At 37.7% G+C, this 288,358-nt stretch overlaps 1 protein-coding gene and 2 long non-coding RNA genes across 4 annotated transcripts; all 3 read right to left on the bottom strand.

Annotated features, from left to right (window-relative positions):
• Positions 1-23,092: 23,092 nt before the first annotated feature.
• Positions 23,093-33,520, bottom strand: LOC111927037 (uncharacterized). Its single transcript, XR_002863358.2, has 4 exons — positions 33,480-33,520; positions 33,259-33,379; positions 30,611-30,686; positions 23,093-24,875 (listed from the first exon to the last, which is right to left on the bottom strand). It is a non-coding gene; the product is annotated as an uncharacterized LOC111927037 (long non-coding RNA).
• A 42,079-nt stretch (positions 33,521-75,599) lies between these two features.
• LOC111927083 (uncharacterized) lies at positions 75,600-83,786 on the bottom strand. Its single transcript, XR_015283452.1, has 3 exons — positions 83,308-83,786; positions 78,702-78,763; positions 75,600-78,423 (listed from the first exon to the last, which is right to left on the bottom strand). It is a non-coding gene; the product is annotated as an uncharacterized LOC111927083 (long non-coding RNA).
• A 24,459-nt stretch (positions 83,787-108,245) lies between these two features.
• PDE10A (phosphodiesterase 10A) lies at positions 108,246-280,580 on the bottom strand. Of its 2 annotated transcripts, none has more exons than XM_086877961.1 (22): positions 279,278-280,580; positions 205,214-205,342; positions 177,532-177,560; positions 166,284-166,404; positions 164,317-164,366; positions 150,572-150,712; positions 148,011-148,166; positions 145,255-145,311; positions 143,400-143,458; positions 140,751-140,802; positions 137,101-137,243; positions 134,776-134,868; positions 134,003-134,189; positions 132,448-132,590; positions 130,378-130,461; positions 127,792-127,942; positions 125,216-125,371; positions 121,968-122,140; positions 120,741-120,852; positions 118,880-118,960; positions 116,690-116,778; positions 108,246-112,306 (listed from the first exon to the last, which is right to left on the bottom strand). In XM_086877961.1, exons 1-22 carry the CDS (start codon positions 280,140-280,142, stop codon positions 112,189-112,191), a joined length of 3,189 nt encoding a protein of 1,062 aa, XP_086734087.1. In that variant the 5' UTR covers positions 280,143-280,580; the 3' UTR covers positions 108,246-112,188. The 2 variants fall into 2 exon arrangements, with proteins under 2 accessions (XP_086734087.1, XP_086734088.1); XM_086877962.1 differs by having other exon boundaries at positions 145,261-145,311.
• Positions 280,581-288,358: the final 7,778 nt, after the last annotated feature.

The raw sequence follows: 288,358 nt of genomic DNA, 5'->3' as shown, positions 1-288,358 counted from the left end.
CCTGGTGACATTTACAGAACCAAACAGAAATACCTGAGCAGCTCAAGGAAAGACACATCCTTTCTGTTAGTAAAAGCCAATTAGACACTCTGGGAACTGCTGTCTGCAAAAAAACAACAGAGTACCAAAACACGCAATAAGAGAAATAGTCTTGCCCATGACAGCACATCATCTGGATGTTCCTGGAGACAGGAGCAACAGGGGAATAACGTACAAAACATCAATGAAGATTCAAGACATCAGAATAATGTGTGGATAACCAAAAGGAACACAGAATAGGGTGCACAATGGCTGGAAGCTCTCCCTTTGACCTCTCTGGTTCTCTTCATTTTCTCTGGACACTTGTGGAGAATCAAAAGGAAAAGGCTAGATCACTATGAATTGATGACTGTGAGCTGCCTTATTAGAAGAAATAAGGACATTTTTCTATTTTTGTCAAGCTTGTTTTGACCTTCACAAACATTATCTTCCTGGAATCTCTAATGTAATAAACCAATAAGCACCCGTCAGAAGAGCCAGCTGACAGGACAAAGTTACTGTCTGACCAAAGACTTAAGAAAGTGACTTTCACTTCACAGACAGGAGATTGTTAGGGTTTTAATCAGTACTTCACAAATGAGCCCTGCCATTCGCTGGGGCTTGTTTAACTATCAGAAAACGTAGCCATACACATGTGCATACAAAATCATATAACTTCCATATTTAGCCTACTTGGAAATTTTCTATTACAGAAAATAATATGGAGCACAGCAAGACCACAGCTACTTCTCCTGTTATGTGCACACTTGAAAGCTTGTCCATTTTTTCTACTGTCATTTGGAAAAGAACTGCAGACCCTTGCTCCCACCTGGGTTTTTAGACTTGGCAGGTATGTCAGTGCTGTCTCTGGGCTCCAGCTCAGTGCCTCTTTGCTGGCAGTGTGCAGTCACTCTGTGCAGCTGTTTTTTCCCCACTGTTTGTCAGTACACACGCTCTGGGCTTCCTGCTGCCATCTGGCAATCAATGTGAGATCACAGCTCCTGCTCCCATGAGGGAGGAACCACAAGACAAGGTCACAGATAAAACAATATCAGAGTACACAAACCTTTGTGTAGCTGCACCACATGTTGTTTGGAATTCCTGTGACCCAGTTCTTACCTGTTTGTAGCAATTCAATCAATGGTTTTTCTACAGTAGATAAGCATAAAATGAATTTTTCACAGTTTTTTGCCAATACCATAAAACCATACAGCTTCGGAAATCTTGTAGGTCCTAATGCAAGTCAGTTCATTTGTATTTAATCTTTGTCAGGTGATTTCATCTAATATCTAGCATTAAAACAGAATTGTATAGAATATCTTCATTTATTCAGAAATTATATTGCTGGTGTCTTCCTATTGCATCTTCAGAGTTTAACAAGTATATGTCTGCTCATGTTTCTTCAAGTACTTGGAGGACCTTACATCTCTTTTAACATTTCCACTACAACCCCTTTCTTATATACCTCACAGGTCTTGTACAGAATTACAGGATCGCTGAGTTTGGATGGGATGCCTGTTTTGCATAGACAGATAGGGACAATATAGGAATAAAAACAAAAACTGGGAAACTGGTGTGACAAAGGAGAGATTTTGAGATTTTGTGGTACCCTTAACTTGCAGCAGTCTGACATAATCACTAGGGTGAAGGGACAGCTCAGTGTCATTTAGGCTGTCTGGACCTGATGAGGTCGAGAGGCAATAAAACCACCAAAAGGCTGGGCTGAGCGTTTTATGTTGTCAAAGACAAATGTGTACAAAAATATGTTTTAGAAACAAACTTCTCATACAGCCTTTCATGTACTGTATCTTCAATTATCTTTAATCAAAGATAGAAAAACAAAAACTCAATAACAAAGTAAGTTTTTTCTCATTGGTTCTGCATAACTATTTTCTTGCTTTAAATGTGACAGCAGTAACCCAATATACTCATGCAATTGCTACAGAATGACAAAAAACAATGAAGTCTTTCTTTGTCATGTGTGGTACATTCAGAATTTTTCACAATATACAGTACTCTTGCCTAAGAAAAAATTTTATCATAGTAATTTTCAATGAAACTCTGTACAACTTATTCCTTAAAAAAATTGGTCTGTCAACTTTTTATCTAGTGTAATGGAAAATTCAGATGAGAAAGCCAAACCTTTTTAAACATGTCAAGCACCTTCTCCCCTAAATGAGGGTAGTCATGGAAGCTATTACAATACTGCATGGCTGAAATACTTTCTTGGTTGAATGGAATTTTCTTAATAGCTTGTGGTCACGTTCAATTTCTAGTTCACTGTTCTTCCAAGGGTATCAGATCCTTCATCTATATAAACATGCACAATTCAGACACTCTTTAGAATATATACCTTTCCCTGTAGTTTTTATTAGTGCTTACTTATAGAACCTTTATAAATATGTCAAGTCTCTGTAATTTTGTGAAGGCATATATTTTCTCTCAGAGCTGAAAACTAGATTTTAGCCAATGTAAAAAAAATCTATTTTTATTTTTTTGAAAGGACTGACTCAAAAGTAACTCAGTCAAGATTGTATAACCAAAGCCACACATAAGATACAAACCTGAGTAGCCCCTTTGAACGGCAAAGTCATTCAAAGTCCTGAATATGGTACTGATTTCTTTATTAGAAATTGTATATGTCAAAACTGGAAATAAACCAACGAGCATCTGGACTTGTTTCCCTGAATTACCCACAGTACTGAGCCTGCTCTTTCTGTGTACATTTAATTCTGGTACTGCAACATTATTATCCACACAGACACAACACTGGTGTGATAAGAGCCAGGATTAAAAACAGAAATCTGAGAAAAGGAGACAGAGAATTTTTTTGCCAGCTAATGTTATTATATGTTTTCATTACTACCAAGAATTTGTCCTATATATCATACAAGATGATGAAGCCAGAACTCCCTGCAGCCAAGACCTGGCAACAAGAATTTACACAAGCCCTCAAGAGTAATGAGGGTCAATTTACTTTATATTTCCCTCAGAAAATAACCAAGATTCATCACATATATATTTTATCATGTTTAACATATTTGACTGCAAGACAGAATCTTTGTAAATGTATTTCCCTCTTCGCAGTATTCTGCTAAATTTAACTTTGACCTTAATCAAACCTGAGGCTGGAGTTGAAGAAAAGGCACAGCATTTTATCACACATGATCAAGTGTGTGCGCAATTGAGTTTGGTGTTTAGCCACTAGGGACAGATGTCAGGAGTACCTTAACATGACTTTCATCACTGTGCTGAAGCAGGTAGAAGGATTGGTGGGAAGGGCAGCTATGAAAACTAGGTCAAAGGAGGAAAAAAGAAATTAGAAAGAAAAAATCAGAAAATAAATATGTTTAAAGACTGACAATGTTGAGCCCTATAGCAACATTAAGCAACAAATACAAAGCAAAACCCTGTTTAGTTAGCAGTGTTATTTTCTCTTGGGCCAAAATGTAACAGTCCTCACATATACAAAGGTATTTATCTGTCTGAAATTATTTTCACCTCAAAGGATGCTGACAGCTCAAATAAAGTACGTTTTGAGGTCCCCTATAGGGTTTACAATCTTTCATTGAAAACCAGAATTTGCCACAACAGCACTGTACCTAAGTTGCTAAGTACTCAGACAACCTATATAGATAATAAGTAATATTCAACAGCCACTTTTATGGAAAACAAACTTAAGATTTAGCTTACCCAAAGTAGATGCACTTCTTACTTTTTGTATACCACCACAGGCTGTTTTCTACTTGTCATTACTCCAGAGATATTTTATGTTTCTCTTGAGGAACCACTTGTTGGAACCACGAGATTATGCAAAAGTTTGTTTACTTGCTCTAGAAGAATCTAGATGGAGTCTTCCCACTGTAATCACTGAGGAAACCTTGAGAGCTTTCAGCAAGATTCTCCTCAGATGACTTAAAAATTTTCCCTCTCCTCTGCATTTTTTTTTTATTTTCTTTTTTTTAATAGTCATGCAGCTCAGTAATCCTGGTTCAATGAGTCTTTTCAGAGACAGATTATTTTTTTTTTTCAGATTTGGCAGTTCTTCTAGATAACTTTTATCAGGACACATAGCACAAATGTAGAAGAGCAAAGTGACTGCCTGACCATCCCTTCCCCTGGACTTACAGAGATGCATTTGCTATAGATGCAGAAACGTGGGCTCTTCCTTCCCTACATGTGCAATATAAACATAGGGCAAGCTAAAATGATGCTTTGATATATGCAATATAACAAGTGCCCAAATACAGCATATATGGACTGTCTTCAAACAGCTTTGTGTTATTTTAGTGTTGTTACCTTTTGCTTAAGTGAATAGGTAGCTACTCAACAAATAGAAAATAGAGCCTTTTGTTAGGAAATTTAATTCCCCAAAAAAACACAGAACATGTGAGTCCCCATTTAATTTCAGAACAAAAACAATTTAACAATCAAAAAACAAATCTAGGGAAAAGGGGAATATAAATATTCACTTTCATTATTTTTTTTTTTTAAATAAGAGAAATTAATATGAAATACACAATAGCAGCTGCACTATGCCAAATTCTGCTGAAGAAAAATGTAAGATGGAGTTAGTCATATTCACTGACTACACTGTCTTAAAAAAAATTACAAGAGCTATCATCCTCAAAAGTACTTTTTCTGTACAGTAAAAAATTATCCATCGATCTCCATCTATATATGCATTTTTGAATAAATTTATCTTTAAAACAGAGATATTTCTGAATTAGTTACCTTCTGTGAACAAGAAACACATCTGTTAACTTCTTGCATTCAAGTGTATATGAAGGACCAAGAGCCATTCACTGTGGATCCCAACACCAATTAAAATTACAGTGCTGATAGCTACAAAACTACAGATGTAAGCATTAGTTTGATCTGCTTACTGATATGAAACCCATTTTTACTTAACTGTGAGCATAGAAATATTGATTTGTTGTTCATGAGTTATGCTTTCACTGTGAAATCTGAAGTCATAGTTGTCAGGCTGGAACAAATTAAGATGTTAAATAGCATCAGCAGTTCTTCTGTGTCTAGACAAACAAAAGAAAAGGCTATTACAAGGTGGGAATGATATCCAAATTTTAATCCTTATGTTAGAGTAATTTTATAATATATGTTGTCACACCTAAGTCTCCCAAACTGCCAAATCTTCCTTATAATAAAAAAATCTTACTGAGACAATTTCTAAAAAGAGTTAAATATAAAATATTCAGTGGTAATAAATGTCTCTGTTTTAGTTGTATGTCTGGGAGATGAACATTAACATTAGGCCTTTACCCAAGAAATTAATGACCAAATATGAAGGAAAAAGTATAATAGTCAAAAATCAAAATATTCTATTTGGTATAACATCACAAAATGTGAACTATCTACCATGTCTCTTTAAAAATTAGATTTAGAATATATGAAAAAATTAATTGTTCATTATTCACAGATTTTATTCTAATCAGAAGTGTGGGGTGTATAAGAGGAGAAATTAAAAATAGAGCAAGTTCCTGTGAACACAATGGAAACAGAACTAGGATACAGAGACTCTACACTGCTAGTGGATCCAGACAACCTAAAAAAATGAGAGGGTCATTGTGGGAATGTTACCAACATATAAATTGTCAAATAAGAAGTCAGACAGAAGCAATATGCATTTCCTTCATCACAACACATAAATGGCTATTTCTGGACAGCAATTCCTGTCAGCCTGTTTAGGTGGACAGCAGACTAAAGGCTGTGTAGACACAGAAGCTAGAACTGTACTTTTGCTCTAGGTAAAATCCCTCAGCATGTCAGGATTCAAATAAGATGCCAAGACAAAACTCGAGGGTGGTGGTTTTTTTGTTTTGGTTTGGGGTTTTTTAAATGATTTTTATGTGGGGATTTTGTTGCTCTGTGGTATTTTTATTCAGAGGAAACAATCACATACCTGTTTTAAAAATGAAAGATGCAGTCTTTGTAATAATTAACAACCTCATTCTTCAGATGCAGAAAGCAAAATAAATAAGTAAAAAGAATTAAAAAAAAACCCATGTCTGTAGATACTCTATCGTTATTGTCAGAAAAGCTGAATTACCTTCAGGCCAGCACTGAATAGGCTTCAGCAGATACAAAAAATTGTGTGTCCTCATCACAAACAGGGGACCAGGAAAAAAATTTCATTAGCTTTTCCATGTCTTTTTGTGCAAGAACAAAACTAATAGCTGAGTGCTAACACACTACTATACTGATGGCCCATAAAGGAACAAGCTCTGGACAACAAAAGCAAGTAGATTACAATTCTCCTAGGACTCTGAAGAAAATTCCTTTTGTGGCCCCTGAAAGCCATGGGAAATATTTCTTCTCCTGGGTAATTTCTAAGCATTTCAGCCCTTTCTTCATCAGCTTCTGGATTGTGCTGTGATGTAGTATCATGACCAAAAGATTCCAATCCAATGTTATCTCAGGACACACCCCCTCACTGGTGATTTTACAACATCAGGTTTCTGTCTTCACTTTAGAACAAAACAGAATCTCAGAGTAGCACGTACAAAGTTTTTAATTCACAATTAGGCAATCTTCTCCCCCTTTTCAAGAGAGGAGGAAGTGATGAAATATTAACATATTCTGTTGCAGCTGTGCCCTTAGAAGTCAGTGTCTATCCCCAGTTACCACATTCTGCCCAAGCAAACAAAATAACAGAAAACATTTTAAAAATCTGATAGTCACAGAAATTATGGGAGATAAAATGTTTGCAACTAAGCAGGAGTGTCAAGATATTTGCCTTCCTGATTGCTAGCAGAAAAGTAACCTTTGATTCATGTCTTCAACTAATTTTCTTGTAAACATAATTTTCTTCTTGAATGATCCAAAAACTTGACACTGTAGTTCCTCATCCAAACAAAAACAAGTACAATAAAAAATATAAATATACTGTTTCTTAAGTAGTATTACCATTTGATTTATGCAAACATTCCTTTAGGTAACAATTAATCATTTAAATCCTTCTCAAACCCAGTTCTTTTAAAATTAATCTTCACAGATTATTGCTTTTTTCCTCTCTCTTTTTATGGTTTATAAAATCATGCTGCCAGTCCAACAAGTTAACATCCCTGGCTGCATCCACAAGCAAGAACTTGATTTTCATTTAGCTCTCATCAGAAAAAGAGACACACCACTCAAGGTTAGAATAGAAGCAGGAAAGACCCAAGTAAGGCTACACAATAAAAGCTAGATGCAATTTATACTTTACCAGCTTACAAAAGGAAGTTCTATGATCTGGAAGTCACAGGCAGGAGAGCACAGTGCACTGCAACAAAAGAAATTGCTATTTGCTACCTCAGTCCTGTTTTATGCACATGCCCCCATTAAATGTCTTCTATGACTTCCCTCTTTGCTTACCTGAAGTCCTCATAATTTTGCTAATCTTCAGAAATTGAATACATTTAGCAGTCAACAAGGTCTCTATTTCCATGCCCTGAAAATTATGTTATTTTTAACAAGTCATATGTAAAAAGCAGCCCCGGGTGGTGAAGAGAACAATGTTGCTCTGTTTATTTGAGGTTGTTGTTTGGCACTTTTTTTTCCTTCATCTTTTCCATTAATTAGAAAGGCCCTGAAATTTTAAGATAACTGGGGAAAGAAATAAATCTATAATATTTATTTTGGGATTTGAGAGCCAGAGGCCAGCTGAGTATCACTTATGTTTCTACAGTAAACCCATACTTGCAGAATTCAAATTCCATATGCTTGGCTAATCTTTATCCAAACTTGCAGTTAGGAAGGAAAAATAAGAAGAAGACAAAGGAGAAAAATGAAAAGAGAAAAATAAAGGCGTTCATTCCCCAGACAGAAACCATCACATTTAATCTTCTTATCTGAATGTCATTTTAAAATCTGCATAACAAAGGCTGTCCTGCTGAGAATCTTTTATTCCTCAAGGAATTGCAAGGTTTCTTTTCATACTCCCTATGCTACAGCAGCTACTCTAGAGAGACAGTTCATATTTTGATGGAGAAGAACATCTACAGAGTCAGAAAAAGCCCAGAAAGGTGTGTGAAGGGCTCAATAACATAGCAACGTGGCAGCCCCTAGCCAGCATAGGGTTTCTTAGAGATCATATATAGATGAAAAAAGTTGTACCCATTTTATCTGCTCTGAACTGAAGCTGGTCTAGAATCCAAGGCTCTGTTGCTGGGGTTTTTTGAAGCCAGCTTTATTATTCCTGGCAAAAATCATGCATCAGTAAACATACCCCACCAGATGCAAAATAAAGAAAGAAATTATTTTACAACAGCAGCACTGAAGTAAAGCACCAGAAAGCTTTTGAAGTTTATTTATGTTCATGCATCATACAGGAAAAAAAAAACAAAAACAAACAACCCAGCACCTGCTCTCTGCAGATTAAAACATCGATGAAATAACCAGTAATATCCAGTAATAAAACTTAACTATTCAGACTTTTGCTGCACTAGTATGTTAGTGGGAACTGCAATATTGATATTTATGATGCTATTGTAACTCCAAAATTTAGACTTTTCCATCTAACAGTTAGAGTCCAAGGCAAGGACTCAAGTCTAGATGCAGTGTTCAACACTTCTGTCAATTTCTTGTGTGACATTGTGCAGATTGAGTTATTCCTCTACGTTTTCTATATACATCAGAGTCATTATTCTTTCCTCTTGCCATTTATTGTTTATAGCAATTATTTTCATCATTTCATAAAAACTGATCCTCTCTGCAACAGGAAGTTTAACAATGTTTCTAAAAATACTATCTTTCTTAAAGTCTAGGGAATGCCACTTAGTATAAGCATCTAAAACAGCCACACAAGGTCACTTAATGTATTTGCAAGTGTGTTGTGATCCAGGCAACCAAGGCAATGCAACTTTAACATCTACAAGAGGAACCTAAACTAAAGATCCCTTGATTCAAGGAAAAGGGATATTAGTTCAGGCTTAGCACCATGCAAACTTAGTTATCCTGAAGATAAAATCAGAGTTAGCCTGAAGTACATACTGTGGAGCATTACTCTTGACATACCCCAGGCTCTCATCTGTCCCTGACCCTCACTTGTCACATTCAGTCATACCTTGCTCTGAATAGTGTATTGCCTACACCTAGCAGGGTAGGATGTCTGCTGAGCTCTCCCAGTTTTCTATTAGATCATTGCCTCCTTGGAGAGACTGGAATGTTAATTGTTAATGACTCAAAACAGTTTGCTGGGCCAGGTTTGTACCACCCCCCACAGCTAAAAGGTAGGAGGAAAGTTTTTTAAATAAGTGGTGGTGAAATCTCTGATCCTCACAAGATAGAGGGGGCTCCCATGTAAACCTAAACTATCTTGACCCACTGAACTTTGTGTTTTTTGGGCTTTCCCCCACCCCAAACATATCAAGTGACCATCACTTTGACCAATAGACAACTAAATTAAATCTTCCTACTCTTAACATTTTTTATATTTCTTTTCCCTTGAACATTTTCTTAATTTTATGCTTTTAAATTGCTGTATTTCTGTGGATAATCTTAACCAAAAAATTTACACACCAGCTTTTCATTTTTACCAAATTGTTCTAAAATAAATCCTACATATTTATATCTTTATAAACACTGATCATTCAGTGTTGTTTCATCTAATCTGCCATGAGGGATATATTAACAAGAACCTGAATTACCCTCACCATCAGGAGCAGCTCATTGACATTTCTGGCCAGAAGTGAATACAATAGTCCTCATCATGAAGGAACAACTGGCATAAAGCCCCATTCTAGATTGACCCATATTTAAAGTTGTGTGTGACTGAGAACAAAGTCATTAAGTAAATACTATGTTAAATCCCAAATAACTCTAAAAGACAGTCTCAAAAAATAATTTAGACTGAGAGGGACCTTCAGGGGCTATGTAGTCTAATACCTAATTCAAAGCTAGACTGCTGTTCAAAGATCAGACTGCTCAGGGCCTCGCCCAGGGTCATGAACACCTCCAGCAAAGGAGATTTCCTCACATCTTCTGGCAGCTGGTGTTTGATCAATTGCATCATGAAAAAATTTTTCTTAGCACCCAGTCTGAAATTCCCATGCTCCAGCTGATGCACACCGACTCTTGTCCTTCCACTGGGTATCTCCAAGAGGAGGTTCATTTCCTTTTATCAGTGTCCTGCAAGCAGGAAGTTGTAGACAGCAACAAGACCTCCTCTAGCTCATTCTTCTCCAGGCTACAATTCCTTCAGACTCATTCATATGTCATGTGTCTGCACCCCAAATATCTTCAAAGAATCACAGAAAGGCTTGGCTTGGAAGGGATGTCTGGTTCCAATTGCCCTGTCAGGGGCAGGGCCACCTTCCACATGGCCAGGTTGCTCAAAATCCCACCCAGCCTTGGCCACTCCTTCCTGTCCTATCACTACATGCTCTTATAAATTGTTCCTCTTCAGCTTTCTTGTAGGTTCCCTTCAGTACTGGGAGGCTGTAATTCAAAGCTTAACTTTGAAGCCTTCTATTCTCCAGCCTGGATGTTTTCTTAGTCTTCCTCATAGGAGAGGTGTTTCATCCCTCTAATCACCTTAACAGCCCTTCAGCCATTATTTATCTGTGGTATGGTTCACTTTTCTGTGTATTCAGTCTTTCAGTGTTTTGTAAAATTCTGTTCCTTCTATTCCAAACACGGAGGGAGAAGTGTCCAGGAGGTGACTGCTCATAATGTCATAAGGTGTTAAAATCTGCTGTTAATAACTTTAATATTTTCTCTTCTATTAAAAAAAAACCCAAAGAAACCCAGCTTTTCCTTTCAGTGTAGACATTTAATACTTTTTCTAAATGAAAACTAGCATGTTAGAAATTTGCCTTTCTGGAATGTGACAGACATGGAATATTCCCAAATATAGCTGAATATTTCCCCTTGATCAATCCACCTTGAAAGATGTTCTACATTACTTACCATTGGCAATGAATGCATGATGGCATAGAATATTGGCACGTTTGTCATAGACACTTCTCTGCACCCATGGATCCATGCCCAGTTTTAAATTGTCTAGCATCCTGATTACAAGGCTACCAAGTACCCTGATCAAGGAGATTCTACTATGCAATTTAATCATTTAAAGCTGGGCTTGCTTCCATGGCCTCCACAGTTAGTTTCCGTAAGTTCTGTGACAGAGCCAGAAATATATGTCAGGGGATAAGGTCTGGATACAAAACCAGTTTCTCAGGGACATTTCTTAAACCACTATTTCATGTTTTATTGCTAATGCCACATTCTGAGTTAGCTACAAATAACCCTGAAACCCTCTCTCCAAGCATGTACAGAAAGTTATTGGTTCTCATTAATTCATTAAGCAGTAATGAATTAATTTATCTATGTTTCCCTCTGATTTCACCAAGGTGATAAATGTACAACTTCCCAGATGCCTCATTATCTTCTGATCCACTCTTTGCCCAAACAAATAATGTTAAGATCTCCACCTCTTTCTTGCAAATATGGAGTCTTCCATATCCCACTCTGTTCTCCAGCACTGTTTCAAGACCAATTCCACAGCTCAAATCTGAACGAAGTTTCTAGGCAGTAGAGTAAAGGGCAAAACCCAGCAGCATTTTTTTACCAAGTGGTGTCTCAAAAGAGTTTGAAGAAAACTATCCTTTGACTAAGAGACACCTGCAGGGAGAAAAGAGAAAGCAAAAGCTGTAGCAGCACACCATGGAAAAGGACATTTTCTCCTTTTCAGCACAGGACAATTTGTCAGCCTTCTCTTACTCTAGGATATGGGCTGTAAAATGCCATTAGAATCAGCATAGGTTTTGTGTAACAAGATAATAAAATAAAATTCCTACCTTGACCCTCATCCAGCACTAATGTGCATGGTTTAACAGTACAGATGCTCTAGAATTGCATCAACAGCCTTACAAAGACCTTTAGGATCACCAGATGTCATCTTCTTACTGGAGGATTTGCAGTATCTCTGTAGGAAATCTTACTCAAAACTGCATATCTGTGTGGGTTAGGTGAACCAAAGAGTTATTCTGCAGGCATTTGCCCATCCACATCAAATCACACCATGCTTGAACATAAGTGGCTGGGACCCACAGCAATACAGGGTAAAGATGGATGTGTGTTCCAGCCCGGTCTGAACGAGGAGATAAAAACAGTTTCTGACCTACTTGTGCACATTAATTTATTACTGTAGCTGTGATAGGATAGCCCCGAATAGAACACTCAGGGGCAAGCAACGCACTATCAATAAGCAACACATGTACTGAGGCCAATCTATACCTGAAAGGAGGATGACAATTTTTCTGCAGTTGGTGCAGCTGTGTCTTTGCAACAGTGATGGATTCAAAAGACAAAAACTTCTGTAGTAATTCCAGACCTACTGCTGCTGTGCATGGAGCTCAGGCACTTCCAGAAGCATCACTTAAGACTGCCCAGCAGCAGTTTCCTTAGCTCCTCACATCCTCTTGCTTTCTGTTCATTTTATCCCCCTGAGCAGACAAGAAGCAGAAGCAGGTGCACCACTGTCAGTTCTGGTGCTAGCACCCGAAGCAGAGGATTCCAGCAGAGTGTATTTGCTGCTCTCTCTTTCCTCAGGCACGGCGATGGGGTCATGGCCTCCCGCACCAATGCCATGGCACTGCTATAACTGCTGGGGGAAAACAGAGGGTTGGAAGAGGGATCTTGCTTTTCAGTTCCATTTCTCCTTCTTCACCATGTGACAAAATGAAGTGTGACACTGCAATGTCGGTTTCCTGCATATAATCTGGATGCTGATTTTTAAAGTAACATTTTTAAAGAAGAAACCATGGAAATTGCCCACAGCTCTGAGACAACATTCAGAAAAGTTGTCTTTTGTTTTCTCTGGGCAGCTGATTCACAGGCTCTTGCACTACTTCTCTGCATTTTAGAGTAAGCTGCTGAGTTCAGAATTCTTCATCTCTGCCTTTCTGTTGCCATTTCTTTCCTATGCAATGACGATTTTTAATCCATCAACTATAGTCCTAGAAAAAGACAAACTGTTTCCTTGGCATTTCCTGCAGTTTAAAGCAGCCAGAATGAAGCTGTAAATGTGAGGTTTGGGTGAACAGCCCTTGCACTAACTATAGCACAAAGAAACATTATGCAGGAGAGAAGAAAGAATAAGACCAAGACCAATTGTGCTCCCAGTACCATTCCCTGAAGTTCTCAATGGTACTAAGGTCACAAGTGGCAACAGAAGGGACATCAAAACACATCTCCTGAAGTCATACACCGGGCAGCAGTATTGGTACTAACAAAGTCAAGGTTCTATGTATGTGTGCTTTATCCCTGAATTTCCTTATTTGTAAAAAGCAAGAGCCCCAGTCAGTGGTTTCTCCATGGCTGAAGATTTTTAAATCCTAACTAAGCATGGGAAGCCATTTGCTCCTCAAATGCCTTATTAGGGTCAAGACCACAACTTCTCTATTGGGTCTATTGGGTCTCTTCTCAATCCACATACTTATTTGTTTCGTTTCTACCTCAACCCCAAACAAATACAGCTGCCTTCAAATCTTTTCAACAGAATCAAGGCATTGTAACAAGCAAAATATATCTGCATTAGATTTGTTTAGTCAGGAAACCAGTGTCAAGACATTAAAAGGAAAAAGTTATCTGTGGAGACTGCCTACACTCCTACCCTTAATTAATGCTCACCTAGTTCCACAAAATCCCTTTCAGACAGTCCTATATATGAATTTTGCAGGTGGGAAACTGTGGCAGTAAAAGTCTTCCTAAAGCAAGAGAATACCATTTACTGTCATGAATAAAAAAACTGTTGTAAAACACTCCTAAAGACTACAAAATTCCAACCTTTACAAAGTAACATTAAAGTCACCATTAATCGGAGTCACTTGGTATTATTGTACACCTGGAAGGTTTTATCCTGATTTTCACAGTCTTCCATTAGATCTCATGAGCAACAGAAGCCAGACAATAACTGAATTTACAGAAAACATTAGTCTGAAACTGTTTTCAGAGCTGATATTCCACTCCTAAAACAGGGTCAGGTCTAAAAAAGTGCTTCCAATGCCAGTACACTCTCTAAAGCTTTGATTTCTCTCTAGATTTGAATTACTCCCATAAAAGAAAACTTAATATTTAAAGCTCTCTCCTCCCCCAATCTTCCTCTTAAGTATTTCTTTCATTGTAAAACTCAGAGGGTTTTCTGGCAACACACACTGTATCGTATATTCAATACTACTGCCTCCTACAGGTTACACAATTTCATATTACTAAATTGTGTAGACCTTCCACCAAACAGAAACACTCTTCAGAGTAATGCAGCAGCATGCACCTGGTCCCAGAGAGATTTCCTTATGTTTGTCATCAGCCATGTAAGCAAATACTATCAGTGGACAATATAGAACATACAAGGAATACAGCCTGCATTTACAGACACATATGCCTGTTCAAAATACGTGTTCAAGAAGTCATTCAGCAGGCCAGCCATATTTAAGATAATAGAGGAAATAAAAAATAGAATTTGATTAAAGACATGAAATAATTTTACAGTATTGTAAAACACTGCCTTTTGTTCCACACTATTGTGCTGGGCTGAATTTTTTACTGAAGAAAATACCTTTTAAAAGAGACAGCTTAAAGTTTTGCTTCTGAGCTCTCCACAGTGTAATACATTTATTCACTCAGGTGCTGCAGGCCAAATGCCTTGTCTAGTTCCAAAAAAATTCAATGGGAGCTTTGGTTCACATGATGCAGACCATCAGCTGATCACAAAATTTGCAGCAGCAGTGTGGCCTGCAGGCCTTTGCTGTACCAGTCAACAAGGCAGACATCAAACCTGCTGAACAGGCAGGGCTCCAACAGGCTTCAAACTGTGCAGAACCCCAAGAGCAGCAGCAGCATCTTCTGCACCGTCAGATTTCTTCCCTATATTGCACAGTGATTGGAATGGAACAACAAAACCCTTCCACACCAAACCTGTGAATCCCCTGAGACACCTTCAGAAGAAGCAAGCAAGCAGATATGCCTACTCTAGCATTTCCACTGAAGTTATAGGCATGTAGAAAGGAGAGAACAGAAGCTAGCCAGCTGCGTTTCTGATGTGTGATGGGAAGAGGTCTCGTGGGGGAGAAGAGAGCTATCTGACAGCACCATGTGCATGATTCAATTCTCTCTGTTTCTGCCTCCAGCACCACTAATATCAGACAGGAAGGAAGAAACAGCTGTCCTAACCTGTCATCCCAGCCACCTCCAGAATCTGTCAAACCGTGCTCTGGGCTTCCTCACAGCCTCTTGTTTCCTTGTGACCATTTTTCTCCCAACTCACAGTCCTAGAAGCTACCTCACCTTTCTTATCCTGTAGCTTTGTATCTGCACTGTGACACAGTGTAGGCTGTCCTCACTAAAAAAAAAAAAAAATAAAAAAAGACAATCTCTGCCAAGGGCAAGGGAGACTGATAGTTTCCTTCAGGAAAGTCTGAATAGCATATGTTAATATTAGTTCAGGTGAGGTCAGAGGGAGATGTTTTACATGTGGAAGCTGTGTTTTACATGTGGGGTGCTCTGTGGTGCTCTCATCCTTGGGCAAGTGCATTGCACAGCTGCAGACCAGCAGGTACAGAACACCTACTACCCCAACAGCATCAAACAATGCAAGAGGAGAGAGTTTACCTGTGTCCTGTCCACTGAGGTGTATAAAACAGAGACAGATTGGGAGGAGGAAGGAGGAAAAGAAAACAGGGATCTCTTATCTCTGGTGTCTCGTGTGCTTTCTACTTACTGTCCATGTCGACAGCTGTATTTGCTTTTCCAAAAGAAGCTCTGCTAGAGCTGCTCTGACAGTTTGCTTGTTTCACCAGAGCTGCCAATGCACATCCCAGAGCCATGATGTGGAGGAGCAGTTAGACTAGAGGGAACAGATACAACAAAAGGCAGAAGAGGATGCCATTGGAAAGTGATAGGAAAAAACAAACAAATCATTCTAAGCAAAATGAAGTGAAATAAAGAAAGGGTGCTAAACAGTAGGAGGAGGAGACTGAAAAATACTGTATTCTAGCTAACACAGTGGCATGTTCACATCAGGAAGGATGCTCTGAGACCTAAGGCATGGAACAAAGAAGCAAGATATGTGGGTTCAGCTTCCATCTCTGACAGGATTCCCCATCTGTTCTGACTGGAGACATCCACCTCCCTGTTTTTTTGTTCTGTGGCTGAAGAACACCCTTCACCTCTTGGCGCTGCTCTCTTAATGGAGACCCTTCAGCAGAAGAACTGTCTCTGAAACTGTGAGGGGTGACAGCCTTGAGGAGGGAAGAGGAAGGCAGGAAGCTGCAGGCCATATTCACTGCTTGCCACAAGCACTCACAGGCAGGCACGTTCTCTAGGCCAGCTGTGGGACAGCACAGTTGTGCCTCTAAAGTGAAAAAATTCAGGCCTACCACAAGTTCTGGGGTTAACTCCAGGGTTCATTTTCTTGCTGTTTGAAAGGACTTTGAAATTCCAGTACATCCAGCCACTCCATTAGATGGAGGCTGAGGTCTCATATCCACTGTATGTCACACAAAACAACCTAAAAGATGACGTAGTCCCTGGAAAGGCCCAATCCCTTTTCCCTAAAGGTTTCATGTCACCTGAGCTCAAGTTGTCTATGCACACAGTGTACACACAAGAGCTTTTTTGCCACCTTTCTGAGCTTCTCAGCTAGCAGCCACTGCACATGCAAAGGGTCTGTTGTTTACAACTGATGGAGAGCCAGAAATAAAGGTTGAAATGGAAATAGGGCAAAAGTTATGTACTTTCTAACAAAAAACAAAAACAAAAAAAACCAAACACACACAAAAAACAGTGCACCTACCTCAAAAGCTGACTTCTTACATTGAAGAATTTACCACATAGAGTTTTCTCTCAGGTCATAGTTGTTAGCAAAAACTATGTAGCTATCACCACAAAAAGCCACCATGCCTTGTTCTATCTTTGTCAAGAAAAGGTACTTGCCAACAAGCCAAAGTGTGGTGCTTCTTCACAGCACAGATCTGTTCAGCCAGCACAACCTGACCAGGCCAAGCCCAGCTTGCCCCCTCAACCTGGCATTTTCCATTTCCTAAACATCTCTGCAGCTGTCTGTCAAACTCCTTCCAATAAAAGAGCCTAGCACTGATCATAGTAGTCCAGACACAGCTTGATAAGTGCAAAATAGAGGAGAACAATAATTTCCTTTGACTTTTTGGCTGTAAAAAAATGTTATCTGTCTTTACTTTTAGCTCATAAAAAGTCTTAAATGGTGCTTCAAACCTTGCCAGTTTCTAGCTACTTCCTACTTATTCCATTATATATTTTTCACTTTTCTTTCTACAGTAGTTTGGTTGGTTTTTGTTGGTTTGAGTTCAGGTTTGTTTGGGTTGGTTTTTTTTTTTTTTGGTGGTGGTGGTTGTTTTCAGTTTTTGGGTTTTTTTCTGGTTTGTTTCTTTTGTTTGTTTAGTTTTTTGGTGGAGTTTTGTTGTTGTTTTTGTTTGGGGGTAAGGTTTTGTTTGGTTTTGGTTTTCCTTGGGGTTTTTTGGTGTATTTTCAGTTGTTTCCTCTTTGGTAATACTTACACCAGTTTCTCCTACTAATACCATTCTGAGGCTAAACTTTTGTGGAAAAATTCAGTCGAAATAATATAGCGATTTTTGAACTGACAACTAGAAATACATTGCTCCAACCAATCTGAAAAATTTTGACAGGTTCTGCTTTGGGTCAAAAAAATACTTTTTCCTATCCTCTTGAAAGACTGCCAAAGTCTGGTGCCTTAAAATACATCAAAATGTCACAGTTCATATAAACTCAGATAAAATCCAGCAAGAAAAATCTCTGAGGGTTCTGTCTGAAGTGGACACACTTCATTTTCTTGCAAAGTTTAGCACTCCCTGGGCTGCACAGCTCTAGACCTGATGGATACAGCTGCCATGGGGATCCATGTAGTAGTGGCTTCAGGTGAGGGTGGGTTTGCATTGCTCTGGCAGGGATTATTTAGAGAAAATCACTTGGGAAAACCTCTCTTTGCAGGAAAAAAAGAAAAAAAAAAAAAAGAAAAAGCCATGAGCTCAACAGGAGGAGTTGTATGAGACAAAGTTTGCAATTTACAGATGATAGGATGAAAAATAGTGCAGGAAAGTTAAATATAGTTAAGAAAAGTTTATTTTTATTGACAGACCCATGAAATTCCTTAGTCACATTCTGACAGATGTAGCTGATTGTCAGGCTTGGCAAAGAATGCTTCTGCATCTTTTTTTTGTAAACAACTATCTGTTCAGACTGCTTACAGCAGCAAGAGAAAAGTCCTTCTACTGGAAACATAAAATGTTTATCCACCACCTGCTAGGAAGGCTTTTGTTATTTGAAATTTGTCTTTTGAGCTCTGTGGAAAGCAAGTATGTATTCCAAATGTATTTTCAAATAATGAAGCCGTTTTGATGCCTTAAAACATGTTTTCTTCAAAATAAATAACAGATTTTATCACTTGAATTGACTTTTAAATGCTTGCAAAAAGGTTTAGGATGAAGCACCCTAGAGAGAATAAGCTTCTCAATTCCCAGAAAGCCAAGCTGTAAATGCCTTACTGCCAATGGCAAGCTGCAACTCACATGCATAACCCTGTGAGCACCAGAAAGAGCAATTCTTCACTGGTGGGAATTAAGCTTTCATTTTTCTAGCTCAGTATAGCACAAAATGGTCACCATCAGTGGATGTTCCCTACGAAATTCTTCAAAGTGAGTATCAAATATACTTCTGGAAAGATGTCTCAAGGGAATCAAAAAGAAAAAAACAAAAAACAAATCACCAGAAGTCACCATTTACTGGAGCAAAAGTTAGGTGACCTTTTAATGAAAAAACATTTTTGATGAAAGGCTGCACTAGCAATTTTACTTCACAGAAACCTGGAACCAGACACCATACACTCTACAGGCAACATAAAACAGTCAGCAGCAATTAATGCTGGTCAGTGTTGACTTAGGCTGAAGGTGAGCCAGGCACTGTGGGAACAGGGCGCTCTCAGCTCTCTGCTACTAAACCCCAGCAGCTATTGTCATTTATAATGGGAGCCTAGCTGTGGAGAATTTGAAGATAAATAATGGCATACCAGCAAGCATTTATCAACAACAACATCATTAAAACACTGGGAAGGGACTTTTTTTAAGAAGTCTTCATCAGCTCTAGGAGAATTCCTCCCTGCATACTGGCAGTGTTATTAAAAATAATAGATCAGTGTATTTTAGAGTAAGAGAACATTGCTAGCAATTGTCTGACCTAAATATACAAAATCACATCCGCATAAAATACTTTAAAAATAATGCCACTAAGGTCAAATAAGCCAGCATTCAAAATTCTCAAAATGGCAGTACTAATGTTGCCTGCGTGCCCTTAACTCAGCAACCCTTAATTCAGGCTCCCTCAGCATGACTGCAGAGAATGCACAAGCCTTCTCAAATAGGTAGGTAATCAGCTGCTCCTTTTGCCCTTGTGTGTCAGAGCAGCAGCAAAGGCATACCACAAAAACCCAGCCCCAGGACTGCCTGTCATTTCACAGGTCATTACAGTCCCAGAGCAGCGCTTCCTGCGGCCCCAGGCTGTGGCACTCACAGGGCATTCAGAAGCAATGTACCAGGGCCGAGACTGAAGGAATGGGAAAGGCATAGGCCAGATATTTAGATTCCTTTTGAAACCTGTCTGGCATTTTACGAGTCTAAGTCCAAAACTCAGAAGTTGTGCATCACCACTCTTAGTTGTGCCTGCAGTCCTTTACAGGTAAGAAAATACCTGCTTCTAGTTGTACACAAGAGTTTGTGTCCAAGCAATGGTACATTTCTCAGGAGCAATCTCATAAATACATTCCAAAAGAAATCCCATACTTAACTCTTTTCTGACCTCAGTGGTCCACTGTTGGTAATACATTTATCAATAAGTACAAAGCCCAGAGGGAGAGGTGGTGTGCCAGCCCTCTCCTTTATCACTCTTTAGCACTGGTCATGGTGTTCAAATCAGGCTGAACAGCTCTGGGTTTCAAAGTATTCTTTTCTCAAATGGGTTTATGTACATCTTTGGGCAATATTCTCATTCCATGAAATAAGCATTTTGTGAGCAGTCAAACATACCAGCAGCAGGGCTGCCCACCACCACAGCCTTTGATACCACAGTGTCACCACAATTTACTTTTGTTTCCACAGCATCCGACTCAAAACAGGCTCATACGTTCTGTCCTCAAGTACATATATTTCAGATGGAATAAGGCAAATACTAAACCAGGCAAAGGGAGTCCACTTTGAACCATCCAGTATCCCTCAGGATAACCTAATCTGAACCCAGAAAGCAGAGTATCATAGCTCAGAGGAAGGACAAAAAAATACGCTTCTGTAGAAGTAAGATAAATAGCAAACCTTTGGTTCTTTAAGTCAGCTTTGATTATTGAAATATTTCATATATGAACTTGGTACCTCCCAAGAATCCATCCCTACTGCACAGCATAGGGCCGTGCAGAGTCACCCAAGGCAGCAAGGCTGCCATTTCCAGATGGCCAAACAAGCAGCAGGCACGCACGAGGAACGCCAATTGCTGTTCTGGATGCAGGTGCTGGCAAAGCCAGCAGATCAAAGGTTGCACCTTTCCTAAGGCTGGAAGCTGTCAGAAAGCTCCATTCTGTCACTCTTTCCCCAGCCTGTGGATCTAGACAAGGAAGAACAATTTTTTTCAACCACAGGGAGAGCTATACCAGCATTCTTGCAAAGACGTGAGAAGATTTCCTGCCTTGCCACCTGGTTTCTGATGGTATTCATGGAGTCTAATCCTCCAAGCTACTGTGCTGAGGAGGATGGGATTTGTGAAAGCTTTGAAGACCCCAGGCAGGTAATTCCTGAGGTAATTCTGAAAGCAAAACAAAGTGACAGTCTGCTTCCTGATCCGTTTTTCTAGGAAAATTACATTTTACGGCCAATTCTGTCCTTACACGCTGACTATAAAATTAACTTATTAGCTGACTCAACTCCATTTTATGTGAAGGATTGAGAAGGATTGCCTCCAGCCCTTGTCCCTTTAACTCTAATTATCAAGTGTATACCAGATTAAATTCAGAATGAAGTAGCCGGGTCAGGCAATCTACTTAAAGTTTAATGGAAGTTAATGATTCATTGATCAAACTCATTTATGTCTAATTAAACCCTTCCTGCATTATAAAAGACAAGGGGGAAGTTTTATAATGCACCTTACTCCCCTTCTGCACATGGTGGATTTGCTGCAGATCTCCATGGAAAATTCACAGCATCTGCCTTTCGTGAGTGCATGGTTTGGCAAGAGCCGTGTAGATTTAAAAGTATAATTATTTTGGATGACTTCAGCAGATGGATGGGGTTTACACAATGCTGGCAAATACAATACCAGTACCCAGCTGCACATAGCCAGGCTGAAAACCGAGCTTGTACGCAGCAGCACAATGGTGGAGTCCAGGGAGTGTAATAATAACCAGACCTGCGTGTGGATCGCAAGCATGAGCCTCACTGGAATAAGGCAGCAGTGATGTTAAGCCTGAGACAGGGAGAAAAGCTTCATGTGGATGCACCTCAGTCCCTGCTCATGCTTCAAAACTGGCAAAGCAGCCAAGCATCCAGAGCATGGCACAGGCAGTGTTCAGCATTCACACATAAACAAAAGTGACAGGCAACCCACTGCAACGCTCAGGATTTATTCCTTCCTCCACTGACTGTCCCCTCTTACTAAGCACTTTCTAGACATCGTCTTTTATATAAAGATGTGATCACAGTACAATGCCCTTACTGAGGGGCTATCCACCAGAACATTACTTTTGTCATGATTATTCAAGACAGTATAATTAAACAGGAATACCATGTCCTACTTACATATTCATCATTTTGTTACATAGATTTAAAATTTATACTGTTCATATGAAGTGTAAAAAAAGTTTTTACAATCTCAGGTTGCCAGGGTACAGAAGGAATGCTTTTTTTTTTCTCTGTAATTTGAAGTTATTGGTCCTTCACATGTTAGATAGGACTATACAGTCTTTAAAATGATGCTTTTCAAGCCATCTTAGATGTACAAATCCATAAGATGGTATAGTGATATAATATACTCTGGAGAAACAAAATTAAATGCACTGTAATAATTTTCTTTCTTCAGTAGTCTACATCCCTATCAATCCTCAAGTGTCTGACTAACACAAAAAAAAACAACTGGCCCTGCAATTTATTGAATAGTTTAAATGGTTTTGTGCAAGTGGTTTTCATGTGATGGCAGGATACTTCTTCTTTTATCTCCTATGTTATTCTAGTTTTATGGTATTTTGCAAATCTGTATGGATATCTAATGATAATTGTTGACCTATTCCTTCTGCTTCCTACTGAATAAGTCACAGTGGAGTGTAGGTTTCACTGTCTTCAAAATTACATTCCTAATGCATTCCTGATGGTCCAGTATAGCTGTCCTTTAAGTAAACATGTATTTTCACTTATAGTGATGTTAATATGAATGTTTGCTTATATATTAAATGGATATCAACTCCCAGTTAATATATGATTTGTCCCAAGGAACCATTTTGAGCCTGACCAGCTGTAGTTCATGAAAGTCTACTAGAAGCAGCAGCAAGCTTTTGTCTTTTGTACTTTTTTGCCTGTAACCCTTTCCAGCCCTGGCACACCAGAGGAACGTGGCATCCTGCACTCTGCTAAGCTGCAGATGAAACAGGCCTTCAGTAGCATTTCTTTTAATTTCCAAAATGATTTCCCATGCACATATGATGGTCTGATTTTTGACAACTTTTACAAATACTTAACAGTTTTAACTCAGTTTAACAGTGATGAGTGACTGTTTTATGGCAGTAAGGCATGGTTCAATTTCTGTTTTACAGTAAATTACACAGACCAGCTATGAATACACTGAGGTTCATTATCCCAAATGATACTGTTTGGCACTCCATTTCTGCCCAAATATTTTATTTCTTTATCCATAACTGTTCCAAGAAGTCAGTCAGTTCCCAGAAGTCTACAGAGAACCCTGTAATAATGAGGCTGTTTGTGTAATTTGCAGTGGAAAGGTTATTTCCTATTTTTTTTTATGAGGTCTGTTGGGAATGGCTTGTATTTTCATTGTTTCCTTTTGCTATTTGGACTGCATTTAATTTAACTGCAATTAACTCAAATGGCAACTGCAATTTAATTTAGCTGTAACTGCAGTTAATTCTATGATCTTCGAAAGACTTGGTGTAGTTTGACTGGTATACTGCCCCTCTGGGTTTCCAGAGACTGACTTTGATTCCAGATTGGTCAACCATATCCTGTGGAAAAAAGGAGTTCTTGGTGACCTAGGCATTATGACCTAACCACCTCTATGTGTGCCAACATATACACTCAAATAATCTTGATATTTCCAGCAACCCTGAAAGACAGATGGGGTTTATCTTAGTTGCCACACCATTCAGGGTGTGAAACATGAAAACTAGAGGGGAACCACACAAAACGTGGAAACAGGAACATATGACCAAGAATGAATGAGGGAGTAAACCAGCTCAAAAAAATTAAATTAAAAGAGAAACTCGCAAAATGAGTTACAGCTAGCGAGGAACATAAAAGGTTTTATATCTCAGTAGGGAAAAGTTCACTGATTGCATCAGAAATACTTCTATATTTTTACTGAATATAAGAGAAAAAAATAGAAAAAATATGTGCACCATATACTTTGAAAGAACAACAAATAACGTATGATACAGATAAGACTGAGATACTGATATTTCCATCCTTTTCTTATATAATGACACAATGTATAATTAAGGAGAGAGGAACACAGAGCACAATAAGGAAAGGACATCTTAAAAGTACGAAGGCAAGGATAGATATTTTCAATATAGCTGGACCTGAAAAAGCTCACCCTAAAGTGTTTCAGGAACTGGTGAAAGCCATCCCTAACAACTCAGAGGAAAAAAAGTGTCTCTCAGAAACAGAGAAAGCCAAGACAGCACCAGTGGTGCCTTTCTAAAATAACATTCTAATATGTATTAATCAAGTTTTTGCCAGTGCTTAGGAAAATACCAGCAAGAAATACTTAAATTATTGGTTACTGTGACCAAGAAGACATTAGGTTAATAAAAAGCAATAATAAAACAATGAGAAATCATATTAGGTGAGTTTAATTCAGTATATTTATTAGGATTACTGGCCTAGATGATAAGGAGAAAGACACAGATATGACATTTATGTTATCTACCTAAGCTTTTCCACATACCTGCATGATAGTCTCACATCTCATAAATACAATTCAATGGAAATGTCAGTGCATGAATACCTGATTTTAAAACAACACTCACGTCTTAAGTCAGAATTTTCAGTCTCAAGATGGGATTTGGAGTGATCTGCTGTGAATCTAGTGCTAGTCAGTATTTTAAATCATGGCTTAACATGAAATAGAATTATATTTAAAGTATTTAGTCCAGTCCCTTGCTGAAAATGATTGTTAGCATCTCAGATAACAAGTCAGCACCTTTGAGAATCACAGAAACAACTACAGGAAAATTTAAATTTAAAGGGACCTCAAGAGACCTTTAGTCTAACTTTCTGCACAGGGGATCAGACCAGGTTTCTCTAAAAGTTTTCCAAGACCTAATTGGCCAAAACCAAATGTGAAGACAGCAGAAACTGCAGTTACAACCTTCAAAGGCAATCTTTTCCACTCTCCTCACTTTGAAAAAGTTTTCTGTTATATTCAGGCTCAACTGTTTTTATTTCCACTCATATCCATAGTCTGTCATCCTCCCACCTCTGAGAAGAGTCTGACTTTTCTTCTTGTTGACTTCTTCATTGGTGTCAAGGGGGGCCTGCCAGGTTTCTACAGTAATTCTCCCATTTAAATGTGCTGCTCCTTCCCCTCAATGCTCCCACACAATCCTAATAGGAAAAAATGTAATAAAAAGACACATGTTTACATCTGGGAAGAAACAGTTGAATGCACAAATACAAAATGGGAAATAATTAGTGAAGCAGCAGTGGTTCAAATGCTAGCAGTCTCTGGCACTATCTTAATATACGTGGTACATGTAACACATTCATTTGCTGTGCTTGGCACTTGTGAAGCTTTGGTTGGATGCACCTCAGAGTCCAGTCCTGAGGAAACAAAAAATAAGGGAGATGCAGAAGACAATAGTGGAAATAACTTTGGATTTGGAAATTTAGTGATACACCTTGTTAGGAAAGACAAAGACATTTTTGTCTCTGGAGGGAGTGAGAGAGAGAGAAGGGGCTGAAAGAGAAGGAGAACAGTAAAAAAGGGTATGGAAAGTGTTTCAGTCACTCAGTAGGTAAAAGTCTTTCTTCTCATACTAAAGAGAGAAAAGAGAGCAAAGATCCCCTATGCTCACTGTGACCGTGTCAAATAGAAATACGTGCAGCCAAAAAATATTAGCTCAGGGAGTACGAAAAAACCTCTAACTACAATAATAATCAAGTGATAAATTAGGCTGCAAAGCAAAGCCATGGATTCTACAGCCTTTCAACCAAAGGTAGATAAATATTGTCTGCTCTGTGTCAGGTCAGAGAGGAGAAACAGATGATGTCTCAAAGTCCTTTTTATTCAAAGACAGAAAATTTCTTAGCAAGCTTGATTGATGCCTCAGATAAACCCCTTTTCTAAATAAAATCTGAGCAAAAACACTGCTTTATGAAACATTTGTGAGGTCTTAAAGTCACTGACGGGAGCCTAAGAAACATTGGCTGTGAACGCTGCAGTATGGTGCTCCTACAATGTGAATTTTCAGTTAATTTTTCCTTAGAAGTTCATTGCAGTTCACAGCATCCAATGGCACTGTTTTCTTGTTAACTGAACATTAATTTGGCTTTGACTGAGTCTTCTTTTGCCTTATCTTGTCTAGCCTAGATTATTCATTCATATTCAACAGTTTATCCAACATTTAACATTTTAGGGGTTGTAGACTGCTGCTGTATTATTCTTTTTTTTACATCTGGTGCTACACAAAGCTTTACAAAGCCTTATGCTCTCTTGTTTATTCAGATGGTTGTTTCCTGTTTTAAGTGTATTTGCATACCAGTCATATAAAAAAAATTCTTATTCTTTGCATCATAATCTTCTTAAATAAGAAAATCTTTTCTTTCCAAGTTTGCAAGCTTTGGTAGGTCTTTTATCACAGTTACTTTACATAAAAATTTTGTATTTGTGCTTCTGCAGACATCTACAGTGTGGCATAGATGATGCTTTTGCACTTAAGTGATCTTTTGTTGCACTTAAGTGATCTTTTATCCCAGTGGACTGGCAGCCCAAAATCTACAAGAACGGTAACAAGACATTCTCCAGTTCCAGTTTTATTGAACTTTGTTAAAGTGAACCCTTCCCCTACTATAAGCTAAAGACTAATTTCTACACACATAACACTCTTTCTCATTTATCTGCTATATTCTTCTGGGTAATGGTAGATAAAAAGTTAATCTTCATGTATTTTTTATTTTATTTTTATAAAAACCCCAGTTGCTGGTAACTGCATCTGCAGAAAGTTAGTTTACTTTTGGAAATATTGTCCAATGTCTGACTATAAAATACAGAACAGAATCACTAGGTTGGAAGAGACCTTTAAGATCATTGAGTCCAACTGATGATACAGTAAAAAAAAAAAAAGGAAATAAAAAGTGCATTTTTGGACTTTATTCTTTGTCCTAAGTGTGCTATTCTCTCTCATCAGGCTGAAAGAAATTATCCGAATTCTGACATTATCTGAGGACAGCAACAGTTTTCATCATCCTTGGATGCCATGAAGTACAACATTAAAAAATAACATAAAAGCAAGCATAAAAATATTAAAAAATAAGATTTAAGTACAGCTTAAGTAAATAAAAAGGCATAGATGCTCTTAGAAAGAACTGAACTATTAGGAAAAACAAAATCAAGCAAATAAAAGAAAAATCAGCCCTTATGCATTGTAATAAAGCTCATCTGAGAAGTTCAGATGGTAAGGAAGTAAAAGAGGTGAAGTACTGCTTTATCACCCCTTAACCCTGACAGCAGTTAATTTCAATCATTCAGAGCAATCAGGAGGACTTCAAAATAGTAAACTTCCCTTTATATTAGGTGATGTATAACAAAAAATATATCCCTTACTCTGTCAAGGTTTACTACCAACTAGAAAATGACAAACAGACACAAGCACTTTGACTGATTAAGAGAAACATAGAATGACAAGGGAGACAGTGGAAGAAAATTGCTATTTCATGAACTTCACCGCTAAGAAGTAAAGTATCTATGAGATGCATATTTTCTAGCAGAACAACAGAAAAAATAAAACAAAGAACCAAGATAAGTATCATAAATTTTAACAAGGCAGTATTGAAATGCAAAAATAATAAATATCCCTAAAAATATTTTTTTCATCTTTGAGGAAATTTAAGCAGCTACGAATATTCATAAACTGTCACATTTAATAGAAATCAGCATGTTATTTCATGAACACCAGACCCAGCAAAGTCTGTCTTCCTACAAGTTGCATATTTTCTACCCAGGCCATCACTTCCTACCCTCAATACCAAACTACACCTCCAGTCTTCCACAAAACTTACACTGTAGGTAGGAAGCTAGAGACTCCTATCTCTGTTTCAACACAGCTTTGCAAAACTGACTAAAAAGATCCACCTATTTCTAGGGTCAGAAAAGCAGCAAAATTCCATAATCTGATTTCCTAGAAGAAACAGTGTATAATCAAAAAGGTTCCTAAATTCTCACCCTTTATTGCTGTTTTCTCCCCTGAGTGACTGCAGTAAATCAAATATGCGCCCTGACCAGAAAGGAAAATCAGGAAATGCACAGCAGTTATCAGGCCAAGGCTCAGCCTACATCCTGTTGGACTTGGCTGGTCTGGGAGCCAAGAACTGCTTCCATAGGAATGTGCTTGTCTCTCCTTCAGCCCAGCAGCCCTTGCCAACCACTGTCTTTTTTTTTTTTTTTTAAGCCACTGCCTTGTTGGTATATATATTCCTTGTAGGAGCTCTTGGACTTACAGATTCTTACCACAGTCAGACAAAAAATATGGTTTAAACATATCACTAGTTTGTTTTAGTTTAAGTACTGTGGCTTTAGTGCCCAAATTTTAAAGCTGAACTCTTACACCTCTATTAAAACCATCTAGCTCCAAAAGATTTAGTGACATATAAGAATTTATTAAAGTTAGCCTACTTTTTTGGAAGACAAGTATTATCTGCCATTCCTAAATTTCTGGAGCATTTGAAAGATTCAATAGGTTTGAAACAAAGGTGCTGCTACAACGAATAATCATCCATATATATTATGATTTTGAGCCAGTTAATATTGGCTACATGGAATAAAAAAATGGCTACTGAGTAATTAATAACCAGCTGTACTTTCTTATAACATTGTAAGTCTCAAGACAATATTAAGATTGAGTGGCTAAAATCCACAGAAAAAACCACTAAGTCATTCATTAATTATGACTGAATTCATTGTGTTGTATCTACAGCCACACAAAGGCTGAAATCTGCCTTCCCACAAAGTTTCTAGGGCTGGAAGTTGTTTTCGTCAGATATGTGAGCAATGGGTACAGGAGAGTGGCCCTTCTACAACAACAAAACCTAGATAGTCACAGCCAGTGACAAGCTGGTGACTATCACCCTGCTACTCCTCAATATTGAGCACTCTTTGGAATTCTCTTTAAAGACATGGTATTTGTAGCTTTTACCATAGGAAAGGAAGAATAAAAGTTCTTGTGCAAATTTTCAGCAAAGCAAAACCACAGAATGGTCCAGATCAGATTTTATTGCAGCCAAGCATCCAACATGACCAGGAATATTGCAGCCAAATCAAAATCTCTTTCAAGGGATTGCAGCATGAGGTACTGTCGTCATGAAGCTGTGGGTGTGAGAAGTGTGTGGCATACTAAGATAGAAAGCATACAGATAGAAAACACATTTCATGGAAAAGCTTTGTCACTGGAGATTAAGATAACTGTTTTTGACATTAAAAAGTAGGTTTTAAGTTGCAAGGCCCCATATGAATTCACAATAAGTTTTTGCTTTCTATGATACAACAGTGAGAAAACTTCCTTTCCTTTACAGTCTTACAGTTGCACCATGTTGGGAATGACATTCAGTCTTTTTAGATAAACATTATTGAACAATATTCATGGGTTTTTTTATTTTGTTCAGTAAAGATTTCCTGCAAAATTCCAGCACATTTTAAAATCTTCAGCACTAAGTATGAGCAATCTTTAAATTACTTCTACAGTGCATTTATACCAGCTGTTTTCAGCTGGAGAACAGATTGCCATAAAGTCTTCTACAATGTTCTGAATCTTGAAAGTGAGCAGGAGGTAATCATTTTCCCCTGTCCTTTCTATTCCCAGAGAAAAGGATAGAGACAAGGGGAAATAGGAAAAAAAGGACTGCAGTAAGGAGGGGAAAAAATCTGCATGTGGCTATCAAAACGAGAAGGGAGAAATCAAGGCGAGGCATTTGTCCAGTAAAATTCCTATGTTACTGACACTGGGAAAAACTAATGTAGGGGTAAAAAGGTATTTTTATTAGCTTTATAAAAAAACCTGAGTTTCCAGCTTGAAGGAAATTCTTCAAGAAAATGCCTACATTGTACATGATAGTTTAGTGAGCAGGTGACCACCATCACCAGTGGGATCAAATTCATTCTAGAAACACTAGTTTTTAAGACTGTATAGGGCTCAAAGATCCTGAGCTACAGGCCACAGTATGCGAGTCAGCTCACAAAGGATGGCCACTGCAGACATATCAGGCTAACTCATCCTGTCCTCATGGATTTGCTACTCACAAAACCCAGCAAAGCTGAAAAGGCCAACTCATGTCTTGTCATGTCATGATTTAGGAATGATGCTCCCCAGTTTAGTGCCTCGTTCTTCCCCCACTTCCCCCGAGACTGCCCCAAACCAGCTACCACTCTCTTGGCTCCCCCACTCCCCTTCCCCTTTCCCTTCCTGCTCTGGGGATGGAGTTGAGAGGAGGCACAAAATGGTGTTACAGGTTGAAATAAGAACAATTAATTTACTGGAAATGGAAATGAGATAAGAAAACGAACAGTAAGAGCTACAAAATTAGTAACAGAATATAAGTCAACAATTTACAGATAAAACCCACAACAAATACCAAACAGTTCTTTCCCATCACCCCATGCTTTCTCCTGAGCAGAAAAGGAATGCCTTTCCTCTAGGAAGCCAGAGCCCCTTTTCCCCACCACTGGCAATGGCATAGGATGGTACACAATAACATTACAGTCTTGGCAGTGCCCACATCACAGAGTACTGCAGCCTAGGACAAACTGTAAAAGGAAATTGGGATTCTTGGTCCAATGGGCTCTGCCTCCCTGTCAGCTGGGACTAGAGGTGGGCACCACCACACCCAGCTATTTAAAAAAAATATTAACTCTGTCCTGGCCGGAGCTAAGACACCAACTCAACAAGCTCTCTCAGTGGCAGGAAACACTTAAGCTAGAATGTTGAGCAGAGCACACAGAAAGAAGAAGAGAAAGCACCTTGATGTACTGGGACAAAAAAGAGGCATAATAAAGATTTCTATATATTGTAAAATCAAAGTGTAAGAAAGCTTCGATATCACTGATTGTTTGGAGTTAAGATAAAACTTACAGCATGGAGTTTCCATGAGGTGTCCACATTTCTCTTCCACTAGGAAGGGTGAATCTTCACTATTAATCCTGAAATTCTAGCACAAACATTATTCTTGTCACTCTCTCAACACTATGCATGTCACTCTCTTCAGACCTGAAGCACTAATTTTCCACATCAAAAATTTAATAGGTGATGCATTACTGGAAAAGATGAAAGAGTAACTTGCATTAAAGGAAACAATATTTTAATAAGCTTTTAATGTTAATTAGTCAAGAGTAATTTTGAGCTGTCATATAAGATCTGTATCTGCTTACTCTCTGAGTGATTGGGGTTTGTTTTTTGCTGTTGTTCTTGTTAAAGAAACAGAAAAAATACCTATAATTCTCTTATTGCATGTACAAAACTTTAGCACACATACATGGGACACTCTGAACTTTCAACCCCCAAATTTCCTTCATATGTATATCTTAATCAAAGAAATCAATTATACTCAGAATAATAACATATCTTAGAATTACTGTGGGTCATAATCACAAAATGTTATTTGTGGCCTTTTGACTATTGTAATAATCTGAAAATCCTGATGTTTTTCCATGTTGACTGAGAAACCTTGATCAGGGTGGAAAAGAAAGGTCAAAAAGGTAAAACTTATGGGTTCTTTCCTTCCTTTTCAATCCATACATGTAATTTCATGACTTAACGGCCACATGCCACACATTTAAAATCAGGACAGCCTTAGTATTGTTCAGAAAGGATTTGACCCACAAGTGTAATAGATAGTTGTCATAGGCCTCATAGCATTAGCTAGAAACACTGAACTATAAAATGCGGAACTTTACTGTACATGTTCAAAGAAAAATCCAAAAATCGATGTAAAAAAAAAAATCTAATAAAACCACTTTTAAGTTATAACATTTTTTTCAGAGTAGAATGAAAATGAAACAAAAACAGTCAATTACTCTTGTGAGTTATCATCTGCAGAAAATAAATGGCAAGGATTCCCCATCATATGAAAAGTTGGCTGGATCTTTTTTAAAGGTATCAAAAGAGAATGACAAGGGCTTGATTTGGTTTTTTATAGTTCTATCTGTATCACCGAAGTTTTGCATCCTCCCTCCATGCCCCTGTGAATGAATGTTGTTTAAATTAGTCCATTTAAAAGGTAGGTTGAGCCATTTCCACATTGACTTATATAAAGCCATTTTCCTGTTTTATTAGTCACATTAGCATTCTATTGCCCTTTAAATGTCACAGGTTCAAGAGCATAGCTGTACATATTCTGGAAATATTCCTGTTTTATGTAATAAAACAGAAAACTACAATTTCTTGAGACAGATAAGGTGACAAAAAAAAAAAAAAAAAAAAGAAAGAAAAAAGAGAGAAGCAAACAGGGCACAGAATAAAACAACAGCCAGTAAGACAAGATTACTGGCAAGTGAAGGAAAAGCAGGAGAGCTACTGAGAGCACATGTTTAGAAACACTTGTTTGTATTGTCTCTATCAAAACATGTGAAACAGCTGATAAACCCGCCACTTGCTGTAACTTACAGAAAGGAAGAAAAATGGCACTGCACTCACCTCCTGACATATTCCTTAATCTTTTAGAGACCTTTGAAAAGCCACATCGTACGTTGGAAGTGCTCTCATTTATTAGTAGTGTTTTATTTGAAAGCAGAAACCTGCAAAATTCCCTAGCTGTATGCTATCTAACCTAAAACATTTCCAGGTTTATCAAGGGCAACATGAAAAGCCCAGACTGGTTGGAAGGAGTTATTGGAAATCAAATGAATTTTGAAGCCTGCTGGATCTGGCCTACCATCTTCTGTCAAAGGCAGGTTAGTGTTTCAAACAGGTTAATGCCTGAAAATATCACCTGAATCACTAAGTCCAGTTACCCACAGATGAAAGCAAAGCACAACAATTTTTTTCCAGAACTGGCATAAAAACATTTTCCCTACATGTTACCATAGCCCACGTTACACTACCCACCACCTCCTGACAAACACAAGGCTCATTATATTTTAAATGTCTGCTGCAATGTGCCACAAGAAGACGTAACTCTGTTTCTGTTGCCAAGAGTCACAGGTCCTCACAATTACAAATAATTTGCTAGATAAATTAGCTTAAGAGGAATGTGTGCCACATGGTACAAAGGAGGGCAAACTCTTCCTCTCCTCGGCCTTCCCTCCACTCCAAAAATCCTTGCCAAGCTCATTAGGGAGAAAACCACATACACCCACAAGGATGCACGTAACATGAGGACTTAGACGTCTATACAGCCACTCAGCAGGTATATTTTTAAGCTTTCTTCATATCATGTTTTAACCCCAGCTGTCAATTAAGCACCACGCAGCCACTCACTCACTGCTCCATCCTGCTGGTGGGGGAGAGAATCAGAAGAGTGAAGTGGGAAAATTTCTGGACTGAGATAAAGAGAGTTTAGTAGATAAAGCAAAATCTGCATGCATGCAAGGAAGGCAAAGCAAGGAATTCATTCAGCACTTACTATGGGCAGGCAGGTATTTATTTACCCCGATGAAAGCAGGGCTCCATCACGTGTAGAAGTGACTTGGGAAGAAAAATGCTGTTATTCCAAAATGTACCCTTTTCCTACTTCTTTCCCAGCTTTATCTGCAGAGCATAATGCTATATAGTACGGGATATACCTATGGTCAGTAGAGGTCAGCTGTCCCAGAGGTGTTCCCCTCAAAACTCCTTGGGTACCTCCAGGCCACTCACTGATTGGTTGGGATGAGGAGAAGAAAAGTCCTTGTCTTTGTGTAAGCCCTGCTCAGCAATAGCAGAAACATCTCTGTGTTATCAGCACTGTTTCCAACAAATTCAAACCTTACCATCATACAAGCACTGTGAGGAAAATTATCTCTACCCCAGCCAAACCCAGCACAGTACGTTACAACCATGTAATAGCACCAACAAACATTTGGAACCTTCAGTGTTCTCCATGGTCCATTGTGCAGGGTGTCACAGGGTGCAGTGGTTCCCTGGTGGCTGGAGGTCCCCATCAGGGTCTGTTGGGGCAGGGCCAAGTCCTGTGATGTAGCCCCTCACGGAGCACAGAGTGGTTTACTGGTTTCATCAAGAGCCCTGAGAGCCAAAACCTCAAAGGCAGCACTGGTGCAGTCTCTGTATTGCCCAAAGAGAGATGTACACAGGGACCTTCTGCTGTGAAAACTTCATCTGGCAGCTCTGCAAAAGGTGTCAGGCAAAGGGGAAAAAGGTGCTAGGAAATCCTACACCTGTGGATGTAGCTGCCTTCTCCAGCACAACCTATGCAGTACCTGCTGTCAAGCTCAGGGGCAAACAGGCAAGTCACTGACAGCCTGAAGATCTAGTTATGGCTCTGGCAGCACATGGAAGCCAGCAAAGTAAAGGGCAGTACCTTCTGCTCCCAGCACTATCTACTCAAATATAGGTAGCAGTTTGTAGTACTTGCTTAGTATTTCTATCTGGTTGGTCTTCCAGCTGGCAGGTTGTCACCACACTTCTGAGGGCCCCAGGAGAGCCCCAGAGTTCCAGGGACCCAGTTGTGTGGCACTGCCCAGATGCTACGAGATGTCACACTTCAAGGATTTTTATGCACAGCAAAATTCTACATATGGCAAAAGGCAAAGGAGGAACTCATCTGCCATCTCTGCTGAAGGCTGTCAACACCAGTAGAAGAGACCTTGTACAGCCCATGTAGAAGAGACCTTGGTGCTCAATACACAAGATGAGTAATGCTTACACTGAAAGCTGTTGATAAGAAAGTAAAGGCTGCAAACAGCTGCATAAGAATGCTGAGGCACAGAGATCTTTGCCTGACAAAGCCAACTCAGCAGTCCTCAGGAGGATGAGTAAGAAAGTCACTTTGGTAAAAGGGTTTTGTCTAACCCAGCAGGTGCTCAAACCACCATGCCTAAATTTGGTCCTGGCAACAACATTGTATTTAAGCAGTCAAGTGAGCAAACAATCTGCAAGCTATTGAATATCTTCTTGTCAGAATAAATGATGGAGTAGTTCAAGGCTGAGAAACACAACTGCCAGTCATGTCTTCTGTTTTAGATTATCTTAATCCATTCTTGATTTATATATAGCACAGAGGACCCTAATGAATCTAACACAACTCTGAACAAAGACCTGAGCTCAGCTCTTTTGCATATGCTTTCTCTCTGTGAATGTTTCAACTTCAACTCAGCAAAAAATATGATGCAAGTGTCTTCTAGGAAATACACAAATATTGTCATGCCCGGTGCCCATTGAAAAGTTCATTCTCTTTCCTTGAAGCTGAGATTGCTCTTCCCTTGGAGTATGTAAGGTCTGCAACTACAGTATTGAAAATATGCTCCATGGAACTGTCAAATCCTCTCATTAGATGCAGTACAGTAACTCTGGTTAAAGTCGACTGTGCTTCAGGATCAGGCAGCCCTCACAATCTCTGTGATAGACATAGATTGGTTTCTTTAAGAAAATCCTTGTTTTGAGCTAACACACAAATCCCACAATTTTCATAGGATCATAGAATTGTTTAGGTTGGAAAAGACCTCTAGAATTATCGTGTCCAACTGTAAACCCAGCCCTGCCAAGTCCACTACTAAGCCGTGTCCCTAAATGCCACACTTAGACACTTTTAAATCCCTCCAGAGATGGTGACTCCAACACTTCCCTGGGTGGCCTGTAATATTGCTGGACAATTTTTTGGGGATGAAACTGGGCCTGATCCCCTGGTTGCTTTGCACATTCTCCATGGTGGCACTCAAGAGATCTGCTCCATTACCTTTCTTGGCACCAAGGTCAGCCTGACTGGCCTATAGTTCCCCAGAGCCTCCTCCTGGCCCTCCTTGTAGATGGACATCACATTTGCTATCTTTTAGTAAACTGGGACCTCTCTGATCAGTAAGGTCTGCTCGTAAATGACTGAAAATAGCTCGTTACATCCTAGAGTGTCTTCCTGCAGGCTGTTTTGACATTTATTCTCTCCCTTTTATTTCAAAATCCAAGGAGATTAATTTAGGCAGAACTACGTTCAAGTATTTTTCCAAGCTAGAGAAACGAGGCATAATTTATGCTGCATAACATGCTATGCAATGTCCACCATCAAGTTCCAGAAAGAGATTGTTCAACTTACCCATTTATGTATTCTCATGAGAATAGGATTAAACGTTTCTGACAAAAACTTTTGTCTCCCTTGTTTACAGTAAACATGATTATTCATTTTTGAGATATAAAAGCTATTTTAAGCTCTTCAATGAAGTACTCTAGGAATGCCAACAATAAAGGATAACTTGATTCTTCTGTATTTTCAAAAAGTTGTGTCTGAATAACACTAAGATTACTCATGATGCTTTAGTTCTGTCATATTTTCCTGAATTTTTGCTTTCGTTGGTCTGTCCTTATGGAAAAAACTGTGGAAGTTTCTGATATTTGTGTTCTACTGAAGTAATGCAGAAACGGTCCTACCAGCTCAGGGTAGATATTTGTCTGGTCCACAAGGCTAGGAAAGAAGGTAAAATCAGAGAAAGCATGGTTAGGTGTTCCCTAAAGCGTGTTCCCAGATCCCAGGAAATAGGAAATAGGAAAGAGGGAAGAAAGAAGGAATACTCTTTATGAAGACAAACTTCTTCAGCTCTCAAGTTGTGTAAAAACATGATACCCAAGTATAAACAGTGTGGTTACTGTGTCTTCTTTAATAAATTTTGATCTATATTTTCTGTTCTACTTAATGTAGACTTTCATCACTCCCTGTCCTCTTCCTGCAAGGAAATTCAAGTCACTTTCAATCCTCTTTGTTCAATACCTGTTCTGAGCTGTTCCCAAGAAGCAGAGGACTTTTGCAGAGCCCTCTAGGTTTCTGTGCCAATATCAATCCTCCTTCAGAATCAGTCTCCTAACCTGCTTCTTCCTATGGACCAGATTAAACTTTGGAACAATTTCAGAATACAGGTCTGTCCCTAAGTGCATCACTTTCTCCCCCATTCTTATCCATCTCTCCACCCAGCAGTAGCTCCATATGCAAGGAGATGCTTGGAAAGCAGACTAAATAAGGAAAAAGCTTTCTCTGGTCCTTAACTCTCTGATTCAGCAAGTAAAGAAGGAAACAAAGGTTGGTGCTCTAAACATAGTCCCTGACTACCTATCAGAGGCAAAGTGTACCAAAGAGAAAAGTAAAAACATCGCAATATTTTACCAAAGTAAAAACATAGTAATTCAACATGAACCCAAGAAGTGGGTTAGTTATCCTGTCTAGACTTTTGTAACTGAAAGCCATCACCAAAATAAAAGCTCATCTTCAAAAGATTCATTATTTCTCACTCATAAAATTTAAAAAGCAAGTCAAGAAACCCATTTTCTTCTTTCTTCTCAATATTTTCTGTTTGGAAGCGTAACAAAAGAAAACACTCTGCTACTGGAAACGTTAGAAGATCTTAATGTCTCTGTTTCCACACCAGATTCTGTAGCAGTGGCATCACTCTTACCTTTTGAACAAAAGCATAATCCCTGAATTGCACATGTTCTTTGACCTTTGTGGCTCCCAGGGAATTTGAAGGGGTTTAGATGTTTACAGCAAGACTGGGATACAGCATTAGAAGCAGTAACCCATCACCCTTTCACAGCACAGCTGGAGTAGTTTGCTGTGAGGAGAAGGCAGCAATTTCATTACCTATTCTTTACCCTACAAGAACCACATTTAGTCTCACAAAAAGGAAGACAGAAGAGCCTACATGTGACCCTAATATTTTCCATCTGGCCATGGCGCTGAATAGAAATGTCAAAGTAAAATCTACTTTTCCTGTAGCTGAGCAACAAAGACACTTATGCATCCCATTCCATAGCTGAAGATACGGTTTTTCTGGAATGGGATATTTTGCTGATCTGAATCTCTCCTCTGGAATCAACAACATTTCTGCTAGTAAGAGACAGACCCAGAGAGAGTCCTGTGTCACCGTTGGGGTAGACCGGGAGATGAGAAAAAAGGCAACGGAAATAATTCTCAGCTATTGAAAACCAAGGTCTAATCTGATTCTTCTGTGTTTATGAAAAGAGAGAGTGAAAGCTGATGCACCCACTAAGAAGGCAAGCACTGACCTTAGGGGGTGATTTGTGCATGCCTGTTACAACACAGCCCTCTATACTGCTCCTTGGCAGGAGACTGTTCATCATCATCTGGCAGCTTTAGTGGAACTTTAGTGGCTATAGGGGAGAACTTTATGGGGAAGGAGGGAAAATTATCCTCCCTCCCTCCCCTGCCTTGCTCAGAAACTAGGAGGTGCAGCCTCAGAAGCTGGCTCTAATTGGTAATGGAATGTCTAGATAGAACTAGGTCTTGTGTACACCCCGGTCCTCAAATGGATGCAATGTCAGCTGTGATCATGGGCTTATTATACCAAAAATATTGAGACAGCCTGCGAAACAGAGCTTTTTTCCTTTACTCACACAACATGAGGAGACGGCTTTTTCTCCAATAACAGTGGCCTGCAGCTTGGAACTGCAAGTTCTGACTCAGGTGGAGGCAGAACCATATCTCCTCTAATGTGTAATATTTGCACATTGCAAAGCAACTAGGAAGATAGGTGATTAAGACCTCCCTGACTCCTGCTACCCCTTGAAGAGAAAGTTCTAAGCAAGAGTCCTACAACACTGAGTGAGCACCACACAGGCAAATCTGCAGTGAGTTTACAATCAGTGATTCTTCCCTGCCATGATGACTTTGGGGGAAGGGTCTGTCATCCAAATCGTGAGTTTCACAAATCCTTCCTGCAACAGCCAGAACCTTGATTGTTTGCCGTGGCTGAAGGCATAAGAAGAACAAAGCTTACATCCCCTGTGCTGTGAGCATAGAGTAATGAAGAAGTGCGTCAGTAGGATCACATGTGTTTGCTGTTGCTGCAGTTACAAGCTCTCCATAATATTGCCATATATTGTCTCTTTGCAGAGACCACTTGGCAGGTTTCTCAAAGCTCAGACAACATTTAATGTCAGAAGCCTTGGGCATATGTGAGAATGCCTTTAAAGCCTTGTATGAAAGAATATAAAAGATGGGAAAAAAGCAAGTTTACCTTTGAAAACTGTTTTCTGACTTTGTAGGAAAATATTTTTTTACAGGCTTTACCAAACACAATATTGAGTACAAGTCATGCTGTGTGTATCTGTGAAGCAGAGTATGACAGAGTGGGCACAAAATAATGTTGTATAGAAATATTTTTTTAATAGAAATTGTTATTTTTCGTTGCTGGCATACAAAAGGTAAAGGTAATAAAGACAGGCAGAGGAGAACTCGACAAAATAATTATTTTTATAGTATTTGGTATCTCTAATTAAAAAGATTTCAACATCAGAGAGAAATGTAAAACTAACTGCAAGAGAAAGTTGTATTCATTTTCCTGACAACACCAGACTGCTTGAAATATAGAAGTCAGTTATAACTGGCTTTTAATACAGTAAAATAAACCCCAAACATTTTTAAAATCTACATTTCATAAAGTCAGAACAAATCAAAATGAGCTCTTGCTGTCTTCCATCAGCTTTTCCCAACCCAATACTTCTTTATCCTCCCTTCTTTCATTTATATGCTTCTTATTTTTCCCATAATAAATCTAAATTGATAGATTAAAATAACCCATCTATTTGATTTCTTTAAAAGTAATTGAAATTTTGAAGAGTCAAGCTAAGGATATAAACACATCTCAAACTCATTACCACTCCTTTTTGAATATTAAACTCATATATTTAAAGTCCTTTACATGACTAAGTTGTGAATCCAAAATCTTGTTATGCACTGCCCCACACATCAAGTAGCAAAAGGAAATTGAGCGACACTTTCTATACAAGAGTTCCAGAAGTCTCACTGTACAACACAGTAGTTACACTTAAAATTCTTTAAAATGCATTGCAGTGATGAAGACAGAAGCTACTGGTCCTTGTTGTACCTTATTACTCATTCAACCCATATAAAAATACACTTTCACAAATACTGGTGTGAAGTTCATTCAGAGGAATATTTTCACTTGTAGTCACACAGGCTTCTCTCTCTTTTCACTCCTTCTATTTTAGGCCTTGATCTTATCAGGAACTTCAGGGCAAATAGAAATATGACCAGTCCCAGCTACAAATATACCCCAGAATTTAAATATCCATAGATCCCTCTCCAGAACCTAGTCAATGAGAAGCACATATAAATTCACTAAATTCAGTGGCAAATTACTTTCAGGTGAGACCAAACCCTCCAAGTACTACAGCAGAGTTGTAAAGACAAAGTTACCAAGATGTTTCTTCTCATGTGAGATATCAAATTGGATTATGCTACTAAATCTGCACTGAAGACTACGTTACACCTCATGTAAAAGCTGTAGTAATTTACTGTTTCATAGAAAAAATGTAAAATGCTCATAAAACAGCTCTGCAAGGTAGATTCAGGACAATAAGGTTTTGAATAAAGGATGATGTCTAGGACTAAATAACATCCAGCAACTAAAAGAGGTGCAGATTGTCCAGTCACATGGAAGACTAGAATACACAGCTACAGCACTTCTATAAATAAAACAATTAAAACAGAGCCTTTGAAGACATTCCTCTCCACAAACAATTGTCTCACTGGGAAAGGTGAGATTAAAAATGTAAACAAAAAATGCAACTCCTCTGATGCAAACTCATATAACCTGTATAATACAGTTATCTAAGAGCCTATCTAAACCAGAGCCAAATCTAGATGGGGAGACATCCAGAAGAAATAGAAGATTGTATTTGAACTACAAGCATGCCACCAGTGTGACACACCAGCTTTTAATTTGTATTCATTACAGCATTGTTCTTGATGCGTGCATGATGGAGAACTGTTTATTCTGTAAGCTACACACTTGAAATGAAATATTTTATCCTGATTTCTCCAAGATACAAGTCAGCATTTTCTACTAGGTCAGTCTTTCACACTAAAAATTCTGCTTCCATGAGCTCTGGGAAAAACAAAAAAGAAAAAAAAATCAGACACGCAATGACAACAACAAAATCCCTCAAATCTGACCGGTGCTACAGTTTCACAAAGTACAGTCACTAAAGAAGGTTTTGTAGGTTGAACCTTAATTTAAATGTGACCTCAAATTCTGATTACCTGAAGGTAAGCTTAATATCATATCACACTAAAACACACTCAAGTTCTATATTAAATCCTCTTATTTTGATTAGATTGCAATTCTGCAGAAAGTCCTTAAACAGAAAAAAATGAAAAATTAAAATCTGTGCATGAAGGTGTTAAAAAGTAAATATTCCAAGGGCAGATGAAAAGTCTGTTCTAAAAACAAGTAAATAGCAATACTTTAACATAAGTAGCACCACCCAAGCAGCCCTACACTTAGAGAACATTTCAACTTTTCAGGAAAGCTGCCTCATACTGTGAAATTTTTCCCATTGTTCAAAAAAAGATGACACCACACAAAGATGGTGCCTGAGAGAATAATTTGCAAAGATGTCAGGCACTGGTGGTTTGGATCACCAGCTGGTAAGCTGGCCCTCATTAGTGTCCCTCTCTTCACTGCTTCAAATTCTGATAAACTGCTCTGCATGTTTTAGAATTGCATGATGCCTCTGGGTCCTCAGGGATAATGCTTTATTCACCCGCAGCTGATTTAAGACCCATTTATAGACAGATATTTTAATACAGCTACCCCCACCAGAAAAGAAAGCACAATTTTTTGAGATAGTTAGTGAGATTAAGGAGTGGTAAAGCTGAAAAAGGTTACTTTTCCTGACCTTTCCCGTGAGTCTAAGTGTCAATTGGTTTAACAAATCATGGCAGGTTGGATATAAACACTTAATCCTAGATTCCTTTCCAATCACAAGGGGAAACATTTTCCCAGCCTTGTTGAAGAATTTACTAATGGTGCAAAGAACAGGGGAAAAAGAAGAAAAGGCAAAAAGAAAGAAAAAAAAAATCCTTTTCTTAGGAAAAGAAGATCGTGTAATAGATTGGTTACTCAAATAACTAAGTGATAAGAAGAGATCTGGTTGGTTAAACCATAGGTTTATAGCTATAAAAGGTGTGATGAAGGGAAAATGATGGAGGAAAAAAGAATTGTACAAAAAATGAAGAAGGACTGTACTTTAAAAAGAAAACCAAGTTGGAAATATAGAATAGTGAATTTCCATAAGGACATGCTAGGTGCAAATCTGGCTTCCCTGAGGCTGCATATAAGCTAAGGATAACTGAACTGGTGATTTTGTGCATAATGCTGAACTAAGGTTCAGCATTATGTACAAAATGACATTAATTTTAACAATCTTGCACCTGTGCTACACCTCTTGGTTCTTCTCTGTAATGGGTACCTGAAAAATACATAGTTCTTTCTGTCCAGAAATAGCTCTCACAGAGTTTACCTAGTGGTCCCACCCTTCTCATCCAGCTTTTTGACCTCCAGGAGCCACTCAGTCCAAAGATTGCACATCTACCAGTCTGAATGAGGACTGCTTGTACATTTCTATAGAAAAAGGTGCTGTGCAAGAAGAAAGGTTTGGGACATTCTTGGATAAGGGAAAAATATCTAAAATTATTATTTAGAAAATTAGAATTCTGGCATAGAATTCCGAGTTAATACTATGGCATTCAATAGTGTATATATCTGTAAAGAAAAGGAAACAAAAATGTAAGGGTGTATATTGTATTGGTGGTTTCACTATTTAATTTAAATATTTAATTTAAACTGATTACATTGCCTCATTCTTAGTATGTTTTGTGCATAGTTATAACCATCAATTGAAATTAATTTACATATTTCTTTCATCTCTAAGGCTTGCTCCACATCCTTGCTGACACATTTTCATAGTGTGCTGCTTTACTTACATGGATATTGTTATGCATGTCCCCTGCAAGCCACAGACAGCACTGTTCTCTAGATTTCATATATATTAAAAAAAACGATAAAAAAATCCTAAACTTCCTAGAATTGTTTACAAAATGCCCACATTCAGCTTAATGCTCATAAGGTTTCTTGTAGCAGTAAAATATTTTCAAGGCCTGGCAGGGGTGATTTTTAATACAGAGCCAGTTGTTAGCAAGAGTTCAATAAAACAGCCAAGATTTCCATTTCCAAGGTAGGATCATAAAATATGCCAACAACGAATAAGTAGAAATAGAGAGCAGATCAAGGGCTAGATTTCTCAGAGTGTACCTCACAGTTTGGAGGAGGTGTCTTCTCACCTTGGCTGAAAATATAGTCTAGATTTTAAAGATAAAAATTCTCTAAGTTGCCTAATTTTCAGGCCCTGATCAGCAATGTCAACTGAAAACTATCAGCTGGCAATATGAAAGACAACATTCAACATCATATTTGTCAAAAGCATCAAATCCTTGAGAAATTCTGCTACTAATAATAATTCCATAAATCTCTGTAGCTCTGTGTTACATAGCAGGGAGACCAATCTTCCTGAGTACTCCTAAGGAGTTAACAAGCATATGGTTGTAGAGCCTAATGCTGAACTAGGAGCTTTCTAACCTACACAGACCTCTACTTCCCTCTTGACCTTAAAAGAGCAATAGCAAAACTGAAAAACGTTCTATCAGTCAACAGATCTCCTGAACTTTCCCATCCCATTACCAATACCAAACAGTATAGCACTATATGGTTTATCTGCACCTGGTAAGACAACAACCACACCTGACCCTTTGACTGAAAAACAGATTGCACTTTATGGCAGCTGTGAGGAGAGAATTATTGTTCTAGGGTGACAGACCTGAATGTCCCACAGCAATGAGGGCTTGCTGTTTCCCAGCAGTGATTATCAGTGCACACAGGCTACTGTCTGCAAAAAGTTCAAAATCAAAGACCCCTCCAAATGGCAATGAGATTTCTAGGTTTTTTCACTCTTCTGACCAAAACAATTCATTTCATCTGCAGACGAGGATGAAGCTATTAACTCATGAAGATCACTTAAAACATCTCATCTATGAAGTTAAGCTTGGTTTGAAAATAAAATCCAATAATTTTAGTAGCAAATGTATCTCCCCTCGCTGAATCAAAGGTTACCCAACCAAACATAGATGCAGCAATATTTTGGTAAAATTATGGATCCAGAGCATTAGATGCACACTTTAAGAAAGAAAAAAAAAAAGGAAAATAACAAACAACCAAACAACCCCAGGGCTTGTCTCTTTTTATGTTTGTATCTTTTTTTTCCTGTAGTCAGTCAGCTAGGATGGAGTTAACTTTCCTCATAGCAGCCCATATAGAGTGGTGTTTTCACTAGTGACCAGAGCAGTGTGAATAACACACCACTGCTTTGGCTACTGCTGCACAGCTCTTGCACAGCATTCAAGGTCATCTTTCCAACCCCAAAAGTACCTGCAAAGGCTTCTCCCAACCCAACAGATTGGGAGAGGACACAGCTGGGATCCCTGACTCCAAGATTAACCCACCATGGTCTCTTCTAGCACCCAATGTATGTTCCCAGTTCCAAGGAGATAAACTTTAAAAAAAGACATGTTTTTTTGCAATCTAGAAACAAAACATATGTAGATTGAAATGCTGGTTTGGGCTAGGGTGGAGTTAATTTTCTTAAAAGTCTCTGGTAAGGGTCTGTGGTTTGGATTTGTGCTGGAAACAGTGCAACACCAACAGGGATGTTTTGGTTACTGCTGAGAAGATTCTTGACAGGGTCAAGGCCTTTTCTGCCTCTCACTCCACCCCACAAGTGAGTGGATTGAGTGTGAACTGGGAGGGGACACAACCAAGACATCTGACCCCAGCTGATACAAGGGATCTTCCACTCCATATGGCATCATGCCTAGCATTTAAACCTGCAGGAAGAGGAGGAAGGATGGGGTCTTTTGCCTTCTCAAGTGACCACTACATGTGATAAAGCTGATGAAGCCCTGCTTCCCTGGAGATGGCTGAACATCTGCCTGTGGTGAGTGACTAGGGTTTTTAAGCCAAGCATTTCTATGGAATTTAAAACAACGTTTCTAGTTCACATTCACTGTTTATGCTATTCAATCTGTAATGAAACATCAGCATGAATTCACCCAGTTGTAGAACAAAAAAAAGCCTTGTAAACAAGTCAAAGACCTCTCTAGAGAGGTGAACTACACATGAACTTAAAACCAATTTTTTTTAGCAGCAGAGCATGCAATAAGATACTCAAGGTTCAAATGTAAAGTCACAATGGAACATAAAAGCTCATTAATTACTATTTTTATTTCACATGTACACACCTGCTCCATAAAGGTGGATCCAGTTTGGTAACAGCTAACATCTGTGGTCACACCATGCTTTCTAAATCTTGCTCAGTAACACCAAGGAACTGCAGGTTCTCAGTATGGAGCAGAACATCTTCCAAACCTCTGTGTATGCACAGAAGCAGTTCTCCTAGTACTAGAGACAAGGAGATGATATAGACACCTAAAGGCAAGGTACTGAAATTCCTGGTCTTGGGACAACATAGGATTTTCAGAGCAAAAGCAGGAACTTGCAATCAATACTTGCTTTCTGTTTAAAATGTCATTTCATAAGACCAAGCCAAGTAAATGAATGAATAAGATTGTTTCCTGTGAGTAAACCAGTAGGAAATTGGGATGCTTGAAGTCATGATATCTTTCTAAAGTTTAGGCACTGAATTCAGATCTGGATGAATCTTTTTTTTTTTTAATTAGGCATCTACAAGTCTCCAGAACAAATCAAACCAGAAAAGCAGTACATTTTTAAGCCAGAGGTGCTGGAATAAAAAGAGAGGACACTGCCATGGACCACCATTTATATAATGAATTTCCCAGATGATTTCGATCAAAAGACCACAGCCAATCTTCAAACTTTATCTAAGATAAAGGCAAGTTAGGTGGCCAAATAAGTAAAGTGAGATGCTGTTAACACTCACCTAGCTACCACTTTTTCTTCAATTGTAGAACAATAGATCTCTATCTGTGAGATATTTTTCAACTGAAATTACAGAAACAATCCTGAACCATAAATACCTAGGCATTGACAGAGCCCCAGAGCCCCTGTTCCACAGCTTGGTCCCTCTGAATAATTGGGTCCAGTTTTTTGCAGGAGAGGGAAAAGCCCCCAGGATTTCTGGGCCTTGGTTTTTATGTGGATTGTGAAGAAGCAGTACTGAGCTCTCAGTATTGAGAAATTGCAGCAGACTGATGAGCACAGAGCATGGGCCAGGCCCACATGTCAGGAGCATGGAGGGAACCCTGACTGTGACTGAGCAGCACAGGGCTGCCCTTTCCACCTCAGCTGCAGCCACCACAGGCTTTCTCTCTAAGGCTACACCTGCTCATGCAGGGTCCTGCGCAGAAGGGAAAAGGTCAGAACCTTTCAGGTTGAGGCAGGAGGAACAGGGATTTTCTTCCTGGGGACACACTGCCAAAGTTCCAATTTGGAGGGCAATTTAATTTCTTTCCATTAGCTGAACCATCAATTGAGCAAGACAATCCTCAATCTTTTGTCTCATCGTTTGTAAAGCCTTTGGATTGCTCTTGAATGCAGTGAGAAGCATGGCCTTTAATAACAACTATTTTAAATTTATTTCTATCAAATTCCAAAGGAAAATATGCAGTGAATTTGTTACAAATGATCTGCCTTGGGAAAAAGTTCAAGACAGATGTTGATTACTATTTAGTTGCATACCACTGCAACTAACTACTGAGTCTGCTACTGACCAGAAAATGGAAAAGCCTTCACTGTAGAGGTGAAGCTACTAAACTCTCAAAAGTAGGGCTGTAAGACTTTAAGATTAATGAAATTATGGATAATACTATATGATAACTGGCAAGATACTATACAGAGTTAGCATTCTGGGCTTTTTCTATGTTTGAGTTTTGCTGGAGTTTGATATATTTGTATTCAAAAGTCTTATTTTGTCAAGAAGAGCTTTGTGAGACGGCTACTAGTTAAATAATGGGAATTATCAACTGTCTTAATCCGATTTCAAATGTTTGGAAAAAACGTAAAAAGCAAGCAAGAGTGTGAGAAGGTAATTAGAATAACCTGCTAGAATCAGTCTTTTCAGAGGTTGTTTGGCCACAAGAGAACTGATTTGATGGAATACATACAAACCTTTTTAAAAATGAAGACCAGAACAACCATTTTAGAGACAACCTCACAAGGTTCAGGTAAGCATCAAAAAACAAACAACAGAAAACAACAAAAATGTTCTTTATTAAAAAATTGTGAATATGCAGTAGCTACACTGTGATCAGCAGTTATTTTTCTATTACAAATGTGATAGAGCACATTCTGATGGCCTTTGAAATAGCCTCCCACACTTATGCTTCATTCTACACTAACCTTGAGATCAAGGCTTCCCACGAAGCACTACTAAAGTTATTCTGAATGATAGTTTGGGGAGGGAGAGCATTAAATCCCATGGAGATGGTAAAGTGTGTGCCCTGACAGCTTATACTCTGAAACTGACTAATGGAGGAACAGGGAAATAGAAATTAAGCCTAGAAACAGCAAGAATTTCCTGAGATGGGGACTTCTGGGGAAAAAGGGAAGGCTTTACAGGGTGCAAAAACTGGTTGGCTGAAGAAAGATTACAGGTCCTAAACAGGAGTAACAATGCAGAGAACAGTGTGGAAAAGTGACCTCCGTGAAGATGAGCTATCAAGACATCAAAATGAGTTGAATCTTCAGAGAAAAGTTCCTTTCTGCCCCCATTAAAAAAGCCAAGAGGCCAGGCCAAGGCCAAGTATCCACCTCAACACAAAGCAGTGGAAGACCCTCATGTATCTGGCACTGCTAGAATGAAAGAAGACATGAGGTGTCCTTGGACACTCAGATAAGTTCAAGAAGGAGCTAGGCTGTGAAGCAGAGTCAGCAGCAGAGTCTAACCCCACATTGGCACAGCAACAAGACAAAAACATGAGAAGGTAGACGCAAGAAGTGTCCAACAAATAGAAAATGGGCCTGGGGAAGTTTGGACAGGGCTGTTTTTATTCATAAAGGTATCATCATGGTCCCTTCCTGAAAGAAGGAGGTCTTGAAACAGGACATGTTCAAATAGTTCCTGTTGTGCCACTTTAGAATGTGTCCTGTGCTAACCAAAGCTTAGCCAGGCTAGTTTATATCTCATAGCTTCATAGCCATGAAGTTTATATCTCATCACACTCTATCATTTCCACGTCTACTTGTGGCCAGGATGAGGATGTGCAGAGAACCATGGTAAAAAGGAAAGGAAAAAAAAAACATGGCAAAAAGAGGAAAACAAAGCAGTAAGCACAATTACCCTTCAATTGCTCATAAGGTGAGCCACTTGATAGGATCAGAAAGTCTTGTCAGAACTGCTCCATCTGTACAACCTTCATTCCAGGAACTTATTACTCAGCATGAAGGTATAAATTCCTGAGCAGCTTCTAAAAAATTGTAAAAGAAAAAACAATAATTTTCTAGAGGATTAACCTAATAGCAAAAAAAAGTGTAACTAAAAGGAAGCAAACAGAAACAGGTGTATTGTGTTAATCACAAGCGGCTTGATAGCAATGAAGTACCAGAAAGGGGAAATAAGGGAACAAATAAAGAATCCATAACATGAAGTTGTACTATTCCTGCTTTGAAAAAAAATTCCCTCATAACATATAATGGACTCATAGGAAGCAGTGAGCACTACTGTATATTTTGGAAAAAGAAGGACTGACATGTTTTCATAGAGCCCAAGCATCCATTTATTGTGTGGGTCCACTGCAGCACTGAACATAATGCTGGGCCTACCTGCACCATTATTAAAACCATAAACATCTCCCAGACAAATTAACACAAAGCCATAAAATCGCTTCAGTGGAGCCAGTCTGAATGATCACATTAAAACCTTCAATCCATACAAATCTGCAACTTGTAACTTAACACCATACTTTGCCTTTTAGAATCACTTTAGTAGCATCTCCACACAATTGATTGTTATTACATATTGGGGCAAAATTCACTATGAGGTCTCAGGGGATCTATTTGCACATTGTTTTGCAGCTTCATGAGCCTGTGTGTGTCAAGAAATAATAAGCAGAATGAAAGCAGGAGGAGGGAAGCCCCACTGACAGAGATCTGTGAACCAGTAGTGAAATGGTGATTTACCTGTCATTTAGCAAAAACCTTGGCCCAGATTGCTAGCCCTGCTCTATCCAGTACTGTTAGGTTAAATTTCATAGGGATAAATGTCACCACATAATCCTTGAATAATTCCAACCCCAGAGCAACACCAGTGAAACTTTTAATTATGGTGAACTCTTTCAGTATGTATTTAGCTTCTACGTTGGATGTGAGTGTTACATCAGATAACAGTTCTGACAAATGCAGTAGAAAAAACGGCCTATCTGTTAAGAAAAACCAAAACATACCTGATACTTACATTTGTCTCTGAATACCAAGCAGCATTCTTTACTCCTAAAGTTTTATGTCCTAAGAACTGGTTATGTGCTCCCATTTCTGTTCCTTTTCTTTCCTTTCAGCAAACAGTGCTTTGAAGAAAAGCCTGAATGCAATTGCAATCCTCCATGTGTAAAGTCTTGGGTAATAATTTTCTGACAACAGCTTCACAATATGGCATGCCAGTCCACTTATAATCCTGTTGTTCAGATTAGTCTGCACCAGCTGGAACTTGCCATGTTAACATTTTTACCCAGGATCTTTTCCCACTCTGCTATGACAAACCATCAGTAGAAGCTCTGCCTGTGGTAGCTCTGCACCAAAAGTTTACAAAAAACACTATTGCCACACTGCAAAAAGGATCACAAAGATAAAACAAACAGACAAGCAAACAAAAAAACCTAAAAAACCAAAACATTAGCAGTCTGAGGTAACATGGAATAATGAATAATGAAAAACACCATCCCCTCAGTTCTCCTTCTTGAAGAGAATTCTCATGCAGAATAGACATTAGTCATTCCATTACATAGGGTGGAAGAATGAGACTGTATGTGAGAAGAAGCAGAAGAAAACAGATGAGAAATAATAGTGGGTATGAGAAATAAAACAGATAAAATACCAGTAAGTTTTAAACATTAATTCTAAGGCAGGAAGTGGAATTACTCTAGGATATAGCAATTTATCCCCCTATAATTAGCTCTAGAAACAACATTTATATATATATTATCTGGGAATAAATGCCAGAGACAGGCGTTCCTAGAAGAGAGAAGAAAATGCTTTTTCGTTTTGGACTTGTATAGGGTTGAAAATATTCCTGTGCGCATAAGAGTACACAATTTTTTCTCTATCTGGGTATGACATTACGACATTTCTGATGCCAACAGTGAAAGTTGATCTGAGCTGTTACACAGCTGTAGATGTCCATAGTCTTGCACCCACTTCAACAATGATTGTATCACTGGCATGTCTCCTTTGATGAATGATGGCAGGCTGGCCACTGCAGTGTGGAATGCAGGACAGAAGGATTTTGACAGTGTTTCTTTTTTACCTGTAAGCTTTGGCCTAATTTGTTACTTTCACAAATCATCCTAGTTTTCAGAACAAAATCAGTGGATGATGACAAGAGTACAAATGAACTTATTTTCACATGATTTCCCAATTGCCTTAAGTGAAAAGGAAACATAAGGGCAGAATGAAGAAACAAAGGAAAATAAAAACTACCACAAAACCAGAAGCAAGTAGGTTGTTTCTCAAGAAATAAACATTACCAGGCTTGAAAGATGATGCAGTTTCCATCAGATCATATTGCTGATCCATTTTAGAGGGGGAATAGTAGGCCCAAGCAGATGGGAGTGGATTGCAGGTCTTCAGCTTTGTCCAAATAGAGCCTTAATGTTAGGTAACGTTAGGAAATTATTGTCAAATCACTATTTCTCACCATTTCATTTTGTGTGAAATGAAACAACAGTACAAACCAAACCTGCAGCAAACCACAGAAGTATTAAAAGCTGCATTAACTGGCATTTTAGCAATACAGTTGGCCCTTACCCAAATGGACAAGTTACATACCCTTTTAAATCTTAGTAGGAGAACCCCCTGGATAAAATATCACGGAATTAATTATGTTGGAAAAGACGTCTGAGACCATCAGGTCCAACCTCTGACCTAATTCCATGTCAACTAGACAATGGAACTAAGTGCCACATCCAGTCTTCCCTTAAATGACACCAGGACAACAACTGCACCATCTCCCTTGGCACTCCATTCCGGTGTCTAATTACTGTGTTTGTGAAGAAATTTTTCTTAATGTCCAACCTAAACCTTCCCTGGGGCAGCTTAAGAGTACATCCTCTGGTTCTGTCCTGTCATGACTACTAGGAAGCAGAAGCTGACACTCAGCTGTTCACAGCATCCTTCCAGGTAGTTGTAGAGTTCTGTGTAAGGCAGCCTGAAGAACTTTCCAATATAGTACTGTCATGGAGTTACTTTACCTTTAAGGGAGTTGGAGCTGCTGGGAAGTGCTTGGAGTCTTTTCTCCTGACCAATTATCGGTCATTGCTGGGAACTGACAGCAGTTTAGGCCATTGAGAAGTGGGATCAACTTGTGAACCCTACCTTAAAATGTAAAAGCAGAGCTCTCTGGGCTCTCTTTGTTTCCTGGCTGTGAAGGGTGGCGGAGCTCCAGGCCTCCCGTCCCTGCCCAGGCCATGCGGCCGGGCGGGGATGGGGCCGGGCCTGCCCCATCTCCCAGCCGGGAGATGGGGGGGCCTGGGGAAGGTTTTCCCCGGGCCGGGCCGAGCCGATCTCTGGCTCGGCTGCAGGTTTTGCTGTAACTACATTCACTAGAAACTGCCCAGTGAAGAAGGAGAGAGGCCCTGGACTTGCAGCGGGTTGGAGCAGCAACTACACGCTCCAGAGCAGCCATGAGGAACTTTCCATCACAGACGGCTCCAGCTCCTGTTCAGCAGAGATCACCAAACCGTCTACAAAAACCTGGGCAAGATTTTAACTCTTTCATTACCCAGATGAGACTTGCGGATTAATCTTTTTATCCAGAGAGAGAGAGAAAGAAAGATCAACATGAAAAGAGACTTTATAAACTACCAGTGACAGGAAAGAAAAGAAGCTTCAGGAAAGGTAGAGAATTAAGAAGATGCTTTAATTAAGCTGAAATATCTCCCTGTTAAAACTATGGAGATGGACAATGAAGTCCTGAAAAGAACTCCTTTAATTCATGATATAGGATCTAGAGAGGAATAGTGTTCAAAGTGTAAATTTGAGTAAAGAGTAATTATAGTATAGTGAAGTGCTGGGAGATTAAAAGCCTTGAGAGGCAATGAGAAAACTGTTTTCTGGTGAAGCTCACAGAAACAGATGAAGAAGACTTTTTTTGCCTTTGAATAACTTATCCTTAAAAATGCTATCTCTAGACTCATGGCCCACACATACTTCAGAGTGATGTGAAAATGGGAGGAGTGAACTCTAATAATAGCAGCTCTGGGCAGCTAACATTAGGACAATAGAAAACTATAACAAAAATAGTTTTCTTGTGAGAAACTCCATAAATTAACAGGAAGAAACTTCTGTTTCTCTATAAAGACTGGAGAAAAACTAGCAAGAATTGGGACTGTTTTAACCATCAGAGTTCCAGAGTTTTTGTCTCTGTTGTCATGTGAACAAGGGAATAGTGGGTAGATAAGGGATGGAAAGGTTTTTCTGGAGGTTTATTCTGGTGTTCTTATTATTGTGGTTTGTCAATAAACTTTCTTTTTTTTTCCCTTTTAAGTTGTATGCCTGTTTTGCTCTTGTTCTAATCCATATCTCACAGCAAGAAGTAAGTAATTTTCTTAGTTATTAGTTTAAAACCACGACAAGTACATTGTGCTATGTCTACTAAGAGAATTCATAGCCAAATTTCTAAAATCTGGTCTCTTTATTAACAGAAAACCAGATTATTATCTCTACTACTGTCCTATACTGGAGGAACCAGAACTGCCTGAAAACCATCAATGGAAGGTTTTTTCAGAGCAATTCCCAGCGCAGTATACAATATGGGTTGGAGCTGGGAAGGCTTTCTTTGTAGACTGAGCATTCATAGAGAAACTGTTGTAAATTTAATTTAATCTATCCCCAAGTCTATTCAGGGACGTCATATAAGCCAACTTTCCCTACTGTTTTCTCCTTGCAGTTTGATCTCAAAGAGGAGAAGTATTCTTTCATTGTTGGTGGTCTTTACTTTAACTTTCAATTAAAGACTATGAAAGTAGCAGTCAAAGCACTATTCTCCCTGTGAAGGTGTTTGGATACATCAAATGTAGTAAACTAAAGTTTATTTCCTGGCTCTAGAAATCAGAGCAACAAAGGCGTTAAGAGTCAATAAAACCCAAGAACCAGCTCTAATTTCACTTGCTCCTCTCTAAAAAAACTGTAACTCTCACAATTTACTTCACTGTTAAAGTGAAAAATATTGACTACAGAAAAAAAGTTATAGAGACTATAATCAAAAGTAGCCATTGTAAGGGAAGTTAAATTGTTGAGAAAGTATTTTTGATGTCATTTAAAATGAAGGTCAGAGCTCTGTTGAAGTCAACTAGCCATCAGATAATCCATAGCACAGAAAACCCAAAGAAATGTGTTTAGCCAAGGATGGGGTAATAAGCCTGTGTGATGCTTGTGGCTAAACAAAATATAGACAAGCTTTACTGTTTCTTTGCCAGTCATAAAGTGGCAAGGACTCAATTTCAAAAGATGCAGAGAGCTTCATACTTTCCCACCGATACACTTTCAAAAGACCTCATGGAATATCTCCACTGTTCATTCCATTGCAAAAGGACAAGGAAAAGTTGTACAAAGCTTCCTTAAAGAGTTACCCAGCTAAAGTTTCATGGGCTTGGGGGGAACGGTTTAGGAGAAAGGCATTTCTATTGGTATGTGAAGACTACTGCATGGCTTTTTTTACCTGCTAGGCTTGTGGAGTGGAGGATAATACACAGGCTTTCAAAATTTCGTATTCCAAAGCAAAATCAGCATAATTTCAGCTCAGGTAGGATCTCTAGTTTTAAAAGGCTTATGCTTCACTGTTTCTGAGTCATGTTATTATAAGATGTCTTTCCATATATAGAATTTCCAAAGCATTCATCAAATGCACAATAACTGTCAGATTTAGAACCCTAGTGAATTAGTAATTCATCAGTGCAGAAGGCTTTTCCAATCAAAACCTTTTGTCCATCTCTTCCCATAATGAGTATAATGGGCTACTTTTCCTTCCAGTACATCCCACTCTCACTTCCTTCCTAACCCTTGGCAGAGCTGCTTGTAATGCTTGCATGGAGAGCTCTGAAGATTATGACATCTGGGAAAACCTGAAAAGCAGGGAGAGGTGGAAATATTTAACAACAGCAGCTGCATCCCATTCAGCTGGCTTGTCAAAGTACATCCTGATTGGAATAAATTATATCTCAGCCTCTGAACACTGGAGAGGAAACATAGTGTTTACAACCTAACACCTAGCTGGATCAATTCCAAACTGTGACATATGTCACACAAAGTTGGCATGATGGAGCTAACTACAGGTTTCCCTCCAAAACTGAAATCACTGCATTAACATTAAAATATTGATTTTCATTTGAATGACAGAATCATCACATTAGCATATAATCAACATAATCTTATAGAGAAATGAAAGATTGATTGTGTTGAGGGAAGACAGGGATACATTTTGAAGAAACATGTTAATACTTTAAAATGGAATAAAGGCAACAGAAAATTATCAAATTTTCCAGATAAGGTAACAGATACATTTTCCTCAGCTTCTATAAAATTATCACTCTTGAGGAGACTGCCATTTGGAAAACAAATAAAAAGTTAAAATGTAAATCCTGCCATGGGTAGTAAGAGCAGTTCAAAGCCAAATTCTGGAAATCCAGCTTCAAGCTTTCATTGCAAGTTTCTTTTTCTCTGTCCCCAAAGTGACAACGGAATTTTGTTAATTATCAACAAAGACTGAAAATAGGCTAGAAGTTAAAGTCAAAAGCTGCCATGTTAAATAAATTAACCATGTATAGCTCAGTGCAGACTTCTTGCATCTCAGTTAGCCGTGTGTTGGCCTCTGTTGATCAGAAAAAAAAAGTAGAGGCCTCCTGAATAAACAAAACACAGCTACACCTTGTGAACAGAAGTGGTTCCTTAGAACCTGAGAAAAACAGGTCTTAGACATCTCCAACTCTTGTTTTTATGACTATATCAGAGTATCAGTCATAACAAACTTAACAATGGACAAGAATAACAATCTCTGCACAAGCTGTCTCTGCTTGTACACGGAACTCAACCATGATAAACAAAAAAGGTAAATAAATAAGTCTTATGTTACAGCATTACAAGCATACATGTTTTTTTTGGTTTGCTGTAATAAGGGTTCGACACTATGTACTTTAGATATTTTACAGTCACACTGAATAGCTACATCTGCTCCAAATGAAAAATATAATTTCCACAAACAGAAAATTTAAAATTTGGAAAGAAAAGAGAAGAAAGCTATGGAGTCTTCATTTCACTTCATTCCTTCTTCCCTATGTCTTCATGAGACATTTATCTAGTAATTTTAGGGCCCAAATCAAATTTGCCAAAGCATGCTTACGAAGGTGACATTAAGCAAGTGCAAGCTATTTGCACAAAGAGCATATTTAGGAGTTTGGTAAAGTTGTTGATCACTTGGAGTTCTGTTTGTAGAATTGTAGTACTAGTTGATATTTATGTCAGAGTGCACATAAGTCTAATTTCCTTCATTTTGAAGGGCAGCTCGTGGCTGAGGATTGCTGTCTTTCAGCACAGACCAGCTGGCCAATTTCCTTAATACCCTTCCAAAATGTAGTTAAGGTTGTGCAGTCCTGAGTGGTTTTTTGCTTACTCAGTGTTCAGGAGGCAGCCTCTGCTAGGCGGGGATAGTTTTGTCATCAGACTTTTGAATCTCTAGCTCGATTATGGCAAAGAAAAATTCTTGTGTTTACCACCACATCAAATGGCAGTTTACGGCAATTCCCATCCTTTTTCCCCCTCTACCAGTCTCACTCAGACCAGCTTAATGGTCAACCTCCCATCCTCCTTCTGGATCCCAAGCATTATGAAAAGTGCTAATAGACCCCCTGACCTAACCCTTGGCTTCACCTTCATCATTGGGTTGCTTGCTTCATTTCCAGATAGGCAGCTGAATAAATGTGTTGAGCTGTCTGCATTTAAGGAGAAAATGACACTGATTGTCACTAAATATAGTGAGTGCCGTATGTATGTTTCATTGGAACCACAAGCTCAAATTAGCCTGTCAGAATTTGACTGTACTGTGATGCTAACCTGTCAAGTGACTCAATTAGCTCAAGAGAATAAAGAAAAGGCTTGTCAAAGCCATCAAGGTTTTCTACCTGCTCAAGTCCCATCCCCTTGCTCACTGCCTTTATTAAATCTAAATACATTTCATATTTGCAGATGGGTAGATGCTGTCTCTTCATTCTCTCTTCCTCAACTCCCTCTTCACTACCACTTTCTACCTGAAAATCTCATCAAATCTATGGGGAGGAATAGGAAGTAATTTCCTACAGGTCCCTAAAACCTGTTTTTCTTACGTGAAAAGAAATACTTACTTGTAGATAAAGCCTTATCAATAGCTCAACTTTTCTTGCAGAGCACTAAAAAGCATTAAAATAATATTGGATTTAGAGATGAAATGAAAGAGCAGAGATTTCAATCAGGAGTGCTGTCTCCTTATAATTCTTTCTTTCCCCACAAGTGTATAAAGAAGCACAGCATTCCTTGTCACAGATGTCTTAGAAACTAGCAGAAAAAGAAGTGAAATCAAGCTCAGAATTGCTATCTGTTGCCTCAAGGGCACAGCCATGCCTAATGCAAACTGCAAAGTCACTAATCCCGAGCATGTCCAAAACTTGCTCAGAGTCTGGCAACTCTGAGCTGCAGTTGGATCTACAAAGCAGCCAGCCTGTTCAGACACTCCTCAGCAATGGCACTTTGCATCTTTTCCCAAGCACACTCTCTCATCTCCTTCCCAGCTCTTGGCCCTGACTCCACACCACCTCTTTGTAATGTCAAAAACCCTGTAATGATATCAGTTCATCAGCAATGAAAGAAAACAAAAAAATTAATTAAATTACATATCCTCTTAGTCAGTATGGTACTGGTTTTCCTCCTCTGAAAATATTCTGATTTGTGTAGCTGTTTAGAAAAAAAATACTTAAAAACAACATCAGGTCTTATTTTGATAAGGACAAGAGTCATAGAAGAGACTATGAGAACGTGTCATCCAGATCAATCTACATTTTGTCTTTGCACCGCTTATCTTAAAACTAACATTTCTGCACTTTAACAGAAAATTATTGCTCAGCTTAAGGGCTTCTCCTTTGGCTTTAGTCCTGAAGAGTCTAATAAGCTGTCAAGTGCATCATGTCTTTTAGGAACTAAAATTCAAGGGGGCATTAGAATACTTGCTCCAGTGCACAGTTGTAAATGTCAGTCAAGCCAACACAATCTTCACTGCCTCCGCAGTTATGCATGAAAATGCAGACCTGATGGATGCAACCCATTTAAAATCAAATAATGCCTTCCAAACCCTCTCCTGTATAATTTGTTGGTGATAAACAATAGCCTATATTTCTAAAGAAAGCATTCCTAAAGACCATTCTTCATGAACCTTACTTCTGAGGTACCTTGGGGTCCTCAAGTCTGTAGCTTCAAGTAGCCAGGTTTATTCTGCTGTGTGGTTTGTTGAAGCTTCAACCAACAGCTGTCACATGAAAAAAAAATTCAGTTGCACTGAGCAAGAAAAAAAAGAGCATTATCAGTGCACTAACATTTAAATATTAATTAGACAGGACTGGAACATGGAAACATTTAAAATAAATGTTCTTGTGGTATTATTAAATGTTAAATTTTATGCGTACTAAATCATTCTGTAGCCTGTTAAAACAGTTTCTTTCTGTGGCCTAAAAGATGCATAATTAACTTTTTTTTCTAGCCATCAGTGTTTAATTATTAAAAAGTCTGACTAACATTTAGATGACAAAAACATAAAAATCTTTTGAAAACCCTAACGTTTTTGGGAAGAATAGGACTGAAATAAGTAATTTTTATTAGAGTTTTTTTACTAATAACTTATTTCAAAATAATATATATCACTCTTTTTAGGTCTTTCTGAAATCTAGGGTAAGGCAATGATTTTAATCTCTGTTCTCCAGTTTATTTTTGAAAATATATAGAACAAGTATTTTCTTGCAAGGTGCAAGGAAAAGCTAGTTAAGTATGAGAAATTAACTTACAAATTAATTGGAATTATTATTGTTAGGTTGTCTTTGTATTTACCAGCCAAAAGTGAGACTTTTAATAATAGTAAAACTTTTAACTACACATTTCAGCTTACAAATACATATCTTGTGTATTTGATAAATATATTCTGTATAAAATAAATCAAACATAAGTTATTTAGGAAAACAGAAAAAGTTCACACAAACTTGCATTGCCAGAAAGAGAACCCAAAATGGTGCTGGCAGTTTTGAGAGGAGCTGTGGAAGGAAATCCCTGTAGGGCTGGCACTGAGCACACATTTGGGTGACACTACAGCTTACATCATACAGCAAACAAAAGCCTTCCATGATAATTGAAGCTTGGCATGCACCTATTCCAAACACCGATGTGTAACGAATTTTATAATATCACCAGTGCATTATTGCCTTTTCTGGTTCCTATATACTGAAAAAATCAAGCAAAACTTAATTGCTAGATACATAATGAGAAGGGAGTGGATGGATGTTCCCCAATAACCATGGCAAAAATTTCTAATCTTGGCTTTGCAAGCTTTAGGGTTTGAATGCAGGCAAACAGGCACAAAGGCGATGGTCTCAAACCAAGGAGAAATGAGCACTCAGAAGCACAGCTGATGCCCACTCTTGGTGGCCCAACGCATGGCAGCCCAGCTCCTGTCAAGTCTCTGGTAGGTGATTTGAAAGTTTTAAGGAAAATTACTATCAGGCATTTGCAAGAGAGCAATGAGGTCACTTCAAGGTGCTGGAGGTGAGTACTGGAACTGCTCACAAGCATCTGTCCTAACAGGAGACAGCACAAAAGTACACACCCAAGAATTTAAAAAAAATTAGGATATGAGTGTCTGGCACTGCTGGTTTCCAGATGGCTACTGGAGATGGGATTTGAGTTTTGGGTGCATGGAGAAAGGTCAGCTAGGTCCTAAGAGTAAAGCTATGGCTTATGTTTGATGTCACAGAGAGAAGAGCAAAGTGGTGATAAATGGCATGCAGTACAAATGATGATTGCAGGAAGAGCATATAGTTGTATCCTAAATGGAAGGGGAAAACACTGGGTTCTTGGAAATAGTTTGATATGGAAAAAGGGGAGATATTCAGGGAAAAATATAAGATTTTTTTCCTGTGGGAAGAAGATCCATGTTAAATGACTTTAAACACAGGAGTACAGGTTTTAGAATGAAGAGACAGAGAAACAAAATGCAAACTTGCTGTAGCTTTCTTATCACAGGCTAAAAGCTGATCCCTCTTTTTCCTTGTTTTTCAAAGTATCACAGCACCACCATTTCACAGGAGTCCAGTAAGAACCAGTCCTAACTTGAATAAAAGCAGCAGGAGCACTGCTGCTTTCCAACAGGCTTTTCTGGAGCATTCCTCCCACACCCTCTGAGGGAATAAAACAAGCTGATAGCTGAATAATGTAATCAACAGCAATTCATTGCCTTGAAGTTTAGTAAAATGCAGAAAATATGGACTATGGGGTACCGTACTTTAGAAAAAAAACATTATTCTACAGAGGCAGACTGGGATTTCCTCTTTTAATAAAACTTTTAAATAGATATGCAATGAATATAAAATGAATATACACAGTTTAATGCTGTTCTTCAGGGGATATATCATAATAGGTATGGAGTTCAGAAATATTAATTGGTGCTGGTTGAAGCACATGGACCTTGTTGAACAGTTTTTTGAGTAAATGTGAAATTGCTAGCCCAGAAACTTTAAGTCCCATCCAAAAACAAAATTAAGCACCCCACTAACTAAATGCATGCAGCTTGTTCCACTAAAAACAATGTCTGTTCTTAGTGAGTAAAAATTCCCACTGCCTTTGCTTTCCTGAAAAACACCACTGATGACAACACATAATAGGAGTTATTTCTCCTTTTTCTGTGTCAAAAGTGTTTTATTGCCACCCTGCTATATCTTACCTGGCAGTGTGGTGTTAGCAGATGTCAGCTTTGATGTCCTCCTGCCCAGGTTTCTCACTGACAGAACCTGGGCCAACCATACCCACCCAAAATGTCTATAAAAGTGTCAAGAAGTCTTGAAGATTACCCCCTGGATTGTGTGACTCCAGGACAAAATTCACCTACCATGACAGAAAGAGAATTGAATATACCAATACAGTTAAACAAAACAAACCAACTAACCAAACACCCCCCCCCACCCCAAAATAACACAAAAAAATCCCCAAACCACCCGAAAACAAAAACAAGCAAACAAATAACAAAAACAAACCAAAAAAAGTGTTCAAGTTTCTACCCAGTAACATGAAAACAGAGGAGGACACTGCTATGTTACTACAGAGGAAAAAAATGAGATAAACAATCAAACTGGGGAGAGGGGGGAGACTAAAATACGGATTCAAAGGCATTTACAGTAAAATTTCCCAGCATAAAGCCAGAATCTGATATGCTTATTCACCAGAGAGCTTTTTAAATTCTTTAGTTAAGCCCACAAAAGAAAGAAAACAGAAGAAATCTGAAGTAGACCTGTAGGGGTTTGGCTGAGGTTTTTCGCATTTATTTTTCACAAGTATCCACCAGTGAGTAAAACTTAGACTCTTCTTCCAGAAGAATAAACTTAGCATTTAAAAATTAAACAGTTACCTTAAGAAATTAAGAGTTCAGCTCTGATGGTCTGAAGTACTCCTTTCTTTCTGAAAGATGTCACAAGCTAGGTGCTACCAAGTCAGAAGTATAAAAGAGAAGACAAATGAAATCATAGATGTCGGTGTTCCAGTGCAAGAGCAAGATTTCAGACTTGAGGGTGAAATAAAGGTTTCATACCTCAGATCAATGTGAGTGCACTCAGAGCATTGATACAATTCATTATAAATGGTATTCCGTAAAAAAGCTGCTCAAATACACAATTTCATCCTGAGCTTTGTCTTCGGAGAGCTGCTATTCATAACCTGTTGACAACACTGCAAAATGGTATGCAGACACCTTCTCCATGTGGTTAATTGAGATATCAAACTCAAAACTTTTGTTTTGTAGAAATTAAGATGTTTCATCAAAACTCAAAGTAAAATAAGTATTTTTTTTTTCCTTATTCTCATACACTTCATGACATGAGAGGACTAATACACTACAGACTTTAATATGTCTATTGAGTCAGTGACTCAAGGTGATTTATAACAAAAGCTAAAACATTCTCACTAGTTTATAAGGGTTGAAGCATTTTCTTCTTCTCAGTCAACACCTGCTTCCATTGTTGGGAAATATTTTGACAGAACAATTAGATTTTTTTCTTTACAAAGACATGAAAACATGAAAAGGAAAATATTCTACTATTTTCTAAGGGGTAGACTCCTTGATTAGTCAAGCTAGTATTTTAACATCTGAATAACACCTCCTGAAATTTATCTTTAAATAAAGTCTTAAAATATGATTATACTCCAAATATAAAATTACTGAAATAACACCAGCTAGCCAAACTTCTGGGAGTAGAAACATGAAGTTTGTGGGACTTCACAGAGTAGCCCAGACAAAACCCATATCCTAAAACAAGCTCAGTATTCTTTTCCACCGAGTTCAACATATTTTTCAAATACCCTGACTATTCTTAGCACCCGGCATGCAGATCCCTAGTGAGTATTATTAAGTAATTTCTCAGATTTTATTTGACCAATATCACAGTCCTTCCTTTTCAGTCATCTTCTCTGACCTTTACAAAACCATTTGTAGGTTGCTTTCATACTTTTTGTCAGGGTCTCCAGCCACTGTTGTTATTTTGGTTTTTTGATATTCAAAAAATGCTTTCAAAGATACCCATTTCTGGTGAAGTATGTACACACAGCAGTAAGAAGCAAATAAACTTCCTTCACTTCCCCATTTACAAGGGAGGTCAGTGCCAACCACTATACTTTTCCTCTGAGAACTTTGTGTTCTCCTCCTCAGGTGACCCCATTTATGTCTCTTCCTCCCTCTTCACCATACAAATGGGATTTCTTGCAACAAGTATGAAAACTGCTTTTTAGGACTCTAATAACAGACTATACCACCTGTGACACAAAGTGTTTGAAAACATTACTGCTACTTGGATTAGTCTTTCCATTCATTTTCAGCAGATCTAATCACCCACTCCAGGTTTCAGAACATTAATTTCTTTTACTTGCATTTTTAATATTAAAATAATTCCCATCAAGTTTAAAGATGAGTGCATGAAAGCACTGAAAAAATATCTTAAAAGTGCTCAGTCCCAGGTCAATAATAAGAACTGACAGGGCAGGGACAGCAGGAGAGAACAGGAAAAATGGCCATGGCTCTTTGAATGGTACCTTCCCCCAGCAGTCTGGAGTATAAAAGTCTAAATACTACTCAGCAATTTCTCTCACTCCCTGTGGAGCTTCATTTCTTTTATATGTTTTTTTGCCCCTGTAATACCTTTAAACGAGGAACCAAATAAGCATCACAAAGTATTGCAGCTCAGAAGCTGGGCCAATTCTACTACATGCTAATTTCAAGGACATGAAAAGGCAGAAGCTATTTGCCCTTAAGGTGCTGAAGCTTGCATGCATACACAAGTGATTGCCACTACAGTCCTTACATTCCTCATTGTGCTGGTGAGAATTGACATGGTGAGAATGCCACATGAAAATTTCCAAGTTTTTTTAATGGAATCCATGTTGTCTGTTTTCATTCACACAAGAGAATATGGTTTTACTGGGGCGAGGGGGTGGGGGTGATGAGGGGGAGAGAGAGTATAAAATTCATCAAGAATCTGAAATTTCTAGTCTGTTCCAAAACCAAAACTGGTTTTATGCAGATGTTGCCTGCTGGGAGTTTTAATTAAGTGTCTTAGGGGTATCCTTGGCAGATAGCTGTGCTCCGTGGCCAGACTCAGCTCCCAGTATACCCTGTCATTTCCACATTTAACAAGTATTCAACCTTCATCAGCTGTGGGGTCCCACTCCTGTTGGGAATGTACATACTGAAGAACAAGTGAATAGGAAACAGATATATCATTGCTTCTTTACCAAATAACCAGTTGACGGCACAAATCTCGAGAAGGTCTGAAGTTACTTCCTGAGAATAGACACTTTTCACAGACAAACATGTAAGTGAGTCAAAAACATTTTTTTAAGAAAAATAATTTACTTTGGTCAAACACACACAAAATAAAATTTGTCTCTCTTAGAAACCATCCCTGGATTTTATAACAACATTGGTGGGCTGGGGGCAGTAGTAGAAGGAAATAATTTAGCTGGTTTTCAGATCTGGGGGAAGAAAAGAAAAAAACAAGATTAGCCTGATGTAGTCTATAGGCATAATACTTGGACACCTCTGAATTCCTACATAAAACATCAGCATTGGTTTTGAGTGTACAGTGATCCTCTTCAGATGGGTGAAGATTAATCTCAATTGAGATAATAATATCAATCAAAATATCTGAACCTGTATTATCCCTCAGAATTATAGCATTACCACTTGTCTTTCCCCCATCACTCCATGGCCTCATTATACAATTTAGTATCAAGCAGTAGAGATGTTTGTTGCAATAAATACATCAGAGGCCTATTTTCAAAGGTGGCAGGAACAGAATTTTGCCTAGTTTCATATGCCACTGAAAATACTTTGTCTGACTCTAGATGTAACATCAGGCTTTGTTAAGCCATCCACACAATAAAAAAATGACAATTAATTGGAACACATAAATGTTACCAGAACAAAACAAAATTTCATCCTAGTTGCAGGCTTCAGTTCTAGGGGAAGTTAGAAGTTCAAGAGAGCAATTAATTTGCTCTAAACTTTTTTATAAAAATGCTAATTTCATTTGTCTGACAGTATTTTTCAGCTGCAGATTTATTGGGGTTTTTTTTCATCCCCTGTGGCCAATAGTTTCCGGCAGGCTGCTCTTTCAATTCCTTTGTTTCACAAAGTCTCTCTGTGAGACTGCAGGTAAAAATTCTGTTTGGGGAATGCATTTTTATTATTTCTCAGTAAATACTTTATGTGTTCTATTCCACATCCAGCAGTACTCTGGTCACAGGGGTTAATAACAAAAGTCCACAATTATGGATGGTGACTGGCTGCTTATGCTTTAGAGCCTTACAAGTTCTCCCTGTGGTTGCTCCATGATGATATAAATATGCTGTAAGTGGCCTTACATTCAAATGTACTTTGACTTTGCAGCAAAGAGCAACATTTGTTAAGATAACAGAGGGGATGTATTTCAAAATGGATAAGGGGCCTTTGAAGTTCACACAAAATTATGGTGAATCACAACACACACACACTGAGAAATTAATTATTATATATATTTAACGATGATAATATATTGCATAATAGCCATTCACCTCTGTGCATGTACATACTTCAGACAAATTCCCCCTTATTAACAGAAACTCATGGAAGTGCTAATCAACCTAATTTGCATGCACAATATCAAATATTCACAGCTAAAAAAGTCTAAATATAATTCTCAGAGAAAATTCTTTTTCTTAGAGCACAAAGAGAGTCATGCCATTGCTAGCTCAGTTAAAGCAGTCACAGTAGTAACACCAATGTTTGCCACTTACATGTTCTTCAGTTTGGGGGCTTTATTTTTTCCCCAAGATGAAAGACTATAAAATAGCAATGTTAAAGCCTCTAAATTAACAGATCAGAACAAAACTACCTCAACATGAGTAAAAGCTCATTACTGACAGAGGTGAGAAATTTAGAGGCCAGAGGTAAATTCCCTCCTCTGCCTGGACACAGCTGCATCATGCACAGGAGGACATCCTGGCCATGGCAGCAGTCTTTCCTGTGCACACTGATTCTCTTTGATGAGATACCGAAATGTTTGCCAAGTGCAGGAGAGACAAGTAAATAACTGATCACTGGGACATTCATCTGAGATTTGGGACACTTGGATTCTGGTCTTCACATGCAAAAATATTCCAATATTTTGTACCCAAAGTGGAACATTTAAAAATCAAAACAAAACAAAGGAACACACCTCAAAACCCCCAAACAAACAACAAAACCCCCCAAAAAATCTCCCAACCAAACAAACCAACAAGCCAACATAAAAAATCAAACCATGAAAGCAACTAAGCCAGAATACCCTATAATCCAGAGCATTAACTTGCAGGAGAAAAAAAAAGTTCAGTTAGATGTCTTTACTACCTTTATCTAGGATCTGGAATTAAAAAATAACACATCCTAATGGTTAGAATGCCTGTGTTTTCTCTCCTCAACTAAGCAATAGTAACAAAAGGCAACACTTAACAAGACTGACTGAGAAGACATGTAAAGTTGTGACAGGAATTAATGTGGTCTACTAAATAGCTTGGTTTTATACTGATATACTCGGTTTTATAATATGTAGGCATAGAGACAGATGGCAGAAATATCCTTGTGCACATTTGCATGCTGCAGAAATCCAGTCTTAGCTTAAAACTTATAAAAAGCGTGAATAAAACAACACCTGCAGTTGCAGTGTTAGCCGTAGTATTCACAGAAAAGTACTGTTCTATCACCTCAAATTAAGCTTTAATTTCAAAATGTTAGGTAAACATGACACAGTCAACTTTTTGACACAGTTGAAATAACAGTTCTCTTTTCATAGAAGCAGCCAGGAATTCCTTAATTTCACACTTACAGGCAGAAAAGAACTCATCAGCAGCCACCTTTCTCACAGAAGAAATCTTCTGAGCATTTCTGCAGATGAGACTCAAATATTTACAGGTCCTAGACAAGTACCCAAACCACACTAGAATGTTTTTAAAGAAATTATTCTTCCTAAAGGTCCAATTCTACTCAACATTATTCATAACTTTACCTTGAAACACTTCTTAAAAATGTATTACCTGCTCCAGAGTAAACAGCTCCATGTAGAACTGTGAGGCTGCCTTGGGAAGCCCTGGTCTGTTTGACACCTCACAGGACATCACTCAGCTGCCCAGAGGGAACTGAGACAGCTCAGCTGGTGCTGAAAGTCAAAAGATTCATAGAGCTCATGGCAGACAAGGAAGCACCAAGGAACTCAGAAAGATAGATCAGTCATGACAGGCACAGGCAGGAATTCTAAATAAGGCTACCCTCTAGGAACGCTACAAACAAGCCATGAGCAACACACTGTGGGCAGTAACGATTTCCCTTCACAGACACACCCCTGCCCCAGAGCTGAAGGAAGATAGCAGTTTCTGTCCTTTAAAACAAAATGAGAGGATCCACTGGAAAGATCTCTTCTTGAGACCCACACCCTTGCAGAGCTCCAGTACAGAGCTACATTTCAGCCCAAGCAGGTTTGAACCCCTGCCCCTCACACTGGGTACAACACAGTAACTATAAAATACACAGCCCCACCTCCCCCTGCCATCTTGAAAAGATCCACAGCAGCTATAAAATGCTCAAAGAGAAAAACCAGATTTTTGCAAGCAGCTTCTGACATCCCTGTAACAAAGTTTTCTAGTTTATTGTTCTGCTTACCTTATTTTCTACCTCCCTTCATCCCGTAATGCAGACTGAAGCATACCATACCTTATCTGCACATTTTCCTTTCCTAACATGTTTCTTTCCATGCCTGTTACCTTTATAGCATCTTTAATTAAAATCTTAGTGATTCTTTGACATCTGAATAATCACAAAATCACTCAGGCTGGAAAAGACCTTTAAGATCATTGAGTCCAACCCCTAGGTTAATAATGTCAAGGCCAACACTAAACTGTGTCCCTAAGCACCACATCGTTGTGTCTTTCAAGTACCTCTAGGGATGATGATTCAACCACTTTCTTGGGCAGCCCATCCCAATGTTTGATAACCCTTTTGGTGAAGAAGTTTCTCCTAATATCCAATCTAAATCTTGGTACAATTCGAGCTCATGTTCTCTTGTCCCATGACTTGTTACGTGGGACAAGTAAATAGATTTTATAACATCTTTAGATCTTTACTTAAATATTAATTTGTTTACCCACTTATATCTTCATTTAAGAAAAATAAGAAACACAGGTTTATGTATAAATACTCTTTTTAAAGCATGTAAGTGTACTTATTCTATATAAAAGCCTACGTCTTCCAAAAACCAGCTTTTGTAAACTTTGAGCTTACACTGCCTCAGCAAGCTCTGGATGTTCTCATTGTGCACCTTGCTCTTGGCAACTGCACATTTGGCTCATTTTCTTTTTGTGGGGTTAGCACACCTGCTGAGCAAAGATCTTCCCCACCTTGGTCCTGTAACCAGACCTGCCACATCATTACAACCTTAAATCAATGTTGTGCAGGCCTAATACTAGAAAAACACTGATGGTAAACATGCAACTCTTCCTCTGCATTACCAACTTGCCCATGTGCTGGTGCCCTTTTATCTTACACAGCTGCACGTTCCCTGAGGAGAACTTTTGTGACAACCCAAAGCAATGGGCCATCTAAGAGGCATGGGCAGCCCCAACAAGCACACAGCACACCTGTGTGGTCCCTGAAACAGGAGCGAGGAGCAGAGCAAGCAGGTCTGAATGGAGAAGGCAGTTGTCTGCATGGAGAGAAGCTTCTTTGCAGGTATCAGGAGGGGCTGTAGATGTTGAGACCTGAAAGACTGGGAGGACAAGCTAGGAAAAGGAGCCATCTTGCAGACTCCAAAGGGTCCATTGCACTGTGATTTTTGCCCATAGCTTCACAAAGCTGTGTTACTTATTTTAATATACTCAGCCTTTCACAAAACACCACTAGCTGCTCCCCCAACCCAGCCCTTGGGCACCACACCAATCCTGTATATACCCACCTATAGGCCCTGAAATGTCCACACTGCTCTCAGCTGTTATGTTGGTGTCAGGATGTCCTGATTTGCCTCTATTCTGCAAATTCCTAAAGAACACGCAGGAATAATTCACAGGGCTACCTAGCATTTCCTTCCGTAGACTTGGCCCAAAATACAGTGCTTTATGAAAACAAGCAAAGAGATAAGGATGATGGAGTTTTTTGGTACAAGAATCTGCTCCTAATTAGATGATCCAATGTGGGCATTAAAAATTTCATCACTTTTTTCACATCATCTAACAGTTTGTGGTAAGTTAGTAACTAGTTTTCTCACTGCATAAACAGGCATTTTTAAGTGTTCAGTTCTGAACTCACTTAGGTAACTGACTAATTTAATCATGTTTGGGTTTGTTTTTTTTTTTTTCATTAGCAGAACTAAATGTTAATTACAACATCTTACTGCTACTACTACTACCAACTTCTTGCACTTCATTTATTGGAAAAAAAGTAAAAGAGATTAAATATACCAATTGTTCTAGGTTAAATAATTTAATTGCTTTGGATAATGGCTTAATTAACTTGACAAACAACATAGAAGAAATGCATGCCACACTATGATTGTATGTTATGTCCAGGTTTTGTTGTGAATTGAGGTAAGTATCCCATTCCTGGCAGTTAATAAGGGAGAATTACTTGCTCATTTGAAAAAATATAGTGCTGGAGACTACAGTAAAGTAGGTCCCTAGCATGGGACAGATAGACACTGTGAAAATCAACGTAGTTGAGATTGTTTGCTTTAAGGTAGTAGAGAATAGTGAGCCTTTTTTTTTTTTTTTTTCCATCTGACAGGTCATTTGCAATCCTGAATGTTACCAGAGATAAGAAGCAAGCAAACCATGTGAACTGCAGAACTGAAAAACCATCCATGACACTGTACAGACATGTCTAAGGGCAAGCGGAATCTAAAATTAAAGCAAAAAGAAAATCCCATCCCAGATAGTTGCAAGTTGATAATTCTACAGAATGAGCCATTGAAGGAGACTTCTTCCAGTTTAAAATGAATTCTGCTGACAAAGGTCTTCCTCATGCCAAAACCCTCTCTATGGGGTTCATCCCTTTGGAAGCAGGTAGTTTTTCATTTTTCTACAAGTCTACCTCTTACGATGCACAATCTGGCAATAAGCAGACTTACCTCTGCATTATTTGGCCCATGATACTAAACTTGTGAATGAAATCCTGGTACTGCTTGAACAGTAGTGAGAGTTTGGCCACTGAAAAAGCTCTGCTTTTATTTAAGACAAAATGTTCACATGAGTATTCAGAAGCTTTGGTTCTTTTCTTTATTTAAAAGATTTTTCACTTAGTGAAGGACACAGTCTTCTTCCCTCCATCAAACTGCATGGCTGAAATCTCATTAAATGGTAATTCCCCTTTCAAAGGCTGCAAGAAGTCAGCCAGATGTTCTTCTACAAAGACTTTCTAAAAGAGAAAACCGTTTTAGCTAAGTCAGGAAACTGAAGCACAAAATGAGACAGGCTGCAGAGGGTGAGAATCTAATTCTGGTGTTGGGACTTGGTTCATTTTCAAGAGCACCCTTCCATCTGTGTTTCTGTGATGGAAGCACCCACCTCATCATTTATATTAAAAAATTTTGCAAGTTTCAACTTGCTGGATTAAGGATAGTTTGGCATATCAGAATAGAACAGGGTAAAGAAGAAAATAACCGTCTAAGCCTATGTCATCTTTATCACTATGAGAATAATTCTGGCTTTAAAGATCAATCTTTTTTAATAGAATTTCTCATTTTATTAATAGAGCTGGAATAAAATATTTACAAGGCATTTTTAGTTGATTTTCAGAGTACAGGAGAAAAATACATGTGAGAAGAAAATAACAATTCTACCACCAAAAAGAAATATCTCTCTTTGTAAAAGTTGCAATAGAATATCTTGAAACTCAGTTAGAAAGCTTGCTCTCCTGAGACTTAAAGAGAGAAATGTTCTATTTTAAGGGTCCTGTAGAAACTTCTGCCAAAATCTTGTGTGTTCATGGGTAAAAAATGTCTTCCGCTAATCTGCTTCCAGGTCTGGGAGGTTTCTGGTGTCTTGAATGCATCAGAGCAGTGTCTTTTATCTTTTAATACTTCACTTAATATACTTCAGATTGTTTACTCTTCCATTCTTACCTTAATCAAAAGGGCCTTCATTAGTTTATCCTATGCAGTTGATGTCATGAGTATTTTTTATGTTTTCAAAGTATAACAATAAAAGCCTTTTTGGGTTGTTTTGTTTGTTTGTTTTTTTTTTTGGGAGGGGTAGGGGGGCTTTTTTTGAGAAAAGTGAGTAAGTGTTGCCTACTCAATCTTGTAAAATTGTTTGTAAATTGAATGTTAGATCCCAACTACTTTTTTGAGCATCAGACTATTCTATTCTTAATTTATGTCGTTAGCCAAAAGGCTTCTTTCACATAGATTTCTATCAACATCTTGCAAACTAATCTATGCAGCTGGGAAGATGCTGAGATTCATTTTGGAAATGAAAACCAATAAATTTACTGGACAGTAAAAAAAAAATTTAAAAATTAAAAATTCCTACACTCAGATTTGAAATTCCCTCCCTAAAAGAAGTGAACTTGACATTTGCCAGCATCCTGATATTGAACTGAACTGAATAAAAATTAAGGTAAATGTAAAGGGATTAATTTGCTGACAGAAGCTAAATAGATGAAAGATAAATATTTTACTAAATAAATACATAAATAAATTAAATATGCAAAGAAAGCTTCTTTCTTCTCTCAGTTCCAAAGGTTCACATGGAACCCACTGTGAGACCCATTCATAGATCAGGTCCCAGCATCTGGTTGCTTGGCACAATCAGAGGATGTAAAACTTTTAAACAGAAGAGTATTTGATTTAGACAATTTTATCGTCTAAATATTATTTTATTTTATTTTAGACACAGGTAACCTCATTAATCATATTTTCTAAAGTCACCCTGTTGGGATTAATGCGTGAACCATACGATTGGATTTCACTTGGGAACAGACATAACAGTAACTACTCACTTCAGGATAATACCAGCCCTTCCCTGACTGCTCCCTGGATTCCACCTTCCTGAGGTGTAATCTTTAAAAATCTTTTAAAATCTTAAAATAATAATTATGTTTATTACAAAGAGAAGCATCATAATGTATCTACACTTCTGTTTAAATGATCACCCATCTCAGTGCCAAAATCAGAAAGAAGTTGACACTCCTAAATCTCACAGATTAGAAAGGATGGCTTCCTTCTGTGAGAATGTCCCTAAAATTTGGAAGTTATCACTACAGTAACATACAAAGTTTTCTTTGGCAACTCCTTCTCTCTAGAAAAAGTAAATCCAGCAATCTAACAGTAGTGACCCACTTTTCACATGGAAGTATATCCTACAATGTTGTAGAGCAAATCCTGTAGCAGTGGTCCTCATGCCTTTATAGATAATATCACGCATAAGGGAGAACTGAGATGACCTTTAAATCCCACTCCTATCCAAAAGTTTTAATTACCTAGAGCTGAAATGGGAAGAGAACAATTTTAATAACTAGGAGCTTTGCATTTCCGCCCACAATTAGATATATCATTATTAGATTTAAAGGGGTTACCAACAATGCAGGAAGAATACACTACAGAAAAAAAACAAAACCCTCTCCTCATCCCTTGGGCATGCCTTATCAACCAAACCTTAGAAACATTTCTAATAACATTAGAAAAATGAAATAATTCTTTGCAAGGAAAAAATAAGTTAACTGAGGAATTGAAGAGATCAATTTATTATATGAATATGAATAACTGACCCAAAAGCTATTGTTGTCAGTGGAAAGTCTTTTTATAGGAAATCACAAAAATTATTTGTGCTTTGTCTGCTATCATCCTGTGTTAGCAGCGTACACGAATCTTAGAACCAAAGATGAGGATAAAATTATTTAACTATAAATATTGGCCTGAGTATTATTTATTAAAATAAAATGTTGACAAGTTTTGGATGATTCAGAATTTAAAAAAGGGCAACTTAGTTCATCAAAAACAGTCCAAAATGTAACTAAACTGTGTGGCAGCATGCTTACTGGTTAGACCTGAGTGAGGGACTGGGAGACGGTGTGAAATCTCTATTCCCAACTGGCGCCATGATTCGGGCCAAGTTATTTAGTTCCTGTTTGTTTATCCATCTGTAACATGGGTGTAGGAAGAGTTATTTCCCAGATGGCAGCATGGTGAAAGTTAATTGATGTTTGTAAACTTCTGGCAAAGTCTCTGATGAGAGGTGAGCACAAAATAATAATACATTCACCTTCTGGGAGCTCTACATTTATTTCATAAATGCAATAAAGATAAATTGAGGGTTACAAGAAGAGAATTATTAAAAATATGCTGTAATAATTAGTGCATTCAAAACACGCATTTGTGTTCACAGAATACTAATCAGTAGTTGTACATAAGTGTAGATCAGACTCAGGTAGTGACTGCTTTATATTGTGAAGTGAATGCATACATTGTCCTTGAAAAGTTCAAATCACTTTCTTTCTTCTGCCCTGACTTTACTGAAATGACCCAAAATGCTTAAAAAATTTTAAAACTTCATATATATGTTTTGAATTACCTTCACAAAATACATTCCAGGGCAATCACAAATTGCAGTAGCTCTCCATTTTCCATCTCTAAACCAGACATGGGAACTGACACCATGGGCCCAAATTCAGAAAGTATTTTCCATGGAGTGCTATCTCCAGCAGCAAGCAGCACCATATTTTGCTCTAGGGTGTTCCCTTCCTACTTCACATGTTAGATATTACTGAGGGATTCTGGCTTACTTTTAAGTCTTTTCCTGTTTTCAGCCATAACTGTTATAACTCTGACTGCCTTTGTTACCCATAAAAAATCCTATCCTTCTCACTTCTTTCTAAAAATGTCATTATATAGCAGATTTCCACAGACAAATGCTATCTTGGACAGCAACTCATGAAGATGATACTACTGTCTTTCTCTCTTCCTTTTTCATAATGACTTGTCTAAATTCTCTCTAGTTGCACAGATGGCAGATCCAAAGAAAAAGTCATTCACTAGAATTTAGGAGATACTGTTAATTCTCCTAATAATCCCTGTTCTTTTACTCTTCCTTAGAAGTCAGATAAAGGGCCCACAGGTCTGAAATAAAATTTAAAAATATTTTAAGAGATAAAATAAAAATATTTAATGATCTGAGATGTTTGTGTGCAGGGTAGGGACAGCAGTGCCTCAGTGGTAGATCCCGTGGGAGTACAGTGTAAGTGACACATATCACTGCTGAGACACCACAGGTACCACTGCAGAATTCAGGCTGTGTGTCAGACAGTGGCTTGAGCCAAAAAGAAGGTAGAGGAAGACAACTAAGGATATTTTACTTTTAGAGGCTACAAATTTTTATGGACCTGAATCCAAAACAAGGCAATACCCTAAGAGCTCAGCTCCATGATGTAACTTCAACTAGATCTTACAGTGTCATCTGCTACAGTGACAACCTTTGCATGAAACTTGATCAAACAAAAAAATATACACTGAAAAAAACAAAAACAAAAAATTAAACAGAGAAACCCAACAAATGAAAACAAAACAAAAAAAAATATAAACCAATACCAAGCAAAAAAACCTACCCTAAACAACCAAAAAAAAACCCCCCAAAAAAACCAAACCACTAAGCAAATAAGAAATAACTTCAAACAATTTGAAGACTGACCCCTGGGTTGCTGTTTTGGGGTAGGCATTTTATCTGTTTGGAAATGGTGGGTTTGATATTTCTTGTTTGTCATATGGCTTTTTGTTTGTTGGGGTTGTTTTTGTTTGTTTTCAAAGTTTATAAGAGTTTTCAGCAGTTCCAGTTAACAGTTTCCAGCAATAGACTATACATTTTGCTTAAACTGGGATGCACAAGCTATGAGTCTCTTGGAACTAATTTCCTCCAGTTAATGCAAATATATCCATTTAATACATTGGCATCTCCAGGTTTGTCTTGTTTGCTACAAAGCGTGACTATTTCCATGTCCCCTTTCCATTTGATTACTTTTTAAATAAAAAAAAAAGTCCATTTTTCACAGGTTGATTGTGTATGGGAAAAAAGATGTTCCTTTAGCATGGATAGCGCTACGTAGTTGGTCTGATCTGTTTTCGTCCTATTTTTCCTTCCTATTCCTTCATAAACAATCATTCTTTATACCAGAAGTTTAATTACAGGCATTAAACAACACCCTTTCCAGTTAAAAGGGCTACTTCTTTCCATGTTTTTCAGACTTGCTGCAAAATCAAGCAGATGCTTCCACTTCACCTGAACCAGTCTTATGCTTTAAAAAAAAAAAACAACTTCAGCCACAGTAAGATTTCATAAAATGAAAGTCAAAATCTGGGGCAATGAAAAGACTCACATAAGCAGCATTCATATTCCAGTATGTACCACCATAGTCAGAGGCGTGGTCCAGGACTAGTATCCAGATCTTATTTAGAAGATGCAGCTTTGATATACTTAAATAACTTCCACAAGGGAGTTCTGTCCTGAGATCAGCTGGTGTTCCCATATGGAAAGGAACCATGATGGAAAGAGGGCAGTGCCTACTGAAAACTGTACATAAAACTGTACAGAATAACACAGCTGTTTAATATAATGATTATTAGCACTAGACATCTTCTAAAAATGCTATACGATAACATCTCTTTATGTAGACAGTATAGCTATCCTCAATAGCGTATGCAAAAATGAAAACACATTTCTGATTTTGACACTTGGTTATAATATGTTATTCTGGGGTTTAATAGCAGTTTTTCAAGCCTGTATTCCATTGGCACACCCTCAAGAAATTAGGAGTATGTTTGAAGTTGTGAGTATTTATCTTTCTTTACTTATTTTCTTCTAGACTCTCAGAAATTCATTTTTCCTTTTCAGAAAACTCCCCCTACTAGGTCCCACATCTTTCTAAAAGGAAATAAAGCATACAACCAACAAAAGCACAGACCAGAAACTGAGATCTAAGCCTGTGAAAATCAACATTCCAATGTAAACACAGGCAGCACCCAGGGGTCTTCCCACTATGAGCCATAGAAAAGGAACTAAGACCAACTCATCTAATTTCAGGCACTCAAAGTTGCTTGTAAAGAGAGAGATTAATCTTCAGGGGATGGTTCATATTCCCTCACATCTTGCTAGATAACTGAAATTTGTTGGAATTGATCTGGGCAAAAAGCTACCTGCCTCAATGCAGCAGCTCTAGAAAACGTCCCCCCTACACCTTTTTATATAAGAGAGACCTTCTCTAGATCTGATGCTATGTACTGAAAGTAAAAATGGTTTACATCTGTGGCACTGTCCTATAAAGTTTTATACTGCAGAGTGTGAACATCATCATTTCCACAGCATAACTTGCTTTCCTGCTGCCTTCCTTTCCTACAATGACTTAGGAGCATGGATCAAATAGAGCTTCCAAGACCTGACAACAAACATTTCTACAAAGTAGTGAGACAGCTGACCTATCCAAATTAGAATGGAAATCCAAGTCCAAAATAGATTTTACTATTTCCACTAGACCTGTGGATACAACCTTCTAACCAGGAAAACAAATAAAATCGTATCATGACTTCATCCATTTAAAGGTAAAAAATAATGTTTTCAAAATTTTGAATTTCAAACAGTTTTAATTTCTCAAATGAGAACTAAAAATAAAAAAAATAAAATTCAAAGATAGATGTTAAGCCTGAAGAAATCATAGTCTTACAGCAGAAACAGTAAGAAATTGGCTGAATGAATTGTTTGCTGAAAATTGTTTATCTGGCTAAAGACAGGCTAAATATTTACCCAATTCACCAAAGAATCTCTTAGCACCTGTGGAAAGCTCCTACTGAAGATATTAAAAAAGTAGTAATCCATGTTTTGCCTCTAATTAAATTTCATCTATGTTATCTTATGTGCATTAAAGGCAAAGGATGATACAGTTTTGACTTCAGATAATTAGATGCTTGCCATTAATTATGCCTCAAGACAGACCTTGATTCAGAAATCTCATGCTACCATTAATGTTTCAGTCTTCTTGATCTGTCCTGGAGAAAGAGAATAATGTCAGCTCTAGAAATGTGATTCCTATTATTGTGGAGGAGAGTAGAATTTTGGACATTCATTTTACAAAGCATTTTATTATGCAAAAATCCCAAGACAGTGTGGTACTTTAAAAGGTTTATACATAAGCTCTGCTTGAAGCAAAATGTAAAAATCCTTCTGTTACATTTTTTAAAACATTTAGTGAGAGCGCTTCTGTAAGTATCCCAGGGCTGATTACATTCAATTATTAACATCATACAAATGAGACTAATTAACCTTGTATTCTGCTATATCTACTAGTAATTATCTTTATGTTTTATTTCTAATAGCCTTTTGGCTGACCAATTATTTCACATTTATAATATTCTCAAATTTTAATTTTTAACAAAATATATCCTATTATCCTCTCAGAAAGAACCGAATTTTATTTTTGTCCAAGTTTTGTCTGCCAAATGACATTGACATTTACCCACCAAGTCCCATACTTGGCCTGCAGACCACTCAATCCTCAATTCAAAATCAAAGAAATATCAGAAAGTAGATTAATACACAGTTCTCCAATTTATAAGCAGATTCAAGTGTGACCATGCCTTATAACCTTGTTTGCACCTTTTCTGTCTCTCATGTTCTTAGAACATAATTCATCCATACTTTTTGAAGGGAAAGAGAAAAGAACTCTTCTATTCATACAGGTGCTTTATATCATCTCTAACACTTCAACTACACTGAAGTTCCTAAAGGGAATCAGTAACCAAAATGTTTATTTATTTTGCCCATAATTTTGTAATCATCTTCAACTTCCTAGATCTACTAGTATGCTGCTCTGGCAAAGAAATCCTTGCAAATTTAAGCAGGAAGTGAAATACAAATCATTTTCTGGTAACTCCTCTCCCTGCTGTTGGTGGGGAGACTGCTCATTTAGATTTCATGCTTTGCTTTACTGTTTTTCTTCCTCACTTCCTCCCCACGCCCTCATTAAGCCTAATGAATGCATCCATCCAAGAAATGACAACAACATGATATACAATAACTTCATACCATAAAGTGGTTACTTTGCATGTTCACAAAATTATTGTGTGTTAGTGGTCTTAGATTATTAGGTAGCAGCTCCTGAATTGAGAGCTATTTGTACTGCCACCCTTCAACAACACAAGTGCAGCACAGCTGTACATACTACCTTATGAAACCTATCACAATTCCCAATCAAGGGCCAGAGACAGAAAATTAACAGAAGCATAGCCTTAATTTTATGATTTCATCGACTAATAGACGACTAATAGAATTATTTATTTTCTATTTGAAGTTTGAAAAAATAATTTAATTGAAAATGTTTATATTTCATAATATCTGAATTCAGGACTCTTCTTGCTAATATTCATAGCTTCTTTGAAAAAGAACTCTTACTTCTCAAATAAAATTTAAAAGTAAAAATTTCTGTGAGTGTCAGAAAATATCCCCTTTGACACCAAATGTTGGTAGTAAGATGAAAATAGAGTTATTCTTTTCTATATTAATGGACCTTATTCTTTGGAGTCTGTAACTAATTTTGGATTCTTACCAACAATGCCATAATTGTGCATGGAAGTGTATAGGTCACAGACACAACAGGAACCTGCAGCAACAGTTTGGGGTCCCTATGGCACAAAACACCACCTGCAAATCTAAATCTGAGAAATCTTTCTCTGATTTTTGTGTTGTAACAAAAGGCAACAACTCCATACTGTAACGTTTGAAACCATGAAAGGCTGACCCAAAACACACTCAGGTCAGTGAGCCTTTCTGCATGTCCTCAGGACTTCAACTAACTTAGGATGTCCACCTCCAACTGATAGATTAAATCATTTGTTAACAAATGATATAACTAACTATGAGGCATGCACCAAACTAAGGAATTAAATTACTAAACTAACAAATGAGGCATGCAGCAAACTAAGAAATTAAATTTACTGCAGCCTGCCACTACCTGATTTGCCTGGATGCAGTGATTTCTTACACTGATAAATTATAGGTACAAAAATGCTCATGGACAACAAACTAGACTTTTCAAATTTTTTATAGATATATTTTTCATCTCATACAAAGCTTTGGTTCTGGCTGACATTGACTCAGTTTCTGTAAAATTGTACTTCAGGTAGAAAAACCAAACCTCTAAGCAGCACTACAAACTCGCAACCACCAATCTGAAGCTATGTTAAATATGCTGAAACACACACCTGTGTTTCATGTATGTGCTTTTCATGAACTTGATAGTGGATAAGTAAGTAGGGATAGCCTCTCTTCCACCATGCTTTAGGTTGGATGTCTCCTCATCCAATGCTTTGGAATATACAGAGCTTTGGAAGAGTAAAAACATGGCAGAAATGAAGAGTCTTGTTCTAAAACAAAATGCTGAAAGCACCACAGAAACAATTATATTCAATACTTACTTGTGACAGGCAGCATCAATAATCAAACATGCATGATTTTACTTCTTAAAATATGTCACTTCAAATGCTTGAGATGACCCAATAATGCACCCCTTTCAAATAAAGAAGTGTTTACATCAAAGAAGTTTAGGAATCTCAAGCTAGTTACCAATATAAAGGAAACTGCACTGCACAAAGAAGTTGCCACAACAGTCACTAGAGAGCAGTGTCAGAAGAGACTAGGGCTTGAACTTGTCCATTTCAGGTGTAAAAAAAACATCAGCAGGATGCTTTCAGAAAACTTCTAAGTCTTTAAGTACCATAGTGTGTCTGTTCTGTATCTGTATGGTCGTGCCACCAAGCCCGACAGAGTTGAAGAAGTGTCTGAACAAAGCTCTCAGGCACATGGCATCATTCTTGGGGCTTTTCTGTGCAGGGCCAAGAGATGGACTTTGATGATCCTTCTGGGTCCCTTCCAGCTTTGAGTATTCTGATTCTGTTAATAAAAACTGAAGCAATCAGAATTTTTAATTAAACTCTATGTATAAGTTGTATTATTTAATACTCTGAGCCACACTGAAGTCAAATCTATAATATCTTATTATGACTCCCAGCTGCTACTGTGTATGTTCTGCAATGAACACTTGAATGCATCTGCTATCAGTAACTAATTTGTCTTACTTTGGCCCAAATCTGTTATGACTGGCATTTCCAACACTCTAACACTTTCTGTGCAACCACACTGACATAGATATTTTAACATTTTGTACCGACCTTTGATTTTCCTGAGTGATTTTCAGTTTATTTAAAATTTCTGTGCTAGTTCCTTGAACTTCCTGTAAAAAAGACAAAAATGGAGAGAAACATTGAAATACCTTTCAATATATATAACAAAAAATCTGCAGCAGCTAATTGGCAACATGTCTGATCAGCATTTCAAATACTCCAATACTTTTTACTCCATTAACCTTGACATAAATTATAGTAAGTAGTCTCTGTGTGACAGGAGTTTTAATTTAGCACTACATCTCAAGTTACATACCTCTTTGAGTCTAAGAGCCTCTCCTCTTGCCAGATTTTTTACCTTGAGGGAAACTGAGCAGACAGTGAAACCAGGTCTTACCATGTAAACAAGGAAGGGTGTTCATAGCATCTTTTTTTGCCACAGCCAGTACTATGCTACAAATGACTTGATTTTGTCTTTCAGCATCCATGACCATTTCTGGCTTTTAGACTGAGCTGCTAGACAAAGCTCTGAATGCAATGAGCTTTGTGCTTCACATTTCACCTATATCTGAAATGATGCCTGCATTTTTGGCTACTAACAGAGAGCTTCAGACTTCGGAGCGTGCAGCAGAACCAAAAATTGTTTTATACAAGCTATTACTCACTTCTCTCAAGACATCTGTTTGTTCCTATGTTTTACAGAAGTCTTTCCAAGCTCCTCTTGCTGAGCTGTTCCATGAATTTTATATGTCAGAATTACCTACCACAGGTTTTACCTCCTTCCAGTGCCTTCAGTACAGTTGGAAGGAGGAAGCTTTTGCAGTTTTCATTTACATATTTAGATCAAAATACTCTAATAGCTCTCCATGGTAGTTTAGGAAAAGGAAAAAAAAAAAAGTAATTACATCCCATACCTTTCTACTTTCTAGAGGGCAAAGCACAGCAGGCCTAATCTGGAACTTGCTGGAGCCAAGGAGAAGATTTCCAGTTATTTGGGATTAGAGCTAGTGAAGGTAACTCATGTATAAATTAGCTTGCCATATGCTTGAACCACATTGGGTTCTATGGAGAGGACTTTTAATTGGCATTGGAGAAATATGTTTGATGAGTTGACTCCTAGTTTGAGCATGAAAAGGCAGTTAAATGGATCTGTTAACATTCCAGCAAAAGAAAATGCATCAGACACGCTTATCTTTTTAAAAGTAAAACCTCTGCAGCAAAGAACTTGTTGTACTTATACAGCATCATGAAACGTTTTTAAAATAATATGGCAATGAACTAGTTTAGTTAGAAAGCTCTTAGGTTATACTGGGCTTTCCCTTTCAAATGAGGGGGTTTAATGCTGAATTGTTACAAATTTTATTACAAACGCAGAAAGACTGCCCAAGGATTCAGGCGAAGTATGCTTGAAGGGCCAAGTCTCCAAAGGCCTGCAGGGGCCATTCCATTTTCCCTTATGGCTCCTTAAGAGGTTTCCCTCCCTTGCTGATGTGGCTGTCTCCTGTTGGCTAACTATACAACATTGCCATCTGCTGACTGTCCCTTTTCATTACAGTGCAGACAAGCTCAGCACTCGCCAAAAACCCCACTCTAAAAAACAGTAAATTATATTTAAAGGCCTCTGAATATACATATTTAAAAAAAAAAAAAAAAAAGCAAAAGAAAGAATTTCCTAAAGTGTTTTTTTTTTTAAGAGGACCATATTTCAAATTTCATTTGTTATCATGCCATAGGGGAGCATATCTTCGAGAGCTTACACAGGAACCTTACACAAGGCACATGGATCCTAAGTAATCCTGTTTGCTAGGAGAAAAAAAAAAAAAAAAGGGTAAAAAAAAGAAAGAAAGAGTTCATAAATCACTGCTGCTGTTCATTGTTTGAATGTCTTGGTTCGAAGTAAACCTTCTAAACAAACCAAGAGTTCTCTTCATTCCCCAGAGCTCTCTGATGATGAAGGCCTGCTAATTGCTTTAGAAACAAGTGACAGACTTCTTTCATGTACTCTTAGGTAGCAGTGCCCAGGGTTGGTTGAAAAATTAGGCAGTAAAAATAATTATTTTCAATATGTCATTGAATTTAAAGATGGTCAAACATATAGCAAGAAAACTGGCTGTACTTACACCTGCAATTTTCTTGTTATGTGTTTTTCACAGGTTTTTTCAGCTTTTCTGTGACTTTTTGGCACCTTTTTTATTCATAGTATACTTAATTAATTCATTTTATCTCCTGTCAACAGGTATAACAGCTTCAGGGGACAGTAAGTTTGAAGATATGTTTGACCTTTTAGATGCTTAGTCAAACATAAGCTTTACATGAACAACTGCTGTTTGCCCACTATTAGGAGTGACACTTTATCCCCTACTCATGCTGACTGTACTTTAGGCTGCATGAAATTACCTCCTTGCTTCACACAGCTGGAACATTTATCAGTGTAACCAGTGACAAGGACATGTTAAAGTGTCTTTGTTGAAATCTTGTGTTATTTCTAAATGCACAACAGCCAGTAGAAAAGGAATACTGTTTGTAAATGCTGAATGCACTGATCCTGCAGAAATTGGCAAGCGTCTGTCTTTTATAGTTTAAGTGGTACTCACACAGGCCACTTTCAGTATGCAAATTTTAGCACATGAACAAATTTCTGCAAGTTCTGTACCTTGGATTACACAGCATCCAATACAAGCCTATCTCTTTGTACAGCACCAGTGACTACGAGAGCTGAACCAATAATGATGGAGTCTAGTGAATTACAAGAAAAAGTAACAACTATATTCTGCAAATAAGTATTAATGTTAATATTTGTCATTTTATTAAAAGCCAATTACTTGATATCAAGAATCCATCAAAGACTGATTCAATCTAGACTTAAACTTGGCCTTCCTGTCTGCATCTGAAATGTGTTCACAGCTGTGGTCATTGATATACTAGTGAATAATCTTCAGAAATGTTTGGTTATTTCAGCATTCAGAAATGAGATTTCAAAGGGAAACAGGAGACAGACCTATCTCTCCCTCCTTGAAGTCACTAGGCCTTTCAGCATTCATTTCAAGGATAGATGATGCCAACTTGGAATATTTAAAAATCCCACCCAGAATTTTCTGTTTCTCCAGGCTAAGAAACAAACAAGATAAAAATAATGATGCTGCTGTTTAATGTATATTTACTTGCAAATCCCCAAACTTATAGCATGAATTAAGAAATAACCAAACCCCTATGTCTGTAGATCATCATCTGACAGTGAGGGTCAGCCTGCAAGCCTCCCATCGCAGGGGCAGAGGCTAAGATGCTGTGGTGAGCACAGAAGCTCACAAATTTGGCACATATTTTTTGTGGGGGGATAAAATAAAGACCACTAAGGGCCAATATCTCAGTGCTAAAAGTGGTAGTGGTAGTATCTACATAGATACCAGTACTTCTCCAGAAATCTTACTAGGACGTGTTTAGAATTCATTATTGTTTTGCATGTATATTTTTTAGGAGTGATTTTCATTATATGCACCATCACGGCATAAACCACTATTTCTTTCTTCACAGTCTCTAGTGTGTTCATTTCTTCCCATTAATCAAGAACTTTACACCTCATAGATTCAAGCTGTTCTGAAACAGAGACCAGTTTTGTTGGTTTTTTTGGGGTTTTTTGCTATTCTCTTTGTCTCATGTCTGCTTTAGATTTCCAGAAGTGAAAAAAAAAAGTACATGCACAATTTAAAAGACAGAGCTGGCAGTGCAAAGCTAATTGTCATCTAAGGCTGTGTCCATAGGGTTTTTAGTAGGTATTCCCACCTATAAGCTTGAGTTAACCACGCCAAGCACCCACAACGTTGTCCCCAGTTCAGCTGGGTACACACACCCACTGTCGCCACACTTTATTTCCATCAGGATATGAGTGCTGGCACATGGGCTGTGCCACTCACCTTGCACAGTCATCCCAACCAAGATCCTTTAGCACGTCATGCAAAAATAGTCAGGCTCTGGACACAATGGGGATAGAGGCAAGGAGGAAATTACTGAGTCCCAGCACAAAGAACAGATAATAGCACACAAGGAGCAGAATAAACATGTTGTACTCCCTTAGGAGAGTCCAGAAAAAAATGCACTTCAGAATTTTACAGGCCAGCTTCACTGTCACTTCACCCATTCACCTCACTGCAGGTCAGTAATGTTATGTTACAAGAACCTACATGGCCAGCTCATGCTTCTGTCCAGCCAGGGTCTTATTTGAGGCAAAGACCTTTTTGTCTTTTCACAGCTTGTCAGCAAGCTCCTCTGCAGCCTGTCAGTGTCCATGCTGCTGCAGCCAGAGCTGTGTTACAGGGCCCTGCCAGCTCCTCACCTAGGGATGAGAGGAACTGCATGCACAAATAGTGCCCTTCACTCCTGTGAAGTGTATTAGTCTGTACTAATACAAATAAACCACTTTCTTCCCTGGTGGCAGTGCAGCTGAGGATCATCCTGTTTTATGTGTCTCCCACACCTGTGTCCCTCTGCAGGGGAAGCTGTGGAGAGTGGAATAGCCAGGAAAGACGGGTGCAGGGTTATGCCTGCAAAGATTTGCAATTGCAGAAGGGAAGGAAGGAGGAAGGCAAGGCACAGGTGAAGGGAGTGAGAATGCAGAGAGGAAGAACTGGCCTTTTTCTGCTGTGTGAGAGTTTCTCACCTTGTTCTCTGGCTTGTCTCACTCCTGCAATGAGCAGGTCAGGAAAATCCTATTGTCTGGAGGGCTGTCCTGGAGCTGGGAGGGGATTTCAGAGTCTGCAGCAATTCATTAGCCATATTTAACATGTAACATCTTTGTGCCAGGGTGTCAGATTCAGGACCAGGCACTGAGTACTGAGCAATGATAATGTTTCATCACTAAAGATCACAGAACACCTAAATTTCCTGCTCTCCAAGCAGCTTGTCAGTGGCAGCCAACCCTCCTCTTCTTCGTCCCTCTGGTCTGTGTATCAGCACTCAGTCAACAGGTCCAGTGAGAGCCAACAGCTCTGATGAAAAGTGAGGCAGGCTGGAGGAAGAGAGAGTGAGCCAAATTTGAGGGATGCACTGCCTCATGTGCGGAAAAGGCCTGCCCATTCTTCCTGCTGCTGCCTGCCCTGGGGTCCAACAGCCACCAGCTTCCCAAAGATCCTGCTTTTCCTGAAGAAGGAATAGGAAGAAGAGCATAGTCTCACTCTGTGGATCAGAATAAGTGACTGGTCCTGGAAGGGCTTCAAAGAAATGTTATCTAGAGAGAAGAAAATAATGCCTTGTGTTTAGAAAATATTAAGAAAACTTTATTCAATTTTAAAATATACTCAGACCTCCCTTTTCTCCTCTGAGAAAATTGTGAAGTTCTCATTTCAGGTTAACACTGATTGAACATTTTTTAATTGCTTGCTATCCCACATGAAAACAAACAAACAAAAAACTGAACTAAACAAACCAAAAAACCCTAAACAAACAAAAAAGAATCCATCAAACAATATTCGAACAATATTTGTAAAGCTTAGTTCCCTATAGTGCCAGCACATGTTAGCACATGTGGTCCAAATTTCTTGGCTTGGGCTTCTAAATACAGCAGTAACACAAAAAGAAGAACAGCAACATTTTTCTGACTTGGCTACTTTTAATTCCTCAATGTGTAATTGAGGAAGACAAAGAGAGGAAGTTTGAGGTTAACTGAGCTAGTACTTCCGAAATTAGTACCTGGCAAGGAAGAGAAAGGGAGAAACCTTTACCCATGGTGTAAATGCCTTTTAGCTCATTTTATGCAAAAATATTCCTCAGATATGCCTTGGCCTGGAGAGTTCTGTTTGCTTTATTCATTAGTCCTGTGGGAGATCCAGAGCCGATGACTGATTTTACGGGTTTTTTAGTGATTGACTGCAAAGCAATGAAATTCAAAATCTGTACCATGCTGTAGAAACAAACATAATCAGAGCAGCTGCATTCAGGCATATGTTCATTGATTGGAAGACAGTTACACTAGAGAGAAATAATTTGGGGCAGTTTAGCTGCTGAAGGAAAAAAAAGCCACAACCACAGCTGGTTTGACTGTTCAAGCACTGTTCCTGACACTACACAGAAGAAAGATTAAGAAGATTTGGATCTTTCTTTTCTCCACAAAAGGAACTTTACATCACCCCATGAACTGCTATTTCCTTATTTACCACTTCATAGTTTACTAATCAGAATGTTCTCATGCTCTGGAAGAAATTGGCTTTCAGAGCAGGTTTTCACTAAAGTCATAAAAGGCAGGTGTGCTACAGTCAGTTATACTAGTTACACTATATAATAGTATATACTTTATCTATGTATCTATATCTATATCTATATATATATATATACTATAGTAGTTATACTTTATCCTGGTGACATTTACAGGGTTTCCTAGTTTCTCAGCAATCAGCTTTTTTTTTTTTTTCCACTCTTCCAAAACTTTCCAGATTTATGTTTTCTATCCTACTCGAAGATCCTAATACAGATTCCTTACAGATCAAAAGGCTTACTTATCAAAAGACACTGCTTTCTTGAGCAATACATAAAAAGACTGTAAACCTCAGTGCTGTTTCTGAATCAAAGCACTGAGCAAACCTCCAAGAGAGACTGGACTATTGTATGGATAACTACAGCATTCAGGACTGATACAGTGAAGGCTGAAAAGAAGCTTAGGAATGGCACTTGAAAGCACGTGATTCAGGGCTTAACCTCCTCATCATAAGCATGAAATCCAGTTATTATATTTCTGCTAGCTCAAGGGTTTCATCCCCTGAGACATCTCTAACCCTTTAGACAGTCTTTCACTGACACCTACTGGTTTCAGATAAGACCAGGAGTAAAAGAAGTATAGGAAATATTACATACCTGATTTCATTAGGTATCAGCACATTTTGATCATAGTAACGGGAAAAATCTCAGCAGCTGAGGCAATTTTTGATTGGTTTTCCTTCTGACCCTTTAGAACCTTATTACCTTAATTTGTACCATATTTCTTTTCTGCTCAACTCAGAACTGTCCTTTCTCTCATCTTTTTTATTATCTGGAGTCTGATTCATCTGTTCCAGTGTTTCTAATTATTTGTTCAGTTTAGACTGGAACAAAAGAGAAGAACAGTTGCATAAATGTTTTTCAAGATCATATACAAAAGTAGATGTAAGCAAATAGTTGTTACATATTATGGAGATTATTACACATGCCCAGAGGTCAAATGTTGCTCTAACAGGGCAGAGAGAAATTGAGGTTCAGTGAATTAAAGCAAAGTGACTCCAGATTTGAATGCTCAGTGCTGCAAAGGAGAGAAGAATTGACTGTCTGTGAGGAGCTAACAGGATTCAATCACTCTCCTCTTTATTAAAACTGTAGCTTCTTTTCCTAGGAGGGAACCTCTTGTTCACTGAAAGAGTGAATCAGATACACATTATTCAATATCATAATAACATAAGAGGACAACTTAGTTCTCTGCCTACATATCTATATTCTTATTTTCTCTCCATCATCAGATTTCAAATATCCTACCAGATATTTTAACATCTACTAACTAATGTTACTTGTTTTAAGAAAATCCATCTTGTATAAAAAAATTTTCCCTTTGCCCTCCCTCCCTGTGTTATGTGTAGGGTTCCCCTACACATAAAGGCTACACATGATCCATGGCAAGAGGGAAAATTCAGTCTTAGGCTGTCAGTAGTAAGTTATGCATGCAAATGACTCAAATTTCAATTGTTGCTTTTCATGCAAATCTAGCAAGTTGACATTAGGATAGCACATGTGCCCAGACTTCTCTGGAAACAAACTGCTCTTCAGAACTGAACAGTCTTATGGGGCATTGGATTTTTATACCAACAGCTGAAAAATCTCTCAAGAACTCCTTTAGATAATTCAGGGGTGTTTATCATGATTCCCTTTCACCACTTTGGCAGAAGACAAAACGTCGTATCTTCCCCTTTATCTCTAAAATATTTATAAAAGCTTGCACGAAAAATCAATCTCTGAATAGCCTAGATAAAATTTGCATGTGCATGAGCTATAAATATTCCCCACTATGCCCTGATCCATCTTAAATTCATGCCAGTTTGACTATCCCACAGTAACACATCACGAATTCTCTCTCTGCAGACAAGTATAGACACGTAGATTACTGGGTCACTGTTAGTCATCTTTCTGCTTGCCTTAATGAAAGCTAATGAGCCTGAGTCTCTTTCATACTCCACTTTCTTAACTGCAGAATCATCCAAATTACCTTTTAAAAACACAGTGTAAATATTGTGTAGTGTAAAATTAAATACACTGGAAACAACAATTGCAAAGATATAAAAGACTTCTAGAGTCATCCAATCTTGTTAGAGTTACATTTACAAGAAAAAGAGATGTGTTAAAAAAAGGAACCACCAGCTGAGTGGAAGTGTGATTGGTAATTCTTCAGGTTCAGACAGTGGAGTGGGCAAGAACAAGAGAGCTGGTAGGCTGCCAGGACACCTTCCAAGACTAAAGGTTAGAGTTCTAGTTAAACAAACATAAGGTCAAATATTGAGAGTAGCAAGTTGGATCAGAGCTCAGAGCAGTCTAAGGAGATTTGGAAGTTGTGATGTAAAATATCAGGGGCACACAGCAGTGGCATAGAAAGCACTGGGACTATCCAAAGAACACAGGCCACAGTAGAAGGCTAATTAGGCTTTGTTGCCTCCAATCAAAAACAAAACAACAAACAAAAGAAGATCAACACCACAGCAAGTGACACAGTCTGTAATTTAACAGTGCAGGCTGCAGTCTGTGTGAAGATTGTCACTGTGGTGACATTCAGCTCTTAGGTGCTGATCAGCTGAGAATGGCAAAAGAAAGCCCAGGTCCTGCTCAGAGTTTAACCATGTCTCCCACAATGATTGGTACAAAAGAAAGATTTTTTTGCCTAGAACTATCCATCCATAAGGTATAATCCTTTGGCCTGACATTTAAAAAACTTCAATAACTCTATTTAGTTGTTTCTGCTCTATCCCATCTACCTTGTTGTTGCTACAAAGCTTGATAGCATTTGAAATATTTGTTTCTTTCCAGAGCAGTAATGGCTTTCTACATAAAAACCTGTACACCATTCCTGACTCTCTGCATTTCATCCCTTTGCCCGGAGCCTTCAGAGCCTATGATAATGCACAAAAAAGAGCAAAATGCAAAATGCAGAGTAAAAGTTGTGCAATTGAAAGCAATGGTTTTGCTTGGGTTTCTTTTTTTTTTTTTTTTTTTAGTGGGGGGTGTGTTACTACAAGTTCTGGAACCATTTTTTAAATGAAATTTTCAGTAAAATTCAGTTTTAATGAACACTTCTGAATGAACTGTTGATGTGACTAATGGTTAACATTTAAAAAATACCTCTATTGTGGGTTTCAAACAAAAAAAATCTCTGTGGCAGGTTTCAGCCATTCAAAGATGCCTCCATTTTTAAATATATTAAATATTTTTTGCTGATAAAAAAATAAAAAAAGAACATGGATAGTCTTCTGCATGTGTCACAGCCAGTAAATATGAAGACTCAGACTTGTAAACCCCTTGCTTTTAGAGAATCCTTTCTGGTGTTATGCCACTGAGCAGTGTGTTAGTCAGCCTAGAGAAAGCTCTCACGCTGTCAGCTGTGCCATGTTCATCATTACCTCTCATTTTCATTTCAACAGATTGTCAATATCACACAGGTACTCCCAGGCTCATCACTAAAGAGAGTGGATAACTTGGGTGAAATCCACAGGATTGTCTCTGGATTGTTGGAGAACACGGGCTTAAGAAGGTGTCAGAAACAGACAGCTCTGGTTCTGGGGTAAGGAAAGTAAAACAAAAAAGAATAAAAAAGGATGAGATAGGAAAATGGGCAGGGACTGACAGGTCCAGGATGAAGTGAGATGGGGTCCTGTGCCATGAGCATGAAGGGAAGAGGTTCCGAGGGGGCTGGGCAGGGCCAGTCAAGTACAGCTCTGCCCTCAGATCTTACATCTCCTCTGTGCTTCCCTTCTACACCCATGGTGGAAGACATGTTTCCTAATGCATTTTCCTTTCACCAGAATTGAGATGTCACTGGAGGGAGAGTCAGGGGAAGGGGTGTGCAGTACTGCTCCTGGAAGCCTAGGGCAAATACCACCGTCTGTTCAGCAGCATTTCTCCAGTAAAAGTGGCAAAAGCCTGATGTGGCTCTAGCAAAGAGGAGACAGAAGGACAATAGGTTTGACACTTAAGAAATCCAGCACAGTCTATTCAGACAATGTTCTGCTTATTCTGTAAGCAGCTGCTGTCTCAGATTTCCCTACTGTGGGTTGTTCCTACAGAAACTGTTGTCAACAATAAATCAAAGGGTGAGCACTAGATCTCTTGTGTCAAACGTAAGGTCAGGGAATGCCCATATCTGACTTTAAATACTTAATTTCTCTGTAGCATCACCAAGGAAATGAGCTAATATTGACAAATAAAGGCTACTTTGTAATGTATTATAAGAAGAGAGTCCAGAAGAGCTCACGCTCTAAATAAATTGAGAATTGAGAGGAAAAAAGACTATCAAAAAATGCTTAACAGTCCATATTACAGACCCCTGTTTCAGTTTGGATCCAGGAAAATCATAGCTTTTGTGATGTGACAGGAGATTTGTTTATTCTGCTGCATTTGCGTTTTTAAAAACTTAGAGATGATCAATTGGATTTCAACTATTACAATGTCATTCTCAGCACAGTTCACTTACCCAAGTAGCTCCTCTTCTGCAAGGATTTTGTGATTTCACTGTCCTCCTCTTCCATTCTCTTGCCTTGATGTTGGATATTAATGTGCAATTATTTCAGCAAAAAGTATGGAGAGATGACTTTTTTGCCCCCTCAGTTATCACTGGAAGAACCAATGTAGAATTTTTATCATGACTACCATCAAATCATAGAGTACAGAATCAGAGTGTAATTTCCAGAATCAGAGTGTAATTTCCAGGTACAGTATTTCAGTCGTGTTAGTGACATGCAAATCACTGCCCTAAGTGCCCAAGAACAAAAGCAAACAGATTTTGTCCTAAATAAAGAATTTCAAGTATTACAATTCAGCATACTGAATAAATCAAAAGGGAAAAGATAGAAAACTGCATGGTAAGTCAGATAAGAAATATCATTCATATGTCACCATCAAAGTGAAAGGTAGAAAAATTATTCACCAGTAAGCTACAGACTTAATTTTTTTTTCCCCCAACATTTTAGGAATGTATGATTAGGGCTCAAAAATTAAAAGGCTGGGGTTTAGGAGGTGTTGTTTTTCTTCGGGGAAGGGGGGGTTGTGTGTGGGTTGTTGGGTTTGGTTTTTCTTAAATAATGTTTTTAGCAAAGTGCTTAAGGGATAACCAGATGTTTGGTGTCAGTTTGTGTTACTCCTAATTAGAGAATACCTGGGAAAGAACTTGTCCATCTTTCCTAAACGCTGCCTGCCCTTCTCTCCTGACCCTACAGAGATATTTCAGCAAGTGAAAATGTAAGTATGGCACTTGATGCTACTCTCTTGTAACCTGGGGCACACTGCAGGAAGAAAGAGTGATGGTTTGCTGCTATGCAGTTAATTGGAAGGCATAAAGTCAGAGTAGGAACACTGGGACACATACAAGGGCTTGTCTCACCAGTAGGGCCAGAAACAGAACTGGGAATGCACTAAAGACAATATCTTTTGTAGCCATGCAGTTTAATTTGCTGGTCCGTCAAGAAAAATTGATGGAAACAGCACACACTCTCTCACACACACACAGAGATACACACTCATGACCTTAATTTAAATAAATAAATGGAAGCACTGACTGAAAGCGTATCCTGCTCCTGAATCAATTAATGTACGTATTTGCTGTTCACCTTTTCCCCCAGTGCTATACTGTGGCTTGTACAGATGGTTTGCAGAGATGTGCTATGCCTTGTGATTTCTCCTTTCTCCATTAACATGTTGAAGCTTATAGAATGAAATTATGTCAGCTCAAATCACTGAGAAGACTGGAAATCAACTTTTGATACAAGCATCTCCCTTATATTCTTGTATTCTCTGTTCTTGTTTGATTAACTGTGTACAATGAGAGAAGGAGAGAAAATAAGAAACTCGCTGTTCCCTTTGAGACCAAAAATTATTAAATTTTAAAAAAAATATACTGTAAGTCCATGAAGTTTGTTAAATACATTTGGTTTTAAAGTGTGAGCAAGTGGCAAGACAAGACACTGGCCTTGGAACACATTGCATTTTTTAAATGTTACAGTTAGGTCAGAAAGACATAATTAACCTAGAGATAACCCAAGAACCCCTAGCTAAGGAATACAACAATAAATTAAATTAAATTAAAACAATACACTTAGAATCTCATAGTTATACACTGCCATGTCTGAGTAATAAATCCAGGCAAGAGAAAGAAGGGGGTCTCTTAGGCAACCTGTGCTGGGTTCCTCTGCCATGGGAACCTTTTCTCAAGAGTGCTGCTGGCCTCACTTCAAAGTTCTCTGTGCCTAAGATTAAATTTTTCACAACAAGCCCTTTTTTAGGTAGATAATGTACTATGACAGTTTTTTACTTTGTGAATATACTTTTTTAAAACTAAGGCTGGTAGAAAGCTCAACCATTTAATCAAAGGACAAAAATTGGCATCACTGCTAGTTAGTACAGCTTTCTGTTAAGCTTTGTACCAGAGTTGCTCTATCTCACAAAAGTTGTACTGACTAAAATTGCTCCTGGGGAAAAGGTTTCCTGAGAAAAAATGCTTCAAAAATTACAAGATCAAGTTGTTATCCTGATATAATAATGTACTTTGCCTCTTCTGTTCTCCCCTAGCCCTTCTTCCTTTTACTCTGGCCTCTCAGCTCAGAGGAGAAAGGTTGCTTGAGGTTATTGACTGAGATGGGAAGTAGCCAACTTTTGTGGCAAGTTCATTAACTGTGTTAATACTTCCTAAAGATACAGATACTTCCTAAAATCCAATGGAACTATGTTGGAGATATACAAGATTAACAATCTCTGCTTATTTGCTTGATCATTTGCAGTTTCTGGTGTACTTGGGTTTCCACTGGGATGGCTGCTCCAGTCAAGCTCAATCTACATCTTCTCTGCTAGCAAACACCACTGCTACATTCTCTGTAAAACGCCCTTCTTAAATAAGCTGGCATCTCACAAAAGATGAAATCCTGGCTATTAATACCATAGTGAGGAACAAAGTGCCAAATTCTTTCAAACATTTATCAATATGAAATGTCTATTTTTGTCCAGGCCACACTGGCCTAGTCATTTCTTAGTTGACCCAAATTTCTTAGAAACCCAACTGGTTTCATTAAGTTCCATCCCTAATTTCTACGAATCCAATATCTAACTCTGACTGCAAAATGTGTGTGCTTCAGTGATCAAATTCACTCCCCATCCCACCCATCACAAGGGGCCAGCCAGACATACATGCCTGTGTGTAAAGAGTCTGCAGCACACATAGAGAAGGCAGCTTCTTCTACAAATTATTTCAAATGTGCTGCTGGACAAGACACTGAATATACAGCTCCTATAGAGATGCTGACCAGCAGTGATTTTTTTCCTACAGAGCACTGGCTTGCAAGATCCCGCTTTCCTGTATGTTTAACACAACATTTCCATGTGACAGTGGGAGGGTAAACAGTGGCATAACAAATCTGGGCTCTGAGTTTTGTAACACACAGTAGATGTATTTTACAAATTCTCAACTGAGCAGATACAAAGGATTGGGTCTTTGAAAAGAAGAGAGGTGATTTTGCTCATACCTCTTTCATTTTCCTGGAACACACAACAAGTCCACCCAGAAAGATAACGCAAAATTTACCTTTCCATCCACTTGGAGACTCTTTTTCTTGCTTTAGCCAGCTTGCTTTCAAGCTGCTCTAATATTTTGCCATTAAATAATTTGGTAATAGTTCACGGTTTGCTATGAACTCCTCCTGGAAATGCAAGAACTTGTAAAACTGTTCAGTTTTAGCTACACCAGACAAGTGTGAAGGTATGAACTGGTACTCCTCTTTGACAAGTTCTATAACCATAACCTATGACACATCTAACTCATCTCTTTTGATGATTCTCATGGAATCTGTCAGTTCCCTCATCTTTCCTTTAAAGTACTTTCAATTTTAGCATCTCCAGTGGAATAGAAAAATCTAACAAAAGTCACAGTTGACTGTGGATGTCTGTTGTTAGGGCAAAAGAAATCAGGCTTTTCTGGAAGCAGAGGGATGCTGGATGAAAATTTACCTGAAAATCTTTTAATCTTCCTTGCTTTCTCATTTTCAGCTGGAAATTGATTTCTTTCTATTATGGAACAAGTTTGTTTCCTGGCACAGTACCATCATCCCTGCTTTATTTTCTCTGAAGGCATATAAAACTTCTTATGATTTAAGTGTCCAGAGGTGTAAAGTTTAAGATTTGTACTGTAAGCCATTTCCACACTGTCTAAGTGATGAGCCAGGATCCCTGCCTGACAGTTTCTTTCCATGGTGAAATGGATTGTTGCAGCACACACTTAAAAGAAAGAGGAAAGGGAAAAGTTTAGATGACGAAATCCTTCAACACACAACAAAACCATTCTACTTTTAGAACAGAGTATTTTACACAGATATGGCCTACAAAAATATGCTGCTTTCTCCTACCTTCTCTGCTTGACAGCAGGACATGAGCAGGTGACCAAGAAGGCAAATGGCATCTGTACCAAGAACAGTGTGTCCAGCAGCACCAGAGCAGTCCTGCTGTACTTGGCACTGGTGAGGCTACACCTCAAGTCCTGTGTTCAGTTCCAGTCCCATCTTCATACATTGAGAGTAACAAGCAACACATTGAGGTGCTGGAGCATGTCCAGAGAGGGCAATGGAACCTTGTGAAGGATCTGGAGCATTGGTCTGACGAGGAGGAGCTGAGAGAACTGGGATTGTTCTGCCTGGAGAAGGGGAGACTGAAAGGGCACCCTATTGATCTCTACAGCTGCCTGAAAGATTGTACCAAGGTGAAGGTCAAGCTCCTCTTCCAGGTAACAAGTGAAAGGATGAGATGAAATGGCCCTTATACCAGGGAATGTTTAGCTTGGATATTAGAAAAAGTTTCTTCACTGAAAGGGTGGCCAGTCATTGGAATAGAACACCTGGAGAAATGCTTGAATCACTATCCCTGAAATTATTCAAAAGATGTGTGGATATGGCACTTGGAGATATCATTTTAGTGGTGAGAAGAGTGGTGCAAGGTTATGGTTTGACTTGGTCCTAAAGTTCTTTTCCAGCCTTAATGATTCTATGATTCTTGTCCACAGCAGTACACAAATAGTCAGACAAACCTGGAGGCACCTGTGGGTTCCTGTGAAGCTCAGCCTCTGCCCACATTCCTTAACAACACAGTCTCTGGCTTTTTTCCCCCTACATCTCCCCATAAATTTTGCGGCTTATGAGTGAAACTTTTCCTGCCAGTTCATTTATATTGGGCCTAAGGCTAATCTCTTTCAATGGTACACCAAATAATTCCTTCTTCCTCACTCTGCACTGGAAAGGTGACAGGCAGCATCAGCGAGAGAAGACCAAATAAATGTTAGAAAACCTAATAGCCTGAATGACCAGATTAGGTAGCACTCCAAGTGTTGCTAATTTGGCTAAACCTGATGAACATCTGTCCACCATGTGTGAAAAACTGTCTGAAATAGTCTCAAACAGATTAGCAGTTACTTTTGAGGATAGCTGTAGACTGTTGAGTTACCAATTGTGAGAAAGCTGTAAGTTTGTGGTCTGTGTTTAAAAGAAGGAAGGGAGAAAGGAAATGAGTAGAAAGCTCATCAACTTTACCCTCAACTGCCAAGAAAAAAAAAAAAGAGCTGGGAAAAGGCCCTAGGCCTCCACATGCCAAACAAGGAGCTAACAAAGAACAGAATAACAACCAATATGATGGTTCAAGAGCATTAGTGCAGGAGAAGCAGTTGTTGTTGCATGGTTTGACTTTACTTAGGCTTTTCATATTGTCTTTTGAACTACTGTTTTGGGTAAGCAAAACAAAAAAGGAAAGAAAATTATCTGGATCAACAGGCTCTCATGGGTGCAAAATAAAAACATCAGGAACCCTGAACAGCTGTATTCAAAGAGTACTTATGAAGACTCCCTGTCCAAATGGAAGAAGTAACAAGCAATTCTATATGGAGATTTATCCTGAATCTGTATCTAATTTTCCCAGCATTTTTGTTTATACTGTGGATGATGAAATACACCGTATGCTTCTTAAATGTGCAGATGACATGAAATGGAGAGGGGATGCAGATAGTCTTAGAGACGGGACTGGAACTGAAAATGTTCTTGATAAACTGGAAAATTCGCAGAACATCTGGATGAACTTCAATATCTGCAGAAATAAGCAGCTTCCCAGTGGCCAGCAGCAGCTGGCTCAGTAGAAACTCGGGAACATGGTGGATGAGTTGGTCAGCACAAATCAACAGTGTCAGTGTGGTGAGAGAGACAAATGTCATTTTGGGGTATACGGAGCAATGAGTGTTCAACACACAGCAAGTGGGAATACTTTTGTCAGTGTTCCCAGCACAGAAGAGGCTTTGGCCAAATGTTATGTTCAGTTTCAGTCACCATGCTTCAGGGAATATTTAAAACAACTGGAGGGTTCCAGAAGAGATTAAGTTGAAACCACAGCTGAGAAGAAAATATATGTGGGTGCAAGGATTCAATTTAGCCTGAAGAAGAGACTACAGGAGGGAATAAAGCAGAAAATACTCTTGTAACATGGATGGAAGTATTTTAGGAGTTCAAGAATTTTAAAAAAAAACTATCTCCAAGGTTACAGACCATGTCTTGTTTTTCCCAGTTTGCAGGTGAGCAGCCAGAGGTGACCCAGAGCAGACCCTAACTGCTTTTGCTACCCGGGAAAAATGAGTGTGAAACTGAAAGACAAAGTAAATTTTATAAACTGTTATCTAATAGAGTAGAATTATATTATTCTTTCATCAACAATATGACACAAAGAGGAGGGGGAAAGTAATTTTCCTTCCTTGGCACCCAATTTTTACCTCTTTCTTTCTAAAATGTCACTTTTAATTCCAGAATTATTTAATTGTTGCTATGACTGACTTATGCTGGAGGGATGGAAATGAACATTCTAAGAAGGCTGTGATTTTTCTCATAAAAACATCCAAGAGAAAAAGCATATTGCCTCCTATTGAATAAAGGATAAGCAGCAACTGCTGCAACTGAGGAGAATCTGCCTAACTGATCATATTTTCTCCTCTTTTCTGTCTTCAAACTGACATAAAACCCTCTTGTGGAGATTACTGCTATTCTAGAAATGTAACATTAGGGTGGCTAGGTATTCAGCAGAGAAGAACACGTGTTTCATAGAACACTAATTGTATTTTTCCCATTCAGAATACACCTGGGTCCTGAAGGGAAATCTCAAGCTGGGTTGGGATAAATTCATACTCAGATGCTGTCCCTTCATTTCCTCTCTGGGCAGAACATGGTAGTCTGAAAACTTCTACACAAAATCAGCCTTTAATTCAGTCCTTTTTTTAACTGAAGCTTTAAGATCTAAGTGGATAAGAGATGAGTTAAAGTACAAGGTAAGGGGAAGGGGTGAAGCAAAAATGAAATGGCTTTCTTGAACAGTTCAAGAGCAGGATTTTTCTGTTTATTTCTCCTTAGTGAGTCTCTCAAAGAGCAGATAGCAAGGATGAGCACCTGAGGGCCTGTAGCTCCTGCTGGGGCGTATGTCTGCATCCTGTCAAGCAAAAGCTTCCAAAGGCATTGGGCAGCACAGGCCCTTCCCCTTCCAAGACCATCTCCCATGCAATTAAGACTAGCCTACTTCTACAAAGCAATCCCACCCTGCCTCTACAGTCTAAAATACAAATAAACACTGCTCTAAAGGGGAACTATGTCTTTGAACACATCTACATTGCATGGGGACAAGCACAAATAGAGAGGAAACTAAATGCTTAACAAAAAGTAGAGAGATAGACCTTGACAGGCTGGAGGAATTGGCCAGTAGGAATCTCTTGAGGACCAAAAAGAAGAATTGTAACATCTACACCTGGGATGCTGTAACCACACAGCTGTACATGCTAGGGAAGAGCTGAGTGTGTAACAGCTTTGCAGAAGGGTACTTAGGAGATTCTTTCTGACAAATTTCACAAGAGCCAGCCATGTGCCCTGCAATGAAGGCAGCTAATCACATACTAGGCCACACAAGCAGGTGCATAGCCAGCAGACAGAGGAAAACTCTTATTCCCCTATGCTTTACACGGCTAGGTCATGCCTGCAACAGGGTGACCAGTCTGTAGAGCAAGTAAGACAATGACAAACAGGAGAAAGTCCAGCAAAGGAACATGAAAACTGCTGAGAGGCTGAAGCACAGGCCACCCCAGGAGGAGCTTTTTAATTAATTAGCTTTTTTTAATTTCTGCATCACCCAGAAATTAGAGCACTGAGGTGGTCTGTGAGTGACCTAATGACCTAATGAGAGGCAGGAATAGTAGGTTGGATGTGAGGAAAAAATCTGCATAGAAAGATTTCTGAAGGATTACTGAAGTAACATGCACAGAGAGGTTTTGAAAGCTCCATGCTTGGAAGTGTTGGCAACTTCACTAGATATGGTGCTGAGCATCTAATCAAAACTATTAGTCTAACATGGAATTGGGTTGGACTGGGCGAGCTCCAGGGCTCCTTTCCAACTTGACTTTTACTGTGTTTCCAGGAAGGTCTGTAAGCTTGCAAATGAAATGCTGTAAAAGTCAGGAAATACCTTGATGTGCTTCCTCTCATCTTCTGTCATGTACATTCAAGCTGCTCACTGCAGGTGGCAGAGAAGCAACAGCAAAGATGAGCAAGCACCGCTGTTGTAGTCGCAGTGCCTGAAGAATGTAAGTGAGGCAAGGTCCGTAGGAAGAGGTAATCTCTTTTATTAGATTGACTGATATACTTACAAGAACTTGGATGGGATTTCAGGCACAAAAATTCTTCTTTGGCCTGAAAATAGAAACAGCCCACTTCAGTGCTAAACACAGGTTGAAAATGGTTACTCTGAATTTAGCTTGCTATATTCATCATTTAGACCATCTGAGAAAAACCCCCACATAATTGGCACTTGTGGAGTGAAAGATTTGTTAACTAAATTTTCATCTCTCCTCTTGAAATACCTCCTGAAGGAGGCAGAGGGATATTTTTATCTTAGGAGCATGAGGGTGGAAGAGAGTTTAAAAGCGTGACAAAGCAGCTCAGTACAGCTGAGCATAGCATCCCAAGAGTCAGGGAAGCTTGGGATGGACATAGCAAAAGACATACACACACATGCCAGGCTCAATGTCAGGTTTTGGATAAGGACACTGGGCAGGGGTAGCCCTGCAGCACGTGTCTCTGAGGATTTTCCTGCTAGAGCAAAACTTCATGCATCACCATCTGACCGGCACAAAGGCTCTCCTGCTTCATCCCATGTGGTTTCCCCTCCTAAACTTCTTACCTGTGGCCCTTCAGCCACATCTGGCTGACAGGAACCAGTGTATCAGCACCGAGGTGCTCACCTGATTCAGCCAGGCAGAGACTCAGGGGCACGCTCACCACAGGTCCTGTCCATCACCACAGACACTCTGGATGCCCCCATTGTCCCCAGGGCTCCCACCTGGCCCTGGGACAGGCTCCTGGGCTTGATGCTCCCTCGGCCATGCTTCTGCCTGGGACTTAAGGCCAGACCCAGGCTTGCTTTCACACTGGCCATGTCAGTTTTCAGACCGATCTGCACCCCACTGCCCTCTTCCAGGGCCCCTAAACTTACATAGCAGCTCCTTGCTCCTGCACAAGAGCTAGATTCCAATTACAAATCATCCTGGAGGGTGGGTGCTAAGATGTGCAATGACCTCAGTCAGGGTTTTGGGATAGCCTCTTCCCCTTCCCAGTGACTTGTCCTAACTACTGCTGCTTCTTTCATAGGTACAATTTCCCTTCCAAGTCTTGCACCAACCTTCCTGTCAACACAGGAATGCAGAGGACCTTGACCATCACCCTAACCTCCGTGCAGGTTGAGGCTGCATCTGGTTCTAAAGAGATCATGTGACTCAGATATTATAAACAATAAGACTCTGAGAGACCAAAACCTTACATCTAGTCCTCCAATAAGTCTTGGGTTTTTCCTCCACACTGGCTAAATTCCAAAAATACAGTTCTAAGAAAACTTCTTTCATCAACAGAGCACCAAGTCTTCTCTATCAAAAATATTTTAATCATTAAGGAAAGGGGTATTTGTATTGCTGATGGCAGTCAGTGGCTGAAGATTTTTATTCTTGTACTGTCAGTGGCTGAAGATTTTTATTCTTGTACCAAGACAATGGTACAATGCTTCAGCATTTGGTAGATGGAGCAAAAGGCCAAATCCAGAAAAACTGAATTCCCATATCCTCAGACAGTCACACCAGTATCCAGTGAGAGACTAAAAGGCAGAATCAAGTCAAGACATGAGACTCTCCAGAATGATTTAAGGTGACTTGAGCTGACTGTGTAGGAGAAGGATCTGTCATGTGAGAAACATGATATAAGCAAGTCTGTACACTTAAAATCAAAGAGGGGGGAAAAGACACATAGTAAATGGTCTATGGAAGAGGTGAAAGACAAAAAGTGATAGAAAGTCTTAAGAGCATGATATCTAAAATAGAAACAGAGAAATCAAGTTTCCATGAGAGTCAGACCAGAGTTCTGGACATGCATCAAGCTGCTGAATCAAAATATGGACAAGCTGATGACATAGTGAGAGTGCATGAGAAACAAAGTGGAAGGCACCCTTTTCCCTGGCAGATAGCAAGAGTCACCTGCTTGACTGGCTTTTTAAGGGCCACAATCAAGACCCTTATCTCCTTAGCACAGTTATCCTATCACATATGCATTAGCTATACAATCCCATAAGTTGTCTCCTGTGCAGACAGAAGAAATCTAAAACAAATGGAAAAAAAAAAAAAAAGAAAAAAAACCCCATCAAACATAATAAAAAAAAAGTCTGCAATCAAATAAATAAATAAATAAATAAACACAAACTACTCTACTGATGCTGTATATTAATCTTAAAAACATACCTAATTCAATCCATTTCTTAGAAGTTTGAGCAGTATTGCACTGCATGCCTGATTCCTGACAAACTAGATGACAACCACTTTTGCAGATTTTGAGCACAGCACTGGTCATCCTATCTGACTCAAAAGTCTGTCCTTAAGCTGGCATCCATTCTGCAGATTGCCACAGAGCAGCTTGAGCTCCTACTTTCAAAGAATCTCTGGTTTATGCTCAGGAGTCACAAAACAGCTGGACCCAGTTATAGTTTAGAACAAACATGAAACCTCCCCTCTGTGCCCAGCAGTGATAGTTCCCAGCCAGCTCTTCTGTGTATGTTGACCACAAGTACATCAATACAGCTTTGTTACTCTTGAAACATTCAGGCACCAAAAAACAAAGCCTCTCTTACCTCTGAGCTACTGCTCCTACTTCTCAAACTATGTTTGTGTAAAGGGAAAAGAAATGACAGCATTCCTTCCATTACTGTTATTTTTACAGTGGGGATTTTATTTGCAATGAACAGAGAAGCTTGCCAAGAAATTAGAACTATCGGTGTAAGTTTTATTAATATTACCTTTCCCCCAAATGCCCTGAAATGCAAATATCTTATGGATGTTATGTACTTTGTCACAGTCACAAGTTCAATTTGTTTTAATTTCATATTGTTAATACATAAGAAGACATCATCAAGCAGAGGGCAGGGGATCCATTCGAAGGGTTGGTTGTATTTGCTCAGTAAGCCTCGGTCAGGAGCCTGAACCTGACTAATGCAGCTGCAGTGGCCTTGTGCTCAGATCTACAGAGCAGTTCAGAGGCTGCACAGGCCCATGGCATTAGAGGCAGACTGTGCTTATGGAAGAGACAGAATGAGGGTAGACTCTTAGTTATCTCTGGCATAGAATCAGGCTAGATGCTGTATTGAGTCAGATATGTAATCTGTGCTCTGTAGTGGGCCTGCACTAACACTTGTGCCAAAGGCAAGATCCAAAGCTGGGGAATGGGAGCAATCAGCATTTGCATTATTAGAGTAGGTCTTCTGAGGTCACTGCCAACCAGCACTAATTACACTGCTCCCTTTGAAGCCAGAAAGAGCATTAACTTCAGGAGCTGACCATGATTAAAGCATTTACACCTGTCCCAATCCCTCTTTAAGGCTGATCTTTATGGAAGGAGTCAGCAAGTCCCTCCTGTGAAAACCCATAAGAGCACAGCCAGAATCCAGCCCAAAGTTTTTCACATGTCACCATGACAGATCAGAAAGCTCTAGGCTGAAGAGGGAAAACAGCAGGAACATGAGTGAGAGAGGTTCACCATCAAACTGGAATAAATCAAACCTGATTGCTGTGCAGGGCAGGCTTTATATAAAGGAAAAAATGGAGCCCTTAAATAAAGCCCATCCATCGAAAAGCATTTACAAAACCTGAAAACAGCACCACAGTCCAGATATTTAACAGTCACAGAATCCAGTCTCATCAGTATCACCAGGAAGGCTCATGCCATCACCAGCTCCAAACACCAGGATTAGATTTAAGAGAATTTCTAATCTTAAATCCTTAAACAAATTCAGAATTCCTTAACAAGTCAAAACCTAAGATAGTTTTTAAATACCTGCTATGTAGCTGTTTGTCTCCATCCCAATTTCCTATTCACACCCTTGTACCAGAAACATAATTTGTATGTAGTCCAAAGTCCTGCAAGCCAGGCCTGTCTGTTAGGAAACATTGTTCCCCACTGCAGACAGAGGTACACAATGCATCTTAAACAGAGAAAAACAAGGTGTCTAGACTTGTTCTGAGAAAGTGCTGGCAAGCTGCAGTGTATAGTTTGTGTATTAGGAATGGCAAAAGCAGAAGTTCTCCAGCATTCATTCAGTACGTAAGGCTTCAATAGATCCTTATATTTCACCATAGTTCTAAAGTCAAAGTTTGAACTGTAAGGCACAGTGTGATATCTTAGGTGGCTTTTTAGCAATGCCACACTAGACTACTCCCTGGCACCTTCATTCTCCCACCATAAGCCTTTTGAAAGCACTGGCTGATTACATTCAAACTTCAGAGAACAGCCTCCTAAATAACAAAGTTCCATATTTGATAAAAGATGTGGCTGTTTAGGGAAAGGACTGGGGTCCACCCATAACTTTTTCATTCTTTTAGCCAGCTTCTACATAATATGTGAGTCTGTATATCATAGCCAAAGCACAGCAAAGGGATGAATTTTAACAGAGAACAGAGGTAAATTCAAAAAGCACATGTAAAGATAGCAGAAAATCTAACTTAAATTTTTCAAATCTAAGGACAATAATGCAAATCAATAGGAAGCTGGGCTTCACCAGCCCTATGATCAGAGTACCTGTTTGGGAGCACAATGCAGTCTCAGGCCCTTTGGTCAGGACTTCACATCAGCTCTGCTCCTGTGGATTCTGTCAGCTAATAATGCTGGGAGCAGAGATGATGACCAGGGTCTCCTGTCTCAAAGACTTTTGTGAACAGGGGTATAGTTGGTTTGGTTGTGTCCACATGTTCGTGGCTTTGGTGAGAGACAGAGATGACCTTAACATTGGTACTTACCTTTGTCAAACAGAGGGGACTTAGAGAACACTCTCTGCACCTATTGCTGCAATGAGTGTGCAGCACAATTTCTGGGTGAGATCCCTCACAGTCACAGTTGTATGTGGCTACAGGAGAGGAAAGTGTCTGCAGCTTTTTTAAAATCTCCCTGCTCTGCAAACACACAATTTTAAGCAAGCTGGGGATTGTCAACATGCTAAAAATCCTTAAAAAAAATATTTCTCAGCATTTTAAAACATCACTGTTTTGCCTTTTTAAATTATTTTTCATAATTCATTTAGGAAACATGTTTCTGCTTATTCTCAGCCTGTTGCTGCCACAAATGTTGAGAATCTATTATTTCCAATGATAAAAATAGCTATTGTAGTCTATATAACCTACAGAAGAAGTATCCAGGCAGTTTATTTTCAAGAAAAATGCAACTACTCTCAGAGTACAAAAAAAGTTAGTTTTTTGGTTTTGGTTTTTTTTTTTTTTCAAAATATCACTCTCTAGAGGAATTTTCACAAGCATTCCCCTCTCATCATTTCATGTAGAAATTAGAGCAAGTTACATTTTTTTCCTAGGTTACTTCTGTTTTAAACAGATAGTGACTGTGATGGGGGTATAGTGCTGAAGAACCACACAGGCTGTGGGAAAACCATGCATTTTAAAAATAGTTGCTCTTATAGACATGAATAGGAAAAAGCATGTGAAAAATTTGGACTAACCCTGTAATGTACTGTGGAGAATCACACAGTTCACATTTGGTGTCTAATTATTTCTAACCTTATTGCAGAACATAACATACTCTATTTATTTTACTTTTGTTGTTTCCAAGGTAAAAGTAGCACTAGTGTAACTGATGCTCTCAACCAGTTTATGTCCAGGAAAACTTGAAGAGACAAGCTCTAGAAAGGAATTCAGTCTGTTCCAGCCCATCCTCTCTCTCTGCTGAAGTTTTCAGTATTATTCCCCTCAACTGAGGACAAAAATGGCAATAATGTCTCTTATGGAAGTAAACAAAATGAGTTACAGCCATCAGCCTACCCTGCAAAGTTCATAGAAAAGACAATTCCAGGCTGTGTCAACCACATTAGCCTTGGCTAAAGCAGCATCAACTTAAATTATGGCATTCCCAGCCAGAGAATAAACAGAACTCTCTTTTTTAAAATACAGAGTTGCTACTAAAACACAGAAAAAGAGTTAGTAATAAGTCCCTGACAAAAAGCTTTCCCACATCTGCAAAAGGAATAATGTTCCACTCCAGTTTTCCCATGGTACATTTTACATTGACTGACTTGACTGAAAATGATGACAAAGATCCTCTCTTGGTACACGTTCCAGTTGAAAGAATGTGAAAAAAACCTTTCCTGTTTACCATGTGAATGTCTGCTACAGCATTTCCCATAGCATCAGTATTCCTGGGGAGGGGAAATATCTGTGTCAGAAGCATTTTGTCAGATGGAGGTTAGATATCAAACAAAAGGGAAGCTCAAGCAAATCCTGAAAACTCTGTTTTACTGTGACTAAAAGCCATCAGCAAAAGGAATAAGATACACAAATAGCTTCACCTATGACACAGGCTACACAGGATAAATTAAATTCAGGAAATTGGTAAAAGGTCTTGCAAAATCATCTTGATCTCACTTTGCAGTCCTTTCTTGTCAGTTCCTAAACAGGTTCCTAATACAGCTTCAGCTTCAGAAGAAAGCACCATGATTCCCAAACACATTCATTTAATCTGTGCTGACATGGAGACACCATCTGAAGCATCTCAGAAAGCTCTTGCTAAGCATTGCATGGCACTACTATGAGGCAGACAGTGATTCTGCATGAGGGCCTTATGCAACTCACAGCAAAATCTAATGTGCAGGAAGACTGGGGAGCTGAGATTTCAGATCAGCCTCCTTAGTTTAGGCTGACCAGTGCCTCATCTTTCATCTTCCATCAGCCCTCCCCTTTTTCTCATATGGCACAGCACTCACTTCATTCTAAGCCTTTCAGGTATGTAATACTGGATGAAAATTATTTCTCTCAGGGCAGGAAGAAACTAAGACCTCCTTTGCAAATTCCAGCCCATTAGCTGAGTCTTTGGTAGACACTGTTCTCTGTACTTTAGATAAACCATGGAAACACAGCTCTGCAGAATAGCTTTACACTTTTAATTTCCAACCACTAGGAATAAATTCATCTCACAGAAATTGAAAGGATGTAGAAATGGCAATCTATTGTACTTATGCAGTCCTCAAAGGAGAAAGAAAAAAAAAATTGTTCTGCCATAAAATTCATAGCACAAAAAGAGCAGAGAGTAAAAAGGAGGAAAATGGGATGTTGTCTGATGGGATAATTTAAGTTGATTGGGATAGATTAAAGGATCCAAAGAATTATTTTTGCCAGCAGCTCTGGAACAGGACCTAAGAAATTACTGCAGAACAGAAACTACACAGGTGTGGTACCCAAATCAATTTGTCACTGGTACTTAAATAGGAGTCAGTAAAAATTTAAACCAAAATTTGCTACAGTGTTTAGTTATAGAACTTTTAATTTTTTAAAGATTATATGTCACTGCAGCATCTCAAACATTAAAGGTGTAACCATATATGCAAGCTTGAAAGCTTTCAGTGTGATTTCTTAATCTTCCCCTCACATCCAGAGAAAATGGGAAAGGAAGTACTCATCAGCAACATACCTGAGGGTATCACAGCCCTGTGATATCTGTCTTTACTTGGCAGGAAAGTAAATATCTTTCTCTACATATATTTTGAATTCTAAACTGCATGTAACCAGGAGTATTTCCCAATATGCACAACACACAAAAAAAAGAAAGTGTTTAGAGGCTTAAATAAATTGAAAAGAAAAAAACCTCAGACCATCCAGTGTCTGGCAACTTGCACAAAGTTATAATGGAAATATGTCACAGAACAATTTTGTTTCTTCAAGTCCATAAGTAGCATCCTAACAGATGACCATTGTCTTTCCAAATGACAGTATTCATTTTTTTTAAAAAATATATATATATATATATATATGTATATATATATAGAGAGAGAGAGAGAGAGAGAGAGAGAGAGGGAGAGAGAGATAAAATATATTATATATATTCTTCATTTCCAGCATCAGTATATTTTCATGTTCAGAAGAAAAGCACATCTGGCTGGCCTTTTTCCCACACTACTCACATGAGAAATTACATTTTTTTTCAGCAAGATGGCTTTCTTTTTGTCTCAAGATGTAAAATACACCTGATATTGAATAGGCTCTTCTTTCCACAAGACAGTAGCAGAAAACAACTTGGACTTCACTAGCTGGAAATCAACATTAGCTATTGTACCACTTCTTTTTGATGAACTTGTTCATCAAAACTCTCCATATTTATCACTGTACCACATTCACTACTGCTACTTACATTGACGGTAAAATTTTCAGAGGCTTCTGAGAGCTACTGACTCTCTTAGGTGTTTCCAAAATGTTTTTGGTCTTTTTTTTCCTTTTTACTTTTACTTTGCTTTTGGTTTTTTAATTATTTTTTTTTTTCATTTTACAAGCCCTAATTTTTCATTTCCAATGGGCTAATTAAGTAGTGCATATTAACAACTAATGTTATTTCTAAAAGCAGCAGAAATACAGCTAAAGAAACACTACAAACATATTCTTGCCTGTATTCACAGTGCTTACAATGCTGTAAAAAAGAAAAACTATTAATGCCAGATGCATGTTAACAGATGATATGGTGAAAACCATTTAATCCTGGCAGCAATGCTACAAAAAAAAACAAGGGAGGGAGGGAGGGAGGGAGGGAGGGAGGGAGACTTTACCTGCTGTAATTCATTCTTTTTGTATTTCTTGAGTCTTAGATTTCTCCTTTCTTTTAGACTTTTAAACGACAGCTATAATGCACACATGAGCTACTTCCTGATGCATTTCTCTGTAACTCATTCTTGAGCCAAAGATCTTCACCTTTGTCAGCAGCTTCTGTGGTACACATAGCTCCTCCAGGGTGCTACTGAAACACACTGCAAAAAACTTTTCTCCCTAACCTCAGAGAGATGGACTATGGATTGAGGAAGGGGAATTTCACCCTCAGCGATTGTCTTCAGCAAAATAAGTACAACAAAGTAATCTCCAATACTGGTTGAGCAGGTGAAAGCCATTGCTATTTCTGTCCCAGAGCACTTGGTTACTTTCAAGTATGGCAAATTCAAAGTTCCTCAAAACCAACAGCAATACTCATTTCCTCTACAAACATCAATGAGCTTAATTTAAGCTGCTTTTATACTTATATATTCCACTATCTGTTGGGGAATATACCCAGGCCTTATTTTTGCATGTTTCTGATGATGTTCTTCAATGTCAATGGGCTAAAAATGCTAAGGAAAAGAAAGCACACTAAATGGACAGTCACCATCAATGGCAAAGCACCACACTCTGTGGTACAACAGCCAAGTCTGCACAACCAGCAGAAAAACATGAAAAGGCATCTAATTGACTGCCACCAATTTTTAAATCTTGTCCAGAAAGTTGTTAATTGGCATCAGCCTATAGATCCTTGCCAACAAACAGAAACAGGTGGAAAGTACTAAATTAATCGTATTTAGAGAAATATTCCTCTTCTATGGCCTTTCCCTCAAAAAAACTCAGAAAGTTTTAAATTTAATGAACAAACCCTAAAAAAATGCATTAAATGTCAGTGCAGTTTCTCTCTCATCACAAAAACTAGCCCTTACAGCAAACAGAGCTTTCTAGAAGGGCTGGTCACAGGAGTATATATTAAATGGAGAAATACATAGATTTATTTTTCTCCTTTTGTTTATTTTTCCAGCTATTTTTGAATTTTATTTTTAATATGTTGCTCAGAATTTTGTTTTACAGTTTTCTGAACCTACCTTGTATTTTCAGAATACTGGTAGCAGTTAAAGCCCTATATTGCTTTGGACTAGACCTTACAAATTTGGGTGCAGGATTATTTCCTTACTGTTCAGCATCTGAGTATCTCAATAGTTCCCAAAGGCAGCAAAAATGATTCTGTATCAGCTGCACTGACATTATTCACATTCACATTCCATCTGTGTGGAAGTTATCCATCAACAGCAAAGTAAGCTCCTGGCAGCAGGAGGGCAGACAGAAAAGAACATTGCATTGCATTTTGTGACAACACGAACCCACAATAGGTGATAAAACCGTAATGAAAAAAGTCTTACGCTGGGAAAACATACCTTAAGCAGGAAACTGCAAATACAGGGAACAACAAGCACTGCCTATTCAAAAGACTCCATCGTGTTTTGCATCACTTTGTGCTGTGGTTTACTTGTGGTATAAACACACATATATGCACACACATTCCCATATCTCACTTGTACTCCCAATAATAGCAAAAATAAACGTGAAAAATAATATTAAAAAACTCTGTATTCAGTAATATTCACACCAAAGTATATGTATAGATATATCCATTAAAATTATGAACATTTCTAAATATATTTTATGTATCATACATATATTTATATGTATAATTACATATCCACAGAAGTCGTCTTGCTGTGCTAAAGCCAGCAGTAAAAGCAAAAACAGGTTTCACAATAGGACACCCATATATGCATATGTACTGGCTGTTTGGTTTGTGAATTTATTTACAACTTAGCTATATCATAATAAATGCTTACTGTTCTATTGTACAAACGTAATAGTAAAGGTTTAGGTTTGTTTTTTAAATACAAAGACTGCAAATGAATACATGAAAAAAATTACACACCATGTACAGTATTTATAATTTATAAATGCAAAGTTAAGACCTCTTTAAATTATTGCACTTGCATATTTTTTTACAAAGATAGTTTATATGTATCATATATATATATATATGTGTGTGTGTAAATATATATATATATAAAACAAATTTTTCAGCTCACTAAATGTAGTAAAGTTGAATGTTGTTACCTTGAAGTTCTTTCTTCTCCACATAACAGCCCAACCTGAATTTGGAATATTTATGAAACTACTCTACAAATCAGTTTGATCTACCCTAGAAAGCAGTCCGTTATTTTAGGTTTATTTGACAGAGTATACACCCGTATTACAATCGAGCACAGTTTTTGGTCAGAAAGCAAACAAAAGTTATGATGTGCCTTTGCTAGATTGGGATATATAACCTAAAGTTTGAACATGAACTTCCTTGTAGTAGTGTGCAGAAAGCCTTTTCTCTGTTTAGAATTAATAAATTAATTGTTACACTTCACAGAACTGGTCCAATATCACAGTGTTTGAGGCAAATGCATTATTTCAAGAGGTTCATGATTGATTTGAGCATCTAATAATCTCTATTTTTTAACATGAATAGTGCTTTTTGCTACTCCTACAATTTTAACACTAAATGCTCTAAGTGCAGTCACAGCAAACTGATCACACTGTTTTAAGGTTGCACACAGGAAAGAAATCTGTGCCACATAAAAAGATTAATTCCACTTTGCGTGTCCTCTCCAATTTAATATGCTTGATCAAGTACTCCAGCTAAAAAAACCCTGTTTCGTTTCTCTAATGGTCACCTATAGAAAAATAATTACTTCCATGAGTTGAACCATTACAGTAGAATTTTGCAAAATCATGTAAATTTCATATATTAATCATAACAATGAAATTTGTCATGCTGAAATAAAATATGCAACATCTCAGATAAGTATCATGTTATGTCAACTATTTTTCTCACTTAGTGCATACCTTTCAGGCTCATAAGACATTAGAAATGCTCAGTTCCAACTTCAAACAGTGCTTTTACCTTTACTGGACATAGGAGGGAAAAGCAGCTGGAATTATTATCAAGAAAAATGCAATTCTAGGAATATAAAATCTAACACTTCTAGGAAAGGAAAGATCTGTTAAGCTTTTTATACATTCTTTTGGGCAAGATAATCCTTTTAGTAGGATAAAAATGCAAGGAGAAACGACTTTTCAAAATTTAACTAAATGAGTCAGATGCCTTTTAGACCTAGATATCTTAATCGATTGTGAATTTGAATCCAGAACTTTGAACAATTAAATCTCAACATGTCTTTGAGCCATGAAATTCAAATGCAGCTCCAAAGTTCTAACTTTTGGTGGGTTTGACTTTGAAAGTGCATGTCTTTTTTCTACAAAATATTTACACTCATGAATCTGTATTCTGTAAATACTAAGACAGACTACATTTGCTTAAAAATACCAGCTCATCATGACTACTTTCGTTGGTCTAGGTCCTAACAAGGAGTAATATTTTATCATGACCTTTCTCCTTTTACATACCTGGAAATCAAACCAAACCACAGCCACTTTTTAAAAATTCTAATAGACATTATACTATAACAAACATATATTTTAAGTGGTTTGGATAGTTCTATATTAGAAACAGTAGCTGATTCACTTGAGACATTAATAGAACAAGTTATTGCCAATTTGACAAATTTTCCAGGGTAACATGCCCTCTTTCAGTACTTATTATAAACTTCCAAACATAACATAGTGTGTGATACTGACAAGCATTTTTACCAGTAGGAAACAGAACTAGTGAAGTTGTCTTTACTGTCAGTGAGCAACAGATGAATGAAAACCTTTCCATACACACAGATAAAATGTGATAAGGAATACTTTTGCAATGCTTTCAAGATCAGCATTTTTAAATGGAAAGGTTATAAAAAGGGAAAATAACGGCCAATACATTCAATGCAAATATGCTTAAGCAAATATACTTAACCCGTGAAGGAAATCATTCCATACAGTTGTTGGGGTATCTGAATTTCAAAGAATATTTTTGTAGTCACCATAGATTTAGATGATTTCCATGTATATTAGGAGCCGTGGATTCTGTCTCAAGTACTTAGTGGATGAAAGGTTGCATCTGCATTATTTAGCTGAAAGAGAAAGGCTAAGGAGGAAAGTAGAGGACACAGCATGAGATATTATTCATTCTACTTTGGTGTAATTGTTTTTTGTCATGTTTTTCTTCTCTTTTGTTTTTGCTCTTTTTCAATTCCAAACCAGTTTGCTGTGATTACCAAAGAATTTCTGCACTTAGAATTGGTAAGGCAAACCAAAAAAAAAAACCAAAAAAAAAAAACCAAAAAAAGTTATGGGGCTTTTACAAGGTAACATGCATCATACAAATAAAATAACATCATACTGAATTCTCAGCCTGTGGGATCTCAATATACAGCAAAGGCTTGGGTGCATTTATACATTATGCGACTACGGATCACGTACTGTACACATAAACAGATAGTGACATGTGCTCGACCATAACAGAAGGCAAAACTCAAGAGGCCAAGTTGTTCACATGAAACCCAAAAGCTGGCATGCCTATTAGAGCAACAGAGCCCAAAAGACAGGAGATGGCAAAAGAGAACCTGTGTTCTGTCTTGAGGTCAATACTATTACTCGTTGCAGTTACACAGTGGCCATGTTATCACGGAACCTCCACAAGAGTGCATTATCTGTGAAAAAGCACATAATGCAGTATAGGCTGTATGTGAAAGGTATGCAAAGACTGTGTTCTCACCTACTGTGTGGATTACTATGAAGAACTTTTTTTTCTCATTATTTTGAAGAGAAAGACAAAGGCAAATTAAGTGTTGTGAAACATATTCTGTACAATTGCACTAAATTTAAAAGAGTGGCATTATATGGAAGTCTGTGCATAAGTTTGTAAGGCTGAAGCCTAAGTCAGCACAGACCTGTAAACACACCATTAGTGTACTTTTCTTCAATCAGCTATTCTTTCACTAAGAAAGGCATTTCTAAACTTGGAAATTTTGCTAACTAGGGGAAAAAAACAGACAAATGGAGAAGTTTTCTAATTTCACTCATTTTGTGATGGGGGCAAAAAGCAGTAGAAGACATGCAGTGTTACTGTGCAACACAAAAGCTAGTCAATACAAACACGTTTTTGATTTATTGTGATGGTACCACAATCCCTCTTATCAGACCTGACTTTTCTGACAAGCCTTTTGTTCCCAGCAGATAGCATACCTCAGGTATATCTCCAATACCTTTTAAAATACAGCTCAGTAGATAGAAATAAAAATTATGATTTAATTGTGAGCTAGGCAAGGAAATCTTTGCTGTCACATTTAATTTTAATCCAATATTTCCGTCACTATGGATACAAAAACTCCAACCTGAAACTCCCTCTCATATTGGGGATAATTATCCAGTACTTCCAGTGTTTTAAGGGAGGAGTTGTCTAGGTTTAAAAAACATCCTAAAGAACAAAGCACCATCACTAGCTCTATCAACATTTCCCTTGTGAGTGACAGACAATTGGCATCATGATGCTTAATGAAGTACTTTAAAACTTTAACCTGAATGTTGGTCTTCCTTTAGTTTGCAGCAAGAGAATTCACTGTAACCTAAGCATAAATTATAGTCTCCAAGGATTCTGCTGGAGTTCAAACTGATTACAAGTAGATCACACATAAACATTCACAATAGCAATGGGTATATTCTATTTATAGCCAAGAACTCCCAAGTGACACTGGTGTTAAAGCCAGCCACAGTACGGTATAATAAAAGTACCATTGAAACCCTTACTAGAAAGATACAATTTAGAAGTACCCCATAAGATTTCCCACCCCCCACCCCCCATCAGTTTTAAATTAAGGCCTCAGCAATGTAGCCCATGAGATAAGGCCAGTCTTTTATATTCACAAGTTGTAAGTTCTCTTTTCATAGCTGACTCCAAAACATCTGGGTTGTCATTTCCCCTCTGTTTACGTTGTGTCACTGGTGTAGGTCAGGAGATTGGCTGCCAGAGTCATTTAGCTGAGGCAACTCCATGGGTGTTACCTTCCTAGGCAGGTCTACTTCTTAGCCTTTTGTAGCATTCCTTTTTCCATTTGTTTTTTTTTTTTTCTTTTTTTTTCTTTTTCAAATAAAAATGAAACAAAACAAAAAACAATCCCCAAAACAAGAAGGGGTGCTTTTCAGGTTAAAGCAATCTGTTGCTACTGTTCAGTCATCAATCTTCACAGGAAGAGAATCTGAGGTCCCAGGAGCAAGGGATTGAGAAGAAATCCATATAGAGGCTTCCTCACCTCTTGTTACTTTCTCCCATTGGTTGAGATTGTCCCTGGAGGTGCAAAAAAAGTCAAAGGTAAGACACTGTTCATAAATTTACTGGGATTTATTTCTTCCTCACAATAATGTCTGCTTTACTATACTTTGAGATTTTTATTTATGTAAGTATATATATATTAGTACCTGTATGTCATCAAGCTCTTATCAACTATACATTATTTCAACCTTCCACTTAATTTATCCCCTTTTGTAATTCTGTCTGACTCATATCCATGTTAACTTGATCCTAGCCTACAGTACATCTTCCTTCCCCAAGGCAAGCCCTGAAGCTAGAGGCTACCACCTCCTTCCATGACAAATTCATAGCCCTCATGGCTGCAGGACAGCCCAGCTGTGATCCAAGAGAGACATGACTGCAGAGACTCTGCAATGGCACTCTGAAGCACAGAAGCAGATTAAGCTTTCTGAAACCCCTGCAAAAGGGCTGCCTGACAGTATATAAAATGTAGCATGCCAAGATCATGGTATCAATTTTCAATTACTATTGTGGTAATCATATTATCAGTCTACGACATTTAAAGGGTATCCCTTTCTTGAGACATAAATATCTTTTAGTGCCTCTCAGCCTGGCCAGTCCTAAGTCCAAAATTTGGTTCATAAGCCATAAAATTATGAGAAATCAAGCTGGTAATGTTCTAATGATCTGAAGGGTGTACAAACCCATAGTCTTAGTGTACACATAGTGTCTACCAGTACCACTCTAGTGACTGGGAAGTTTATGTTGATGATAGGACTTGCAACCAATAGCCAAATCTCAGCATTCAGTCTTCAAACACAGAGAGAAAGAGAGCAAACCCAACTGTTTCATCTCTGTACTGTCAAATCCCAGTTACCAAAGCAACAGTTCCTATGTGCCTTTGGTAGACAAACAGGGTGCCAACAGTACTAAAAGGTCTCCCATGTTATGTGATGCCATGATAGCACATTGGAATTTATGTGGCAGAGCTTTTCTGATTTTTATGCCACAGCCTTGCCAAAACATTTGTTAAACCAGCAAATATTGATCTGAAAGCACAGCCTACAGGTAAGAAGAGAAAATGTTGCATTTTCTGGGGGTGGTGGAAGGCAGGATCTGATGAAGTCTGCCGAAGAAAGCTGGTGCCCTCTAGGTTAATACCTACAACATTTTCTGCAGGAAAATGCTCTGCCAGTGCTTCATGCCAACTTCTATGAAGCCAGCATTAATATGGCATTGAACCTCAGCTAATACAATCAGGCACTAAGGATCAGAAAATATGAAGCATCACTACTTCTGTCTCCTTCCTGGACCTGGGAAGGTAATGAGAATTGCAGCCAAATTATTTTTTAATTATATCAATTTCAGCAAGAATTGAGAGACCCAAAAGCACAAGGAAAATAGTTTGAAATAATTTGGTCTGAAAAAAAGGAAAAAAAAAATCATTTCATCCTCTAAATAAATACACTACCATATATTTATACTTTGGCAGGCCTACTGAGTACATAGGCCACAAAACTTAACTAGGATTTATTCTAAACACTGTAACACAGGTGGGCTATTAGTTTTGATCTACACAGGATGAAAAGAAAGTATTTAAAAATGTGGAATAAATTACCAGACAAGAAAACCTTCTAGACCTTTAGGTGCTATCTTACTTTAGGGAAATCAGTGTTGGATATTTTATGGTTTTTTTTTAAGTAAGGTATAGATAATATGATTCATTTGCCTTTGAGCTCCCAATGAAGCCCTGGCTCCTAGTGTCTGGAATAAATGCCCAGAGGTTCTAAAAATAAAAGCCTTGATGCTGACATGCTGCCTCGGCTGCTTTTGCTGCTATTATTTGCAGCTGGTGTCTGAGTTTCAAAGAACTCAAGGACACAGCAGCTTAAATATTGTGTTCCAAGAATGAGCATTGCTGGTAAAGAGGTGATATCAAAATTGGTTCAGTCAGCACCTAAGTAAACACCAAACAAGAATGAGGCTGCATGCCTCTGATCACACTGAATAACAATTACCCATCAAAAATAAAGGAAATACAAAATTGCAATGCAAAATCAGCCATTTGAAACACTCTGGAGTATTCTAGACCCTGCAATAATATCAATTTCTTCTAACTGGGCACCTGAAGTTATATCTGTGCTGAGATTTCCTATTCTCTATCTCCAAATCTTAACCCTCAAACTTCCTCTTCATTCTCTTCAGAGAAAAAGCAGAGGATAATTTCAAAGCTAAAACTACCAAACTGCTCCTCAGAAGGCTTTATGCCAGGGTGTGGATTTTCAAGGAGCTCTTTAGTCCTTCAGAGGCTTTTATCTACTCATCTATGTTTCACTTCTACATTAGCACAATCTAAATTAAAGAATACACAACAGCAAGACAGGGAGCTGTCTGTCCAGAGCTCTATGCAGTGTGGAGACTGTGCCAGTGTAGCTTTCAGAAGTATCATTATAACAATCTTTATTACAAATATAATTCCTGGAATAGAAAAAAAAAAAAATAATCATATAATCTATGCCAGGAGTCTGATTGCTTTTACTTCAGACATCACACCTTCTAAAGAGAAAGCAACTCTTGAAGAGATGTTCATGCATGATCTTCAGAATTAGGGAGAACTTTTATCCGGCGTACATGCTTACATGGGTGTTTGATACCCACAATTCAACTTTAAATATCGTCATCTGAGTTGTAAAAGATGAAGTACCAAGTAAAAGAGGCCACTTCTGCAAATAAGCCTCATTGGGATATCCATGTGGCCAGAAATCAAAAGACATGTGTCTTCCCAGATTGTTGCTCCTGCAAAATATGCTGTGCAGTCTTAAGCACTCCACCTAACCTCTCTAAGGGCCAGTTTCCATTAATTTCCATTTCGTTCACTCTTTTTTATCGAGTCTTTACTGTGAGGGTGGTGAGGCACTGGAAAAACTTGCCCAGAGAAGCTGTGGATGCTATGTCCCTGGAAGTGTTCAAGGCCAGGTTGGATGAAGCCCTGCTCTAGCAGGAGATGGCTATTCCTACAGAGGGGTCACTGAACTAGATGATCTCTTCCAAGGGATCTTCCAACCCAAACTATTTTGAGATTCTATGATTTTCTTGCATAAACCAGGTACATTATTTAGTCTCTACTAATATCTCAAAACATTCTTTCAGCTCTTTATGTTCTCTTGTTTGTTCATGTCTTTATCTACTCTTAAAGTACAGACAAAATTCCAGCTGCAGCTCCATTAATGTAATAGCTACAGAGGTACCTAATCCTCCTGAATATTCCTTCCATATCCATCTAAGGGTTGCACAGCCATGCCCAGCAGAGGTACCTTAGAGGCAGCTGACTATTCACAATGGCTCCTGTTTTTCATAAGGCAGTGTCCTCTGTAACACTGACACAGACCTACGAAATCTTCTCGCAGCTATATGAAAGAGTTTCTGTGTGTGAATGAAATTGTTTTGCCAGCTACTACATTCATTTCAAGGCATTTGTCTGTTACTTATCAGAAATAATGTAGTCCACAAGATCTGCAACAGGAGGTAGCTGTGCCATACATGACTAAAAATAAAGTTCAATGTAAGATAGAATTTAAGGAGCACAACAAAAGAAGTATGAGAGAGTACTAGTAAGAGCATAGAAAAACAGATCCTTAACCACTCCATATGACTGCTGGCATTTTATGAAACAGCTGGGGTTTTCTAGAAAATATGGATTAACCTGAAGCTGGAACATTTTCATGAAGCATACACTGGTTTCAGCAAAATTTTTGTCAGGAAAGATTGCTAAGGCCCTGGACAGATCTACCTACAAAGCAATTCACCATCATGGAATGGAGAAGCAGCCAAAAGGTAAAGGAGTCTTGCCTCTTTTCCAGCACAATCCAAGCTCCATACCCAATGTGTTACAGGAGAAAGTTACATTTGCTTCTCCCATACCCCAGTGTTACTACTCCTGTGCTCTCAACTACCGAATATTTTCTGGATATTTCTTTTTAATAAAAATAAATTTAATAGAAAGACTAATAATACTTTTAATACAAATTATCTGATATGAAATAGAACCACATGCTAAACACACATTTTTTAATTAAAGAGAATTCTAGCCAATTTTTGTTGTGGGAACCACATTGAAGTAAAAAGGACACAGAGGGAAATTACACTGAATTAGTGCAGACAGGGATGCACAAACACAGAACTGTTTCTCTCTAAGTGCTTTTAACATCCAACACATTTTATTCAGCTGTGTCTGATCTATAGTGGACAGTCCCAGACAGTAGTTATCACCTCTGGGTTTCTGAACAGATTAATGTGAGATGTGTATCTCTGCTAATGTTCACACAAATTCCAAAATTAAAAATCTGTATTTCTGGACAAACTTGCAAAGCACTCTTGCTTTTTCCTTGACCAAGCTATAAACTTTGAACATTTACTCACCTGCATGCTCGGAGTAGTGGCCCAGTTGGAGGAAAGATCTGTGCAAGGGTGGTGTAACATGGGATGGCTACAGCATTGTAGAACCCAATCTATGTTAGAGAAGAATGAAAAAAATAGTTAAATTGTTGCAAACTACAACACTGGAATCTAACAGCTCAAAGCTCTTTACCTGATTACTACTTATATTGGTTGCTCACACTTCTGCATCTGCTTTCAATATCCAAATACTTTAAAATAAGCAGCAATAGTAAAATCTTTGGTAATTACAAGCTGCTTACATGCCTTTCTTTTATGACTGATTTGGCTGCTTCAGATAAGCTTTCTACAGAACCTTTTATTATTCAATTGATTCATTTGTTCAGGATATGTCTACTTGCTTGGTGTCAGTAGCAGCGGGAAGTAGGTGGAGATGGTAGAGACATTTCTGCAACATTATTCTGCATTATTCCACAATATTATTCATGTGATGATTTTATTTTTTAAAAAAGGAAGATTGTGCAACTTTCACAAAATATGGTCAGACTATGCATTGTTCTGATGCCTTCCAGGGTATGCATTGCATAGCTCAGTGTACTTAAAATGCTGGGGGCTTTGCACATTTGTGAATGGTGTGCAGTGTGAATCAAAAACTGCAGTTTTGCATTTGCTTCTCATGTATGCAGTTCAATAATATATTTTTTACCATTATCATATTTAGGGAACAACAAATGAGCACATTTTTAATGATATCTGACTAATACAGGCTTAGGGGCCTGTGATGGCTACAATGTCACAGCTGAATTGTCATGACATGAAGAAATTTTAAGAAAATGCTACTTATATATTATCAAGGATGATAGAATTCATATTCATTATGACGTCACTCAGTTATCTCAGACTCTTACAACAATTACAATTGTGCCCTATGATCCCTGGGCAGAATTGGGAAGAATTTTTAAATGCCTTTTAGTGAAATCCTATGTGTTGTACCATGACCAAAGCATTTGATAATATCTCTTTTTTTAATAGTCCAAAGTTTGATACTTATTCAGAAATTGAAGAGTAATTCTTGTCTTCATCAACACAAAGATTCCTCCCATACTGCTATGTAACCAAATCCTCTGTGTAGTTTAAATAAAAATAAGATACATTTTCTGAGCTGTGAACCACACACTCTGAGATGAAATACTTAGAGTGCAACCAACAGAAAGGAACTGCAGCTGCTGAGAATGCAAGGCTACATACAGATGGGATGTCTGCTCATCCACAGTATTTCACATACTGCCTCATTTTCTTGCCATTTGTTTTGGATTTTTTCTTTTCTTCTTGTTTGGTAGATTTTTAAGGGGAACTTTTTTATTTCAGTGGAAAAAGATTATAATTGTCAAAAGCTATAATGGGACATTGGATACAGTCACCCTGTAGATCTTCTGGCTCAATGAAAATCACAGAATCAATGAATATGACAAGTTGGAAGGGACCCTCAAGGACCATCGAGTCCAACTCTGCATAGGCTCATCCCCAAGAGTCACCCCAGGTGCCTGAGAGTGTTGTCCAAACACTTCTTGAACTCTGCCAGGCTGGTGCTGTGACCACTGCCCTGGGGAGCTGCTCCAGTGCCCAACCACCCCCTGGATATAGAACCTGTTCCTGATATCCAACCTAAACCTCCCTGACACAACTTCAGGCCATTCCCTCATGTCCTGTCACTGATCATCACAGAGATAAGAGCAGTGCTGGACCCTCTCTCCTCTTCCTCTCAAGAGGAAGTTGTCACTGCAGTGAGGTCTCCCCTCAGTCTCCTCTTCTCCAGGATGAACAGACCAAGTGATCTAAGCTGCCTCTCGTGAGGCTTCCCCTCAAGGCCCTTCACCATCTTTCCTACTCTCCTTTGGACACTAGCTAAGGGCTGAAAGAACCACTTACTAAGATAAAAAAACATCATTGACACTTGGAAAAATTCAAGGTGATTGTGGTCTTTGCTAGAGCTACAGGTACAAAGAAAGGAAAAAGTGATTACAGCAAAGAGCATATTGCCATTTAAGCAAAAATTTGAAAACAAGTTTTTCACTGCTACTTTAAAAAATAACATCACTGCATGCACAACATAGAATTCAGTGTTTTGAATAACCCAATTTCAAAAGCAATATTCACTAACACAAGAAATGTTTTATGTATAAACAAGTACCATTTTACTCAGAGAGTTCATACCTGACCCTGAGGGACTTCATCTTTCTTATCTCTGTCCATCATAGGAATAGGTTGAATACCTGTTTTCTTCATTTCATCACCCTGGAGAAAAGTAGAGAGAGATTAAGAAAACAACAACAAGACTATTGAGACCTGAATTAATTTCCATCTTCTATTCTATATGTCAGTCTAAAAACCCAGAATTTAAAATAACGTGTGGTATCACTCTGAGGCAATCTCAGAAAAATGCCCAAGGAGAGGCTCATTTTGTACGCTCACCTAAGTGATAATGCAAACAGCAGATGCTGTAAATCAATGTATACACATTTTTCTTGTTTCCAAGTGTGTCTCCATAATAAAAAACAACTGGAAGACTAAACACAAAGAAATCATCCTATTCTCCTCTATCTGCTCAGTTAGTCTCATCTTTAAAAATACCTGTTTAAAGCACTATAATACCATGGCCAGTAGAACACAACTCACCCATCCAAGGAAAAGCAGAGTAAGTCAGGTGAATTTACAGTGTACCTTCTTTGTAAAAAAATTGTGTCTTTTCAATATATAACAATATGTCAACATCTACCTTTATTAACTCATCCATGGATTATAAAAATATAACATCTGGACAGGTGCAATTATGTCCATAATTCCATCTTTACTATTTTTGAGTATGGAAAATCAGTTTTATCCTTCCTTCTCCACTGAGCTCACAAAATTTGCATTGAGAAGTCTTTTTACTTATAAGCAAAAAAGTTGAGTATGCAATCAATGAGGCATGTCAACATTATACCTCCATTATGCCACTAATAAGAACACTCACTTTCCAGTGCAGGCATTTCAGAAAGTGAGTGCTGAACTAGATCTTTGAGCTTATACAGTAAGCATTTTTCAAATATTTTGTTGTAGTCTGAGCTGTTTATAATTAAGAGAACAAGAACATGTGAATATGAAATACACCCACAAAAACAGCACATCTGGAATTTCATAATGAACATGCAACAGGCAGGGTAACAATCTCCACAATATATGCATGCTACATCAACTCCACAGGCCTGATTTCTATTTTATGCCTGTGTAAAATAGAAATAAGCCCACCAAATACTGCAAGATTCCACAGGGCACATAATGGAAAAGAAAAACACTTTATCATACACACGTGCAATAGTAGTCCTGAAAACACATTGTGTCTCCCAAACTGCATAACTCCACTCTATGCAATTTATTTCTCATCCCCAGGGCAGTTACTTCCATGTTAAAAATTAAACAATTAGGACATTTCTACCTCAGCACATGGCATGAGAGAGACTGGATATTTATTTATGAACATGATTACATTACTACAGCTTAATTCCTTGTTTCAATTCTCAGTACATATTAACTGTCAAGTAACTTTTAATGTATTGAAGACGCTGCTCTCTCTGAGATGCTGTTGTTGAGCTGGCTCACTGAGAATATCCAAAAAAATTAAATGCTTTTCATATTTGCTTTAGCATTTTCTGTACTCACACTATAGCTTTATGTTTCAAGGCAGCTGGCCTGGAGGTGGGTTTCATAATTTGCATTTTTACAAAAACTACACTTAATGATTACAGTTAGTGTCTTCTTCTGTGTTCTGTTGCTTGGTCACTTTATATTAGGACATTTCTACATTATTAGGACTTTCTACATTATCTTGAACAGAGAGAAAAAAACACTGCCTGAAAATTAGAAAGGTAACTCAGCTCATTAAATAACTTCAGAGTAAGCAAAGAGCACACGCATGCACCAGGGAACTCTCTTTAAAACAAGCACATCAAGATGTTGATTGAAAAATACTTAGAGTTGGGTTTTTCCTTCTTGGATGTTTCCATTTGTAAGAAGAGTAAACAAAAGAATCACACACCTCAGCCCAGAACTCCGCATATATATCGTTGGCTGTCAGTCTGGTAACTGGCCACAACTTCGTTACAGAACACAGATCACAAGCTGTCATCATCAGGCCAATCACTCTATCCCTAAAATAGAACAAAATAACATTAAATTGTAAGTTTCATATAGACTTAATGATTGCTCTGCAAAGCCTTCATTTCCTCTTCCTCAGTTTAATCAGCAGCAATTAACACACAGTACAAATTTTCTGCCACCTATTGTTTCTTCCTCATTTGTTTACGATTCTTTGGTAAGGCACAGCACAGATTGTATACTGTATTCCTTGTTGTGTTCCCTACATTGTTTGCAGCCAGAGTTCATTGACCATCCTCTACACAATCACATACATAGACAAGGGCACAGAATGCCTGACTGTTAAAACGCTCACATGCCCCTCTATAATTTTCTGAATATACAGTATAAGTCTATAAAAAGAAGGCATATCTTATTGCTGCATTTCTTTGTTCTTTAAAGAGAGGAAAGAAAGCTTCCTAAAAAGAGGAAGGAGTGCTTCTGAGTCTCTCTCAAGATGCTGTCTTTGCTTTGTTGGAATGAATTCGAACTCTGACAGAACGAGAATCTAATGTGTAACTCTGTCCTACACACTGACAAACCTGTTCACAGAGTTACTGAACAACATCAGTAGTATAAAAACCATTATTAGAATAAGTTACACACACAAAAACAATTCCTATTTAATCCTATTTAATTAATTTGTGCAATTTTATTGCACAAATCTATGGTTTTATAAAGAAAACTGCCAATTTAATTTAAATTCACTTGATTTCATCCAATGGAGAAATTAAGATGTCCCTAAAGGACACCTGCATCTTTGTTAATAATGTTTCTTCCATGTGAAAAAGCATAGAGCTTGCTAACCTGCATGCCAATGTGGTGACAGTCATTAAAACTGTACCAACAGACAAATATATCAGAAGAAATACACAGATACACAGTCATAATCAATCAATAAATGCAAAGAGCACTTCCCCTAAGTTAAGAAAGAGAAGTCATTGGCTATGTAAGGGTCAACGTAAATATAAAGCAATGGAAATTACTATTAGCTATGTGGAATTTTACACACTGCTGGTCTTAGACATCATATATGTAAGAAATAATTCAGAAATAATTATTTTTAAAAATTAATGTTTCTCTCTCTAGACTAATGCCATAGGGACCTACTACTGGTTTGCTGCTTTACCTGTGTGTTTGGTTCTTAAGGTTTAATGCTCCTGTCTGATGCAGCTCTTCAAGTTGTTTTCTGTTTCCAAAATACAGGGCAAGGTCTGTGGCGATGATGGCTTTCCGGATGATCTCGAGTACTTGCTCATATTCACTGGAGCTCAGATTGGAGAAGACATTGTGCCCTTCCAGCTATGAAAAAGTAAAAAACCAATAAAAAGCACAAGCTCTAATTCTGAGATGATTTCAGTCTTTACTTCACCAGACAGGTTACGACGGTTTTACAGCCCAATGACAAGTTTTCTTGCAAATTCAAATGTTAATAGCCTGAAATTCCCATTTTTATTTTTTTCTTTGCAAACACTGCCATGAAAAATAATATGACTAAGCCACCAATTTCCTTTTGGGACCTCTCCTTCTGAAGCCTAAAAGTAATACTAGAGAGAAACGACTGAAATATTTGTCTTTGATTTAAAAGCACTATAGACACAATGCTTTCAGTAGGTGTCAGCTTGGAAACTTGTGGTTCAATTTTGGCCCAGAGTCTGCACAGCCAGGTTGGTAAACTGACTATCTGATTCACTTAAGCATAGTTTTGATACTGTGTAATATATAGTATAGAAAAATAAACACTGAAGTTAAAAATGCAAAATAATTTTGTTTTCCTAATGTTCCAAATGAAATGTACCTGAAATCACTGCCTTTACTGACATTATTTTCTATATAAAAATAATTATTTTAATGTATATGAACATTTAGGGAGAAAACCTGCTTTGTTCAACCTTAAGTTGAATGACTCATAAACTAAAGATAACAGTTTCCATTATGGAGGCTCTGGTAGCACACCATTGCCATCACTTTTCAATTTCCACTAGGCATTATTGCGCATTTAACTGACAACATCCATGTACTGTTATCACTCATGAAGCTGTATCACATTTTGAAAAGTCAAGACTATCTGCTGTCTCTAAGATTTGGAAAACAACTTGTCAAAAGTCTTCCTTCTGTTGAGAGGAAGCAGATAAGAAAAAGAAAGAATGAGCTAGCCATGTCAAGGTGTACACATTCAGAAAAAGAAAATATCATTAAAATATATCAAATGCAGAGGTGTTTTGACATTTAATTGGCATTTGGGCTGAAGCTCAAAAAGTTTCCCTGACTTTCGTCAAGCATTTACATAATTTGCTCAAAATAAATCTTCCACAGTACAAATAGGCTTGGTTTCTCTCACCATCCGGAACATAAACATCATTTTCCAGGACTTTTACTTAGACAAGTAGATTTATTGTGAATAATGAATAGAAAATACAATCCATCTATGTCTCAATGCTCCTTTGACAGATTTCTAAGTCATAGAACATGATGTTTTAAAAAAAAAATTCAGAACATTTTATCCCACCATCAGCACTTTGGGTGCAAAAAATTACTACTACTAGTTCTCATGATTTAAGGGTTTGGGGACCTTTTACTCCCCAATCTTTCTAATTGCTGGGACCAGGCTATTTGTCCTAATATTTAAATTATTCAGGATTCTACCCTTGGGATATGGAAGCCACACTCTCAGAAAGACCACTGTGACAGCTTCTGTTCAGACCACTCAAAAAGAACAGATTCTGCAAAGTACTGACAGAAGCTGCCAGTTATGAGTGTGTCACTTGGGCTTTTGAGTAGTACATACAAAGTAAACTGCTAAGACTTTGTTCTTTGCCTGCTGAGCTAAAGCTAGTGAACAGAACCCTGTGTCCTAAGTATGGTGTACACTAGAACTGCAGGTGGATAAACAAAGCAGCTCTGAAGTTTGAAGCATTTAAAAGTACTGCAGATTACTAATGTAAAATTAAAACTTTCTCAGATAAACCCTAAAGAGCTTGGCTCTAAAGGTTTGGCTTTTTTTGCATCAGTCCATGAATTCAGTAGGACTTTTTGATTCAAATAGAACCCGAAACACAGGTTCAAAAGGCTGCTCTAGACTGCCTTTGCTGCTAATTACCACTCATGGGTGCTTCAGCAGCTGGTGTCTTGGATCCACTCTACTTCCCTGGTCACTTATTCCCCTTTCCTCACTCACATTGACAGCAAATGTAGGAGATGCCAGGGAAGCAAAAGTGTTCCCCGCCTTCATGGCAAATGGGATTTTCATTGATTACATTTCTGCCAGAAAAAATGCAAAATGTTTGGGACAGTGAAGTGCTAATGACTGAGGAGCATGCTCACTGTGCACAAATTCACACAAAGAACAAACACTAAACATCTAATGCCATACCACCACTGGAGGATTCAATTACACCCTCCTACATGAAGGAACATGCAGAGATAAAGCTTCCATTCTGTGATTAAATATATATGATGCCTAAAACTATAATCACAAGATGTGCTTCTGAATACAAGACAGAATATGTTTATTTTTTCCTTAAAGGTGATTATATATTTAAGAAAATAAATATCTTCCCCTGAAAAACCAGAAAGAAAGAAAGGTTAACAATGAATTAGTAGCACAGTAACAAGGTAAGGCTGTAACTTGAGTGTGCAAGGAAAACTGAAACTAGTGAGCACAAGTATGTTATGGACTGGCAGTGGTTTCACAGGTAAGAGTTCTCACTCTTCTAATTGAGACTTATAAAGATTTCACTCATGAGAAAATATGTGTGTGTCAGATTTTGTTGGTTTTGCTTATTTCAAATTGCCGACTAACAAAAAAGCACAGGATGACACAATGAAATAGTTTACAAGGTTCATGCATGAAAAATTACATCTCCCCTTTCATGCCACACATTCAATGTTCACAGAATTTATTACAGCGAGTTTTCAAGTTTCTCATAAAAAGTTTTGCTAGTACTTGAGATTTTATTCAAAATTTCAGGATGGTTGATGACTTTGTTGAAATATATTATGACAAAATATTTATATGTAACTGAGAAAATGATTTTTCATTTTCAAAGTTCCTATTTCATACGGTCAAAGGAAAAACCTCCAGAGAACCAGAAGCTAAAAGCTTCAAAGGCAGGCCATAAGTAAAGACCTTCAAATACACAATATTTTTTATAACTTCAAGATTTTGAGAAAGCTGTGTTTTGCACTCTTGTTGAATCCTTGGGCTGCTAATTGTGAAACCCGTCTTGCTGTAATAAATCTTCTACTCTTTTAAATGAGTACTATAATAGAGAAATTAAACTAAGCATGCTTCAGAAAATCTACTTGGTAATGATGTGACTCCTCTTTCCACCACTGGACACTAATGCACAGAACATACAATTTCAATAATCCTACCTGCAGGATGGACACAGTCTGTGAGAAGTGGTGCTGTTCCATCGTTGATGTGGAGTAGAGAGCAGCTAAGGGGTGATCAAATTTCTGAAGATAGCTGTTGCTGTAACCTCTGTGATCCAGGTCATGACACAGGCATGCAACTAAAAGACCCTTTCGCTACAAAAAAATTGACACAAGCATGAAAAGCAAGATGTATTTCCTGCCCCTAGATGTCACTCTCCACCCAAAATACTGTAGAGGCTGCGGTATGCTAACACTGCCGTCTAACAGCACTTGTAGCAATGTCTTTAAAAATGAGAGAAGAATGACAGTGAAGACATGCTAAATTAAAATTCTTGATCCAATTTTAATTATATTATGCATTTAAAAATCATTGTTGGACAGTAACACACTATTGGATGGACTGTGCTCTGGAAGAAATCTGCATTTTAAACAGTCTGGTTATCCACTGAATCCTTACCATGTTTAGTAAAACAATAAAAAGCACAGTTATTGAGGGAGAAGAAGTATAAAAGACATATGATCTGCTGGTCAAGACGGGCACACTGAAGTTCAATGCCAGATCTGCCTCTGTAACACTCCTGGAGATATTAACCAAATCTCCTAGTGGGTTTCTTTCTAGGAAGTCACTAATGTGAGTCACAAATGCTGCACAATGCAATTGTAAACAAATAAATACAGTAAGTGTATAATAAATATATAAGTAAATTATATATTTTTATATAATTAATCCTTAATATCCTGAAGAAATGGAGTCCCTGAAATGTCCTTTACAGAAGGTTTTCACACAGCTTATGTATTTGGAAAAAAATTCAATAATGTTTATGACTCTGTCACTGTTGGCATGAAGTACCATGAAAATTTCTTCAGAGACCCAATAGCTTTGTCTTATAATTGGTTCTGATGAGTGTTCAGTAAACAAGGATAAGGCTATAAAATGAAGCAGAAGAAGAATATTGATTAACCACCTATTAAGTGCACAACATCTAACCTGGATACTATACTAAGAGGCCCATGAGTCTGTAGAAAAATAGTAAAGATGCAATTAGAAATATCACAAACATACCATGCACGGAAATAAGGCTGTAGCAACACTGACTGTATTTCTGATTTTGATACATTCACTTCTATTTGGAATGATGTCTTTTCAATATTGCATCTTGTGGAGTATATTTTTATAAAGCATATAAATAACCAGGGGTGATGATGCAGCAGGACGTGTCCACACAGAACCCTTAGGAACACAACACACACCGCTACCTCTTTAAGTCACACAGTAACAGTCTCCTTGTCTCTGGAAGTCATTCTTGTCTCAGTTCTTCAGAATTATCCAATGCCTAATAACAGTGCTCTTGACCTTGTAGCTGTTGTCCCTGCTTGGATCCCAAATCTTTAACCACTGCATTTTTCTCTATTTTGCTCCAGACCAATGTCTCCTTTGCAGTGTTTTATATTTCTCTTCCCATCTCTAAATCTACTGAGGTTTGTATCAGCACCCTCACCTGCGGTCAGCCCATCCCTAGATCCCCAAACTTTCTTTCAGCAGTTTCTTGTATTCTTGCTGCACTCATCTCCAGTATCAAGAAAGGAGACTGCTGAAAAGAGCTGGAATATAGCCTGGGATAAGACACCCAAATAGATGAAGGCTGGCTGGAGTTTGGAGGGAAAAAAGACTGTTTCCATCCATCTTAACTTATATAGCTTGGTTAAATTTCAGCATATGCCTGGTATATGCCACTTTCACATTTCAGTGTCAATTTTCAAGTCTCTGCTTTACAGCAGGATAAACTAGACCTTTTCAAATGAGAGTTCAGCAAGTTTCATTTTACTCTCATACACTGAACAGAACTTTGATTTCTAGTAGCATGTCTTTTAAACAGCCAAACAATTGAGCCTGAAATTTCCCCAGATGAATTACCCTGAAGTTAACAGAGCCTGGAAAATTTCAGCCCAAATGGATAATATTTGGCAGAGTTATACACAACGGAAAACAGGTTCTCCGAGTCAGAAGTTCCATGTAACATTAATGAGAGCACTCCCTGTAGCACCTACCATAATTCAGAAAAAAATCAAGTGACAGTTTTCCATACTGTGTCTTAATGTCTAAGCCTTCCATTTTACTAGTTATCTTTTCCACTTAGTGTTTTAAAGTTTGGCTCTTCTGCTTTACACACGCGTGTTGGCTGTCTCTGCAATCCTTGTCCACCTATTCAGGATCTCCTGCACCTCACAGGATTCAAGATCCAGGGTGTTTCCCTCCCTCACATCAGATGTTACAGTTAGTTAAATAATTAAAGATTGTTGCTGTAAGTGGGCAGGGAGAACCCCAAAACTTAGACACGGATTTATAGCAAATCTACCACTCCTTTTTAAGGCGCAATCCTGAAAAACATGACTAGGATTAGGAATCTGAGTAATCATCCTCCTTCAAACTCTTTACTCCCACCCATTCCTCCATGAAGACCTTAACATACACTCTGCCCAAGCTGACAAAAAACCTCTAGAGAAGAAAATGTACTTGTACAGCAGCTGACAGCTCTGTTGAGGTGTGTAACTGATACCATCATGTCACCTACCTCTAGATCAGTGAAAAGCCCCTGGTTGTTCTGCAGAATGGCATACATGCAATGTGCCACGGTAACTGCATGCTTCCAGTTGTGGTAGGGCACGCGGCGATAGTTCTTCTTCACAGACATGGTAAATCGGCACAGCTTTTCAAGTTCAAAGCTAGGAAGAAAATAATTCAGTCAGAGACAAGAATTAAGAGGAGGAAAAACAACCAGCAGAGGAGAAAAGATGGTCTTTGATTTATTTACCCTTCTTGCTAGGATTGACTCTCACTGTGGATGACTCATTGAATGACATGAAGAGTCACTTGAGTTCGGCAAGGACAGAGGAGCGTAGATACCTGACGATGCTCTTAGTTTAATCTGTTAAATTTGGGAACATAAGTCATGCTATCCAGCTCAGTCAACACAATTGCATGACCTTCCTTGCTCCCAGAAACTTGAAGTGATTTCTTTCAATTGCTTATTCAACTTGAAATACAGTACAACTCTGCATCTAATGGACAATTTGAAAACATGATTTGTGATGATCAAAACAGAAAATTCTGGGGTTTTTAAGCAAAGGACCCAGAAGAAATAAACCTGTTTAAACAGAGATGCTCCACAATGATATTGTGAGAAGTGGAAGATTTTATTTTTCCAATACTTGTAGATTTTTTCTTCCACTTTAGACTAACAGCAGAAATTCATATCTCATGGTTTCTTCACTTCTCACCAAACAATATTGTGTTAAGTCCTAAATCAAGGACTTTTTCCCTCAAAACAAGGTCATTTTCCTTTATTCCATTTTTCCCTCTGTTGCTGTGATTTGGCTTTCTTTTTAAGTTCCATGTTTTAATAATTTCTTGGGTGTAACAGGAAAGTGGTACTAATGTTCTAGTTTTGCAGTACTTGTGAGGTGAGAAAAAAATCTGAATGTCTCTGACCTATGTGTAAAAACGTGGACACATCTACTACATGGAAACAGGCAGAAATATGTTGTTCAGTTGAGTGCTAAGCAATGTAATTATTATCCTCAGCCCTAATGTGGCATTAAGAAAACCAGAGGCATATTTTCTTTCAAAAACTTTAAGCTTTCTTTTTTAATTCTAGAAAGTCAAATAATGGTAGAACTATTGTTTAAAGTAGTACACCATAATTCACATTCAAAAATATCACAATATTCACTTCCATCTACTCCAATCTCAACTCAATGGTTATTACATGATAGTACAATTCCAGCCAAAGGAAAAATCATTATCTCTGATGCTGAATACTACTACTACTACTACTACTACTACTACTACTACTACTTCATCCACTGCTGTATTTGCATACTTGATTAAAGCAGTAAAATATTACTTCTTCAGAAGACAAAATGTAGTGAATATGATAGATTTTTCTCTGAAATCCTCCCTGGACAGGACAATCATACATTACATAGGTAAATATTTTAAGGCACAACCTTATTCCTCATATTAAAATCAAATCAAATTTTAGTCCTAAAATTTTTGGTTTTGTTTCAAAGGTTTCAGAAGTTTTGTTCTTTCAGGAATTAAATACAAGTCCTGTTCCAATGGTCTCCTTTTCAAATATTTTCCTCACTTCTGTTTCCCTAATTTTATATATGAAAGCTGAGGCCCACTTGAAAAACATCAGGTAGATATCAGTTCTTTCCCATCAAAGCTACACATTGAAAGGAAGAGCCTGGTAGTCAGAGAGAGAGAAGAGAACAGAACCTGACTAAAAATACAAACGCCAACCTTGCATCCACAGCCATTGAGTCTGAAATGGAAACAAGTTAACTGCAGTGAGCAGTAGAGAACTGTGCTCAGAAGATTCACCCCCTTTGCAGCATTGAGGAAGACTGAGAAAGACCCCCCAGTGTTTGACTGCACACTTTGAGGGCATTCATTCAGTTAGAAAAATAAAATGAAACACCAGCAAACAATTCCCGAATGTTGCTCCCTTTTGTAGGGATGTTCTTCCCCTTTTGACTCACCATCCATAGTTTTTTTATTGTGATTTGGAGCAGCTCCTTTCTTTTAGCAATGGGCCATACTTACCCAACTTAGAAATCTTAGAAATTATAAGGAACACTGAGAGAAAGGACAGCAAATGAAGCATTTAATTTGAAAATAGTTCACTTCCATAATTAATGCACAACTATGCAAATAACTGATTCATTTAGCAAGGTAAGATCTATCGTGGTTTACTTTTACCGTATAAATTATTAATTTCAGCAACTATATAGCTGAAAAATCAGTTTTCATGCACCTTCGCTCTTTTTTGAGAAGAGTGTTTTTTATGTCTTTGCCATCTTCTGTCTGAGAAGCAAACTCATCTCAGAACCAAACAATTTTTCTGTATATTGGAAGGACAACTGTTTGGGTGATATAATGAGTTCTTTAACCTCACTGCTCCCAGACTTTATTAACTAACGACCGAGAAGGTGAAACAAGAAATCCAGACTGATTATTACAGTCCTGTACAGACCAAACATAGTAAATAAATGCCAAAGAAAATAGACCATGAATTAGGAAGTAATTATCTCAAAAATTATAAGTCAACAAATGCAGACTTAACAATTAAATAAAGAAATAATATACTTCATACCAGGCTGTCCCACAGGACTGGTGAACCATGTAGACAAAAATGGCAGGCCAAACATCTTCATATGGACTGATATCAAAATGGTATCTGAGAAGAAAGTTTCAGTTTAGAAAAGAGAATACCTTTTCATTGGTAATGAAAACAAGTGAAAATTACTAGGAAATGTATACCCAGCAAGATTCACTTCTTTCTGAATATACACAGAAAGCTGAATTTACAGCTTGTATTTTTCAGTAATGTCATCATACATATTTCTGCTATGGTCAATGGAACTATGCTCACAGTTTTATGCAATCATTTAGTAATTTATGTTGGAAAAGATCCTTATGATCAAGTCCTACAGTTAGCTCTTGGCTTTTTTTACTTAACAGAAACATATAGCTTTATCTAAGGATCCACAGATTAAGTAATAGACAAAAGAAATAAAAATATCTCACGGACAATGAGAGGTTTACAGGCATTCCTAAAATATTCAGGACTTTCTTCCAGGAATTATAAAGATGGTGTCTCTAATAATATATTTACTGGCATTTTTTCCAATAATTTCTCTCAAAAATTGCATGTGAGTCGCTCTAATTTTGATAGAGAAAAATACCAGTTTTTACTGGCTAACAGAAATCAAGCAAAAATTAAAAAAAAAATCAATATTTAATGCCATATTCTTAATGTTTCTTTACCTGAAGACATCTCCCCTCCCGTGATAACAATACTGAGGCTTAATTTCAGGGACTCGGGACAGTAGAACTGGTTTTCTTTCAATTATTGATTAACTCTTTCCCTACACTTTCTGTGCTGAAAGTCCTCTATTTTTTCTTGGCACACTGAACAGCACAGGAGCTGTGAGAGGACTGAAGGTAGCTGAATTGCTTGGAAAATGGTTAAATGTATTCTGTTTGAACTAAAGGATGCTAATATAATTTAGAATGAAACCTGTCATCTTTGCAAGTAAAATTCATTTTTGCTGAGGAGGTGGGTTATATAATATCACCTAACAAAGAACAAGAAATTGTATTGCAAAGAATAAGCTTCTATTAGGGTGTAATCCTGCAAGCTGTTAATGCTCTGGCATTCAAGCAAATCACTTCAGCATGTAATGAACTTTAAGCAGTCCCTGTTAAGCACAAGCTTTCACGTCACTCACAGCTACAATGCTTAGTGCCAAAGAGAAGTGAGAGAGCTCTGGAGATGAGGTTTAAAAAGGCAACTTAGATTTTGTGACTGAGAGAGTTGATTTTAGGCACCTGGTTACTAGAGCAGAATTTTTTGTCCTGGACTGAAGACAGTGACTTAAAAATGTGATGGCTCCCATTGCTAGCATTGTGTAGGGACTGGCCAATAAAATACAGATAGAGGTTCATCTTCAGCATACAGCAGCTGAAAATAACTAAATTATGTCAGAGAAAGCCTAAAAGGTTGGAAGGGAGGTCCTCCTCCAAAGTTAGGCTGCAACTCCAACCTCCAGCACCTGGGATTTGTAACCCTGAATTGTCATTTTCCCTTTCTGCAATAAGCACAATAGATGCACAACACATACACACATCCATATTCAAAACTCACAAAAAAACCAAACACCCCCTACACACACACCCCAAAACCAAACTTAAAAAAGACACACAACCCAGAAAACCCCAGGAATGAGCTGGGGTTTATGCTTAATTCTAAATGCTTAATTCTAAAACATATCCAAGAGGATGAGATCATGCATTTGGTCCTAAGTATTGATGTTCCAAGCTTGTCTTCCTCTCTGGCTCTGAGCTGATGGTGACTTGGGACTATAAGAATGAAGGCTCATCTCTTCAAATCCTAATTTGATTAGATTAAAGCAACTACTGTATCTACCCATTCCTGGGGAAAAAAATCTGAGTACATATAATTTTATATCTTTGATGGATAAATTTTGTTCACGAGTCATTAAGCAGAGCTAAGTATAAGAAAGGCAGAGATAAAACCACCACGATATTTCTGTAGTTCAATATTAAAAGTGCTTCCTAAAAAAATCTCCACTACAAATAAGGAAAAAAAAAATAATTAATGGGCTATATACAACTGCTGCTACATTGGAAAAATACTTACAGCTCAATTTCTTTATAAATATGTGGAGGCAGTGTACAGTGCATGAGGTTTTGCCACTCTTCTGCTGTACAAACACTATGGTAGGACAGCTTCTCCATCGTTACACGGTAAATACACTCTGAATGACGAATTCTGTGGTACATCTGAAAAAGAGAAGTCATGCATGAATGTGGAATTTTAATAAAGAAAAAAAACCTACTGCCTCAATTCAAACAGTGTTTATTACAATACACATCTGCAAAAATGATAGTGCTTTTTTTTGGCTGCGCCACTTCACACATTAGAAAAGCGACAGATTACATTGATTTCAGTACTTCTGGGAAACCAGGCCTTCTATCACATCATTCTTCATCTACTCGCTCAGGTAAATATCTAAGGCTCAGCTGACTTTTAATCGTGTGTGAGCTCTCCCAAGAAAAACAATCCAAGCTGAGGAGTCAAAACCAGAACTAAGTTTCTTGTAAAATTCTAACAGAGAGAAGCCCTATAACAGGACATTATTCATATTTTTCTCCCACTGTATGAATTCCATTAATTGGCATAAATTACTGCTATCTATGCAGTATATAAAATATATGTGGGATGCTTGTAATACCTACATTACTATTCAGTATGAAGAACAAGTACAGTTAATTACTGAGAGGTTCAGGCAAGGCATGGTTTGCAAAAAAGTGAGAACATAACAATGTACTAGTTAAACAATCCTCTGGAGCTGTACACCCTGAATGGTAACATTTGCCATCTAAAAGTAGTGAACTCACACACACACACACACACACACACACACACACACACACACACACACACAACTGAGTGTTCATAGTCCCAAGTGTAATTTATATGCAGTCCATTCTGCCTGCCTTGACCCAAGTGAAACAACTTGAGGTACCTGGTAATAAAATTTGCTGCCCCAGTGTACCACTGGGATGATGATATTGGTAAAATTACTTAGCGTAAATCACCAGGCTTAACTGGCACTGCATTTTATCTTGCCTCCTATGAATATAACTCTGTTCTTCTGCATTGCACTTTTACTAAATTTAATGAATTTTTATACTTATATAGTAATGATCATTACACTGCTTATGTTTTCTACAGGCACAGTAAATTTTGAGATGATAAAGGGTTTGAGGACAAAAATAGCTACCCACTCTTATCTAGAAGCATGGATAATTATAAGTATACACCACAGCATGTAAGTGTAAAAACTCATCTTTGAGTATTAAAAATGTGGAATTGAGAGGATATATAGCATACCTCCATTCTCCAATTAAATTTATAAAATGTAATCTAAATTTATAAAAGTAAATAAAAATGGTTTTTAATGGAAAGGGGAAGATAGATATCATTCACATTTCAGAACTTGTTCTCTCAGTTTAGCTACTAAACTAGAGTTTACTTATTTCAAATGAAATCCCTCTCATCCTCTTAAAATAGAATTATTCAGCAAGAAATACAGTTAATTCAACAGACTTGCAAATAATTTTAATAATCTGTAACATCAAAATACTTAAGTATTCTCATTATAACTTATAAAAATGTAAATAAAACTTACATTAGCACAGTGTAAGGCTAAAGCACAAAAGACTGCAAACATTTTAAAGTTGTTCTCATCAGTTTTAGAGAAGGCACTTCCACTTATTTTGTTCACCATCTGCACAACACCTATTACACTTCCTCGGCTCACAATAGGCATGCACAGGATATTTCTGGTTGTGTAGCCTGTGTAGAGGTCTACTTCTCTGGAAAGCCATAAAGGAGAAAGAAAAAATAAAAAAAGAGTTAATATCAATGGGTATGTATTCTTTGATTCTCAGAAATGTTGTTTTACAATATGTTGTTTAACATATTGTAACGTTTAAAAGTAGATTTAATTAGTACCTGCAATAATTCCACCCTCAAAACCATCAAATATTTTTATCTACTGTGTCATACTTAGAAAGAACTTAATCCTTTATTCTCCATTTGCAAGACAAAGAATTAATATTGCCTCAATATTAAATTATACTAAATATTCTTAGATATGCTTTATGTTATCGAATTGGTTTTTCTCCCCTGAAACAAATGAGATTGCAAGGAGATTGATAATGAAAATTGGCAACAATCTAACTAAATTTTTCTCCATTATATTAATATTTGATAAAAATAATACTTTTATTTGTATCTTAAAAGTATCTCTAATGGCTAAAACATTTAATAAACATCTGTAAGTTACCTCCTCATCAGAGAGCAACAGCTCCATGAATGCATCTCAGTATGGAATTTAAGTAACAATTTTATGTAAAAGGTTTGATGAGCTATCTTCTCCTCCAATGAAGGGCATCCTACCTGTTAAAGCGTGGGTCTGCATAGGCATCAGGGATGTTAAGGACTTCTCCTGTTCTTGCCACTTGACCAGCTATTCCTTTTTCTATAGAAAATCTGGAGAAAATAAAAATGTGTATTAGCCAAAATATGGAAAACACATGTTTCTAGTGGAGTCTTTCTTGGGCACAGTAATGGGTGTTCTCAACCAGCGCCATTTTCTTGCTTTGAGGAGAAAAATCTTACAACAACTAGTAACACATAATAAAACCGAAATCACATCCTAACAGATACTTTCTGAAAATATTTTATATAGCTACATAGTTTAATACAAAACATGGCATAACATGACCATTTTAGTGATAAAAATTCAAAATTTTCAATAACCCAGATTTGTTAGGTTGCCCCTAACAAACATAACATTTGTCAGAACCTAAGACTGGTGTTTATATTTAAAAGGTATTGATTTTATTATGACTTTTACATATTCATTTCTTCTTTAGACACAATAAAAGCAACATAGAACTTGTTTCTTTGGGTGGTGTATGTATGTGGATTTAGTAACAAAGTTTTGGAAAAAGACCAGTGGAAGTCTCATAGGTAAACATTTTATATATATATATATATATATATATATATATATATTATAAAATATATATAATTGCCATGTAGACTTGGGAATGATTAGCCTGTTTCAGGACAGTCAAACCCTGTTTCAGGACAGTCAAACAATGACACGGTACTAATTGCATCCCTTAATCACCACAAGGAAATTAAACACAACAAATATGTTCTTAAATGGTATCTGAAAAATTTGTACGTCTGTCTTGTGAGTAAATAATTTTCAGTATTTTGACAGAAAGTAATTGTGACATAAAAGCAAAAGATAATTTATGGAGAAAACCACGTTAAAATAATTATATGTGGAATGCTTTGAAGTCTAAATGTACCCTGATAGTACCGTGATGCCTGGTATTGAAGTTAGTGATAAAGCTGTCAGGATTTCACCCTGCACACCTGACTTTAAGTTAGATTCTTCTGTTGTTTCTTTTGATAGGTACATTACACCAACTTAAGACTCCTTCCTGATGACTCACTCAGTGTCACTTTCTTAGATATTTAAGTTGCGCTTCACTTTCAGTGTACCGTACCTGTGAAATGGCTCATACCCTTGCACTTAGAATCAACATTTCAATAACATACAGAAAAGACAAGGATATAAGCAAGAAAAACAATTATCAAGAAGGAGTATGAAAGTACATGTTAAAGCAGGCCAGCTTCTTTAATTTACACCACCTCCTTGCTTGTCAGTACGCAAATTGCACCAATTTTGACTCCTTCCATTCTCACTCACACAATGGTAAGTGGGAGTAAGTTTGTCTAAAGGAGTCTTAATGAAGACATGAATCACATCTCATATTGGCCCAGAACTTTAAAAGTATAAGGAGGAAATGAAAAAAAGTTCTGATAAAAATCAACGCTGAATATTTTAGGAAAATTTTAGTACAGGATACTTAGTCATACAATTCTTTACTTTTAAGAAGCTGAAAATCTGAAACCTGTATGCCTTTGAAATTCTTAGTCTGCATCTACTAGGGATTCATAATTTTTGAAAAGTGAAAAATACTATGTTTACTTTGATGTTCAGCCTCTTTCATTCAAAAAGTACATCAGTGTAAAAATTAGGTGCTTGTGACAGAAGCAGAAATACACATAACTTTTAGTCAGAGAATCCTTTCTAGTCATTACCAGACAATATACATTTTCAAATTCACCACTTTAAGCATCGTTCAGTATAACAATTAATTGAAATTTTGAAAATCCAAATTCACATGAGAAAAGTAGAATTAAGTTATTCAGCTTGAAATCTTCAAAACCAGTGACCAATCCATACTCAATTCTACGTTTACCTAATCCATCCATAAGAAGTACAAGTTGTGATTTCCTTGCTTTGGATGTGCTTGAATCGCACAAATTTTAATTCCTCTTGGGAACCCTCTTGGGAAAAAAAGTCCCAAACTGGCAGACTACGGATTAGGTGCACTATTACCTGCACCTTTACCTACCTCAGAACACCTCTGTTTTTTTCCCAACATGATTTCCAAAAGGACCGCCTCCGGAAGACGGCATTTCCAGGAGTGACGTTATAGCTTCAGAGACGCTGTTTCGATGGCACTGCAATGTCATTCCCAGAAGTACTACCTTCTGGAGGCGGGTCCTGGTGGGAATGATATCACAGTATGACAAGTATTGTCAGGGTACCTGCAGATAGGCACAGAAACTGGGTAATAAAATGCCTGCACATCCATAGTTATAATGAAACTGCACTCTTCTGCTAGCTGTTCTTACCTTATCTCTTTGGTCTTCTTGAAGACAGGTTTTCCATCATTTTCTTCTCCAATATCAAAAAGGTCTGAATACAACTCCTTATTTTTGTGGTCAACCTGGAAGAGTGCACACCTATCTGCATTCACCAGGTTTTTTGCATATATCTACAGACAAAAAACAAAACTAGAGTTAATGGTCATGAGTTGAATTATCTCCAGTCATTTACAAACATGAATCCCTGTACGATAAAAGTTTTGAGAAGCTATCCAAGATAGGAATCTGTTTGAAGGAGCAATCTTTTAAGAAAAATTCAAAAGTAAAATCTTGAATTCAACATTTTCTCTGAAAATGTGAGTGTTCTCTTCAAGAAATGCAGGAATATCTTCAGAGACTTGAAAGTTTCCTAAAAGAAAATAGGCTTTCCTATTTAATTGTATTTCAAGACTTTCCAAAATAGTACCTTTCCTCCCTCTATGTTTAGATACCATACTTGATTTTAAATACAGAAGTTAGAGCAAGACCTAAGAACAATCGTAGCTTTTTGCCTTCATCTTTGGTGCAAATATATGGATATTTAACATCCAGAAAAGACGAAGCAGAGAGAGTAGTGTTTGCTTCTAAAAAAGTTAAGTGTGCCTTGTAAAAACAATGACCAAATGATCCTTGTGGGTCACTTCCAAGTCAGAAACATTCTGCAACAATGTGATTCTGTCATTAGAGGTATCATTATGGATTGCCCTATGCAGAGGCATAGGAAATGGCTGCACCCTCCCAATGTCAGGAACACTACTTGCACAAGAGCTAAGATTTAGAAAATGTACATGAACTAACCAAAGCCCACAGCCAAGGGAGTAACACAGTAGAGCAACAGACTTGCATGGTGTCTATCTTACTTTGAACCAACTAGTTTTATCTCAGCAAAAATAACTCCCAGAAGCACTGACTGTTAGAACAGAATCGAGTCTTGGGAACACAGCAGCTCTTCACTGAAGTATTTCTCAGACATACAATAGTCTTTCTGAGAAAAAGGGAAAAGTGAGACAAAAATCAAACAAGGATCACTGTGTTAAAGATGCCAATATACAGGCACAAGAACCTGCTCCATCCAATTCAGATAGGTCCCCTGTGTTTTTTATTTGTTCAGAAAGTAGAGTAACTGCATGACAGAGAATGATCTTAGGTGGATCTCTCTACACTTTATATGTAATACCTACCTAGTCATTCAGCTACAGAAAGAGGCTACCAAAATCTTGGTGTGCAATGCATGCAGTTGGCACGTTTTAAGGATTCAAAAGAATTCCATATGAATGATCTCCTCCACCTTATCTCTTGTCTTCCAAAAATAAAATAATAAAGTATTTAATTCCATACTAATGCAGATGGACAAGCGTTACAGCTTGGCAGAAAAAAATCCATATGAGATAAAAAGTCATTAGCTGAGAGACTCTAGTTCCATGCCATATGAGAAGAACTGCACAGATACCATCTAGCCCGAGCCCAAAACTTGGAGGGCCCTCCCATACAGATGGAATCTGTGTTCATGAAGATTCTGTTGTCTTCTTCTCCATTTACTCCATCTGAACAGAAAAGTCAAAGAGTGTACAACCATAGGAGTAAGATTCGTTGAATTTTTTCCCCCTTAGAGCATTAAGAAATTTGAAGACCTTAGCCACTTAGACTGCTTATTCATTTGCTCAAAAGAGTGAACAGAAACTATCAGAAGTCCAGTAAATGCTTCTATCCAGATGCTGTATAAGATTTCTTTGTAAAATCTACTGCACAGTGTTGACTTTATACAATTAATCTTTTGTGGGTTAATGCATATGACTCAAGAACTTACCTTGGTCACAACTCATGCTTTTCAAAAATGATTATATAAACAGCAGTAATCAAGAAATAGTTAATGAGATAAGAGACTTTTACTTCTCTAAATCCCTTGCTCAATTTCTGACCAGTGGTTGAAAGAGAGTATCAGTACAAAAAAGTATGTTCTGCACTGTCAATAGGGAAGCCAGGGACCACCTTTTGCATAAGCTGCCTTTAACTACTCAAGCGTATGGACATGAAAATTTGTAAGGCAACTTGAAATTTTATTTCCCTTCCTTGCATTTACACTCAAAAAACACCCTTATACCACTAGCTTTGCTGAGAGATTTTGATGAAAATAAAAATTAAAAGAATGGAAAGAAACTTTTTTTTCTTTAGTATAGGAGGAAAAAATCAAGCTGTAGTGCGATCACCAAAGGGTGAAGTAGTGAGGTGAAATGGAGTTCTGATCTTTTTTCACAGTAAGACATAGAATAAGCCACATAATGATAAAATCATGCTCCCATAAAATGGCAATAAATGTACAAACACATAATTCAGCTAATTGGCTCAAGAAAGAGACAACAGCTACAGCTTAAAAGGAAGCTCAGTACAAAACATTACACAGGTTAAAATACAGAATCATGATGCAAGCCAAGTGTTGGAAAAGATGATAAAAGAGTAACCATATTTTACTGCCAATTGTGTTTTCCACCAGATCTCTATTCACAGTGAAGAACAGGGAAGAATATCAATATTTGTTCTCAATGCCATATGTTATGCTATACCAGTTCTTTTAAATGCTAAGCTATTTTTAAGAGGTTCATTTAAATTGGAAAAGTCAATGTTCAGAAATGGGTTCTATGTGCTGAATTCTTGACTGTGTACTAACTAGAATAACACAAACACTGCAGAATATTTTCCATTACTAATTCATGTTTCTAAATAAAACCACTTTAATGTTGTTTGCATTCTAACATTGCTGTCATTGAATAGTCTAGCTAAGAATATCACTTTGAAGACTGGGGCACATATCAGAGTACTGCTGGGAATTAATTTTTTGAATGTGCAAATTTTAAGCAATGGTACCATGAACCACTATTTGTTCAGGTTTACACTTAAGAAAAAGACCTGCAGAATGCAATGAATGTGGACAAATCTAAAAAGCATAATTCACATATCAAACACTCAAAACATGTTATAAACAACCAGTTCACACACATTTATTAAAATTATTCAGGAAATAATTCTGAATTCAAAATTGATTTAGAAACTCATAAACTGCTTTTGAAGAGTACTTTAATTCATTACTTAGTTATTTCAATGGGAAGAACTAACCACTTGGCTTAGTGGTTTCTATAAAACACTGACTGACTGTCACACTAGTTATGGGTGTAGTTTTCCAAGGTCTTACACATCTCATTCAGCAACTGAAGAAAATTCCCTAGGAGTAATTTTTAAACTCTATCCCTTGCTACAGACAGTAACTTCTTCAGCAGTGTCTTGCAGCACGTAGCAAACTGAATTTAGGAAGAAAGAATCAATATAACATGCTGAAATAAAAGGACAACCAGAAGCCTTTCTGTTACAATTTTCAAACTTTCTCAGAACATAATAGTAACCATATAGTTCAGAGACAGTCATGTTTCATTCCTTATGAAACCTGTGAATGGAAGTTGTTGCAGCAATGACAAATCAAGCTGTCCTTTACCATGTTTTCTGTATAGACATGTTAACACTGTTTGTACCATGAGTTCACTACAAACAACTCAAATATTTCAATGACATAATATCTTTAAGGGAAGGAGAATGAACGGCTTTAATAACTACCACTAATAAAATTAGAAGTGAAAAAGACAACTTACCATTATATGTTCAAGTAGAGAATCTATTGCAACTATATTATCAAAATATGTTCTGCAGAGAAAGAGAAGTCAGTAAACATTGGCATTTAGTCAAACACTTCTCAAATGGGTGTCGGGAGCTCTTGTTTCACCACAGCTTTACATGGAGCCAGAAAAGGTGAGGAGAAACCACTGCACCTTAAAATTGACTGACTGGCTTGCTAGAGCACAAGGGAATTAACAATTAATTAAATGGCCCTAGCTCTGTTTCCTTAAGCCATTATTCTACAGAATTGAGAATATTCTTTATTATACATAGAATTTTCTCTACAGAAAGAGGAGAAGACTACCAAATATTGCCTGCTGTGAACTGAATAGGCTCCTGCTGAGCAACACCAAGAATGCATCAAAATGCTTTGGCACCTCTAACACACTGAAAATTTTAAAAGAAGTAAAAAGGAGAAGTAGAAAACAACAACAAAAAAATCCATTTCTTTCAAAATATCAAACTATCTTATTAGGTTTATACATGTTATGCTCTGAGAAATGAACAAAAGTATGCAGAGCAGTTAAATCCACTTCATATTATCTAAACTTTAATACTAGTTAAAAAGCAACTATTTAAGAAACTCTTAATGGGTCTTCTTTATCAACACTCGTTGAAGTTGAAGAAAGGGAACTTCTAACTTAACAATTAAAAAAGAATAAAAAAGAATCTCAGTTTCACAGCAAAGTGGTAACTGTTCAAGGACAGTCAAGAACATTGAAAGATAAAGGTCAAACTTATTAGTAAAAGAAATCTAAATCTTCCACATGCCAAGTATTAATAACCCTTGGATTACAATGTTCCCAGCAGACAAAAGGCATTGTCCCATGGCCTTGAATATATATACAGCTCAGTTCTGTTTGGGTCTAGTGGGAAGGAGACACATAATACACTGGTATCGTCAGGGACATGAAGAGGTGGAGCACTGCATACTCTGCCCTTTCTAAAATGTTACAGAACATGTCCCGGTGACACTGCACACTAACAATATCCTCACCCAAAAGGAAATTCTCCTTCTATGTTAGAAAAGATACAGACTACTTCTAAGAGGAAACTAATTATTTTCTTGCTGATGCAAGTTTTTGCCTACATAAAGTTCATAAAGATACTATTAAATGATCTCGCAGTTTTGTTCCTTAAAACACAGACTTTCTTTTTCTATTGAAACTAAAAAACTCTAGCAACTGATAATGCTGTATGAGAACTATTCTCTTATAGAGGCATGATAAATATTTACAGCATTTATTGTAATTTTTACCTTAAAAATGTAAAACAATTACAAAGTTCTTTAAATCAATCTCAGTACTATGCCAGTCCAAGAATAAATTGCGAGTCCTGGGTAAGATTGCCAATCTGGGTACATAAATATAGTTTTTTGTAAACTAGTTCAGTATGGATGTTAGCAACATAAAATCACTCTGGAAAGGAATATAATTGTGCAAGACTTGGTAAGAGTGCCCTTTGGGAGGCATGCTCCAAATTATGCTAAAATTAATAAAAAAGGTCATCCTGAGGAATAAGGCTTGGAAAAAAACATCTGGATACAAACAGCTTGCCCTCCTTGCAAGGGGCAGACTCCTCCCTGTGGTTTATTACTCTCCCTTCCAGATGGGTCAGCTTGGCTGCCTACATTCCTGAGCAATGGCATATGAATCTTGGACATACTCTAATGTCATCATTTTGAGAACTGTTCATCAAGATCCACAAAAATGTTTGCAACAAAAAATCCAAGGTATCTCATTTTTCCACAGTATCACACTAGTTTTTGATACACTTTGAAATTCTTCTACCAACTAGTTTCATAAAACACTGTTAAGCACACCAGACTGATTTACCAAATGTACAGCTCTAGTTTATCTTTTAATTTATTGGTTATCTTTGCTATTTAAAGATCCTAATAGCAATGACAAACAAAAGAAATTGAAGGAAGAGCAGATCACCTTAGACACTAAACTGATTTTGCAAGTGTAAGCTCAAACTTTCACACTCTCTCTGAGCTTTCAAATTCATCTTGACTTATACTGAGAAGAAATTAAAAGCAAACATATTACATGCAGTAAAAGTCTTTGAAAATTAAAACAGAGCCTTCAGAAAATGCATGGGAAGAGCAACCATATGGCTGATTCTTCAAGGATTAACTCTGAAGTCCATATATTTATGAATACATGCACTGATGACCAAAAAATTGTTGAGAGAATAAGGGAAGCTGAAGCACACTAAATAACTCTCTGTAAAGTCCTTTCAAGCCTTCTAAAATTGCCATGGGACACCAAGCCTATTTGTTACTTCTCAAAGATGGGCACATTTAACTCTGACAGAGGAGGTGGGAAAAAAGCGGAAAAAAAACCCATGCAAAAGACCACAAGAATAAAAGGTTTCTGTAAGGTATAAATGAATACCACATTTTTATCTTCACCAACACCAAAAAATTATGAAAGGCATACACCACTGCCACACATACCAGTTGTTCTTATCCCTGAAGTTTTCCCACCCCCTGAAATGTGCCTTTGCATCTGTGAATAGCTTCCACTACTGCTATTGAGTGAACACAGGTAGATTGGAAGAGCCACCCTAGAAAAGCTCATCAAAAAAACCCAGGAGATTATTTTGCAAATCACACTTACTTTGATACATCAAGCAAGAAGTCATTCAGTTCAGTCTGCTTGGCAAGGCCCCGGCATACCTGGAAGCACAAATCATAGAACCATTTGCTCCAGAAAACTGAAGTCAGAGGGAAACCAAAGTCCCACCCCCTTTAACTTGTATGAAAAAAATACCAGTACTTGCGTGTGTGTTTAAGTGTGTATATACATACATGGAGAGCACTGTATAAAATTAAAGCTGAATTTGTGTGCTGAGTTTCAATCTTAGCTATCTAGCTGCTGAGTTAAAACTGTGAAACACAAGTAAAATCTTTCCTAAGACTGACTGAAAGCTGTTGGCTTTTACACTTTTCATGCTGTCTCAAAGGCTGTCACTGACTGTGATTATGGAATGAACATTTCCTTATCCAGACCCTCGGATCTTCTGAGAATGTCAAATATTTTGTTTCCCTTCTCCCTTACCACATTTTTACCACTTTTTTTCCAGGCTGCAAAGTAGCATATAGACACAACTGTAGACTGACATCAGGCAAGTTTAACTAAGCTAAGCAGCAGATGATATATGCTCAACTTAGGGAGAAATCAGCATGAATATGAATACAGAAAATAGTATGCATACTTCTTTTTAGAAGAAAAATGTTAGATGAAGCAGAACTTTCAGCTGTATTTTTACTTCACTTATTTGCATACTCTGTATCTGAAGACAATTGTACATCTGTATATTACTAGAGCAAGCACTGAGGCCAAAAGTAAAACAAACCTCTACTGCTTGGACATTTTACACTCACAAAAAGATCACTTGGAACTAGTAATATCTTTCATCTGTGCAATGTAGATACAAAATGCCAGATCAAAACTCTTGCATTCTTCTCATGCAAAAAGACTTGGGAAGAGAAAGCCTTCTGCTTAGAAGAAGGAAGAGAAATAAAAATGATCAATGGACAAGCTTGAACTTAACTTTTCCTGTTGTGTTTTGTTAGATGTAAAAGACTTCTCAGTCAAGGAGAGAGTAATTCTTACAAGGTGAAGCTAAAACTGCATGCAATTGCAATTCTACAAGTGTACAATAGCCTGTACCAGAATCTAATCTGTACTAGTTCTGCCGAGATGTGAATGACCACCCCGAAGACAGTGACTTCCAGCACCGAGGCAGGAAAGATTAGAGCCTAGAAGAGAAAAGCAGGAAGCTTTCTGCATATCTTCTGACAAGTGTATGAAAGACACCTTGAAAAAAAGAACATCGTGAATTTCCTCCTGGGAGTTGACAGAAGAATCTATTTTAGCATCTTCTCTGAGTTGACAGAATATGTTTAATTTCAGTGTTACCATCTTCTGCTAGCTGAAGTAACAAAACCTATTAGCAAAGCTGCTGGGGTTTGCTGGAGCAGCTTGACACTGTGTGAAGCTCCATTAGGCACCCAGCTAGGGACAGCATGAGGCATCTTTAGTGGCAGTAGTTACAGGACCATGAAGCAGCTAGCAAGGATGGCTTAAAATAGGCTTTTCTAGCAACACTTCATAATTTCAAACTGAATACCAAAGCAGGAGGAAGGCGACCAGTTAGCCTAGCAATTGCCTTTCCACAAGAAAAAGAAAATAAAACAACTCTGCAAAGTTGTTACGATAAATCTGCTTTAATCGTTCAAATTTCTTTCTGTAGCACAAATATTGTTATTCGATCCATGATTGCAAGTGAGGTAAACTAGTTCAATGAACACCAAAAATGTTAGCATATTTTTTCCAGGTTCAAGTAAGGGCCTTTAATCAATGCTTTATCAATGATCTCCACTTAAATCTGATCACAATCCATGCTTCCACTAAACACATTCTGGAAGACAAATTACACACAGAAAAAATAAAAAGAAAAACCACTCACACTTACTTGTACTTGATGTATTGCTACTGAAGCCCATGCAAGATTTGCAGTTGCAACCTGCAACAAAAGAGAAGAAACTCTCTCTGAAGAAACCTTGAAAACTGCACATCAGTGACATGCCTCTTTTCTCTGTCTACCTCCTAAGTAAATTGACTGAGCTGTTTTAGACCAGCAGGCAGTAACAATTTAAGGGAAGACAGTTATTTTGCAGAAGTCTCAGTGTACTTGCAAGTGTTTCAATTTTAGAGGCTACCAATAGTTTTCAGAAGCAGAATGGGGCACCCATCAGCTCAGAAATACAACATCAAAATAAACAACCCATCAGCCGAGGGCTTTAAAAATTACACTCTTGAAAGGCATCTGCCATAGAAATAAAATATGCCTTAACAGCATTCTGGGGCTGCATGTCTTCAGCAAAAGCTACTTCCAGCTGTAAACAGGCACTGTTTCTCTCATTACTGTTTTGGTGGCAGAAGAACCAGACCTGATCTCTCAGCTCAAGTGTTTGAAGTATGACAGTTTCCAGGCAACATTTCAAACAAATGTCATGTAAACTGCAGCTCACTGTGATGTGCTACCATGCATAATCTCCTGTCCTTGAAGCGCAGGAGCTTTATAGGAACACAGGGAACGGAAGCACAAGAGGTCAGCTTTTGCATACCCTCCTAAGGTATTTTTTTAAAATTTTATATTTTTAAACAGAACACTTTGCACACATTTCAGAAAGATTGCTAATAGCATCCAAAGGCTTTCTGAAACCTGAAAATGAAAAGAATGCTTTAGAACACTCAGAAAGCGACCTTAAAATATTTTTAATTTACTAATAAAATACTTTCATTCAGCAGTCAGTCTTTTCCAAGTGGAACATTCATGAACTTTAGCTACAGAAGGTATTTCATATAACATAAAGTATTCATATATTCACAAAACAATGCATGTCTGACACCTATCTGAACTGTAGATTGATTAATGTAATAGGATAATTTTCAAAATTAAATACATTGTATGTAGGCTGCAGAATTAATTAAGCCAGGTTTTGTATGAATATCTGTTCTTTGTTCTCTGAGCAAGGACAGTGGCACCACCACACTAATCTACTCCCTTACCCTGACCTCTGTCTACCACTGAAAAAATACAAGGTGTGACAATAAGCTGAAGTGGCATTGACTACCCAACTAATATACACATGTAAATATCAGATGAATTCTAGGGTACTTGGCTTACTGATAAACAAAATATATACTTGATAAATACTGCTGCTGTTCTGCTTTGGGATGACTAGTTTTAGTATCTCTTGCCTGAATATCTTCTTTCCTTTTCAGACTAATAATTCCTGTTCAGTACCACTAGACTGCGCCATGGTGGATCTCATACCACTGTCGAGACAACACACCTGGCTAGAACTCATTCCATTTTGTCCTAACTGTGTGTTCAGGCTCCCTTCTCTGGGAGACTGCATAGAGAGAAATTCATCTTTACATCAGAGACACGGGACGTAACAGGGATCCTCACCCTGACATGAGAACAAAGATGCACTTGGAACAGCTTTAGCACAGCAACAGCCTTTGTGACACCTGCTCCATTTTCAAATCCAGGTGTATTTGGCTAACAGCTCCTAGCTTCAGATTGACAAATGGACATGTATGGACAATGTATGAACATACACAGGACTTGTATGAACAGAGTCATGTATGCAGAACAGTCATGGAAAGGGGAAGATGAATATGAATGGGCATATTTGGATAGGGAAGCATCAGGAGTTAAGAAAAGCAGAAGAGAGCTTTACAAGCGTCACCCAGACTGGCAGGTCATCCAGGTACCAGCAGTTCTATACACAATTTCTAAGGACATCTAATTCAGGAGACAAAGGACAGAGATCCTGACAACTCACAGAGATGGGACAGGCTAGAGAGAGACAACAGCTATCAGCTTTTAGAAGCTAAAGCCTGACCCAAAACCAGCACATTGTTGTCAACCTAGAAAGAAAACAGGAGACCATAAAGACTCAGCACACAGCATCCCTTGTCCTTCTGTTGCAAGGAATTCTGGAGGGACTACCTGGGTACTTGGTACTGGAAATACCACCTAGACAGACACATCTGGGTGCTGGAGAGTGTGTGACAGTAGAAATATGAATGCAAATATCAGAAATCTCTTTTGCTTCATGTTTGATTTAAAGTAAAATTGCTTTTCCCCTCCTGTGAGAGCCAGCATAGAGACTTGATAAACTGTTGTTATAACATTGCAACACCCTGTTTTGTGATAGGGCTCATTCCTTGAGAAGCCACACCAAAAAGTAAACTAAAATAAATTTTAAAATCTTACCATAATGTAAAATAAAACTGTACTAGAAAGTTAAGAATGAGACTCAGGATAACTGAGCATTGTCTTTCTTTATAGAAAGTGATTTTGGCTTTTGATGTTTGATTTACACTTATATTTCATTTACCTACTTTGTGTTAACTTCTCTAACAGCTCTGTATTGAGTTTATAATCAATAAAGAAACCTTGAATCTGTTTATCTGAAAAAGAGCACATGGTAAAATTATATGTCCCTGTATTTGTATATTTTACCTCCTCTGACTGAAAATGCAAATCACCACCTATTTTCTTTCTTTTAAAAGAACAAAAATCAAGCATGAAAAAGTTATAAAGTGATGAGAAGAGCGAGAGAAGGAAGTTTGGAGTGCTGGCAGGGACAGGGCTGAAGTCCTGCCCATGGTGGGGAAGTGGGCAAGGGCGGCACACGGGCTCACCTCTTGGTGACTGTGGTGGAAGGCTTCTTTGCCCCAGTGACGGTAAAGCTCCAGGATACCAATCAGGTCACCAATTGCTGTGACAATTGGCAAACACAGAACAGATTGGATACGGGTCCCCGACTCCAGTCCAGTACCTTTGGGAAATCGCTCATCCTAGAAAATGCAAACATATTCTGATAAAATGTAAAATCTGATGAAACATTGACAGGAAAGACATAACTGATGCTTTCCTCCCCCTCTTATCTGATGAAATCTGCAGGAAAGTTACAAAATTCATTACATCTCATCTCTCAGCATAATTTTTACACAATAGTATCTATAAAAATGTAATTTTTAAGTTTCAATATTAATTTATATTAATAATACCGATAACCTTATTGATGTAAGGTCAGAATTAGCTGTGATATTACACCCAGCTTTGGGTTTGTTTATATAATGCTTGATTCTCTAATCTCACAGGCAGCAAAAAACAACACTTTTTTGCTAATGCCAGTCCAGATTAAATAAAAACCAGACAAGCAACACTACCATTCCACTGTCCTTCTCTCCAAAAAACACCAAAGAATTTGTAATCACAAAGAGGACTGCTCAGATCTCAGTATTAAAGAGCAGACAACAGTAATTTCAAGAAAACAAAAATTGAAACTTGAGGCTAAGGCTTTAGGTTACACAGTTATAATCCTCAACCAACTCCTAAGGAGGAAAATGTGTTCCCAAAAAAATTGCACGAGAGTAAGCATCTTATTCCTTTGCTTACGCATCCTGAATAAACTGGTGCAAAAGATACAGAAGCAAATGTTAAAATAATCCTACCAGTCCAAATACATAATCCTAAAATACATAACTTTCAGCCCTCATAGGGAATGTTATAGGGCTTTATTACTTCATTTCCCTGTCTAGGAAAGGGCCTCTTTCTTAGGCAGACCTAAGAAAGCACCTGGATATTACAGTTAGCATGGCAATCAGAGCACGATGTGAAGTGTGCAAGACCCACTTCGTTGCACATCATTCCTTCAGTACCTGACTCGTACCAGATGTTCCCTGCAGGCTGTGCTTAGGCAAGATAGACACCTCTTCAAGGCTGATCAAAATCTCTCACTTCTCAAAGAAAACAGCAAGTAATCTCTACCTTAATTACTAAGATGACAATCAATTTGAACAAATGACAGACAAAAGAGAGTGGGAAGCACTTTGAAACACGAGCCTTCTGCTTTCTCTTTTTAGTTCTGTCCTCCCACAAAAAAAGGGCTGGCAAGTCTACCTGCACCCGCTTCCCTTTTGCTGTTGAGAAGCTCCTAAAATCACATGAAGACAAACCATCTCACTGAAATGAATCTTGCTGCTTGGTCAATGAATCACTGATATTAAACCAACAAAAAAGTTCCAAACTCCTCCTCACTAACCCCATGATTCTACTAAGAATGTAAAATCAAAACACAGAACTCTTGTATGTAAGGATATCATGATATTAATTGGAAATTACCAGAAACAATTTAAACCCTTAATTTAACTGAAAAAACATACCAACAGATAAAATCTTAATAGTCCAGAGTGTGTAGAAAGCACTGACTATTACAACAGTGACAGCAGATTCTGCCTTTTGGTTTTGTGGCTTTGTTTAGGTGTCCTCACATTAGCCATCTGGTATTTGTTCATAGCCCAGTTCCGTCTGACTAAGGTCATACATATTTTTAAGAAATAATTTTAAAAGTAGATATAGCAATGTCAAATCTTTTATTTATTTATTTTTTTTTTTTTTGGTGTCACAGTGTCCAAACTTGAAAAGATAGGAAACATAAAAAGAGAGAAGAGAATGTAAATTTCCTTGGTGTTCTCATAGCCAACTAATCATAAGGTGCTTACACAAAGTACGGTTTAAATACCAATTTCATAAAATTGCACAGATGCAACTAGAGGATGAAGTGTTTTAAAGAATTAAAAAAGACACGTGCATGAGTGCCAAGAATTACCAGAATATCACCTTAGGAATTTCCAGTTTCTGTTACAGAAAAAGGTTTGAATTTTGATATCAGTTACATTACTGTATTTTCATGTAGATCTACTGATACTATCAGTATTCTAGCTTTACATTAGAGTATGCAGAGATAAAAATCCTGCCTAAAAACCACAATTCTGACTGACATTTTTGTCAGTGTGAGCTCTGTATTAAAATTAAATCAAATTTTCAAATTTGATTGACTATATGAAAGTTTTCTTGTTTGGGGTTAGTATTTCAAAACCAAGATGGCAGGGGTTTTGATTAGTTTTTCTTTCCAAGTGACTGTGGTTCCATCATGTCCTTTACCTGACAATAAAAAAAAAATGTAAAATAACACAAAACCAAAGTGAAAAAAACCCAAACCTTTAAAACTAGGAATAAATGAAATGTTCTGAAATTATTCCATCAGCTAATCCAAACTCATCCAAACCTATTTTCCTGGTATCAGGACAGATGTCAATTCTACCATTAAACGTTCATGTCAATAAACATTTCATCATCAAAAAATTCATTCTGAGAACAGGCTGCAATATCTCATTAAAAAAAGAAAGCTTTTTACCCCCAGAATATCTTCTACTAACAACGTTTTTCTGGATCTGGCTACATAAGCAGATACTGTAGTGCCATGTGCAATGGGCCCCGCAGGAATGAGTCGTGGGTGTCCTTCTTTAGCTCCTGGTGGTGTAAATACACACAGACTCTAGTTAGAAGGAAAAAAAAGAGAAAGAAAGAATAAAAAAAAGTAATTAGAACGCATAATTACTTTTACAGTTGCTGCACAACTTATGTACAATAAAGCAGACAATGTCGAGAAAAACTTGAATAAACACCACTTAATTCTTCTGAAATCTTAGAAAAATCCCATTCTAAAGTTTCCCAGGAACTCACAGACAACTCCTTTGGAGAACAGTGGATGACTGAAGTCAGTAATTTTTTACATCAGGGTGGGAGTGCGTTTACTTTAAACACACAATGCCCAGCATACAAGACTCACAGAAGAAAACATTACCTTGTATGAAAAACTTATTACCTTGTATGAAAAATTATATTTTTTTATCTAGGATGTTCTCATTAACTTCAATAGAAAATACTCAAAAAGTAGAGATAATGTTTAAATTTCTTATTATATAATACCAGAGATAGATGGCAATGCCACACCACAATGTATTACTAGCATTCCTCATAAGAATGGCCACAGGTTGTGCTGCTGATTAATTTTACTCTCATGATTTGCTTTCATGAGGGCTGCAATGAGACAGGAGCTGTTTTCTAGTATGAATTATTCCAGGTAAAATTTGCATGCTAAAATCTAACATCTCCTATCAGCTGTAGAAAATGAAGTGATGATATGAGGTGCATCCTCTCATAATTCCTTTCATAAATCCTTTCTTTACAAAGATGCATGGTCTGTTATAAAACATTAGTACTAAACATTTCCAAAAAAAAAGCCTACACTGAAATGTTCAGAAACTAAAGAGATGCAATGTAATGCACCATATGAAGATACTCCTGCAGTGATGAAGATACCTTAGCTGTAATGAATTACCAGCATTTTGGAAGGAGAAAGTTGGGACTTTATGCTGAGGGGAAAACAAATGGTCAATAAAAAAGTATGAAATTCATAGTCAAAACAAGATTGAAGTCTATCCAAGAAGAATCAGTAGTCCAACAGTTAGGATATTTAGTAAGCTGAAAAGGAAAACACTCAAGATTCTGACAAAACCAGAAAGTCTTAGGCAGAATGTCAGTCCCAAAAAATTCAGCAAGACAAGAAAGTGAGTTTTCCATCCAGTAATTCGTTTGCTAATATCTGATACAGATGAAAATAAAACTGTCTTTAAAATAATAATCAAATAGAGCTGCCCCAAATTATTTTAGCACTGACAAGTGATTTTTGCATTTGGAAGGAAAGATGTTTCTTCCATGGACTGAATAGTCAGATTATTTACTCCATTTTGATTATAGTACAAGAACGTGAAATCATGGAATATTCTGTTTATTCTTATCCTAAACCTGGACCTTATTCTTCAAACCCATTTATGCTCACAGCTTCTTTGAGGTGTGGCCTCTAGAAGTAAGATACACTTGAAAAGTCAGAATGTTTATTTTCCATATGAATTACAAGAATGTCATTTAAAAAAAAAGGCAACATCCAAACATGAAAAATCATTTAATCAATACATTGAATCTGCCAGAACAAGCTTGCTCACTCTACCAGAATAAAAAGCTCCATTTATCCTTACTTGCTTATAATCCAATAAGGATACATACAATTTCTAAATGAAAACTTAGTTTCACAGTTGCTTGCCTTCCTAAGCTTCAGTTCATGTTTTTACATGCACTTAAATAGAATGAAAAAGAACATTTTACATAACATAGCCAAGAAAAGCACACCATGATCTAAAAAAAAAAAACCAAGAAAGCACATTATTCTAATAAAACTGAAGAAACCACAGATCTTTATTTATTTAAATCAGTGTCCTGATATAAAATATTAAAAAAATAAATAAATAAAAAAGGTAGTAAAATATGGAGGGCATAGAAATACTGAAACACACATCTTTACCGAAGTCTGATCCACTACACTATATGCTTAAGATTTACTATTTTAAAGGTACTCTTGTAATATAAACAGTAACACTATAATGTGTTCAAAACTGAAAAGGTGGTTTCTGTTGCAGAGTACTGTAGAATGTAGAGATGCAACACAGTGTTTCGAGTCTGACTGATGTAGTCCAAGTAGTGGAATCATTCAAAATCAATAGGACATCAGAGACCAAAAATGAATAGGACATCAGAGACCAAAGTTGATTATGCTGAAGATGCTAAAGAATAACACTTTTTTTCACACCACTGTTACCTATTTAAGATATATTTGATTCTTTTTGCCAAGGTACGATTAGCAAAGTTACTGTTCTGTTTAAATTAGTGTATAAAATGTGCTTTTCCACATTCATCTTCTGAGTCATGCCCAACACTAAACACAAAACAATGCACAAATTTTTCTCCTCTCAGAAAGAGCTTCTCAAAACAAGGAAAAAAGGGAAGAAAACCAAACAGCCACTTGCACCAGAAAACAAAGAACTCACTTCTCCCACACATAGATATTTTTCTTCAGAAAAACACTCTTTCTTCACTAAATCTTCAATGGCCAAAAACCTGTGTTGACACCATGAAGTATTGCCTGCAAAAGCTGCATTCACCTGCACAGTCTTTCCTGTGTCCTTGTGTATCGCTTTGTCTGGTAAGCCCCTCTGTTGTTAACACCATGAAGTACTGCTGTAAACAAATTTCCCTATGCTGGAAAAAGTTTGAGAACATTATTTTACTTCCAGCTTCTCCAAAAATAATTGTTTCGCAGAAGCAATTCCATTCTGCTTCTACGGAAAGTTGCAAACCTGTGGCTAAGGGGTCAGTGATTGAAAAACTCTGCTAACTATCCACCCAAAAGGTTCTAAATTTGCCACTGTTCCCCCTAACTGTAGAGGTAGAAATGACTGTGCCTAACAATTGATAATCTTATTCTGACCATGCAGCACTATTAAAAAGAAAGGCACTATTTCTGATAACCATATATAAACTGAAATTAATCCATAAGCTTCTACCATTCCACGCTGACTTTATACATACACCTGATAAATTGCTATGAGTGTTTGTACATTCCATATTTGATGAATTTAAATCTGAATGAGCTTAAATGTTTATTGCCAATTAATTATGTGGAGATGTCTCAAATAGAAGCCATCAATAGCAAGGTCAGCCAAACAAAACAAACTGTGCTCTGCTCTACTATGGCATGTTACTGAAATAATCTCTGAGGCACCCCACAGACACAGCTTTATGGGAATGTAAAATTATCACTGTTGAAAACCAGCAGGTTTTTCATGTAACCTATCCAGCTCACATTTACTTTTTTCTTTTGCTTAAGAAAATTCTTATGAAATTATATGTATTGCAGTAATGATAAAACGTGGGGCTCACCTACTTTTTTCTATGAATGATTCCAGCATTCTTTTAATTTGCAAATGTACATTCCAATAATCTTTCACTAGCTCAAAAGGTAACTAGGACTGTGCCCATACAGACATCTGATATAGTGCATACAACTTCACAAGTAAGTGAAGAAATGGATAGATTGGGCCCTTTCAAATTAACTTTGCATTTTCTCAGTTGGTCTGAATATTTTACTTCAAAAAAGAGAGATTGTATTTTTGGTAATGATAATGAACGATGATTAATAATAAAAATAAGAAACCAGTGGATCTTCATCCACAAGTTAACCCATAAATAGTCACTAAAAAACTATGAGACTATTAGGACCCCTGATTTCCTAAATACTATATTGATAGTAAAAGCAGTAAAAGGAAAAGGCTGAGGAAGCAGCAGGATGTTTGTGCATTGCTCACAGACCCTTTTGCTCCTATTATCACTTGCGGTGAGCCTCTAAGTATCAGAAAGGCATAAATACAAATAGCTCTTTACTGATAATGGAATGTCACTGTCTCTCTCTAGGCAAAAGTTAAGTAATAAAAGATAACTAGGGTAGAAAGAGCATTAGGTATGTCTGGAGCTGATGACAGAGAAGGCACCCAAAACAGGAGATTTAGTTTGAATCTGACAAACTAACAAAAGGACAAACATTGGCTTGGAGAGAGACTCCTTTGGAACCTTCCAGGTTCAGGCATTCTGGCACCTGGCAGGCCACAGGACTCTGCAATTCATAATTCTGATCTGTTTACCCTCCTTCCAGACAAAGACAGAACTTCCTTTCCTACATTAGTCTCAACTACCCCATTAACAATATTCTTCTGACAAGTTCCATATGTGTGGACCCGATTTTCTCTGAGCCTGAGAGAATTACAGCCTGTCAGTGGCTGATCTGTTCCCAAGGAAAAGTTTCTTGGGAGATCTCTCACTCAAGGACAACATTACTAAACCATCTTATGAAAATGAAAAGAATTGAGATTTGATTGAGAAATCAAAACAGTTCTGTATAACTGCAGATAGTGTGTTTTTCTCTTGTCCCGCCAATGGGACAAGAGGTGGTGTTCCCTTGACCAATCATGCTAAATCTGTAGCGTAAGACCCTATAAAAGCTGAAAAGTTCAGAGAATAAAGGCCCCTTTTCCTAGCAACTCATTCTGGTGTGTGCTGTGAATCCTTACTTCTACATCATGTCCAACAGCAACAGTGATGGACTTCTTTCTCTAAATGTCGTAGGCAGGGGAGCACTAAAGTTTGACATCAAGAACTTCCTGTACCGTGTTAAAACCCTAAAGCACATGAGGTGCTTTCTTTCCTTCCATCTGTGACAGGACAGATTGTTCTGGTTGGGCCTAAAATCTTCAAATTTTTTCCTCCCCTCCTAGTTTAATCACTTAATTCACTTTCATAAAATCCACAGCCAAAAAACCCTCCCGTTAATTTTGATGGATGTAACAGTGTGGTTTGGAATCCACTAATGACCTATCATGAACGCAGAGATCAAGAGGTTCTTAAAAAAACAAACTGAAGCAAAACAGAAAGTCCAAAATAAATTACGACTTTAACAAATGTTTAAACACTGGTGAACACAGACAAATGTTGCAAAATTCACTGTTTCATCTTGGTGGTGTTAGGCTATATAGTTGGACTCAATCATCTCTGAGTTTTTTTCCAAATTAAAAGATCCTATTACTCTATTCTATGACTCATGTTTCTTAGGCACTCTAGGTATAGGCAACATAGTGCAGTCTCTAATATCTTTTTTAAATAGGAATGTATTAACAAGCCTTCCTGTCTACAGGGATGCAGAATGATGTACTGTAACTGTTTCTTGAGGTTATAAACAACATCCTCAATTCACCAACCTGGATTTACGACACATAAGAAAATCAGTGTATATTCAATAAGCCATAATACCATGGTTTTTCATGCTCTTTCCTTCATACTGTGCACTCAGTCTGGTAAAATTATTAAGAAATTTATCTTGAATCTCTTACTGGGGCTGAAAAAAAGTTCTTTACTCCTCATTTCTAACAGCTAAGAGCATGCACAGGAAGAATTACTCATGTTAATCTTGCCATGCTGGCATAACTTGGCCCCATTGTTGGTTTTCCTACTGAAAATCTAATGCTTGACAGAGACAGCAGATTAAAATCCCAATAAAAGAAAACATGAGTAGAAGCAGCAAGTCTCATAACACAATTGCATCTGCAACTCTTGACAGATATTGTTACAGCACTAAGAAAGTACTTGCAGTTTTCAGTGATTTCAATCTTTGGCTCTTCTGATGAAGAGGACAACCACAGGTATCATTGATGCTATTTTCCTAGTCACTGTTGGTATGCAGTTTGTTGGAATCCAGTACAACACCAAATCCTTTCTCACAAAAACTAGAAACCATTCAACCAACTACATAAAGTTTGACAGGATTTGAACTACAAACATGTATTCACCATCATCATCCTCATCATCATTTCACAAACTGTTATTTCTTCTCTTTGCATAACTACTTTTAACTAAGAAAATTACAATCATAAACCAATTTTTCTAAAATTCCCTTGCAGAAAAGCAGCCTGTATATGATCAAGGTTTAATGACTAAAATGAAGGTTAAAGTACACATGTGACAAAGCAAAGCATTCCACTAACAAACTATTTTGGTGGTATGGGTTGACTGCATCTTGATCTATTTTGTTCCACATCACAATCTGCTGATAAAACTGGTCCTAAAAATGCTTCATGGGAAATCGTTTAATATTCAACTGACATTAAATGAAAATACTAAAGCATTGCTATGTGATTTGATGCTTGGGGGAAAGAAAAAATTAAAGAGAAATGGAAATTGATCACGCTGATATTAAGTGAGTTTAATGGCTTCTGCTGCTCACATATGTTTCTGTTCAGTAACAGCAATAGATTTTACTCTTGGTAAAGGACAACTTATATGTAAGACCACACAATTGAAAGAAAAAATTATCTGCAGATATTTACAAAGGCTATGCCCTAAGGTCTGGATTTTTAGCAAGAATAAAACTCATCATAATAGGCAAAGATGACCAAGAAAAACAAACTAACATAATTAATTTGGAAATTATTCATAGCCAAATCCCTTGGATTTGTTATCTGGCTTAGCTGAAGTAGTAACCCAATACTACATGCTAAAATCTTAAAGAGCTCTATGCAACTATATCTTGAATTTAAACACAAGTGCAGCAGTCTGACTGTATGAAGCACACAGAGATAAAAGAAGCAAAAACCACCAGCAACTACTACCATTTCTTATAAAAACTTGTTTCCTTTGCAATAAATCACAGTGTACTTGACAGGAGATTTGCAATTTTAAGCCACATAGTATGCACAAATGTTGGATATTTGTGAAATGAAGGTGATGCACTTACACTTACTGTAGAACTACTGGCAGTTTGGTTTGGGTTTTTTTGGTTTTGGCAGGGGGATTATGTGTTCACTCTTCTGAACAGTATTAATTTTTAACTGCACTGAACTCCTCAAAACTTTCCAGTTGATTTACACAAGAAAAAAACCACGGGTGTTATAGCAGTTCATTGACACAGAAAACCAAGTTGCCATACCTCTCTATCATCCCTTCCATTTTAAGGCATGGTCAGCTAAGCATTTTTCTGGAAGATATTTGTCCTAATACGTCCCATACACTTCTCCAGGGATGAGCATCCCTGAGCATGCAAAAGCAACAGACTGTAGTGCTTCATTAGAACCACAACTGAGGAAGTTTTTCCAATGCCAAGTCAAGCACACTGCTTCTTGCCCTACACACCATAGCTATTGGAGCTATTGGAAGGTATTCCCTTCCTCTCTGCCTTATCCAGGTATATCTTTACCCCTCAACTTTCTTTTCTTTAGACTAAGCAAAACCACTCTTGGTTTCCTGACCATTCTCTCTGTTCTGTCCTAAACTCACTGTCAGATCTTCCAATTCTATTTTTTTCTTAAAGTGAAGTGTTTAAATGAGCCATTATTCCATCTTGGGATTTAGCACTGGAAAGAGAAATAGGAAAAATATACTAGGGCTAGAGTTCTGCTTGTGCTACATACATAAGTGTAATTTTTGACAAAGTAATTAATACAGAATTATTTTTAACTTCAAATTCACTGAAAACACTAGAATCTTTCTCAGCATCATCAACTGCCCTGCACAGAGAGAGGCAATATGTGGAAAACCAAGCACTTTTCCTAACTGAATTGTCTGGTTTCTTCTGATCATTTCCCAAAGCCCATTTTGAAATCTAATCTGTTCCTACAAACATATCTGCAATCCTATATTCCTTCTTCACCCATGCATTAGTGCATATACTAAGCAAAACCAGGTACCTGGCTAAATCTTTGCAGACTTACGAAAAACAACCTTCCATTCTGATAGTGATACAGGAACAACTGGACTCTGTCTGATTTTCTAGAAATTTATGCATTCTACCTATAGTTAATATGGATGTGTGCACAGACTGGGGCATGGGAGGCTGGAGAGCAGTGCCACAGAAAGGGACCTGGGGGTCCTGGTCACTGGCAAGTTGAACATGAGCCAGCAGTGCCCTGGCAGCCAGGGGGGACAACCCTGTCCTGGAGGGCATCAGGCACAGCATCACAGCTGGGCAAGGGAGGGGATTGTCCTGCTCTGCTCTGAGCTGGGGAGGCCTCAGCTCCAGTGCTCTGTGAGGTGCCCCCCACCCAGGGAGACAAAGATTTAGTTTCAGATAAGCACTGTTAAAGTGAAAGGCATGGCTTTAAATCCAGGGAAGAGTGGATTCCATTCCTCTGCCTCAGGGGATGGGTCCTGTGAGCCTGGGAAGAGTTGCCCCATCCCAGACCCCTGGTGGGGCAGCAGCCCAGGGTGTTCCAATTGGGTTTGAGCCCCTGGAGTTTCTCCCTTGCTCTGTTCCTAGTGGTCCCTGACCCTGAACTCCACCCTGGTTCTGTCTCTCTAAACCCATCACCCTGCCTCTGTTGGGGCTCTCTGTCTCTGTGTTTGTTCCTGTGTTGACTAAATGGTTTTTGGAACAGAATCCCACCTCATTGGTGTTCCATGCCTGTTCCTGGTAACTGTAGCCTCCCTGGAAATGATCCTGCAGCCCTGGAACGCAACAGTGCTGGGGGCAGTTTTGGGTGCCACAATATAAAGGAGATCTAAATCTGTAAGTGGGGATCCAAAGGAAGGCCACAAGGATGGTGAAGGGCCTTGAGGAGCAGCCACAGGAGGAAGGGGCAAGGTCACTTGGTCTGTTCAGCCCAGAGGAGACTGAGGACCTCACTGCAATGACAGCTTCCTCATGAGGGGAGAGGAGGAGCAGGCACTGATCTCTTCTCTGTAGTGCCCTCTGACAGGACCCAAGGGAATGGCCTGAAGTTGTGTCAGGGTGAGTTTTGTTTGGATATCAGGAAAAGGTTCTTCACCCAGAGGGTGGTTGGGCACTGGAGCAGGCTTCCCAGGGAAGAGGTCACAGCACCAGCCTGACAGAGTTCAAGAAGTGTTTGGGCAATGCTCTCAGGCACAGGGTATTTCTTGGGGTGTCCTGTGCAGGCCTGGAACTGAATTTTGATGATCCTCATGGGTCCCTCCCAACTCAGGATATTCTGTGATACTATATTCATTGTGAACACATTCCATAAGTCCATTAAGCTGAATATTAAATTAAACAAGACTAAAATCTCCCTAAATACATTTTGACATGTATTTATTTCTTTCAGTTTGATAATTAATTGACTCAAAGTCACCCTCAAACACTGTAACTAAACAAGAGGTTTCAACTCTCCTTTGAGTATCACTATTCACGGGCAAATAATAAAGCAACAGAACTCTTCCACTTTACACATTAAAAAACCCCACATGGTCTTAGAATAGATTCAAGGATAAAGACCAAAGCTTCCTGAGCTGACTTGTAACTAGAAGGATTTCACCTGGAAACATGTTTAAAAGGCTCAAATTTCAGAGATGTCTATGCATTCAAAAACAGGAGACAGTTAGCAAGCTGTACATGTTTTTTCCTGGGTTAATAATTCAAGTCACCCACGCCATAACTCACTAGGTGGCACTGCATACACATCAAGCTGCAACAACTTTTGCATGACCAGACATTCAAGAATGGCTTAATAAAATACACCCTGAAGCACAGAGTATGTGCACATATTTGTGGCCTCACATAATTATTTCTTACAATAAAGCTATTGGAAACTTCTGTCTGAAGCGAGGATAATCTGTTTGTCAACACAATTTGCAGTTTTAGGAACTAAGTAACACAAGACCAAGTAAAAGCTGCTCCAAGTGTATGCCTCTTAAATCGAAGTCATACATCTTTACGTAGGAATCACGGTGTAATCATGAGGCAAATTACTCATACAAGTGAGAACTATAAACAAGAAGTGTCTGAAGAATTGATTAATATAGTAATACATTAGGAACTCTGAAACTCTGATAAGTATTTTAAAAATACTGCCTTGTGAAGACGTCAGCTTATGGGCTTAAATCCATGCCCAGCTAGCATGACACTTAGGCAATTGATTCATACATACAGTATCCAATATGAGGCTTTCAGTAAATCCTTTAAGTCATGTTTGAAGATGATACTTAATTAAGGTCATAACAGGAGAATTATGAACTGTATATTCATCCCCATAAGTAATAAAAAAGAAAATTGAAAGAAAGTCAAGACCTTTGCTGGAGAGTTGTGAAACATTCCTGTTTGATCTGGAACTGTTTCTGCTCTCCCGTATATAGATAGTATTTGTAAAATGGATGCTAGGTACCCTAAGAAAAAATATTTTGATTTGTATAACTACGCTAACCCATGGACAAGGATAATTCCTTAGATATGAAGAGGAATACCAGAGGCAGTATGGGAACAGGTCTGTTCAGATCATGACCCTGATGAGGAAGCTCTACTGTTTTAAATGCGAGTACTTTGCAATTCATTCTACCAAATTCATATCAGAGGCAGAACCAGATTCTGATACACTGGGCAACTCCATGGGGAAGGAAAGAGCTGGATATGCAAGAAGTGCTTGCCTGCTAGAGAGCAATCATTTGAAAAGCAGAATCACCATCAGAACACTGTCAGTAAGGACTGCACTGAGTGGTAGTGCTTACAAGCAATTTGAACACCCAGAAGGATGCTAAAATAACTGAACTGTCCACACTGGCACCATTCTGGCACCAATTCTGAGTAATACTTGCATAAAGAAATGCACTGGAATCTGCAATTGATGTGGCATCTTCTATTTCAAGCAAATTCACTCAAGTAAATATCCTGAAGTCATTCAACCTGAACCGTCAGCCAGAAGTTGCTTAGTCCTTATGCTGTTTTCCAGCTCTAATATAGTATGTAAACTTCAACAGAGAAAGAAAATAAGGCTGTAAAAAACCTTTTTATATGGACAGATATTTTTACAAACTTATTTTTGTGCCATTAAACTCCAAAGGAATTTTTTTCTAAAGCATTCTCCTCCTTTAAAGGTCAGTGTATCATCTGTGTTTTGCAAAAAGAAAGGGACTGGCCAATCTTGAGTTTTTCCTTAAATTAGAAGAATTTTCTTTCAGTTCTGATATAATCTTCATGTAAAGAAAATTCTGCCTATATTAAATATGGCACCAAGGAATGATTTACTATGCACTCTTAGTAATCCATGAAAAAAGAAATTTGTAATGATATGGCAATTTCCTCAGTATTAATAAATAATAGCACAAAGTATGTAGTAATCATTTAATGGTTTTCATTTCACAAAATTTAAGCATTTTTTTTTAAAAGGAAATTATCTCATATCCTAATTAGAAACTCGCTATTTAATCCAGGCTAAAGGTAGTTAAGGATATCTCGTACTGCAAAAATGTTCCTTTGATGAGATTAACGCAAGCCAAAATACTCAAATCAGGATCAATTTAAACAAGCAAAAGTGTACCTATGCACATTTAAACCAGGACTGAAATGGAATTAGTGCTTGTGCTTCAGGTTTGGTCATAAGCTTCTTTACAGAAAATAGTCAGAACACACATCAGTAAATATTAGAAAACCATTTGAAAGTAGTTATCTACTCATTAATAAGATTCCTCCATTCTTACACACTCCCTTCCCAAAACTTAATTCACAAAAATATGTACACTTCCCACCCCCACACACACTGGCTGGATAACAAGCAGATATTTTCCAAGATAATGAACAAAAAGCCCAATGTTAAATTGTGGAGGGGAGAAGGTTGAGAGGATGACAGGTGCGGGGAGGGAGGGGAAGCATTTTGCCAAATTTGCAAAATTCAAATCACAAATATAGCACCAAAATATTAAGCCACCAAAAAGCAGACACTATTCTTGAACACATGAACTTAGATATTCAGCAAATACTTTGTCCAGCCCAAGGGTTTTAGGTTTTTGGGGCTTTTTTTTTAATTTCAGCTTAAAGAATTAGCTCATTCCTGCTTTTGCTTATTGCATGAGATGCAGAATCTTTTTGTTCCCATTTTAAAAAGACATTTAATAAAAATAAATAAAAACACATTGCCAGGGTTTGCTGGGCAATGGCTAATCTCACTTGGATGCATCCTTTAAATTAAATATTCAAGAGACAAGAGCTCTTGAATTAAGCTATAATAATAAGAAATTATCCAAATTAATTTCCAATGACAATTTCTTATAAAAAGTAGGCTAATGCATGACCATTTAGTTACAAGACTACAAACATGAGTTTGGCCCAAAGCCCACTGAAGTGAATGGAAAATCTCACACTAACTTCAAAGGACTTGGGATCTGTCCCTATAATAACTACATGAAGAACATTCCATTTTGGGTGATGCAGTTACATAGCAGTGGTTAATAAAGTCAATGTGTGTTTTTAGTGGTTGGATCTTTTTTCAGGAAAGAGTTGCACTGGAATAATGGGAAGCAAATAGATTCATCTCCCTAATATGTTATTAAAAAAAAAAAAGCACAGAAGGTCATATAGTACCCAGGCCCTCAGGGTATCAGAAGGCTGTGAGTAATCCCATATTATGCCACACTAATCTAATAGGAAAAAGCTCACCATAGTAAGAATTCTCTTTGTCTCAAGGCATTAAGTTAATAGCTAGCAGGCAGTCACTGCCACCAAAGCTGGCCAGCACTGTGCATTTGGGATGGAGGCTGAACTTCCTGCGGGTTCCTGCCTCTGGCAGCAGGAGGGAGCTTTTCAGTGACTGTCTGCATCACCCCCTACCCAAGACAATGAATGCTGTCACCTACTAATGAGAACCAAAGATTGCATTCATAAAGGAAAAACAACATGTTTCTTAAATTATATCTTTTGGTGAAAGAATTATTTAAAAATATATGCTATTCTTATGCTTAACAGAAGTCATAAAGAGAAAACAGAATTTTTTAACAATAAAGTGGGTTATCTTTAGTATATGAAACAATCATATCACAAAAAATGTAAATCTTCATTTCCATTTCATATAGGAAATTTCTGTATGGGCCTTCTTCCACATCAAGTTACTTGCAGGTTTGTACTTCTTCAATTCTGTTTCCACTACTTCAAAAATGTAATTTTTACCATTTTTTTCTGAATTCAAATATTGCACAAAGAGCAAAGGAAATTGGCTAATGGACTATACAAGAATAAACTATTAAAACTGGCTATGTAAAATAAGGAAAGAAACAATGAGAAAAAATATTTTTCCTGTCTACTTACTACTTGTTTCTTGAACCAATGAAAAACATAACATTTCTGTCAAATTGTGATTTTTTAGTTTGCAGGAACTGACTGAAGTACTAAACTGCATTTCCTTCTTGATACCCATTCAAAATAACTACGAAGTCGTGTATCATCCTAACTGTACAAATTAAACTGTATAGAAAAAGATGTAAAGTATCCTAGCATTCAAATAACAAAACAACAAATATTGGACTCACTGTTATTTGATTTATTACATCAGAAACTAATTGAAATAATAAATTTTAAACGTATTATTTATTTTATGCCAACTAGAATCCCCATCTGAAATTTACATTACCTCACTATCAAGTTGCAGCTGACAATTAACATTAAAAAAAAATCAGGGCGATAACTAGATGCAAAGTAAAGGCTATGCAGAGAGTAAATCCATGTTAAGTCTTCTGTTCCTTAAAGACAATTAATAACAGGGCTAAATCACAACTTAAGCTTCCAGAGTCAGAGAAACAATAGCACAACTGCCAAATGTTAAAAAAACAAACAAAAAGACCTAGGGTCTAAATGCAGAGAATATTTTTTTCATTACCACCATTACTATATTAGAAAACATACTTGTGAAAGTATAGAAAAGCAGCGTTTTAATCCAGTGTACTTACATTATTGCATTCTCCCAGGAAATACAGTGCAAATCCATCAGCTTTTGTAGCTGCCAAGGCAATAACAAAAGAAATAATTGTACTCACAGGGACAAATCAAACTTATGCAACATCTTTGAGGTGAAGCCACAGATTCAGTTCCACTTAGAACAAATGTCTACACTTCTAAAGGTTAAGGTCTTTTGCTGTGTCCCCTAAAATATCCAAGAGTCTACAAAGTTAGAGGTACCACAGAGTTCTTGCTCTCTTCATTGGCATTTACTGCATTCTAAAAGATAATTAGAAGCAACTTCTTTATACATCTATACTCCAAGGCCTAGTGTCTGTAAATGCAAATTAATTCATACAATAGGAGTCACATAAAAAAGTATATTTACAGTATAATCCGTCAGATACCATTACAATTTCTATGAGTAAAATAAATGCCAGTTGTAAATGTTAAGTTATATTTGTCTTTGCCTTAAGAGAGAAAATCATGGGAAAATGAGGAGTTACAAATACTGCTATAAAAATGTGTTTCCAAACAAACTGTTTCTATTTTCTGCACATATTAAAAATACTGGCACTCACCAGAAAGTTTATACTTTTTAGATTTCTGCCAGATTCAGATTGTGGTATGAAACAGGGTAAAGTCAAGTTCCTTAAACTCTCAAAAGTTTAGAGCAAACCAACCATCATAACTTACCCTCAAAATCAGAACAGTATATAGCAGAAAAGGTTTTTCACCCTGCTTTACACAACAGACTTGGATTATGTGTCAGTCTCTCCAAAGTTAATAAACATTCTAGCCAGTAAAAAGGCATATCTGGTACCTATTGTTTCATGAATGAACTCAAGAATCCTTTTAGTACATTTAAAGGGAAAAATTTTACTTGTGCTCAATCAAATCAAATGGCTTTCCTAATTTCTTTGACAAAAGGAAAAAAGTTCCAATGTGTAGTTACTTGCTCACTGTTAGCTGAGCAGGACTGATAATTACAAGTTGAGGGCACAGTAATTTGTGTTCAGATTTTAAATCTTTCATCTGTAATACCTAAGTATATTGACCTACAAGGCAAGTGAGTACTGTAAAGGAAATAATATACAAAAACCCCTCCCATCTTCTTTACAAAAATGTAAAAAATAAATAAAATTGTAAAACATAATCTGTATTGTCAAGTCTCACTTGCTGTGTATTAACAAATTTGATTTGCTGTGAGTTGGACATCAATATCCAAATCAGCAAAATCAGCAGAGAACAGGTTCCTTTAAAACATCAGATATATATAAACCAGAACTATTATTCATCATTACAAAATGATGAAGTAGCTGGGACAGTAAAACCTTTCTAAAGAGCTGACTGAAATCTACCATGACACTTCCTACTGAAGACTGAGTAAGTCCACGCTGGCTAAAAAGAAGCCAAAATACACTTACGTTGTTATTGCAAGTGATTTGTTTGTTTTTACTTTTTTAACTTTTGATCATATGTAGCATTTGCTTACACAAAAGGAACTTACATCAGATAGAAAAAATAGTTAAACAACTGAGTTTAAACTGAGATCACACAAAAGATAGACCTTCTTCCAGATACATTTCAATTGTTTCAAAAGAAGTTTAAGAATGCAGTGATATTACTGATAGATTTATTTTTTTTCAGTATTGAAACTGCAACACCATCATAGTCGATTCTTTGGTTCATTTAGCATGAGACTCTAATATCCCAACTGGATACACAACTCTGTCCAAAGATGAAATTTACTTAAGTGCAGCTAGGGATTCACTGAGGGACAGAAGGTGAACTAAGTTCAGACTGAGAGAACATCCAATGGGAATGCTGTTATCCCTCAATACCTGTCTTTATTAATTTATTAATTTATTAATTTATTAATTTATTAATTTATTAATTTATTAATTAAACCACGTAAGAAATGTACTGTGCACTGATGCTGAGTAACAGCTCAGAGACATCTGAGTCTCCTTCTTACCTATTTTTATGATGCTGCTCAGTTCATACAGAAGCAGTTGGTTATCTCCTCCTGTATCCAGGCGCTGCTCTATGTAGCTGTTTAATTCGTACACTACGCCTTGCATATTCGTATCCTGGTACTAGGGAAGCAAAGATGAGAAGAACATTTTAGAATAACTGAGATGCATTTTGCAGGTTTTAAACATACATATTCTTTAAAAATAATATGTTAAGATTTCAATACTAAGCCAAGCAGAGCTGTCCTAATCCAGCTGCCTGAAGAGCAAGGTCACTGTTAAACAAGAGGCACAGCACTCCACTCTCTGTTCATTAGACATGTGTTTAAAGCACATTGAAAACATCACTGAACAGTTAATATTTGCCTAAACTGAGACAGGATCATGGACAATGTCTAAAGAAAATGAGAGAAATTACAGTTATCAAGTAAGTAGACTTCAATTCCTTCCTTTTAAGCTTCTAGTCCACCAGGAAAGGAAGCAACCAACTGCCTTAGATTCATGTGCCACCTCTTCCACATCAGATTCATGTGTCAAATGGCAGAACTGTGCCAAGCACCAGAGCTTTCAGATGGTGGTAGCTCAGGAAGCTCAGCCTTTCAAATAATGAAGTGATTAACACCAACCAAGTGATGGACAAAAACCACAAGTCAAAATCATGCCAGACAGTGTGGCTTCATAGGCAGTTGTTCCAGCTGATGATGGCAGACACAAATCAAATCTGTTGGCAGATTACAAATCAGTTAGGATATTTAGATGGGAGCCATGGGGTGCTGATTGCTGGTATGATGGAACAGCATGACATGGTTAAAATCTCACAGGAAAGAAGATGCAGCCTCCCTTCAGGGACCCAGCTGCATTTGTTTATCCATTTCCCAAGTTCTGAAGGGCTGATAAAAACAGCACTAAATGTCTATGTGTAGCATGACAGCATCACGAACAATAATTTCACAGAAAGCAATACTTGGCACTAAGTAAAGATTCATTACCCTGCCCAAAACTGGTAATGTGGTAACTGAAGAAAGTAATATGGTCAATTACTTACTGAACTCCATGATGCAGTAAATTACATTGCTTAAACTAAAAATTAAGTTGGTGATATTTAGACAAATTAATGTTGCTTGAAAGACTAAGGCTTACTCTTCTGCTCATTCATACTTCAGAGACAAGTTTAATATAGATCAGACTAATATAAACTACTATGGAAAATATCATAAATGTTCAGAGTATCACAGTCTAGCCCACTACCATGCCAATGTTTATGTGAACATATGTAACTGCTCAGTATTTTTCTAGGTCTTCTCTGTAGATGTGGGAAACCTCTACATGTGACACTTACATATGGATTAAGCACATCACTTACACAATATATTTCATGATATAACTTTTATTCCCCCTCTTCTTTTCATGCATACAACACACTATATCATGAATACAGAGCATGTAAAGATATGTATTTAGGATACATTTTGATGCTTCATCTCAAAGAAACCAAAAAGCTCCACAAACTGAAAAACCCAAAGTGCTTGCTGGATATAAATTCCCAATTTCTTTAAATTCAGCAGATCTTAATCTTGACTTTAAAATGGCTCCTGAGAATATACAATCTTTGCCATGACCTCTTCTTAATCTATTAATCTATTGCTCCACATGGACATATTAGAACATTTGAGTCCTAGGCTGCCCAAATATTCTCAATGTATAACAAACCTGACACTTCATAATTCTTTCTGTAAAATGATGTGACAGTTATACATTTTGACAGCGATGTAAGGTCACACTGCATAAATGCATAAACTGCTGCAAGTCTTGAGTTTACAATACAGCATGCCACCACCAATATTAGCACCATATGGCAGCTGGCAAGCTTCCACTGCCTGCCCTCTGTTGTGTCCCACATTTACTCCTGTATGCTTATTATTCAAAGGGAGAGAACAATAGTACAGTTTGATGCAAGTGGAGCTTTTATGCTTACAATCTGTAGCCATAAGTAGCCATAAAGCAGGAAAATGGTGAACAAGAGTCTACACTATTCAGACGTGCTAACCCCAGCCTGCAAAAATGTGTGTAGCCACATACCTTAAAGTAAGAGCAGCTAATCAAGCACACATGCACAAAGCCTTTATCATCTGGAAAAATTCCTTCTCGGAACTTGGAAATGAATACACATCTTTTCGCCTGTGATGCACAGTCAGGATTTAAATCAAATCTTCAAAGGTTAAAGCTAATACGTTAAGAGAACACATCATCAAAACGAGCCCATTGGCATAATAGCCATGGCAGAATGACTGCTTTCCCTCTAATCAAGCAGCAGTTCAGCATGCATAATAATTATATAATAGCTAGGTGCCCTTTATCCTCACCTCTGCCACATGTGCTTGCAAAGGTTTGGTAAGCAGGGAGAACCATTGCCATGCCACTGAAGAGTCGGCAGCTGCGAAATGCCAGCCGTCGTTACGTGGCACGCGGCTGGTGCCGACCTTCTGCGCACCCACAACCGGCCAGAGGAACACAGTTTGTCCAAATTCACAATTAAGTCATTCTTAAATCAATCATCAACATAAATTTACTCCATCATGCTGTGAAATGGTTTTCATTTTATTACAGTAGAGTGAAAGAGGGGTTTTTTTTATTAGGTTCTAGGCATTTTAGATCGGATGACCACAATTACGTTTGGTTGAAAAGCCACAAGAGTCTTTATGAAACCATGTATTTAAACACTGAGTAAGTCATCAGGAACCTCTGGTACAAGCACTACCCAATGTGGTTGCCAATACAGACTGGTGCATATTTGGTGTAAAACTTACTTCAATAAAGCAACTCCTCAAAAAAATTAAACACACTCAGTGGAAAAGGAGTATATATATATATATATATGTATGTGTGTGTGTGTGTGTGTGTGTGTGTGTATATACATATATGTATACATATATATATATGTGTGTCTATGTATGTGTATGTATGTATGTATATACACTATCATATGGAGTAAGTAGAGTTTCTGAATTTGCAATTTAAACATTGCTCATAAACTTTTCCCTTAATTCATTCTTCCCATTGCCGATTTCCTTCTATTTAAGATTCAGTGTCTACAAGTATTTTGGTATACTTACTGTAAAAATCTAAATTTCAATGTTGTTACATAAAATAATTCAACTAGACTAAAAACTAGTTTAGTACTATCATACCAGCATCATATTTCTACTAGCTGTATATATTTTAAAGCTATGAAAATGGACTAACAATTAAGAAGGGAAATTGTGTTATAAATATTCATAATAAAATTTATGAATATAAAATAAGGCTGTTTTTACAGGATTTATGTAAAAATATTTATATGGTTCTTAGTCTTTGTAATATTGCAGCGCAATAGAAGACAACAACCCATGACAGGTGATTAAGAATAGTTTTGTGATATAGAATTAAAGAAGGAGGCTAGGAACATAAACATTAAAGGAGATAATGAAATACTGTAGAGATAAATTTTAAGTATTCATTCTAAACAATTAAGACACATGGGGAAACTAATATTCAAGTACACAATTTAATATCTAAAGTAAAAAAGCCCAAAAAAACCTGAAATGAAGATTATTTCCATGCTTTGATGATCATATAGCAGCTGTGCCACAGGCATTCTATGCTTTTGCATGAAAGATAAAGCCCCTGTGCTGCAACAAAAAGCCTTCATTAATACAGCAGAGGGTCAACAAGTGCCAGCATAATCCAGAATTTGTTTTGCTTGCTCTGTAACTTCTTAAAATGTCATATGAATAGCCATGAGTAAGTTTCTATGCAACACTTATTCCCAACTACAGAGCTCTTTCTCCAGAGCAACATATTCCTTGTTCTGCAACAGAACTTGGCCCTTTTGCAGGCCTCAAAGTGTCTGATCCTATTGCAGAATAGAGTTAGAATAAACAAGCACCCAAATTCCATTTAATGTGGAGAGGGCTAGGCAAATGTACTTTGGGAATGCAGAAATTCAATGGATGAGAGAAGGAAAAAAAAACCAAAAAAACAAAATCAACCAAACTTGAATGTCCTGGGAAAACCGTGTTATCCCAGGTTTCCCTTATTTCATTTGCTATGCCAGAGGAGCCAGGAGGAGAGGTCCAATGCCTGACTCTCACTGCTGTGCAGTCTGCTGAGTGACCTGATGTATCCAGTGCCACCAATTTTATCCAACTGCAAAGCACTCTAGAGCTGTCACAGGGGGCCACACCATGGACAGATGGAGAGGCACTTGAAACTGGCGACATAATTTTGATCCAAGACATGTAAGCAGGCCAAAAGAGAAAAAAGCGCAAATAAACAAAGAGAAACATCTCAAACAAACAGGAAAAAAACCCACCATAACCACAAAAGCACAAACAAACAAACCAACCACAACAACAAAAACAACCTCAAAAATGAACAACGAAAACACTTTGTGAAATCAAAATGGCATTCTTCAGAAAGAAGAAAATGAACTCAGCTTCCCAGGTAAAAAGGAATCCCTGGACCAGGATTAGATTCTACTGGGGCAAATAGAGGTTTGTGCAAGGAACTTCAGCTCTTGAATAGCGTGAAATCACTGAGAATCAAGGATGTACATAGGCCAAGGACATTGTACATGGACACAGGAGTTGATAACACCCATTCTCAATCTGGTTACATCAGTTAGTGTTTTAGATAACCAGCTTCTTCAAATTGCCTAAATTAAACTGTCAATGGCAGCATCAAAATTTGCAGATAATGAATTAAAATAATTCTGTGCAACATTTTTACACAAAAGAATGTCCTTAGGCAGGGACTGGATTTCACCCAAGGTTCTTCAGTCATTTTTATAAAACTGACAGCTCCTCTCTATTAGCATACTACAGAACATAGGCAGCTGCTGAACCAAAAACAACCAAAATCTCCTCATAAATGTCCATCCAACACAAGTTTTCTTTCCTATAAAACTATAGTCTTGGCAACAGGAGTCATCAGGGAAAGAATTTAAAGATGAACTAAAAAACCCCTCGAAAAAAAAAAAGAACACTTGTCTGAAATCTTAATGGTCTGAATTAACTTAGTATTTGGTTGAGATGTCAGTCCAAAATATTTCACGCTAGGTATTTTCTTACTTGATCAGAAGTATAAAAAGACAGGTCTTACATACCTATGTTCCCAATGTCATTGATACATGCATTATAAAAATAGAAACACTTTGTACTTCTCATAAAAAAATAATTGTTGTTATAAATATAATTAAATAAACTATTTGATTTTTTTTTTCTGAAATAGATCAGCTTTCCCTTCTCTTGGGTTGCACTATGAAAAATCCCATATGCACAGTTACTATCCTGATTTGAGAGACTTGGTCTATATAATTTTCCAGTTGCATCCATAACTTATTTTTTGGAAAGACAATCAATACTCAATTACTTGTATCTTTTCTAAAGAAATACTATATATGGCCTTTAAGAATTTTTGCACTATTACTTTATTTACCCATATAATAAATGGTTTCTTAAACTGAAGAATATTCTTCTGTGTTTCCTTTTTTTTCTTCTTCACAAAGGAATGCACAATTAGAAAGGAACATATTGGTGACTAAATCCAGTCCCTTGAAGGCAAAGGCGGCCTTGTAAGAGACATTTGGTTTAAAAGTACCTAAAATATTCATTCCATGTGTCATTACACTTTGTCACAATGAGTATTCAGACAGCTAGTGTAGAAACAAAGGCCAGACCTGTAAATATCACAGCAGTCACCTACTTCTTTAAATGGAAGAAATTGCTTTATTTTATTTTAGCTATAGTAATGTTATTGCACTTCTGATGACCGACCAGAGGGTATAAAGAAAGAAATGGCAGCAGGGGAAAAATAAAATAAAATAAAATAAAATAAAATAAAATAAAATAAAATAAAATAAAATAAAATAAAATAAAATAAAATAAAATAAAATAAAATAAAATAAAATAAAATAAAATAAAATAAAATAAAATAAAATAAAATAAAATAAAATAAAATAAAAAAAGGTCAACCTATTTAATTAAATCAACACAAAAAATTATTATAGTATTATTATAATATATATTATATTATATATTATAATATTATTTTATGTGTAGTGAGATAGGTTGTGTGCATGTTTGCCATGTATGTTTATGTATACTTCTGTCTTTTCTAGGCCTGGCACTTTCACTGCCTGCAATGTTTTGCACTGTTTATCTGCATTGATGGCTACTTCCCATCTTGCATGGAAACTGGTGTTTGTTATTTTGGGGCATAGATAACCACAAGATAACTGCATTCTAATAACACTGAAAACACATATAAACTGCACATGTGAAGAAACAAAAATATGGATCTAGAATTCAATTAAAAATAAAATTAAATAACACAAAGCCCTTAAACTTTCAAAAGGCTAATCAAGCTGCTTCTTTCAAAGTAGAAATGCTGTGCCAAAGGATGTGAAATCCTCAGACTGAAGAAAGTGGCAAGAAAACTTGCAGTACAGAGATGGCTTTCAGAGGAGCAAGGAGCTTGGAGAGGAAAAAAAAAAATCAGAAGAGGTAACTGGGCTTGGCTGGAGCAACCAGTTTTCTTTAAACTTGGACACTGGAAAGCAAGAAACTATAAAGAGTAGTCTTAGCTGAGGTGATTAATTTTAATGCTTGTACATAGCCTCAGAGAAAACTGCTCCTACACGCATTTGTCTGACGTCTATTCTTCTTGTTTTGACTGGAGAGGACATAGGTTAGAACTTGCACGGTAAATAAAGTTTAGCATTGCAGCACCATACGCAGGTATTTATGAATTTTTTCTTCACTCATCAAACACCTTCATGACAAAAGCAAAGAAAGGAAAATACGAGATGACATTTGGCAGCACAGGCCCTATTATGATGCAAACCAGCTCTCTTACTCTTCACAGAAAGGACTCACTAGTTTTGAAGGCACACATTTCCCAGCCTTTTTATGTAGCTGATTTCCAAGCTTCAGAGAGATGGTGAACACCTTTCCTAGACGAAGCTTCTTGCCCCATAGCCCCCACTCACTCTAACCTTCCCATCGGCTCCCTCCCTGTTATCAAATGGTAACACAGAAATAAATAGCTTTACAATAGGAAAAATAGATCATAAAAAGCAAAGGCTTCACTTGCGAGAAAAGAACATTATGATTACATAGAAGTAACCATATAATCTGGTATTAACTGTAAGGCTCATAAAACTTCATGAATATCTCAATTATATCACCTCTCCAGATTATATAATAAAACAGCATAATGAGCTTCAGTTTAACTTGACAAGGCTGAATACTGCTCCTTTTTAAAAAGCTTTTTATAAAATGACATTCCCTCCTAATACTTGACTTGCAAGCACTCTAAAGACACCATGTACAAAATTAAAAATAAACTTCTTCATTTTCCTACCACTGTTGCTTATCACTACCACAGTATTCACAAGGTTTTCTTTTTAAAGAAGCCAGCTTATACAAGCATCTTCTCGTGACAATAGGTGCAGTGCCATTTGCAACACTTCTAAAGGCTAAATATATATTTATATATATTTTTATATTTGTTCTAGTTCCCCTAACTTTTTGATTCATTTGTTCTCAGTTCTGGGACAATGTGAAAACATTTAAATCCCATCTTTAATAAGAAGATACTACAAGGAAGGGGCTTGCTTTGCCAATGTGTCATAGAGAGCCTTTATTATCAGTTGCACAGTGAAGATACATGCAATTACCGCAACTATTTACTGAAAACACACTTGCTAATTCTGTGACTGGCAGTGACATACTGTGCTGGGTGCTGGCTGGTGCCAAGGCAGCTGCCAAAAAGCTGCAAGTCCAAAAAGGGGAAAGGAGAGGATTAAAGCATCATTCCTGTTTCCAAGAATAAAGTACTCTAAATGAGCAAGTCACTTGCTAGGTAATAATTTTCTGGTGTTTATATGGTAAACTTCTACAAAGTGAATTGCTGTTGGCATTGCCAGAGTTTACAAAGCAAAGGTACTTGCCAAAAGGCAGCTTCCCTGGAAGCATTGTTCAAGTAAACATGGAATGGAAAGTTATTAAGCAAAATGAACAATTTTGCCGTGATCATATCAGGAACATTGAGTATTTTCATTTAAACTTTAGAATCTGAGGTACAAAAGAGCACACAGTGATCACGGGAAACTTAGCAGCACGTAGAACAGAATCCTGGCTATAGTTCATGAAGGAATGGGGTTATTTTTGCCAGCTGAAAAGAATAACATGTCTCCAAAGCACACTGTTTTCACTAATGTTGTCAGAGAACTACATCTTTAGTCTAGATGTGCACGAATATACATGCACTCGGTGCTCAAACTCACACTTCTCTATTTTAGTTTCTATTGCAGATGAAACAGCAAAATAACAAAGTATTCAGCTTAAGTTTTCTTTGTCCAAGCAGTTCAATAGTTGGTTTTCTTTCTGAAATCCCTCTGCCCAGAAAACCGCTTATGTAGCTAGGATGGATGGGATCAGCCAACACACATCTGCACAATAAGTGAGCAGAGGAAGCTCAGCATTTCCAAGGATGTTCCCAATACTGCATCATGCAAAAAAAGGGATTCTGTCCCCAGTTACATATATTTCATTGACATTGGAAACCAGTATTCAGAAAAAAGTTCACAGGTTCACTGGTCACAGATGCTCATGAGGTATTTTGTAACCAGAGCTGTTCTTAAGCCAAAAGCAGTCTACAGGAATCAGGAAATCTCTCCCCTCCACCACCCATCAGATGCTATGTCAGGCCAAATGAGGAAATCTTTCCATATAATTTCTGAACATCAAAATATTGACAAAACTGTCATTAGTAGACCAGAATTAAAAATAATCAATTTTGAAAAGCTTCTTTTCTATTCTACGATTCTTAAAATTTAAATTATGTGCAACTTAACTCCTATTTTCTCTTTCTCCTCTCCCCTTCTTTCAAAAACTTGAACTGCCAACATCCAAGTTTGCTTTTTTATTTTAATTTTCTACTGAGAAGCTAAAAATATATTCAAAATGCAAAATACAAGAGGATTTCTAAACTTACATTTCAAAATTTCTTAAATTTTCAAAGCATGAAGCTGCAACATAAAGCTCTTGAAAATACTGAAATCTCCTTCTAACAATTAAAGATTTTTTGCAGTATATTCCTACCTCATTTTGTAGCCACCATGGTATTGTTAAGCAATCGGTGCTTTAATTCTGCTATAAATTTCCTTTCACTAACCCTAATTTTTTCTTCCTTATGATACAAGCTGCTTCTTGCAGATGTTTCCAGGAATTAAAAATGTAACACTTAATGACTTCAAAACTCATAATTCTTCAGTCAGCACGAACATGTCTTTTTGTCTGAAAAACATTACTCACGTACAGAACTTTCCTAATTTAAATTCTAATTTATGTTCATATTTTAATTAAATTGGTATCTGTTTGAGCTGCTGCTGAAGAAAGAGGATGTATTACAATGGTCTACATTATTATATAGGGCATTATTCAAAAATACAGATAAGAAACAAACCTGTTAATTTATAGCATGGGGTATTACTGAAGTACCTTCAAGTACTTTATTTTCAAAAAAGCCAAACCAAATAGTAGTGTAGCACAGTATACATACCAAGTGCACAATGATTGATGGCTAAAAAAAACAAGGGAGAAAACGTTTACATAAGAACATCTGAAGTATCATCTGTACCCTACTGATTCCAGGGCTTCAAATGACAGCCCATCCATCTTTAGGAAATCCTAAGCCCCTATATATGACTTTGAGGGGCTGAGACGGCTGCAACAAGTTTGAGAGACACAGGCAGTGACTGTCAAGGCAGACTTAGGGGTTCAGAACTTGTTTTCTTTTCCTTAAATAGCTCAGATGTGGTAATCAAGATATATTCTGTAATTCTGTTTTACAGAGGCTTAGGTAAATGTTAATCTACTAAACTAATGTCAAATAAAAGGAACTTCCCCACGTACATAATTAGAAATTCTGAGATTCTTAGGCAAATCTTTAGCTATTTTGAGATCAAAACAATATAGATAGATATACTAATAACAATAATTCCACATTACACCAAAAGGTATTCACTGTCATAACAGTAGCATACAAAGGTATGAACGAAAACCATGTTGAAAACTAATGAATTACTAAAACATACTAATTTTCACCTAAATCCCCAACACCTTTGTAAGTCCATGGTATGTCATGTATATTGAAAATGTCTGCTTGCATTAACTCATTTTGGAGAACATTTAATCTCCTTTTTGTAGACATGTATGAAGTGAACTTCAGCTCCCCCTCATCCCAGCCCTCTGCTGACAGGGTTTCAAAACTGAGGTTTCCCATACCAGCCTTATTTCTCCACTCCTTCCACATTCTAGCATTTTCCAAAGGACTTCTACTGAGTGCAGGAGCATCCAGCCAGATTTTGTAGTCTTTCAACCTGCCCTATTTTTAATATGTGTCTGACACTACTGTGCTTCTCCTGGGGACATGAAATAGTTTCTGCAAGACATTCAAGAAAGAGAGCAAAACAGAACTATGATTCCACCTGGGAAAGCTGTAAGGCCTCTCCCATCTTATAAGGTCCCTCAGGATGGCTGGAGCCATCTAGGGGCAACAGATTGCCATGTACTGATCTTTTCTCAGTGACAGCAAAGGTACTCATTCCTAACAGATCCCTGTAATTAGGGATCTAATCTCAGTCATGGGCAGATATTCCTCATGACACAGTGTCAATCAGATCTAAGGCTAGGGCTGGGAATCTATTACTGAATATGTTTTTTTAGGATTTTACATTGCATTTCATGCAGACCACTGCAAAATAATTTTAATCAGAAAATTTAACTTGTTGTACCATACCGCATCTCAAAAGGGAGTTATTAAATAGGGCATTTTTCTTCCCTTCCTATGCTTGCCATCTATTGAGGCAGTTATACTGATTAAATAGTCTGATGTTATGTTCAAAGTCCCATGAATTTCCTAGTTTCCGTGAAGTACCTTTTTAAAACTGGATCATGAAAATAGCACTGGGAGAACTCTAAATGCAAAATACCCTTCAATTTATTTACAGCCAATCAAGTGTTCCCAACATTTATTTTCCTTATTAACTGTTCTCTAGACAGTCTGTACAGCACTTTTTCCTCTAGAGATCCACTATAACCAGGGAATAGAGAGAAATCTCTATCAGTCTATCAGAGTCTATGGAAAAATCATCTCAAGTGAACAGTGGGCCACTTCTTTTTAGAGGGGATAGAGAGCAGCACTTACCCTGCTGACTTCTTTAGGAGCCGTTTCATCTAAAAGGAAACAAACCAAACAATTAGGCACTCTGGGAAATTTCTAGGCTGAATGAAGAAGAAGATAAAAAAAAACTTCAAACGCTTTTTGCACATTTGTACAAAACTTTCCTATCACGGTTCGATCAAGTGATTGAAATATTCTGAGACTGGTTTGCATTTACAATCTTTTAAAAACTTCTAAAGCTAAAAATCAACTGAAATTAGGACAAAGTATTTAGGAATTCTATCCTGACTTAATAAAAATACAAAATTTCATACGTTTTAGAATTCAGAGGGAAGCTGGCACAGCCCAGCTAAACAATACATTTATATCCAATAGTCTGAGAATTAAAGGCCTTTGTTACCAAATAAATGCCACCAACACTCTACAAGGAATCTAGTGAGCAGACTGAGACCTTCTGTTCTAATATCAAAGATTCTAGTACTGTTGACTTTTTGGATGTGGAAAAAAACTCTTGTAGCCATAAGAAAAGAGGAATATCACTGATGTGATCTGGCATAACATGTTAAAAGAAAATAGATTACAATATTTTATAAATATATATATATATATATGTATGTATGCATATACATATAAAAACGTTTTTTTCTTTTCAAATGCGAACAAACTTTCATGCATTTTTGGTAAGTTTAATACATATAAATAAACACAGGTACAATATCAGAGCTAAAACATTGAGTAGTACTTCTGAAGATGTGGGGAAAGCAGCAAGAACACATCTGCCACAGGAAGAATTTCCAACTTTCAGTTTAACCACACCAAAAGTAGCTTTAATACACCTTTACAAACCTCCAGTTGATAGTTGTTTCTGAAAACATGAAGAGAACTTTTAACCTTTTATTTGCTCCTGGGAATCAAATTACTATATTTGGAAATTAAAATTAAGTCAGGAAATAGATTTAATCTCACAAAAAATACCATATGTTTTTATTTGTCAAAGGCTCTTTATACCTTGCCATTTAGGATGAACTTTTAAACAATAAAGATAGAAAACTCCCCTATTTTCTAGCAAACTCATTTAACACACAATTTCTGATGAAATAATTCTCTATAGCAGATTTTCTCTCAAAATTGAGCGATACCAAGGAAAATAATATATTTCACAACCATGAGTGAATATTAGTCTTCTCTAAATCCCAGTCAAATGATATGCCGCTAATTTACACATGCAGAACATGGACATAAACAAAATTAGGCAATTTAAGGCAGTTCTGTTGCTTGCAGTGCAATGTGTAACACATGCTCTGCCACCTTCAGTGATGTGATCTTCCTGAACCAGACAAATCTGCATACCAGTTACAAGAAGAGCCAGAGCTACACTCAAAATCCCTCTCCCCTACCACCTGACTTCTGACACTGAGCAACAGGAAATGTGAATCAGAGAAAACAGAGTGATGACATGACACTTTCCTTGGAGTGTACTCGCAGTTTTCAGTAACCAACGGATCAAACATTTCTTCAATCAGTGGTGACACACTTCTGTTTAAAGGATGGGGTTTTCTTCCTCGCACTTTTGTGAGGTAGGAGGGGTGTTAGATTTTGTTTGGCTGGTTATTAAAACTGAGTCACGAGTCTTCAGCATTCTCAAAATGCTATGAGCTCCACATATAATATGATAAAAAACTATTTTACTTTGAGTCTGCACAGTATATATTTCATCTGATGCAGCCTATTCACCTTATTTATCGGCCCTGGGATTCTACAGATCTCTCAAGCAAGTCCTTCTCTGCTTCATACCCCATCTAAACCTTTCCTGATTTGAGAGGTCTGGTCTGATTTGGTGCTGGTAACTCTCACCACTGCTGCCACTTCCTCTGTCCCACTGCACCTTGCTGGGTTGGGAAGTCCAGAACTACAGACAATACTGCAGCACAGAAAAACACAGCTAGATCTTGCTGAATGACACAGGAATGATTTACAGGTTTCTCTCTACTTGACAGGAATAATTCCTAGCATTTTACTTCTTTCTTGATAGTTACTAAACCTTGGCTAACATTTTCAAAAATTTATATTCTGTAATATTGATATCTCTCTCAAAATTATAATTAAGACTCCCCCCCCCACCCCCACTGCATGTGTAAAATTACTTTCACCATGTAAAGTAGTCAGCATTTATCAGAATTAACTTTGCCACCTGTTTTAGCTCTCACACAGTACCTTTAGTACCCTGGATTAGTATGCCCTAAAAAAAAAAGAAGAAAAATCTTATCTTCCAAATTAACTTCAACCCTGCATCCTTTTACTCAAGTCATGATGTATATATTGAAAAACAAGGGTAAATCATACTAGTGATCTCTCTCTACTGGAACAAAATCAATGTATTGTAACATATGGAATATAAATTACTACCATCACAATTCTATCGCTTTCACCCCATTGTAAGACATAACTGCCACTGCAATTTCAGCTTAACTACCTATACAATTCTAATTAACAACTGCACAGTGCACTACAGTTATGCAAAATAATCATTACAGTAATTAAAGACAGCATCCATCTGGGAAAGCTTCCATACTAAACCCAGAAATATAAGATAGAAAGAAGCAGAAAATAAGAAAGGGAACAGACAGAAAAAAAATCCACAGAAGTTTGTTGTCTGGGAAAGTATAAATGATGCTAGGTTTAGTTTGGCCCGGGGTTCTTTTTATTGGGGTGTATGTGAAGAGGTGTATTAAATTGTGTAACTGTGTTCATTGAATAGGAAAAATTCAAATTTCATTTTGCACCTTAAAAAAAAAAATCCCATTTCATATTTAGATTTCTATGCATGCATTTTAAAAAAAGAAAACAAAACAAAGGCCAGTAAGTTTTTGACAATTGCAAGATGCTAAGCCAGATCATTCACAAAGAAAACTTTAATGCAGATAAAGTTTTCTGCTTCTCAGACATTAAATTCTGAGGCATTTACCATGGAAGCAATGATTCTAATTCCCAGTTAGTTTTATCACAGGAACTCTTCTGGAAAAACAATGTTGACTTCCTCCCTTGTCTTATGCTGTTCTTTTTTATGTGTAGTTAAATACTGATGCTGGTACACTATTGTTGTTGATGACAGCAAACAAATGCTCAGGATTAATTCTGTTTATGAGATCCCAGATAGCTTTAGAGTCACAGTTTCCTAAGGAATTTTTTCCCACACAGCAGATGTCAAATTGACCTTATAACTTTTCTTTTAAAAATTTGCTTTAGGCTTCAGATAATAAAACAGAAGTTGTAACGCTGCAATTAGACCAGCATGTATATATTTGCTGCTTTTTTTTTTTACCTTGAAAAGTGTCATACACCTATAGATCAATAGAAAATCCACATCAATTTGTGTGGATGGGCTAAAGACTGATCTCACCACCATGAAATAAAGTTTACCAAGTTTTACTTTATCTGTGTGGTAGAATGGCATCAGTCAGATGAAATTGGTCAGTCTATTTCAATTGCAATTTACATCCTTGTTTTAGACATCTTGAATCTGGCAGCTTATGTCTCCACTGAATTTGTAAGATCTTTCAAAGACACCTCATCTGAGGGTGGGTTTCTTAAAGCAGTAACTATCACACATATGCAATAGAAATTTCAAGCCATCACTCCAAAACATTCTTGCTTCTTAATGCACAATCTCATGGGCACCTCCTGATTTTCAAGTCTCAATTTACCTCACAATTCAGAACCACTTGTATTACTTCACAGAAAACTTAGTTTGCTTAAACATCGACTTAGACATTGAAAGGGAATATTCATTAGATTGATCACTGGTGGCATACTGTGTTCCTTTCCCTGAAGCAGGACAGAACATGAATTCTATCTATTTTACATGAACAATAAGATCTACATTTTTATTTTGAAGTTGCTCAGTTCTTCCTCTTCTTAACTAACATCATACAATATCAGACAATAAATAAAGCCTGAACCAAGACTTCACTGCAGATGGTAAGCAGAGAAACATATTGTCTGCCAGGTGTCCTAAAATTTTACTTCACTCCTTTGCATATAAGCGAACAGGGCACTACACACAATAGGCTGCAGGGGACTGTGCATTTGGCTTCATTAGGCATACCTAAATCTGGTAAATTTGGAAGCTTATTATTTTCTATGGTCTTAGCCCACACTAAACTGATGAAACAGTTGGAGCAATTTCGCAGGATGGCTTATTCTGGCCAGAAAACTTCCAAAAGGCATCTTCTGAAAGTATCACCAGTCCCTGTGAAAGCAGAATAGCATGAGGAAGATCCAGGGGTAGCTCCACACTTATACATCCATGCTCATAAAAATCCTCAACTGTACAATGCATGTGACAATTTAAACTAATCTATGAAGGGCATTCCCACATCTGCTAAAAGCTCCATAAAATTCCATAGAAGTCTCTCATGTGTAATAGACCTCAGCAAAAATCATGTTGGAACCTGGGCTCTGACCATCAGGAAGAAACTTAATAGTTTCCAGCAGTAAATATGCTTTACCAAGAAAGTCTATAATTGTGTTTTATGGTAATTAGCCGATGACTTCATATCCTATTCAACAGGGCTGTTGAATGACAAGAGTGTTAAACTGGTTAGCTCATCTGCCGTATCAGTCAACGAGGTGCAATCACCACTGTTTATTACCGGAATGCAGCCACAAGACAATGGGCTGAAGAGTGTGTAAAACAGTTTATCATGTTTTCATACTTGCCAGTTTACAGCTATACCTCCATGCCCATATCTACTGCTTTTCTTGTCCCGCACAAAATTCTGCCTGGCTTTCACTCCACTGGATGCAGTGCAGCTTTCTTTAAAATTAATTACATATCTTGCAAGCATGTCTGGTGAAGGAAGGTTCTCATCCAGTAGTAAGACAATTTCAGAATTACTCTTTTTAAATCAAATTTGATTTTCCCTTTTTAAATTTATAACATATCCTTAGAGTTTTCTGAAATCAGTGTATCTAAGAAACAGAGTTATCAGTACTAATCTGTCATCTCACTTTTGATCAGAACTGTCCCTTTACTCTTGAATATTTTTCAAATATCAAATTCAAACATCAAAATCAAAGTATTACTGTGTTCATGGGGTGTTTTCAAAGACAAGGAAAAAATTACATTTTTGTTGGTTTAAATACTATTCAGACATATACCTTAAGCAATTGTATTAAAATCAATAGAACTGCTACAGCATGCATTGGAAAACAGAAATTCTTTCATGTATTAAATGTCATGGCATTTCTGTAATGTATAGTGGTTTGGGACTGAAAGAGATGATTAAAAGAGAACACTGAAGCAGGTCCTACAAAGCTCCAGCAACCTGAGAAAAGCCCCACTGGATCTTGTCCACTGCAAGACATATGGATATTTTATAAACACGTTTATATATAAATAAAAATATTATAAATATTGATAATATTAAAAATATTTTATTTGGATATTTTAAAAACATGTATACTGTTAGGACCCTGCTGGGCCTCTTGAGTTTGGCCTTGAGTTTGTTTATTCCTAGACCATGAATATCTCTTCCCAACTGATGAGATGCCTGGAGAACTTTAAGGAAAGACATTTCCTCCTGCTTTCCCAACATCTATATACAGCCCACACTCCACTCTGAGCCCAGCGAGGCAAGGGATGGGATCACACAGCTCAGTGCTGTGACGTTCCCATCCCTGGCACGGAGAAAGGTTCCAAGACTTGTTGGCCCAAAGAGTAACCAAGAAATTTCAGCAGGTTGTCAGCTTCTGGAGCAGGAAATACTGCAAATGGCTCAGTGACAGCAAGAGAACATAATAATCTTACACATGTTAGGAAGAATGTAATCTTTCACTTACCCTGGGGAAACAGAGAATCAGTACCAACATTTTTAGCAAACTTTTTGCTTTTAATTATTTCTATTTTGTTCTCATCCCTACCTTTTTGATCACTGTATTCTCATCTCCTTCTGTTTAGAAACATAAAAGATTGTGGTTTTTTAGGGAGAAACATGTCCATGTAATAAAAGTGTAAGTTATTTGACTCTTAAGAAATTGTTTGAAATTTTCAGATTCCAGTGTTTATTGCTACAGAGAATCAAAAGTAGAACAAGGAGCTTCGCAGTCTGCTTGATTTTCTTCTTTCTGCACCTCTGACTACATGGAAAACAACTGCATGAACTTTGCAGTAAAATCCTCAGAATTTGCAGAAAAATCAAGACTGTGTAGTTTTCTTCTCTTCAGAACAGCTGACAAAAGAAATAAAAGAGAATGCCCCAGAGGAAAAGTTTGCTAACGTCAACAAGGGTAAGGGATCATTAGAGCTTGAGATGATACCTTACCACGTGGGAGGGTGCAGTGATCCAGTGTGAAACATATTTATGTCAGGGGAATCATTTCAATCCCTCTGAAGAAACCCTACTGTAACTACAACATAGGTACATTTGTATTAGAGATGTATTTTATTTACCTTACTCTGGAGATTGAAAACCAAGAAACTAAAAAAATGTTTAAATTAATCAGGAAAAAAACCTGAAGATGAAAAAGACAGACTAAAATTTACAAATTAAGTTATTTTGCTTTTAGGATATTTCAGCTGATTTGTTAGTAATCATAATCAAGCTCTCAGTGACTGAGTTGAATATTACAGAAAAATGATGTGCAGATAATTCATGACTTTGGAGTCTTTGAAAAATGACATGTTACACTAACACGATGAACAGATTGAAACCAAGAGAAGATTGAACTATTTACTACTTATCAGTACCACCACTGTGAGTAAAACATTTTGCTTGCAATGAGAAGACTGCTAAAAGAAATATAAAATTATAACTTCAGTGAGTGGAAAAGAACAGAATATATAACTACAAAATTATAGACAGTTCTCCATGAAATATAATGACAGCACCTTATGAATTTCTGAACTAGTCAGATTTATTCTAAAAAGATTTTATAATGACAGATAATTATAATTCACGAGAATGATACAAAAAAAAAATACTTAAAAGAATTATCTTTTTGGCTGCTCTACAACAACAACAAAAATTCCAAGGTGTTGTGGAGTTCAGTATTCTTCTACTGACATTTGAACAAATGCAAAATTTTAACTCTCCCTAATAGCAGGTGCAGTATTAAAAATTCTAAGCCAGATTTTGAGAAGTTTTTAGGCAGGGATACATGATTAAAAAAAAAAGTCTCCAAAGCAGTCTGGCACCCAATTCCTTAAAATAAAAGGAAGTTAAATACCCCAGTGATGTGCAGGTGTGTTGATTTACCACTGCTCACGTGAGAATGGTCATTCATTAAGTTGTAGAGACTCAGCCACTTGTGAACTTGTGAACCTTTAAGATGATATTATGGTTATCTGAAATAATTGAGGAAGGTTATTGAACAGTGAGCTTACTAAAAGACAAGATAAGAATGTGACGAATACCAGTTGTCCCTGGCTGAAAACAAGAATGTTCCCAATGAAGCTGTGTTTATACAGCTCTGACTGATCTTGTGTAACCTCGAGGACATGCTGTAACAGCCAACATCAGACACTTCAGCATCAGAAGACACTACACAGTCACAGCACCTAGCAGTCCACATGCATCAGGAGATATGGTCATTAAATGCCTTGGCACATCAGCATACAGATTTATCCTTTGACCCAGACTGGTTCTCCAAGTTCCATAAAAATTGACAGGTAGAACCCAGTTCTCAGTGGACTGATGATTTCTGAGTATGCCCACCAGCACATCCTCATGCTCCCCTATGCCAACAAATCTACATACCAACTTTCAGTACAGAAACTTTGACACAGGCTTCAAACTGAGGGCTGGATGTATTATCAGGCACTGATGTCAGTCCCATCATAAGAATCTAGCTCCTGGAATCATTAAACCATAAGAAAGTGAAGTAAATCACATCTGTGCAATTAGGAACCTGAGAAAGACTTGGTGACAGAAATCATCCCATCCTTAGGGGTTTGCAAGGCAAATGTGCCCCAGACACTCTTTCAGACAGAGAAGAGATTACACTGGAAATTTCAGAAAGAATTCTCTACTCACAGCTCACCTGAGAGATGTCAAGGAAAAAAAAAAAAAAAAGAAATGTCCAAAGGAAAACTGCAAATTCAGATCCACAAGCTTAGAGTAAATGAATAACTGGCTGTGTTCATGCAAGACAAAACTACTTTCATGTGCATTTTTTATTTAACTAACAAAATCCAATGCAGATGGTAAATTAATTGAAATACTTAATAAGAAATCAGGAAATACATAAAGAAATCAGCTGGAAAGCTAATAAACTCTATCTAACACAGCAGTAAGAGAAACTGGAAGTACCACTTCTGTCGGTGGAATAAAGGGAAGCAGAGCCAACCGCACCTCTTCAGCACGGCTGAAGTTGCCACCTGCTGGGATAAGGAGCTGTGTCTATCTCCCAAATTGTCAATCTCAGAGGACTACTAATGATCACACACTGAGAGCCAGCAACCAAGCGAAAAATCTATTCCTGCAAGTTTGAAAAGGGTAATTCATAATCTAAGCCCCTTCTCACCATGCCTTCAAAATAGTTTTGAAACAGTCATGACTGAGGAATCTCATAACTTGTCATTTACAGCATCATTCTTCCCAACTCCCTTCATCAGGCCTGCCACAGAGTTTTGTCAACACCAACACGAGTTGCTTACGTAAGCAAGCGTCACACAACTATTTGGATAAGGAATTTGGAAAAACAACCCCGTGACACAATTGCTTCTTAGACACTTTATATGCTACGTCTACCTAGTTCAGAAACACCAGAGCTGCATTAATTAACTCATTTGGGTCTGACATCTACTCAGGCCTACATACAAGGCCACCCAATTTCCACGTGCAGCACTAATTCCCTCGGGAGCTGCTAGGGGACCTGACCATTTCCAGACATCAGGCCACATGTTTTGACAGCTAACTGCAGGAGTGAGACTAAGTCACCAAACAGTACACCAAAGAGAACAGCCTACAGAACTACATAATAAGCTGGTGGTTCAAAAGACAAACATAATTAAATGAAGCAAGACTGGAGAAAGAATGAAGATCCAAAGAAAACACTTTGAAAATAAGAGTTCCAAAAGGAGGACATGCATGGAGAGAGGGACAAAGATGCTAGGATGAGCAAGCAACTTGGACAAAGACGTCAGATGCTACCAACAGTGATGTACTTTACTGACCTCTCTAGGATTATTTTACTTTCTGCCAAGGTAGAAAACAAGATCCAGTAAAACTAAAAAAATACTGTTTATTACAGTTCAAAAAACCTCAAACTTCATCTAAAGAAAATCATACATGTAAGTCACGAGGTAAGAATTGCACAAAAAGAAAATTCCTTTTGTTTCCAATTTTGTTCACCACTACTGTTAATGAAAAAAGAATGATGGAAACTTAAATCGTAAGCTTTAAAAATACAGCTGTCAAAAAAAAAAAAAAGTAGTTGCTTCAGTGTGCTTTGCCATTTTCCATCAAGTGAACAGATGGCATTATTAAAATTCTAGTAGAATGAAGTATTTATAAGTTCATTAGACAACACTAACTATACAAAAAAGACAGCAATATAGCAAATAAAGCTGCTGGATTCAAAATAGCATAAAAGTACAAATAAGGGTTATAAAATCACATTTATGAGTTAGTATACAAAAACAAATATGCCAAATGAAACAAAATCTAAAAAAGAAATGCAGAAAAAGCTCTATAAAACAGTAATTTATTTTCCAGGGTCACTTCCAAGTTACTCCATGCATTCTGAGCATGAATTCTATAAAAAGGACTTCAAGTTTGACAGTCTCCAAGACAGCTGAAAGGGAAAAAGTCAGTTACATTTGCTTTTCTTTAAATGTATATATTAAATTTATACGATGATGTACAAATGTAAGAATGAAATCGGTCCAGAAATAATAGACACAGAAATGTCTTATTCACTGAGGTGATGTTCTTATGAAATAAACAAAAGGCCAAATGCATCTAGCACATAGGTCTGTGCTTTTACATGCTGTGCCACTTACTGGCTTATTTGATATCTGAGGTGCTTTATCTTTTCTTCTCTTCACTATTTCGAATTATTAGCCTACAGTGAATTCACTTTGGAATCACTAATTTGCAATTGATTGCCTTACCTTCTATTGTCTTCGAGCCACAGCAGTGTCTCGACTTGGTAAAGTGGTGTCTGTTAGGATTCTAATTAACTTGAATAAGATGCAAATTCCTGTCACCTTCAAAATGTGCCAAAATGGATTTACTATAAAAAGAGATAGCTAACAAACTGAAAATTCAGCTTTCACTCCAAATTAATATATACCAGTTCCCATATGTGCAGATTTATTCAAATGCACACCACTTCTCTCTGAAAATTTTATTAGTAAAATCTGTGTTAAAGTTTAACTCCTTTAAGCACCCCATCCTCTCTGTGCATATTTTATTCAGCCTAACACGTCATTCTTGGAAAGTCCTTGCTTTGATACCTACATGGAAAATGACTCAAAGACAGACGTGTACATTTTCAAAGCATGAATCTTTCTCCAGATTTTAAAGAACTGCATGGCACTTTTCCTTTGGAAATGGAAGGATCCATTACCACAGGAGAACATTGATGTGTTGGAGTGAGTCTAGAGGAGGACCACCAAGTTGAGTGGAGGGATGGAGCACCTCTTGTATAAGGAAAAGTTAAGAGAACTGGCATTTTTTTCAACCTGGAAAAAAGACTTTGGGGTTATGTAATTGCAGCCTTCCAGTACCTGAAGGGAGCCTACAAGAAAGATGGAGAGACTGTTTACAAGAGCACATGGTGACAGGACAAGGGGGAATGGACTTGAAATGAGAGTTGGTTTAGATTTGACCATTCATTATAAAGAAATTCTCTACTGAAAGAGTGAGGAGGCACTTCCTCAAGCTACCTAGATAAGCTCAGTGTCTGCCATCCCTGGAAGTGTTCAAGGCCAGGCTGGACAAGGCTCTGAGCAACCTCGTCTAGTGAAAGGTGTCCCTGCCCACAGCAGGGGGCTTGGAACTAGGTGGTCTTTAAGGTTCCCTCCAACCCAAACCATTCAGTGATTCTATTACCTAAACCATATCCAGTGTTTTATCAATATTTGTCTATTAATCAGTCAGATCCAGCTGATGCCATCTCAGATTAGAATATTTGAAACTGTCTCTTCCTGAAGAGAGGAAACTATCTAGAAAGGAATGCCAAGGTGCAGGTCCATACCAGCAGAAACCAATTTGAGCCTGAAGTGCCACCTTTGTGCTCTCCCCACTGCCTTGGGGCAATTTACAGCTGCAGCAGTGAGCCATAGATATAACCTACAATTACACAAGCAAAACGACCAGTGCATGGGAAAGGCTGGATATGCACACCCAGGGATGGAAGCTGAGGGCAGGCAGTGCAGGCTTAAATCGACCACAGAGTTATTTCCTGGGAACAAGAAGGTCCTGGCCTGCGCGAACACCACTTGAGCAGTCAGAATTCATTGGCATAATGACTGGGCTATTCAAGGCTAGTTGGTGCCAAATAAAGGAGCCTGAGATTCTGGAGACATTCAAGAAGGTGTTGAAAGTTCTCTTTGCTAAGATGATTATTACTTAATTTTTTTATTTTTTTTTTTTAACATGACAAGTTCATTCATATGCAATAGCTTAATATTTAATAAAACAAAATGCAATTATGGCTTCCTTCAGGCTGGAGACATGGACACATCCTCTTTAGTAAAATGTAGCAGTTGCAGAGATGTCTAGATTTAATGGGTCTTTCCATTCAAAGAACATGATGGCCACATCAACATTCATTTCTATTAGCTTCCTTTAGCACAGGACTGGAATGAGTAAGAAGCTTTAATATATTTTAGGTACCTGTAGAGCACGCAGAGGAAGGTTGATGTAAGAATTCACACTATTCTCTTCAAATCTGGAAAGTCTTAACAATCAAGACAAACACTGCTAAGTCATACCTCTGAGTATACACTTTCTATTGGTCCATCTTGCATCTAAATGATTTAGGATTGATTATTTAGATGATAATATTTTAGGAACAGTTAAAGAGGAAGAGCATTAAGATTGAAAATTATCTTCAGCCTCCTAATTTTGAATTATTTAGCCAAATCTCAAGTAGAAAACAAGCATGGAGAGAAATTTCCTTTGACGGAGCAATGACAGATTCCCTAACCTCATTCTAAAAGATGCCTGTGATTTCAGTAACTGATTTACACTCTGTTATTGCTTTTAATACTTTTCTTTTTCCATTACAATTCCAGATATACTGGAGGAATCCAAACCTACTCCCTAATTTACTTTTGTTTGTGTGCCGACTGCAGTACGGCAATGAAACTGGATAAGGTGTGCCTACAATATCAATGACAGGGTAAAAACGTGCTCAGTTCCAAGAAAAACCCAGTGCTAGAGACTACAATTTTTTCAAAGACACTTTAGAGGAAAAAAAGGTATCTATTATGTTTCAGTTTTTGTCTTGGGAGAAATATGACCTACATGGCTAGAGAAAATTTATTCCTATGAATATCTAATACAAAAGATTACCATAAAATAAAAAGCCATGGCTCAATGCTGTGAATGGGTGGATGCACCCTACTGTGCAGTAGGGAGTACAAAATAATGTCTGGCTTTCCAGTGGAAAGGCTTGGCACTCAGCTGTGTGGTGCAGGCTGGGTTCTATCCCCAAAGACACATTTGCTTTGGCAACATAATGGGAGGTAGTTTAGAGTGCAAAAATTAAGGAAAATAGTCTTTGAATTTAGCCTATCAGTTGATCAGTGCTGGCCATATTCATACTGTACATTATTTGATCCACAGAAAACAGCAAAATGAAAATTCAGAAATAATTTTTTAACAATGGAATCCTGTGTTCTCCTATTCAACATCACTTTGTAATTATGAAAACAAGCAAAAATTCTTATTAAGTACTTTAAAAGTTTTCATTTGAAATATTATCAGTCACTAAACTTATTTCTTTCTCTATACATATTTTAGCAAGTGTCCTTTAATTTGATGCATAAAAAAATTCCCCACAAACACAAAACAAGTATATAACTGCATACATTCCTTTAGAAACCCACTCTAGCGTGATGGTTTAAGTTGACAGCTAATATTAATATAAACTGGACTTATTACTTAAATTGTGACTTGTTATATCCCAGAAATTATGTTTTCTTTAAGATAAAAAAAAAACAGGCTCTGTGCCCTCCTACTTCATGGGAATGAAAACCAGCAAGAAAAGGTAATAGAACAAATACAACATATTTGTTTGCATCTATGGGGTGCTAATTGGAAAGGGTGAGTGCCTCACCCTGCCATCACCAATAGATTATACAATCCATCCCTCCTTTTTGTAGTCTACATGCATCTACTCCTGCTTTTGTTCCTTTCTCATCTGTCCTACACTTCCCCAAAGGGCTCTCCTTTCAGTACATAAAGGAAAGAAATAAATCATTTGGTAAAGCCACTTCATATTCCTATCTTTACTGGGAATGTAGCCAAGGATGTTTACAAAAAGCATGAGTGGGATAAGCAGGTAAGCTGTTTTCTAAGCTTCTCTACAGACAGAGCAGCTCAGTTTTTCATGTATTATGCCACAGTACCTTTCAAACACTCGTCTTCAGAGCAGTAATTTTCTAGTAAACGCTGAAAGTAGTGAAAACTTCGTAAGATTCTGAATTTGTTCAAGGATTCAATAAGATGAGGATTTATAAGCAAGTTGGGAGGGTTCTTCAGATGTTCAGTATGACAGGCAGGAGCAAACATTTAGGTACTGACAAGTTTTTTTGACCTATTCTTTGCATACAGTAACTTTTTAGACAGTCACTGAGACTTCATCTTTAGATGTGTTTTTGGAGCAGAACAAGAACTTTGTATCATCAGCTCAAGGAAAGGCACCACTGTTCAGCATGTATTTTCCTGCAGCATTTCAGCTGGTCATAAGGAGTTAAAGATACCTTTTTGGGAAAATGAAAAAATACATTCTGCTTTTGCATTAACCCACAACTTTCTTCTAGAACTAACAAAATGAACTGTAGCTTTGTGAGGTTTTTTTCCTGTGTGTATAGATGCCAGTATCTGGAACTCAACATATACTTTGTGCAACCACTTAGAGGAAAATTTGCAAAGATTAAATACGTCAAATCAAATATATTTGATCATAATACAATCTCTTGCAATGAATCTGAGGCACTTTCAAAGAAAAGGTCAGACTGAGATAACAGGATTACTGAGAGGTCATAACAAAAGTTTAGTACTTTCTCTAGACTTCTAATCTGTTTCCTCGAGGAAACAAGGGTTACCAAGCCAGTTTCCATTGATTCCTCTCTAGACTTGGGTCCTGGACATGTTTAAAAACATTTTCAAAACCCAAAGTGATATTTGATTCAAATGTCCAAAAAGAGGTCCTTCTAAGAATGAAAAAATGCCTGTCCTTCTTTTACTTTATTCTCCCTATTAAAATGTGTGAATTTATTACTTACTACAGGAAAGGTTTTCACTAACCTTTGGAGATGCATGAATGAAGCCTCAAGGATATGAAAAGAGTCAGGCCAGAAGCTCTTATTAAATATATATTTCTAAGAAGTAAAACTAGAATCAGACCTCACCAAAGTTTTATGAAAAGAAGTTAGCAAGTTCCTGACTACCTGTCTCTGACACAAATCTCACCTAACAGCTATACAAAATATTCCTCTTTTTCTGCATTCTTTAAGACAATCCACCTTCAGAAAGAGTAGTGAAAGACAACCAACCATACCTGATGTGGACATATCATAAGAGAGAGAGAGAGAACCTTGAGACCAAGGAAAATCATTCCATCACTGTAACATGTAATAAGAAATGGCAGACCTCAGAACGAAAACCTAGTAAAATTGTGTCTCTCCTAACAAGCCTAGCATTAAGAAATATATTAATATATATTTTAAAAATTATAAGGATAGGGAGGCAGAGAAAATTAAACAACACCAGGCTTCATTCTGTGCATTTATCAAAAGGAAATTAAGGTACAAAAGTACTAAAAAAATAATGCTGAGCTAAGCAGGTGTTGATTTAAATTCCTGAAGATCTGCATAAAAACAATCACTCAGAAAAAGCCAATAATTTCTTAACAGTCTGTAGAAGAGGGAGCTCTTCAAAAAGTCAGCTAATTAATTTTGGAGCTGAGAAAAATTCCAGAGGAAATATAGTATTATTTGAAACAAGCCTTTATTTTAAGATGCATCTTAAAAATAAAGAAAAACAAGTATCATAACTCAAGTACTATCCAAGATTTTATGCACGTTTATTAAGAATAAAGAAAACCTAAATCAAATATTCTCTTCCTTTAAATAGATTTACAAGAATTACAGGATTCTGGGTACACAGCTTTTCTCCTTTCATTGTTTCTATTAAAAGAATTATTTTGGCACTCCTAACAATCAGAAACCTGCCCAATTTTTTTTTTTTTAAGCTGCCCTCAGAAATATTGCTAGCTTTTATCAGCACTTCTGTTTTCCTGAAGTGCTCCAGAAGCATCTCCATATGTAGCTGATGGACAGCTACATATACCAAAAAATGCTGAATGATGACAAGTCATCCACATTTGTGAGCAGAAACTGCATTGACATTGTCACACTGCAATGAAAACATTCAAATCACCTATACCATCCAGCTTCGTTTTGGTGGGTTTCTTGAAAAAGTGTTTAAAAGTATCTTGTTTATGTTCCTATGTAAAAGGGCCAATCTCATCAATGTTTAATTAAATCTGTGTAGAAACATACAACTGTAGTATTTATTCCAGAATTTGAGCCTATCCATTCTCCAGTCATAAAGACCTAATTGTGAAGTATAAAAATGCCAACATGGGCCAGTAGTTCATTCATCAATGTTTAGATCTAAAAATGATCACTAAAAGATGCTGGACTGGACCATGAGAAACAGCAGTATTTCTGATATTTCCTATGTTTTTGTGATTCTACCATTATTATTCTGTGAATATTTTGAATTTTGCAGAGCCATAATTGTTTCTATACCTTCCCAAACTGCATTGATTCAAAATTTGAAAACTGCTATTAATCAGTGCAGCAAACAGTTTTCAATACAGAAAAAAAAAAAAAAACAAACCAGAACATGAGAAAATACATGTAAATATGCTTTTTCTATATTATTTGGTGCCATTTACTCTGTTCTTGGATGCATATCTATATATTCACTGTAGCAGGTGTATGCAGTTGGGTGCTACAATAGGTACCTCAAACACTGAAATGTATCAGAGATTTATGGCCACTGTTTACTCCTCAGAGGTAATTTTTTTTTTTTTAACACAATCATATTGGAAGATGGGGAGATGACAGTTATTTTCTCCAAAAATTGTTTTGGCCAGAGAACAGTTGGGAAACACAACCTGGTAATAGCACACATTTGTAAAAACTATTATCTTTAACATTTTGTTCAAGAAAAGTAACAGACAATAGGGAGAACTCAGATTATTCTTCAAGCACATTCATGATTGACCATGAAATATATGATGGCAAACCAGCAGGTGTCACAATGACATGGGTTCCTAGGCAATACAATGCAAAAAGAGCACATTCTGGTAATTTAAAACTTCATTTGAAATAACCTCCTGTCCCTGAAGTGCATTCACTGTGTGGGTCATGACAACTCTGATTTAAAAAGCAGGGTCACTGTGTAGTTACTAGCTCAAAAAGTTGTTTTGAAAAGTCTCCCCAAGTGTTCGCTGTAAATCCAAAAACCACTGCCTAACAAGTCCCCCAGAATAAACATCTCTTTATTGCTATACAAATACCTGATGCACTTCATGAAGATATTTCCAAGTATTCACAATGAACCCTCTTGGACTGAATTAGTATAAATATATCAAGTCTGTTGCCACTTCCCCACCCCAGCCACCAAAACCCAATGTCAGTTACACCCAATTGCTATAAACCCTTCAAACACTCACAGACATTCCTCCTCCCACACCTGTTATTGAATCGTTTCTTATTAATTTCCTAATCCTTGTTGCTCATCAACACCATCATCCTTTTTCATTTTCAGTCCCCATACTTAATGGCAAATTAAATGAAACCAACACTTTAGGAGGAGGACCAAGCACCCCGTAAAAGAGCTCCCTTCTGCCACCTGAACAAACAACGAAACACACAAAATATTCTACCTTTGCATTAAAAAAGAAATGTGACAAAGTCTATTAATCACTGTTACTCAACAATTTCAACTAGAGAAACTTCTTTTTTTCTGTAGCCAAAGGTCAGCACTTATGGGTATCTCTGCAAACTACAGGTTGAAAGAAAGAATAAAATAATTTAGCTCACTACTATAATAGTCTAACATAAGCCTGAATAAGGTGCTGTCTCCAAAGACTTTCAAAGATGCCTTATTGTTATACCTGAAGAGACTTCTTGCAGTTTATCTAAGATACATAAACACATAAAATGTCTTATAGTATAAAAGCCCAGTTTCTTTTCCAGCATATTCAAATGAGTTATTAAGACAAACTGACTCATAATTCTAAGAACAGGTGGTACGTAAATCCCAGAAAGGCCAGAGAAGCATAATGACAGAGAATAATGACCCTGATTCTTCTAATCTAAAAGTCCATCTACTCAAGTTTGTAGCCTGTGATAATGGCTAGTAACAGCTCATTTAGAAAGGAAATAGGAAAAGAGTATGAAGAATTTAGACTGTAGGAAAAGGAGAGAAAACACAGACTACAGATGTACAGAGTATACTTACTCCAGTATGTCCTCAGAGCAATCAGAAGCTTATGAATTTTCTCAGCTGGAGGCTGCATCAGGATCATAGTATGTAACAGCTCTTGATGAAGTATTTCTTCTTTGGAATGTGTCTAATCACTTTTTGAACCCATTTACATTTTTAACATCTCAAATATATTATGCTAATGGGTTCATAATTTAGGCATGGGTTGTGTGAAAAAGGACATCCTGTTGTTTCAAATCTGTAGTCAATTTGTTTTGCAGGGTGCCCTTCATTCTTCTGTTATGGAAAAAGGTAAATCTGTCAACTGTTTTCATCATGACAGTCACAATTATAAAACTTCTGCTACAGTTCAGGGCTTTTGCAGAATAACGAATCCCTCTCTGTTTGGTAGCAGCATCACAAAAGTCATCATCATGTAAAGATAATAAGAAAGGCTTATGAAGAGTTAATAACACTATAAGAATTGGAGGTCTTTTTCTGACTGAATTAGACCTAGATGCTCTAGCCAGTGCAAGAAATTCAGAGCTTGCTAACTTCACAATAAGAACAAAGCTCCTACAAAAGAACAGAAGATCTATGGATAATAACTGAGCATCCTCAAGTGCCATATAATTAGTTAAGTACATGTAAGTGTCTTCACAGAATTTATAAAAAAACAGAAACAAAAATTATTTTGAGAAGAAATTATTCTTTAACCTAACTAGGCAATTCTTTCTTAGCTTTTCTGTCCTTATGCTTAAACAAGACAAATCCTTCAAGTAAAATTTATACTTATCATTGGCTCAACACCAACTGACACTGGTTTTATAACCCATTATAATTTCCTGCCAAACCTCCTTACACCTGAGCTTTAAGTGTTCCACAGGGGAAAAAAAAAATCCATTCCCCTCAGATCTAAAGAAAATTACCATACACAATCTCCTCCTCTTCCATAATTGTCAGTCCGACATTTTGATCAAATTATCTAAAGAATTAAAATAATTAAACATAAACTCTACTGTTGTCCAGGTTTATTCACCATCAATAAAGTCAGGTGAAGTGGTTCCTCCAAGTCTCACATGCTGCTAGGCAAATAGTTCATTGTTCCCCTCTGCTGTGCTGATAGAAATGTTAGCTTGTCACATCTATTGTAACAACAGAGAGATCTACGTAAGAAAAACCACTTCATTTCTTGCTTGCTTTTTCTTCTAGAAATACAGATTAGAGACATCTACACATCTGGTTAACTTTGCTCTTCTATGTATCCTGAGGAGGTGGTAGTACCTGACAGAGCATCTGAACTTCAAATTAACCTCAGATTTCCACAGTGACTCAATGATGCTTCCTGTCTGGTTGCATTTGGCTAAGCTCTCTATCTGTTCCCAAGCTCTAATGGCTGTTTTTCCACTATATTCTTAGCATCCTCCTTGAGCTGCAATAATTAATTCAAGCTAGGCCTAAAGTATTGGAGGAATAAGAGCTGTAGACTGGGCTTGAATATCACCAGTACCTGATTAATTCTGCACCCACAGCATGGCTTGTATCTAGCCAATTTGCACTGCCCAGGACTACTCCAGATGGTAGCTTGGATGCAACATCACATTTGGGCGTGAAGAAAAAGCAGTTTAGCCTCACAGATGTGACATGCCATGCAACTAAGCCTCAGAGGCAGAGATCAACCAAACCTTATTTTTATCTGACACTTTATGAGATTCTTTACAGTTTCTATGCATCTGGGTTTAATTTTTAATATAACTGAAGTTTTACTATCCTAATGTGCATCCATTTTTTTCAGAGAGATTATGAAAATAAAAATTCCTCTCAGAATACTGAAGTCCTCTGTAGTAAAAATTGTCTAGGAATTCCATAGTTTACTTCCAAATTCTTAGCAACTCAATAATCTTCAGGAGGATTTTGCCTCCAATACCTGGAATTTCAATCTAATATTTGTTTCTTTGAAGGTCACTGATAAGGGTTCATCTCAAAGTTTTGTGGGTTTTTTTGTTGTTGGATCTTTTATTGTCTGAAATGTGAGTATATATTTTGAACCAAATAATTTCTATCTTCATGCTTAACACCTTCAAAGTATTTGAATAATATTTGTGACACAAACAAAACTTTATGTCAGCTAAGCAGAGGCAACAGTGTTCATTTATGTGCAATATATGTGTTCCTCTTACAACATATTTCAACAGGTATAATCTCCTGGAGGAGCAATTAGGAAATATATAGAAGTAAATCAATGGAAATGAAATTATGCTTAGGCCTTCCTTTTGCTGAATGATGTGGGAATATAATTTAACTTTCATTCATAAAACACGGAAAAAAAAAGCCAAACCAAAAAACCAAACCAAACCAAACAAAAAAGCAGTTTATTATAGTCCAGTTGAAAGATATTTGACAGGATTTATTTAATTTCCAGGAAGAACAGTATGAAGAAGTAATTTCTGGACAAAGAACTTGATCTACTGATGACCACTAGGACAAATAAAGGGAGTATCTATGACTCACCATGAAAAGTATACACTTTAAATTAGTTGCACAAAATCTGATTGGATAAACAACTAGCCTAAAGTTCCATCTAATCATAGATACTTTAAAGGATAAAGCAATTGAATCAGCATCATGATTAGCTAAATCACTACAGAATCACACACTGAAAATTTCGGGTCTTCATTAAGCCCATACTATGTCTGTGATGTACTGTTCCATGTACACAATCTGCTTTCAAAGCCTTAAGACAATAGAGCAGTTTCAGAAGTAAAATTTCTGCTGAAAATCTTCACTAATAGCCAATATGAGGCTAAGACAAATATTAATTGCTTCTGCCCACAGAAACATAAAATCTTCCATTTAGAGCATGGCATTAACATTTATATCCAGCTAGACATCTCCACTGTAAAAGATGAATTTGCATTCATCCTCAGGGCTTCCTGTACTTCCTGTGATACAAAAGAGATGTCAGAATTTTTATATGTGTATTATATATGGAAAAGGCATTGAGAACTTTGCTGAACTGAGTTTTCACTACTTGCATACAGAACATCCATGAATAAATATCCTTTCTTTATGCACATGTGGTGTAAGAGACTAGCACACTGTGTGACTGCATACTTCTATTTCCTCAAAGATGCAAGTCTCATCTAATGGACAGAACAAGCAATGCTAACATGTATTAGTTATTTTATGTTTTGTCTTTTTATCCTTATTGGTCAATCTTTGATTACAGGCCTTGTCTAGCCAACATTAATCATATTAATACTTCTAATACTTGGATTTGAAAGTCCCATAAAAGTTAATGACTATTCCCTTGTTATTTCTTTCTTTCTCAGCTTACAGACCATGGGAACATTCCTACTCCATTTCAATGCAGGTAAAACAGGTTAGCTGACATTGACATAAATAATCATTATTAAAAAGTGTTGGCTACATGGGTATAAAGTCTCTGCATACATCAGCAGAATGGATCTCCTCCACCAGTTACTGAGATGATTTTTTTTTCTTTTGTTTACTTGATTTTTTACTCTAAAAACAAAGATTCGTGTACAGGAGAGAAACAATCTGAAAACAAAGAACAGCAGGGCCAAACAACATTCAGGAGAACTGCCTTGCACAGGAGGGAAATGATTTTGTACTGCATGTAATGTTAATTAACCCATTATTAAAATATCATTTCTCTCCTACTACACACTCTTTAGAAAGATCTTGATCCTCTGGAAATGTTCAAAACATAAACTAAAGAGAAGTAGTAAGAAAAATGAAAATCCTATTTCTCAGTATGACAGCAAAAGAAGCTTTGTGTCTTAATTTACCAGAAGATTGAGAAATTACAAAAATTAATGTCTGTTTATTCTTCAATATAACTAGCAGTACAGAGCAGAAAATGATTCTGTGTAGCCAGGCTTATAAGTAAGGAGAAACGGTGGCTTTGAGTAGACGGAGAAAACATAAACACTCCTAATTCAAGCTTAACAAAGACACAACAAACATTAGTATAAGGACATGTTGAGAATAATTGCTCTAGCTATAATGTGATTAACATAATTAGTTCAAGAGGGAGCTCAGACCAAGCAGTGATGTCTATTTCCTACAACCAAACATACCATCATTAAAGGATTATCGTCTGCAAATCTCAGACCATCTAAACAATTCTAAATATGCAGAACTCCGTAAAAACAGAAAAAATCACCTCCTTCGCCTGACCCACTCAAAGAGACCCCAAAACAATCAAACTCTCGCACTGTTCAGCAAATTAGAAGAAAAAAAATGTACCAAGCCATTTTTAGCATTGTTTGGAGTTTTCTAGTGATAGCCATTCAAATAACAAATAAAATTAGCAACACCTTCAACACTGAGATGCACACTGAACAAAAGACTTCATCATCACTCAAGACCTCAGTATTACCCACCAAGAGGCCACTGCTCTCTGTATTATCAATATTTTAAATATTTTATTATCAATATCAATAATTTCTGTATTATCAATACATTAAAAAAACCTGTTCTATCTAACCTAAATATCCTTTCCATTAACCTTTTCTGTCCAGAAAAACAGGCTGACAACACAACAGGGAGAACTTTTTAATCTTCTCCTCCTCAATATTTTCACAGCCAAAATGATCCAATTTATAAGCTGATTCTCTTCTGATTAATTAGGCAAAAATAATAAAAAATAAAAATAAAACAACAACAAAAAAACCCCACATTGAACTGATCACATAGGAAAGAAACCATTTCACCTCAGAAAATTACACTGAGACTTTCAGGAAATAATGTAGCAATAAATTTTTAAAAGCAATGGCTCCAAAATTCTTCTGTACCTCTGACACATTTATTCCATTTTCATTATCTGGACTAAAATGGCATTCCTACGTAGAGCTCCAGCACAGAACTGGGAAGTGCCTTCATATGTCTGCCTTTGAAATACTGATCCTAACATAGACTTTCTACACACATGAAAAATGGCAGCCTGCAAATTATATAATACAAATATCTATCCATGAGTTTTATGATAAAAACATTCACATAGAGACAAATTTTGTCAGCCTGGATATTATCCCAGGAAAGTAGCACCTTTCAGTATCATAAGTTACTTTGATTCAGGCCAACAAGACCAACTAGACCAACATTTTATATCTAATTGGCCATTAGCAAACACTGAGTGAAGGGCAAAAACACAGCAACCAATTATTCCAGTTGGAATTGGAAATACAACCTTATTATTTTTGAGGAAAAAAGAATTTTTATTTTGAGGGGGAAAAAAAAAATCCAAGAAAGGCATCAAAATATGTAAATAGTGGAGTTTGGTAACAAGAAGCATTAAGAGCTACTAATATGGTGTCAATGGCACAAAGTCATGCTCTGCCCAAATAATTCCCACAAATACACTTGCTTTTTGGCAGTATTTGTTGCCTGCTTGGATGTCACAAACATAAGCACAGCAGGGATGCATTGGAATAAAAGAGCATGTCCACAGCGTCAGTGGAATATTAAGACACCCCAATTACAAATCAAGGAGGCTGTTGACATGTTGCCATATCAGTTCCTCTTGCCTAGGCTGGGGAAAAGTCAGAATTGCAACAAGCTATGGAGCATCACAGCAGTGACAGTCCACAGATTCTGAGTACCCTTCACCTACAGCTCCACAGCTACTACCCTGTACTACAGAACAGGTATCTCTGCTCAACTGGTGCAAAAAGGCACAGACCTCAAAAACTAACAAATCAAGATTAGGCTCCACTTTTTTCTTTATAATTCTGGCAGTAAGATGACATCTCTCTAGCATACACATACTGATACCTATCCTCCTTACATGTATCATTTTATATGCACTATCCCTGCTAATGGAAAAGAAGCATGTTAGCCATATTTTCACCTATTTAATAACCTTGGGTGAAGGTTAATAATATGAAATAGATATAAATATAGAGGCAAATAACATGCCTCTCTACATCTTTTAAAAGCAGGAACAAATAACATAATTAAAAGAGTAAATAATGGAATAACTATGATCTAATGTAGAAATATGTACTTTGGTATTCTTTAACAATAAAAACCTAAGTACAGACTTGCCCCTTAAACAAGCCACACATCAACACCTCTCAAAAACTCACTACTTTGTTTCTTACAAGGACTGTAGTCAACTTTAAAGCCTATCATGCTGATACCTTAGAATCCAAAAATGAAGCACCAGAAATATCCTTTTGTACAGAAATTTTATTATTTATGTGTCAATGATGCAGCCTAGTTCAGTTCAAACATTACAGCAATGTCACACTAATGTTATATTAAGCAACTGATTTCAATTTTCTTTTTTTCTCTTTTTTTTTTTTAAACGGGTCAATTATGAAATATCAGATTCCTGGAAATGCAGCAAGTCAATTGCACTTAAAAGATGATAACTTCTGAGCATAATCAGTGTCATATCCTGTACTGAATGTACTACTTTCCATTTAATATTTAAAACTGTATTTATTAATTATTTAACAACATATGTATTAATAACAGCAAAGCACCTTAAGTTCCCACTATACATAGCTTTACATGTTTTTGGCAAATATTGCTGGAAAAAAAAAAAATAGTGCATGAAGCTGTTAATGTTTCCAGATTCAGCAGTAATTAAGCACATGGTCATGCACTGTGATGAACATCAGGGCCATGGGAAGTGATGAATCTCTTAAGTGATATAGGCAGCTTTCCATGTAGAAATTCTGTGCCAGTACAGTTTGTCCTTTCTTTTTATTATAAGAGGTAATTAAAAAGATTAGGAAAGACATCTATGAAATTCAGTATCAACAGTGTAAAAGATGCACATCTGGCTCATAATCAATGTGCTCAGCCTCTTATTGTTGTGGCAGTGAAGCTTCAAATAATATAATTAAGGTTGGAATTTATAAATATTTTTCTGAGAAATATGTTGGGAGATGAGGATCTATTCAGCAGCAGAGTCTAAAGCTTTCCTAATATTATGGCTCTGGCTATAATCATCTACCGCTTTTGCTTGAATTATATAAAAGAGGACAATGGAAGAAGTCTCATGAGTTCTGTGAGTATTACATCTAGGCATCTGGAAAAGAAAAGATTTCCTTCTGGCAGATAACTCTGCCATGATCTGGATAGGAAAAATTTAAAACTCAAGTGTTTGTGTATTACAAATAAAGTTTGAAAATTCTGTGTGCAACAATACAAGGCCTGGGTGTGTTTTGAGCATGTAATTTATGGGTAGATAATAGTCAGTGCAAAAAGTTGCAGTGAATACCCAAAAATCAGCACAAGCAGCATTCCTTCCCAGAGCTACCTTTGCAGGTTTTCTCCAATACACCAGGAATGGGAAAAAAACAAGCTGAAGCAAAAAAGTCTTATAATCTCAGGTAGATCACCATCACTATCAACGTGTCACGAGCAAATTTCAATCTAACATTTACCATGATAGATACAAGATCTAACACACTGAGGACTCAACTCATTATATTTTGGGATATATATTTATACCTTAAACACTGCAATATTTAGTGATTTACTCCCTTTTTAATAATTTAAAAGAAAAACAACCCAGACCATCTACAGTAATTAATTCTGAATCACAGTCACAGATAAATTTTGGTTCATTTAAGTCCAAATCAGACATTTCAGTTCATGCTAATGAAATTCAGATAAACTACCCTGGCAGTAGGCCCACTGACTTCTGGCTGAAGAGTACACACAGCTGGATGTCTGTAAATCAGGCAGGACACAATTTCTGCATATAGGTTAATGACTGTTCTGCGTCACCAACGTGTAAGAGTACAGACACTAAGCCAGAGACCTCAAAACAGCCTTCTGCCTGCCTGGCAACTTCCTGAAAAACACAAAGCTTATTTTTCTAGCTGTATCACATGACATGATGTGAGCATTTATAAAGTAGACTAGACTGTAGCAAAAGGGATAGAGGGAAAATGATACCCCTACTGATGTGAAGTGACTTAGGCTACAGTCACTTTAAGTCACCACAGATCTGTGCTGACACCAAAAGAATCAGTTCCACCCTCTCCCCCACATTTCTCACCACCACCATAACTCAGGCAGTAGAATTTGTACATTCATAATATGAACTGAGTAAACCATCTAGTAAATTTCTTTCCTGAAAATACTACTTTCTGAAAGATTAGGATATGTTGTTATCAGAAACATTTTATATGACTATAGACTTTATCTTTCTACAAGAAAATCACAGGCAAGGCTCATCAGCATCCATTTCTTTCTCAAATGAATCCTTTTTACTTGGCAAGTGTAGTTTCAAATCTGGTTCTTATTTTTATCTAAAATCCAGCACTAAAGAGGCCACATCCACGTGACTGCCTTTAGTGTAATAACTACAGCCACCTTAAAGATCACTGTCAGCAAAACAGAAATAGCAGGGAAGGCAGAAATACCTGTAGGATGATAACAGATATGAGGCTAAATCCTAATAGTAGCATAACTATTGCTTGACACTTTTAATACAAGTTTGAGGAAAATTAGCCATAATATAGAATTTTTAAAGTGTATGAAAAAAACAGACAAATCCCACTGTAATACCTGTTGACATTAAAACTTTGCTAGGATCATGGTCAGCAATCACTTTGCTGTAGAGCTGCACCAAAAAGTTTCATGAGGACATCCACAAAAATTTATCTTTCATTTATAGCCTTCCGCCAAAAAATTGGAAACTTTGAGCAACTAGTAATAAATTTCACTTCACAAAATATGATTCTTGAAGCTAAAAATTCTCCAAAGCATTTCTTTGGTTTTAGCATAAAGATGTTTGACTCAAACTACAAACTGTTTCAAACACACAATGACTTCTTATAGTGATTTCAAGAACCTTAGACAAAATTATTATTTTCAAATGAGCATAAAAACAAAAAGTATTAATTTCTGGTAATGCAAAAATATTTTTTATCATCTGTTTACGAAAAGTATTGTCACAACCTATTCCCTTGACTCATAACACTGTTTTTTCTGATTGCTGTTGTGTACTATAACAATAGGCCTCCTGCAGTGCTGTAGTTTGGAAACTACAAAGAAAGTAGTAAACAGTCTATTGCCATATATTCCTATTCTGCTGCTAGGAAATCTCTTTAAACCAACAAAAATTTATTGCCATCTTAGAATGATATGTAGTCAATACGACCAAAAATCTGGCCTAATATAGCCTTTTCCATCCCTTGTCCATCATAATTTTAATTTTATATATTTCTGCAGAAAACATTATCTTCTAGAAAGCAACAATAGGCTCTCTATTTAAAATAAGAATTATCATTAGAACTTAAAACCCTAAACACCTTAGAAGTCAGCCACAAAGCAAAACAAGTGTTTCTTCCCTAACCTTGGTAATTTTCTCCCTTGCATTTTACCTGGTACGTTTTAAAGCATCATTAGATGAATCTTATATTTGCAGACAATCCCACAAAATTTAAGATCATTACAAAATTTATGATCACTGCCAACACAGACTGGCTCAAAAGAAAGTTTTCTGATTCTATTTAGCAAAGCATTTTACCTAAAGCAACCTAACAGAAATACCTCTAAAATTTAACACACTGGGTTATAATATCTATGTCAACATTCTTTTCTAAAATCGACTTATTACATGTTGCAAGTATGAACTTTTCAGATGGCATATCCAGTAATTTACTTGGTATATCCAGTAATTTACTGAGGCATACTGGATAATTTTAATTCAAAACTTATCAATTTTACCAAAACTTTACAATTTTACGAAGTCATGTTCTCAAAACAGATACTACAGATTGATGGATAGTATTTGCAGTTCAAAATGGATAAACTAAACTTCCAATATTAATACCAGTATATTTCAAAATAAAAATACCAAAATGGATCAAAATATTTAAAAAATTGTTAGCCTATTTTGTCTTTGAAAAAATGGTATAGCCCAAACACAAAAAATTATAACAGCCAAGTTATACTAAAACCAGGTTTCTTTTTTAAATCTAAAAATAACTGAGCTGTTCATATCTAAATGTTAATCACAAATGAAAGGAACTTACCTTCTTGCCTGTTATTTTTCCTTTTTAGCCATTTTTCCACAGTTTCTGCACTTACACTTTCTGACACAAACTCATCCAGTACCTGGGGGTGAAGAGAAAGATACGCCTTCACTTTTTCATCTGTTAAGCCTGAAAGAGAGAACATTAATTGATTACATTATTGGTATGCACTCCTTCATATGAAAAAATACCTGGAGACCAGCAAGAATCAATATCCCTTTGTTTAACACTGATTGAATATATGACTATTTAAATAGAGCTGAGAGAGCAATATCCTGTCAAAAAAATGAGCTATAATATAGAAAATGGTAGAAGGAAAGCATAACCATACAAGATACTGTGCCCAAAAAGTCCCCTAAAGGGGTACATATAAATTAGCCAGGAGAAACAGCCAGTTAGGAATTCATGACCATAATTGTGACTATAAAATTATTTCCAAGCTATGCAAGATAATATATTGATGAAGAAATTGGTTAGAAGGAGACAGAAGAAAGTGAACTGGGATGTCTCACAGAGCACCAAATTCAGTATTCTCACTGCAAATGGCAGCAAAATCAACACAAGCTATTATGGAACATCAAAATCATATGCAATTTTCAAATACAAGAAGTACTTAAAGTACTTTAGATGTATTAACTGTTTTCACAGGCATGCTTCTATTGCTTTAGTAACTTAGTTATCAAAATTAAAATAATTTCAGATAAAAGGTATTCATAATATCTGCAACAAAAAAGAAAACTCCAGTAAACATTTTAGAAAAAGAAGAAATATTCAGAACCTCAGGTCCCTGACATTCATAAATAGGCTTTCAAATTCACAAAATTATAATCTCATTATACACTTCACAAATCCCCTAAACAGAACGACTGGCCACAGGGAGGTGAACCCAGCAGTGCTGAGGCTGTCCAAAGGGGGAAGCAATAAAAAGCACCTGTCCTGAGGGACTTGGCTCCAGGCTGCCACAGAGGGAACAGGCACCCCAGTGCAAAAGCCTTAATGAGATACCAGGGGAAGAGGAGTAACACCCACTGTAATGACTAAATATGCCATCTTCTCTTGTTTTTTGTATTCTCATGTTTTGCGTATTTAAATATAACCGTAAATTCTCCACAGAAAGCAGGCAGGGTTCAGCAGAAAAGAAACTCTCCTCTGAGCAACACTGACCTCTCTCAGAGAGTATTCATATACAAAATGAGATCAATTCTCCTATTTTGTGATTTGCACAGTATCAGAATGTGATGAAGGGAGGCATAATGCAATTTCAATGCTACCCAGTGATGATAATAGTTAAGATCTGTTACAAACATTTACTGTGAAAGTCTTTAGGAAGAAATACCAGAAAACAAACCAACAGCTCCCATCTGCAGAGCATCAACCGCCTCCACCACTTTCCTCACACCAACTGCACCACATCACTCACCCACATCAACCCTCAGCAGCTCAAAACTAGTTTAAACTAGCCTTGCTTTTAATCAAGGTGGCAGTTCCTGTTGGGTATCATAGCCTCTAAGAACAATCTTGCCACTTATCCCCAAATACTAATCACTTGAATAAGACCTAATTGAGCATCCTGATTTTCATTAGTAAAGAAGAAAAGGTTTATCCTAAATCAGTAAAACAAGTAGATAATCAACTAGTGGGGCGAAAACAAGCAAAACCCCACTGCTTTGATTCTTTAACCTCAGGTGATAGCTTGTAGAGTTAGATCATAATGCAGCTATAAAGAAGTACACGTGTGAAATGAACAAGATTATTTTATAGCAAATTCAGGGATTGCCCCATGTTCTGAAAAAATCAAACCCATTAATACAATTCTGCAACTTGTTCAAATGAGAAAAATGTAGTACCTTGAACAAGTATTTCTAATTTCATAGTGATAAAATCTGAAAAGAAAGCATGTTTTAAGAATCATTCAAAAGTGTACCGCATTTTTAAGATTTAGCCCTCAGAATGTCATCAAAATTTATCTGGCCTTTAAGTTCTACATGAAAAATAATCAAAACAATCTTGTCATAAAATGTCTGCTACTTCCAAGCTGTCTTTAGATGGCAAAGAAACACTTTTTGACTTCTAGTAAAAAGCTAGGACCTGAAAAATTAATTGTAAAATTAGCAAGTGGAATTCTGAAAGGATTGATTTGTTTCTTCAGTGAAAATAACCTTTCATTCTTGATTCAAACCTTTATATGTTGTGAGGTTTGTAAAATACATATCAAAATTCAATAAGATATCAATTTGAAATAAGACTTCAGTCTACAGGTCACAAGTTTAATATATAGGTATCATGCAACTTCAGCAACCTAAAGGTAAAAACTCTGCTTTAACCTTATACAGAAAAGTGATTCATGGAGCTGATATAAGAAATCCTAAACAGTGTTTAAATTACCCTTCTTTATTTCACTAAAGTTATCTGTGCAGATGTTCTTTCTCAATGTGGGATATCTAGACGGGAGCAAGAACAGGACTTACAACTATGTTTGCACAGTTAAAAAGGAATAACTTAAACCTATTGTCTACATAGATTAAGGCAAACTAATCAGTCAGCTCCCAATTGTTAGCCTGCTGCATCAAAAAACACACCCTGCAAACATACACACAAACTCCACAACCAAAACTAACAATAACATGTAATTTCCCATAATATAGAAATACAAACCTTTTCCAAGAATTTTTTATGGTTTGTGTTTTATGTACATTAAGGCTAAAAAGTGTTGTAAAGATACCTGAATGTAAGAGCATTTTACAGCTGTGCAGAAGCAATTATTTTATGGCACATGTAAATGCTTTTTATTTATTTATTGAAAGATGTACGTTAGCATAAAATCATTGCATAACAACATGCACACTCTTGACCTCTTGAACATTCACATACTCCTGAAAACTTCTATTGCATGTATTTTGGTTAATTATTGACCTCTCTATTGAAGCATTGTAATCTCTTAATTCTAAAAAATGAAAAAAAAAACCTATTTGAATATTTAGAGGCAATGATTTATTAACATTTAAATAAACAGGACAATAACACATCTACACTCAGGAAACAAAAGTTTATCATGCCAATCAGGTGCCATTTAAAGAGCTACCAACAAACCTAACACAAGCCTGTGCTGGTTATTAACTTTTCTGTTCTAATGTACTGGTCTCAAGTATTCGGGGCAGCAAATTTTCTACTTCCATTCACATTAGAAATATTTCTTCTCTACTACTTCTCCCCTCACTACTACTTCTCATGCCCTCCAGAAATGCCAGGACATCTCTCATTCTTGTTCATCATTTCTTATCTGAAGCATCAAGTGTATTGTATACATCAACAGTGCCTAGCAAAGGAAAAGGCAGCAGTGCAAACATTCTTAGCTGTGTTGGTCTATACACTTCTTCCCAAGCAGCCCAAACAAAAGCTCCCCTTGCTTCATTTAATGCACCCCCAGGAAGCATCACCTCTTGTACCTGGAACCCACCTGTCCCCTGGCAGAGCTGTGACTGCTACCAAGAGAGACCATCACTCCAGAGGGCTGAACTCTGGCCAACAGCCAGCATTCAGCAGGGCAGAAAACACAGAAAGACTGGAATAATTCCTCTGGGAATTAAAAGAGGAATCTGGCATTTGATTTGGATGTCCATTCATTCCATTTATGCAGTGGAGATTGCCCTCCATACATATATCCTGTTTAATTAAAAACACACACCCACCAAACCACCTTTCCCTCTTGTATTATTTTAAAATGATCAAATCACATTTCAGTGCTGCCATCTGATATAACTCACTGTTGTCATGTTTTATGCACACATTAACTATTAGTTCTGAGTTCGTGATTAAATAATGAAGGACACACATATATCAGATAAGCTCTTCCTTTTTTCATTGCCCTCTGAACAAACCATAGGCAAAGAAACATCTCCAGCTGCCCACCACCTGTGGCAGCCCAGCACCTCCTCACTTCCTGACCAGCACACCCAGTTAGGTTGTGTAGATCTCAGTTTGAAATGTTCTCTTTGGCCATACCATCTGCTTTTAAAAGTTTCTTCATATGTATGGAAATTATTAATCAAGTTGAGTTTGGTTTCATAAGTGGAAATACAACTTTACAATAAATAGTGGGGTTTATGCAAGTGGTTCACCTAATTGTGGGGGGTTTTATGTATCTCATTTTTTTTCAGGGTAGGGCAATATAAAACTGGCAAAGCTCAATGCAAAGCAGAGTGCAGAAGACAGCCTTTCCTCCTGACATCACCCAACAGGCAATTCCTTGATCAGCAAGAGGCCTTTTTACCACCAGAGGAAATGACCTTTCTAGCAGGAGGTTCATCCCAAGATGTTAAGAGTGAGAAGAGTAAATAAAATGATAGAAAAGAAATTGTATTAACTTGTAGTATTCCTAGAAACTTATATATTAGTGCATTGTGTGAAAAAAACATAGCCCTGTTTTTCTACTTTGCATATGCCTGAGGCTCGAGCTGTGCATCTCATTTAGCATAACTCATGCCAGCCCATTAACAATTTGGGGTTGTGTTTTGGGTTTGGTTTTTTAAGTGGTGATGTTCAAAGTTTTGGGTTTTTTTTAAATAACTCCTTGGCTTTCATTTCAGCAGGTGTGAGTGATTTGGTGTCACTTTGGAGATTTTTTTCCCTACCCAAACTATGAGAAATAGTTTATTTTTTACTGGAATTAATAACAGAAATATATAAAGTTGAAGACAAAATTATATGTGCATATTTTTTTCCTTTTTTATTTTACTAAACTAACAATAGAAAGTACAGATATTGCTACTAAGTGTCACAGTCTGGTTATTGCAACTTAAACTAGAAAGACAAAACCCTTACCTAGTCTGGTTCGACAAATAACTATCTTTTCAATGGTCCTATGACTAATACTTTAAAAACATGCTTCATTTCACAGAGGGTAAAGAATAAAGAAACTTTTATCTGAAGATAATTCAGCTAGTTCAGTAGAACTGTTTAAAGAGAACTACCATTCATGTAGATTATGAACCAACACAAGAAACTGTATTTACTCTTCATTTCAACAGGGTACCAAGACTAAATCATTTGGGTTTCAAAACTATAACTAAAATATTGACTGCTTTTTAGTGCTTCTAGAAGCCAAACAACCCCAAAAACCCCTAGAACCCCCACCTTTCAAAATACCTCTATTTGTCTCAAACAAAGCCAGTGAGAATATTACAGGCTGCTTAATAGTGATTCCCTGACCTGCTCGAGCCTAGTTTCTCCTTTTGATCTACTAGCAAAGCTTTCAGTGCAACTCCTAAATTTAATTAAAGATAACATAAATTAAAACCTAAAAGAGATCAATTGCTTTCACAGAGCAATCTCCCACTGTCCAGTGTAAGTACACCAACAGCTTCATTAGTCAACATCTCTAGCACTAAAAAAAATACTAATTACAATAAGAGAAAATTAGGAAACATTTGTTACAGTTGGGAGTACTATACTTGTAGATCACTTTACAGGTACTGACACAAACATTTTTCAAGAAGCCTCAAGTGTATGAAGATAGTTTTCAAATAAAATGTGTATTGAATGGGCAGGAAGGAATAAAGTATAAGACAAAGTTTATAGACTAGAAAGATTCTTCTAATAAATGCAATAAATATTCACTCTGTTGATAACCACCATCCTCTTAATGTCTATGCTGGGTTTTAGGAGAGACAGAAACTGTAAACACTGTTGCACTCTTATATGCTGCTGTGTTCTTAAGGTGTCAGAAAAATTCTCTTTGGAAAACAACTGAATATCAACACTTTGAAATAAAAGCATAAACCACTAACTGTCTTAAGAAAGAAAATGGTTTTTGGGCAGAGGTGACAAATTATACCAAATTTAGCATCTTAAAACTCACTTTACAGTGAGTTTTACTTTAAATTACAATGGTACTACAATGAATCACTATAGGCTTGTCTAGATCAGTAAACTGAATATGTCTATGGCTGTTCACTGACCTGAAACCAAGTCATTTATAACTCCTTCATCCTTACTATTAAGCTTTCTTGATCTCCAGCAATGAAGCTGAGGGAAAACTGAAAGATTGATTGCCTGCTGGGAACCTTTCCTAACCTGACCCTACTCCAGAGCAACATTTGAGACGTGCCCAAGGACATCACTAGCTGGCTTGGAAAACGCAATGCCAAGAACCATTCCAGATGAAAACCCAATTCTAGTACGTAAGAATGCTCCTTCACACTGTTTACTAACTCAGTTATAGCAAGCTGGGTTTAAAAATAAAACAAGAAACAAAATCCTTCAAACATCAATTATCAGTAATTATTCCTTGCCATTGAGTCAGTCTTCAACAGCATTCCTTTAGAAAAAAAAAAAAAACACTACAAAAAATAAAGTAAAAAATCACTAGACAGTCGTATTTTTGCTTTCAGCTTTTTATGCTGCCTAAAATATTTAAAACATTTCTTAGATATTAGATAACCTGTTTAGTACTGAATGGATTAATGGCTCTGCTCTCTGATTCTTAATCCATGTCACACTGCTCTCTCCTCTGAGAATAGCTTCACTGAGCTCAGTATAAAGCAGAACTGACTGTGAATGAGCTGAAAGAATTGAAGCCTAGAGCTATGTTTAAAAATCTGCTCCATTTAGCAACATGAGTCACACACCTCATTAGCAATTCTTGCAATTTTTTCATTAGCGTTGTGATATTTGGTCTATTTTCTAAAACCACTAGCTTAATCAAACCTCATGATTAAGCAAGAATTTTAATTTTCACCTAAAGTTTCTGGTTCCCAGCCTGGGGGGGGGGGGGGGGGGGGGGACATGGGGAGTCTGGAAAGAATGGGTAAAAACTGATGAGCCAGCCTAACACTTGCCAAGGGTCAGCATTTTATCCTAGAGCAGCTAATCTCTGAAAGACTGCAGTCACTGCTTCCCCCCAAACCCTTACACTCGACACACTTTTTACCCATTTAGACAGGATCCAATGATTTGAAAACACATTGTGAGGGTGTGCATTCATCATTTTAAGAAATCAGGTGGATTTATCAAGAAGGCTTTTACTAATAAACACAAAAGGAAATAACTACAAATGCTGCCAATGTTGCATCTGTTAAAAACAAGAAGAAAGTAATTATAACCAAAAAAATACACAAATTAACTTGTTTGGTTTAATAAGCAATTCTTCCATGAAATTAGAAGGGCTGCAGAGTCACAGAAAATACAGGCAATATCTTAATTTCTCCAAGTAGCTAACAATATATTGTACCAAGCTTTGAGCCAAGGGGGAAAAAAAAATCATGGTGATAAAGATAAGGCATCATCTGAAACTGAAAACAAGCTTACCTCAAATAAAAGTGAAAAAATGCCTAATTTGAAAATATTTTTTCTTATCTGAAGTAACAAAATTATGAAGAGAGAAGTTTCACACTTGTTCAAAATCAGCATTTGAAAATAAATATCGTATTTGTATGAAAAGACTTGAAATGTCTGAAAAACATCCAGAAGACCTAATTTGAACACAGCTTTGCCTGTGTACTCCTTTATCTGAAGCAGCCTTGTCCCATCTCCTACTCACACAAAGATCACCTCTCCGTATTTTTCTACAGAACTTTATAAGTGATATTTGTAGTTATTCTCAAAAGCATTCAAGGCATGTGTGTACATTGCTTCATTTGGATTAAGCATTAATCCCATTAAATCAATCCCTTCTTTGTTCAAAGCATCAGAATTCAAAACCACAGGCACAGTCAGTTTTGAAATATCCTTTTCAAGTCAGACTTTTTATCTTAATCCATTTAAGTACACAGGAATGTAATGTGACCAAGTGCCCAAACCCTCTGAAACCTGACGTTACTGCTCTGGCAAAAAGTATAATCACTAAGGAGAAGCAATCAGAATGGTCAGACCTCTTTGATTTCTCTTTTCTTGAAAAATCAATTCACAAGCTTGTCTGTGAGCAGCTTTTGAGTGACTTTTTGAGTCACCCTTTTTGCCCCTCCTCCTCCAAGTCCCTCCTGCATTGCTAGAAAAAACCCAATTCATGGCTCTGGCATATCACTAGTGAAAACCAATAATGCTGTACCTGAAAACACCTCTTTTAAAGTACCTAAATCATTTAGGTACTTTAAAAGAGCATATGTTTGTTTTGTTTTACAGATAATAAACTTTGCTATTAATAATTTCAAATCTTCATTCACAGGTGAATGTTTAATTATATGAGCCTCCAGTAACTCCGTAAACCTGCAGCTCTGTATACATGTAAATGACAGCAGTAGTCATGTGACAACTCAGCCAGGATGCCAGCAGCTCTGCTAAAGGTTTGGGGAGAGAAAATAAAGACCAGCTCAGCTGAACAGAACTGGAATCTGCTCATACAGAAAGAATATCAACAAACACCGCATCCCGTATCCTGTAATTCAAATTCCATATTCCTTATGAAAAAGCACTGGATGCACTTGAACATGCCAGATGCCAAGCAAGTCATGGACATAAGGCTTTTAGTTTCCACCACCTTTAATGGTGGTTTTTCTGATGTTATCAGCATCTTGCAAGCCTGAGCCCTAGACATCTGCAGACACTCAGCTGCTTATATCCCCCAAAATCTAACACTGCACAGTACTGGCAGCTCTTAGCCCTGCTTCAGTATTAACTTAAAAAGCAAAATATCATATAAAACTCTTGATGGAATCAGTTTTCATCAGCTAGAGCTAAAAAGCCTATAATCCTTCTATAAGAATTATATGTATGCCTAATGGAGTCAATGTATTTTCAATTTGAATATTCATTTTTCATAGAGTTTCAAAACACACTTCAGCTTGTCTGAATGGCATAATCCTGTATATATGCTGTTATGGTGTAATATCATCCATTAGTTGATGTATGGGGCTTTTTAAAACTCTGTCTTACTTTCCTGGTTTGAGAGCAGCTTTTCTCCAGTTCTCATTAGCACATTGGAGTAACTCCGAGGGGTCTGTAAAAAGCTTTATTCTCCTTCCAGGTGCATGACGGAACCAAATTTGGAAATTTAATTAACACTCTGCAAAAAGCTAACAAAAGGACCACAGACATGCTCTAGGATTTGCAAATTGTAATCAAATAATTTCAAGCGTGTGCTTGAGAGAGCTATGTATCATCTTAAGGTTGCTGATAAAAATAATTATTAACATAATTATAAGTAAAGCATTATACTGAAGTAGGTTAAAATGTATTTGCAGATGTATAAGGAACATCTCAGTATAATTATTTACCTTTTTCTTTCTGCTGTGCAGAAACTATGGAACACATGGAAGCAGGGTACTTTGCTCCTGCCCAAAATATACCTGAAGAGTAATGCATATCTTAATAAAGACTAAATAAATAGTAAAATACATTAATGCCTCATTATGAAAAATATAAAGTCCCTCAGAACATGCAATTTATGAACAATTAATCTCTTAAAAGAATATATGCAGCTTCAGATTAAAGTACTTAGAAGCTAATGATTAAGCAAGGTTAGAATGCCTTCACTTCCCCCTTGAGAACAGGTGTTGGGACCAAGTTCTTGATTTATGTCTTCTTCAGTAACACCTTCTGGCTGATGTAATGTCTTCCTCCCACCTGACACCTAATCCTGGAGCAGCTCCCTTTCTGAATTAATTCTTCTGGCTTAAAATCAGTCCCATTCCCTTTATTACCAGTCTTTCACTGATGATTTATTACTTAAAACAAACTTTCTTGAATAAAGTTCTGTGAATGCTTTGTAATATACTTACCAATATAAATGTGCAGTCCTGTTTATAAACTGCACCTTAACTTATTCCACAAACAAGATCCACTATGATGAAATCTTTGAGGGATACTAACTACATGCCTGTGCCAAGTCACATTCTGTTATTTCACTAAATTGGAGACAGAGAACGTTCTTCCTTCTGAAAGGAGCACCCCACTTCATCTTAACACTTAGATTAGTAGACATGTTGGGACAGCTTCCCAGAGCACAGGACTCTTCTGAAATAACACCTACACACACTCAAATAACACGCTACTTAGCAACAAGGCTGGACACCTGAGAGTCTCTACTTTGGTGATACCAGGACCCCATCTGCAGCACCAGACCAGGATTGTCCTTCTTTCTTAATCCCCTCCAAATCTAAAGTCTTAGGATGCTTAAAGAGAAACACAGTTAACATCCTTCACAAAAGGAGAAGGTACATAAGCCAGAGAAATCAGTCACTAAAAAGATAGAAGAATAGAAGGAATATAACAAGACCACCCCCAGTAAAGGTTTGATCTGGTTCATGGGAAGGATGCTCTTCAAAAGCAAACCATGCTAGCCCAGAACTTTTCTTGACATCCTGACTAAAATAAAACATTTAGGAAAATATACAAATTAGTCTAAATGACAAATTTCACATATTCTGTAACTCCTTCAAGTCCTGCATCCAGGTCATTTATGGAGATGTTGAAGAGCATGGGGCTGAGGGTGGAGCCCTGTGGAACCCCAGCAGGGACAAGTCCCCAGTCTGATGTCACCCATTCACTGTGACCCTTTCTGTCCAACAGAGGCACTTGCTCACCCATCATGTAACACTATTATCCAGCTGTGTTCTGGACATTTTGTCTAGGAGGATCCTGAGAGAGACAGCATCAAAAGCTTTGCTGGTCCAAAAAGATTACTATGCACAAACCTGATGAGTTGTTGAACAGAAAACTTTAGAAGGGCTGCAAGAAGCAGGCTGCAAGGTGCTATTCTTATTTGAGCTAAAGATTGGTTATGGTATCTACAGGTTCATTTGTTTAAAGACAGATAGAAAGTGCCTCCAAGATCCTGACCTATTGATTAGCACAAAGGATGACACCTGTTAGACTTACATGAAGCCTAACAAATTGAAGGCTGAACTGGTGAACATCTTTTTTTAAAAAACACATCTGATTTTAAATAAAAGACTAAGCTGTAAAAGAGTTTATTGCATTTTCCATTTATTCTCTTCAGATTGCTAATAGGTATAAAGTGTCTGTATCTCTTAAATAAATAAATAAAAAACTAAAAATCCCATTCTAATTTCAGTAATGATTTTTCTTATTTTACCTTCCAGCATTTTTTTTTTTCTTTCATGCTTTAATGATTATCTTGAAAGAGTTTTCAGCATTACAAATCAACTCTTTGTAAAGGTACCACTGGTCTGAATGGACAACATCTATCCTCTTTACACAGTGGAACAGGCTCATTTTTCTAAATCATAACACTGTATTCTTACAACAGTTCACAATTCCAAAGACATTTAACTCCAAGTATCAATATGCAAATATTCAACTATTCCTACAGTAGTTCCAGAAAACTCTCTAACCTCATTCAAGCACCTTGACAAAAATTTCAATATCTAAAACAAGAAAATAATTTCTAAAGTTTAAAAGCTTCTAAAACACTCCCAAAAAGTTAAGTTGTCGTGACAGAGACTCCAGCTTTATCACTTGAATGTTAGAAGGTATAGCATAGCCTTTCCTCAACACCACAAAATACACAATACACAAATACACCAAATACACAAATACACCAAATACACAGCAGATATTTCAGCAATAAATTTGAAATACAAAAAGTTAGCATCACATAAGTGATCTTGGAAACTGCCCTTTGCTCTACATTTTGTATTACTATAAAATATAGATAAAGATGCCCCACTATACAAAACTGAACTTTGCCTGACATTTAAAATAAAAAAAAATCAAACCTATTTAATTCTTTTGTGGGGAATAGAAAGCCTACCTTCAGACTAATTAAGCGCTGAAAGTAAAGCACTGACTCCATCAAACTGTCAGAAAAAAAGTTAGAAACTACAATTTATTTAAAACACTATCATGGAAGAGAATTATTCTTTTCTGTCAGCTCTTTTTTTTCAGCTGTATAAATGAACAGAGAAAGATGATTTTTCAGAGATGCTATCTCTGCTCAATTGTATGGTGATGGATGTAATGATATCTCCATGTCAGTAAAGTACAGCCTAGGAAATGCAGTATCATTTGAGATATTTAAAAGAATACGCTACTGAAGTAGAGGAGGTTTGAAGTGATAATTAAACACTGTGTAACATGCACTTGTACATTACAGACCAGGACACATTGTGCAACCCTTATTTGCACTGGTGAACACTTACAGGAGTAGTCTATTGACGTCAGTGAGACTACTTATGTGGGTAAGAGCTCACTAACTTGTGAAGGGTTGTGCAACAAAGCCCCAAACACGTCTCATTCCACACATTGTTTCATGCTTTGTTCCTCAACCACAATTTTTTCTCTAACAGTGTTAATAATATTATTTTACTATTACCACTCAGAAAACTATGTGAGTGGTATCTGCCATATGCCAGTTTTTCAGCTAGACACCAAAGCAGAGCCACACAAGAATGGCAGATTCACTGAGGATGGCAGGCACCTCTAGAGATTGCCACCGAAGCGACCCTCTGCTCAAGCTGCAGTGGGTTTCTCAGGGTCCTGGTCTGCCAGCTTTGAGTATCTCCAAGGATGGAAAGTGACTCCACACCCTCTCTGTGCAGTCTGTGCCAGTGTTCAGGTGATTTTCTGTGTTCAGGTAGAAATCCCTGTATTTCGGTTTGCACACAAAGCTTTTTGTCCATCTGTTTTACTTCCCCCCTCCATAAGATACTTATACAAACAGATGAGAGCCCCCGAGTTTTTGTTTTCTTCAGGCTGATTAGTCCAGTCCCAATCTTTATGGCCCTTTGCTGGACTCACTGTACTTTGTCCACATGTCTCGCACTGGGGGAGTACAAAACTGGGCCCAGTACTCAGGATGTGTTTTAACAGGGCTGGGTATTTGGGCAGGATCACCCTTTGACCTGCTGGCAATGCTCCTCCTAACGCTGGGATGCTGCTGGCCTTCTCTGCTCTGAGGGCACACAGCTTGAGCAGCTTCAATAGATTTACAGGAAGAAATGCTACAGGGATTTCTACTTCCTGGCAGGTGAAATTAGCGAAAATACCTTCTACTGATTTGGATGTTGGCACCACAGAATAAAAAACAACATATGGCATTGGCTGCTTTTCCAAAAGCTTTCACTGCTGTGAAAATGCTCTACGCATGCAACCTCATCTGGCAAAACATCTTCCATCGATACTATTTTAGACAAGAATTCAAATAATCTATTTGTTACTATTTTAAGAATTTCTTTTTGGCAACCACAGTAGAACAAAGGCGCAGTGTTTCAGTCATGCCCCTAGTTTTTATTATAAAGCTTAAGCAAATGCCAAGAATTCAAGGCTAGTTTCAAAAATTAAAAATGAGCAGCTGCATCTTTTCCCTGTCCTCCTCCCCTTCATCATCTCCCCACCCTCTTTTGTTTGTTTTGGAGACAGTGTAGCTCACAAACACGTGTTCACCTCCAAAAAGCATCCTTAGCAGAAAAAGGAACAGGGAAGGGAGGAGAAGAGTTGGAAAGAGCAGAAGTGAAAGGAAAACAAGACACATGAAAATTGAAGGCTTATATTTGTACAGGACTCAGGAAACAGGTTTTCAAAAAAATCCCACACTGACAGGATGCATATTCTGCACTGTGCCTTGGTTATAAAAATTTATACAAACTTTTTACAGGCAAAGATGATAAAGGACTCAACGAGAAAAAAAATTCTGGTAGAATCACTTCTACTATTACTTCATAACAGCCTGGTTTGTCTAAAGCCTGTTTGAACTTGGCCATTGACTGCACCCAGAAAAACACTTTAAAACTATAAATATGTCCATGTAAGACATACAATATAACACATGAAATTGAGGCACATTACCACAAGGCTGGTCATAAATTTTCATGGTTTGATGGCTGAGATTCTGATTTCAGTCCAGCTCACTGACCAAACCAATAGCTCTCATAAGCCCATGATAGGTCTCTTACAGTATCACAAAACGCCAAAAAAAAAAATGTTAGAGCCATATCTAAAAAAACATGTTGATAGCACATAAACAGACTGATCTTCTGCCAAAATGAAGCAGTTAAAAGCTATGTCATAAAATATACAATAGGAGAACACAAAGGGACTTCAAAAATTTTAAATTAGACAAAATAAAGAGCTGTAACAAATAGGTAGCCATCAACATGTTTAAAGTCCTTCAGATTCACTCTGGGAAAGCCTCCAAGATTGCAGCTTCTGTAGGATGGAGAATATAAATTTAATACTATTCAATTTAACTGACAGTGACATGAAAGATCTGGAGAAAATCCAGTGCACCCTAACTAAAAAATGACTCCATGTTGCACTGCAAGAAAAATGGCAGCAGGAGGTCTCTCAAGGATATGGTATCAATGAAAAAAGCAGTCATAAATACCAGTACATTACTCTTTCTCTTTTACTATCACTGTCACATTATTTTACAGACTAATGGCTTAGTAATTTTGTGAACAGCAGTTCTGAGGACTTAATAGTGCTGGCACCGTTCACATTGCTACACGAGCTAACAAATGCACCTGATAGCAAAGCTCATCCAAGTCCCTGGCACATCTTTCCAGCAAACAAGCAATCGTGCAATGCTTCTGTTTAAGAGACTGTGACACACATACTCCAACTTTGTTGCAAGAAATCCAAGAATTTCGAAGTCAATAGACACCAAATATTTTCATAAGTAAGTTGAGCACAGTCAGCATGACAGCAGCTGGGGAAATTTTAATATGTATGTATTTTTTAATTGGGGGAGTGGTGGTGGTGCAGAGATAAGTAAAAAAAACAGAGAGGAAAGCAAAGAGTAATTAAAAATGCATCTACTCAAACTCTTTAGGTGCAGTTGTCTCCTCATGTGATACAAAGGCTCAAGAACTACAGGATATATTATCAGCAGGAAAAGGACTGCATAGATGGCTACATTTTCACCCTGGATAAATGGACTGAGTGAAGCTGGGAGAAGCACAAAGAAAATGCAGAAGAAAATTTTAGAGGAATAAGGATGAACATGGGTCAGAGAGTACAAAGACTATTCAAGAGGTAAATTAAATGACTAACCAAACTAGTACAAAATTAACCAGAAAAAAACCCAAAAACAAACCAACCAAAGAAACAAAAAAAAGGAACAACCCAAAACACAAATTTACAGCTTTTCTAAAATCAAGCCATTCTGTCTACCTGTGTGAACCTTCATGCTGTAGCAAAGAGTGACAAGTATGGGGATTGGATCAAGGAGTCCAGGCTGAGGGAAGGCAGATCTCTTCATACAGAAACATTGATCCTCCTCTGGTCTACAGTGATTGGGGATTACAGCCTAAAATGTGGAAGAATGAATGCATGCCATTCGAGAGGCCAGTAGCTACACTAATTTTCAAGTGCATAATGTCTAAAAAAGATCAGCTAACACAGTTTTTGGATTCAATAAACAAGAACTTTTTTAAAATATCCATATTTAATTCATTTCTTAGAAGAAGCCAGAAAGTATAATTTCACAAGAAACGTAAGTATTCTAATAATCTGAAATTTGGGTTTATTTGTAACCAGTATTAAAAAGATAACTTTATAGGAGTATGAAAATTTGGGACATTTTTGTTTGTTTTTCATTTTGCTACTTCGTATTTTATTATGTTCCTTAGAATTGTAAAAAAAGTAAACCAAATTATTTCCTCATAATCTTTCTTTTAAAACCAATATATTTGTACTTTCATTTCAACAAAACTGCATTTTCCAGAGCGTACAAGTGAGTGGTGAGAGCCCACATCTCCATGCCACTCAAAATTCCTCTATTATGCAACATGCAGACATGTGCTTCCTTAATTTTCCTTACTAGAAGCACCAGAATGAGCTAAAACTTACTAATTGATTTAGTTGACAAACCATTAAGGAAAATGCATTACAAGTAACATGAGCTTCCTTAGAGTCAGGCAAAGAAAAAATGCAGTGAAATCAAGCAGTGTTTTTCAACCCAAGAAGGCTACCTCATCAATCTGAAGTACCACCAAAGAGACACAGACAAAGTGGAGTCAAAACTTCTATTCAAAACCAGTTTTGTGCATAACCATCCCTTGCTGAGCACTTATGTGTTTAATTAGGATCTTCCAAAGCTATAGTCAATACATTTGTAAAAAACATCATTTAAGGATAAAAATTAGAAAACTGGATTAACATTTGCAGATTTTCTTCAGAAAAGGAACTGTATAACATTAAAAAAAACAAAAAAAACCTGCCTATAAAAACTTTTTTGGAAGACTAAATCCCAAATATCACGTGTGACACATGAAAAACCAGTGAGTTTACTGATGTAAAAATAATTATCTTGAATAAAGGATTTAAAGAATATAAATTGCCCTGAAGTTTAATACCTGCTAGGTAACATTTATTCTTAGTTGCTTTAATTTTGCAATTAAGCACAGAAGTGGAAAAGCACAGGGCAGTTTTTTGGGAACAGTTAAGGAAATCAGCAAATTTTATTTGTTGGAGTTCTCCAGTTAGCATCAAATCTATTTTGACATTAAAGTGTTCTGACAAAGACTATCAACCTTATGTCAACTATAAAACATGTAGAGAATACTTTCCAAACTTACAATTACTACAAAAGGTGAATGAAATATCTGGAGCTTGGTGGAGTTTTGAGGGGTGAGGGGAATTTGATTTGTTGGGATTTTTATGGTAGAAGATAATAAAAACTTGAAATGCCTCCTTTAGAAGTATATTGTATTCATCAGCATTTTCTTTATCCCAGAGAAATGTTCATAAAATATATATAGCACACACTTTTTACAGATTGACAAAATCCAAAAGAATCAGCTGGAATTTAAGTAATCTCCATAAGAAAAGTTTTAATTAAGCAAAAGCTGTAAACCTGGGTTATCAGAGCTATATTTTGCTTCCTCCTGACATGGTGTGTTCATTATTTCAAGTTGTCAAATGCACAACATAGCAACTTCTGGTGTGTGGTTGCCTTCATTTAAAAAAAAAAATAAACAAAAAACACAACAAACAAACAAACAAAACATTTGGTGAGAGACCAACTGCTAAGAGAGTCCTTGAGATTCATCTGGGAATACATATAGATGGGATAAGCATCTCTCCTGTTATTCAAAAACTTCTCCTCTAGTATTCAGGAAAAACATATTTGGGCTTCTCTTTCCTTCATGCTCAGAGCATGCATCTACAACATATTCTGAACTACCTTAATTTCCTCTAAATCAAAGAGACACAGCATGAAAAATCTCAGGCTGTCATTGCTTCTGTGACCAGCGGGGTGCAAAGGGGTGCCTAAACATCCAAGAGAGTCTGTAACCCTGGATGTGATCAGTGTATTGCTAACACAGGCCAAAAGGAACCACCAAACACAGTATTTTATACAACCTCCCAGTAGCAGGAACACCTGAAAAGAAGGTAAAATGTGTACTATGTTACCCTCTATGGCCAAAGTTATTTGAACTCACAACTTTTAAATCCCTGCAGAGTGCCTTAGCCCAGCAGGCAGAGCAGAGCTGTGGCTGGAGGCAGGTGAAGGAAGGAGGGAAGCTTCTGCAGCAGGTCACAGGTGTTAAAGACACTGAGAAGTGATGAAGCCAGAAGCAGAATGAGCAACAGTACTCCAGCACAGGGACCACAGGACCCAGCTGGCAGCAGGGGTACACCCTGATCCAAGTTTGCTCTCATAAAATTACTTCTGGGTCCCATACAGTGAAATTTTACTATATAATACACATGAACTATAACAATAAGAGGGTGTTTTGCTTTGGTTTAAGTACATCTCCTAGAACAACTCACATCCATCCATGTGCATATTTTTTTACTAGGCTTTGCTTTTAACATGAGGAAGCAAATGCTGCTAAACTGTTGCATCAGTTAAGAATTTATGCTTTCCACTTCCCTAAGAGAAATATAATTCCCATGCTGGAAAGATGTTCTGCAGTTACAATGATAAGGACTGCAAATCTTAGAGACAAAATATTACTACTTTGTTATCAGGACCTAGGGATTCCCTTCACCACCCACAAAGAGAAATCCACTGTAGAAGGGCATTACATCAAAAAGTCCCTGTACAAAGATCTAGTGTGTTACCATTTCACACACATTCTAGAACAACTCTTCCCTTGATGGAGCTTTAATTAAACTGATAGAAATCTACCACAGCTTTCCCCTACTACTAAGGATACACAATTACACTTGCCAAACTTTTAAAAATTTTATAGATTTATCTGTTTATTCTATAAAAATAAACATAAAAGTTATTTCATTTGCACTATTAAACAAAAATATTAGCTGAAATATTACAGCTGTGGTTATAATGTAGTACAAAAGCACAACACATACTTGTATGGTCATATGAAGATGACCACAGGAATGGAAATATTGTAGCCTGTGTGATGGTTAAATTATGGCAAGTGAATGAACAATTGGAAGAGTTCCCATTTCAGAGAACTGTTTGAGATGAGGTAGTAGGAACATATATAACGTGCCTTGGGGAGCATCAGGAAGCAGATTAACAGCTGAATTCATTGTAATAAAACATGGGTCTGACTCTTTTGCTCAGAGGAGAAATGTCACCCAGAACAGCAGCACTTTTATTGGGTCATGAAAAGTGAAATTCTTCTTTCCACCCAGTTATAACAGTGAAGGAACAGCACCAAGAGATACACACTACTCTTATGCCCAGTATAGCACTGATTTTACCTTGCTTTCATAGGTCTTGGTTTCTTTAAAGAGAAAAAAATGTACTAATTAATTAAAAGAAAAAATTACAGATGCACCACATGCACTCACAAGAAAACAAGCCAATGTCACAGTGCCTTGATGCTGGAAGCTGCTTTCTGGTTCAGAACAATGATACTGAAATTAAGAGTAGTGTAATGGCTGGATTATTAGAAGTAGAATCTTCAAAGTATCCTCAGTTTTTATTTGAAAAAACAGATTGCCTCTGAAGATAGGGAAAAAAAAAAAACAGTGATGCAGAGGTTTGTATACTCCTTAATGTCACTCCTTCTTAAATAACATGAATCTTGCCATAGAAAATAACTAGTTCTTAAATTTTTGTCCTCTCACATTTCCTATAACTGAACTCCAGCAAGCTGTAAAAAGCACTCAGTAAACTTGTATTTTAGGGCCCACAGTCACTATTTTGTTATTTGAAAACAAAGCAAAGACCTGTCTTTAAAAAAAAGTAAATACAGGAGTTTTATGTTTACATAACAAATTTCTTTCTATTTAAATATCATCCCCAGGTACTAAAAACATTGATTAATTAAACCCACAGACATTCAAGAATATAAATTTTATGATCATTTAAAAGAAAAAGAGAAGATTCTTGTACTTTTTTTTTTCTCTAAGTTTGGAGGAATGAAAATTACTACCTCATTATATGTTATAAACTCACAGAGCTTTACAATCTTATATTCCTGACATTTAAAGATTAAGTCAGGTCAGTATTTTAGTCTTAATGTTACAGATATAAGCTCATCCAAAATAAATATTTCACCATTGATGTCTCTTACTGAAACCTTGTAATTATTTATAACTCCTGTGAAAAGATCTAACAGTGTTAATACTGGTGTGCACAATGACTTTGTAGTACGTACCCTGCGAAAACATTTTCAAATGTGATTTGTGTCAGGCCCTTTTAATCATCTGAAGTACTGTCTGTCTTCCACATTCCCAAACAAACAGTTTGTACAGCTAAAATGTTGGCTGCTTGTAAGCACCTATCTCCATTCATTTGAAGATATGCTACTGCTGACAGCAGAGAAAGGAAAAGTTTCTGTCAGTCATTTTCCTCTTCTTAGCATGTTATTATACACAGAGCAATCCATCCTGAGGGCTCAACACTGATCAAATTATCAGTATGGACAAAAAAAATCTCAATAATACAGTTACATGAAAATAAGTATCTTACATGAGAGGAATATAGGGTTTTAAATGGTTTGTGACGGGTCTTATGAGCCTAGCATTTTAAGACCCTCATCTAATTAATCTTATTTTCAGAAAAGTGAAGCTTTGCCATTAACTTTCGTTGAACTCAATGGGAGTTACTTGAAATGTTACCATGTCCTGAATGTGCACCTTTTTCAGTTATATTTATGAAAAAAACCAAACAATTGAAATACTGAGACGCCAGTAGTTTTTCAGATCGATTATAAACACTGAGAACAGCAACAAGTTTTCACACTTTCCAGTTCACCCTAAAAAGCCGACATAAGGCTAGACAAATCAAATCAGTTTGAAATACTGCAGTGATTCTGTGGATATTTCTAAAACTTATAAATAGAGACCCAGAGCAAATCTTAATTTTTTCTCAATTCAGGAATTCATTTATAAATCCTATTAAAATGTATGCCTGCAGAAGGTATACATTCTCAGTGAAAGATCCTCTATGATGACATAAAGGAATATTAATCAAATAACTTACACAAGAGGGAAATGTCACTGTTTCTGGAAAAAAACAGTTCTCACACATGTCATAATCACTAAAAGGTATCCCAATGCTTTTCACAAACATAGGTAGCACAGCAATAACAGGAATTTAATTTGGAACTTGAAAGCATTCAAAAGGACAAGTCAAACGTGCAGAGAGTATACATTCACAGAAAGCTGGCAGGTACTTTAATAAGCTTTTTAAATGAGGTAGAGTCCTGTAGAAGCCAAAGCAGCATTCATTTCTATGACAGTTACCCAATATGCTTCAGTTCCTTTGTAAATCCTACCACTTAGTGGAAAGAAAGAATTTGCATATTTGGATAATTCAAACCAAGTTAAAATAAACTCTTGTAATAACATTGTGGCTTTCACGTGATACACAGAAGATTGTCGGTTCAAATGAATGTAAATCAAGGGTGTCCAAAACTTCTTGATGTGCAGGCAACACAAAACAGCAGCTAGAGGCTCTAGACAGCAACTGTCCCATCACTGCTCCCTTCTAATCCATACCCTGCATTCCTTCAGTCCGTGAAGTTTGAGCCTGCCTGCTTGTAATTGTAACCTCACACCATCTTTTGAACTGAAACCTCCTGTAACTCCTTCTTCTTTTAAGGTATTTTCTTCAATTCTTTATAAGAAAGAACATGTTTCCCAGCCACTGGAAAAAAAAATAAGCTGGGATAGAACTGCACATTCAGCACAGCTTCATGAGCAGAAAGTCTTCCTTATCAAACCTGATTTCCTTTTATGGCAAGATAGACCACATAAGTGATTAGGGAGATGTAATCTTTTTGGATTTCAGCAAAGATTTTGATACTGCCTCTCACAGGATCCTTCTGGACAAAATGTCCAGCACACAGCTGGATGAACACATCATGGGATGGGTGAGCAACTGGCTCACAGGTCAGGCACAAAGGGTTACAGTGAATGAGGTGACATCAGACTGGGGACCTGTCACTAGGGGGTTTCCACAGGGCTCCATTCTCAGCCCTGTGCTCTTCAACATCTTCATAAATGACTTGGACACAGGACTGGAAGGGATACAGGGAAAGTTGACAGAGGATGCAGAACTGGGAGGAGCTCCTGAGTCCATCGAGGGCAGGGAGGCCCTAAAAAGAGACCTCAACAAATTAGAGGGCTGGGAAATCACCAACCATATGAAGTTCAACAAGGGAAAGTGCCAGATTCTGCACCTGGGAGAGCTAACCCTGGATGTATGGACAGGCTGGGGAAGGAGATGCTGGAGAGAAGAGCCCCAGAAAGGGCCCTGTGTATCCTGCTTAATGGAAAGCTGAACACGAGCCAGCAGTGCCCTGGCAGCCAGGAGGGGCAGCCCTGTCCGGGGGGGCATCAGGCACAGCACAGCCGGCTGGGCAAGGGAGGGGATTGTCCTGCTCTGCTCTGAGCTGGGGCAGCCTCAGCTCCAGTGCTGGGGGCAATTTTGGGTGACACAACGTTTAAATGACATTAAGCTCTAAGAAAGTGTCCAGAGCACAGCAACAAGGATGGTGAAGGGCCTTGAGGAGCAGCCATATGAGGAGCAGCTGAGGTCACTTGGTCTGTTCAGCCCAGAGGAGACTGAGGGGAGACCTCACTGCAGTCACAACTTCCTCATGAGGGGAAGAGGAGGGGCAGGCACTGATCTCTTCTTTCTGGTGATCAGGACCTGAGGGAATGGCCTGAAGCTGTATCAGGGGAGGTTTAGGGTGGATATTGGGCAAAGATTCTTCACCCAGAGGGTGGGTGGGTGCTTGAACAGCTCCCCAGGGAAGTGGTCACAGCACCAGCCCGACAGAGCTCAAGAAGCGTTTAGACAATACTCTGGTACACACAGTGTAACTTCTGTGGATGGCCCTGTGAAAGGCCAGGAATTGGACTTGATAATCCCTGTGAGTCCCTTCCAACTCATCACATTCTGTGACTCTGGGATTCACCTGTTGCAATTTAGCCTAAGCTCTCCATGGAACACTGACCATCTGAAAACACAAACCCCTTTGCTAAATTCCTGAATACTATTTTGAACCATTGCATTATCTGGTGTAGCTATCTGTAGTTGCACCAGATAGTAGTGGTGGCCTATCTACCATTTTCACCAAGATCATACCCAAAACATACCTGTTCTCTCCAAAGCTTGTGTTTTACATTTGCAGCCATCATTTTGGATTAGAATAAAAACAATAATACACCACAAATGTGGACTACAGTATCCCTTATGTCAGGCTTCCTCAATACACCTTTATTTACACCTAAATTATTTCCTGTCCAGACTTCTGTAATTCCCCATATGCCGTATTAAATGCACAGATTTTTCACAAAGCTTGAACACTGTGGCTATATTTTGCTGCTACACTATTTAAGTTCTTATCACCTCTCTTCTCCCTCCACCCCCACCCCTCCTCTGCTGCCTCCAGCACAGACTTCCTACAGCCACTGTCAGGGCAACAGTTTGAAAATTGCACGCTGGTTTCCAGACTTGCCATAATCAAATTCTCTCATATTCTGAAACTCAAATATCCACCTAATCTCTTTGCCTGATCACTTTGCTTCTTCTGTCTTGGCTCCTTGCTGTCCTCATGTTGCATTTTTCTACAGCTAGGGACAGAGATACTGACCTTTCAGTTGTCTTTAGTCTACATACACATCAGGAATATTTTGTCCCTTCTCTAAACAAAAGGTTTCTATCCAAGGGAACATTTAAGCAAATACTGCCCAAGTTCTTGGCCTCTCCTAGATTATAGGTGCTTTCTAATGGATTTTGGAAGACACTTTAGAAAGAGCTGAAAGTAAAAGCAAACAAAACTGCTTAATTACATGAATTTAACAGCATAGTGTTCTCATACCAAATTATGTTTTGGAAGAAATAAAAGAGCTGTGAAAGACAGCTTTAAACTATTGTTCTCTGTGAAAGAAAAAGCAGGAGGAGATTTCTAAAATCTCATAAATCTTGCATTTTCCTAATTGCTGCCAAGATTCAGGGGAAAGACTAAAGGGCTTAAATGCAAGTCACTCACTAATTGTGTGTTATCTTTTTTTTAAATTAGCATAAACAAAGTAAAGTGTAATTTTCACTATTACAAAGCTTCTGGATTTAAATCCTTATATTTCTACATTCAAATTTAAATGACAAAGGTCATTAAAAAATAAAAGGACCCAATTACACAGTAAAAAGCACAGAAACATAGAATATGAAAGAACCTTTAAGTTTCTTTCTGTGATCTGAAAAAAGATCAAGTAAGCATTTTTAAGTGTACCCCTTCTAAGATAGCATTTTTTAGGTGTTCCTAAAAGTCTGTGGTAGCAAACATTCCAGCTTATATTGGTTAACTGTCAAAGCATTTCTTATGATTTAGTTAGCATATCCCTGAGGTTTTCTCTTGTGATACTATGACCTTCGACAGAAAACAACTGTCTTGCTTCATGTACCAAACTGATGCCTATGTTCTACATTGTTCTCTTCAATCCATCTTCTCTGTTTTAGATGGAACAAAATTTATTATGTTTTCTCAGTCTCCTACAAGTCTGTTGCTTTCCTCTGGATTCTAAGTCGTAGGTACCATAGAGAATTGTCTTTCAACATATTTGTTATTTTGGCTAAAGCCTCACCAGTGGTGAAGAGAAGGAAATTACTTTTCACATTTCAACTGTAATATTTCTGTTATTAAGACTTGTGCCACACTTTGACTTACTCATTTTGCTACCCACTACTAAGCCCATATCTGATTCTGCTTTACTTAAATCTACCTATTTCTGATTTGACATTTACATATGTTGTATTCAGCGTTATCATTCTTTGTTCATTACACATAACTACTCCAGCTTATCAAGATTTTTGATTCATATACCTTCTTTTCAGCTTCTCTCTTGCCTAATGGCAAAAATCCACTGACTTTTGTACACGTACAGTCATGTTTAACACCATTTTCTATGAAAGATGTGAGATAAATGTAGCCCGAGAAGAGGCTTGTATGTGCCGTTAAGTTCAAGAGAAAATTATTCTTTAAGTAACATGGTTCACTTTGTAATCTCACCATTATTTCAGTGAAAGCTCCCTGTTTTATCTGTGCTAATGCACAGAACAACATTAAAGTTGAGACAGTCTTACAGCTCACTACAGCAGCTCCAAAACCAAGAAGCAGAAAAGCCTGAGGAGGATATAAAAAAACACCCACAAGAAACATTCAGTTTATCATTAGAAACCACTACCACATACCAGTCACAGTAATGATGGACACCTGTTATTGGTCTCGCTTCTGAATCACCAAGAGATGAGAACTTGGGAGAGGCTCTCAGAGGCACAGAGGAAGCACACAAGGGCACGGAGGGACAACGTACATCCCGTTCCCAAGCAGTGTTTCCACACTGCAAACTTATTGCCTGACAGACTGCAGTCCTTCTCTGCCCAGGACAGCAATACAGCACACCCAGGCACAGGTGTGAGCACGCCTGCTGGGTCTGGGAGAAAAAGTCAGCAGCAGGCAGCCAAAACCCCATATTGACTGGGAGGGACAGAGCAGCTCCAGAGAACTAAGGCCTTGAACAAAGAATTCAAGAAGAATTTCATCAAATACTGTTGTTTAGGCTGTAACTAACTTGAAGAAATGTTCCTACTCACAACTTCTAATACAGGTGTGTAAATTGTTCAGTTAAAGCTTACTATCTTACAGTCATTGTATGAGCCTTAAGTGCACATTTCAACCTCATTTACAACTTCCCAGTGGATCAGATAGGCATTTTGTAAGGAACATCTTGAGGGCTGTTTCACACTCATTTTATATCTCACCATCTCTGATTATTTTATTAAGTGGTACATTTTTTCAGTTACTCTGCATTACATAACCTTCATCCTCCTCCTCTCATGTCATGTTGTACATCCTGCACACAGATTTTGAAACATCTAGAATGTCAAAAATATATTGCTAGACTACTCTTCACACAAAAACCCGTCTTCTAAAATAAAAAATGGAGTTATTGTAAAAGGGGTTTGATCAGAGAGATTCAGGATCTGTTTTAAAGTTAATTTTTCTCAGTAGAAAATTATTTCAACAATTTTTACTAATATAAGCAATACAAAAAAAAACAAAACAAAAAAACATTGTAGCAAAAGCAAAAGAAAAGCATACACAGCCTGGTGCATTCTTTAAAGACAGTGAGATCATGCTGTTGACTATAATGAAATACATTTCAGCCTCCAAATTGCTAAAGGACAAAAATTATACAATTACTCACATTAAAACACAATTATCTTTCCATGCTATTATTAAAATGATGCTAACTGATAAAATGAGAATTTAAGCTATTTTGTATTTTATAAACATTAACATTTCATGAGTATAAACTATTTAGAGTCACATTACATAGGAAATTAATACTATATAATATGTATGATAGCTTTCACTAAGGATTTGTGAAATGTTTATGACTTCAAAATAATAATTGCAATTCTTTCTAAAATTATCTAGGGAAAATTATTCTCGAATCCCTAGGGTGAAACATAATGCTGCTGAAGTCAGCTGATGAAATTTGGCCTTTATTAATTACAGGATCTATCTGTAGTTTCTCTTGCAAAGTATAAGCAAAGATTTTTCAGACAAAAGCTTTTTATAAATGTAACGATTTTGAAACTATACAGGGATGTGTATAATATCTGGGTCTCTTTTTATTGTATTTCTGTTGTTAATGGTTAGTTGAATACTAGCCTTTTAAGTCATGTTTCATAATATATTCTCTTTAAAAGCTTTCTAGAGTGAATATGGTCTCTAGAAACCAGCAGCAGAGAACTATGGGAATACCTCTCCTTTTCTTTCCATGAAAGAAAACTTTTTGTAGACTTTATCTTGAGAATTAAGTATGCAATAACCAGACTAAGAAGGGGAAGAGAGCCAAGGGAAACCCTTCCTTACAATCAGAAAACAAGACCCACTATCATATGATAGAAAAACGCATTAATGAAATTCACTGCATCATTTGTTTCTAGTAATAATTCCCTGAAATGTCAGAGTTGCACTTAATTTAAACCACGCTCTGTTCATTCTGACTTCTTATGCAGTTAAAAAGTACATAATGGATCACTTCAGGATGATTTAGGTATCACTTAAAACAACTACATTGAGAAGCAACACAGTATTTTAGAATCACAGAATAGTTTGGGTTAGAAGAGAGATTAAAGATCCTCTCATTCCAACTCCCCTGCCATGAACAGGGACACCTTCCACCAGACCAGTTTGCTCAAAGCCCCATCCAACCTGGCCCTGAACACTTGATGCTGTGCATCCAGTCCAATTCAGAGCCACTCAGGCACAAATCCTGCAAGCTCTTCCTGACTGGAAATCCAGCTGAATTTTGCAAGCAATGGCTATATAGCCAGCAGAGTCAGTCCTAAGAGAAATTACACTTTCAGATACCCAAAACAGTACTTTGAGCAGCACTAAGCATTAGCATAATCCTATGCAACTGTGAAAAGCTGTTTTGCAGTAGACCTTCATGTCTGGCTTTTTAAACAGACACACACATACAAACTTTTGCTCCTATGATTAATGGATGAAATTCTGCAAATGGATGATAAGTAAGATATATGGCTTTATACACAAAGTAGCCCAAAGTGAGTCTAAATCTTTTAACAAGACATGTAAGAAAGCACATATAACACATACACTGCTGTTCACTTTATCATCACTAAAAATGACGCACTAAACTTAGCATCACCTTTGTGCTTCGTAACACACAGACATATCTCCTTTGGTTCAGGTAGCATTAAAAGTAGACCTCAAAAGACTTATGAGGTATTTCCTGAAACCAAGTAGCTTCCAAAAAAAGCTCTGGATAAGGATTTGAATTATTAGCATGGGATAACCATTTTAGTGCCATCCTGCCACAGCTTCATTACAGCAGCAACACTTCAAAGGCTTGCAGCCTCAGGGGGACTTCAATAACAGTAGCCACTGCAGTGGCTACTCAGGTCCTTGAGACCTGTGATTAATTGGGTTATCCTGGCATGTCTGTTTTGGATTTGGTTTTACAGCAGTGTGAAATAAAACCATGACTGTATATGTATTCCTATAAATACATCTGCAAGAACACCAAAGTGTAGAAAAATTGGACACACATCTAGAAATTCCAAACAGCAACACAAATTTTGAAACATCTATATAGATGAACATGCCATTTGCAAACAACAGGCTTGAATAAATATACAAAAATAAGAACATGACTGTGAAACACATTCAATTTCCTATCTTAAAAATATTACACATAAAGCTTTGAAGTCATGTAAGCTCATGACCTCATATTATTTCAAAAGGTTTTAACATCCTGCACTAATCAGCACAAAGTTATTTTGTTAAGAAAAATTAACAGGAGAAAATGTAATCCTTCTAAAGCAGGAGCACATCTTTCAAAATCTGAAGCACTACACCTACAGTTTAATACAAAAAAATCAAGCAATAAGAACTACATAGATGAACAAAACCAATAAAAGTTCAAAGACATCAAAGAGTACTGTCCTATGTTTATTATGGAAGCGTTATGACAACAAACTCAGGTTTTTTAATCATTAATGGAGTCTTAAATTTGTAATTCTTTGCTGTTGCTCTGCTTCTTGATCAGATACTACATTCTTGAAAAGTAAGCTTTGTATAGTTTTAAACAGCACTGTAGTGTGGGCTTGGCTATCACATTTTATAAACCCTGCACACTGTATTGTGTGTCTGATGCTGCAAGTACAGTCAAATATACATCACGCATGATGAATTAAACACACTTTTTTGAGCGGACATCTATTCTTGCCAAACAATTCAGGAATAATACTGAATAGTTTAAACAGACAGAACTCTGGCCTGGATTCAAGAAAAGCAGCAAGATGTTAAAAAAATATCTTAACAGAGCTGCCTTTTCCAGACAAAGGGCTTTTTTTTCCCTTCTTGGCACAGAGGTTTGGGAGTGGAGCCAAGGTGCTACTTATCAGCTGTTTGACATCAGGGGAGGACTGTGTGCGTCAGTGGGCCCAGTAGGGACCCTCGGCTTATGGCACGGACCATGTCGTTCTTATCTTATCAGTTTGCAGGGTCTGGCACTTCAACCTCTGCAGCGTGAAAAGAGAAAAAAAAAAAAGGGGGAAGGAAGGAAGGATGGAAGGAAGGAAGGAAGGAAGGAAGGTGTGTATAACTGGGAGGGAGGAGGTCAAACGGGACTGGTGAACCAGGCTGGACTGCAGGACAGAGCCTCGATTATACTTCGGCCTACTGTGCTGTGTATGGGCGCAGAAAATCTCAACAGAAATTTCTCCTGCTTTCCCCACACACTCACAGAAGAAAGGAACTTCTTCTCACCCAGGTTCAGAGAAGGCAGAATAATGTGTGTGTTGGAGGGACAATGCTCCCTTTCACATGCAGCTGATAGAGGGGTTGCCAGAGAAATGAGGAATATGATATACTCATGAAAACGCTTATCAAGGCGAGTGTGTCCTCCAGGAATCCTATGAACGGGTGCAGTTTCTTATTGCAAACAAGATTTAAACAGCCCAGATTATTACCCCAAATGCACAGCTTCAGCAGGACTTAACAGCTTTTGCTATTTATTATAGCAAATTATTCTCAGGACCAAATGAGCCTTACGGTACAGCACAACTTCAAGCTTAAAACTTGATTGCACAAATGAACCCTTGTATTTAGTATTCAGAAAAACATTCACCATGGAAGATAATCCTCAAGTAAAGCATCTGCTTTCCAAGGTTCATTCCAACTGAAAAATTAATATAATTACTCAGAAAAATATTATTTGTCTTATCCTACGCTTCCTACACAAAGTGTATGAATCAGACAGCAAAAGAAAGAGTCACCTCCTTCAGATTAATTTCCTTAACCTATTCTACCTCTAAAGATGCATCACAAGATATAAATTAAAGGAGAACACGAAAAGCTGTTAAAGTACCTGTGGAAATGAGTAGGTTTGCACCCTTGAGAAGTCTTTATAATTATTTACAAGTATTTCCATACAAAAGCTTTTTGTCTTATACTGCAGTGACCAGATTAACATCAGTAGAGGACAAAAAAAAAAAAAAGCTCACTGCTTGCCCAGAAACCTTGCTTGCTAAGGATTCAGCAGAGCTCTGGGGAGACTGGGTGGCCTGTCACAGGTTCTCTTCACTCTAATGAAGGTTCTTGTTTTGTTACTTCAAAACACTGTTTTCATAAACTGTATCTTCAAAAATTGCAACGTTTTGTTGCATGCAGCCAGAGTGTGCTTCAAGTTTCATTTCTCATTTTATTCTTCATTTCAAGTGTAGAGAGTGGGACAATCACTCATCTGAAGTGGTAATTCTGGTACTAGTACACTTCCTCCTCCAAATACAATCCACTTTTTAGGTAAATACCAATAATGTACATAAAACACAAAAAAAAATTATGACCAAGGATCCCATCATTTTAAAAACTGTCTACAGAGTGAAACACATAACCACTGTTTTGCTATGAAAATCTACAAAATTATATTACAATAAAATTTTTCTTATTCAGATTTTTCTTTCCTTATCTGTTACTTTATTTTGGTCAGACAGGATTTTGCTTTCCGGGTTTAGAAGACAGAGAAAAATAAGTGAGAAGCCTGAAGAGAAACATGACCTGAAGACACTGTTCTGCATCCTAACTTTCATGGATGAATTTCTGTGCTTGGAAGAAGCCACTACTGCACTCATCTTAAAGGCCTGTGCATAGTGACTGGGATATTGAATTGGTGGCTTGGAGAGCATGCTGGTCCCCCTCGAGTCAAATGTTAAATATAGAAGTTATTGGTAGTGATCAAGGATCATTCCATATGGGATCATGAGTTGCCATGAGGTCTGCGACTTACAGAAGTTATGTTTCTTAGAGTGTGTGATTTTTCAGTCTTTCTACTTTAATTTGAAAACACAATTGACAAATGAATTTTAAGTGTAGCTACAGATCTATGACACACAAACATAAACACTGGATGTGATGCTTCATTAGCCAAGAAAAACAGACACACACATGAAAAAATAATGTGCATAGTCTCTGAGGACCCTATCAGTCCCATTGTGTGGCTGCTGGTGTGCAAAAAAGGGTCTACTTTGTATCTCCATTTTGCAACTCCCCCTCTACATCCTCTTTTGGTGTTTTTGGAGCAAGTGTCAAAATCTCAGTGTGAAATTACAATACTTAGTAATTTTATACAAGTCAATTTAAGCTCTTACATCTCAGTTACATGGCAATGCTTTGTCAGCTGTTCCTTTAACACAATTAAGTAAATTTTTTGCATAATTAAATTGGGTCACAGGCCCTGCACAGTGAGTATATATTCTGTGTAATATTCCAGTGTGTCTTTCTTCAAATAACAAACCTGATTTGTTTATATTATAACAAAAGTACAAAGCTACATCAAATTAAATCAACGACCCATGTCATGTTCACCTAAGACTCTCCCCCACCCCTCACGTCCTGTGGAGCTAACACAGGCCTTGAAGAATGAACCACACGCTGCTCCTTGCACAATCTTGTTCAATTTTTTATACATGCTATCTCTACTAACATACAATGAAGCCAATAGGAGCTCTTCATATATCTAAAGATAATCACATTTCTGGTCAGTAGAAGGAAGGACATTTGTTAGTACCCTGCACATGTTGAACATCCTTTTTAGAAGAGTCGCCTTAATCTTGACCACGTCCACTAAAAATACTCTAATTAAAAAACCCACCTTTCCACACTTGTATTGGTTTCTTCACTTTCCCTGACCATTTTCTCCATTTTTCAATCTCCTATTCAAACAACTGATGAAATTAATATTTCCAAACTCCATGTGAGATGGATAAACCAATCCCCAAGCTCTCCTGTCTTAATAGAGAAACCCCACCAGACATTAAGGCAACACTGCTTCTTTTGACATTCTGATGCAATTCTGCTCAACAGCTTTCTGTATGAAAACATTTGGAAACCAAAACTGCACATAGTACATAAGTCAGAAGCAAAAGAACTAAGAGAGCTAAAATTGCCAAACCAAAGGATTAACATATCACAGCTAATGAAGTGCCACAAGAGAGTTAACAACCCCATATAGCAGAAATTATTATCTTATCCAGAGATAAGACATGTCCACAGCTAGAAAAATTATTCAGCACAGACTGAAGGAGGAAATTGTTTCCTTAACCATATGAAATTTCTCTAAATACTCCCTGGCATGATCTCTCTCAAAAGATCATAACACAAAAGGTATGCACTTGGGCAAGCACAGTCTCAAAAATCCATAGAATATGTTTAAAATTTATAAAAATAATGAAGTATAAGCACATGTTCTCTTTAAAACTGATGTCAATTTGGGGTCTTCTAGGTCTTCGTTTTTATCTGGAGAGGTTTTAGTTAGCTTTGGCAAATTAAACAGTTTTAGGAGTGAACAAAAAAGAATGACATAATTATTTGTGTATAGAAGGACATTTGAGTCTATTATGACCAACTTGAACTTTAAAAAAATTCAAGTTGATTTTAAATATCAGCTATGTAAAAGCATCTGATGTACAGAATTAGTGAGTGTTTCACTCCCCTTTCATTCCATCGTGGGCAGTACTACAGAAGTAGCAGGAAAGAGTCCACTGTGCTAGTATGTTAACAACTCTGACAGCATGAAGGTCCATAGGAAAATAAAAGGAAGTCTTTTATGCAGACTCAGTAGTATCTATATAATTATATGTTTTGATCTTCATCAAACTAGTAAGACTCTCCCACAGGACATTAGTATGGGAAATTAAGTATGCTATAAGGTACATTTGATTATGCGTTCATCGCTGTTTAGGAAAAATGCTCATTTCTCCATTGAATTCAGTAAAACTAACTACAGGTTACTTTCAAGAAAACATCATGGAGACATTAATAATTTTGACTATTATTTTTCATTCTAATTGAAATGAAATTACAGATTATTTTAACACCCATTCCTGTTTTCCTGAGAGAAATACAGTTTATAAAGTTAAAAGTCCAAACTAAATATCTTGCTTCAAGACAAATGACTCAAAGAGTGCTCATACCAAAATCATTAGCTGTTCAGCCTTCTGCTAACTCTTTTTTGTCATGTTAACAAAATCTCTTCTAAAACAAACAATACTGCCATTACTTCACCACTGTCAAGTAAGAGAAGCAGTACCAGACCTACACACTATATTATCTGACTTTATAATGCATGTCAAAATTAATCTTTTCTGGAAATTTAGATCTTGTGCACTCTAAAATGTTGGGGGGTGGAGGGGGAGAGCTGGATGGGGAAGAATCAAGTAGACTCTTGCTAGCAACCAGAGTGCTCAACCAGTGTATTCCAAGCCTGCTTCCCTTGCCTGGGCAGTCCTCACAACCTCAGCTCAGCATAGCTGATGAGATCTGGCCTTGTTTGTGGGCACTTCTTCATCCCACACACTGCCAGCCAACATTCTCCTTCAGGGAAAAGTGCCAGGACAACCAAAGCTGACGCTGCACACTGAAAAAGATGCTTATATTCTCCCAGAGAACTGTAGCCATTTGCAGTCAAATTCCACAAAGCTCTATTTCAACTTGCTACTTTCTCATTTTTTTCCTAGATATATAAAACTCAATGACAGAGAAAACAATAAATTCTCAAAGAGGAGTCTCTAGACAAACATTCCCTGTGCAGAGAGATAATAACAAACTGTTTAGCATTAGTAAAGCAACTCTATTAATGGTCCTCTATTTATTTTATCAATTACTTTCATTATGCAGGAACATTTGTTCTACCTGATCCCTTGGAGTTCTCCATGATTTTTTTTTCTTGCCAGCTTTATTTATAAGCTTTTGTTCTGAAGCTCCAGTACAACTACAACATATCACCCAGTACCTTACTGGATGCACACAGGTGATAATACCATCATAATTAAAATGACTGGGCTGCTCACTTCAGAGGCAAAGTGCAATGTTAAAATTCACTCATTTAACTTTTTTGAAAAACATACAGGGAATTATCTATTTTTATATATTATCTATTTATATATATATAATTATGTATTATACTGTTCATAGTGTTCTCTGGACTGGGAGTTTAAGAATTAACCAGAAGACTGGAACACTCATCTCTGCAAGGAGGCTTGTTGCCTGCTCATCACTGGAGGAAGGATCTCACTGACACAGGTACATGAACATTCCCAGATCTAGTACACCAGAAAAGGATTTGGTTTGTTCATAAACCTGTCAGCAGATTTTCCAGTAAACTCCAGTTTTTGAGTGGAGAAAATCATGAGATTATGCTTACAGAATAAAACTTTTTCTCAGAAAATGTTTTCTGTGCTGAAGCCTAGAAGTCAAAACCTGCAAACATGTCCAATTTTAAGTACTACTGACTTCAGTAGGCATATTCACATACCTAAGAAATTTTAAGTTACTCCCACACACAAATGTCTACAGCAGTATTGGAATTGTGAAAGGGATCAAAATTGTTCTACAAAGATGACTGTTCATCTACAAGTTTAAAATAAGAAATCTTGCAAGCTTTCTAAAGTATTTTTAAACAGGAAATTTAAGAACCTAGTGAAACTAGCCACAAAAGTGCAATATTGTAGTTCTGTAGTAATATCAGGGTTTTTTGGGTTTAAACGCAGCCTCACTCTTAGAGGAAACACTTGGGATTCCCCCTGGTTTTGTTTCTTATTCAGGCCCTTTCTCATGAAATCAGGCAGGGGCAGATAATCCAAAAGGATGACTGCAAGGATTTTCCTCTGAAAGGTCTGGCTCCCCTCGCACTGCAGCAGTGCTCTTCTGCTTCTCCAGACAGACAGAAAGTAGGGCCTTGCCTGCACCAGGTGTCAACCTTCCAGCTGCAATAAAACTAAACAACCTTTCAGACCTGAAAATTCTGGTGGTTTGCCTTTGGTTTGCGGGTTGTTTCTTTAAGCTGAATGACAATTAGGTAGAAACAATCAACAGATTTGTCACGCGTGTTTCAAGTAGTAGCCCCAGGCTCAAGTGTCTGTGGTTTATCCAACAAGATTTCAAGGCAAGCCACAAGCATCTGTAGCTGGGAACATTTGTAAAGTGTCTAGATGATCCTTTCAAACGTGTTGACAACCTTGAGAAAGTAGCATGTAACTACTCAGATTGCAGGTCTGGTGAGGACAAATGTGCATGGAGTGTTAGGGGAAAGAGATGCCAGTATTTGTTTTGGCCTCTCTCTCTCTAAGGGACCACAGTCATGCAAGTGGCAAGACCCAAGGAGCCCCCAGACATTCCTGCAAACTTTTAATGGATGCTTCAATCTGGTCACAGCATTGACTTCATATGCCAACTCAATTCATCCATTAAGACACACCCCTTTACAGATAGATCTATTTCTGCCTATTATAAGAGGCAAGGAGAGCTTGGACATTTGGGAAATGTGGAAAAACTGATGACAGAATAACCTGGTAAAAGCAGGCAAGGCAAACATACAACTTAGTAGTTCCACGTGAGTTTAGCCATAGGTTGGCATGGATTTCAATGTCTGGAAGACTGAGGAACTAAGAGATAGTCATATTTCTACTGTGTGCAGGCATTTTTACACATATAATAGTGAATCAAATGAAACACACCAAAGACAACTGTTTGTAAATACAGCTCAAATATTATACAGCGTATTCTCTGCATAATTCTAAAAACTCACTCAATCAAGATTTATCTTGGCTCATCATCCTCATTCTGAAATTATTTAAGGAGCCACAAGAAAACCATCTCTGAATCCTGCCTTCACAGTTCTATCAATACAACAGAGAACACAGTAAATACAAGAGTTTTAAGAGGCAAGTAGATTTAACTGATGTAGTACAAGCAAAGGCCAGATCCTGAGAATGCACAAATAGCTTTTACCTTCAGCTAAGCTGTATACCCTGTCCTTCCCAGGCCCAAAATGTTAATGCAACACATGTACTGCAAACTGTGCTTTATTCAAAATAGCTCAGTTTGAGCTTATATTGTATCAGCTATAACTTTCAGTTCCAAGTCAAGGCTGACTCCAGCCCCCAGCAAGGAATGGAAAGCTGCTTGTTACACATATCTAAGTTTATTAAGTTCTAAGCATATGTGCTTAGCTACACTTAGAGACTTTTAGACTCCTTTTAATAAACCTTCTCCTACACAAATGTTCCCACTTGCATACCAAAAATTATCACCTGCAGCATATGTTAAGAGACAAAGATTATGCCTAAATAAAACTGTGTTTTGTTTTATGCATTTTAATAATTAGGAGGAAAGGTACATAAAATTATAATTTTACCTAGTCTGTATTTGACACCAATTATGCTCCAGTTTGCATTCTTAAGGTCTTCTATTAATCAGTCCTATGACCCATTACTGATAATGCTTGCAAAAAAAGAATAAGGTATATAATTTTTTAAAAAAATTAGCATAAAACAGTAAAAAAATAATTTCTATTACTATTCTATTGATGTTTTGTCATTAAAAAAAGTAAGATAATTAAGCAAATTTAGCTTTGATAAATACAAAGTTGGAGTCCACCTTGAGAGCAGTACTGTTGCAGTGTCTGAAATAAATTAGTGTGGCAACATAGCCAGAGAAGCCACATTCTCTAGGCCACAATTTCTTTTGCTCATATTTTTGTATACTAAATAATTACAGCCTCAAATTCATGTGTTCTCCACTTAGTCATACCATATTTTTACCTTTACCCCAATGTTCAGCCCCCAAATCCCAAAATCATACATTTAAATCCCAAATAAATCTTCTGCTCTGATCCACAGATTTAAATCATGCTGTTTTAATCCACAGCCCCAAACAGAAACACAACTAGACCACTCTTCTTGGAAAAAATTGCCAATAGTTCACAAGAAAATGAGAAGGAATTCTCTTTAAATACTTATGTAAAACATAAAACAAGAGCTCAAGTGAACTTTCCACATTAAAGAAAAATTTTAATACAAAGAAATTAATTAAAACAAACATAATAACTTCTGAGGTCACATGCTGTCAATGTTCACAGTTGAGTCTCTCTGCTGCAACTGGCAGCTCTGGTAAAACTAAATCAGCAAAAGGAATGCAATTCTCCATCCTCTAGGTAGGAGTGATGTGAGCAGCTGTTAGAGGGAAACAGTAACCCTTTAGGCTTTACTCATGTAAGGAAAAAGCCTTTCAATTAACATTTTAAAATTAAAAGCTGCAACATTATTTAATTAAAATAATGTGGCTGTTTGGCTCCACTCCCACTATAGTTTGTAAAAAATCCTCTCCTTGAAGTAGTCAGAGGCCTTGCAGAAGGAGAGGGCAGAAGCACTTAAAACACAGTGAGTGAGAAACAAACCCTGCAGTTGGCAGGAGGATCCAGTATTTTCAAGTCTTTTGGGAGAGATGAAATTATTTTCAACTCATTAACTTGAAATTAGATCCTCGACTGACAATTTGGAAGATTGCTTGTGTCAGAAAAAGCCTTTTTCTGTCAATTCCAACTTTCATTCTTCAAGACAAGTTTATCAAAACATTTGCAACCTCCAAAGACCAGACTTACAGATAAACAGCTCAATTCTTTTCAGAAATGGTAAAATAAAGTACACTTGCCTTTGGAAGAGGGGGAGAAGGGAGCAGACACCCAAAGAACCAAAACATCACAACAACTACCAATACTGTCAAACTCAATGTTACCTCAAGTATTCAAATGAATGATTACAAAAATAAGTTTTAGTTTCCAGACAGAGCTCCACTAGTGAGAATCTTATCTACTTTAAGTCAAGCTTGTTTAAAAAAAAAACCCAGAATATTTACATGTACACATTTATTTCTGTAAGACCTCAAATAACCAATCAAAAACACAATTTTAGACCATGCTAGCATGATTTTATCCTTTGTAAATGTATGATCAAGAGATGTGACACAAGAAAACACAAGGCTATTGAAACATGTAAGCAGCAGACCCTCTCCAGCTACTCACTTTATACACCTAACAATTCTTCAATAGGAATCCTGCAAATAAAGTAGTTTTCAAAGTCTGTGTAGTGGTCAGACCTGAAACACTTGAGCATCATGTTCTTAGTAAGTTCAAGTTTCAACATTAGACATAAAGTTTTGCTTAAATTAAAAAAAAATAAAAATAATAAAATTAAAAGGTCAGTCCTCCTTTCCTGTTTTTCTTCTCCCTCAGAAAACCATATTAATGCAAAGTCCCAAAATAATCCCAAAATAACCATTCTCAGGCACTAGAAAAGCCTGGGAATTGCTTACCTAAAAAGCACTAAGCTTTACAGAGCAATGAGCATTTAAACCAGAAACTCTGAGTGGAAACCATGATGAAGCCTCAATTATATTTTTGTTAATAAAAATAGATTTGTTCTAGAGAAAAAAATTCCATTTCCCCTTCTGACATCATTTTCCCATGAGGTCTTGAGGAAGTTCTAAAGGCCAAACCACTCACTAGGAATCAGCAATTCCACATGTCCCGTTCTGGTACCCATCAGGGACTTCTTCAGACCCACTGTGAGGAGGGACAGTTTGTTTTCCATTTAGGTTTATTTTGTGATGTGAAAGCAATTTAAAAAAAAAAAAAAAAAGAAACTGGAATTCTGAGGAGAGACATCCTAGCACATATAAATGTGGCATTTGTGGCTACATTTCACAATGTGGATTTAAATGCCTTCATTTTCCACCTGTAAGATGGCCTTTGTGTTAAAAGACAATAGTAATAGACCAGAAAGACATGTGTAACAAATGAAGAGAGTTGTGATCTTCACTGTCATTCACTTGTTTTTATGTTTTTTTGAGTTTTTTTCTTGGAAGTCTTTCACACAGAGGAGTGGCTGCTGAATATTGTGATGAATCTGTGGTGATAAATTCCACAGTTCAGTCAAGCAAGGAAGAATATAAAAGCAAAGCAGACAGACTCAGTCATTTCAGTCAGATTAATCAAATAAGTTGTTACTGTGTCAGGTTGCAAAAACCCCTATCATATGTACAAGGCTAAAGTCAGTTGAATTATTTTATTGCTAGGAATTCACTGCTTTTTTTTTTTTTTTTAGTCATTAGCCTTTTAAACTTAGTAATGACCAACTGCTACTGTCCTACAGCATAGATTATTTATGTTAAAAAAGCTGCATGCTTGGTTCAGACTCCACTAAGATACTAAATAAAAACTTAAAATACATATTATATCTTATTCAAGGTTATCTCCTCAGATAGTTATTAAAAGCTAACTAGACTCAAACATTTAATAAAAATAGTTAGCAATAATAAAAGACTAGGAATCAGAACTACCCAAATTACACAAATATTATTTAGAAGCACTTAACATAAAAATGTCATTTAATATCATGGAAAGTGTTTTCCCTCTTCACTACTTACATAGCTCACAGAATTCATAAATTGGTATAAATTTTATTTTAAGCAGCTGCTTAATCTGTGATTTTCTGGCTAGAAAATTTGCCCTTGTTTTTCCTTCTTCAGCACATGAATACCAAAGCTTGTCACTACTCTGCTAGTCTGTACACTTGGTGACTGAAAAGAAGTAACATTTTCCGATATAACGCATCTGTTATAAACACTTGAGATCAATCTTTAACTGTGAACGATAACCAACAGGTTTTATATTTCACTTAAATGTCTTTGGCCTAACCAATACTCCTTCAACAACAGAAACTATTCAATTCCAGGATTTCCATTTTCTTTAGTATTAACCTTAGCAGTACATATTACTACACACAGCCCATAAAATACCAACATACTCAGCAGGTTCCTATGAAAGCAGTAACACCTATCTCAGTTTCAGTAGGTAAACAACATTCCCTGCTCTTTCCCTACCTTCTGCTCAAAAGCTGTAAGTACTGAAAGTGTCACTCAGGTACAATTTATGACTGATCTTGCAACAAGCTGCCTATGAATGATCCAAGTATGGATTCAGAGGTAATTTTGGCTCTCCAAATTGAAATTTGGAATTTCAATACCTGCCTATGCAGGGCTGTTCCATTCTGAACAATATTTAGTCTGTGGTCATATATAATTAATTTAACAATGCAATGCAATGCTGTGGGAGTGAATTGTGGCATCAGACCCTCACAGAACTGTTTTCATGGAAGTATCACTGAAGAGAGGCTGAAAACATGAAGGAAAAAAAAATTAATACACAGTCACACAGGTGTTACTATGCAGTTATCAGCATAAACATATCCCACATAAAGTGTCATAGGATCTCTGAAGCTTGTTTCAAGACAGTTCTGGAGCACACTGACAAACCAGGCTGGGAATCCTCAGAAATGGTAGACAATTTCTAGAAACAAAGAAGAAGTTGGGGCTCCGACTAGTAGATTTGTCCTCCTCTTGAACTAGCTCTGAATGAAGTATGCTGATTTAGTTTGCACAGATGCACACACCATTTAAGCTTTAAAGTAGTTATCTGTGAAAAGTGGTTAAAGTTCTCTCCAAAATATCACAAAAGGATGGATTAGCATAGAACTAACACAAGGAAAAGAAAACAAAATGGAATTTCATATGTACGTCTAGTACAGTAACGCTGAATAACCAAAGGAGACCAATTACAAATATTTATAGTTCCTCTGCTCCACAAGATGCAGTCCAAGTAAAACACAGGCTTACAAAAACGATGTATTAATACTCTTGTTAGTAAGGCTGAGCAAAACATTGTTCAACATTGTTTCTATGTAGTAGCAGTACTATTTTTTTGTTATAAACTGCAAAATGTATAGTATTAAAATTTAAAGAACTTCTATAGATGCATCTGTTAGTAAAGAAAACACTGCCTCTAACCCTGCATCAGATTAGATATGCAGTAGTGCCCCTGGCAGTGGCAAACTGCCACCGAGCATGTAATTTGATGTGTAATCTTAGTGGCAACGTCTAGAAGCATTTATTCAGTTATCACAGAATAACCAGAAAAACTAAAAGCATATATGAAAGGTATCTATCTTCTACATCTCCCGTCTGTCCTCTACCTCTTATTTTAAAATGATGCAGGCTATACTCTTCTTGTATTGTGCTCAGTGCACAATAGATTATCTTTTCCTCTCACAGCTATGGGATGCCCACTGTCCTTTCAGGATTATTAGGATAACTGTTACTCTAGAAGTAGTAGTGGAGTCATTACACTGCTCATAGCACTCAGATCACTTCTGATAACTCAACAAAAAAGAAAATATGACCATGGCTGAAAAAGAAAAAAACAACCCAAAAAACCCCAGTGAAATAGAAAAGATAACCTTAAAAAAACCACAAACTTGTTTAAAAACAAAATTTCTACCCTGCTTTTGTATCTATACATGCAGAAGGTGACCAAATGAAAATATTATGAAACCTCAGGCATAATATTCAAAGTATGGAAACTTATTTTTCATCTGGCCTGCAAAACATCATCTTGTCTACATACTTTCTCATCTCAACCATTTTTTTCTTGTATGTTTGATACTGTTGTTGTAAGTTTATGAAAGGTAGTATTATAAACTGAAACACCAGCAGCATCCACATTTGACCAGAACAGTATCTGAAATCAATGCACTGGTGAAAAAGAATGTTGCACAATCCCCTCAATTATTAAACATTTTGGATTAGATCAGTTTTAAAATAATAGGCTAGGGGGCTTATTTTCACAGCTGGATATGCCTTATATTTTATCATCTATCCTGGGAGTGCAGCAAAATCCCCCCAGAGGCATCTCTATAAAGCATATAATGTTACTCTGAAGCAAAACTTACAAAAGGAACAAAACTCCCTGGACTGGACAAACCTATGGAGAAAAAAAAAACAGTTGCTTCATCACTCTAGTATGAATAGTACCAATTAATTCTACTGTGCTACTCCTGAGCAACACACACTGAACAGTGAATTATATTCAGAGGATTTACTTCACTGCCAATTTTTTCTGCATTTAGCCAACAAGCAAAACTGGAATAAGGAATTTAAAATTTCTTAGTCAACATTTAAAATTGTTGCCATTGTCAAGCTGATGATGCTAATTTGTTGTATTATTACTAACCTGCCAGACCCCAGCTGTTGTCTTAGTCAAAACCTGAGTTTTCCAATAATTAGGAACTGCAGCTGCTCAGAATGGGTCACCAGGGATTTGCACCACCACAAACATTACTCATCTGGTCCTGCCCTGATCAGACTTCTTTGGCCAAAAGGCAGGGTCAGGCCTGCCTGAGATTTGAGACACACAAATTTAAGGCGCTTTTCTTTTCCCTTATCTTCAGAAAAATAATGATTCTCATTCAATTTAAAAAAAAAAAAATATCCATGATTCTCACCAAACATGGATGCAACATGGCAAAGCCTACTTTTTCTGGATACTCTGCAGAAATTAACCTCTGAAATAAAGACCATGAATTATAACTTGAGACATTCACTAAAGTACAGCTCCCATCTCTCATCCTATCTCTGCCAAAAAAAAAATAAAAATATCAGAATCAAGAAAGTATTCTTTTATTTCAAACACTTACTTTAAACAATTGAGAAACAGCTTCTACATGATGCATCTGCCAGCTGCTGCATGTAACAGGTGTAACCATAAACATTAGAAAATGCTGCATTTTGATGTGCAAAGAGCTGAAGTGCTGCCTGATTTAAACATCCCAAACTGGAATTATTTTTTTTAGCAAATATTGTCACATGAAGTAGCTTCAACAGAGCCCCAGAACATGTGGAAAATGACTATCTAATGTTTAACATTTCATTGATATTTAATATTGGTTTTAGTCATATATATTAGTTTCCAATGGGAATCCTTGCCAAAAAAACACTAATTGTCCATTTCTCCAACTCTTATTAACTCCTTCTGTTTGGATTGTTGACATCACACATCCTGATTTCATCCTCTCCTTTCAACAAGTTTCTCTCCAAAAACAATCACGCTGTCCTGCTCCCTGAGCTCTGTGGCCCTCTAATGCTTCTCCTTTCTCCCAGAATTTCTTTCCTGTCATTTCCAGAATACCACTCCCTCTCCCTGCAGTTTTGTACCATTTCTGCATTGTACAGCACAGTAAACTCTCCTGCCAAAGTAGAAGCACTTGCTCATGAGCAGCTGGAGAAGTGGACGTACAGTGCAGGCCAGAGAGCACCCAACTAGAGCCAATTTCCTGCAGAGGAGCAAGGAAGAGTTCCTGCAGACGAAGGATACTGAGCACAGGTTAGAAGAGTACCTTGATGGACTGAGCCCTCAGTTTTCATCTTAGCCACTTCAATATTCAACAGCACACTTGCCTCTGATATTACGCTAGGCTACTATATTCTCATCGAGGCACAAGAGAAAGCAAGCCATGCAATGGCCAAACCAGATCCAGCCACTTCAGTTGAAGATCTTCTCATCAGCATTACAAGGGTTTCCATGTTCAAAAGCTGCATGACTACAAGCTTAGAGTGTCCTTTGTTCCACCAAGGCTTTCAAGTTTGACAGAAGAAATAACAAATTATTCATTAATCTCCACATAAAAGTAGAGAACTGTCAGTGATGGAAGTGACAGGTCAGTCAAGTGAGTAGGCAAAGCTCCCTCTTGTCTACAGGCAGGAGGAAGAAAAGTGTGCAAGGACAGAAATCTCTTTTGGAGTGAAAAAGCTGCAAGGCCATTTGCTAGCTTTACCTCTCCTTTTTATTTTGAAGTGGAAAAAATATGAAGAAGCAAACCTTGAACAGCAAATTTTGAGATACACCTTTCACGGACCTTGTAGAAATTGAAAGGGAAAAATTTATGAATTCCAAAGCCATTGAATTTCTCCTGCAAACAGCAGGAACTGAACCCTCTTCAGGCAAAAAAAAAAAAACAAAAACAAAAACCTCTCAGTCACAAATGAGTCAGTGAGGCATTCTTATTAACAAAGGTTTCTCACTTTAAATCCCACAGTCACTACAAGCAATGCCAAAATTTTTAATCCTAGAAAAGTGGATAATTCATCTCATTCACCAGCTGACCAGCTCTACTCTTCTCTCAAAAGCAGCTAACACCTTGCTTTTCACACAGAGCTAGGTAACCTCTCTTTAGGAGACACCATGGCTATGAATGGAGTAACTCAGCAACAGCAGCTCTTTTCTCCTCACATGGAAGACTGGCTTTTCCATTCAGCAAAGATCTTTCTGGCCCTGTGGGGTTTTTCCTTTCCTTTTTAGTAGCATTTTGCCCTTTGCACCTCACTTGGCCTTGCTTTTTTTTTTTTTTTTTTAAATCTTCTGCCAGTTGTAAATATCTGTCAAAAACCTGTCATTTGCTTGCTGTGCTTAGTTTGGGACCAACTTTGCTGCTGAGGCCTACCTACCACTGACACTCATCTTCGGTTTTCTCACAGCTACCAAAACTTGGAACTTTTTTAAAAAAACTATACTTCTTTTTTAAAAAGGAGTCAAAGTGCTCTTTAAGCCCGTCAGCAGCAGCTGTGGGGGGCATAACCATGTTGGCATCTTGCTAGCAGGCTATTCATTCATATCTGGTTCAGAAGTTTGCCTCCAAAGTGACTCTCCCCATGTACCCCACTCACGGCAGGACCCCGTGGCTGAACAGACTCAGAGCACATGCATGAAAGTTTCCCTGTAGGCTGAGCTACACCAGAAGATGCACTCCAGGAAGACTAAGGGTATTATAATGCACAGAACTGAAGCAGATCCACACTGAAGAAACCTCACTAAAATGCATAGGATCGATGTTGAATCCTTAGCACAAAACTCTTTCCCCCTACAAATCCACTTTGCACTCATTCCTCTTTCCACATCACCTTCCCTGCAACACATTTCCCTTCCACTGCCCTATTTCTGTGGCTACCACTGCATAGCATCCTGAAGAGGATTAGACTCCCAGGCACCTCACTCCATCAGCTGTGTGCACTTTGATTCTCCTTCGTCATCAATATGTTATTAAACATTACAAATCACCAACAGCTTTTGCCTGAAAGAGCCCTCTGTCACTAACACAAAATACACTGAAACTACAGTGTGAATGGTGAATGAAAACAGGATTGCAAACAGACTTACCTCTCAAGCTAACAGAAGTCCAGTTCATTTGCTCACACGCTATACAAGTCCTCAGAAAGTAACATGCTGCCACCCGTCTCAGTACACTGGGTTGCACACCACGAAGGATAAATGCATTTCTTACTAGTAATGCTGCATCACACTCACATCCACACAGCACCACAGGAAGGCAGGCAGCCTGCTGCCCCGCAGTTTGCCACGGTACCTTCCCAGGCAGGAAGGCACTGACAACACTGTGCCTGCAACTTGAGATCAGGGATTTGAATGCCAAAACATGGGAGTTTAAAGCAGAGACAAGAAGAAAGAAAGAATGAACTTTGAATTCACTCCACCAGACTTATGCCAGTCTGGAAACATCTTGTGTAAGTTAGAGCCACTGCAGGAGTCTAGAGGAGAAAACGTCCAGGCTCCACAGTGTTCACACCTCCGGTCCTGACTGGCCATATCATCAGCCTCTCTGCTTTTTTCCCATAACAGCTTCTGGACTTATGAGCCAATTTCAACTAAAACCAGCACAGGACAAGAGTTATCCAAAAATAACTACATTTCTGAAAGTTTTATGACCACTGGCAACTGGGTAAACTGGCAAGCCCATGGTTAAAAGAGCTTCAGCTTTTCTCTTGCGTGCCCAGGATTTAATCAATCAGCACACTGGCAGCCAGTCAACCCACACCATCAGTCACATCCCATCTTCTCCACATGGCTGCTGAGGCCCATGGGAGAAAAAGTATTTGGGGACACAGGCCAAAAGCATTACAGTGGGGAAGAGGTACCTCTAGAGATACTAAGTTGAGAACATGTAATCCATGTGAAACAACACTAGTTTTGTATGATTTCCAAAAGAAATGAGCAAATTTGATAATGAAAATATAGATGCAAATGTTCACATGAATGTGAAAGTTATTTAAAGTTCTGTCCATTTGCAATGAAAATATTCATCTCTTTCAGGGGGTTAACACAAATGAGATCACTCTAAAACAGCTTGGTAAAAAAGAGGGTATATCTGTGCCTCCACTGAGAAAATGGCTGCAAAAATAGCTAAATCCTTAAAACATATAAAGGCATCAATAGAGGGGAACCAGCCACCAGACAAAACCAGAGTGGAATAAAGCTTTATCAATCCCACTGCTCAATCTCATGGGGCTAATTAATCACTTGTTGTCTCATTTAGGATCCAACCAACCCTAACTTTGCCCAGCCCGAGGCCAGCTCAACAGATAACGTGATCTGACACAAATCAGCATCTCTGGCACACCTCTTCCTCTTCTCCCTGCTATTCACTTCTTTCCTGACAAAGTCCTCCCTGTAGTTCCTAGGCACATCTTCCCTCCTTGGGGAAACGTCTTCCCTTGCCCTCCCTGGAGCTAGGAAGCAGAGATCTCAGAAGCAGCAGCACCAAGCAGCCATGCTGGCACATGCTAGCTTGAAGTATTTCTCAGGCTGCCTTAAAACATCAAAGCACAAGGTCTCAGTGGTCCAACTGCTGTCTAGCTTCTTTTCTTTTCTTTTCGATATTTGTCCTCACAGAGCTTAATGAAAACAAGCAAGCTTCACGTATAATTATTACTACCATAATTACTACTAAATCAGTAAACTAGGTGATTTAGCAAAATAAAAATAAAATCTACATTTAATAAATTTTCCAAAATCAATAGCTGGATAAGAGCATCTGTCTTTATAGTTAAGACTGCTCAACACTATTCTTTAAAATCATCACTTCATAAATCACAAAGTTTAAATAAAAGTTTTCTGTGACTCAGTTTAATTCAGTGGAATTTATCCTGAACACAAAACCAGTGCGGCATTCTACAGTAGCAAAAATTGTACAAATTTATCCACATTCAGAAAATTCTACTCATTTGCACATTTATCTAATTAGTTCTAGTGCCTCATGGAGTTAAAAATAGGAACAGGGATCACAACATAAATGAGAGTGATACCCAGCTATGCAAGAAGACTTCCCCAAATATGGTTAAACAGTAACCAATGGACATTCATACCTGACTATGCTCAGAACACTTGTCCCAGAACCTTCATGTTCCACCTGCATTAAATATGTTCCCAAGGTATGGTTAGCCTCAGGAAAAACATTCAGTTCCACAGAAATAACAGTAAAATTGGTAACTCTCCATTTTATAAGCATGTTATTTAGCCTCAAAGGGTGGTAGAACAAGCTCTTTTTGAAATCCTCACTGTATAACATTCTGCTCAGCTTCCCCTCACTTTTGCTTGGGTTGAAGCTTCACTTCACAACCTTTATTAACAAACAATGCTGCTGCTAATTTAAGAGGCATGCTAACTAACATACTGCTAATTTAAGAGGCCCCATTTTACAAGTTGGATAGCTGATTATTTTTGAAAATAATTAAATTTTGCTAGTTCATCTTTTTTATTATATTTTTAAAGGAAAATTAAGGAAAAAAGCCACAATCTTATGTCATCATTTCTCACTTGAGAAATGCCAGAGTTCAGAAGGTAAACTAAGTGTCATCATTCAAGCCTATCCTGAGCCAATGGCAACATTATTGGCAATGTGACCACACACCACATGATCCTAAGGGCTGTCCTGCCAGCCCACAAAGTACACTTTTCATGTGGAAAGAAACAGCAGTGCACACCTACTGATCTCTATGGAAGTGTGACCTCAACACCTGCCATGCATCAGTTAAACTATTCAAGACATGTATTAAGTCACCCTTTCTTTTTAACTACATTTGAAGAAAACAAAATTAGGCTTTCTACAAAAATGCAAATCAGTCAAGTGTTATAATCACATATTCAACTGTCCTTTTAAATTATTTTCTTTATATCTGTAATTGATGTTATATAGATTACTGTTTAAAACAGCAATCCTCCTTCTATCTGATAAATTTATAGCTTGTATGCTTCCAAATTTCTACAGGAAACACCATCATAGCATGCTATCCCAGGTAGCACTTTTAGATCTCATCAGAAGAACTTGAAACTGAGCTTTACACCCTTCCAGAATTACTAAGCACACAAAGTGTATAAATCACCAAAGCACATAAAGCATCAAGACTACATCACAAGTTAAATATCATTATCCTGTGATGATTTATGTATGCATTTATTCCGGCATCATTCCTGCAAACTCCTTACAATAATCAATCTGCTTTGAAACCAGTATGTGCAAACACCCAAGACCTGAAGGTAGACTGAAATAAGTATCTATCATCTTCAGGTAACCTACCCTCCCTCCTGCTTCCTTCCCAACACCCCAGCCCCTCAGTTAAAATCAGTTTTATGGGAGTAGAGGCTTAAATAACAACCTAACATTTCAGTGGCTATTTCTTCTATAACAGCTCACAAAAAAAGAACAACATATATTTTTTGCTTACATTTATTTTCATGAGAATGGTCAAGTGCAGCCTAGAAGCTCTGTCTTCTGCAGTTGACAGCAAGAATGGTGCTGCCTCAAGAACGGCTTAAGAATAATGAATAAAACATGAGCTCTAGAGAAATGTACATTAAACAAGATCAAACACACAAATCCTACATCTTGGTGTGGTTTGTCTGTTATGTGCACATGTACAGTGTTGTATCACATTTCTTGCTTCACATGAATTCCACTCTGTTGTTTTTTCAGCTAGTATTCCAGAACCTTGTACAACAATCCACATTTTTATCATGCTTTCAGTGTATGCAAACAGACAAGACAGCACTCCAGTTAAAAAGTACCAACATAGTACAATTGTAAGCAATATTGTGCAAAAGACCAATTAATAACATTACCTTATCTGTGGTTAAAACACTGCTGCCAGTGTCCTCTATATGAGCCACATGGCACCACTAAAATTCAAAAATTCCTAGCTACTTAGCTTATATTGGTGGAGTCAAAGGCAGCCTTGGATAACTTTGCCCACATGGACACAGGTACAGCTTTTATCATATATGTACAGCTTTTATTACATGTTTTACTACATTTTATTACAAGTGTTTGCACAGTTCACTTTATAAACCACCTTCACATCAGAATCTCTGGATACCAAAAAGAACTAACAAACCACTAATGTTGCTATAGTAGAATTGCTTGGCTTAAAAGAACAAAACAACAAAAGCCATAACACACACAGACTTACTTCCTAATGTTACCAAAACACAATACAAATGTCATGTACACGGTACTCCCTGAATTACACCAAGAAAAAGTGAGATAACACCACACTTTAATATGTTTCTGCCAGTGCACTGTTAGTGCTACAGATGATTATAGTGTTAGCAATGAGATACATAAAATTGCAAGACACAAAAGTGACTTGTTATCACTCAATAAAACACTTGCAAATAACTGTGACCATGGCAACTTAAAACAGCATTAGGAGAACAAGCTGCACCTGATGAAGGTAAAACCAGTGATTTACTAAGAAGGGGAAAAGAAAAACAGTATTTACCAATAAGTCAATTAAAACACATGGTTTTTTTGGGTTTTTTTGCTTTTTTATTTGTCTTATTTGACTTTCCAACAAATCTAACAAAAAGGCTACTTGTCAAAACACAAATTATTAAATCCCAAGCAAGGACCATCCTATGAACATCTATCTCCCCATGCCATGCAGAGATGTAAGAATGGCCCATTGCATCAGACCTAGAAATAGCCACCAAAACATTCACCCCAGCTCCTGAGAGTCAGGAAAACCTTCACGACAAACTTCAGTTAAAGAAAGGTTCAGATCATACTTTTTGTAATACTGGTTTTGTGCTCCATTGCTTAAACATTGCTGTGCTCCATTCTTGACAGCAAATATAAATTCTTGTTAGACTTAACAAATATTACATGGATCAATAGCATCAGATATCAAATCAGATTGGTCTTAGGACAAATAGAAACCTAATTAAACTGGTATCAGCACAGACCTCAACAGAGGGTGCATTGCTCACTTTCCTTTAATTTTGGAAACATGGATGTTATGACTGGCCAGTGACAATGGGCACTGCTGAACAGGAAGTCTGAAGCTCAAAATTGGCCTCTTGCTTTTCCACACCATACTAACTCTTTTACAGCAGCCAATTTAAAAACCAAACTTTGAATGATTCTCATTTAGCTTACCTAACCAGAAACAACACTAATAAACAAAGATGAGAGAAAGCAAAGTGAACCATGAAGGACAGTCTGAAGATAACAGAAAAGATCTAGTCACAATTAAAACATACCACTGGAATTTACACTCTGTGTGAGGAGTACAGGGCTGGGAACACACAGTTCACAAAGTATAGTCCTTCAGTTCTTTCTGACTGAAGCTATTTTAAAAAGGTTAGATAATCAAAAAAGGGGACAAAGGATTGTCCATTAGCCATTATGAGGCTAGGAAAATATGCACTTGGCTAGATACAGGAGAACAAAGAAAAAAGCCAACATTCACAAATTTTGTAAAAAAACTCACATTATATGGTTTATATTAGGACTCTTCTGTCAGATTCAGTATTGATATAAATATAAAAAGAACCAAAACCAAGGGATTAGTCTACAAAATCAGTTATAAACCAGAACTAGTATTTAAGTGTGGGGAAGAATGCAATGTTCCTCTCTTGTCATTTGTGTTTTGTAAGTAGATTGGACTTTTTTATAACCACACTTACTCGCACTTTCCATAACTAAATCCGACACTATGTACAATGCTGTTCTTCAGCAGAATAAAAATTCTGATTTTCTTTGCAAGTCGGACCAGTTCAGCAGAATCAAATTCATAACATTAATAAATCACCAAAACCCAAGATAGCATTTCAAAACAGTACAATATATATGCCTTAGCCATGTTTTACAAACACATTAATCATGAACAGATTGAATAAGCCCACAGCACAACAATTCATCTGCATCCATCCGAGTTCCTTTCAATGGATCATAAAATATTCTTACATCAATATTCCATAGTACTTCCACCATCTTTTGCCAAAGCTGTTCAGCAGACCCTGGTCTTCAAAGTAATTTTTTAGACACTTAGATGCATGCAAAACATCACTCAGTGCATGACATACATCTTGGGTTGCCCATTTTGCTACCACCACAACTGCTGTAAAGGATTCCTCTGGTACTGTTGACTTTTTATAGAATGAGCTGCCAATCAGGTCTGTGCCTACATTAGCACAGCTTGCCCAGGAGTAGATTTACAGACCAAAGTAGGTGGGTGATTACAGTATGCATACTTCTAATGTTTAGTTAATTTTATTTCAAACTCTATCTAATCTGGTCCTATACACCAAACCTCTTTAAGAGAAAATGCTGTAGAAAATGCCAGTTTTGTTTAGCTTGAAATAACCCAGTTAAGGGTTGGGCCATTTTCTGATGTGATCCAAGAACAAATGAAAACAACTAGGACAGTCACCTTAAAATCACCTTTCTGACCTGAACATATTAATGTGGACATGGTCCCAGTCACAGTACTTCACTTAATGTTGAATTTCTGTCTCAGACATGGAAGAACAATCCAGCAGATAGAAATTTCAGCAATGGGCAATCTAGTACTCCATGACCATAAATCAGATAGAACAGAGCCTCTAATACGAGCAAATTGTCAGTGGTTCTTCGTAACCTGACCAAATAAATCTTCCCCAAATGCCTGCCCTTCTCTCCACTTGGTCAAAGTCTTCCTTAGACCTAGGCTGAAAGCACTTCCTCAGTGACCCAATTCTTACCCTTTCTCACTCAGCCCACCATCTGAAATGCTTTTCCTGAGCAAATTCCCCATAACTTTGTTCCTTTTCTCCTTAAACTAGCTGTGTGAGTAAACATTTGGAGCAATCTGTCGTGCAGGCAATCCACACCATCATCTAACTCTCATTCTTTCAAACCAAGACTGAGGCTCCAGCAGACCAGCCATGAAGTGCAGCAGTGGTGCCAAAAAACCAGATGAAGAAGAGCAGGAGTCAGCCTGTGTCAGCCTGGAGAGGAGGAAGTTCTCAGGCTAGCTGAATAAAGAAAAACTTAGTACCACTTCAACAGCCAGGGAATAGAACACACTTCAGCTGGGCGATCATTGGAAACAAGACAGTCAAAAAGCAATCTTACAAAATACAAGGGGAGAGGGATTACAGAGAGTAAAATTGACAAGGAGAGAAGAAAATGGATTTTAGAAAGTACTACATGCAGTGCAGAAACATAAGAAAATGTGAGAATATATACACACACACACATATATATATAGAGAGAGAGAGAGAGGACAGATGGAGATAGCTAATACGGCTACTTTTTTATCAGAAAAAATATCTAAAATCTTATCCTATCCTTCAACATGTTCTCACTAACATGCCACGAAATTTTATATTTCATGCTAAATAAAAGCATGCTTTTATTGCAAAACATGCTTTTCATTGCAAAGCTCAAGCTAGCAGTGCACTGAAGACAAGCTCAGTACTGGTTAATACACCATTTAATTGGCCTAAGTAATGCAAGCCAAGTATTAGTCCAGTTTCTGAAGAAAAGCATAAAATTAAGTGAAATGTAAAAAAAAAATTAAATTACACCTTATTTTACCTTTATTCATGTATGTTTTCATGTTTATTCTCCTTGAAAAATTAAGTTATTACTGTAACCTTTCTGTCTAACAAAATTGTTTAAAGAATGAGTAAAGAAAATTATTTCATTTTATCTGGCTCAGTCCATTTCTCTTAGCTGAACCTAATCTAACCCAAACCTTTCACCTAGTGAAAAAATGGTTCAGTGTTTGCTATAGGTACAGACTGGGACCTTGCTTTCAATAGGGGATTAGGTATTTCTGAAAGGAGGCACTAGTAATAAGAAACAACTTTGCGGCACTGCCTTTTGCTTTCAGCAAAAACTGTAATAGTAAAAACAGGAAAAGGCCTAAACTAGCCCAACTTAATAATAAATACAAGAAAATGACATGATAGTTTTCACAGCTGAAGATTTGTGCAAAGGTTCTAAGTCAGCTCTGTAAGAGGAAAGCACTGTAACATGATCAGGAAACTGAAGCACTCGCTGCTAAGCTTAAAAGGCAAAGAGAAGCAAACCTTTTTTATCCTCTCCTCAATTAAAAAAAAAAAAAAGAAAAAACAAACCACAAAATACAAATTAAAAATCATTCCTTTTCAGAATAAGCATATAAAAAAAGTTAAATACTTTCCCCACATCATGGAAAAAATGGAAGGTTAAAAATTTAGGCCAGTGAGGCCACATCAATCTCCTGTTGATTGAAGAGTGTTAAGTTACAGAATCCCACATATTTACACCCATATTATGGAAACTGCATTACATTATTTGATGTCCTACCCAGTAACACAGTCAATCCGGATACTGTTTCTTGATAGCACTTAACACACCCTAGTCTCAAAGACAGGATAATAGTTGCTGTCTTGCCCTACACCCATTCTTTACTCCCTCTGTTGTAACCTTAATACTTTCAGTAGCCAACGATATTTTTATAACCTTTTTTGACCTAATCCCTAAAACAATAAAAAAATATTTAAGGGCATTTCCCTATGGTCAAAAAGAAAATTATTCCATTACAAGCATCTGTCAAATCTAAGCAATCTACTGTACAATATTTCATTTCTGTGTAAGAAGTTCAGCTGAAACTTTCAGTAGTGCCTAAAGCACATCAGCTGCTTTTTTCCCTCTACCCTTTAAAAAAAAAAAAAAATCATGCCTTCTTTCTCTTATATGACTTCCCCTACAACAGGTAGGAGGGAAAAAAGTTAAAGCTGGTCTAAACTATAATGTGCCAAAATGTAATAGTCTTCAAGAATATCAACAACTCTACAAGAATCTCCAGGTCAATGTAACATAATTTGCTATCCTGTAATCTGTTGAATCTCCCTTAGGTCAGAAGTAAACCAGTGTCCTAAACAGGGTGCCTGTGGTCTTGACAACACAATCATAGGGACAAGTCTTAAACAAAGTCCCTTACTAGAAATCTAGGACTCTTTCTACAGTCCCTATTCTTTAGAAATCAATGTCTCTTTAACTACACCTGGAACAAAGATGTATGTAAAATATTGTAACCAGTTGAAACTAGATTAATAAATAAAACAGAATCCTTCAACCATGAGTTTGATGCGTTTCTCCCCCACCCACTTCCTGTCCTCAAGTCTGTCACATGACAAAATGCAGAAATAATCACTGCTTACACACACAGTCTGTATTTCATAATAAAAACAGGGGGGACCCTGCATAAACCCCTGCTTCAAGTGAGTAGAAAATACCACAATTCTGCAGCCAACTCAAGAATTAATCAGCTATTCTTGGATCTCCTGAGTGATAATGATCAGCTTGATTCTCCAAATCATTAAGGGATAGTCTTAAAGGTCTTCATACAATGATAAACAAGCATACAACTGGGCCACAGATGGTGAAAGATTCAAATAATCTTTCTTGTATTTAACTTCACCTCAAATGTCTTCTTAATCTCTAATCCATAACTAAATAAAAAGGCAGTGAAAGTCTGCAGGTCACCTACACCAACATCACCATCGGTGCTCATCGCGAAGGCTGCCAAACAACTGGGGTAAACTTAACATGTAGAGCTGCCATGCTCTGAAACACTTCCAGGATACAAACCCGAGCCTGTGCCGGTCTGAAGCGTGTTGAAGCAAACTATCCTCCATTATTCTAAGCCAGAACTCTGCTTGTAAAACCTTTGTTTCCTAAAATCCTGTAACATTCTATTCTTTCCTGAAAGATGACTGTTCTCACTCAGCCCCGGCAAAAGATTTGTCCATATATGGACAACCCTGAAGACAACAAATGGCTCTTTTCCCAGTCTATTATCAAGCCAGGAAATTAGACTGCCCTGAGGTACTCTGCCTTACTTACTCAGTTCAGAGCCGAGAGGAAATATTCTAGAGTTCGTTAATCATCCATTTTCACACGAAGGTGAACGGATGTTTTTCCTTTACAGCTTTAGCAGCAATCACCACCATCAATTTCATGGAAGATTAAAGCCCTCACACAGCCAGGGGAGATAACGGAGCGCTAACGATGACAGTGAAAGTTACAGGGCAGACAGCTGTGTCTCTGAGGGCTTGGCGGAGGGAAGAAAAGTACTATAAAAATTTAAAAATAAATATCACACATTAATAAATTCTGCAACTCTGAAAAAGTAGAAACAAGAAAAAAGCAAAATCCCTGTGTTTTCAGCAAAGTCCCAGCTACTTTCTTGCCATTCTTAATATTTAAATGCAGTTCTACATAAACCTACAGCCTGAAGAACACTATGGATATGAAACACTTCAGTCTCTGATACTCAGGGGGCTGTGAAGTTCTTTTACCTTTCCATGTACAACTTGCAGTTGAAGCCACTATCTTTAGTAAGGGAAAAAAACCATACATGTGAGGAATCTATAGTCTGAATAGATCTGAAAAACAAGTTCAAGGTCCAAAGAATTAGACATTCTAAATGGCCAAGAAACTTCATCCCCCTTTCACGCTGGAAACCCTGCAAAGAAACCCCTCTCACGGACTCAGCTCAGCTACCTAGAAACTGAGAGGCACGCCAGTCTTTGCCTTTTTAAGCTGCAACAAAGGAAATTATTGAGGAAGCATTAAAACCCAAGTGCACCATAAAAGGCATCTACCAGAAAACTAGCTGCTATTTGCAATGAAGAACGTGCCTTATTTAAATGATAACAAATCACCACAGTCACTATGTCCTATTAAGATATAAAGAATGTATCACAAGAAATATGATCAAAAGCTGGTATTTCAGCTACTCAGAAGCTGGCATATTTCTTTCAGAAACTTGAGTAGGTGGGACTGTATTTTCTCAATGGAAAAATATGAACTGATGTGTCATAATCTATTTATGTTTTGTTGGTATTTTTTAAATCTGCCAGAAAATTCCTTATTGCCCCTTCCACTTCTTGGTGTCCCAATTGTCTTTCCAGCTATGTTTATTTTCTGATTGGCAAGGAAACTACAAAATTTTATGTTGGGTATTTTTTTTATATGGTTTCTTGTTCTCTTCCGTTTTCCTCCTATGAGGACATCCTGCACACGTTAATCTTTCGAAGTGTGTTTCACAGTGGAACCAAGCAGCTCATTATGCTGCCAGCATTAGTCAAGGCAACAAACAGCTAAAAGGTGGCTACTTAAAGCAGTCACAGAATTGTAACTGCTGGGCATCCATCCCTAATACTTCTCAAAAAGATTATGGGCTTCTATAAAACTACCAGTCTCACTCATTTGACAGCTGTTCTCCCTTGGTAAAGCTGTCAAGCATGGGAGGCAGGTGTTTGGTCTTTCTGAGGAAAGTATCTTCTTAAAATGAAACTGTGATGGGATAATAAATAACCCCCCAAAAAACTCTCTTCCTGGTGATACTGCATCTACTAAAAGGAATCAATTAACAGTGACAAGTTTTGGAAGGAGGAAAGACCACTGAAAGCTCTCTCACCCTTTCAGCAGGTAGCCCTAATAGGGGAGGCACCAGGAATGCCACCTCTTCTGTATTTTAGGAAGATATGAACAGATTCATTTATGTTGTTAAAAATACCACTACGGGCACTTGGTAGTACTCTATTTCCCTCCCTAGCTTCCACTAGCTGCCCACCTTCTACATGTATAATACATGTGAATTTTACTAATGTATTGTACCTTTGTCAAGAAAAATATATTCACCATAAATCTAAATTTAAACCATGCATAACTTAAAATCATCAAGGGAAGAGAGCAGGTGACTAAGTGAAACTGCAACAATTCTAGCAGTTTGCCATTTAACATCAGCATCTAAAAGCATTATTTCCCTTCCTCCTTTTACCCATAAAATCAGATAAAGGGTTATTTCACCCCTCCAGCACAGTAGTCCCTCAAAATGCCACAGCACTAAAAAAAAAACCTGCTTTCTACATGTAATTATGTGAATACCAGAAGAAAAGCTGTAGAATGGAAAACTAGTTTGGACTCCAGTCTCCTCCCCATTACCAACAGCAGTGTTTCCTCATTGCAGCCTCAGAAACTGCAACTACCATTTATTTTCATGAAGCCTCCTGCTTTTTAAATATGTCACAAGCCCATCTGTTGAGTCAAAGAAAGGGATATCTCTAAAACTTAAAAAAAAAAAAAAGTCCAGAAAATTCAGCTGAATTCAAGCCAGAGATAGCAACTGTATGAAGCATTCCTGTGAATAACTCAGATAAAAGAAGGTAAAGGGACTTCAAATATGCTGTAAACCAGATAATAATCTCCTGAAACAGAAACCCCTCGGTCTCCACTTTCCATTGAAAAAAAATTTGTTAAATGTAACAAACTAAAACATAATTGGATGTCAAATATTCTTCTTCAGGTGGTTCTACTGTGCTCTTCAAAACCTGGAATTAAGTTAATTGAATTAATTATTCTTATCCAAATCATAATCCAGCACCTTCTAAGTGTGTTTGTTAGGGAGCTTTGATGATCTGCTTCCACAAATAAATAAATAAATAAATAAATAAAATAAAATCAATAAAATCAACAAAATAAATAAAATAAATAAAAAAAATAAAAAAGTAAAAAAAAAATTGTGTTGACAGATTTTCAGCCCTGAACATTGCACAACTGGCTGGAGGACAAAGCAGGGAGTTGCCTTTCTGCAGCATCCAATCAGGAGAATCCTCTCTTTGCTCTAAAAATCCAGCTGCTACAGGACTAACATTATCCTTACCAATTCTCTTTTAATACTTGTCACTAACACTGTGGGAATGAAAAGTCTGTTTCAAATACAAAATGCAAGTTACAATTCAGAAATACACCTCTAGTGTATTTTACATCTGGTGTCCCTTAGTACAGTAGCTATTTAATGTTTTGTTTTCTTTAAAACTCCTCAAAAATATCAAAATCCTTTCACAAGTAAAACACAAGCTGCCATCTCCATATCTTCAGACCAGCAAAGAAAATAACCTATTTTTTCTTGTGAGGGAGTTAGTGAAGAAAAGCTGCTTTTCGTTTTCTGACGGACATACAAATAAGGAGAAATCAGCAGCAGATAGCACAAGTTTGAATAGAAAAGTACATCATGGCCTGCAATTCCCTCCTTTCCCTTGATTTCTACTTTTTTTTACAGAAATTGTATCATGGCCTTGAGCTTCTGCCAATGTATGATTTTACAAAAAGGCCATGTGAATAACTGAGCAGTTCAATATGAAGTAAATGATGAAAGAAACAAGAGGATGATAGTTGCTTCAGATGAGTTTGCTCTTTAGTAGGAACTGAGTGCACCAACATTTGAAAAAGGAAAACTTTCACCAGCTTAACATACCTTACTCATTAGTTCAGATCATCTGAGAGTGTCCTTCCAAGTTAATTTTCCTGAAATCTGGAGCTAAACCAATCTTTATTTAATTCACAAATTAGTTTAGAGACACATCAGTCCACTTAAAAGAATAAAGGTCTATTCAGAAAAAAATAAAAAATAAAAAAATAAAAAAAGCTACGTATAGTTTTCATCTATGGATCCAGCTCTTGTTTAGAGTTTTATTGGGGTTGGAGTTGCAAATTTCATCTTTGGCCTAGCAAAAGGAACAGCCACAAAGCAACATAAACAAAGTATCTTCCAGCTGTTACAAAAACATACTTTGTTTTACTTTACAAAATAATTTTATCCTACTGTTTTTAAACCATTTGCAGAACTTCTCTTCAGCTGGATTTATGCAGAGTTAAGCAAATAAAAAAAACAACCACTGAGTCTTCTATGCTTCAGTATTCTGAAACAACTGTCTAGCTGCCATTGCCTTCCTGTCAAAGCAAACACAAGGTTCAGCCCATGCCTTTCAATCTTCTTTGAGACCATGGGCTAGAATTGGGAATTACCCATAACAGAATTCCAAAACACAGTTACTACTATTTTTAATAATACAAAGCCATCAGAGTACCATTATGACCAAGACAGAAGGGAACCTTTGCAAGTAGTCATCTTTGCTTACACATACACAACCATTAAGAGTGCCTAAAAAGTTCTACAGAACTTCTCACAACAACATCGTGCAGCCTGGCTGAAGTCTAAAAATATCTTGGTGATGTCTGTACACAGGAGGGACTTTGTTGCTTTATTTTTTATTTTTTTATTGGCTGTATGTTTTCTGAGCTCCTATACCACCATTGTCTTAATACACCAAAAATCAGCTACAATTACTAAATATCAAACCTCTCCTCAAATTCTCTCCCCACCAAAACCAAGACTACATAGGAAAAATGAGAGAGCATTTTTTAAGATTTTTTCTGGTTATGAATTTGATACACATAGTTATTCTCTCTCCATGTTACCATTAAGTTAAATCTCTGTACACTGTTCTCTGACTGTGATCAGATAAATACACCTCAAGCATTCAAACCAACCACTTGTACATCACGGAGCTCATGCTCTTCCATATATTGCCGTAACTTTTTCTGAAGTCAAGCAGAGGAAGCCATGTCAAAAAAAATAGCAAGACAAGTCACTGTGTTCCACAGGTCAAAACACAACATTCAGTAGTAGACACTAAATACTCTCTGGTGACAAAATGTAATGTGTCTCCACTTCAGATTAAATGAGATTTTAGGCAAAAGAGAAAAAAATAAGGTATCAGACAGAGAAGTGATTTGGCTTAAACATATACAGTTGCAGCCAACAGGAACAAAGTGATACTGTTTCAGCTTAATGCATTTTAGTTTCCAAGACAGGCTGAGAATGCACCTCCATCAGAAAACACATTCCTGACAGGAGAAATACACACTGCACAGGTCTTGACAGGAGTAAAACGCATTAGATAAATATTTAGTCTATTTGAAGAATTTATCAAGTCCATCCAGCTTTATGCATCTAGCCCCTCTTGCCATATCAATCATGTTGATCTCCTGTTATAGCATAGTATGCAGAGAAAAAGACCAGAAGTTCTGTTGAAATCCGGTTACATCATATTTCAAAATATTTTGTAAAAATACTCCTCATGAATAAAAACTTTCAATACTTCTTTGAGGGACCAATGTCAGGAAATTGGATTCATAAGGCAAAAACAATCCATTACAACAAAAAGATCAAATTATAGAAGTAAATATAAAAAATAGTAGTTGTGCTTAAGCTCCAGCTGGGCTTAAAACCACGACACGTGACAACATAAATCAATGATAAATCTCACATTAAGTGAAGCAGAGCTGTGATTTTTGTCCTGTTTCCAGGAAACACAAATGCATTACATCAGTTGAGATGCACTTCCATCACGATGACTCGATTGCAGAGTCCCTTGGTAAATGACACTTGAGAAGGAAAAAGCTACTGAAAACATCATTGACCTCTCCTGCAGAAGCTATGTAACTCTGCCTTGTGCATAAAGCACTAAAAATCTTAGGAATCCAAAGAAATTAGAGCCATCATTGACAGAACCTCAATGCTATCCAGAGAAGATGCAACAAGAAGAAAAACCCAACAGATCCTTAAAAAGTCAAAAGTAACAAAACATGCAATTGCCTTACTGGCTTGTCAGCTACAAAATTTGCCCATACGAATAGATTTTTGATCTTGTGATTAACTGTAATCAAATTTGACTGTAATATATATGTGCCAGATGAGCTCATGAAAACCAGCAGCTGGGAAGGCCACAGAGATATGAACAAGTGTCCACAGCAGCTCTGCACATCTTATGAGATAGCAGACATTCTAGGCAGCAAGAAAAGGGTGGAGAAAGAAGGAGAAAAGAAAAAGCATCAGGAATATCCAGACTTCAGAACTAATGACTACTGAATTGATGGGGGTTTAGGGGTTACTGGTCTTTGTCTTGCTAAATTTGAATTGAACAGGTGCAGAGTTGAGCAGATGCATGGTGTTTGAGCAGAAAAAACCAAGAAAGCAAAGTTGTTAAAATATGAAGACATACAAAACAGGAGAGCAGCAGTTTGGGTGGTACCCAAGTTATACACTGCTCTAAAAAAAGAAAGCATTATGTCAGTAAGATGACAATATTTGTATTGCAGCATTTTACCAAAATAATTCATAAATACTTTTTTTTTTTCCAGAACAAGATTATTACCAAGCAAGTCTGAAACAAACTGCTAAAAAAACTAACTAAATAAATCCCAAGCATTAATTCAAAAGTTTCACATAACTGCACATCAGGTGATCAGTTGATAAAACTGCAGGACTAAATCTCCACAGGCAGATTTTGACAGCCAAATGATATAAAAGGCACCAGTAAGTAAAGCAAACATTTAACCTCAGGACACAAAGTGACTGCTATCTGTGCTTCTGCATGTAGATGACAAAGTGCACACTGAATGGCAGCACAGGAAAGTATCAGTAACCATAATTTGGACTGAAGATATATTACTTTACAGCCGCTGTACAATTTTAAAGGTACTTACCTATTTCTCCTTATTTACACCCTTTACTGATACTCCTCCCAAAACGCAATAATTACCCTGAAGTTCAAGAGCTCTGATATAGCTTCAGAAAGATTTTCCTACTGATGCAAGGATGCATGCTTGAGTTATAAAAACATCTACAGAAAACATTACATTTCTGACCAAAGCTTTCCCTCAGTAGGCTTAATCTGTCACTTTTTAAGCAACAGCATTGACTGTAGCACACTTAGTTGTGGCCAGACCACACCAGTAAATATATAGGAGGAAGAAAGTATGTTCTGAAACTCAGAGCAAATTCATCACAGAAGGTGAAGTAAAACTGCCTCAAGTTCTAATGCTTGAGATCAATAAAAGAGGCAAAAAATGGTAACTGATCAGCAAACTATGAATTGCAAATACAGTCATGAAGCATCTAAATAATGCCTTCTAGTTTGTCTTCTCTTTAACATGTTTTTGCCTTCCCTTTCATTTTTTTCTCCCCCAGTCTTTTTGGTGACGGTGAGGTAATTTTGTCATCTTTATTGTTTTTACCATTTCTCACTATATATTATATATAATGCTATCTGCTAAAACACTAATTCTTTCCTCAATTAAAATGTAACTTAGAAAAGTGGCAGTAGCATAAATAGATCTAATCAAAACTAATAATTACCTCATACTTCATGCTTTCAATGCAAGAGCATTTAAAGTGATTTCACTGTTGCCCTTGAAGAGAATTATTTTTTTCATCCAAAGCTCCCAGATCCCCAGCATCTGGGAGCTGTTTACAGAAAAAGACAGACACAAACACAAATTAAATCACAGGAAGCTAAAGCAGCATTCTACTTGGATCATTAAAACCATGTGGTCTGACAGAGGGATCCCCAGATTAGAAGCCATTGTGGCTCTGCCATTTTTCTGCTTTGTAGCCACTCATCTGCTTTGTTAAATTTTCCTCAGCTGCTTGGAAAGATGACAGAGTTGCTCATTGCAACTTCCTGGTTTTACAAACTTCCAGGTTTGTTGAGAGAACTAGTCTGTGTTCACTCAGTGCTTGGGGCAGGGGCTGGGCAGGGGTGGTAGGTATAATTATTTCAGGTTATCTCCAACCATTAACGAAGAAAAACAGTGAATATTCTTGTACTTCTACCTAATCCCTTTCCTTTTCCATTCTTCAGTAATATGCAAATGACGAGAGATTATTACAGCCCCATAGCACAAAAAAAGGATATAAAACTATTAGAAAACATCCAAAGGAGGACAATAAAGATGGTGAAGGGCCTCAAGGGGAAGATACATGAGGAACAGCTGAGGTCACTTGGTCTGTTCAGCCTGGAGGAGACTGAGGACAGACCTCACTGCAGTGACAACTTCCTCATGAGGGGAAGAGGAGGGCAGGCACTGATCTCTTCTCTCTGGTGCCCACTGACAGGACCTGAGAGAAGTTGTGCCTGAAGTTGTGTCAGGGGAGGTTTAGGGTGGATATTGGGCAAAGGTTCTTCACCCAGAGGGTGGGTGGGCACTGGAACAGCTCCCCAGGGAAATGGTCACAGCACCAGCCTGACAGAGCTCAAGAAGTGTTAGGACAATGTTCTGAGGCACATAGACAATGCTCTCAGGCTCATTATGAGATTCTTGGGGTTGTTCTGTGCAGGGTCAGGAATCGGACTCAGTGATCATGCAGGTCCTTTCTAACTCAGGATAGTCTATGATTCTCCAAAAAAAAAAAAAAAACCTTCATGCAACCACCACCAGTAGAAAAGCCCAAAAGAAAACTAGCAAGTCCATCTTTGTAAAATGTCTTCACAGTAGAATTAGAAGGATTTGGGGGTTGCTACAAAAAAAAAAACAAAACAAAAAAAAAAGTTGCCAAGTAACATTTCCTGTCAACATCATGCATATTCTGAGTGGGGAAAGTACTGAAACAAAACTACGAAAGAAATAAAAGTCCTGTGAGGAAAAAAAAACCAAAACTAACCAACAAAAAAAAACCAAAAAACAAACCAAAACAAACACCTGAGCTTATAAGCAGCAACCTTCATAAAGCTGACTTCCAAGATGGCAAAGTCTGCATTAAATAGATCATGCTATATCCTCATCTTCCATGTTAAATAACATATTTTAAACATACCCTTCCAACCCCTAAACATGCCTGCACAAGGGGAGGAGTACTCATGTATAGAAAGAGCAGCCTTAAGGAGGAATAATTAGTCCGTTAGTCCATTTATTTAAACAGGAGGGTTAGTTTATGTGAACTTCAAGTGACCACGAAACTATGGCGTAAGTGTACCAAGCACAGCTAAGTTGATCTAAGATGAGCTGCTGATGAAAGGGGTTATCCTGTCATCAGCTCCCAGCAACAGGCTGACATGTCACCAGGCTTCCCACCAGCACCAGTGACCCTTTGACTCCACAAATTCCACTTCCTGAACTTATTCAGGAAGTGAACTATTAGAAAACTTACTCTACACCAGAGAGAGTCAGCAAGCACCTAGCATATCTCATCCCCCTGGAACAGCCTGCTTTGGGATCAGACATGCTCCAGAATTAACAGACAGAAAGGGGAATGAAGCCAGACAGTGTAACAGTTTATGTCCTCATTGTTCCTAACAGCCTTTTGCAATCTGCTTCTAGAGATTACCAGTACACGAGTAGGACCCAAGGTCACCTTTGCAGTTCTTCACCCATCACAGCAGCCTACAGCTCAGCAATTCAGCAGACCTCCACCTCTGCGAGTATCACAGGTTAGGAAGCCAAACCATGCGCTTGAGCCTTTTTCCTGCTACCTCTGCTGAGCTGGTAGTGACTTCAAACAAAGAAGCACAGGTTAGGTATCTCAGTTGCCACTAGTAGACCTGCAGGAGCTCATCTCTGACATCTAAAACATACCAAAATCATATGGGTTTAAGCAAATATTAAAGTCTTTATAGAGGATTTAAAATCATTTTGTCAACTCAAGTTTAAGTTCCAAAGCTAAGTTCAGAACAGAACTATATTTAAACAAAGCTTAAACAATTTCTGTTCTGGCAAAAGAATTCAAAAATTCCAATATTGCTCAATACAACTGTGTAATTGTTTTCATGTTCTCTTTTCAATTTTGATATATATAGCAAATTTCAACTTCCTTACCATTCCTCCCTTCAGCTCCATAAACAGCAAAAGAATTGTGAAACAAGTGAAACAAAAACCTCCTTTTTAGAAGTGCTTGGGAAGAAGTGTTTCTTGGCACAGCAGAATGGCTAGTTGCTTTGATTCAAACACGAGTTGTTAAAACAAGATGTTGCAAAGTGTTAAGAGAGTAGTTCCACATATTTTTTAAAGAAGTACAGACAGCTGAATGAAGAAAAACAAACAAAATATTAGCCTTGCAGTCAAATCAGAAGGTAACACCTGCAACATCATCTTGTAAACAAGAACCAAGGCTTGTCATGGACAAGTACGAGGTCACCATCATCAAAGCAGCCAACCACAGTGATGTTAGCTATACTCACAACATATCCACGGCCAGAGCCACCCAAGGCCATTCATGTTAAGAGACAGAGAAGGGCATGTGCTCTACATGTAGCCAGAATTACACTGTAATAAACTGTTGGGAAAAAAAAAGCAGGAACAAGGTGGATCAGTTATTAAACTACAATTAAAGCATTAAAAAAAAAAAAAAATGAAAAAAGGAAAAAGGAAATAAAAACCACATGGGGTAGAACAGTAAAACTTTCAGAGCGACCTTAAAAAACAATGGTAAAGGACATTCTCAGCTGGCATAAACAAAAGATTGTCAAGTAGCAACTGGCCTATTCATGAAGATAATAATAAGCTGCAAAAAGTAAAGAAATAAATTAAAATATTATCTGTTAGCACATTCATAAAGTATATAAGATTCACCATGCACACTTATGTTGTTGCTAGGAGGAAAAAGTTAATAGTTAAGCAGAAAGAAAGCATTTGTGACATTAAAAAGAAAAAAACGCACTTAAAAAAGAGTAATCTTTTACTTCAGTCGAATCTTATACTTCATTGAAGAGATTCCCTTGAAATTTGATAATTTGCTGGGAGATATTTACATATCAAGCCTTTCATCTACTCCAAAAGAAATCTCTTAAAGTTTATAAATAGCTTTCCCTATAAGGATGAACATTTTCTTCTGCTGTGATTGCATTCCTTTGAGCAATAAAAATGTTAAACACCTCTTACCATTCCAGTCTTCTCCTTATTTTATTCCTGAATTTTGTCCCTTCAATACTGCTGTCACAGATGGACAAGTCTCCACCATCTTTCATTAATTTAAGATATGTAATATCACCACACACACTTCATTCATCCTTGCCAAGTGACCAACTTTGCGTCTTCTTGTTCTCCTATCAACATTCATATACACATTTTAGTCACAACCTCCAAAGACCCTTTCAAAGCAGCCAGTTCAGGAAACAAAGACAGAAAATATAAATAACTGTGCTGACTTGGGCAGCATGCCATGTCCTCCAATATGGTCCCTTATTCACTGCACGCATCTTTCATTCAGGACTTTGTAGAACCTGTGGCTCATTCCCTAGGAGAACTCGGTGTGTAGAAACAAGGTCTGCCTATGGCCACAAACAGTTCAGATTGTTTGGGTCCTCTGCTGCTCCATTGAACTATGTCCCTGAACAAGTAATTAAAACAGCCCAGAGCCTGATCTTTAACCACAAAGTATGGGGGCATGACACAGTTTGTGTCTGCAAAGCTAAACCCTTCTGCTTTCACAAGGTGGGAAGATGCAAGTATAATTCCCAGTACCTTTTGGGAACGGTCTGCATTGGCTTACTCCCAACACATGCAATTAGGCATCAGTCTAAACTGGACCAAGGAGCTCACTAAAAATTAAGCAGAATAGACAGGACTAAAGCTTGAGCCCACATCATCTGTGCTTAGTTCAAATGCATGAGCATTGCATATAGCTCCAACAAAAGTCCAAAAAAGGTCTGAAAGAAACACGCAATCTACAAGCACATTCCTACCCACAAAAAGTCTACAAAAGTTCCTGCAACATGCCAAATGATTCTGTTGTCTCTACCATCACAAGAGCTAAGCCAGAAGTTGTACTGTTCTATAAACACTGGAGCCTGCAGGTCACCCATTCCCTCTGATGTCTTCAAAGCACTTCTCAAAATGACACTTCTAATCCCAAGACCTTCTTGCATTCCTAATCATGAGCTGAAGGCCACAAAACTACATTTAGCATGAATTTAAGATCCATGAAAAAGCAGCTTCCAAGAGCAGTTGTCTCAGGAGTCTGAACTGGTGAAAACCAAAGTCCGAAGAAACAGAAACATTGGGACACATCCACACAAAAGCAATTTGCTCTCAAGAACGAGACACAGAAGCCTAGCATGACAAAACCTGAGCATATTAGCAAAGGCAGTGCCTGTTTTGAGAACAGATGAGTTCAGTTTCCTGTTACATCAAACTGTAACTTTCATCAGTCCTACGTGCGCTCAAAAAAAAGCAAGAAAAAATTTCTACTGACATCACACTTCGGGCTGGGCAGACAGTGGCGGATTAGGAAATACAATGAGTCACCGTAAATACAGAGCACATCATCAGCGTTCTCAAACTACCATGCAAAATTTCTTCTTACCAAAAAAAATCCAGACAATACTGTTTAAGTGAACCATACCAGAAGAAGAAGAATAGCGCCATAGTGCCTTCACACAACAGAAGTAGTTGGGGAAAAAAAAAACACTGTAAAAAGGACAGTATAAGACACCCAACCACTGCAGGAAGAAACAAAATCAACACAATCCAGCAGTCAAAAAGGAAACATCAGCTAAAAAATGTTTATGGGTGGACTAGGGGGAAGTAATATAAAACTGAAATTACAATATAACCGAAAGACAGGCATGCAAAGAAAGGACAGCCGACAGAGCTATGTTCCAAAAAAGAATTCACTCTAGAGAAGCTGCCAAGGTATGCGTATATGCATGAAAGAAAACCAAAATATAAACACAAAAAACCCAGTGTAAGTAAAAGAATGAGTTATCATAAACTCAACGGTTATGTGTTAGCGAAAAAAATTTTTAGTGAAATACTGAGACATTTCCTTTTTTTTTTTTCTTTTTTCTTTCTTTTTGTAAGACTAAGTCAAAGACCTTCAGAAGAAAGGGAAGTAGCTTTACCCAGTTTGGAAGCAAACAAAATAAGACACTATAGAAGAAATACAGTGGAGATATAAAAAACTAGGCAGTGAGGAAAACTACAAAAGAATAAAAAGGATGCACATTTAGCCACCATAATTCAAGCTAAGCATTTTATTCTCTGAACCACAATGTTGTAGAAATGCTACTAAAATATACATGACAAAGAAAGTGGCTTCTTTCCTGCCAGTGTGGAAAATTCCCCACAGGGTGAAGCAAATCAAGTAGTATTACTAAGGTAAGCACAGAAGTGCTTGTCAGCAGCTACAAATACCCACTATTTTGGGTATGTATGGGTCAGAAGAACTAGAGATATGAGGTTTCTATACAAAGTTGTTAGAACTTCAGATGCAAAAGTTTTCTTCCTTTTACTTAAGGAAGTATTTGTGGCTTGACACTAGGGGATTTCTTTTTGACGCAAGTAGAAAGAGAGAGGAAGGAAGAATGTTGAAATAATTATCGGCTGAATAATTCAGAAACAAGAAATCAGATCAATAAGTGCTAATGAAAAAATTAAAAGTTTTCAGATGGAAGGTGGATTAACTGGTCTCAGGCCCTGACAGTCTCTTCTTTGAGTCCCAGCACAAAAGAAGGCAAAATTACTACTGCTGCTTCTACATTGAGGTTTTTTTATTATTATTTTCATTAGATACCAGTAACATTACTCTGGGTTCTCTGAAGGCAGTAAATAATATTCAAAACCTTTCTCTTTTAATATTCTTGAGTCAGAACTACTTCAGAAAGTCTTCAGGCAATATACTGTCCACAACTCAAGTCCTTTTGAGCTGTAAGATTTGGCATCTCTTAATGATGTGACATTTTATTCTTAAAAACCTCACACAGACTAAGACCCGCTATCAATGGGTTTTCCAAAAGAATATGAAATTTGTAAAACAAATATTTTTTTGTACTTAATGCCACCTGTGACAAGGTGCTTAGGAGCTGGAATTAAGAAAGCCATCCTGCAGCAACAAATCACCGTGAAAAGATATATTAAAAGAACTTTGAAATAAAGGAGTTCCTTGTAAGTACGTAAATTATACATTTTGTAGCTGCCAAGTTTTTTTTAAAAGACATAATTAGCATACTTGAATGTTGAAATAAAGCGTTCTTAGAGTGCACTAAACTAAAAACTAATGCACGACTTTCCTGTAAAAATTTAGGACTTGTTAACCAAAATGTCCTTCCCTCCTGCAAAACAAACACATCATGAGCATTCCGGAATGTTCATCTGTTAACAGAGTCACGGTGGCGAGTCTGTTACCTGCCTTTTGAACGGCCTCATTTGACTGTGCAACACATCATTACATTGTCTGGCATAGCAAAAGTCCTCCATAAACACCATCCAGGCCGGTTCCTCCCACACTAATTATGACAGCTTGACAAGAAGTGATCAAGAAACCACAGAAATATGACACTTTCTCACAAGCTTTTAACAGGGGACAAAGATGGCAAGGGAAGCCCACCTGGCCGGATGAAATCCTGCCTCCTGACCTTGAAACAACTTAGGAAAAAAATAAATAAATTGCATCATTTAATAGCAGAGCTCAAAGCTGTGACTTGATTCCACACAGTTGCCAGGTTCAACTGCATCGACTTGTCACATCCCCAAGCCAAGCGAGGCTGAGCTGCGAGAGCCTTCAGGTGGCAAAGGCAGCATCGCTCTCGGAGCTGTCAATCAGCAGGTGGCACTCTTCAAACTCCGGCCGGGGGAAGCCAAGCACCAGCACGGGCGAGGACACAGCACCGAGCAGCCGGGAACTTCAGCAGAAGCACCAGCAAGAGACGCTGAACTGCTTTAGCCATCGCTGACACCCGCAGGGGGAATGAAATGGCTCCATTTCTATAATATATAAAGCAACCCTTGTCTGTAATCTCTGAAGTTCCTAGAAATTACAATTTTTGGGTGCTATAAATATTTTGGATGAACACCATTGTACACTAGTATAAAAAACCAGCACCTTAAGAAATTATCCCTTACATCTGCATAACACTTTGAGTGCAGCATTGCTGCTAATTATGTAGAAGTAAGTCAAACTCATGACTGAATTTTATCTTTTTTCAATTTAACAAAACATAGCATAACTATTTACATTTTATCACAGCTGTTCTTCAAAGCTGGACAATAAGTTTGTTACAACAAATGAAACAGATAAACAAATCGTTTGGAAAAATATATAAATTGTTATTTCTGTGAAAATTACTAGTAAAGATGTGACCAACACACCCAAAGATTCAACTGTTTTTGGAACAAAAATTAAAATTAATACGAGGTATAAAAAAAATGGAAACATGGTTCCAGAAAAAAAAAGTGTCAGACTTCCCATTCCTGCAAATAGTGTTTCTTCATTCAACAATTATGCATTTTTTTCGTATTTTAAAAAATATGAAATCAGTACACATTACTACTTATTTGATAAAGCATTAAAAGGAAAACCAGATTTAGTAAAAATGTTCGAGTACAGGTACTTGTAACTGAAACAGCCAGCAGAGGGAGCATAAAAATTAAAAAATCCTCAAACAGCCTATTTTCTTTTTCTATATATTTTTTACTTACGATTGTAGTTTTCTTTTAGAATGCGATAATAGTGCCAACAGTGAAAAAACTGCAATATTATAAAACACACAAAAAATCGAATGCTCAAGTATTAAACAGAACGACTTGAAATTTACACACTTTTTAAAGCAGCATTTAAAAAATAAGCTGATGCTAAACTCAATCTGAAATACTATTTTAAACACAGCCAAGGTTAACATAATCAACAAGCTGCATAAGCCATTTCCAAGTAAAAATCCACTCACTCAGACTCACATTCTTAACTTCCTGAATCAAAAAGTGACTCCACAACTTCATAATATTGAGAGAATGTTGGTTATAATCTATTTGTATTAGAAAATGGCACAGAATCCTAAAACTAAGCAGAAGTTACTGTTGTATTGATCTGTATGACGGATGACATAAAAGCAAGGCAATCAGCTATATGCCCTGGATCATTAGTGCAAATAAGCACTCACATGACTGTTTCAAAATCAAGTCACTGTCACGTACATGTTGAATAAAAACTCATCTTTACACCTCAGGTTTTCACCATGTCCATGACAGTGGCTTAAACACAAGGAAGAAGGGAGAAGGACACAAATGGGGTAGAAGAAGGTGACAGCCTTGTGTTAGAATATTAAATAAGCTGTCATCCTCCTCACACAAGTGGCAAACACAAACCATCTCCCAGCTCTTCTAAACTATCCCACTGTGCATAGTCACACCTTCCACAGTCCATCTCACAGGAGGAGCAAGGTTCCTGAGTTAACAGAGAAGGCGCTACTCCTCTCTCAAAGCTTATGAGCGCTAGGTACTCCCAAACCATCAGGCACAGGCAGCAGAGCTGAGGAGTCAAAGGGACAGAACATTAGATATTCCAAATGCAAACAGCACGTTTCACAGACAACCATTTGTAAAAATACCTGGCTTGGAAAAGAAAGCCCTTCTCCGCTGTTAACTTCTTGTGCTTTCATGGTTCTCACTACCTTTCTGGTGCCATTCTTTGCTGTCTGCCCTATGTAGTGTTCTGTTATCCCACAAAGTAGAATGGCAGTGCTGCAGACCAGGATTCATGGTGTTCCTATACATTAATGCAAAATGTGAAACACCAGTCCTGATGGGAGCTGTTGAATGATATTACTTATCTTAACTGTATCCTACTTTAGTGATAATTTTGCTTTCAATTAACCTGGAGTCAGAATCCATGGGGTGAAAACCAGAGACAATTTCATTTCTTACATATTCTAAATTTTAAGCATGATTTAATTGGAAAACCAAATTCTGTCCACCTTCACACAAGGGATTCATTGCTGAACATCAGCATTTAACTTAGAACACTCTGACTGCAAAAAAATGAATACACAGACCAGGAAAAACAAGAGTCAAGACAAGATTAAGTTTTCCATTAGATCAAGTAACAGGAACACTTTTGACATTATTTTTATTTTAATTGCTATTTTCTTCCTGAACAACAGATCTTACTACATGTATTCTTTCTTAGAGTGCTGCTTAGTCAGAAAGTCTTAGCATCTGGCATGTGAAGGTATGAACTAAAACAGCCAGAACAAAAGGTAACTGCCTATAACAAGCTGACAATTCTCTGACAAGCAGAAAGGCAAGACATTTTAAAGAGCTCATACCTGCCAGCAGACTCACGGGACACCTCAGATGATATATGCTACACCTGCACCATGAGAGACCTTGAATGTGGAAGGAAGATGGGATGCTTCCCTAAAGACAAGACATTTCCTGGAAATCTGAAATACTGGAATACCTGGCAACTCGAAGTATTCTAAATATGGCAGAACTCTACTGGAATATTGATCCAGGATGTTCAATACTAAAAGTTTCTGAAAACACTGTGTTATACACCAAGACTTGAAACAGTTAAGAAAAACAACATACACCACACAAAGTTCATATAAGCTTCTGCAGTCCAGGGGTTCATTAGGAATTTTAATAAGTAAAATAGCCAGATATGGCACAAACTGAGTACTGCAGAATCTAAAATTTTAATAATAATAACCTTTTAACAAAATCCTGACTGGAGAACATGCAAGTCAAACAAAAGAGCTCAGAGATGAAAGAAGAATATATCTCTAGCAATTTCACTCTTGAGAATTCTGTTATGTCACTTTTAAATCTTCTTTCCAGAAGGACTCATCTCAATTCTCTTTCCTACAGAACTCCTCAGGTTCCCTGCAAAAATATTTAAGGCTGTTTTTTTTGTTTTGTTTTGTTTTTTTTTTGTCTTTAAAGTCAATGAACAAATATATGCACATAGATATGATTTAGAACTTAAAATACAATTCAGGAAACAAAAGCTATGAGACACAGCACATTATCTTCATTATTTTACATGATCTCATCCTCTTCAAAACAATGATAGCCTTCCGGCCGCACTGTAACCAGGACTGTGCACAGCACTCCGAACGGTTGGACAAGTGCTCTTTGCAGTAGCTGCGCTGGAACTGAATAGTATCTTGTTTGACTTCCCTCCACTCCTTTTTTCAGCCTGGTTTCCTAAGGAAATCAGATTTATGCAATCACTCTGGGAGGGAGGGAAGAGTACACATATGTACGTACACACCGCATGTGAATGTCTGTCCATCCGTCTGTCTGACCTCACTAATACCTTTTGAGACCATTGGTCAGTTTCAATCAATTCAAAAGAGGAGCAGAGAATATCAGACTTTTAAGTTCTTGAAAGTTCCATGAGCATGGGCTGTGGGGTATGGAAAAGTGTTTCCACAGAGAGAGGCCGCATGTCTTCTTAGACGTCAGTAAACTCACAGGGGAAAGAATAATTCTGCTCCTTTCCTGCCTGCCGGAAAATCTTCAGTCAGAGGTCACAATCAGTGAAAGACGACCAAATTTCTTGTGTTCAAGAGTTCATAAAATAGCTTAAGTTGAATTCACTACTGCTTTTTAAAGCTGTTTTGAACAAAGCTGATGTTTTCCACATAATCTTTTTCCTGGTCTGGAATAGAAGTGAATTGCCCTACATGATACACATTCCCTGGTTCCGTTCCTTGCTCTCAAGACCACCTCTTTTAAAACATCAGCGTTGTATCACACTCATGGCAGCATTCTACCACTCTCAAACACAAAGAAAATTAAAACTGAAAGAGTTTAGGATTCCCTTGAGGTCTCAAGTATAAGCAAGTATGTGGCTCTGTATCATATTCAACTATTGAATAAAGTTGCAAAAAAGACAGTGCAGTGAATATAACAATCTTTATTCACCACTACTCTGGAACACAAGTACTACCACACTTGCAGGCTCTTGTGCTCAAGACAGCTGTAAGTAATAAAACAGATAATGAGGTTTCAGAGGACATCTCTGGAGTTCTTCTCATTTCCCCCCAATGAACCACACACGGTTCACCTGCATCCAAAAAGCCACCTTTATTAAAATATACTAATAGATTAAAATTCAAGTCTAGGGACACCTCAAGGCATAGATCCACAAACTAAGGAGCTGTCACAAAAAGAAAACATAGCCACAGCTGATAGAAGTCGCCCTAAGCATCAGAACACTAGACAAGCAAAAAAAAAAAAAAAAAAAAAAAAAAAAAAGTTCCTTAGGAAAAATATATATATATATATATAATGTGTATATATATATTATATATATATATATTTCAGCCCTGATACATGCTCCGCTTGTAAATTCTGTAGTCCCGTGACCACCCCGAGCCCCGGCACATTTCCCGGCGGGGCGCTGGAACTGAGGGCTGGCGGGGGGACACGGGCAGGCAGAGCCCGGGCGCTTTCGGCCCCAAGCCCCCGCCGTTCCGGGGCCACCCCAGCCCCGGGGCGCGGCGTGCCGGGGAAGCGCCTCGGAGCCGGGAGGGCGAGACACCCGAGGGGCAGCCGGGCCGCACGTCCCTGCGAACGGGGAGTTCGTGCCATGCGAAGCCTCCTCCCTGCTCCCGCACGCCGCGGCCGCCGCCGCCGGGCTCCCCCGGCCAGCACGGGGAACCCACTCGCCGAGCCCCGCACCGAGAGGAGGCCGAGCGGCTGCTCCGGCCCCATCCCCGCCTGCCCGCACGGGGCGACCGCGGCCCCGCGCCCTTCCCCCGCCTTCGGGCTCGGTGGGAGCCGGCGAGGCTTTGGGAAGGGCTGGCTGCGGGGCGCCCTTTGTGGAGAGCCTCAATTCCCCCTTTATTCCGCCCTCCCCGCCAGCCGGTCACTATCCCCGTTCCAGCGCCAGCCCCTCGTAGCGAGGAGCACATGTTTCCTCTCGGGCTCCTGGCCCGCCTTACAGCGAGCCGCGGCCAGGGGAAGGCGGCACCCGGTACCAAAGCCGAATCAGAAATATGGAATGTGAACGCGCGTGGCAGATCTGACGGGGGATGCAGAAAGAAGCGATCCATTTCACCCTTTTCGGTCCCCCGCCGCCGCTTTTCTCTCAATTGCCGATACCACAATGCTTCCTTATTGCCTGTTCAAGTAAGTAGGGGGGACAGTCTCCATCCCCCTACGTGTCATTCCTGAGCAAATTAAGCATGTACCAGGCAAAGGGCTGACATACATACACGTAGAGTTGTCTGATCCCGGAATGATGCCGAAATCCTCGAGGCGCTAACAGCCAGCTCCCACAAAGAGCACTCAATTACATCGAGCATCCCCTTTGTCCGTACATCCTCAATACACACCCGGCCGCTCCTCCATGCGTCCACGCACGCCCCACGTATACGGCCCCTTTGTGTCCTCGCCTCCCCCCCACTCACAAAGAAATGCCCTTTCCACAAGGCATGCACCCAGCCTCGGACACAGCCCTTCGCCTTCCCCCGAGCCACGCGCGACCCCGCCGCCGGGCACAGCGCTCCGGTACCTACTTGTATTCAAGAAACAGTCCGTAAACCTCCTAAAGCAGCTTGCAGAATTAGATCCATCTTCCATGTCTGGCCCTAGGAGCAGGGGAGACGAGAAGGAGAAGAAGGCGCCTCTCTGCCGCTGCTGCCGCCTAGGAGTCCTGCTCCCGCCGGGGCCGTCGCCTCCTCGGATCCCGTCGCCGCGGGCTGCTGCTGCTGCAGCACCGAGGGAATTGCAGGACCACGGGCGAGAGGCGGCTGGGGAGAGGAGGAGCCGGGAGTGGTGCTGCCGGGGGCCGCCGGCTGCGGAACGGAGCAGCGAGCCCTGGATGGAGGAAGAACAGAAGAGTCTCCTCCTGCCGCTGCCGCCTGGATGGGCGATCAAGTGAGCTGCTGCTGCTGCTGCTGCTCCGCCAACATCTCTTCCTCCTCCTCCTCCACCTCCTCCTCCTGCCGCTCTCGCTGCCTCTCCTCCTCCTTCCCTCCCTTGGAGACTTGTGAGGTTAAAGGAAAATGAGGAGGGGAAACGAGGAGGCGGCGGCAAGAAATAAAAAGAAGATGGAGAAGCGGAGGAGAAGGAGGGGATTGGAACGAGGAAAGGAGCCGCTGCCGCTCTAGAGACGATGCTGGCGGAGACGGCGGAGGAGGCTGTGCCTGTAGCGCGGCTCCTGCTGCTGCTGATGGTTGTTAGGAGGAGAGAGAGGGAGCTGCAGGCAGCCGAGTCGCCTCCAGGAGCGGGGGGAGGAGGAGGAGACCCGCCGCTGCCTCCACCTCCAGCGCTCTGGCCATGGGAGTGGAGCGGGCGGCTGCCGGAGCCGGGCTTTTCCCCGGGTGCTGCAGCCAGGGGGGCCGAGGGGCGGGATAAGATCCGCTTCTCCGGGTTGGACATGCTTCCGCTCTTCCCTCCCTTTCGCGGTAGTTTAAGGCAGGACGTCTAGCAGAGATACCGGAGTAAAGCGAAAGGGAAAGCCGAAAAAGGACGGAGCCGAACAAGGGGCAACCGCGGATCGGTCCTGCGTTCCCTCCGGCAACTCCCGGGCAGTATTTCCTCCGCACCCCGGCTCCCCGCCCTCATAAAATCCTCACATTTCCGTTCCCCCTTTAGGCCAGAGGGGACAGGGCGCTACTGACCGCCAAGCGGTTTCGATCCCCTTTAAAGTCCGCTTTTCCCCATGCTCCCACCTCGCATTCAAAGTAAGAAAACGGCAACAATCTGCATTTTCTTCAAGAAAGGCAAATATTGCCCCGTATGTGCGCGCTCGCCTGCAGAGAGGCAGATACAGCCACTGCAGTGCCGCTTCCAGCACCAGCCCCGGCCGCCAGAAAACGCCCACTGGCGGAGCCAGCGCTTCCCAGGCTCCCTCCCTCCCTTCTCCCTCCCTTCCTCTCGCTGCTAGGCGCGCACTCGGGAGCGCAGCGGTTACCTAAAGGGAAAGCAGGGAGAAACACGAGGAAAAAATCCTCCCTATGCGGTGTCATTATTTTAAACACATGTTTCCAGCTGCTGAGATCAAAAGGCAGACGCCCTGCTGTGCCTGGGCTGGAGACGCCAGAGAGCTGCCCCTTGGTTTCTGGGGGGCACCCAACACCATTTCTGCACGAAGATGCGCAGACCCTCCCCGACGCTCAGCATCGCTCGTGTTTGCTTTGGCTCCCCCCCGCTTTTCCCACCACTTGGCACACTGACAGCCACCCAGCCCTCAACCCCGGTCCTCCGGCTCCCCGGAGACTGCCTCAGACCCTGCTCTCAGGTGCAGCGTGGCTCCGGGGCTGCCACCGGCCTTGCTCCGCAAGCACAGGCACCTTCGCTCGCCAGCGGAGCCTGTCACCCTGGCCAGCCGCCACCTCGACCCCGCGTTGGGGTCCCCGGGCACTCGGGGTCCCGCCCCGCCGCCTCATCCCGCCATTCCGGCCGCAGCCCGCCCGTCCCGGCGCCTCGGCGCTCCGCGCTACGGCGGCCCTCAGCGGGGCGGCCGCCGGCCGAACGCCCGGCCAAGGGAAGCCCAGAGGCGGGCTCGGATTGGAGCGGGGCCGATGACCGCGCTCAAAACCCCCGCCGCTTGTATTTCGTTTTCGCCCTAAATTCTCTCTGCTCTGTTCGTCAGCTACCGAGAGGCGGGAGGAGAGCCCACCGGGGTTCATCTCCAGGAGCAGGAAAGGGTGGCCAGCATGGCCAATTGGCTATGGGGCTCCCCTCAGCCCGGTCGGGCGCTCCCGTCGGGCCGGGCCGAGCGGGACCGCGGCCGCCCTAGAGCCGATGCTCCGCGCCGCCCGTCGGCACGACCGGAGCCCCAGGGCTGCGGGGAGCCCGCCGCCGAGCTCCCCTCCTGGGACAGCCGCGCCCCCAGCGCTGTCAGCTCCGGGAACCGGGGAACCGGCCATCACCCGGTCGTTCATCACCCGGGCAGCCGGCGCACCCCTTGGTGTCCCTGCCCTCACCCCAAAGCGGCGGCGCGCACCCGGGCGAAGGCTGCGGCTCCCGGCCATCGTCTCCCCTCGCCCGGCGGCGGCTGTCGGGCAGCGGGGCTCAGCTCAGCGCGGGCTGCCCGGGGGCCCGGCGGGAGCTCCCTCGGGGCACCCGCGGCGCCGACCGCCAGCGCGGGGGCACCTCTGGGGCCCGGCTGCGAGGCGCTGGTGCCCGGCGCGGTGACAGCCCGCCGCGGCAGGACACAGCGCCAGGGGCTCCTGCCCCGCAGCTACCTGCACGGGCCGGAGGGAACCGCTCTCCCCAGGTGGACGACGCATCCCCTCGGCGCTCTCCCCCGCCAGCGGGTAGAGAAGCGGCCGCCGCGGTGGTGCCCGCCCGGGCGGGGCCGCCGCCGTGCCGCTGGCAGCAGATTTTGTTGAGGAACGGAGGGGTCCCGGCGCAGCCAGGGCGGGCGCTGCCCCGCGGGGGCACGGAGCGGGCAGCGCCGCAATCGTTGCAGATACCGGCGGAAAAGATGTTTGTGTTGCCGCTGCCAGCAGGGCACCCGAAAAGCGGGAGATTCTGTTTTGCTCCTCTACCTTGCCGGAGATGAGACCTCCGCGCCGTCCGCCGCCGCTCCAGGTGCTGCGCTCCCGGGTCCGGGTGTCGGCGGGAATCCTCATCGAACTACCGCAGTCTTCCTATTTCCCTTCAAAATTAGGCTCTCTCTTTCGAATTTCGACTCCTGCTTTGAAAACAGTGTAAACCTACGCTTTTGGGTTTTATTTTAAATCGTTCAAGTGTTTTATATTTATCATCTCAGGACATCTTTTAAATGCTAGAGAACACACCAACTCCGCTCAAGTCTATATGTATCAATCTGTAACACTGCAAAAGATAGTCTTCTGAAAATAGCAACGCTCTCAAATTAAAGTGCATTTCCAGCCAGCTGAATGTTCAGTAACAGTGAGAAACAATCCATACAGTTTGAAAAAGATTTAGAATGCAAAAACAGACTAGAGACTAATTAAACAAACAAAAAACCCACAAAATAAAACAACATTCTCAGGTTTTACTAAACTGTTTCCATCCACGTGGTTCGTAAAACCTGTTGCCTAAAAACCTTGAACTAAAAAGCAGAAAACTGAATCTGCTTTTGTGATCCACTTTCTCTTAGTACATTTGCCTTTACCAAAATAGTTTAATAACTATTTCACCTGTCCTTTTTTGTGAGATGCTTTTATTTCCTTAAGTCCAACCATTACACAGAGAGCTTTTCCCTGAAAACTGCTGCACAAGGACTAGAGATTCAGTGAATATTTAAATTCTCCAAGAGAAAGCTTTGTTAGTGGAAACAAAAATTCAGTGATTTGAATTGTGTTTTGTTATTGCAGCCTGTTTGTTTAGCAATTAAAAATTTCTTATTAGAAAAACTCTTATACTAAAATGTTTAAATTTAAAGAGCTTATCAGATTGAAATGACTGACAAAAAACAAGAGCCAGTTGCCAGAAAAAATTAAAGCAGGTCCCTCAGACAGATTAATCCCAAATTGTTCTGTCAGTATCAAAAGTAAATTACTGAAACTTTACATCATCAATTTATAATTCTGGAAATCTTGTTTAACTATGATAATCTATGATAAATTCCTCAATTGCTGTTCATCTAAACTGCAGTTGTTCAAATATCGCTGCCTCAGACTGGATATCTGTGTGTTTATAGAAGGCATGTCAATTGTGCATGTATAAATATGTATCTGTATGTTCATCAAACAGGCAAAATACATTTTGATTTGTAAGAAATGATCAGATATTCTAGAAAAGCAGCTTTCAGGTTAAGGGTTATTTACAAACTATTCATCTCATTACTATTTGTTACAAATAACAAATGGCAATTCATACCTGATTGGTCACCTGCTTCTTGGCTGAGCAAGCAAAAGCAATCACAGAGAAAAGTTAGATGACAGTGAAAATTAATTTTCAAGCTCTCCACATTTATATTTGTAAATTATACAGACTTGCAGACAAGTTAAATATGCTTCACGGCCATCTCAATACCTGGGGATAAATTAATGGTGAATCACATTTTCTCATCAATGTCAGTCTGGGTTTTCATTGGTCAGTCAGCATCAAAATTTCCATTGCCACAGTGCAGTGATGTCACTGATCCCACTCTGGTACTAACCATATACTCACGTCATTTATTAGAGAAGTCTCACCCACTCCAATATGAAACAGTGAGATTTGCTACATCGTTCCCCCACACATCCCCTCCCCTTGAAGAAAAATGGATTTTAAAAACACAGAAACATAAAAGGCAAGATAAAATACTCTGGTGCATTCCCTTGAGCCTTGTGCAATGGCTCTGGTACAAATGCCCTGTGTCAATGCAACATGAGCAAAGGATTTTAGTTGTATTTACATGGATAAATGTGATTTTCCAGGAATTCAGAATGCACAGCACACTAAAGCCATCAGGAGGTCACTGAAGCCATCAGGTGCACTGTACTTGCAAGCATAGGCCTGGTTTGAAAGCAGCAAGTAAGACTGTTTGGCAATAATTTGGCAATATTAGTCAAAATACTTGAAGAAAAACATTGTGGGGAAAAAGTAAAATCAAGTTATTACAAAGCTTTTTTGGTATTAAATACAGCTTAAAACCAAACACCTGTTCTTTCCCAATTCTGTTGGCTTCATTTTAAGAATGACAGTGACTCATCTGTTATCTGGTCCCACTCTTTTGTCTGGTAAATCCTCTTATCTCATCTTTATATCCTGAGTCCATTCTATGGTCTGTGACCAATTCCTTGAGGGAAAAAAAATAACAATAATAATAAGAAGAAATAGGACAGACTATGGGGAAAGGGAATTTATAAAAATGTAGGATGATAGCAGTAGAGGAGCTGACAGAACCAAACACCTGAATGTGGGCGAGACAGAAGCAGCCACAATGAAATAGAGAGAGGGCAACCTGCTGGAAAAGTGGGGCAGGGGCAACGAAAGGATAAATGCAGCTAAAACCCAAGCTCTGAGGCTGAATAAATGCAAGTAAAAGTATTTAAGGAAAAGTTCTGAGAAAGTTGATAAAAATAATTGTTTTGTTTTGTTTTGTTTTTTTCCACAGGGATTTTCTGGAATGATCTTACAGAATAGTTATTGCCACCCAGATACTGAATTGCTATCACAAATTAGAAACCTCCAGAAAGGACACTGTTTCCTAAAGTCAAGCCTTTAGAGTAATTTATAGAATCTCTTACTTCATAAGAGTTTTTCCTTACAAAGGACAATTCTCAAACACCATATTCATGCAAGCAGTAAGTTTGTTTGAAGGGTATGTATCAGCCATTTTCTTTGACTCCCACAAACACTCACCCAAGCCTTTTTTCCACACCGATATTAACTGCAAGTGTTGGTAACAGGAAAACCTGTGTTAGCAGCCATTTTGAAAATATTTTGGGGAATTACCTAGTCCAGGTGCAGAAGAAATGCCATGAGATACAAAATGAATGGCAGTTCTTCTGGAAAATCAAAACACCATATTTTTTAAGTCCAGGTCTGTTCAGAGATAACTGACATCAGTAACAATAATACTAATACTAATACTAATACTAATACTACTACTACTAATAATAATAATAATAACTAGCTAAATATATTTTTTACTTTCAGTACTTCGTTCAGCTCTGCTGTCATTTCACTTTCTGCTCAGCTTTCAACACAGCTGAAAGGTTCTATGTCTGAAACTATATATGATAAAAAGTTTCCCTAGAAGTGTGCTATGTTGTGTGCTGTATGATAGTGGGTATATTAATAAAGCTGTGAAGACCATGTCTTTTCCTGTCAATTTTTTTTACCTCCTTTTAGAAACACACAAAAGCAATGAGAAGTTTCCAGCATTATTTTCCAGGGAAAAACTACAATCCTTTATGGAAAGAAGATACTTTATGTGCAAAGGTAGAACATTCTTTAATCACAAAATTTTCAGGTAGACATATTACTAAATATTATATTGAAATAATAATAATAAAAAAGGATTAATTTTAAAATTAAAAAAAAAATTAGTCTTAATATACAGAGAGAAACATTTACAGTAATTGTACTCCGATTTGTTTCCTATAAAAGACTATAAAAGAAGCCAAACAAAACCTTATTAAACCATCTAGCATTTTGTGCTTTCCTATGCAGGACAAGGATAATTCTTCCTATTAAAGAACAGATATTTATTGGTTTTATTTAGAGGGTTTTCAGAGAGTGAAATGGCTGCTTGTGTTTAAGTTACTGTTGTTAGAGCAGGGGACACTCCTTCAGAAAAACTGTCCTTTAGAGAAGTTAAAACTCCAGTAGCAGCTCTCTTTACTGAGATGCTTTATTAGAAACCCAAAGCAGCATAAGCACTGCAAGCTTTTGGATACAAAAAACATCTTTTGAATCTTGTCCAGCAGAACAGGATCATGGCCTGGGACCAGGGCCTCTGAAGCAGTAATGAAACACAAAGAGCAAAGGATGTAATGGTTGGCATGATAGGCAATAGCATTCTTGTTACCTAGTACTGTTGGAAGAGCCATTTTAATTGCAAGAAGAATAAACAGCATTATCAGGATTTTTGTAGCTCTACCTTTCTGTTTTCATAATGAAATCTTAAGTTAATTTATGATAGAAATTTGTTAAAATTTGCTATCTGCTACAGACAAATAAGTTATTTCTATTCTGTACTCAACTGGAACATAAAAATTCTATTCTTTACATGAACTAAAGAATAGATTTAACAAAAATCCAAAAGGAAAGGTTAATACTGACTTATGTTGTACTCATTGACGGTGAGTTGTGTGTGCATCTCGCTAGCACACAGCACAGAGTATACACTGCTATTGTCTTGACAGGGATGCCAGCTTTCCCCTATAACTCTCTCTTTCCATCCCTTTCTTCATTTTCCCAAATTTTACAACCAGTAAAAAGTTGCAGACTTTTCCCCAATGTGGTTTGAACAGTTCATGAAAAGCCCTACTGACAAATTCTTTGATGCAATTAGCAATCTCAGCTCTGAGTATGACTTTGTTCTAGCCTAAACCTACAGCTGGTTCCTTTTTGACATTAACAGGAGGTACAAAAAAAAAAAAAAAACCTAAAAAAAATAAAATAAAGAGACTGAGTCCAACTTTTACAAACAAAATAACTTCATGTTGAATGCAAGCACCTTGTGATGTCTTATCATTGCTCAAGGGAAATAACTGCTTTTTTGGAATGCTTCACCCTTTTCACTTGAAATCCTCCTTCCTTCAGTTGCACTGACCACCAAATTACCTACTGTGAGGAACAGGACTTTTACTCACATCCTTCTGTTAAAAAAGTCAGACCTGAAAATGTGGCTGTTGACAGTGAAATGCAGTCATTAGCTTTCAGCGTTAGCACCTTGATGAGACAAAAAGTGCAAAGAAGTGCTTACCTCTAGCAACCACAGATTATTTAATGTGTTTTCTAGAAAGTTTGGTTTCAAAACTATTCAACCTATTTCTACACAGAACCATACCTTTTCAGTCCTGAAAACTAAAAACCTTGACTTTGAAAATGAAAGCTTGAACTCTTCAAGTTTATTGTACAAACACAGCTGTCCCATGCGGGGTCTCAAACTGCTATAACATGCATTCATTCAACACCACAACTGAGCTAATAAAATTTAAAAATGTTTATTATCTAAGCAACTTTTCTCCATCCCATCCTAACCTTAGGGACCAAGAAATTAAATAAACCTCATTTCTTTACAGCAACATACGTGCACACACTATGAACATGTACCAGCTGTCTTTATATTCCACCGTAGGACACACTCGCTATCTTTATCTTGCCTGTTCTTCCCACTTCTCCCTTTATTTTTTTTTCTCTCTTTCTCCCTCTCTTTGTCTCTTCCACATAGACAGCATTTCTCTGGCTTCAGAATCAACTTAACAATATAGATTTTCTTTATGTAATATTTTAACATCAGCATGTGAAACCCAGCACATAGGAGGCTGAGGTATTACTGCCATTATCCCAGAACAAATATTTTCACATACACAACCCTAGACCATTGCAAACCAGCTTATTTGATTCAGTACAATTCTCCTCTAGAAATAAGAAAATTGTCATACACTTCTATTCAGTGACTTTTATAGCTTTGTTTGCTTATTCCCCATTATCTCCTTTGCCATCATCCAGTAGCTCCTGTTATTCCCACAGTTTTCTCTCCCTCATGCATGATCCATTCTTCTCTCCAGTTTACTGTTTCTCCCCATGCTGCCACACCTGCTACATTTCAGTAAACATACTTCAAGCTGGCAGCACCCCGTTTTCTCAGCTGCAACAAGCACTTCACCTGCTTTCCCTTTACTGCTTCCAAAGTCCTTCTCCAACAGAAGCACATCTTCCTGCCCTTCTTCTGTCCAGGTCCCACAAAAAGCTCTGGTCCTCAAAAAAGGAAGGAGATTCTTCCCAAGCCTTGGATCTAAACAAAGGTTATCTGTTAAAGTAGAAGGGGAAGGACAGACTGCTAGCTCTCCACCAGAAGCCTGGGACTGCCTATGGAGGAGACTTTAGGATAGTAGAAATGAAGCAGCGTTATCTTATCAGCTTGGCCACAGAGACAGGGAGTTTTTCATCTCTCCTGCTGGATATGTGTCATCTGAATGAATGACTAGGAGACCTGAGTACAGACCACAAGAGTTCAA

The sequence above is a fragment of the Cyanistes caeruleus genome, chromosome 2 (genome assembly GCF_971803275.1).
Source record: "Cyanistes caeruleus chromosome 2, bCyaCae1.hap1.1, whole genome shotgun sequence".
NCBI lineage: Eukaryota > Metazoa > Chordata > Aves > Passeriformes > Paridae > Cyanistes > Cyanistes caeruleus.
The sequence above is the reverse complement of the archived record's forward strand: the minus strand, read 5'-3'. Positions and strand labels throughout refer to the sequence as shown.

What these genes read in the sequence shown, in the direction of transcription:
- PDE10A (XM_086877961.1), bottom strand. Translation starts at nt 280,142, where the DNA reads ATGTCCAACCCGGAGAAGCGGATCTTATCCCGCCCCTCGGCCCCCCTG. An exon ending in TCCACCACAGTCACCAAGAG is followed by an intron (nt 145,312 to 148,010) that starts GTGAGCCCGTGT and finishes CTTTTGTTGCAG; the next exon opens with GTTGCAACTGCAAATCTTGC. An exon ending in TACATCAAGTACAAGTAAGT is followed by an intron (nt 143,459 to 145,254) that starts GTGAGTGGTTTT and finishes TTGTGCTTCCAG; the next exon opens with GTATGCCGGGGCCTTGCCAA.